Below are 267222 nucleotides of genomic sequence, written 5' to 3' on the forward strand. Positions count from 1 at the left end.
ACCTTAGAATGTAGGGACGACTCTCCAACCAACTGAGCTTCCTGGTCTGAGCTAAAATCAGCAATGTGTTCAAGAAGCTCTTGTTCCTTTTATTGAAGAATGGTATTAGAAACTAAGACTTGGATACTAGGTGTGCTCCTTGCTATTGAGGAGTTCCTCAGTTGATAGAGTGAAGAAATATAGCTGTCTATACTAACATATGTATATACATGTCTATAAATATTGCTATGGTAACCATCTGTATCTATGTTACACTAATTATGGGTTCATGCTGATGTTTCCAACTCCAATCCATTACCACATGGATCATTCTAGACTTTTCCTCTCGCTTATCCTTAACCTCCCACTCCTACAGTGGAAAACTTGACTGTTGCCTTTTCATTTCCTTCATAGCATCATTGGTGAACAGAGAATTTTAAGTTTGATGAAGTCTACTTTATCGTTTTAAAATATTATGTTTAGTGCTTTTTCTCTCCTTAAGAAAGGTCATGAAGTTATTCTCCTATGCTTTCTTCTAGAAACTCGGTAGTTTCAGTTCTTTTGCTTAGGCCTGTGATCCACCTTGAATTAATTTGTGTGCTGCATTTCCAGTCTTTTTTGTTGTTGTTGTTCAACACATTATCCAGCACCACATATAAATAAAAACTGTATGTATACTGAGTAAAGTTTCCTCTGCAAACCCTGAGGTAATTTTCTGAGTTAACTAAAATTGTAGTACCTTAATGCATAAGAAATAAAAACAAAGCATAACATATGGGAAGGATATTGCACTGAATGTTCAATCCATTTAGCAACAAGGTTGAGATTGGCAGTTTTGGTGAGAACAATTTCAGTAGAGTGATGGTAGCAGAAACCATACTGTGATGAATTAAAGCGTCCTTGGGAATCACTAAAACAGGCAGAGTATAAGTGGAAAATCAGAGTTTTTAGTGATGAAAAGGACTTTGAAGATTAATGACTTGTACAAGATCCCACAGCTAATTAAGTAGCAGAGGCTGGACTGAAACGTAGGTATTTTCATCTTCCTCGCTGGAAATATGGCTTGTCTCAATGTTTATTTGAGAATGGAAAGCAGTAGTATAGGCTTTGCAGTCAAATAGATGTGATTTAAAATTGCCACTTTACAAGGGGCAAGTTTTCTGCGCTTCCCTGTATATTCATTTCCTTATCTACCTTTTAGGAATGTTGGAAGGATTAAATGAAATAATTAGTTCCAGTTCTGCTTCCTATCAAGATGCTGACAAAGTAAAATTACTGGCTCATTCCCACAGATCCAATTCAGAGGAGCTACAACAGGGGGAAAACACCATACTGCAACATTCAGGAATGTGGGCAGTCTTGTTGGTCTTGCCCTGCAGTTGTTAACTGATTAACCGCTTGTCTCTTCCTTCCACCGTTCTGCCTATTGTAACTTAATATAGTACATCCCAGAATTTGTTTCTTGTCACTTTTTACTGTGACTATTAGGAAAATTTGAGTTTATTGTGTCTGGCGCACACTCTCCCTCTTGGGAGTACACCCACTCCTTTCTTCCCTCTCAAGCAAGCATCTCCTAAACTCTGAGGGTCCCCACTTGCAACCAGGGGAGCAATCGTTATGGATAAAGAAGCAAGCCAGTGACTCTCAAACCAGTAGGAGATAATTAACAGATGAATCATGGAAAAGGGGCGTGGAAATGACATTCTGCAGCTCCTCACACATATCTCTGGGATCAAAAGAAGGAAGATTGTTGTCACCAAACACAGAGAAATGGGAAGGTGTAGCTAGATAACTTTGCAAATAACTTGGAGATAGACCTATAACTAGATTACCCTTAGTTAATCGCACCCTGAGTTAAGTAGTTAATCGCGTTAGATTGTGAATCCGGATTAACCAGTAATGGAGAAATGGAGAAGGAGAGGAGAGGGAGAGCTAATTGCATTAGGGAGAGGGAGCTAATCGTGTTAGTATAAAACCAGTTTTCTTTGTCTACTTGGGGCGCACATTCTCCTGGCTGACGTTGTGCCTGACTCTGCAGCCTCGTGAATAAACACCTCACTTTGCTGCTCAAATCCTGTGTCCCAGTTTTTATTGTGAGCATTTTTCACACAATGAGCAGCATCAGCACCTCTGCTGGCTAAGTTCCTGATTCTGTCTCCAAGGCCCCCTTTTCTCTGACTCTTCAGTGAGCCAAAGCAGCCTAGACCCTCTTTAATTGTTTCTTTTATCCCAAGCCCTTCCTTGTTTCACTGTTCCTAACTTTAATAAATGTACTCTCTAAATAAATAAATGAATAAATTTGTGGTTCACATTACATTTCTTTTGGAAAATGCTGGCATAGTTTTTGTAAGAAACTTTGCTGTTTGAAACATCAGTGAAGAGAGAACATCTCACTCCTCAAAAAAATCTGAGCACAGGAAAGCAGCCTCAATTTCCAATCCAGAATTTCAGATAAGAGGAGTGAAGGTCAAAAAATAACTTTCCTCCCCTCCTACTTTTCTATGTTCTCTAGATGGGCTAATGAGTAAATCAACATGAGAGAGATGAACAGGAGAAAATGCCCCAAGTTAATTACAGATACACATGAGGGTGCCATTAGAATGCGAGACCTGAGGATGCATTGGGTCATTGAAATTAATAAGCCATTCTGGACTAAGGAGAAAGGGAACAGGGATCTGGGATTTCAAAGGGAAAGTAGGCATTCACAGGTAGAAAGAGCATCTGTGATAAACAAATTCTTGATGAGCCACCCAGAAATAATGGAACATGTAGGGAAGTCCCTGTTTGACACATTTAGTTTATTGTATATTATTATGATAGGGTCATGCTTTCTTTAAGCAGCTTTTCCTATCTAAATTCCTTTAGGTAGGTTAAAGGGGAGCGTCAGGGGTTCTTCCTTAGTCTTTTGTTTCTGAATAACAAGCTTAAAATCAATATCCTAAAAGGCCTATTCTGGGTAACAAAACATTGGTCCCCCTCAGAGGTTTTAAACTGTAGTTTCCAGGGAAACAGGTGTCCTGAGATGCAATTTTTTCTCTTATGATTTTTTTCAGGAAATTCAAACCCATTTGCTTTCTATTTTCCAGGTAGTCCTTGAAATTTTTGGTACACTGATGATACTCAAATTGTCTTCTATTGATGGGGCTTTATACTTTTAAAAGATATCTGTGTTGGAATTTCAGTGGGAGAGTGTGGAATTAATTATGTGTCATAGTCTACACTTTGATCTGAAGCCTTTCCTATAAGAGATTATTAATAATAAGCTTAACATTTAGAGGAATAAAACATTGTTTAGTGTCCATACATTTCCTTCTTTCTTCTCATTTGTGTGCATTGCATGTAATTTATTATTAACTTACAATTTTCCTTAATTTTCATTAAAATTTTTAGTGCTCTTTTTTCCCTATCCTGAAAATGTAAAATACTAGAAAGACCTAGCTGAGTAATGTATCTCTAGTGAGCATTCAAAAATCTCAGAGTATGTTTTAGGAGATATTATTGTTATGTAGCCATTATAGAAAGGCATGGTTCCAAAGGGAATTAGAGCAATTTGTACTCAGAATATAGTCGTCGTCGGCAGCCGTCCGTCTCGAGAGACGATGGTGTAGCTTCTTAAGAGTCTATCTGCACCGCCGAGAATGGTTGTGCAGTCCGACTCGGGAGTGACACGGTATCTGTCTCCTCCCATGTTGAATCGACATCTTGCGATGACGCTGGAGTGTCCTCTCCAGTGAAGCTGAAGCTACAGAGCCTGGGCAGGGTGATATGGAGGGTCTGCTGTTGCCCATGCAGCAGACCCCCCCTCTCTTCGCAGCTGAAGGGCCCAAGGGAAAGACGGAGTCAATACAGCTTGGCTTCAGGTGCGCCGCAGGAGTTGCCGGTGTTGACTACAACGTCAAACCGCCTTAGGGACTCCGGCTCCGGATTTTCTGTCGGGGTTTACTCCCTTAGCCTTTCCCCTGAAGAGGTATGCCGCAAGGCAGCGGAGGTTTTTGGGAGTCAGAGTTTTCCTTCTCTGATGTGCCCTGACTGGAAGATCGAACCCTCAGAATATAGTACAATAATAAAAAATATATCAGCCCTGGCCAGCGTGGCTCAGTGCATTGAGCGCTGGTCTGTGAACTGAAAGGTCGCCGGTTCAATTCCTGGTCAGGGCAGTTCCCTAGTTGGGCGGGTGCAAGAGGCAACCGATCAATGCGTCTTCATCGCATTGATGCTTCTCTTCCTCTCTTTCTCTCTCCCTTCCTCTCTAAAAAGAAAATAAACACAATCTTAAAAAATATGTATATATATATATCGGCGGCGGCAGCCGTCCGTCTCGAGAGACGATGGTGTAGCTTCTTAAGAGTCTATCTGCACCGCCGAGAATGGCTGTGCAGTCCGACTCGGGAGTGACACAGTATCTGTCTCCTCCCGTGTTGAATCGACATCTTGCGATGACGCTGGAGTGTCCTCTCCAGTGAAGCTGAAGCTACAGAGCCTGGGCAGGGTGATATGGAGGGTCTGCTGTTGCCCATGCAGCAGACCCCCCCTCTCTTCGCAGCTGAAGGGTCCAAGGGAAAGACGGAGTCAATACAGCTTGGCTTCAGGTGCGCCGCAGGAGTTGCCGGTGTTGACTACAACGTCGAACCGCCTTAGGGACTCCGGCTCCGGATTTTCTGTTGGGGTTTACTCCCTTAGCCTTTCCCCTGAAGAGGTATGCCGCAAGGCAGCGGAGGTTTTTTGGAATCAGAGTTTTCCTTCTCTGATGTGCCCTGACTGGAAGATCGAACCAGCGACACTTAGCTCGCAGGCCGACGCTCAATCCACTGAGCCAAACCAGCCAGGGGCATATATACAAACATATTAGTAAGTTCAAACATACAAATATATACAAACATATATACAAACATATTAGTAAGTTCAAAGGTTTCAATAAGTAACTTGCATGTAATTCTATTCTTATACTTTCTATGCATTAGAAGCTTCTAGGCACTTCACAGCTAGTGGCTGATAATATTTGCAATGTTGTTTTTTTTCTTTATATGCTAAATATAAAAGCAGAAAGTAATATATTCAATTTAACTGTGAATATATGTGAAACCATTGTATACCTGGCCTTAAATCCTCCTTTTGGAAGATAAATCTTTTTATTTTTTAGTAGGAACATTAATTCATCTACCTTGCTAGCCACATCAGAATCTGTATTACCACTTTTCGTTTTGGAAATCAAATTGCCAAAGCCCGTCTTTAAAGGAACTAAGTAGCAGTACAACAGACTCACCACATGGTGGCACACAAAAGCCCCAAAACCAACATCATACAGTCCCGTATGAGGCATGCGTCCAAAGTTTTAGGCACATAGCTACCTTGTAGGTAGCAACAATAAGTAAGTAGATTAGCCTGAAATTCCCCACAGATTTTTCAATTAAATCAAGGCAATAAATTCACTCACTTCTTAGGGCAGTTTGAGTTTGTTTTCTTCTGTCATTGGCAGCAGAGTCCTAATTGATGCAATAAGAGTCACCGGAGAAATAAAATGTTCCTTTCCCATTCCCAGCCTCCAGTCTCATCTCTTAGAGATAATCACTGTACATTTCTTTCAGACACTTATTTGCACATATATGTATAATGTATTAATTTTCATGCAAATAGAATAAGGTTCCATCACTTGCTCTTTTTAAACTTTATTTTGAATTGTGGACATCTTCATTTGTCGATGCATGGTATTCTGTAAGTTGGACATAGCATCATCAATTAAATTTGTCTTTATGGAAATTATTTTTTCTCATTTTAACTATGATAAACAATACCTTTATACATATATCTTTGTGCATTTATGCAACTATTTCCAACAGAAAAAGTCCTAGAAATGGAACTGCTTTTTAAAAGGGAATGTACAGTTCAAATTTTGCCTTCCAGAATGATTACACCACTTCACACTCCTCTCAAAATACATGAGATTCTTTCTCTTCACCATTGCTAAGTGTTTTTTGTCAAGTTTTGCCAATATGATAGCAAAAAGCAGTATGTTTTCTTGAATTGCATTTCATGAGTATATGCACACATACACACATGGAGAAACCCATACACATCTAGGCTATTTTATACATTTATCAACTATTTTCCTATAAATTTGCCATTCATATCTTTTTTGCTGATTTTTCTGTTGGGTCATTTGTCTTTTCCTTATTGATTTGTCTTTATGTATTAAGAAAATAAGCCCTTTTCTCTTACACGTTTTGAATATATTTTCCAAGTTTATTGTGTGTCCTTCACCATTGTTTTTTTTTCTTTTAACATTTTAAGAAAATGAGAGAGAATTATATAACAAGGACATAAATGCCTGTCATCCAGTTTTAAAATGTTACTGTTTTTCAGTATTTGCTTCATCTTTTTAATAATAAGAGAATAAAATGTTAAAGATCTCATTGAAACTTCTTTTATATTCTCACTGATCCCATTCCTCTCCACCTCTCCCCACAGTACACTCCACCCTGAAGGTGATGTGCATCTCTTCTTCGAGACCTGAAAAACCGCTCACATGCACCACAGGTTTAAATATTTTCCTATGTCTTTCCAAGAAAAATAGAAGAGAGCAGTAACAAATTTACTGTTAACTGTTGTTCCCAAGTAAGTCTCACCAGGATCTGCAAGCATCTTTCTCAGAGAGATTAATTTCACATTATTGCAATAGTAAGGCTCATAAAGTTCCTGTGAGAACTTGTTCACAACTGTACCAGCCTTCCGATTAATGTTGCCAATAAAGAACACAGAAAAATATGCCCATCAAACTTGCCTCAAATGAAGTTACTGAGTTATAATCATATATGTATTATATATTATACCATAATTTATTTTTACCCCAGAAGAGGTTTTTTTTTTTTAAAAAGGCTGTAATACCTCTTTCTGCACTTTGAAGCACATAGTAGTTGGAGTCAAAACCCTCATGTCTGCCTCTGTAAAAGGTGAGCATCATGTGGATCAGAAGCGTTCAGATTACTTGACATATGAAAAATGAAGAAATTGCATAAGGAAAGTGATAAAACCAATGTGGTCATATCTGAACATTTTTGCAGAAAGAATTAAAAGATATTTTTAAAAAATCTTTGACTAATCTCTAGTCTTCTGATACTCTGAAACTTCTACCTCATTGCTTATTTATTTATTTATTTTTTAGTCTTGGAAAACTCCAACCTTTAATGGCCAGGGAGACAGGAGGATAAGACTTAAAGAGACAAGGAAGTAACCAGAGAGAAGCAAAAGTAGAAGAATGGTAGCACAGAGGCAAGGAAAGAATACTTCATGTGCATAAAAAATGTTCAGCTATGTTGTTACCGGATGTTAAGTGCCATGTTCTTGAGTCTTGATGTCATAGACATGTGCACTGAACTCAGGACAAGATCAAGCAGATACAGTCTATTGAAAAGAGCTTGTACAGAAGGGAGTCAAGTAGCAAAGAGAGGTGGAGGTCCTTATTGCTTATTTTTAAAAGAACCCCAATCAGGCTTAGTCTAAATGAGAGAGTCCCCTGTGAATTTTGACAAGCACCTTAAACAGTGTACTTCTATGGCTTTATTTTTTTTCACAGACATAGGTTTCTTTTAAAAAGGAGTATAATTTTTTTTAATTGTGAAGTTTGTGAAAATTGCATCATATTGTACATTTAATTCTGCAGTTCATTATGATTATTCAGTGTGACTTCAGAATTTATCTATGCTAATACATGTAGACTGAGTTTATTCATTTTAACTACTGAATAGGATTCCTTTTTGTAAACTTATTTTTCTATTTTAAAATTAATAAACATTTAGATTATTCCTTTTTTTTTTCTTCTAGTAAAAATAATGCTGCCTCGAACCTATCTCCTTGTGCACGTCTGAGAATGTCTTAAGTGTATCTGTCTACAAATGAGACCGCCAGGTTGTGGGGCCTGCACACTTCTTTACTGGATAGTGCCAAACTGCTCTTCAAAATGGTTGTATCATACAATTTATACTTTCCCCAGCAGTAAATAAGGGTTCCTGCTTACACACATCCTTTTTGTCTCTAATATTTTTGTTTTGGTGTTGTATGATTTTGATAGTAGTGTAATTTATCAAAATATTGCCTAATGGCTCCTAGCCTGTGCGTGTCATATATGTGTATGCCTGTGTGTGTGAGTGTGTGGTCACACTCAGAGGGTTTTTTTGTCACGTTTAGTTTTGGTAGTAAATGATTATTGCAGCTTAATTTGCAAATATAGTTTCATTATTCATTTTGTTTTGCAAAGATGAAATTAAAAGACAATAGTGCTAATAGTCCAGAAATCTGGTGTCCTAAAGCATGGCTCTATCCAGTTGTACATGTTGCCTGCCAAATAGTAAGAGGGGCTAACACTAAAGTTAAATTAAATTCAGAAAATTGTGATTGGGAAACTCTGCTGAATATTGTCTATAATGGCCAGACATTTTTCATTGGAAGGTTTTTCCCTCCTGCACAGAACTGGGTCATCCAATGCAGCATTAATAACTGTATCAGGTCCCGGGTGAGTAGTTAGTGAATCTGGTGGGTTCCAGTACTGACCTTTCTTTTCCCCCTATCTTCCTTGTCCTACTTCTTTTTGAATAGTGTTCACTTTCTCTTCATTATCAGGCCAATCTTAAGGTTTCAGGAAAGTCCTAGATATAACAAAGTTCAAGTTAAAAATTCTTGCAGTGTAAGCTTATCCATGTAATTAAACTTTCTCATGCCGTCTCAACTAAAAATAAACTAAAGCTCCAAACCTTTAGGATAACCAGATGCAACATCTGCTAAGCTGTCCTGCATAAATAAGCAATAAATTAAAGAGTGAACAAAGCATGTAGCAGGTATGGTAAATCAGGAGTGACTTTCTGACATAAATTGATATATTTACTTCTTCCAGAACAATCAGAGGTATTTTCTTATTTTACATTCCAATCTTTTTTTGTGAAACATATTGTTTCATAATAGTATAAAATCTAGCAACTGTTTATTACACTACCTCTGGCTGTGTGTGTGTGTGGAGGGAATTGCTTTCTTTCACCATCTAAATATCCCTAAATGAAGAACTTTTGTCTCAAAATGTACATTCCTCCAAATTATATGGGAAATTTCCCTTGAAGAGAGCCCAACTACTTTAGAAAAGTTTAAATCCTGCATAAAGAAAGTCATTTTGTTTTTCAATATTGCATAATTTTTAGAAGTCAGCCAAGTCTTTACATCCTTTTGGGCAGACCTGAATTTTTTAACTTTTAAATTTAAAAAGCAAACAAACAAGTAAGGTCAAGACGCATAGAAAGACATCTCTGGTTTATAAGCCTTCTCAGACTCTTATGGTCTGAAAATATTGAATGGAAAATCCCAGAAGTAAATAGTTCATAAGTTTTAAATTGTGCACTGTTGTGATGATATCTCACACTGTTCCACTCTGCCCCGCCCTTATGTGAATCATCCCTTTGTCCAGTGTGTCCACCCTGTACACACTATCCACCTGTTAGCCACTTGGTAGCCATCTCAGCTATCAGATTGACTGTCATGTTATTGAAGTCCTTGTGTTCAAGTAACCTTTGGTTTACTTAGCCATGACCACAAAGTGCAGGAGTGGGGATGCTGGCGATTTGGACGTGCCAAAGAGAGGTCATAAGGTTTGTCCTTGAAGGGAAAAGGGGAAAGTTCTTGACTTATTAAGGAGAGAGAAAAATTGTATGCTGAGGTTGCTAAGAGTTATGGTAAGAACGAATCTTCTGTGAAATTGTGAAGAAGGAAGAAGAAATGCATGCTAGTTTCGCTTTCGCACCTCAAAGTGCAAATGTTACAGCCACAGTGCATGATAGGTGCCCACTTAAGATGGAGAAGATACTAAATTGTGGGTGGAAGACATGAACAGAAAGTATGTTCTGACTAAGGGCAACATGTTGCACCAGAAAGCATTGAGCATCCATGAAGATGATCCCTTCAGCTAGGGTCCCCTGAAATGAGTGACCACACACATTCACGTAACTTTTATTACAGTATATTGTTATAATTATTCTATTTTATTATTAGTTATTGTTGTTTATCTCATACTGTGCCTAATTTAGAAATTAAACTTTATTATAGCTATGTATGTATAGGAAAAAACATACTCAATAGAGAGGGTTCAGCACTATTGGCAGTTTCAAGCATCCACCAGGAGTATTGGAACATATTCCCCATGGATAAGGGGGGACTACTGTACCTTTTTTTGGTTATGTAATTACTGGAACCCACTGTTCCATAAGTCTGTGACTGCTATTTACCTTCTGTCTGCCTTCCTGGTTCCTCACTCCTATCTTCCATTGACTTTAGCTCTCAAGTGGCATGGGTACATTATAGGTAAATTCAGACCTGAAGGGGGAAATGACTGCTGCTGTAGATGATGGAGATGTTGGATTCAGGACGGCTACTTGGGAAGCAGGTGTTTGTTCTGAGCCAAGAGGGCTAAAATTCTTTAGGTCATTACTATCTCAGCCTAGGAATAAGATTCTATAGGACACTTAGTTTAATTGTTTCAAGATTGACTTCATAACTCTTTTTTCCTGAATGATTAAGTCCCATGTAATTATTCATTCATTGGTAAGTGACTACTGTTAGTCCATTGTTTTTGTCCCTTTTAGAACACTTTGACAGCACTGGTCAAAGGCGTGCAAATCTTTTAGAGGAGATGAAGTTACATGTATTAATAATTACTTATTCAGTGGTGAGTGACTACTATTATAAAATCTACCTACATATAGTGAAGCCTAGACAGAATATCTAGATACAAAAAGCAATAATTAGTATATTAGTACTAGTATCCTACTAGATACTAAGTGGTTAATTAATAGCTTAAGAAAGATATTTCACTGTTTTTAATTGTCAAGGAGTGAAAATGTTGGCTAAAAGCATTGTCTGAGCTGTGCCCCTGCTATAAAATATTTTATGTATGTAAACATACTATCATTTGCCATTAGCCACATGGACTTTTAGAAAGTCGTGAGGAATCAAAGACACAAATCATTTAATATGACAACAGATATATGAACAGGATCCAAATATGAGTTAGTTACTTGTCCCTGTTTCAGATATTACCCTGAGAAATTTTGCTTTTCTAAGCACTTATTGACTATATTTTGAAGGAAAAAGAGCATAATATAAACTTTGCTTCCTGAGAAGAGCAGTTTCAGTCAACGTACTTAATGTCTTAAATTGCTTTTACTATTGTCTTTGATGGTATGTAGAAAAAAGTTAATAGATCCTCTCTTTCACATCTGGAACTTATAAATCAATTCTGTTCAGTAGCTTGTGCTTCTCTGTGCTCACTAATAAACTCTTAGCAGCTGGAGGTTGGTATTAATCTCTTTTCTAATTAGAGAAGAACATGCTACAGATTCATCATTCTAAATGAGAATAATGGTGTTTAATCATACAGAGTATGGGATAATACAATAACATGGGATTTGAAGGTATACTGCTTGGATTTTAGTACAAGCCTCTAACTATTTGCTTGACCTCAGGCATGTTCCCTAATCTCTTTGAGCCTCAAATTCTTCATGTGTAACACAGTCATTCTGGTTACCTCACGAAACAGTTATGATTAGATGAGATAATACGTGGGAATAGCACAAATACCTTTTTAAAACTTTCAGTTATTGAAAATTTCAATATATTCTAATGTTGAGAAAAGAGGGTAATATCCTTATGTACCTGTTACCCAGCTTCAAAAATCATTCATTGATGGCCAGCGTTCATCTATACTTCATTCAGTGCCCCTCTTCCCCCAAAAGGAATATTAGAAAACAAATTCCAGATATTGTATACTTTTCATTCTTAATTATTTTATTATGCATCTCTCTCCTTTATTTTTTTAGATTTTATTTATTTATTTTTAGAGAAAGGGGAAGGGAGAGAGAAAGAGAAGGGGAGAGACATCCACGTGTGAGAGATTTCGATTGGTTGCCTCTTGCACCTCCCCAGCTGGGGATTGGGCCCACAACCCAGGCATGTGCCCTGACTGGGAATTGAACTGGCAACCATTTGGTTCACAGGCCAGCACTCAATCCACTGAGCCACACCAGCCAGGGCAGTATGTATCTCTTTTTAAAAGCATAACTACAAAACTGTTCTCATACTTTAAAATTTTAACAAATAGTCAGTGTTCATTTCCCCATTGTCTTCATGATAATAATGCAGATACAAGTTTGAAAACTGATGGTTTTGTAATGTGTCGACTTGGCTAGACTGACCTACAGTCCCCGATTTTTTTTTTCCGGTGTGCTACCTGCTTAGTTGGGTGACAAGGGATCTTCTCTTCTAAGAGTTGGGGAGGAAAGGCAGGCAGCAGCCATGTTGTAGTATGCACACACCTTCTCCTAGTTATTTACTCAAACATAATTCAGGTGCTACTATGTAAAGATTTTACAGTTGTAATGAAAATCCCTCAACAGTGGACTGTAAATTAATTAAAAGGGAGATTATCCTGGGTGCCCCTGACTTAATTGATTGGAAGACTTTTAAAAGAAGGCTTAGTCCAGGCCTAGTTGCCTTCACTGGTGAATTCTATCAAGCATTAAAAAATAATTAATATTAATTCTTCACAAACTCTTCTAAAATGAAGAGGAGTGAACAATTCTGAACTTATTCTATGGGGCCAGTATTACCATGCCAAAATTGAAGAAATCACAAGAAAAGGAAAGGAAATTAAAGAGCAGTATCTCTTATGAAGACAGACATAAAAATTTTTAACAAAATACTTACTGAATCCAGCAGCATATAAAAAGGATTATATTCTATAATCAAAAGAGATTTATCCCAAGGTTGGCTTAATACCTGAAATGAATTAATGTAACACACTATATCAATAAAATAAGGGACAAAACCCACATAATTATTTCAATAGATGCAGAAAAAGAATTTAATAATATTCAACATCCCTTAATGATAAGAGCAATCAATAAACCAGGAATAGAAAGGAATTTCCTCAACCCGATAAAGGACATCTACATAAAACATTTTCTGGGGAGCCCACAATTTCCTCTGTTCTTCCATTCCAAAAATTTCACTTATACCTGATTTCATGTAGGGTGGTCTGGGATAGTCTAACCTCTAGAGGCTGGATAGGTGAGACTGTCTTCTAAGAGTGGGGTTCAGTTTGAAGAAGTCCACTTGCTCTCAGGTATGAGCCATATTTTTCACTCTAGTCCTTATTAGTAATAAAGGTGATCTTTTGCCTTTTCTCAGCCCTTACTGCCTTTTACTCTATATTATATCTCGGTTCAGAATTAGGGCAGAGAAGAGGGGTGATAGTTAATGGCCCCCTCACAGATCCCAACATGAGGCAATAAAATAAACAATTTACAGAATAGCTTTAGACATGCACAATCCACAGAGTAATGATTAGCATCTTAGACATTTTTTTAAAGTTGGAAAGGATCCTAAAGGTTATTTAGCAGATAGAATCTCACCCACAGAGTTAAGTAGTGTGTACAAGACTACCCCGTCATCCAGTGACATATCAGAACTAGAATCCAAACTTTTTTTCACCCCACTGCACTTTCCTCCACACCCTGCTGCTTCCTTAATATGCTGAGATAAAAATAGCCCATTATGCTATTTTTATCATCTGCTTCCTTGAAGATAATTATTTTGTCATTGCTATAGATATAGAAGTAAATGCATTTAAGTTAAATAATTTTCCTGTGGTAATAGAACTTATCAGAGGTTATACTGGAAATGAAAAATGGTACCCTAATTTTAGTTCAAGGCTGTACTCATGAGATCATTTTTCTGTCAAAATGTCACACTGAAATAGGGAAGTGGGACGCCATGGAAATACAGTCACTGTGGCAGAGTCTCTGGTTTACATGTTAACTCAACTGGCAACCTCTGGTTCTTTTTCTAACTTGATGTCACAGTGTGCTGTGGTATTAAAATTTCCTCCTGTAAGAATTGAAGGAAATAACTGAAATGAGGTGTCACCGACTAATTCCAAAGCCTGTGATCTTAATTAATTATGATGGTAACTCCCTCCCCAGATGTGTAAGGTGCAAAGACAAATGTTTAGACCAATGGTTTTCAACTGTGTGCCAAAAGAATTTTTTAAAAATGCAATAGCTGACTGTTTAGTCAGGGGCTCTGACCTCTTTTTCCTCAGATTGTCAAATAAAAAAAATGACAACAGCCAACACAACAATAGCCACCTGGTGTGAATGAATCAAAATTATACATATTTGTGTTTTGGTGGGCTGCAGAATTTTAGTAATTAGTTTATCTGTGCCATGAGATGAAAAAGATTGAAAATTGCTGCTTTACACACACTGTAGTTTACTCTTGCCTGATAAAAATAAACAAACTAAAAACATCTTGTTATGAATTTTAAATCTCTTTTAATCTAGGTTCTCCCCATGCTTTCTTTTCCTTATAGTTTATCTGTTGTGGAATTCATTCTGGTTGCCACAGAGTACCTTACAGTCTGGATTTTGCTGGCTGCACACTCCTGATCTAGTTCAACATGTTCCTGTGCTCTCCGTGTTTCCTAGACATTGGCAGCTCAATTCCAGAGGCTTAATCGGGCTCAGCTTCAATCTCTTTGTGCTCTTTTTAAAGAAAGCCTGGTTTTTGTTTTAAAAAAATTTTTTTTAAAGTATATTTTATTGATTATGTTGTTACAGTAGTCCCACTTTCCCCCCACTTTGCTCCCCTCTGCCCAGTACCCCCCTTCCTTCCAGCAATCCCACCCCACTTAGTTCATGTTCATGGATCATGCATATAAGTTCTTTGACTTCACCCTTTCCTATATTATTCTTAACTTCCCCCTATTTTGTACCAACCAATTATGCTTCTTAATCCCTGCACCATATCCCCATTTCTCCCTCGCCCCCTCCCAGCTGATAACCCTCCAAATGATCCCCATACCTATGATTCTGTACCTATTCCAGTTTGCTTAGTTGGATTTTGTTTTTATTTTTTTAGATTCAGTTGTTGATAGTTGTGAGTTTGTTGTCATTTTAGTGTTCATGGTTTTGATCTTCTTTTTCTTAAGTAACTCCCTTTGACATTTCTTGGTGATGATGAACTCCTTTAGCTTTACCTTGTCTGGGAAGCACTTCATCTGCCCTTCCATTCCAAATGATAGCTTTGCTGGATAGAGTAATCCTGGTTGCAGGTTGCCTTTCATCACATTGGACACTGCTTGCCAGTCCCTTCCTGCCTGCAAAGTGTCCTCTGAGAAATCAGCTGATAGTCCTATAGGCACCCCCCGTGTAGGGTAGGCAACTCTCTGCCTCTCTCTTGCTGCCCCCAGGACTCCCTCTTTATCTTTTGCCTTTGGCATCTTAATCATGATGTGTCCTGGTGTGGTCCCCTCTGGGACCAGCTTGCCTGTGACCCTTCGTGCTTCCTGGACCTGTATGTCCATCTCCTTCACAAAATTTGGGAAGTTTTCCTCATTCTTTTAAATTCTTGCTTCCTCACTCTGCGCTGGCTGACTGTTTTTTTCTTCCTTATGTTTCAAATCATTGATTTGAATCCCGGTTTCCTTCCCTTCACCATTGGTTTTGTGTGGATTTTCCTTCGTTTCACTAGCATAGCCTTCACTTCTTCTCTTATGCGTTTGCCATACTCAGGCATATCTGTCAAGCCTGTGAGCATCTTTATCACCAGGGTTTTGAATTCTGCATCTGTTAGGTTATCTAACCTCATCTGTGAGGTTGGCTATCTTCTTGTCGCTTAGTTCTCCCTCTGGAACCTTGATCTGTTCCCCCTTTTGGGCCATACTTCTCTGTCTCCTCATTCTGACAGGCTCCTGTGTTTGTTTGCCTCTGTGTCTTGGGCAGAGCTGTCACTCCTGTTCCATAGTAGGTGCGGAGTCTTAGGGATTCATCACTACAGGGCGACCTGTTTCACCACATTGTGACACTGTATGTGGGGTAGGGGTCTGAGAGGGAACAATGCTGCCTGCTCAGCACTTGCCCCTTTTCCAGGCACTTCTGCAACTTCTGTATGGGACTGGTGCCTCTCTAGCCGCTGCCCTGGCTGTCGTTCCCAGAGTGGGTGGGTCTGCGGACGTTCTAGGACTGTGGGGGCCCTTTAAACCAGAGGACTCTGCTGATAGACCATCAGTTTCTGCCTCCACCCCAATTGCCACTGTTCTGCACAGTCAGAAGCAATGAGGCTTGATTTTCCCCAGTGCTGGGACCGTGAGCTGCAAGGTCTGGTGAGGAGCTGGGAACACTCCCCACGTGTCCCTCCTGACTTTTTAAAACATGTGACTGCGCTTTCTGTTGGCCTGCTGCTGCCGCCACTGCTGCCACCACCACACTGCATCCTCTTCGCCCTGGCTCCGCCCCTCCTACCTGTCTGGATGAGTATTTCTTCTTTATATCTTTGTTTGCTGGGCTTCCATGCAGTTTGATTTCCTGGAACTTCTGGTTGTCTCTAGTTTTGAGGTAGTTGTATTCCTTCTTAGTTGTGGAGGGAGACACAGCTTGTCTGTCTATGCCTTCATTTTGGCTGGAAGTCCTAAAAATGTTTTAATGTTAGCAGCCGTTGATAATGAATTCCAATACACAGCAAGAGGAAACAACATAAAGCAGATGAGATATTTTTAAAACTTATTTCATTCTTTATGCAGAAGAGTATATATGCAATTTGGACTGCATTATATAATTTATTATAATTTTGAAATTTTAATTTTGCTGTAGAAATTAATGCTATCAATATCATAACTGGAATTTTTATGTGCAGTTGCTGACTTTGTGTGTATGGGTTTATGACACAGTGAGAATATTTGCTCAAATGCTCTCTGAACATACATTTAACAGTTTGATAAATGAGACATGACCAACAGGGAAAAACACAGTCACAATTTTAAAAGATTCAACTAAGCACAAAAATCACTTATTGTGTTAAAAAGTGATCTTAAAAAGCAAATGAAAGTATCACAACTTATTTTTTTAAATAATTTTTATTAAATATATTGAGGTGACATTAGTTACTAGGATCTTATAGGTTTCAAGTGTACTTTTAAGACAGGGAGAGAAACGATATGTCGTTGCCTCTCACGTGCCCCCAGCCAGGGACCTGGTCTGCAACCCAGGCACACGCCCCAACCGGGAATCAAACCAGCAACCCTTTGGTTCACAGGCTGGCACTCAATCCACCGAGCCACACCAGCCAGGGCTGCACCCAAAGACATCTTAATTGATATACCTTCCAATGGCTTCAGGATTATATCGATATCCAATAATGTACATTAGATTTCCAAGAAAGTGTTTTTGATAGGAGGTCCTAATTTAACACGACTTTTCCACACTGTTTACCTATCACTTTATTTGTTAATTTTATTTTCAAGTCGGACTGCACAGCCATTCTCGGCGGTGCAGATAGACTCTCAGGAAGCTACGCCATCATCTCTCGAGACGGACGGCTGCCGATGGATTTTCAAAGCCTGTTTTCCTTTTTTTTAATTTTAATTTATTTTTATTTTTTTTATCACCATTTATCCCCCTTATATCCTCTTCTACATCCACCCACCCACCTCACCCTGTATTTTCAAAGCCTTGAAGGATAATTTTGGAAAAGCTAAGGTGTATATGTTAAAATTCAAATGTAGAGCTTATCCTTTCTGGAAACACCCTTTGGTTTTCTTATTTCTCCACCTTTGAGCTGTCTCATTTCTCCACTTTTTCTTTGCTCATTGCTCAGATTGTATCTGCACTGACCCCTTTATTTTCTCTGTTTTCCCCTCTAGCTCTCTAATAGCGGGCATGTCCTAAGGCTTAGTTCTAACCCTCCTGATTTAACATGGAGTCTTCCTTAGAGGTGCTGCTCACTTATATGACTTCAAATTGTCACTCCTCCAGTCCATTCTTCAGCCTTCTGTGTTTCACACCTTCATTTCCATCTCCACTGGGAGGAATGGAAGCCACCAAAATACAGTATACCTGAAATCTGTCACCTCAAACTAACTCTAAGAAACTTTTCTGTATTTGCCTATGCACCACCATTCTCACAGTCTCTCAATTTCAAGTTTTTAGGTCATCCTCGTCTTCTACTCTCCCTTTTCTACCACATTTACCCTATGACCACCTTATAGTTTCTTCCTTGGTAAATAATGTTTTCAAGAAGCTCTACCCTGGCACAGGCCTTCACAATCTTGCATCAGGATAGCTATTTATTTTCTAACTTGTCATCCTGTCTCCACCCCTTCAATTCATTTGATAAGTGAATTCTAAAGCACTGCCTCACTAAGAACCTTCAGAGGCTTCTTAAAACCTATATCCTGGCATGAAAGGCCTTCCAAATTGGTTCCTCACTCAGCTCTCCCAGCCCATCTACCTCTACTTGCTGACATCAACCAGCAAAGTGGTATAATCATTTCTTCTCAACTTTTACGTTCCCATCTGCTTGGCTTACATCCTTCTCCACCCTCTTATGTGCTCTCTTCCTTCTTATCCAATTTTTAATCTTATTTCTCCTTCAAAGTGAAGCTCAGGTTTTGTTTCCTCAAGTTGCTTCTCCCTTTCTTTTCCAGAGTCAGGTGCATGTCAGGCCAGCCTAATAGAAGACGTCTGACCTTTTAGCAAATTTCCCAGCAAGTCCAGGAAACACCTACAGGATGTTTAACCTTATTTACGAGTGATCTGATACTTTACAGATACCACAGCCTGAGGGCAGACCATCTTGAGCCTCCAGGGTTGGAAACCCCAACACCATCTGTCAAAGAACCTGACAAGGCCAAAAGACTGACAATTGGCAGAGAAGTAATGGGTCCCAGGAACCAAGAGAAAGGAAGACTTAAAAATACCAAAAAATAAAAATAAAAAATAAAAAACCTCTGTAGTTGCATGGGAGGAGGCTTCTCTGATTAAGGGAATGAGGGAGAGAGAGGTTGAGGGCTGGGCCCCAGTGAGAGAATTTGGGGAGTAGAATAGATAGAAGAAAACAGAGGGTTTACTCCTTTCTCTCCAATGCTAGAAGAGACTGTTTTGTACATTGCTACAGAATTTGTGAACTTAATCTTTCTCCAAGTAGTAAGACTCCTTGGGGACAAGGACAATACTATCTCCTCCTTTCTAGAATATGAATGTGATGTATCATTCAGGGTGTTGGCTGGAAATAAATGGCACACTCAGTGGATTTAACTAAAGAGTTTTACAAGGGGCTATTTCAGGGGTGTGGGCAGGGTTAAGGGAGACAACAAAGGCCGGTGAATTAACATAGGCCCGAAGAGGCAAGGGAAGTGAGCAGTGTCACCAGAGACCTGAACCCCTGGAACGGTGGGAGAGAGGCTATCCAGCAGGAGCTGTGGCCGTGGCGTAGTAACACAGCCCTTGCCAGAACACATAGGGATGGTAGGGAATAAATTCCCATATATCTCCCTCCCATCCATTCTCGGGAGTGATGGTGCTTCTCTTCGGCCATTCCTGGTGGAAAGCCACAGGATAAGGGAACGTAGGTCAGGCCATCCTTGGAGGTCATCCTTCTAAGGCACAGAGCAAGGCAGAGAAGAGCAGATAATGAATCTGTGGTGAGGGGCAAACCCAGAACACCTAGCACACTGGGGCTATGTAAGAGTGAGTGTTCTGTGTTCTCTATTCTGAATCCCACAGCTCTTACTGCATATACCCTCATTTCAGTGTTCAGCAAACATCTCTTGAGTGCTTTCCATAAGTACTAGATGCTTTGGGATGATACACAAATTGATTAAGCATTGGTCTCTTTGGGAACTCAAATCTGGAAGTCAACCACTGGGTGCTCAGAGTTTGCTATACTTTTGGTGTGTGCAGTGGCTTGCATGTTTTGGGTTGCAGGAGCAGAGATAAGTTCAGGTCCTTTCTTGTGATTTGAGTTCTATGTCAGGCTCCATATAAAACTAGAATGGTAGCCCAGACACTGGTAAATCTAGCACCACAGTGGCTTTTGCAAGAATCGTCTCTGGGTCTGGTGGTTGTGGCTTTCTGCTCCCTGCTCTTGTCTCTCTCCATTCTTGTAACCCTGCTTTTCTCTGTCTGATAACTGCTGATCTCTTTGTATGTTTCTCAGACTCCCTGACGGTGGATTCGATTGGGTCAGTTTGTTCCTCTCTGTCATTATTAGACAGGGTTCTTCCACAAGCCACATCAAAGGTTAAATATTTTCCTTATGATTAGTCTATAGATGAAGAGTTGTGCCTTGAGAAGCCAGGTCACATGATACAAGTATAGCAATTAATGAGTTTTTGCCATTCATGGCTGCCCCAAATCTTCTGAATATTTTTTCTCCATAATCACAGTTCCTCACAGTGGCAATCCTACCTTCCTGATGTAGAACCATTTCCCTTTTCCAGCTTTCCTTCTTGGTAGAGTGAAGACACGTGATGTAGATTCTGCTAGTCAGATTCAAGACTTTGTTTCAGAGTGGAGTAATATAGGGAAAGGGGGAGAGTGTAGGGTATGCATTTTGCAAGTATAGATCTGGTAAAGATTGTGTGGTTCTGGAGCTGGTGAAGTGAACCATAGCAACAAAAGAAGAAACGGGCATCTATATTGCTCTTACCCTATATCCCAGGTCCAAACAGCCTTTAGTCTTCCTAAGAATGAGGACTTTATGGAAAGAAAAGGCCATCAAACAGTTGTGGACACCTCATAGCCAAGGGAAGCTTTTAAAAATGCAAAGACTCGCTTGTGCTTAAGCTTTCCCGCTCTTTTAGGAAGAAGATGAGAGACTGGGCAGAGCCCAATGCATACTTGGGTTCCTCTGCATCAACTGATTCCCAGCTAGCCCCAAGATATATTGAGCTAGTCTAGCCCATCTGAGCCTACATCAGCTGACCCCAAGACACATGAACAAATGTAGCCAAAATCAGTAGAGCTGCCCAAATCTGCCCAGATCAGCCAACCTCCAAGTCGTCGTCGGCAGCCGTCCGTCTCGAGAGACGATGGTGTAGCTTCTTAAGAGTCTATCTAAAAAAAAAAAAAAAAAAAAAAAAAAAGAGTCTATCTGCACCGCCGAGAATGGTTGTGCAGTCTGACTCGGGAGTGACACGGTATCTGTCTCCTCCCGTGTTGAATCGACATCTTGCGATGATGCTGGAGTGTCCTCTCCAGTGAAGCTGAAGCTACAGAGCCTGGGCAGGGTGATATGGAGGGTCTGCTGTTGCCCATGCAGCAGACCCCACCCCTCTTCGCAGCTGAAGGGTCCAAGGGAAAGACGGAGTCAATGCAGCTTGGCTTCAGGTGTGCCGCAGGAGTTGCCGGTGTTGACTACAACATCAAACCGCGTTAGGTAGGGACTCCGGCTCCGGATTTTCTGTCGGGGTTTACTCCCTTAGCCTTTCCCTGAAGAGGTATGCCGCAAGGCAGCGGAGGTTTTTTGGAATCAGAGTTTTCCTTCTCTGAATCAGAGTTTTCCTTCTCTGCAACCTCCAAGTAACCTTGAGATAATGAGCAAGGCCAGCTGAGGACAGCAGACCTACTCATCCCTGCCCAGTTAAAGTCAGCCAATCCCCAGCTGACCCACAGTTCCATTGTCAACAAGACTGGGTTGCTCTTTGAGGTGGACAAGGCCTGGATCCCCCATGGCTCAAGCACTAGACTCTACATTAAAGAAATGCTCATATGGCCCAATACTCCAGCCATTGTGAGGAGAGCTCCAACCAGCACCAAACATCCCTTAAGATTCTCATTTTGAACAACAGCACCCACAGGGTCTTGTATGTTGTCAAACATTTCACTCCTACATGCAGTAATAGTTTGAAAGTCATGCTTTCTTTGGTCTCAGTTGGACTGCAGATTCTTGAAATGTGAAGACTTTGAAAATGCCACTCACTCTTTCCCTAGATTTTCAAGGTAAAGTTTGTGAAGTTGAAATGCTCTTCTTAACCCCTTCAACAACCCTCCTCACTCACATTCAATGGGCAGCCAGACACAAAACAAGGAAAGGAGGTAAGACTTGAGAATGTGTGTGTGTGTGTGCGCACGCACACACACAACCTTTGTGGGCAAAACAAGGCCACAGAACAAAGTATTTACTCAAGAAAGGAAGAGCCATTGGCCAGGGTCTTAACTGGCTCCCCTCCCCCACCTCCACTGAGGTCTGTGTGTATTGCTAGATGCTGGTTTGTTTCTGGGCTGAATGTTCACCAGTGTGCTCTGCAGTCTGAGGTAGGCAGCGAGCTCTGGCAACCTGAAGGGTTCAAAGTGATGGCTGTGATGCTCTGTGTCACACCTGTCCTGCAGACACTGTGCCAGGAGGTGGCAGCACAGACGGCAGATAGCAGACCAGGACCAGATCCTCATAGATTGTTGGGAGAATGATGTAACTATATCCATAGTCGTATTTTTAATTATTAAAAGCCTACTTTATGTATGTAGAGACAAAGAACTGCCCTTCTGGAAAAATACATCAAGTTTTTGACAAGCTTAGCCTGGTTCAAAAAGAATTTAGAGAAGACTACGTGCTGTATTATTCCAACCATATGACATTCTGGAAAAGGCAAAACTATGGATACAATAAAAAGATTGTGGTTGCCCGGGGTGGGGAGAGGATTTTTAAAGCTGTGAAACTACTCTGTATGATACTACAATGATGGATACATGTCATTATATATTTGTCCAAACCCATAGAATGTATAACACCAAGAGTGAACCCTAAGGTAAACTATGGACTCTAGGTGATAATAATGTATTAATGTAGATTCATCAATTGTAACAAATGCACCACTTTGGTGGGGAAGGTTGGTAATGGGGGTGGTTATGTGTGTGTGAGAGAACTGGGGATATATAGGAACTTTCTGTACCTTTTGCTCAATTTTGCTGTGAACCTAAAATTGCTCTAAAAAAATTAAGTTTATTAATTAAGAAAAACCTATCTGAAATATACAGAAAAGTTGTGAGTACAGTACAGATAACATTTTATTTTGAACGATTTGAGAGTAAGTTGCTAACCTGATACCTTATCACCCCCAAAAACTTTAGGGGGTATATATAGGACATTCTCCTACACAATTGCAATATAACCATCAAGATTAGAAAATTAATGTTGATAATACTACCTAATTCTGGGATGCAATTAAATTTCAGTTGTCCCAATAATATCCTTTATAGCAAAATTAAGGATCCAATTCAGGAAAAGACAAAAAAAAAAAAAAGAATTTAGAGGCTTGAACCAACTGTAATAGATGTCACATTTGAGGACAAATGATCAGATAAAAACTGGAGGTCATTAATAAAAAGCTGTAAACTTCCAACTCTTATCATGGGTTTAAAATAAAGAGTTTGAGGAAAGGACTCAAAAAAGAGAAATCTAAGCATTAAAACAAGTTGATCTGGTGATTGACATTCTAAGAAGGATTCAGTCTTCAGAAAATTAATCAAAATACATAAAATTCCAAGCAGCTGTAAAACAAATACATGACAGGAATGAGAACCAACTTCAGAAGCACTAAACAATACTTTGACTGAGAACTCTGATTTTCAGGGAAGCACAAAGCTGTACTCACAAAAAACTGTACAATAAAAGAGTGACCAAATGAACCCAACAGGAAAAAAAAAAAGTTAGATAATGTCAAAGCATACGTGGAACAAGTTCTAGATGATAAAGGAAGTCAGAGCCAGCCTCAGGTGAGCATGTGCTAAAGATAAGAGATCAGGCTGGCATTCTTGGAGAAGAGAACAAAGATGATGGGAACTTGGATAAAATGCATTAGAAAAAGGCCCTCTTCTAGAAAACGAATAAAATGAGTTTTGAAGAAATGAATTGATACAGCTGAGTTAAACACTTAATTAAAACCTCTCAAGGGAAAAAGAAACCAAATGTCCACTAAATTAACTGAAGATGGTAATTAATATGGTTATAGATCATAATAAAAGTCACTAAGTAAGTGTCATTGCAGTTAGAAAAAACACATAACGGGAGAGGTCAAAATTCTGGCATAAACTTTAACTTCTTTCTGAATTGCATCAAAAGAAAAGAGAGAAATGAATTTTTACCTAACAACCCATCTGGAGAGAATTTACTCTGTAAAGATAGAAGAGAATCTGTCCAAAGCAGATATGATTAGTCATGCCTGTGAAGAACTGAAATAGAAACCTAAACTCTTTCAGGAAAATTCAGAAGACCTGCTGGCTATTACCAAAGCTATTTCATTCCCCATGAAAGAAAGGCTCACGATAATGGGTTAAGAGCACTGTTGGCTGAGAGAAACTTTGATAATTTAAAAAGAAAATACGTGCATTAGGATATTTGGAAAAAGATCCTCATGTTCCTGACATTCCAAATGGGATATTTGACAGAGGCCCAAAAGGGTCCTTAGGAATGACCAGATCCCTGAAAAAGAAGAAACATCCAATTGTGATGTCAAGGAGATCGAGGATCCAGTGTCTTTTGTGGATCAGATACCACTTCTACGGGGTTAGGATCCCAGAAAAAGAATCCTTTCATTAGGCCAACTCCATCTTGATGTGGATTCTCTCTATAGGAGCAATACAGAGCTTGACCTGGTGCTCCTCACATTCAGAATCTCTTTTTTGGTTCAACTTTCCACCTGAACTGGGAGCCTCTGACCCAAGCAGTTCCTCTCTCATTCTCCTATCAGGGGTCAGATGTTGCAGCGGAAACAGAGGACAATTACTGTGAAGTAGGTCCCTCTAGTCTCCTATTATTCTGCAAAGTTAGGCTGACACTCCCCAGGAATCCTTTCCACTACCCCCTCCCCATGGGCACTTCCTGACCTAGCACATCCTCCACAGGCAACAAAACAAATCTGTACCCCAAGGCTAGACTGCGTCTCTGTCCTCCCAGCCTACAAACAAAGTGCACCACCTTCCCAGTTGACCTCTCCTTTCAATGATTCTAATTCTGAAGTTCCAAGACCAGAGCAAGTTATTTTTTTCCCCTAGCTGCTACACTACATTAGAATTTTTTGCTTTTAGTTTTATTTCTACTTAAGTGGTTTTACAATGGTCCAGGTGGAAGCTTGATAGGATTATAAACTTTAATATTTTACAACAGTAGATTTTTAAAATGTGAACCTTGAAAATTAATTGCTTCCATTTTATTTGTTGATAGTATAATAAAAGTATTTTGTTAATAAGCTCATTAATTCAGAAACGCACGGTTTTGTCTTCTAAAATAATCTTTTTCTCTTTTGATTTTATTGTTTAACTGATTAAACAATAGCGCAAATGGAAACTTAATAGGACTATAATTATTTGATAGGTTTTCTAAATGTACCCTACATAATGTGAATCTTATTAGTAAATTGTTTTCATCTTATTTGATTTCTAGATAGTGTATCTTATTTTTGTATTGCTATCTAACAAGTCTCTTCTGTTGATTTAGAAACAGCATTTTGGTCTCTTTATAAAGTAATTTTGAATATTCTCCCATTGGGTTTCACTGCTATAGTTAAATGATTATACAATTGCTCAGATATAAGCTTGATAAGATTGTAATTTACAGGATAATGTGTTTTTTTTTAAATATTTTATTTATTTCTTTTTAGAGAGAGGGGACAGAAGGGAGAAAGAGAGGGAGAGAAACATTAGTGTGTGGTTGCCTCTCGCAACCCCCAAACTGGGAATCTGGCCCGCAACTCAAGCATGTGTCCTGAGTGGGAATTGAACCGGTGACCCTTTGGCTCGCAGGGTGGCACTTAATCCACTGAGCCACACCAGCCAGGGCAGGATAATGTTTTATAAATGTAGTTTAATTAAAAGTGAATTTCACAAGTGAATTGTTTCTTGTTTTTGTATTTCTGGGTATCAAAAGGATAAACATTTTAGTTGTTTCTGTTTAACAAGTCCTTCATAACACCAACTGTTGTAATAGTCTTCATGAGAAGTCTCACACCAGAAACACTTGGAACTCATAGTTTATTTCTGTATACCAAAGATTAAGTTTACTCTGGTTATAAGACTGATATGTCTACATATCTTTTTAATTAAAAATGAACTAACTTCAAACATTAATTATTGGTAAAGGGGGGAAAATTGTGTTTATAAAACTAGTACTGTATTTTAAAATACATTTTGCCTCTAAAAATAGAGCAGAACAAGCAAAAACTAATGAAATTGTAGCTAAATCATTGTTTAACCTAATGTTAGTTTCTCCATATAGTCTTTAAACTGAGTAAGCTTGAACTCTGACTTAAAGTTTGGTAGTGTGTAAAAAGGCCCAAACAAACAGTGTATTGCTTTCTCACCCCTTACTATAATTTCATTATCCAAGGCCCTTACAGGTGGGGTGTTGGAGCTAGCACTTAGGAGCTCGTGAGAACTGCTTACGTACATCTCTTTCCAACCCTGTGTTCAGTGTCTTCACAAGAGTGGCTTGAACTTGGCCATGGTGGGAGTATTTACACCAAGAAATAGGCACATGCTATATAAATCAGAGCTCCCAGGAATAACCCACCCCCATCCCTGAGAGCCAGTTTACCAGCATATCCCTGGCCATAAGGAATTCTTAATCTACTCTGTGCGTCAGAATCACAAATGCCTGGGCTCCTTCTCTCAGAGATTCTGATTTAACTGGTCTGGGATGGCACCTAGGCATCTTATTTTTCAAAAGCTTCCTGATGATTTTAATGTGTAGCCAAGATTCAGAAACACTGCCTGTGAATAGTATCAACCAGCCTTTGATCTGTTTATTGTGCAAGAGCTCTTTAGATGTTTCCCTAATACTTCTTTAAGAAAAAAGCCTACCTTATCAACTTCTGAGATCTCATCCACTGGGACCTTTCTCCCCTGAGGCCAGTAAAGAATAGTTTGTGAAAACATTGTACAGTGTTTCTCAGCTGGAAATTCCTCTTGTGAATACTTGGGTGTTGCTAGCTTTCCTTCCCATCAGGTATCTAATATTATCATAGAATATTTTCATTTTCCCCCTGTTTTTAAAGTATATTTTATTGATTATGTTGTTACAGTTGACCCAATTTCTTTTCCCTTTGTTCCTCTCTGCCCAGTAACCCCCTTCCGTCCAGCAATGCCACTCTGCTTAGTTCATGTCTGTGGGTCATGCACATAAGTTCTTTGGCTTCACCCTTTCCTATGTTATTCTTAACTTCCCCCTGTCTAGTTTGTACCAAACAATTATGCTTCTTAACCCCTGCATCATTTCCCCATTTCTCCCCCTTCCCTCTCCCAGCTGATAACCCTCCAAATGATCCCCGTACCTATGATTCTGTTCCTATTCTGGCTTGCTTAGTTGGATTTTGGGTTTTTTTTTAGATTCTGTTGATGATAGTTGTGAACATTTTAATGTTCATAGTTTTGATCTTATTTTTCTTAAACAAGTTCCTTTAACATTTCATGGAATAATGGCTTGGTGATGATGAACTCCTTTAGCTTTTTCTTGTCTGGGGAGCGCTTTATCTGCCCTTCCATTCTAAATGATAGCTTTGCTAGATAGAGTAATCTTGGTTGTAGGTCCTTGCTTTTCATCTCATTGAACACTTCTTGCCAGTCCCTTCTAGCCTGCAAAGTTTCTTTTGAGAAATCAGTTGATAGCCTTATAGGCACCCCTTTGTAGGTAACTCTCTGCTTTTCTCTTGCTGCTTTTAAGATTCTCTCTTTATCTTTAACCTTTGGCATCTTAATTATGATGTGTCTTGGTGTGGTCCTCTTTGTGTCTATCTTGTCTGGGACTCTCTGTGCTTCCTGAACTTGTATGTCTATTTCCTTCACCAAATTTGGGAAGTTTTCCTTCATTATTTTTTCACATAAGCTTTCAATTTCTTGCTCTCCCACTTCTCCTTCTGGCACCCTTATGATTCAGATGTTGGCACATTTAAAGTTGTCCCAGAGGTTCCTAAGCCTCTCCTCATTTTTTTCATTTCTTGTTTCTTCATCCTGTACTGGTTGACTGTTTTTTTCTTCCTTATGTTCCAAATCATTGATCTGAAATCTGGTTTCCTTCCCTTCGCCATTGGTTTTGTGTGGATTTTCCTTTGTTTCATTTAGCATAGCCTTCACTTCTTCCTTTTTGCATTTGCTGTACTTAAGCATATCTGTGAAGTCTGTGAGCATCTTGAAAACAACAGTGTTTTGAACTCTACGTCTGTTAGGTTGGCTCTCTCCTCCTCACTTAGTTTTAGCACTGGAACCTTGATCCGTTCCATCATTTGCAACATACTTCTCTGTCTCCTCATCTTGACAGGCTCTCTTGTTTGTTTGCCTCTGTGTCTTAGGTAGAGCTGCCACTCCTGTTATGTTGTAAGGGGTGGAGCCTTAGGTATTCCTCAGTATGGAATGTCCTGTTTTACCACGTTGTGGCGCTGTATGTGGGGGAAGAGCCTGAGAGGGAACAATGCTGCTTGCTTAGCACTTGCCCCTTTTGCAGGCACTTTTCCTGCTTCACATATGGGACTGGTGCCCCTCTAGCTGTTGCCCTAGCCATCATTCCCAGAGTGGGTGGGTCTGCAGATGTTCTAGGACCATGGTGGCTCTTTAAACAAGCGGACTCTGCTGAGAGACTGGCAGTTTCTTCCTCTGCCCCAACCTCCACTGGTTTTTGCAGTCAGAAGCAATGAGGCTTTATCTTCCCTGGTGCTGGAACTGTGAGCTGCACGGTCTGGTGTGGTGCTGGGAGCGCTCCCCAGGTGTCCCTCCCTACTTTTAAAAATGTGTGACTGCACTTTCTGCTGGCCTGCTGCCACTGCTGCCGCCACCACACTGCTTCCTCTCCACCATAGCTCCGCCACTCTTACCTGTCTGGCTGAGTATTTCTCCTTTATATCTTTGTTTTGGACTTACATGCAACTTGATTTTCTGGAACTTCTAGTTGTCTCTAGTTTTGGGATAGCTGTATTCCTTCTTAGTTGTGGAGGGAGATGAAGCGTGTCTATCTAGGCCTCCATCTTGGCGGAAAGTCCAGAAGTCCAGAAGCCCAGAATTGTTTCTGTATGTTGGGTGCTACTTTTGACATAGGTCTCTGGCATTAACTCAGTTTAAGTAAATGGTAACTTTTTCTTTTTTTCGTAAGACTTTTAAACCTTTTAGGCAAAAATAGAAGATTTTAATGATTATACAGCTTCTAGTTTAGGGCTTGCTGAGTTTTCATTATTCCTAACAATATATTGGAAATTTATTTTGCATGAAGCACAGAAGTCAAGAATTTGGGCACTTGGGTGGGGGAGGTGGCAGCCATAGACAATGTCTTTGCCATAGTTCCATAAAGACACGTGATGGAATCATGTGGCTTTCTCCTTATGTACATCTTGGCTCCCTGTGTCTTTCACTGTGCTTAACCATTGAGTGGTGCTGCTTTGTACCACTTAATGGTTAGCCATATGTTTCTGTACTTTCTATGTGTAGAGCTCTGGAGGGTATGAAACCAACCAGAAAAAAATAAGTGCTAATAGGAGGATGATTTAGGGATGAGAAGAGAACTTTGACATCCTTTCTCACTGCCAGTTCTGTGTATACATTTAATAGCCTTATGGAAGCATTTGCCCCTACAGTTCAAATTTCAAATGGCTTATAAATGCCTGGAATTGGTTATTGTCTTCTTACTGGAAAAATTAGAGTAGTAATTCCAGATAAGTAGAGACAGAAATTTTAGCTTCACTTTCTTCATTCAATAACGAAGTATAATTTTTGTACAGTAAGACTTTTACATCATTAGTTAAAAGAGTCTATGTTTCCTAAATGTTTTGGGATAAAAGGAAAAAACAGATATGAACTTAATTTTTTTGCTTTGCTTCGATATTACTTAACTGTAAACATAATTTTAATTATTAAATTATTAATAAATAATAATAATTGGTTTTCTTCCTGAGGGTTTTCTTCACATCACAATCTCTTCTAAAGTTTTCAAGAGAATTGAAATTGTTACATTTGTGAAATACATCTAAGGTGAAAAATGTTCCAGAGTCATTTTACAAATACCTACATAATCACCACCTCTATTTAAAAAATTTTAACAGTGAACCAGCAATACTTGGTTCAGATATTTCCCTCTTAAGTAAATAAAATGTTACCAATATGATTGAAGTTCTTCTCTGTGGTTCTTTATAATCATTTATTCTCTCTTTTCCATCAGAAGTAACTGTTATTCTGAAGTTGTTTTTGGACCCTTCTTACCCATGTCTTTATGTATTTATTGTAATTGTAGCTGTCTGTAAGCAACACCTGGCATTGTTGTGTGTGTGTTTTGTTTGCCTGTTAAGATTTATATAAATGGTAATATACAGTGTGATCCCTCTGCAGTGTGCTTTTATCACTGACCCAAATATTTTCTGAGATTACTCACGTTTATACACATGGATCTAAATGATTCATTTTAAATACTGTCTCTCTCTCTTTTTTAAAGCAGTAGTAATTGACTTTCCAAAGGTCACAATAAGTCACTAACTTTAGCAATGTCTCCTTTTATTTATTTATTTAAAGATTTTATTTATTCATTTTAGAGAGCAGGGAAGGCAGGGAGAAAGAGTGGGAGAGCAACATCCATGTGAGAGAAAATCATCTGACCAGAAACTGAGCCTGCAACCCAGGCATATGCCCTGACTGGAACTCGAACTGGTGACCTTTCTCTTTGTAGGACATCACCCAACCAACTGAGCGACACCACTCTGGGCTAAATGCTGTTTCTTTTTCCACTGTATGCAAATATCTCCATGTAGTCATCTAACCTCTATTTGTTTAGATCCTCTTTTCTTTTTTCACTAGTGGGGCAAATAATATATAGAAAGAAAATAGTTTACTTTTTCTTAAGCATTTGAAAACAGGTTTCTCCCCTTCCCTCTCTTCCTCTACCCTTTCTTTTCCTACTCCACTGCCACCTTCTTCTTTTTCTCCTCCTTCCTCTTCTTCTTCCTCTTCCTCCTCCTTCTTTCCTTCTTTTTCTTTTTTGTCTCCTCCTCCTTCTTCTCCTTTTCCTTTTCCTTATCATTAGATACTTTGTCAGTTCTGCTCTGGATTTGAACTTGACTGACAGTTCCGTGACAATGACAGGGGAAAAAAAGGGAGGGGAAACTCATATGGAATAAAAATGTAAATTTACAGGTTCAATTGCTGACTAAATCAATTAAATTGTGCTTTAAAATTAAACAAAAAATAACCATTGCTACAAATGTATTAAAATGTAACTTAGTAATTCTGAAGGAGAGTCATATTATTTATCTTTGATAACATTGTACAAATTGCAGTCCCATCCAGGATAAGGCCCAATCTGTTACCTGATGGCATCAGACTCTCTGGAGAGAACATGCAATTCATTTTACCCTTGAGGAGGCAGGCACTGAGGAAAACATGAGCTTTTTGAAAGGTCAACAAGATTCACTCTAGCAGCATCCCAGTCATGAAAACTAGTTAACTACGCAGGGAAGAATCACAAAGCTTTGCCCATTGGGGAAGGTCCCACTCTTTAATTTCATTTATGTAAACAAATTTGGCAATTTAAATATTGTATTTAATGAAAAGGTATTTTTTTTTCTCTGAGTATTTGATGCAGTCAATGAAATTGTTCTCATCAATCACTTAACCATTCACTGATTCAACAAATCAGTAATATATGTCCTTGAAGAGCTCATTAGGGACAAGACATTGATAAATTCCATTGAAGTGTTTTAAGAGAAGTAGCAGAAGTGGAACAAAATACAATGAGATCATAGATTGTGTGGATGACTCACTTTCTGTAGGGTTTCAAGGGCAAAAATATTGTATAGTAGGTAGATAACATGTTTGTGTGGACCACAGTTCTTACGTCTTCTCTGGGCAGCTTGATAGCCACCCAAATGTAAGAGCAATGGCAAAGAGTAAAAAATCAAGGACACTAATTTTATTCATTTCATGCTTTGTACACACTGTTTAAAATAAAGATTTTATTTATTTTTTTAGAGAGAGGGGAAGGGAAGGAGAAAGAGGGAGAGAAACATTGATGTGTTGAGAGAAACATCAGTCAGTTTGCTCCTGCATGCCCCCTACCGGGAACCGGGCTGCAACCCAGGCTTGTGCCCTGATGGGGAATCAAACTGGTGACCTTCCATTTTGAAGGACAGTGCCCAACTGAGCCTCACCGGTCAGGGCTATATGCTTTCAAAGGAAGAGTGGCTTAGCCAGTAATTTTGGAGCTTGAAAAACATTTTTTTTTCCTGTGCTATTTCAGCAGGGCTTTAATTAACAGAGCACAACTTCCTTCTCAAAGCAGGAAATTAGGAATCAGATGTGCCAATATGCAAAAAAAACCCCACATATGTGAAAACATATTTAGCTCATTTTTAAGAAGTACTTGATGAATTTAAGAATGGGGCTGTTACTCCACATGTTAATAACACATTGGTTTTATTCAGAGAGTGGAGCTCTACAGTTTTGCCAATACTGGAAATGTAAAAAGAGAAAATGCACGCAGCCATGCAAAAGTAGCCCTTGAGTAGTTATATTATGAATGGACTGAAATGAGTCTTCTTTTTGGCTAATGATGACTACAAAATTCAAACCAGTTGGTGTGAAAGTCAAGAAATAGGGGAGAGATAGCAGGGACAGAAGCAGAAGAGAGAAGGAAAACATACAGAAAGCTAGAAAAGTGCAACTACAGTAAAAGTAGCAGACAGGAAAGCCACAGTAGCCACTGGGCCTTAAGGAGCATATAATGTGTGAAAATGTTGGCTCTAAGATAGAAGAAAATCAGAGTAGCTCTCAACAAGGGGGAGCAATTAGGTGTCCTCACTCTTTTACAAGGTCATCATTATGCTACTTTGGAGGCACATCTTGGCTTTGTTGAGAAGGGAGCATCTAGAGCAGTGATTTTCAACCTTTTTCATCTCATGGCACGCATAAACTAATACTAAAATTCTGCAGCCCACCAAAACACATCTCTTTTGGCTGATATTAAAAAAAAAAAAAAAAGGTATAATTACGATTCATTCACACCAGACAGCTATTGTCATGTTGGCTGTTGTCATTTTTTACTTTGATGATCTAAGGGAAAAGAAGTCAGTGTCCCTGACTAAATAGTCAGGTATTATTACATGCTTTAAAAATTCTTGCGGCACACAAGTTGAAAATTGCTGATCTTGAGGAAGGGCAAAACAGGCTCAATTTACTTTAGTAATACACAGATGGTGTCTTGCTGAAGACACAAAATTTTCACGTAGCTCTGCAGTCTTAGGAAGGGGCAAGAAGTGAGGTGTGGTAAAAGATACCTGGGACTCTGTTAGAGTAACAGTAAACTAACACAGTGGTGTGAGCGACCAGCTGGTGGTGTATTCGAAAGAAGCCAGACCATTGTTCACTTTTCCAAAGAAAATATCTAATTTGGGCACATTATTAATCAACAAAACAAGTGATTTTTGCAAGTACATGCTGGTGAGTGAGCTCTGTGCTTTTTGAAAAATGTCTTTGGTATTTCAAAGCAAGACTTGGCATTAAAAGCATAGTTATGCTGGTAGAAAATGTCAGCAAATCCTAAAGCTGCAGAACAAGTTGGTGGCTTTTTTACCTCAGTTCTGAGCAAAATCTATCCCCTGGACCTAGGTTATTTTAGCCAGGCAGCCTATCCTTTGCTATAGCAGGTGCCTGTGAATTAGGTGTGCTAGAGCTTAGGAAGAATAAGGACAGACTCGCTAGTCTCATTCTAATGCGGCAGGCTTCCCCACATTAAATTTTAATGATTGGAAAATGTCATTTCCTGAAATATTTCAAGTGTCACGAGTTCCTACTCATTTATGCATTTATAGACAAAGATTCTTTTCCCACTGATTTTATCAGCTTCTGTTATTGTTAGTTAAAGGTTATTCTGGAAGCATAGCGAAACAAAATTATTTTATTATTAAACTATTGTAGAGCTTGCCTCCAAAGGAGCAGGTCTCCTCTCCCATTTTCTGTTCAACAACCCTCAAATACACACATGCACACACACACATAATGTGTATCAGGATGTTTCAGCTACTTTGTAATTTTTAAGAAAGTCCTATAAATGACTTAAATAGAAATATAATTTATTACCCCATATAACAAGAAATCTCAAGGATTGGTTAAAACGTTTCAATGTCATCAAGGATGCAGGTTACTACCATCTTTCTGCTTAACCATCCTCTTATGCTATCTTCAGCTACAACTCTCATGGTCTAAGATGGCAGTCACAGTATCAGGCACCACACACACAGTGACAGTGACATCTAGCAGCAGATGAGGGACTCTCTCTCTCTCTCTCTCTGTTGGTAAATATTTTATTTAGAAAAGTTATGCATTTCAACAGAAAATAAATTTTTCTTTAAGGGTAAGAAAAACTTTTCCCAGAAGTATCTCAGTAGACTTACATTGCATTTTATTAGCTAGATTTATTTGCACCACACACATGTGCCTGAACCAGTCATTGACAAGGAGATCAAGACAATACTGATCAGCTAGGTTTCTCAACCTTGGCACTGTTGTTATTTTAGGAGGGATAATTCTTTGCTGTGAGACTTAAATGTACTTTTAGGATATTGAGCAGCATCCCTGGCCTCTTTTTACTATATGCCAATAGCACTTACCTCCAAGGGGACATTCAGAAATGAATGGGCCCCATCTTTTCTGAAGCACAGAGAGGGTGGTGGAGATCAGGATTCTGTTAACAAGAAAAAGGAATTGTTATTTGATATACAGCCAGTAGGCAGTAATACTCCGCTTCTTCATTTTCTTTCTTGCCATTTTCAACATACCAGAACTTTATTAAAAATAAGAAATATGTAAGAATGAGTTACCTGGTATTATTCAGAGAAATCTAGTTCCTGTCTAAATGCCAAGTGGATAATATAAGTATCCTTATAATCGATTGGTGGTTTAGAAAATTTAATCGAGGTTAATTTGCACCGAAGCACCAAAATCATGTCTGATTGGTTGGGTTCTTCAGAGTTCAGATGTTCCTACTTTTGGTCATATTCTTGCAGCAATACCTTAGATTTTTCCTTTATTCATGTCCTATTTATAATATATAAGACATTCTACTCTTGTGACTTTTATTAGCCATCTACTGGTGATGAACACTTGCATTCTGGATTAAATTGTTTGGTGAGAGAAAGTATGAATATTTTGATTAATTCAATAGTTATTTATCAGGTGCCAATTATGTGAAGGAAAGTGACAAGGCTGAAACAGTATACCCAATGTAGTTAAAGAAAGCTCTCTGAGGAGGTAACAATTCAGCCAAGACAAGGAGGAGAACGGAAAGATTGAAAAAGGGGGCCTGTCTGATTATAATGGGTCATAGTAAAGATTTCTGATTTTATGGCAAGAGCAAGGAAGAAGAGTTGATGGGCTTGGGGATGCTGTGTGATAAGCTGCTTCCCTTAGCCTGTTGTATTTTTGTACTTGGAATGCAGCAAGATTCGCAGCTGGATCTAAATCCTTCTGGGCTATAACAATTAGTGGTGAATGCAAAGGTGCATTCTCCTTTGGTGATTTTTTTCTTCTGTTTCTTAAGACAGCATTGCTCTCTTGGCTTTTAGTCTCCCAAGCACAGCTCTCAGCCCTCTTGGTCCTGTAAGAAGGTCCAACCTCTAGCCTTAGACCTAGTATTTCCACATGTGTGGCTTCAGGCTACAGGTCTGTGGCCTTCTCTGGATCATCATGGTTGGTCTTACTCTAATGACTGTGGAGAGAACATCTCCTGGGGAAAATTCCACTACAAAGACTCTTCTAGTAGCAGGCCACCTTAAGCTTGTCCCTCTTCCAGATCCTTATGAGTCCTATGGCCTCACAATGCCACACCATCCCTACCCAGGAGCTCCCTCTTGAGGACTTGTCACAGGGCCTGTGGCCTGATACACATTGCTCTGGTCCTACTGGCTTTATTTCTCGGGGATCATTCCCATTGTATAAATGGAAAAATAGTTTTTTCTTTCTCCTAGACCAGCGTTATTCTAAATGTGGCCTGCTGGCCAGCTGTAGAGTTAGTCCACTGTCAATCTCAAAGTTTATGTATGTACTGGTAGGTATTTCTGCCATGGTTTGCATAGAAAGGAATGACAGAGAAACTCTCCCAACACCTTCATTTTACAAATGAGAATTCTGAAGCCCAGCCTTCCACGCTTAGCAGCAGAACCAAAATTGGAACCCAAGCCAACTAGGATATATAATAGTAATCTAATAGCATTTATAGCTTCAGTTCTACCTATGAGTATTAATAAACTTTTCACGTTAATGACTGAACACTGGCGTTGCTGCCATTCCAGTCAGCCTGAGGGTTTGATTGCTTTCCCTACAGGTCGTGCTGGAGCTTTCACTCTTCGCCACCACTTGGGGGCCCACAGATGCTTCGCCCAGTTCTCCAAAGTCCCCTCTTCCCGTCCCCAGCGCCCGAAGTACACAAAATGCGCGGCAGGGGGCGCTGAGACGCCCCTGCTTGCTCCCGCGGCCCCTCCCTTGGCCAACCGTTGATTGGGCCGGCGCGTGACGTCACGCCGTTTTAGCCAAACAAATGGGATTCGGGGCGAGCGTTGGGCTCCGCCGCGCCGCGCTGGGCGCTCGGTCAGCCTCAGTGGAGGGGAGCGAGCCAGGCCTCCTGCCATCGCTGCTGCCGCCGAGCCACCGCTCCATCGCGGTGTGCATCCCCGGGCCAGGCCCGGGCCGGGGCAGGAGTGCAGGTGGGTCGGAACCGGGTGGCGTGGCGCTAGGGCAGCGCGGTCCAGGTTCGGCGGCGGCCACCGTGGCCATTCCCCGCCCCCCTCTCGCCGCTTGCCTGCGCTCCGGGACGCGGGGCGGGTGGGGGCAGGGGCACCGCCCGCGTGTTCGAAGTGCCGGGCGCTGGGGACGCGTCTGGGGCAGGGAGCCGGCGGCCCACACAGTCTCCCGGGCGGGCCTCCTCCGGCGCATGGGCCGGGTGCTGAGCGCCTCCGCGAGCCACGGAGGGTCGGGCTGGCCGGCGAGCGGGAGCTGGGTCCACGGTCCGGGCTGAAGCATAGGAGACTACCGATAGGCCATGATGAGGCATCAGACCAGCTCTCCCACCTCCGGGACCAGCGGCCAGTGGGGAAGTCGGGCCCTGGATGGGGGTCGCCTCGCACGGTCGCGCCCGCTTGGGCTCGGCCACTCTGTTTCCTGTCCAGGCGCAGGTGAGCTGGCGCCTGTCCTTAACCTTTCTCAGGACCCGGCGGGACGGAGGCTTGGAAGCTGATTGAGCCTCCCGACTGGCGCAGGTTGACTGCGGGTGGATCCCAGTTGGTGATGAAGTCATAGCTGTAGGTCCGCGTGTCTGTGACGTCAGGGGTTTCCAGGAGATGGGCTGTGATGTCACTGTAGGCCCTAGCTGGGACCTTGGCGCGGAAGGGCCGGGGTGGTTCCGGAGCGGAGAAAAAGGAAGTTCAGTCAGGAATCAGCGGATTTGAATAGAAAGTTGTTCGGTACCTGCATTTAAGTTTTAATGCAATAGTTGTCAAGTTCTTTAACTTTAATTAAAACAGACATTGTTAGCACAGTTCAGTATAAGACACATTTGACTCAGAAACAGCTACACCAGGAAGGCTTTTTTTTTTTTTTGGTGGGAGGAGCGGGGGTTGGTGTTTAATGTAAATGTCTTTAGGGAAGCTAAACTCAAAGTTTGATAGTTTGTGATTGGAACTGGAAAAAATGGAACCAATTGTGAGTGCTGGTAATTCAGTTGGCTTACTCTTTTTTGCTAGACAGTTTGGAGATCATCTGTCTGCTAGTTCATAATTTTGTAGAAAATGGCCTGGAAAAGGGAGAGCAGATCTTAAGGGAACTTTTTCTATTGTGAGAGGGAGGATGTTTGAATTAATTCAGTATTCTTCTTAAATAATAATTACCTGAGCATTTAACTTAATCCAGATCATCTCTGCCCCATGCTACCCTGGATAATTGAGGGTTTCCTATGGTTATAGCTCAGCAGCAAGCCTTTTTTTTGCTTTCTTACTAAGGATGGGCCATAACAATATAATAACATCCCAGGACTGCTTGTCTGGACATGTAAGTAAAATTTTGCCTGTGGTGCTTTCAAATATGAAACCACAGAATTTTTAAAGAAGTTTCTTGGTTTTCTTCCAAAACTTTCAAGGGATCAGACAGGAAGAGAAGCTAGTTATTTACCATTACTGACTCTGCAGGTCCAGCTTATCAATACTTCCATCATTTCTTCTTCCGTAGAAGCATTTACTAGAATCTAGTTTGAGAGGTAGTTGGCTTAAAATCGAAGCGTAATTACAATTTCATGTTTTCAGGAGGAAGCTTGGATAGGAGTCCTCAATCCTTCGTCACTGACCTTGACTTTTAAGGTAGGTTGTTTTGTGTTGTTAACACTCCCTCTTCCCCAGTTGTTCTATATAGATAATTGGTAATATGTCATCTCTGAATTTTTGCATCAACATGCAGGTGAAAGTTATGCTATGCCTATTAATGCAGGAAATGAAAGCAAAAATTTACCATCATGAATTACTATTAGGTTTGACTGGAAGTTCACAAAACAAAGCTTTCCTGTAAATCTCATTTTCATCCTCACCACACCTTGGAAATTCAACAGCATTGTATGTACTCCTGAGAGTAGTTAATTTTTTTTTTTTTTTTTAAGTAATTGGGAACTGTGTGGTAGCAATGTTGAGTCAAGGTTCTAAAGACAATATTTGAGCCTTTGGATCCTCAAGACTGACAGGAACTGCTGATATTGAGGGTGTTAATCAACCTACTTTTTAAGGTGAAAGGATCATGGCAAGATAGTATGTAATGAAATTAAAGGAGATACGAAAAGGACCGTTGCCTGTGTGTTTTCCAAGTTGCCTTGCTTGGGCAGGCTACATGGCTGTGTGCAAATTAAGTGTACTTAGTGTAAATGGGAAGGGATGAAAGTCAAGCTAAATGTGAGTTGAAAGATAAATAAATGATGATAATAAAATAGCTCCTCCTTGGCAGTGCATTTCAAAGAGAGGGGAAAAAATGCACTACCGAGGAGAAACTTATTTGTCCTCATGGAAAATGAGTTAATAGGTAGAGAATAAATGTCTTTGTGTATTTTTTTTTGGGGGGGGTTAGGCAATGGGTTTATTGAGGGAAAAGGGGGGTAGGGGGGAAAGGGGAGAGGCAGGCAGCTCCCAGAACAACTCAAGGGCCCCGTAGGAACAAGGGGAATGGGGACTCCCAGTCCTCCTCGTGGGCCCGTAGGAGTCCCCTCTTTGTGTATTTTGATGTGACTGAGGAACAACGAAAGCTATAAAAAAGCCAGGTTATACATATAGTTGCATAACTAAGAAGCCATCAGTCTTCTGAAACATTTTTACAACTTGTTCCTATTTTCCCCAGGATGTTTTTCAGCCTTGCTGTTTTGGGCCTAGGAAGCAGCACTCATTTCTTATAAATAGAAATTATTTGAGATCGGGTTTACTATTAATTTAAAATATTTGTCATTTTATCCAGTTATAACATATGAAGGGGCTAAATCATAAATCAGCCAGTTGTTAGTGAGTGATACAGCATTTTTTCTCACAGATAAAAACAAATATCACAAAGAATGAAAGTACTAAATTTTAGAAATTCTTTTGGATGTGGTTATTGGATTGATTATTCTCTTAATGTACATAGGATTAAAATTCTTATACAAATTTTCTACTTTATTTTCTAAACTTAAAGTTTATGCTGAACCAGTTTACTATGTTCTTGATATAATATTCGACCCATGTTAACAACAAATATTAACTTGTATTTGTTGAGAAGAGAACATACTAATTGTTAAGAGACATCATTTGGTGTTATCTTCCAAAATTTGCAGCTGTTTAGAACCAGATACTTGAGGGAAGCCACTACGGTATAATGAATGCCTTCCTTGTTAGGTCATGTGTGACAAAGGCAAAATTCAGCAAGTGCATAATCTGCAGTCCTTTGGAAACAACAAGAAAGAGCGGATTAACTCCAAATGCATTTAGGTCATTTGGAAATCGAATTCCTGTCAATCTTATCTTTGCATAATTTATCTTCTCTCCTTTAGTTCCTGCTTATGGTATTTTGAAGCTGATGAACTTTCTGTAGTTATCTGGAAAGTATTAACGATTAAAGTGTAGGTGTTTCCTAATGGTAGTTAAGAGAGTTTATCAACCTTTCATTTCCAATTCCATTTTCTATTTAGCTCCACAGAGGAGGCTCCAGATTTTTTCTTTGTAAATATTTACCTTCAGAATCCTCACATATATTTACTATCCTCAGTACAAGTGTAGGTATAAGTGTGAAACTAAGCTATATATGTGTATTATATTATCAGGCCATTCTCGGCGGTGCAGATAGACTCTCAAGAAGCTACGCCATCGTCTCTCGAGACGGACGGCTGCCGACGACGACGACGACGACGACGACGACGACGACGACGATTATCAGGCATGGTGTTCATTAATCCAATAAACTTTTTTTTTTTTTAAGAGAAGGAGAGAAACATCAGTGTGTGGTTGGTTGCCTTTTGCATGCCCCCAACTGGGGACCTGGCCCTCAACCCAGGCATGTGCCCCAACTGGGAATTGAACCAGTGGCCCTTTGGTTTGCAGGCCTGTACTCAATCCATTGAGCCATACCAGCCAGGGCCAAACATTTTTTGAATACCTATATGCCAGGTACTTAGGTAGGCACTCAGATGAATTGTACTTGCTGCAAGGACTCTTTGTTTTAACATTTCTTTGTCACGGAGGGCCATGGGTCTGAGGGGCCAGAATTGGACCACGAGGATAAACCATTTATGTTATGCCATATTGGCTAGAGGTTTTGTCTAAAGGTTGGTTTAAAGAGGTATTAGAAATTCAAGTGACAAAATCAAGTGGTGGACTCAGTGGGCACCAGAGACCCACTGAAGTAAGTTCTGCTCGGTGGGATAGGCCCCTGCACAACCCATCTTTTGCAGTCAGTCTTTGCAGCAGATTGGTTTGGGGGTAAATCCCTGCCATTGATGTGCCAACAGCAATCAAGGCTCAACTACAATAGGAGGGTGTACATAGCCCACAGGGCTGGGGAGGTACACCTGGAGTGCCCAGCTCAGGGGGCCAAGGAGACTCTGCCACTGGACCCTACACAATACCTACTATGTTGGGCAACACTACCAAGACAGGGAGGCTGCCAAATGAGGAGAAAAAGAAACATACCCCAAATGAAAGAACAATAAAACTCCAGTAAAAGAACTAACCAAAATGGAGATTTACTGGATGCAGAGTTCAAAACACTGGTTATAAGGATGCTCAGTGAACTGAGGGGAAGAGTAGATTAATTTAGAGAGAACTTCAACAGCATAAAAGTGGAAATGGAAACCATAAAAAAGAACCAGTCAGAAATGAAGGATACACTAAGTGAAATGAAGACTAAATTACAGGGAATCAATGGTAGAGTAGATGAAGCTGAGAATCAAAACAGCGATTTGGAATATAAGGAAGCAAAAAACTCCCAATCAGAACAATGAAAAGAAAAGAATCCAAAAAAAATTAGGCTAGTGTAAGGAGCCTCTGGAACAACTTCAAGTGTTCCAGCATTTGTATCTTGGGCGTGCCAGAAGGAGGACAGAGAAAGTGAGACATTGCAAACATATTTGAAAAAATGACAAAACTTCCCTAATCTGGTGAAAGAAATAGACAAGTCCAGAAAGTGCAGAGACTATTAAACAAGATGAACCCAAGGAGGCCCACACTAAGACACATCATAATTAAAATGCAAAAGGTTAAAGACAAAGACAGAATCTTTAAAAGCAGCAACAGAAAAGCTTAGTTACCTACAAGGAAGCTTCCATAAGATTGTCAGCTGATTTCACACCAAACTTTTCAGGCCAGAAGGATTGGCAAGAAATATTCAGTGATGAAAAGCAGGACCTACAACCTAGATTACTCTATCTAGCAAAGCTGTCATTTAGAATTAAAGGACATACAGAGAGCTTCCCAGACAAGAAGAAGATAAAGGAGTTCACCACTGAACCAGTATTACATGAAATGTTAAAAGGTCTTTAAGAAGAAGGAAAAAACATAAAAAATATGAATAATAAAATGGCAATGAATACAGATCTATCAACAACTGAAACTAAAAACAAAATAAATGAACAAGCAGAACAGAAACAGACTCATAGATGCAGAGAACATTTTGATGGTTGCCAGATGGGAGGTGTTTTTGGTGGATGAGTAAAAAAGATGATGGGATTAAGAAGTACAAATTGGTAGTTATAGGACAATCATGGGGATGTAAAGTACAGCATAGGGAATGTAATCAATAATATTTAATAACTATACACGGTGTCACATGGGTATGAGATTTATTGGGATCACTTATGATAGTTATATAATGTCTAATCACTGGAGTGTACCTCTCAAACTTATACAATATATATCAACAGTAATTGAAAAATAAGTGATTCTTAAAAATCCTAATCTATAATTTGGTGTAACACAAAGGATCAGGTTGTCAAATCAGAATCACATGAGTCAGAGATCTTGCCCAGTGTCAAGCTTCACTAATAATTTCAAGGGTAGGCAGTCAAGAAGCAGGTCTAGGATGTGGAAGGTGGCCCCTACTGTGTGAGGTGACTTCACATGATCTCATGGCTGACCTCTTCTGGGCCAGAGAATTTCACGTCTGTTATAGGAAGAGAGTACCTGTGAGCCATCCTCAACTAGATTGTTTTTCTTCTTTGACTTACTAGTATGCAAAATGTTTGAGTAAATTCCTGTTGATTGAACTATCTTTGCTTTGTGATGGTATTTACCATTTCTAAGTGGTAAAACCTTGGACTATCCAATCCCTCTGAAATCTTTTTATTTCCGCCACTCCTATGGTGAATATTGAGTACTCTGCCACTTAGCAATTCATTAAATATTGTTTATTGCTAATTGCTTCATATGTATCAGTCTTATCTCCCCTACAAAGTTCTAAGCTTTATATCTTATGTCCCCAAATTGTAGACACATAATTAAAGGCTTAGCTTTTTTTGTTTTTTGTTTTAATCTTTAGGGACATACCCGGGCTATTTAAATTTGTAGCTTTAAGGGTTTTTTTTTTGAAATTCTGTTTTTATTTCTTTACCGCTGGTTAACTTAGACACCTTCTAGCAGATTCAATTGTAGGAGTTTGTGTATTAAGGTGTTCATTTGCTTCTTGAAAAAGAAAAATGTTGATATTGTTTATAAAGTATTTTTGTAGTTGTAAAATCACTGTTACAACTACAGTAGGAAATTATTGATTAGCTGGAGTTTCTGAATGTGAAATTTGAGTTTGACAAGGAAGTCTCAAAGGACACATTTGCTCTATTGTCCAAGAACTGGGAGAGGTAAACTTGTTTCCAAAGTAGGGCAAGAGATTTTATTTCAAGTTCAGTCATCAGAATTATTCTCTGGAGGTTCTCCGTACTTCCTACCCACCAGTCACTTTCGCCATAGGGGAGAGGTTTCTGTAGTTCAGGCAGCCTTCACCTAGATGAAGAGCGTTACCTCCACCGCAGTGCTTTAGCTCAGTTGGGATACTGCAGATAGGACTATGAAAGTGGGTCCTGAAAATAAGTCCTTCAAAGAAGGTTGTAGGCTTTATGCTTTAGGAATCTTGTCTTTCATTTAACATTTTCTTTGCCTGTGTTTTATTTAACATGTTACATGGTTAGCTTCATAAACTAGTTATACACCAACATTTTTAACGTATGGAATTTCAAGGCCTGTTTAATTATTCATTTACTAAAATACAGTATGCTTTATATGCCAGGCACTATGCTAAGTGCATTAGTTTACCTCTGTCACCTTTTATCTTAGCACTGTTTTACAGATCTTATATATATTCTTTGGCAAATAGTAGCCTTTATTTAAGAATTTATTTTTTAGCTTTGCTGGGTAGCTCCTTTGGTTAGTGTCAGATACACTAAGGTTGGGGGTTCGATCCCCGGTCGGGGCACATAAAAGACCCAACCAATGAATGCATTAATAAGTGGAACAACAAATCAATGTCTGTCTGTCTGTGTCTCTCCCCACCTCTCCCTCTTTGTCCCTCTCTCCTTCGCTCCTTCACTCCCTCACCCCTTCACAACCCTCTCCTTCTCCCCCTTCCACCCTCTCTAAAAATAAATAAAAATAATATTTTTAAAAAGAATTTATTTTTTGTATTATTGTTTAACATCATATGGGTTTTTCCTTTTTGGCAAATGTCACTAATAAAATCGATTATTACTAGTCCAAATAAGTATTAACATTTCTAGGAAGTTTACATTTTATTTTACTAGCAAGAGGTTGTAACTTTTCCTCAAATTAAAATATAACTTTACATTCTAATTGCATATATTTATTTTTAAGACTAATATAAAATTAAAATAGAAATTCAAGTGAAAACTTAAGCTATGCTAGTTACCATTTTATTTCTGAATCTAAGAAATGAAATATTTTATTTTCTCCCTTCTTTATTTGATCTAGGGGCTTAGCCTCTGTATTGCAAATTTTCTCAGTTAAGATATTCTTGGGTTTGTTACCAAAAAAATTACTTGATTATTACTGTGGTTGTTACGTTGTTTTATTTTGTGAGTCTACCTTGCCTGTCCTGCTTGAATTTTAATTATCCTATTTTAGTAGATAAGTAGGAGTTGTAAAGCTTCTTGTAAGAATTGTTCCTTTATGGAAGTCTCACAGATTTCCCCTCCTTTTAAGGGACATAAGAAGGGGAACATGCCTCTTTAAAAGGCATCATTAATATTGGAGTTAACATCTGCTTGCCAATTCACTTGTTGGACTACTGAAATACTACAGTTTTATGTGTCCCCAGTGTCTCCAAGCGTTTATTTATTAAATAAGAGGATCTTTCTCATGTTTATTTGCTCTGATTTAAATATGTTAACTCTTGACCAGTCATATAATCCAGTGGAAAGTCCTGTTGAAAGCCTTAAGATTTTGGCTTCTTGAGTAAGTCCCTTAAGGACAGGTCTTACAGTTAACTAACCTTTGTTTCCTGTAGAATCAAGTAAAAATTTGTGAGAATCAAATTTGAATAATTGCAGACCTTGTGTTATGCTGTTTATTTAGTTTTTTTTGGAGAATACCATATGAAATCAATTTGATTAGTTCTTTTTTCCACCTCCAAATTGGTCATTTAGGAGAAGTTAGGAGAAAATCTTTACCTTTTTTTCCCCTTTCCTATTTTAAAAACATAACGAACACAATTTCCTTTCTACTTGTGAAGCATGTTAGTCTTACTGGTTTATTAAAGTACCAGCAATATTATTCCCCTTTAGAAGAAAACGATGTCAAGACTTCATCATTGATCCTCAGTATAATTACTCAGTTTTCTTTAAGAAATTTGTCATTTGTATTGTATATTTATAGTGTAGAGACATCTTATTCAGTGAAGTAAAGCTTAATTTTATTTCCCTGTGCATTGTATTGTTTCTAAACTGTTAGTGTTCACCAAGTGTTAATTGTGTGCCACTTCTGCATTTGAATTTTCATTTAGTCTATGTTGGAAAATGTAGTCTTTGCCCTTAGGAGCATTTACTTTGAAGAGGTTAATGATTACTGTCTATGCCTACAGGTGTTCAGAAGTCCCAGATGAAATTTTCACACTAGTTACTAGAATTTCTAGAGGATTGGTGATTTTGTTTGTAACCCACCAACCCCTCAGAAACAAGTTGATGTTTATACAGACTATTATTAGCTAGAGGATGTAAACTATGCCTCTTTTCTGGGTATGAATGTATTTATCACTTAAGAGGTTGTAATTGAAATGGATCAGTGGATGGTTAGTGGTCTCATCATCCTTCACTGTTGTGTGAAAGGGCTTTCTTACTGAGTTACCTTTTAAAAATGAAAATTTAAAATTTTATGGTTATTTCTAAAGTGAACATTTTAAAATTTTGTGCAATTTAATTATTACATAGAAATAAGTATGAGAAAATGGAATAAAAGACATATATACTAATCATACACAAAATGATATATAGAATCATACATAAAAATCAGTCATATGTAAAAATACATGTATGTGCAGGCCTGAGACTTGGGCAACCAATACAAACTTAAATGGTCTATTTAAGAGTGCAGTAGATTTTGAGTAACTCTTGCTATATTGCTTACACCATGAAAAAGGTAACAGGGTTTACATAAACAGTTTTTAAAATAGTGTTAAGAAAACCGCCTAATTCAGTTTGATAAATTTCTAAAAAGTTCTCGTTTTATTTCCATTTTTAATCTGATTCATAGACTTTCATGTTACTTTTTTAAAAACTTTTCATAACCTGTACTCCTCTAATGAGAAAAAGAACCTTTTGTATGATTCCTTCAGCTAATCAAAGAAAAAACCTGTTGGCCTTTTGGATTTAGCTAGCTTCTTTTGTTTGTTCTTCCCTAAAGCTGATAATGAGAAATTAGAAGATTTGTAGTATATATTTCTAGCAGTATAATAACCCCAATGCTTCTCTTGCCTTTTTCCCATGAAAGGACAGTTATGAACACTCTCATTTCTCCCCCTTCCAACATTTTTTTATTCTTCTGTCATATTTTTGTCTAGTGGTTCTTGGGGTAATTAGTTCAATGTGGGATCATCTGGAAACTAAAGTCAGTATAAGTCTTTAAATCATTAAAATCGTCATATACTAAAATTTGAAAAAGAATTAAATGTAATATTTTAACAGCATTAAAGAACATTTATTTTTTTGAATAGCTAGTGTGTCCACATGGTTCAAAATGCAAAAGGTGTAAAAAGTGAGTTTTTTCTCTTCTGTTCCTCAGACTACAGGCAACCAATTCTATTCTCCCTACCTGAAAAAACAAAAACAAAAATGGTAGCATATTCTTCATACTCTGATCTTGCCTTTTTAAATTGATTGTTATTTGTTTTACATATTGGTATATGTAAAGTGTATTAGTGATAGAAAACCTAAACCAACAGTGGGTTAAACAACAAAGTCTTAAGTTCATATAGGTGGTCTAGGGTTGATATAGCACTCCAAGTGTTGCTTTCTCTTTTTGTGAGGCCTAATGAATACAGTAAAATGTGCAGATATTAAGCAGACAGTTTGATGAATTTTTATTTGTACAGAACAAAGACTGCAGGTGAGAGAGAGCCCTCTGGTCTGTCTTCATGCCCCCCGCCCTCAGTCGCTTGGGCTCTTTCTGTACTATTACCACTCCACTGTGTGTTGCTCCATTCTCACTTGACCTAGCTGGATCTCCAGCTTTTGCAACCCATTCCAAGATGCAGCATGCAAAAAAGGGTAAAGATTACATGCCAGCTTAAAAAAAAAAAAAAAAAATTTCTAGAAATTGCTACTTCACAACAATCATGTTGTGTTAGCCAGAACATAGTGTGTCACATCTGAATGCAAGGGAGGATGAGAAGTGGAGTCTTGACTGTCTTTTTCTATTAGAAACAGTGCTGCAGAGAATATCCTTGTTCATAGGTTGTCTTGTGGAATAAACTTCTAGGATTGGAACTGCTGGATAAAAGAGCATTTGCAGTTTGAGAGTACATCTATTATTTCACATCTTTGTTGACATTGTTTTTGTATTTGCTAATAGGTAAAACATGATGACAGAGGGTAGCTTTAATGTGCGTGAAAACTAGAGAGACGAGAAAGTACGTCTACTCTAGCTTAAGATGACTTGAAAACATGGATTACACAACAGCTAATGTGATGCCAAGTTGGGTGAAGCATATTATAGCATGTTTTCATTTTACTTAGGCCAGTCCTAAGAGGAGGAGATGGATGGTTGAAGTTAGAAGAGAAACCTTCTACCCATAAATACTTCACAGGGAGATAAGCAAATAATGTGTTTTTTAGGAGTTGCTCTTTCAGTTAAAAAGTAGATAAGGTTAAAATTAATTAATTTATTTTGTCATCTTTTTTCTCATATACATTTATCATGTACATTCTTTAGAAACATGTTTTCAACAAATCTTTAATTACAGTTGATTAATGGTATATTAGTTTCAGGTGTATAACATCGTCGTCGGCAGCCGTCCGTCTCGAGAGACGATGGTGTAGCTTCTTAAGAGTCTTATCTGCACCGCCGAAAATGGCTGTGCAGTCCAACTCGGGAGTGACACGGTATCTGTCTCCTCCCGTGTTGAATCGACATCTTGCGATGACGCTGGAGTGTCCTCTCCAGTGGAGCTGAAGCTACAGAGCCTGGGCAGGGTGATATGGAGGGTCTGCTGTTGCCCATGCAGCAGACCCCCCCTCTCTTCGCAGCTGAAGGATCCAAGGGAAAGACGGAGTCAATACAGCTTGGCTTCAGGTGCGCCGCAGGAGTTGCCGGTGTTGACTACAACGTCAAACCGCCTTAGGGACTCCGGCTCCGGATTTTCTGTCGGGGTTTACTCCCTTAGCCTTTCCTCTGAAGAGGTATGCCGCAAGGCAGCGGAGGTTTTTTGGAGTCAGAGTTTTCCTTCTCTGATGTGCCCCGACTGGAAGATCGAACCAGCGACACTTAGCTCGCAGGCCGACGCTCAATCCACTGAGCCAAACCAGCCAGGGCCGTGTATAACATAGTAATTAGATATTTATATGACTTACAAAGTGATCACCCCATTAAATCTAGTACCCATCTGACACTATACTTAGTTATTACAATATTATTGACTGTATTCCCTAAACTACTTGACATCCCCATGACTATTTTGTAACTGCCAATTTGTACTTCTTAATCCTTGCACCTTTTTTACCCGTCCCCTCTAACCCCCCTCCTGTCTGGCAACCATCAGTTTGTTCTCTGTATCTATGAGTTTGTTTCTATTTTGTTTTTTTAGATTCCACATATAAGTGAGATAATGTTGTATCTGACTTTCTGTGACTTATTTCACTTAACACAATACCCTCTAGGTCCATCCATGTTGTCTCAAATGACAAGATTTCATTCTTTTTTTATGGCCAAGTAGTATGTTATTGTATATAGGTAATACATCTTCTTTATCCATTTGTCTTTTGATTGGAATGTTTAATCCATTTACATTTAAAATAATTATTTATAGATATGTAGTTATTGCCATTTTATTATTGTCTGACTGTTTTTGTAGTTCTCTGTTCCTTTCTGATTCTCTTGCTCTCTTGTGTGTTGATGACTATCTATAGTGTTGTATTTGGATTTCTCTCTCTTTCTCGTCTCTTGTAGATTTTTGGTTTGTGGTTACTATGTTCTTTATATTTATGAAACTACATTGGTAGTCTTTTTTAAGTTGGTGGTCACTGAAGCTTGAACACATTCTAAAATTATGACCATTTTTACTCATCCCCTTAACATTTATGTTTTTGTCATTATTTTTTACTATTGTGTATGTGTTTGTGTGTATCCCTTAACTTACTGTTGTAATTACACATGATCTTTCTACTTTTGCCTTTAAATCTTTGCACTAGCTTTAGTGTTCCTTGATCCACTGCTTTCATTACATGTTTACTTTTGTCAGTGAGAATTTTTTCTTTGTAGTATTTTCTTACTCATATTAAAAAACATTTTTTTTTCTTCTCTTAAAGAAGTTCCTTTAACATTTCTTGTATTACTGGTTTGGTGGTGATGAACTTCAGCTTTTTCTTGTTTGGATATTTGGTTCCTTTTATAAAATATTTCTTGTGATTCTCAACTTTCTGACCTTTTACTTCAGTTGCTAAGTGGGCTCAGATAAATTATATAAAATACATTCTGCCAAAGTTGTAATTTTTTTATAGAATAAAAGTTTTTAAAATGTGTTTTGAACTCTTAAGTTTTCGAGTGGGACTTGAAAAATGCATAGTAATTTTCTATGCATCCGGGTGTTACTATGAGTTGTACTTAATTTTGAAGTAGGAAATAGCATTAAAAAGATGTATGTGCTTTTGTTTTCCCATACCACATGATATGAGACCTTGGAAAGCAGAGACTCTCTTACTTTGCTACCATAGCACACAGCCTAGCACCTAGTGTTTGATCACATTTTTTCTGTAAGTGAAGTGAATCTTGGGAAGGTGGTAGAAAAATTATTAGACTACTAATAGCAATGTTTGGTCCTTCAGAGACATGGGGGAGTTCTTTTGAAATGATTACATATTTAGGTAAAGAAACTTAATAAGGGCCAATCTGTGTGCTCTAATGATAGAGACTTTGAGATACTTTCAGTGTATTATCATTGGAGGTCAGATGTCCATAAATCTCTTGTGTGTGTGTGTGTGTGTGTGGTTTTTTTTTTTAAAGCCATGAAGGCCCAGTAAACCAAAGGACAGGGGAAAGGTATTATTTACATTAAATAAATTGGCTTTGTAGTCAACCTTAGGCCCTTTCCTGAGTTCTTCATAGTTTAGAAAGTGATGTGTAGCACATAATTGATGTTCAATAAATATTGGTTGAATGAATTAATGAAATATATATATATATATTTGGTTTTGCTAGTATAGATTATTTTGGGGCAGAGGGAGTTAAGAGACTAATAACGATAGGTGACATTTTTGCTTATCTGTTAGTTAGTGCTGGCATTGTTAATCAAGTAGAAATGCACTTGCCTTAGGATTTACATTGGCTGTTCCCTGTGCCTAGAACACTTTTCTCTTTGATGAGTTTTCATGCCTAATTGCCTCACCTCCTCTGAATCTCTTCTTTTTTATTTTTCTAAGTGTATTTTATTGATTATGTTTTTAAAGTAGTCCCAATTTTTTTTCCCTTTTGCTTTCCTCTGCCCAGTACCCCTCTTCCCTCTAGCAGTCCCACTCCCCCTTAGTTCATGTCCATGGCCCGCGCATATAAGTTCTTTGGCTTCATCCTTTTCTATGTTATTCTTAACTTACCCCTGTCTATTTTGTACTAACTGATTATGTTTCTTAGTCCCTGCACCATTTCTCCATTTCTCTCCCTTTCCCCTCCCAGCTGATAACCCTCCACATGATCCCATACCTATGATTCTGTTCCTCTTCTGGTTTGCTTAGTTGGATCTTGTTTTGTTTTTTAGATTCAGTTGTTGACAGTTGTGAGTTTGTTGTCATTTTAATGTTCATAGTTTTGATCTTTTTCTTGAGTCCCTTTAACATTTTATATAATAATAGCTTGGTGATAATGAGCTCCTTTAGCTTTACCTTGTCTGGGAAGCACTTTATCTGCCCTTCCATTCTAAATGATAGCTTTTCTGGATAGAGTAATCTTGGTTGAAAGTCCTTGCTTTTAATCACCTTGAATACTTCTTGCCAGTCCCTTCTTGCCTGCAAAATTTCTTTAGAGAAATCAGCGGATAGTCTTATAGGCACCTCTTTGTAGGTAACTCTCTGCTTTTCTCTTGCTGCTTTTAAGATTCTCTCTTTATCTTTAACTTTTGGCATTTTAATTATGATGTTTCTTGGTGTGGCCCTTTTTGGGTCTAGCTTGTTTGAGACTCTCTGTGCTTCCTGACTTATATGTCTATTTCCTTCGCTAAATTTGGGGAGTTTTCCTTCATTATTTTCTCAGGTAAGTTTTCAATTTCTTGTTCTTCCTCTTCTCCTTCTGGCACCACTATGGTTCAGATGTTGGCACGTTTAAAGTTGCCCCAGAGGTTCCTAAGCCTCTGCTTGTTTTTTTCAATTCTTGTTTCCTCATTTTGTACTGGTTGACTGTTTTTTTTTCTTCCTTATGCTCCAAATCATTGATTTGAACCCAGGTTTCCTTCCCTTCGCCATTGGTTTTGTGTGGATTTTCTTTTGTTTCATTTAGCATAGCCTTCACTTCCTCCCTTATGCGTTTGCCGTACTTAAGCATATCTGCCAAACCTGTGAGCACCTTTATCACCAGTGTTTTGAATTCTGCATCTGTTAGGTTGGCTATCTCCTCGTCGCTTAGTTCTGCCACTGGAACCTTGATTTGTTCCCCTTTTGGGCCATACTTCTCTGTCTCCTCAATTTGACAGGCTCCTGTGTTTGTTTGCCTCTGCGTCCCAGGTAGAGCTGTTGCTCCTGTTCCATTGTAGGGGCGGAGCCTTAGGGATTTGTCAGTACAGGGTGACCTGTACTGACCCACGTTGAGGGGTCTGAGAAGGAACAATGCCGTCTGCCTAGCACTCGCCCCTCTTCCAGGCACCTACCCCACCTCCGCACAAGACCAGTGCCCTTCTAGCTGCTGTGCTGGCTGTCGTTCCCAGAGTGGGTGGGTCTGTGGATGTCCCAGGACTGTGGGGGCCCTTCAAACAAGCAGATTCCGCTGAGAGACCAGCAGACTCCGCCTCGACCCCAACCCCCATTGCTCTGCACAGTCAGAGGCAATGAGGCTTGATTTTCCCTGGTGCTGGGACTGTGGTCTGCTAGGTCTGGTGAGGAGCTGGGAATGCTCCCCAGGTGTCCCTCCTGACCTTAAAACATGTGACTGCACTTTCTGCTGGCCTGCTGCTACCGCCCTGCATCCTCTCCACCCAGGCTCCGCCCCTCCTACCTGTCTTGATGAGTATTTCTTTATTTCATTGTTTGCTGGACTTTCATGCAGTTTGATTTTCTGGAACTTCTGCTTGTTTCTAGTTTTGAGATAGTTGTATTCCTTCTTAGTTGCGGAGGGAGACGCAGCATGTCTGTCCATGCCTCCATCTTGACCGGAAGTCCCTATGCTGCACATTTTATTTGTATTATCATTTTTAATTTTTATAACAACCCATTGATGAGAGTATTCTTGTCCTTTTTTTGGGGGGGGGAAACTGAGACTTAGAGGTTAAGCAGCTTGCATAGCCAATAAGTGTGTTGGAGCTGAGTTGCAGACTCGTGCACTTTGACCTGTAGAGGAACGTCCCTACGAAAATGCCTTTTAGTGAAGAACACCTAGAAGTGAAAAATAAATGAAATAAATCAAATAATGTCACAAAGAGACCTTTATCTTTTATTTGCTCCAGCTTCCCATGACTTAAGTAGATTGAAGTAGTAGTGTTATGTTAATCAATGTTAATTTAAATAAAGTATATTTTAAATAAAACAAATTAGCTTCTAACCAGATTTTCTTAACTAGACTTAGTTCAGCTCAAGAACAGTTTAGCTTACCTCTGCAGAATTTGTTTGCTCTTCCTTCATTTTCCTTAAAAGTTAGATTCAGCAGGAAAGCAAGTTATAATGTGGCTGTGTAGGAAATATAATTTAGTGGAGGAGTAGAGTAGTAGACAGTAAGTAGGTTTTGCTGTTCAGATTTTTAAAAGAAATTCTCTTTATAAAATTATACTAATGAAAAGTCATTCACTGACTACGATACAAAATAATTTAATTGCAAGTTTCTATTAGAAAATTTCAATTATTTAATGTGAATTGCTTTTTGTGCCTTAAAAAGTTATTTGTCTATTTCTTTCTTGTAAAATGGCAAATTTGTCCTGCTGCTATAAAAAATACTTCTGCTCTGTCCTAAGGAATGGCAGGCTATACTATCCTGATTATCTCCAGTATCATAAATTAATTTTAGTTTCAGTTTTAAAACAGTGGTGATTTAGATGGGTAAATTAGAATCTACAATTGTAGGAAATTATACTTAAGGATACATATTTACATACTGAAGCCAGTAATGTGCTTTGCGTGGAAGAGGTTGTAGGACACTATTGTGGACATGGCTATTAGAGTCATTTAATTAAAAAAAAAATTCTCCAAAGCAAGACATGAGGTACTTTATTTGATGATATATTGAATGTTTTCTGGCTTGAGATGATCATTGGTGACAGTGTGTTTCTCCTCTAGGTTTCTAGAACTGTGATGAGAACATCATACTTAATTAGGTACTATTCTTGATGCTCACGTTGAATATTAGTGGGATGAAAATACTGAAAAAAACTGTTTTCTTGTACACTTCTTTTTTTGCCTTTGAAGTAGCCAGCAACACTTCTTTCTCAAATACATGTTCATGGTGGGGGGAAAATGTAGTGTGGTTCAGAAGAGTTTATGATAAAAGCAGTAATCCCCTTGTTCCACTCTCACCTGCCCACCTCAGTCCCCTCCTGCAGGGGAACCAGTTCACTTGTTTCTGTGTTTGATTCTTCTAGTGATAACCCCCCATATTAATATGCTTATACTTTCATTTCCTGATTTCTCAGTTTTAAGCATTATTTATTGACTTTCTACAATGATAGTTAAGATTTTGCTCCCATTTACCACCTGTCAAGAATTGTAAAGGGTCTGAGATTTTACTCTCTACCTGAGGTTAGCCTGTTACAGTTTTATGGATGCTGGTAGAAGACACAGACTCTTGTGTTGGGGGAAGGCACAGAGGCAGAGATGAAGTACAGTATTACTTAGAGCAATTGCAATAGCCAGAGTATCAGCATTCATTTGTGCCAGTTTCCTGAGCCTCAGTTCCCACAGGGCACTGCAGAGACGGCCAGATAACACCTGTTCATCTAGTGAGTTTTGTTACTTGAGAAAACTCTGAGTTTAGGGATTTCAGATATTTCATAATGCTATCCTTTGCTCCTGCTCCAGAGGGAGAGATAGTAAGTATGCCTCCTGTGTGCACTGGAGGAAGACACTTCCTATCGTCCAAGGCTGTTGGCTATATGAACGTCCTTGAAAATACAGTCCAGAACAAAAGAGCAAACAGTGCCTTGCTTGCAAGAATAGAAACCATGAAGAATTATTTTCCACCACCACCATTCACCACCTTCTTTCTGATATATCATTATTTTTAGCTCTGGCCACCTTGATAAATACTGTGTATTTATCTTTATTTCACTAACAATGGATGATGTCTTTTGACTTCTTGCTTTGAAAGAGGAGTATTTGAGTTGGGGATCCTCGTGTGCGTTAGAAAACCAGCTTTTAATCATAATGTAAGTTAAAAAGGAAGTTTTTTTTCCCCCCAGACCTTAAAGAGTTCAGAAGGATGAAGTAGGATTGAATCCAGGTGCTCAAACCTTGCTTTAAAGAATTGGTCTTTTACTATGTCTGCTTTCCTCCTTTTAGCTTTATTTTCAGGATCTTCTGCCTTTACTCCTCCCCCACCAGTACTGATTCTAGGCTGTGTGTTATTTCTGAATAAGGCATTATAGCAAGGTGGAGAGAATTCAGTTAGAATAGTTAGAGCCTGGTAATATGCCAACCCTTCGGGATGGATGTGAGATCAGCCCCGTTTGAATCACTTGTATTGGGGATGGGGAGAAACCATTTCTCCAGAGTTAACACAGGATGCCGTTACCTCCGTATGTCAGAGTTCTCTTTTATATTCTTTGTTTTTAAAACTTAACTTAATTTTTCCATTTTCTTAAAAATGGTATCAAATTTCTAGTATCATCTTTATTTCCTTTTTCGTACTTACCCTCCTCCTGATGCCCTCAATCAGTCTGTACTTTATTTAGAATTGCTGTTCAGCTGCCATCCTGTCACTTGCCTTCATTATGCTCCTATTTCCCATATATTCCTCTTTCTTGTTTTTTTTGCTTTGTTTTGCTGAGGTACATACTAAGGTAAGATGTATGGGAGGTAAATTATGAGTAATTTCATGTCTGAAAATATTTGTATTCTATTAAACTGGGAATAGAATTCTAGATTGAACGTAGAAGTCAGAACTTCAAAGGTATTGCTCCATTATTGGCTAGTATCCTTATTGGTGAGATGTCTTAGGCCCTTTTGATTCTTGTTCCTTTGTAGATAAGCTGCCTTTTCTCTGAAAGCTTTTATATTCTTTTTTATCTTCGTTGTCTGAAATTTCCCAGTGTCTTGGTGTGGGCCTCTATTCATTTGAGCACTGAGTGGGCTCTATTAATTAGAAAACTGTAAAGTCTTCTTCTATTAATTTACTAATCTTTTAATTGTGGAAAATGAATATTTCTTTGAAAACTTCCTCTTTTTGATTGTTTTTTTGTCTTTTTGTTCTGGACTTCTCGTTAGTCAAATGCTGACCTTCAGGACTGATGCTTTGTGTCTCATTTGATAATTTTTTGTCTTTCTTTTCGTCTGCTTACTCTCTCAATTTTGTCTCCACAACCTCAAACCTTATACTGCCTTTAAAAAAAAAAAAATTGTTCTTTTTTGCTTTTCACAGCTACCTGTCTTGCTTTGTGGATGCGGTATCTTGAACTCTGAGGATCTAAATTAGAAAGCTTTTTTAACAAGTTCTGTACTGTTTTATGAATTGGTTCTAACTTTATCAGCTTCTTTGTCTCTTTCATGTTACAGATGCAGTTAGAGGGGTCCCATTATTCTTGGTGAGTGGTACCTATAATAGCTCCATTAATTCTCTCCATACAGTTTAATTGCATTAAAGTAGGACCCGTCAGGTTTTTTTCCTAAATAATGTAAAGTTTCAAAGATAACTAGGATTGTGAAGAGGATTAATGATCTAGGGTCTTAGAAATGTTCAAATAGTCATCTTTCCTCTGTTTTAGAGGGAAACATTTTAGGGTAGAGTGTAGTATAGCTGAGAACAGTCCAGGCTGCTTGGGTTTAAATCTGGTTTTGCCACTTACTTATGCCTGAGTTACTTAAAAAGTTACTTAACCTCTCAGTGCCCTTTTCTCATCTGTAGTATTTGGACAGTAATAGTACTTATTTATCAGGGTTGTTATGAGGATTTAGTTAAAAATACATTTAGTTGCCTTGGCTGGTGTGGCTCAGTAGATTGCGTGCCAGCCTGCCAAACGAAAGGTTGCCTGTTTGATTCCCAGTCAGGATACATGCCTGGGTTGTGGGCCAGGTCCCCAGCTGGGGACATGTGAGAGGGAACCAACTGATGTTTCTCTCGCTTTTCCTCTCTCTTTCCTTCTCTAAAAGTAAATAAATAAAAAATCTTAAAAAAACAAACAAACATATATTAAATGCCTTGCATATAGTCAATTCTCAGAAGGTGTTAATTTTCCTTTTCTTCCTGTCAGTCATAACAATTATGTGATTTAGATATCGTGATGATTGCCCATAGCAGAAATTTTGGTAGGATTAGGTAGTTTTAGATTGTGTTTTTCTCTTTAGAACCTCAGAACACTTGGCATTACTGGAAATGCTGAAATGTCTATGTGCAGATGTTTTCACGAAAGTCTTTAAAAGGCCCTCCTCCTTCTTCACCCCCAGAAAGGATCTCAGTAAAGATAACTTGATAAGAAAAGTAGTCTTGGAGCACAGCCAGAAAACTAGGAAGGAAAAAAACACTATTTTCACGCCCAGAAACTCTTATGTACAATTAGAATCACATGTGCTCAGGATGTTAGAGGAGTTTTGTTCCCATACAGAACATATACTGACAGCCCCAGTTCTCGGACTTCAGAAATGTCGAAAGTTTCTTTATAAATGGATGTTTAGGGAATGCCCCATTGTGGTGGGACACTGTGGGACTTTTCTTACCATACTCTCTGCTATTTGTAAACTTCAGGTGAGTTAATGAGTAAAACTTTTTTTTTTTTAAGATTTTATCTGTTTACTTTTAGAGAGGGGGAAGGAAGGGAGAGAGGGAGCAAAACCTCAATGTATGGGAGATACATCAATCTGCTTGGTGGTATAGGAAGTTTGTATGATGTTAGGCTAATTAGTAGGATAGAAATTAAAATGCTCAAGTGATTCTGTAGTAATTGGGGAAGAGTAGGAAGAGTACAGTGCATCCTTGAATAATGTCATTTTGTCTAGCATTGTTTTGTGATGAGATGCTGTAGGAACTTAACTCTTGTTTATATTAATTAGCCTATGGTAAAATTGGCTTTGTTATATGTTGTGAACCTATTGAGGACATTAAGTGAGAATGTGTAGGGATAAAGGAATCTTCTCAAGGAAACTTTCTTTAGTAGTTATTTTTCTCACAGGTAGCAGTGGGTCTGAATACTAGAATAGGCTTTATAAATAGAAAGTAGTGCTAAGTAGTTACTTATTAGACATGGAAAACTCATTTTATGGTGTTTCTTGGGTTTAGAGAAGAATCGATTAAAGGCTAAGAAATTGTTTTTTCTTCTTTGGCAGGGTTCTTTCTAAATCCAGTCTAACCATTCTGGGCAAATGCGTTGAAGTATAAGGGACTTGCCTGTGATCTGAACTAGATCTGTTTTCTTCTTCCAGTGAATAATGGAAGTAGTAAAAAGGTTAAGAGTTGTTAAAGCTTGTGAAGAGATTCTTAAGTCAAAATCTTACCACCAATATTTGTTCCTGCTGTTCCTTAATTTAAGTAGGGCAGTTCCATGTTCCTGTTTGGAATAAACTCTGAAAACAAATAGTATGTTGAGCATATTGGAGCAGAGTATAGAGTATAACAAATAGTCAAGGACATTGTGCATTCATTTCCTGGAGTAGTAGGTACCCACAGTGGCCTGGATTGTTCTGATAGAGTAGAAATCACTCTTTGGATGTGACAAAGAACAAGAGAAACAAAACATTTCTTAGCTCCTTAAACTTCAGCAATTTGTTTGGAGTTGCATTTGTAATAGTAAATGTATTTATAAGTGGATTGAACCAGCCAGTTTTTGCTTGGTGGTTGTTGCAGCTCTCCTGGTTCCTTTCCCTGCTGGGAATACAGGTGGACTCTTGAGAGAGATACTTGGTTATGTCACCTGGCTTGGCAATCTGCTGAAAGACACTTGAGATGTACTTCATATACCCCCATATACCAGGGTCTAATACTATGGTGGTATTAAATAAACTTCTTTTTGCATTAGGTTTTAAAGTTTGAAAAGCATTCTATTAGTCTTTGGGCAAAGCTTTCTGAGGTTGAACAGTCTTTGTTGGTGGAATGACTTCTCTGCCATTGGAGAGGTTTCAGACTGTGTGATGTCTTGGGGATGGGTTATAAAAAGGAATCAAATATCATATTGGAAATAGGTGAACTTCAGATGATATGCACATTTTGTTCATTTATAAAATGTAAAAATTAAAAACTTTCCCAAATCTAGAGTAACAAAATTGGAAAACGTCTTTAAATTTCTTCTCTCTTCACCGTTTTACCCACATTATTAGGCTTTCATAGCTCTAATTAATGTCTATGTTTCTCTCCTTATAGAAATACGGTAACTACATACATACATATGGAGTTCTTTAAGAAAAGGAGGAGCAGGTCTCCTTTGTTTCCCACACCCCCACGTACCTTTAAAACTATACTGTCAACTTAAATAAAGCTTACTTCCATTGAGTCCATTTCGGCTAAAAACTGTAAGCCCGCTCTCCATTTGCCAGGCAATCAATTTTTTTTTTTAAAAAGATGGGTTTTTTAGTATGTTTACATATCCTAGTGGTATTTGCATATACACATTATTTTTTAAAATATATAACTTAATTGTAATTTATTTGTAACACAAATAGACTACTAGTTGTGTAGGTAAAGGCAAACACAATAACCAAATAAAACAAACCCTTATCCTTTATTCCAGTCTTTTATTCTTTGGTTTTCTGACACATTCTAGGCTATTTGTGAACTACAGTATTCTGTTGTGCTTAAGCTATAAGAAACTTGCCATCTTGGGTGAAAATGGCAGACCTCTATAGCCTTAAATGAACTCACTGATTCACCATTCGCAGATCTCTGCAGATCTTTTCAGGAAAAAGTAGACAGATTTGCTAACATCATTGGGCACGGGGCACAAACAAAGCATTATACTTTGGAAGATAGCGGCTGTTTTAAATCTCCGTCACTCTCTTTTGAAAATACTCAACTACAAAATAGCACCAAAGAGGAGAGGCGCACGGGTGTTTTGATAGCACTACAGAGTTGAATGTCTCATTTGCAAACACTTTTAAGTAACATCGTATTGTATAATGGTTTTCTCCTATTTGCTTGTTTGAATATATTGGTTCCCCCCCCCCACGCCCACGCCCAATTATGGCTCATCAGTGTCTCTCTGAATGGCTTTATGAACAATAGACTTCACTAACTGGTTTGTATTCTCTTATTCCTTGGCCAGATTTCAATTAGAAGTTCATGATTCCAGTGATTACCTAATTAACAACTTTTACTAATGCCTTTATAAATCAATAATAAGCATTTATATCAATGGAAATTTGGAAAAAGTTGGAGTAGGAATTTGAACCTAAATTTTGTAAATTTAACTTAGAGGGACTTAAAAGTATATTTTTTGTTTTTGTTTCTTGCTTGTTCATGAAATATCCTTTAAAGAAGTGTTGATTAATCAGAAACTTCAGAAAAGATCTCAGAAGAGCTGAAGTTTGAAATGGTTATAAAGACAGCTCCCTTTTATTGAGCGCTCATAGCATTTTTGCAAAGCACTTTGCATTCATCTTTGTTAAAGACAGAACAGGATCATTGTTGTCATATTATTAGACCTATGAACGAGGTGTTATTCTTTTTTGCAAATTCCCTGGGAGGTTCCAGTATGCAACTAAGGTTGAGAAGATTTGCTTTAGGAAGAGCCTCAGATTCTGATTTGGATCTCTGGGTGGTTGTGCTTTTTGGAAAGAGGCTTGGTGTGTTAATGTCTGCTTGGGGTTGCCAGTTGGAAATAGGATCTGAAGCTCAGCTTCAAAGTTGGTACTAGAGATGAGGTGTAGGGGAATTATTGACACCTAGATGGTATTCAGAGTTTTAGGATTAGGTAAAATTGCCCTGAGAGAGCTTGCATGATGAACACTCAGATTCATGGGGAAACTTGACAATGTTTTGAGTGGGTGGAAGAAGAGAACAGAGATCTAAGTATTCAAAAAAGAATCAGCAGCAAGGGAAGTATTTCAGAAGACAAGGGAGCAAGAAGATAGGCTCTGGGGGACAGATGGACCTGGCATATGGTAGGTGCTCAATAAATACTTTTTGCAAGTAGAATTTAGTGAGTTTTTAAGGAGTCTTAAATTTCTATTGGATTATCATTTAGGAAGTTGCTGGTGACCTTGGTAAAAACAATTTAATCCTACTTTAGTCTGGGCTCCTCCTAGTCTCCTTCTTAAGTTCATTATCTATTTTAACTTAAGAGTTCTGGAGGGCTTTGCTACAGGCCATTGGTTCTACAAGAGTGGTTCCCTAGACCAGCAACATCAGTGTTACCTTGGAGCTTGTTCGAAATGAAAATCCTTAGGCCCACCCAGACTTATAATCAGAAACTCTGGGGATGGGACCCAGCGATCTGTGTTTTAACAAGCCCTTCTGGTAATTGTGATGCTTGCTGAAATTCGAAAATCAATGTTTTAAGACCTTTTCTCTGTCTATGCTTTCTTCTTAGGCATTTAGTCTTATATCATGGCTTGAGTTACCATGCTTTTGTGCCCAAACTTCCAAATTTACCACCTTGGTCCAGTTCTTCTGAGGACCATGTCCATAGATTCAACTGCCTTTTTATTCATCTTGACTTTGATGTCTCATAGTTGTTCCAGTTCAACTTGTCTGAAACTGAGCTTAGAATTTTTCTCCCAACCATCTTGTCAGGCACTATCATCCATGCAGATGCTTACACTAGAAACCTAAGCTTGATTCACTTTTTTACATAAATACTACTAAGTTCTAAGCCCATTCCACTATATGGATTCAGGATATATATATACACACACATATACATACACACACACACAGACATACATACAAATGAAATAGTGATAATTTAAATAATATAATGAGTAAATCCTCCCTCCAGTTAAATGTGAGACAGCAAATATCTTTTAGGAAGCCTCAATCCTCAGAGCTGCTAACTTATCAATCTGCTTTGCTGAGTGTGATTCCAGAGGTTCGTCGGCAGCCGTCCGTCTCGAGAGACGATGGTGTAGCTTCTTAAGAGTCTATCTGCACCGCCGAGAATGGCTGTGCAGTCCGACTCGGGAGTGACACGGTATCTGTCTCCTCCCGTGTTAAATCGACATCTTGCGATGACGCTGGAGTGTCCTCTCCAGTGAAGCTGAAGCTACAGAGCCTGGGCAGGGTGATATGGAGGGTCTGCTGTTGCCCATGCAGCAGACCCCCCCTCTCTTCGCAGCTGAAGGGTCCAAGGGAAAGACGAAGTCAATACAGCTTGGCTTCAGGTGCACCGCAGGAGTTGCCGGTGTTGACTACAACGTCAAACCGCCTTAGGGACTCTGGCTCCGGATTTTCTGTCGGGGTTTACTCCCTTAGCCTTTCCCCTGAAGAGGTATGCCGCAAGGCAGCGGAGGATTCCAGAGGTTAAAAGTTAGGTATTAGAAGACATGCATGGTCTCCAGCCCTGGCTGGTGTGGCTTAGTGGATTGAGTGCTGGCCTGTGAACCCAAGGGTTGCCAGTTTGATTCCCAGTCGGGACACGTGCCTCTGTTGCAGGTCAGGTCCCCGGTTGGGGGAGCCCGAGAGGCAACCACATATTGATGTTTTTCTCCCGTTTCTCTCCCTCTCTACCTCCTTTCCCCTCTCTGAAAATAAATAAAATCTTAAAAAAAAAAAGAAGGCATGGTCTGCAAACCCAAGTTATGTACTTTATTTGCTTAGCCAAATAAACTTGTGTATAACATATCTGGTTACGTTGTAGGATCGAATATACAAAACTATGTCTGTTGTAATTGATAGGCAATTTCCTGGAAAGGGTGAGTGATGAAGTGTTAAGATTGTTTTGTGGGACTTTGGGGCAGAATGCTTTGGTTCAAGTCATGATAGCACCACTTGCTATGACCTTAGGTTACTTTCCTTCACTATGCCTCAGTTTCTTTAAATGGATAATAACCACCCATACCTTAAAGAGTTATTAGGATTAAATATAATAATATATATAAGGGTTTGGAGTAAGTAGTGTCTGGTACATAGGTAAAGATGCAGTAAATTTGAGCTGTTACTACTTTCTCTTCCACCTCATCACTACTCCAATCACTCTTGAATTCTTTTAGCTACTAGTACTTATTCAGGCACCCCTGGCTGGTTTGGCTCAGTGGATTGAGCGTCGGCCTGCGAGCTAAGTGTCGCTGGTTCGATCTTCCAGTCAGGGCACATCAGAGAAGGAAAACTCTGACTCCAAAAAACCTCCGCTGCCTTGCGGCATACCTCTTCAGGGGAAAGGCTAAGGGAGTAAACCCCGACAGAAAATCCGGAGCCGGAGTCCCTAAGGCGGTTCGACGTTGTAGTCAACACCGGCAACTCCTGCGGCGCACCTGTAGCCAAGCTGTATTGACTCCGTCTTTCCCTTGGACCCTTCAGCTGCGAAAAGAGGGGGGGTCTGCTGCATGGGCAACAGCAGACCCTCCATATCACCCTGCCCAGGCTCTGTAGCTTCAGCTTCACTGGAGAGGACACTCCAGCGTCATCGCAAGATGTCAGTTCAACACGGGAGGAGACAGATACCGTGTCACTCCCGAGTCGGACTGCACAGCCATTCTCGGCGGTGCAGATAGACTCTTAAGAAGCTACACCATCATCTCTCGAGACGGACGGCTGCCGCGGCCGCCGACTTATTCAGGCATGCCATGCCCTTTTATGCTTTAAAGGGCATAAACATGTATCGTCTTCAGGTCTTCACTTAGCTCTCCTCTAATTCCCCAGGTTTCGTTAGGGTTCCATTTTCATGTTTCCTTAATACACTGTAATTCTTCACAGTGCTTTGTAAACATTATTATTTTTTAGTAACAGCTTTATTGAAATATAATTTCATATACCACACAATTAACCCATGTGAAGTGTACAGTTCAGTGATATTCACAAAAATCGTGCAGCCATCACCAAAATCAATTTTAGAACATTTGCTTGAAGTCATGAGATTACCACTTACTATCATGAAGATACCAAAAAAGTCCTTATGCTCATTAGCAGTCACTCCACATTCCCTATATCCCTTCCAGCCTCTGGCAACCACTAAATCTATTTTTTCTGTCTCTATAGATTTGTTTATTCTGGACATTTCATATAAATGGTATCATAAATTATGGGGTCTTTTGTGTCACTTAGCATAATGTTTTCAAGGTTTATCCATGTTGCAGCATGCATAAATACTTTATTCCTTTTCATGGCTGAATAATCCATTGTATGTTTTTAAAAATATATTTTATTGATTATGCTATTACTATTGTCCCAGTTTTTCCCCTTTTGCCCCCTTCCACCTGGTACTTTCATTTTATCCAGCAATCCCTCCCCTTTAGTTCGTGTCCATGGGTCATGCATGAAAGTTCTTTGGCTATTCCATTTCCTATACTGTTCTTAACATCCACCTGTCTATTTTGTACCAACCAATTATGCTTTTTAGTTCCTGCACCTTTTCTCCCATCCTCCCCCTTCTCCCTCCCAACTGATAATCCACCACTGATCTCCATATCTATGATTCTGTTCCAGTTCTGCTTGTTTGCTTAGTTATTTTGATTCAGTTACTGATAGTTGTGAATTTATTACCATTTTAATATTCGTCGTTTTGATCTTCTTTTTCTTATATAATTCCCTTTAGCATTTCATATAATAATGGCTTGGTGATGATGAACTCCTTTAGTTTTACTTTGTCTGGGAGGCGTTTTATCTGCCCTTCCATTCCAAATGATAGCTTTGCTGGATAGAGTAATCTAGGTTGTAGGTCCTTGCTTTTCAACACATTGAATACTTCTTGCCAGTCCCTTCTTGCCTGCAGAGTTTCTTTTGAGAAATCAGCTGACAGTGTTATGGGAACTCCTTTATAGATAACTATCTGCTTTTCTCTTGCTGCTTTTAAGACTCTCTCTCTGTCTTTAACCTTTGGCATTTTAATTATGATGTATCTTGGTGTGGTCCTCTTTGGATCTATCTTGTTTGGGATTCTCTGTGCATCCTGGACTTGCATGTCTTATTTCCTTCACCAAATTAGGGAAGTTTTCTTTCATTATGTTTTCAAATAAGTTTTTAATTTCTTGCTTTTCCTCTGCTCCTTCTGGCACCTCCATGATTCGGTTGTTGGTGCGTTTAAAGATGTCACAGAGGCACCTTAGCCTTCCCTCGTTTTCTTGAATTTTTTCTTCCTGCTGTTCTGATTGAATTTTTTTTTCTTCTTGTATTCTAAACCGTTGATTTGATTCTCAGCTGCATCCTTTCCACTGTTGTTTCCCTGTAGATTTTTCTTTATTTCACTTAATGTAACCGTCATTTCTGCCTGATCTTTTTTATGCTGTTGAAGTACCCAGTGAGTTCCTGGAGCACCTTGATAACCAGTGTTTTGAACTCTGCATCTGATAGACTGTTTAATTTTTTTCTAGAATTTTGTTCTGTTCTTTCATTTGGGCCATATTTCTTTGTCTCCTTATATTGGCAGCCTTCCTGCGTTTGTTTCTGTGTATGAGGTAGAGCTTCTTTGACTTCCTGTCTTAGAAGCGTGGCTTACGGTAGAAAAGTGCACCTGTAAGTTGTATGGGATAGAGCCTTAGGTAATTGCCAGGGCAGGGCAACCCGTGTCACTGCTCTGTTGCTCTGTGTGGTGGAGGGCTCGGTGGCTTTTTGTGAGCCCTAAGGCTGTTGTGGGCCCTTTAAGTGGAATCCCCTAGGAGTCCCACAGTTTCTTCCACGGACCCAACTACCACTGGTTTTTACAGCCAGAATTTACGGGGTCTTATCTTCCTGGTGCTGGAACTGTAGGCTCGGTGGTCTGGTCTGGGGCTGGGATCCCTTCCTCCTAAGCCCCTCCCTCCTAAGGTCTCTGTCCTGATACTTACCTACCACTTGTGGATGTGGGACTGCCCTTCTAGTGTCCACATCTCTCCATGCCACTCTGCCTCTTTGTGCCTCCCCTCGTGTCTGGAACTGTCCATCTGGAACAGTGTGGCTTCTTTAAACCCTTGGTGTCAGTCAGACTTCCATCCAGCTCCATTTTCTGACAATTCTGGGTGGTGGTAGTTCTATAGTCTAGTTGTAGTTTTTTGCTATAGTTGTATGAGGAGATGAAGTGTGCTTACCTACACCTCCATCTTGACCAGAAGTCTTTCCATTGTATGTTTATACCACAATTTGTTTATTCATTCATCAATTGATGGACATTTAGGTTGTTTCCAATTTTGGCTTTTATGAATAATGCTGTTAGGAAAATCTGTTTACCAGTTTTTGTGTGGACATATGTTTTCATTTCTCATGAGAACATACCTAGAAGTGGAATTGCTGGATTATATGGTGACTCTGTGTTTAACCTTTTGAGGAACTGCCAAATTGTTTTCCAAAGCTGTGTTGCACATTTTCCAACTCCAGCGTATGAGGATTCCAATTTGTCCATATCCTTGCCAACATTTATTATCTTTTTGATTCTAGCTATTGTAGTGGCTGTGAAGTGGTATTGCATTGTGGTTTTGATTTGCATATTTTGTTGGCTAATGATGTTGAGCATCTTTTCATGTATATTTTCTTTGATGAAATGTCTATTCAGATATATTCCCCCATTTTTTATTTGGGTTATTTGTCTTTGTATTATTGAGTTATGAGAGTTTATTATATATTTCAGATACAATCCCTTATGAGATATATGAATTGCACGGATTTTTACTTTATGGGTAAAATTAAAAAATTTAAATTTCGGTAGAGTCTAATTATCTTTTATTCTCTTGTTTGAACTTTTGGTATTATATCTTAAGAAACCATTGCCTAATCCAAAGTCATGAAGATTTATGCCTATGTTTCTTCTAAGAGTTCTGTATTTTTTACCTCTTACATGTTATATATCTATTTTTGTGTTCCCTGTTAGAATGTCAACACCATAGGTGGGCTTGGCTCATGTTTGTCTTACTCATTTGTCCTTTGGGCCTACTTTGAGTCTTAGAAAATACTAAATGTTCAATAATGATTATTAGTAATTTTGGAAAGACAGATTTTAAGGAGATATTATCAAAACATTAAATCTGTGAAGGATTTAGAGAGGCTTTCTGCACAAATGAATATCTTTTAACACTTGAAACACCTTCTCTAGTTTTTTTTTTTAAAGCTAGGAGCTGAACTATTCTATTTTGTTTGCATTGCCAGGAGTTGAATTAATACTGCAGATTAAGTTTAGGAGACTTTAAATAAGTGTGCTTATTATGATTGCCCTCCTTAGTTCTCAGAACTTGTCTAACTTTACAAAATTGGGCTTAGTAGCTGAATACTTATTTGCTTTTAGATTTGGAGAGTTTTGTTTATTACTCTGTTCTTTTTCACTGATTCTTAAAAGAATGAACTAGTGAGCATATCCCATGTTTCTATATTTTTATGTTTCTTGGTCACTTTGCCACTTCCCAGGAATTTGATATCGCCCCCTGTAAGTATTGGAAGAGCCTGTTTTCTGATTATTTCTACCAGTAAGGAAGATTTTGTGAGGTTTTCCTACAATAGCTTATGTTACCTCCTCCTGTAATATTAGACTTGGAGTTAGGGTGGCATCTAAAATGAGGGCTTTGATATACAAGAAATTCAACTGTCATGACTTTCTTTCAAGAATAATGTAGAGTTTATCACTATAAAACTGTACACTTAATTTATGAGGAGGGAGAATTTGTACTTTGATAATGAGTGATTTTATTGATAAAAGTACTTGACAAGGAGTTCTTTTTATTTTATTTTATTGTTTTTTTACTAGATTGACACTATGTTTTTAATATGAGACGTATCACAGTCTAGTGCTTTAACCAAATGTAAGTACATTGCTAGACGTACTTCAGAAACAATCGTGGTGAAAAATTCTTAGAAGAATATACTACCTAATTTGCAGTTTAAAAAATAATGTGGGTTTAAGATGACCTTAGTAATGGGTGTTCATTAAAAATGTGTATGTGTTTGTATGTATTAAACAAATGTAGGATACACAAAGGAAATAATAGTATTTGGATTTATTGCTTTGTTACAGTAACATGTCTACTGCTAAAGTGTTAATTATTTAATATGAGTTAATATATATCTCATTTGTAATGACATGGGCTCTAGGTTTATGTTTATGCTTGTGATTTTAGCTTTTACTATGTAACCTCTCATTCCGTCATTAAAAACTTTTAAAGGAAAAAGAAAACTGCCAGGACTGAGTGTTGAGAATAGCAGATTATCTCTAAATGAAACAACCAGCCCCTGTCTCCATTAACACCTTCACTTTCATCCTCATCCATGAAAATATCATTCAGATGAATTTGGGTACTAATTAATTAGACATAATATCAAGTCATTTTATCAAGTCATTTTTTTTGTGAATAGAATCTTTCAATGAATTCTTCTTTATTTTCCCATACCTAACTACCACTTAATTTTATTGTGAACTTGAGTAATTTTATGTTTTTGTATGATTTTTTTCTGTGATCCGTAGCAGTTAATTGCAAAGCAAAAGCAACAAAACAGAATACCCCAACTGCAGCTTCCACAAATAACAGGAGACAAGAGAGTTCCTGCACTTCAAAGTATGAGGGTCAGGTGTTGATTTGATTGAAATGAATCATTTATTAGTATTTTGTGCTCTCTTTAATCAAGCTCTTTTTCCTTTTGACCTTTAAGTAGGTTCCAAAATACATAAAATAGATGGAATTTTCTCATTTATATTTTATTTGTTAATTTATTTAAAAAATAATTGCCTCCCTCTCAATTCAGAAAAGGTTTGCAACATATTCGACATGTTTTTCTTTGTTATGTATGACTATATTCTCCCCACCCCACCCCCCAAAAAGAAAAGGTTTACATAGTCTTTTTTTTTTTTTTTTTTTTTTTAGAGATGAAGAGGAAAGTAGAAGGCATGATAGAAAAATTTATTTTGGGCAGTTTTTTGGAAATGCCTTTTTAACATGAGATGAACCTCTTACTTTTTGCAGTGCTTTGTGCAAGCGGTAAACTTCTTGCCTCATTATCACCTAATCTGCCTAATAAGTTTAAAAGTATGGCTTCAGTCTTAAATAATGATACATAATTTTGCCTAAAGTCACTGTAAATACCAAGTAATTTAGGTGGCCAACCCGTTGTCATTGTAATCATCTTTCCTGGCTTGGAACTTCTGTGTGAGACTAGTTGGCTTTTCAAAATATTTTTTCAGAATTTAAAAATAATATTTTTATGTACTTTGTGATTTTTGGTGGAAATTATTATTAATGGTTTCTATTCGTAGAGCAAACTAGGGCAGTAGATGCTAAATCTACTGAAGAACTGCCCAAGAAGAGCTTATAAACTCTTTGGGCTTCTATTTAAAATAGCCAGTCTGAGAAGCACTCCCTTTCAGTTTAGTTTGAGAAATAGATTACTCTCACGCTTGCAGTAAACTAGTCTAAAATACAAGTTCTAATTAATGCATTAGAATTGCATCTGAAAAACGTTTTAAAAATATGAGTATTAAAAGCAAGCTGTTGGAATTGTCTTATAAAATTTTTCACTAAATCAATTCAATAGTGGAATTTCTCCCAAGACCTGAATTTTATCTCCACCATTTTTCTCCTTACTTCTAAGAACTGTATCTGTGTATAAGGCTATATTGATATGATTACAAAGTCATATTTTATGATTGTTAGAGCTCTTTTTCATTTCCTCTAAGCTTTTTGCTATGAAGCCAGTCAATAAAGCATTGACTAATGTAATTAATTTAGATTTGATATATTGGATAAAATACTGATATGCCACAAGGACAGATAAAATGCCACATTTTAAACCTGTGTGGTCTAGTAGTAGAGTACCTCAGTGTTTTATCAAATAAACTTTATATTTCAGCTAAAAAGGCCTACTTAAATATGTGTGCATATATATAATCCATAGTTCTCTTTTCCTAACCATTTAAAAGACAAATACAGTTTATACTATGCTTGAGAGTAAGCTGTGACATTGAATTATGTTATCACCATACTTTTTCAAACAATCTGCTTAATGTTTTGGACTTTATTATGATTAGGAAGCATGGAGCTCCCTAATTATATGGGAGAAACCATATAGGAGAATTATTTGTTTCCTGAGTTATAAGAGCAGTAGAATACCTACAACAAACCAAACATTAGTTTTCATGATGCTACTAGTTGCCTCATTTAATTTCCACTTTTATTACATGTTTGTGAAACACTTGTTTTTCCTTCAGAGTTGCAGTGCCTGTATTTATAAGCTGTTTCTACACAGCATCCTTTTGAAAATTATATGATGTCAAATCTGGTATCCAGTGCATATATTTTAAGTTTACAGATTATGCAAATAAATAATATGCATCTTTGTGCTTTAAAATAGGCCATATTTAGGTTTTAAAAAATGGAACACTTCTCCACTCGTGCTTTTCAAATAGTAAAAATTTTTATTGTGTTATGGAGGAAGAGAATTTAGCATCTACCTTAGAATCATTTTTTCCTATATCCTATGAGCTAATTCCAAGATTGTTTAATATGGTATCCACCCATTTCATTTGGCTGCAACCTTTGCTCTCATGAAAGTAAGACCGATTGTTCTGAATTGCTGTGTGTATGTGCTTTGGCACAGCATGAAGGTGCCCCTTAGTAGCATTGCCATTGTCTTTAAAGCAGCTTGCAGTTATGACTCCAAATAAAGGGTGCGACAAGAGGGCTTGACAGATAATGGTTCTTTTTTTCCACCGTTAAGCGTTTAACAAGTTTGCTTTGTACTATGAGCCTTTTGTGTTCCCTGGACTACCTACTGTATTTTATGTATATTGTTCCTAGTCAGCTAATGTTTGCATATTTGTCACTATAACATTTGACATGTCTATAGTTGACCCCTTTGAATTTTTTTTTCATGAAAGCAAACAAAACAAAGTATATGGGAAGAAGTTGAGTGGCTTTGCCTCTGTTGGCACTTTTTCCCCAGTTGCATGTTCAAATACTTATGTGCTTAAATTAATTTGTATGACTCTTGTCCTCCAAGTGTTTGTTTACTTCTCTCTGGTTTAGAAATTTAGGAATGGCCTTTGGCTTTAATTCCTTTCCTTTTTTTAATGTATAACAGTAATACTGTCTTTACTGTGTGATTTCTTTTTAAATAAGAAGCTTCTATAGAAAAAACTTGCTGGCTATTTGAATGGCTCTTTTTTAGATTGCTGAGAGATTCTGTACTGACCATGAAAGAATGATAATATTTGTGCTATACTTTATCCTATTATAAATAACTTTATCAAATGATGTAGGAAGAGAAAGTAACTATTCCTAATGCCAAAATTAGAAAATCTTTTTCCTTGATTTATGAGATTATCTTTGGATCATGTATTCCTCATCAACCTCTTTAAGGGAAGGGGACTGACAATCATCTTCATGACATTTTACTGATTCTGAAATGAAGAATCAGAGAAAAGAAGCATTTTGCCTGGAATCACAAGCACATGGATTATAACAGACTGACTCCAAAGCCAATACTTTTTATTCTAAACATATCATTTTCCACTTGAAGTGGCTTATTTCTAGGATCAGTTTGTACTTTGTGAGACCCAGTTGATAGCATAAAATATTTAATGTATTAAATAAATCAGAATTTGATGATACTTAAAGTATGAGGCGGGACCCGAAAAGAACCTGAAATTATCTTCTGGAGGGTAGGCCCCTTGTAGGACAGACTTCTTCCCCTTGGTGGTGTTCTAAGAACCCATGTGTACCAGTGTACCAACTGGTGTTGTGAGAGGCTGCTTTAGGCTTCAGTGAATTTTTTTTTTTAAGACTTTCAGTGCACTTGCCCATTTCATTATGGGTGATTAACAAGTGCACCTGCCCACACTGCACTGAGTGTTCATCAGTTTTTGACCAAAGGCATGACCCTTGTGTCCCATTCTCCCTATTCACTTAATCTCATGTCCCTGGATGAAAAAAGTCCTTAAAGGGAAACATTTTGCTGATGTGGAAGAGGTGAAACAAAAAATGGCAGAAAATACTAAATACTAAATTTAGAAATACTAAAAGGCATCAAAATCAACAAATTCAAAAACTGTTTTGAGTGGTGTAAAGACGACTCAATAGATGTATCAAATGGAGAGTACTTTGAAGGTGACTGAAGTTTAAACATGTAGGAATAAACACACAATTTTTGTAAGTAAATTCCAGGGTTTCTTTTTTTTTTTTTTTTTGTCCCCCTTTGTATACTAAGGAAGAAGAATTAACTTGTTTTTAATTTCTCATGAAATTCATTGATAATAATCTTACCTTTAAAGGTACTGCCGTAGCCCTTAACATGGATTTTTAAATTGATTTTCACATTAAGGTTCTTCTGTAATTGGGTTATTATTATCTTTATATTACAGATGATGAAACCGAGGTGGAAGTTTGAAGTGTTAAGTGTAACGTGAGGTTCAGGTTTTCAGGAAAAAACAACAACAAAAACAAAAAACAACCCATAAAACAGTGATTTGCTGTAAACAGAACCCAGTGATTTGGAATCAAGATACCTCAGGCCAAGCAGTATCATCAAGTCCTCCTCCTTAGTTCCCTTATCTTTAAAATGAATAGGTTGAACAAAGTGATCTCTAAATGCCTCTTTAAATGCTTCACAGTGATAATGCTTTAAAAAACTTCAGGGGAGTGGTGGGTTCATGAACTTGAATGCGAAAATGTTAGACACTCATTTTCACTAATCTCTAACTGAAATTTATCATTTTCTTCAAACCACAGCAAATCTGCAGTCCCTTTGACTTTGTCTTTATTTGAAATCACAGATATTCTTATATCACACAGTTGTTGCAGATGTTTTGAAAATATCATTTATGTTGGTCACACTTTGGAAATTTTGGTAGTTAATAGACTTGTCATTAGAGCTTGTTAGTTTATGTATTAAATGAGTGTTTAATACTGTAAGTTTTTAAAAATAGTTTCGTAACTATATTTTAATGTAATTGGTTTTCTTTGTATGTGGGTATTTTTGCTTTAAAAATTCTGAGAGTCCGTAGTCTCCCTATATTGCCAAAGGAGTTTATGACACAAGAAATGGATAATTAGCCTTGAGCAGCATGTTCTGTGCAGTCACTGCAAAATGGCCCAGGTTGAGTCTATGTGAGGCGAATGAAAGAACTTTCTGGATACTTTTGGAGGAGCTGTGTGTAGATTGAGGAGGAGTTGTCTCTATCTCTCTGTTCTGTTTCCAGAAAGATGGACTATAATTATGTGGCTTTCCACTGATACTGAGCAAGCTCAATAGAACCAAAATGGTGATAATAGAAATGTTTATGATCATCTCTATTCTGCATATTCTTTTTGAAATAATTAAGTTTCTAAGTAGTTGTTTTATTTGAGGGATATAGGGAAGACCTCCTACTTGAGGTTATCTACTGTTGATTTTGCAAGCAGGAGGACTAACTTGCTAAGAACAGAAGTTACCCACACAACACATACACTGTACAAAATATTTCTGAACAAAAGATCAGTTGGAAGGCTGTATTACTTTTTAAATAGTAGGGTATTTGCTGTTGAGTTTTTGTGTGTTTTATTTTTTCACCTTTTTTCTACTTTGCTTGCTTGGCCCTTAATATATAATTTATGTGTTAATTGAGTATGAGGAAGGAAATAGTAACGAATTCTTCACATTAATAAAAAGGAGTATATACAAAACTCAATAGCTTAATTGGAACACAAAGACTGCTGGAGATCTGTCCTGCTGTGAGTCTGTTATTCCATTTGTAATGCATTTATCTTTGGGTAGGGTGGGATTTGCATTCCCAAAGTTACAATGAGTTTCCAGATTCTTATCAGTTAGTATTAGGAGTGACTGTTTTTAGTAGTGATAATAAGGCAGCTATTCCCAGGAGGAGACTTAGTCACTGGCAGATTTGTTAGAACCCTGAAATAGTTTGGGAAAGCTCAAGATGGAAAAAGTAAGCTGTTTCAAAAGCAAAACAAAACAAAAAACTCAAACTGGTTTTTGGGGGAGGGTGAGATACGAAGATGGATGGAGGTGGCAGGAAACCAGATGAGCTTCCCTGAAGTCTCCAAGCTGTCTAGAAGCCAGAGGAAATTAGTATTATTTACCTAAAGCACTCCAGTGTGAACATTGAGTATGGTAAGATTAAGTCTGTTAAAGCCACTGATTGGGAAGTATGTTCTCCATGTACATTGGCAAAATTTAATTTGACTTTGAGAAAAAAAGAAATTCTTCTGGTAGCAGCTTGCTTTTGTTGCCAGTTTGAGAAAAAGTGTAGTATTTTATGCCAAGAGGGTATTCTACTGGCATTGGGAGTGTGTGTGTGGAGTGTTCATGATCGTACAGGCCGAATTATTGTGCTGAGGTTTACTAATTAATAATGAAGACAGGATATTCTTTTCCATGATTAGGCAGAATTAAGATGAGAAACGTAGACCATGCCTTCAGGTATGTCTATCCCATCTCAATTTTAAGTACAAAAGGAATCTTTTTTAAGATTAGGGTTTCTTCATAGCTACCTGCCTGCCTGCCCGCCTGCCAACATAACAAACTGTAAAACCTTGTTTAGTTTTCCTTAAATCCTGAAATGATTCTATACCAAATCCAAACAAATCAAATCACTCTTAAGGGAATAACTGAAAACATGTGTAGCTGCCTTGGCTGGACTACATCCGTCTGCAGACAGACTCAGTTCTCTGTGCTAATAAGTGCATTCCTTCTTAAACATCCTATGATGACCATCAGCATCGTCATCATCCAGTCTGTAGGTGGCCAAGGATGTGACCGCATTTACTTATCTAAACTGTTTTGTAAACTCTCACCATAATTACTTTTCTACCTAGATAAGAGCAAACATGACAGCTATATATAAAGACAGAAGAAAAATAAATTCTATCCAATTGTGTTAAAATAATATATTGTATATTGCAATTTACATATATTGAAATGTTTTAGTGTCATGAATAATAAAGGTATGAAAGAAACTGAAATTGTCGCACCCTTAAAGGAACACCGTAGAGTTTATTTATTGAGTTTTTGACAGGTTTAAATGGAAAGTCTTGTCGAGCTAAGAAATTAATAATTCTGTAGAGAATTTTTGTAAGACTTTATTTGAGCCAAACTGACCATATGTCCAGAGTCAAGATATCAGCAGACAGAGAGTTTGCAGCTTCTTTTATTCATTAGAAATTAAGGAATTATTCTCTGGAGGGAGGTTACTTTGAAAGACATTTCAAAGGTATGTCAACCTAGGTGGTTTCCCTTCTCAGGGGTCTGAAAAGAGGCATTTCAAACATGCGCTTACCTAGTTGCACAGAAATGGTGGACACGGCTTAGCTAAGGCCTAACTTCTTTACTAAAGAAGTTGTCCTGGGGCATGAGTACCCACCATGACCTGCTTTGTGAAATTGCACTCTCTTTTTGCTCAGTCTCTATACTGTTCTGGAAGAATGCAGGCTAGCAGAGGGAAACCCATTGTAAGATATAGAGTAATTTGTTCTAAACTGCTCAGGTGACTCTGGAGGGTAAGCCACTGCCTTTTCCTGAGCTGGGTCACATTGAGTATCATATGATATAAGAACATTTCTAAATAATAATTGGCTTTACAGATGGTTTTGAATGTCAGTAGTAAGATGATTTAGCCTTACTGAGGAATAATACATTTTTGTTTTAAAAAAATTGAGAAATAGCTGTAAGAGCGTGGACAGAAGCCTCAGAATCTGGGGAACAGGACTCCGTGGAGCACAGCCATTTTCCTGAGAGTTGCCTCTGCATATCTACAGCTGGTAGCTTGTTTCTTATTTATGCAAATTCCACAGCACCAAGGAAATGGGAGGGGCTTTGACCATAGAATGGCAGCAAAAAAACCTATGGGGCCTGCGTGAGATTCTGCAAGTGTCCAGGATCTGTCACCACACTGACTGCATAACAGGCCATGGATAGGGTTTAAAAATAAGGCAGGAGCCATGTAAGGAAAGAGTCATGCGGTTTTGAAATGATGTAGAGGGACCTCACCAGTCTGCCATAACTTCTCATGGGGAAGAAGGGCTCCTGTCCGCCATGAGAAGAAGTGTGATGGAAGAAGCATGTTTGAGGAGTATGATGGAGCAGCCGGTTGTAGCAGCCACGTGAGAAACAGTTAAGCAGTTTGCAGTCAGGATCAGGCCATGCAGCCTGGGCTAGTAAGAAAGGATGCACGCTGCTGCTTTGATTGTGTCTGCCCCAGATGACCCTGAAGCCACCAAGGACTCCACCTTGCAGACCTGGACTCTATCTGGATTCTTGGAACTTGGGACATGCAGAGAGGACTCTTTTAGGACTTGTGCCTTCCCTGGACTTCACCACGATCCAGTGTAACACGGCACATGATTTCCTGGACTATTATATGGAGGCTGATGACATCATACCCCAGATCGTGAAGGAGAGAGCTGACGGATAAGGAATGGGGAATTTCTGGGCGTGTTTTTTGCTTATGTAGCCTTTTGGGGAGCAGGGACATGCTGGGTCTCGTGGGAGAACAGGGATTTGAACTGAGGTGCTCTCCACACACTCCCCCCCCCCCATTGGAATATTGTAGATAAAGACCTGTTTTTCTCAACACTAATTGTTGGGTCTTACACCAAGGCACCACATGAACGAGCCCCCCCCTTAGCTCAGTAACAGTACAACAAATGAAAGGAAAAAAAATTTATTGAGAAAGTTGGTTAAACTGAAAAAGGAATCATGAACTAAAATATTCTGAACTTTTTCTACTAGTTTTTCTTATGTTTTTATTTTGTATTTTTTATTAAAGTGTTGAGTGTGCATAGTTTAAAGATTCAGTAGCTCTGTAAGACTTGTTTTGAAAGGAAACACTTCTACTTCATCTCCCATTTGCAAACACTTTAATTTCTTATAGCTGATTCTTTTGCCTTTATCTCTGTTCTTGTAAGGGAGGAAAATTATTTTTCCTACTACTTTCCTAAAGTCTCCAGCTGGGGTCCTGTAAATTGGACTGACAAAAGATGGATTAACAAAAGAAGAGCATACAGATTTACTTACTATGAGTTTTATGTAACAGAAGACTTTTATGAGGAAGTGAAGACCTGAAGAAGTGATAAAGGCTGAACATTTTTATGCTAGATTTGATGACAAGTGGAAAGGCATGTAAAAATGTGATAGGACAAAAGAGTATGGGCGAAGCGTAGTGAACTGGGGAAACGTAGCCAGGCCACTTCTTTTGGATTTTCTGTGTCCCTCCATCTTAGATATAAGGATTCTCCTTTCCTCCAAGTATAGGTAGGGCACTTCTCACCTGAGGGTCTTAGGACCTACTTCAGAGAGAAGGGAGGGTCAGAGAGTCCTTCGTGCACTTGCCGTTTCTCAAATTAGTTTAGCCTAAAAATTTAATTATGCCAGGGCATCATACTTCAGGGTAGCAAGTTTTGAACACTGTCATTCTTTTTTTTTTAATTATATTTTTTGATTATGCTGTTACAGTTGTCTCAATTTCTTTTCCTTTTGCTCCCCTCCATTCAGTACCCCCTTTCCCTGCAGCAATCCCACCCCCGTTAGTTCATGTCCATGGGTCATACATATAAGTTCTTTGGCTTTACCCTTTCCTATATTATTCTTAAAACTTCACCCTCTTTTGTGTCTACCAATTATGCTTCTTAATTCCTGCACCATTTCCCCAGTGCTTCCCCTTCCACCTCCCAGCTGATAACCCTCCAGATGATCCCCATACCTATGATTCTGTTCCTATTCTGGTTTGCTTAGTTGGATTTTGTTTTTGTTTTTTAGATTCAGTTGTTGATAGTTGTGAGTTTGTTGTCATTTTGATGTTCATAGTTTTGATATTGTTTTTCTTAAATAAGTCCCTTTAACATTTCATAGAATAATGGCTTGGTGATGATGAACTCCTTTAGCTTTACCTTGTCTGGGAAGTATTTTGTCTGCCCTTCCATTCTAAATGATAGTTTCACTGGATAGAGTAATCTTGGTTCTAGGTCCTTGCTTTTCATCACCTTGAGTACTTCTTGCCAGTCCCTTCTTGCCTGCAAAGTTTCTTTAGAGAAATCAGCTGATAGTTTTATAGGCACTCCTTTGTAGGTAACTCTGCTTTTCTCTTGCTGCTTTTAAGGTTATCTTTTTATCTTGAACCTTTGGTGTTTTAATGATGATGTGTCTTGGTGTGGTCCTCTTTGGGTCTATCTTGTTTGGGACTCTCTGTGCTTCCAGGACTTGTATATCTATTTCCTTCACCAAATTTTATAAGTTTTTCTTAATTTTTTTTCGTATAATTTTTCAGTTTTGCTTCTCTTTTTCTGGCACCCCTATGATTTGAATGTTGGCATGAGCCTCTCCTTGTTTTTTTCAATTTTTCTTTCTTCATTCTGTACTGGTTGACTATTTCTTCTTTATGTTCCAAATCATTGTTTTCAACCCTGGTTTCCTTCCCTTCACCATTGGTTTCATGTGGATTTTCCTTCGTTTCACTTAGCCTACCTTCACTTCTTGCCTTCTGCGTTTGCCATACTTAAGCGTATCTGTCAAGTTGGTGAGCATCTTTATCACCAGTGTTTTGAACTCTGCATCTGTTAGGTTGGCTTTCTCCTCATCTGTTAGGTTGGCTATTTCCTTCTTGCTTAATCCTCTCACTGGAACCTTGATCTGTTCCCTCTTTTGGGCCATACTTCTCTGTCTCCTCAACTTGATAGGCTCCTGTTTTTGCCTGTATGTCTTAGGTGGAGCTGTTGCACCTGTTACATTGGAAGAAGCAGAGCCTTAGGTATTCATCAGTACAGGGTGACCCAGTTCACCACGTTGTGGTGCTGTATATGCGAAGGGTTCTGAGAGGGAACAATGCCACTTGCTCAGCTCTCGCCCCATTTCCAGGCACTTCTTTCAGTATGGCACTGGCACCTCTTTAGCTGTTGCTCTCATTGTGGTTCTTGGAGTGGGTGTGTCTGTGGACATTCTTGGACCCTGGGGGGCCTCTTAACAAACGAACTCTGGAGACCGGTAGTTTCTTCCTCCGCCTCAAACGCCACTGGTCTTCACAGTCAGAAGCAATGAGGCTTTATTTTCCTGGCATTGGAGTCGTGAGCTGTGTGGTCTGGCCTGGTTCCGGGAGAGCTCTCCAGGTGTTCCTCCGTACTTTGTTTAATATGTGACTATGATTTTTGCTGGCTGGCCACTGCTGCTGGTGCCACCGCCGCCTCCACACTGTGTCCTCTCCACCCCTCCTATCTGTCTGGATGAGTATTTCTTTTTATAGCTTTGTTTGTTGGATTTTCATGCAGCTTGATTACCTGGAACTACAGATTTTCTCCAGGTTTGAGGTAGTTATATTCCTTCTTAGTTGTGGAGGGAAATGCAGCATGTCTACTTACACCTTCATCTTGGGTGGAAGTCCTGAACACTGTCATTCTTAACAGCATTCTTGTATTCTGACTTTTCAGCATCAGGGATTTATTTTTTGATTTCCCATTATGGCAGGTAAGGATTTAGGCTTTTCCTCACATCCCCAAGTATGCTTTTTGTTCTTCCATCATTGTATAGGTGTTCCTAACTTTGCTTAGGTCGTGTTCAGTGTTTACACAATTAAGACTGAAAGTGCTATTCATAGTTAAGCCATGTAGTAATCTGTGAACACTTACTTTCCCATTCGGTTTTTGTTTTTTCCTGAAACTTATATCTTTGTTGTTGTTGAACTTCTCACTAATTTAGCAGGTCCCTTGAATAACGTCGTGTTGATCATCATCATTTCATTCAACATCGTTTCATTATAATGTTGGTGAGAAAAAATCTTCAATTTCCTGTGGTGAACTGGAGTGTCTGAATTGCCCCAGTATGAGTGCGTGTGGGTGGGTGTGAATGTGCCCTGTGATGGAAGAGCATTCTGTCCAGAGTGAGATTCCTGTATTGCGCCTTTGAGCTACCAGGATCATCTCCTGCCCCAACGACCCTTACTTGTTATTATTTATCTTCCTTAAATATATGATATCTCACATTTATTTTAATGCTTAGTATTAGAAGTGCTTTTGGATCTTTATTTAGAAGTTTGCTAATTTTTTGTGACCAGAAATATGCTGTAGAAATTTAACTCCTTATTTATAGCAGTCAGCCTCTGGTAAATTGGTTTGTTTATACATACATTGTATAGAAATTTCCAAGAACCTATCTGCAACGTTAAGTGTGGACTTGCTGTATAGTTCAGATAGCAGCTTGTCCAGATTTCCTTACAGGAAGTTCTGACACTTCAGGCATTCTATTAGCTTCTCATTCCTGAAGATGTGCTCCCATCTGGACTGGTTGCCCACTGTTTTTATGCACAGCTCTTATTCTGGGACTGCCCTTCATCAACATCTTGGGGAAATTTGTTGCCTCTTTGTGCTGGATTTCTTGTTTTCTAGATCGTATATCTTCCTGTTTCTTGGTTTACGCTTTATTTTTGCAGAATGTATTCTCTTACTAAGTGCCTGAGAAAGTTCATGGGAGTTAAACTTTTAGATCTTGAATGGATGAAAATACTGTAATCTGTGATTTCTGTTAATTGTTCGGCTGGGTATAGAATTCTAGCTTGAAATTTTTCCTTTGAAATTTTTTCCTTTGAAATTTTAGAGGCATGGCTTCATTGTTTTGTAGTTTCCTCTATGTTAATTTCATTACTCTTGAAGCCCAAAGCCTTTAGGTTCCTGATTATATATGTGATCAATTCTTTTCTTTGTTCTTGAGTGCTTGCAGTTGCACAACAGTGTGCTTTAATGTGAATTTGGTGCCATCCATTGTACTGAATACTTGATGAACCCTTTCTTTTAATCTAGGAACTGTTGTGTTGATGACTTTCTCCACTCCTTTTTTCTTTATTTCCCCTCTTAGTTTTCTCTTGGACTCTTCTTTTTCAGATAGTGGACTTCCTGGATTGATCTTTCAATGTTCTTACGCTATTCTATTGAGTGTTTCATTTCTACTTTACACTTTTAATTATTAGGAAAGCATGTCTACGTTCATCCTCACTCTCTAGTCTTTTTTTTTTTTTTTTTAGCATACTCTCTTAGCTTCATGTTTGTAGTATTTTCTCTTTATGTTTCTGAAAATATTAATGGTGTGTTTTTCCCCCAAAGTTTTCTTCTGCCTGCATAGTTTCTATCGGGAGTAGTGACTAATTTGCAGACTGAGTACAGAGTGAGAATGCGGGGTCCTGTTTCAACAGATTTTAAAGAATTCCAAGATAACAACAGCAGAACATAACCCTAATATGGAGTTCTTCTGAGTACATGATGCTTGCTACATGACTGCCCAGGTCAGCCTATGAAGCTATAACCCTGCTCTCTCTTCCAACTTGCCTTTTCTGTTTCCATTCTGTCTTTTATGCTAAAGATGTCTAACAATTCTTGGCTCTTTGCTAATATTTAAGAATGAAATCCTGAAAAGCTGATTGGAATCTCTAAATTTGCAAGTAGGCATTATCAGGTGTGAGTTACATTTATCTTGAGATTATTTGCATCTATATGGTGGAAATACTATGTAATAATAGGCTACTGTGCATTTTTTCTCAACTCTGCATTCAGTGACATCATTGATAGCTTGAAAGCAGCCAAGGAAACAGTATTTATACCACAGGAATCAGCAAATATTACAAATAACTGCCCTTGTCTGTCCTCCCCTCTGCCCCTGCCCTGAATTTAAACATTTATTTACCAGCGCACCATGGACTGGGATCTAGTACCATGTTAAACTGCCTTCATATCTGGTGGTCTCTAGTCTAGATAACCATCTGTTTTAACCCTCCTTAAATTACTTCAGCCTTTTGCAAAGGTGAGGAAAGGGCATTTGCTTCCCTGCCTGAAAGAGTGAGAGAAGGGATCTGAAAACTGCATTTCAGAAAGCTTTTTTGTTAATCCTTCCCATTTTATTCCTGCTGAATCTTTTGGGGGAGTGTTCTCTGATGATTACCTTAGGATTCAGTTTTCTTCAGTCTTTGAGTCCTTTATCTCTTGTCCGTTTATTTTCCAGCTTTCAAAAATGTGTAGCTATAATCTTCATTTCTCTTCATCCCTGTGGATTTATATATTTAAAGAAAAGTTCCTTGGTGTTTAATTCCACCATCCTTACTCAGAAGTCTAGGATATAATTTCTTTTTTTTAGCATTTTATTTATTTTTAGAGATAGGGGAAGGGAGGGAGAAAAAGATAGAAACATCAATGTGCGAGAGATATATCGATTGATTGTCTCCGGCGTGTCCCCAAATGAGGACCTGGCCTGCAACTCAGGCACGTGCCCTGACTGGGAATCAAACCAGCGACCATTTGGTTCGCAGACTTGCGCTCAGTCCACTGGGCCACACCAGCCAGGGCTAGGATATAATTCTTGGGGGGAAAAATGTAAATAGCCTCAGAAACTCAAGGGAGTTCATTTAGAACCAATTCCCTGTTGGTTTGCAAGTCACATATAACTGCAGTCAGGAAAAAAAAATTTACTTACTCTGGAATATTTTTTCATTTCCTTAAAGGGAGAAGTAACCCACTATAAGCAGGTATTGAACCAGATGATCCACTGTAGTTTTTCATATGGATGTGTGGGGACATAAGGACACACATTAAACAATTTTAGGTCCATAGTTTGGTCTTGAGGACAATTGGAACAATAGTATCTACTTGTCCCAGATTCTGTAGTAGTTCCAGTTGCCCATCAGTGGCTGAATTTGGTGACCTGTTGACTTTATCTCTCTGAGGCAGGCTTCCTCAGCTAGTGAATCTTCTAATCTTGTGACTTTATCTTCACCCTTAACCTCTTCTGCTCAAATTCAGTGTGTGCCTCCACCATTAGATTTGATGTGATGGGTTGTCTAGATGCTCATTACCCTTAATTTCACAACAAGCCACCTCATAGTCCACTAAGTTTTCCATTTGAGTATTGATGGTTACCTTTTGATTAAGGCCAGAGTAGAAAAGTCATAGGATATACCAGGGTGACAACTTCAGTAGAAGAAATTGCTTGTCATCTCTCAGAGTGGGATGTGGACCCTTAAGAAACTCCTGGTTCGCTCTTCCTGAGGAATGTATATATTTACATATAGATTTTTTAAGATTTTTGTGGTTCAAGACAATGACAGCTGTGGCTAAAAGGAATAGATACCTGATCAAGTTCTATTTGACATTGTACATGTGAAATAGATTAAATGAAAAAAAAAAAAAAAGAAATAGATTAGATGACCAGTTAAACCTTCTTGTTCAAAGTTGTGAAGATGGTAATTATTTCTAAAGATCTAGTGTACAGGAATACTTAATTGCTAAATTAAACATTTCTGAAAAAAAGAGCTTTTGGCCAACTACTCCTTGTGGCTCCTCTTGACAGGCTCTCCTTCCCTCACCATCTTTTGTGTTCCAAGTAAAGGCGCCCTTCCCACTCCCCACTTTATAGAATGAGATCCAGGTCAGCTCTTTGTATGTGCTCATGGTTGTTTTTTCTTTCTTTTTTCAATCCTTTGTAGTTTCTGGTGATCTCTTGCCCGGGAAGAAATGCTTCTCTTTCTCAGGATATATGTGGGTGGGAGGGTGGGGGCGGAGTTAGGCCAGGTTTTTTCCCTATTGCTATATGCTCAGGAGCAACATTCTGTAGAGCGTCTGAAAAGATTGTTTTCTGGATTTTGAACTTCATTTATATAAAATTCATATAAGAAAATCTTTCAAGAGTACAACTATTCAATTATCTTGTATCACTTATTTAGGTTTTTTTAAAAAGAACTACAGTATTGGGATATCTAGATTCTGTGACTATGTCATGCTTGCTATAATCTCTTCCTCAGAAGCTGACCTGCATTTACCTTGGCATTGCCCCTCAGTATGCACCTGAAATTGGAAATCTGTAAATAAGGGGCCTTGTTGGCATGGTTTGGGAAGAATTATGATAGTGTTAGGGTAAGTTTAAGAAAAGCTCACTCTGGCAGTTGACTGTCAGGGTGATAGTGAATGCCTGCTAGTGAGGAGCTCCTTTTCTCTGCCCTAGATGGGAAAGCAGTTAGCCCTAAGGTAGTATATAACCAGAAGGTGCTGCCATGTCCCTCACATTTTTGAAGTGCCCTAAGCTAAATGGTAAGGTGACTTTTTTGCCAAAAAATAAGTTTTAAGGTGAGAAAGTTAAAAATATTTATGTACAGTCATAGTATTTATTAAAACTTCTGTCAAAACTGTCTTACTGTTGAAATAGCAGATGGCTGTGATAAAATGGGAATGTGTGAACTGTGAAAAAGAAACCAGTGCAGATTAAATCATAATTTAAAATATCACTAATATGATTCATTGAAATGTTTTTCTTTTGGGTTAACTATTAATTCTGTGTTATCTTTTTATTCATACTTTGACAAAACCAAAGAATAAAAAAAATGAACACAGAGCAAATGACCAAAGTGGCTTTGAAATTTACAATTCCAAGATTTTTAGGAAATGGATTTTCCAACGTCAAAGAATCTTGAAAATAAGACAATAACTTGTAAGAGCAAGGCTGAATTGTTAAAAAATGGATTATAACTTTCAGGAATAGCTGGTCCTCTTCTAAGATGAGGAGTATCAGGAGATATTATCTGCAGGTGCCGTAAACTTTCAAGGACTTTAACATATATCCCCACCTATCTGCTCCCTTAAAAAAAAAAAAAAAGATTTTCCTCATGTCCTTTGCATTATTTCTCAAAGTAGGGGTATGTGACCTTTTGCCAAGACAACTTGGAACATTTCTAACAGGTCCCAATGCTGACTCTTAGCTCAGTGCCAGGCCCCATGAGGTGTTCAGCACTTGTTGAATGGAGAAATTAATCAACACATGTTTCTAAACTGGTGCCTCTCATATCCATCCATTCTCTGTAAAGGTGCTCAGGGTTCTGTAAAATATACTGACCCAAACATGCTACTTACCCTTTTAAATATCCTTCAGTGGCCCTCAGCTACCTAAAGTTTTGTCTCTCAGACTTTTTTCCTTTTAAAATTGTTTTTGATTTTATAATGACATATATACTGTGGTCAGAAATTCAAACAGCACTGAAAATAGATGCAAAAAAATAATGCTCCTTACTCTCCTTTCCAGATACTTTGTTTGCTGGGCGTAAACTGTATTGACTAGTCTCTCCCATTTACTTTTTAATGTAAATCACATACCGCAATACTCACCTTTTTAAAAGTGTACAGTTTACTGGTGTTTAATATAGTCACAGCAGCATAAACCACTCTACCTCGCCTTTATCGACCTCACGAAGGCGTTTGATCTGGTCAGTCGAAGCGGTCTCTTCAGCTTGCTACGGAAGATTGGCTGTCCACCACATCTGCTTGCTGTGGTCATGTCCTTTCACGACAACATGCACAGCACGGTGTCCTACAACGGCGCAACCTCTGAGGCCTTCCCAGTCAGCAGCGGAGTAAAGCAGGGCTGCGTCCTCGCGCCTACGCTGTTCGGAATCTTCTTCTCCATGCTCCTCCAATACGCCTTTAAGGACTGCAGCGAGGGTGTCTTCATTCACACCAGATCCGATGGCAAGCTCTACAACCTGGCCCGTCTACGAGCCAAGACCAAAGTCAAAGAGGTGCTCATCCGTGAGATGCTCTTCGCCGACGATGCAGCTTTGACATCACACTCCGAAGAGGGACTCCAGCAGCTAGTCACTTGCCTTTCCCACGCATGCAAGGAGTTCGGACTAGCCATCAGCCTGACGAAGACGAATGTTATGGCTCAAGGCACGGGGACTCCCCCATGCATCACCATCGACGGATACACCCTGGAGGTTGTCAACGACTTCACTTACCTCGGGTCCACCATCTCGAGCTCTCTGTCAGTCGACCTGGAGGTCAACCGGAGAATCGCCAGGGCAGCCACAGTTATGGCCAGACTGAACCGGCGAGCGTGGAACAATTCCAGCCTCACTGAGAAAACCAGACTGCACATCTACCAAGCCTGCGTACTCAGCACTCTCCTCTGTGGCAGCGAGACGTGGACCACCTACGCAAGGCACGAAAGGAAACTCAACAGCTTCCACATGAGGTGCCTGCGACGCGTCCTGCATGTCGCCTGGCAGGATAAGGTCCCCAACACCGAGGTGCTGAAGCGAGCCAATATGAGCAGTTTGCATGCAGTTCTTAGTGAGAGACGCCTCAGGTGGCTCGGCCATGTCAAAAGAATGGATGCAGGCCGTATCCCCAAAGACCTCCTCTACGGCGAGCTAGCAGAAGGCAAGAGGTTGACAGGGCGCCCAAAACTGCGGTTCAAAGACATCTGCAAAAAGGACATGACACAATGCTCCATCAATCCCAACACATGGGAAGTTCAAGCAGACGACCGCCTAGCCTGGAGGCTCGCGGTCAGGCAAGGTACGTCACGCGCGGAGGCTGCGTGCAACGAGGAGGCGGTCCAGAAAAGATCGAGGCGGAAGCAGCGTCAACAGCAGCAACAACGGCCATCTGCCTTCACCTGTAACAAGTGTGGCAGGGATTGTCACTCCCGAATCGGACTGCACGGCCATTCTCGGCGGTGCAGATAGACTCTCAGGAAGCTACGCCATCGTCTCTCGAGACGGACGGCTGCCGACGACGACGAATATAGTCACAGAGTTGTGCAACCATAACCTGTAATTCTAGGACATTTTTATTATCCCAAAAAGAAACTGTATACCCACTAGCAGTCACTCTCCATCTCTCTGCTTGTCCTGTCCTGTCCTGTCCCTGTCCCATGTCTGTCTGTCTCCCCCTTACCCCCAACTCTGTCCCTAGGTAACCACTAATCCACTTTCTGTCTCTATAGGTTTGCCGATTCTGGATATTTTCCTACAGTTGGAATCCTAACAATATGTGCTCTCTTGTGGCTAGGTTTTTTTTTTTTTCACATAGCATGATGTTTTCAAGGATTATCATGTTGTATTGCATATCAGTATTTCATTTCTTTTTATGGCTAACCCATTGTATGTACATACCACAATTTATCGATTCACCCCCTGATGGTCATCTGGATTGTTGGCACCTTTTGGCTATTTCAAATAGTACTGACATAAATTTCTGGGTACAAATATCTTAGTACCTGTTTTCAGTTCTTTTGGGTGTATTCCTAGGAGAAGAACTGCTGGGCCATGTCTTAATTCTGTTTAATGTATTTTGTTTTATCTTTAATTTTGATCTTTTGTCTGGTAAATTTTTGTGTTAGACCAAATAATTTTTAAATTGTTAAACTTGTCAGATAGCATGTAGTTTTCAAATTGCGACAGGTTTTTGTTTCTTCCCTTTGATTATTTTAACCTTCTTGTAGTATGATGGCTGGCATCTTTTATTCTTGGCTCTTATTTGGGAATGTTTTTAATATTTTGCTATTGTTTAATGCTATTTTCTATGTGTTTCTGGTAGATTTTTTTTATTAGGGTAAAGTGTTTTTCTATCTAGTTTGTTAAGAATTTTTTTAAAAATCAGGAGTATATCTGCTAAATGTTTCCTTATAAGAATTTGAGATACATACCTTTCCTTTAAATTTTTAATATTTCAGGAGCATTGGGCTTGTACTATTTGCCTTGATTTTTTTTCCAGATTATTTCAGTGTATTTTTCTTCCCATCCAGATTATTGGTCACACATACACAAAATCTGAAAACTAATCTGAGAAACTGTGTTCTGGAACATCTGTAGCGCCAAGGTCAGCGATGGTGTAGAAGTGTACATGTTAGAATATAGCCCCACAAGTTTATTTACTTAAGTCCTCTTACTCCCTTCATTTTTTTCCTGTAAGCTAAACAATTTAAATTCTTGCTATTCAGATTCAAGAAACACTCCTTTTACATGTTTATAAATACACTCTGTAATTGGTTCTGCCCCTCCCACCTTATTCCTGGTAAAAAAACAGCTTCAGTGAAATAGCAGATTACCTCTGTTCATTAGTGTGCTCATCACCATAGTAACAAGGAGCCAACTCATACTTGAAGTGGGGCATAATGCTGGTCCATTGCTTTTCTAAAGGACCTAAAACAATCCAAATACCTTTTTGTAGATTAGATAGCAGGCCTGAGCAAGGTGTATCTCAACATCTTCAGTGTGTACGAGATAGAGCTGAGGTAGTTTGCAGAGGGAATAAAATTCTGTGAGTTGAGGTTCTATCACATTACAGAGACTCCAAAACATATCCAGATGTTCTTTACTTTCTGCCTGAGGATAATCATGTAGCTTCCTGTTAAGGCTCATTAACAGCTTCCTTTCCCCCAAATCCATATTGAAGACAACTGGTCTGAGGGAGTAGAAAGTTCATTGAGGCAAAGGTAAAAAAGTGATTTTACATTTGGGCCAGATTACATAAATAAGAGCCACCAGTAATCTTTGATTTAAACACATTGTGATTATATTTTGAAGTGCTTTGTCTTAGATCTTGCTTTGAGAAAAGATTGGGACCAAAATCTGAGAGATTTTCCTTAACAGTTGTGTGTAAAGCTAAGATCTGGGAAGAGGGTTGGTGGAGAGAAAAATAGGCCAGGATTTGAGATTTTTTGCCTGAAATAACCTCCCCCGATTTTTGGAGGATGTCAAAAATAAAACTAAATTTTCAGGTACCTAATAAAATATACCTAATTTTTAGTTTAGTAATAGAATTAAAGAGCTTAGGAAAATCAAATTTTAGTTAATTTTGGTCTAGCCAAATAATTATCTTTATGGATAATTGTTAGAAATAGTAAAAACCGAAACCAAGGAAGCTGAGATGCAAGATTTATTAAGAGGAACCTGCCGGGCTGTCTCAAAGGAGAGAACAGCAGCTGGCGTACAGGCTGACAAGGTTTTAAAGGGAGGGATAGAGGATGACTGGAACAGGCTATCGGGGCGCCTAGTGATTGGTTTGGCCTGGGGGTAACGGCAGGAACAATGGGTTGAGTCTGGGGGTAACGGCAGGCACAATGGTCGGAACAACGAGGCACTTGGTGTTCTGTGGGTATGTCGTTCGGGAGAAGGTACTTGGAGATTTATTGAGCGTGTTGCTGGGGAGAAGAATAGAATAAGGGAGTAAAAAATTTTCTCCCTCCTACTGGTGTTCTGCAAGATTTGAGGAACTTTTCACTGGACTTCTCAATAGTCATTGTTTGTGGTTTTTACTTCCTGCTAATCAGCTTATTGGGTGGGGGTTTTGAGGCTCTTACTGAACCTAAGAATAATGATGACCCAAAAAAGCTAAGTTTATTACCAGGAAAACAAGAGAGTTCGCGATACAGGATAGAAAAACCCCCAATAATACAAACTCTGGGGGCATTTTGATATTAATTAGAAATCAAAAACCTCCTAAAACAATTGGTATAATTTTTATTCACCAAATAATTGTGTCTAAAATATACTGTTTGGGGCCCAGTAGATACAGCAGGGAACAAAGCTAAATCTTCTAGAGCAGTGTTCTAGCAGAGGAAGATGCACCAACGTGGACATGTCAGGAGAAAGGGAGGAAGTGCTGCAGAGAACGTAAAGAAAAGGCAAAGAGAATAAGAGGGAATAGTGGAACTAGGACTCCTTTAAGTGGATGATCAAGGAGTGCCTCTAAAAAGATGACATTTTAGCAGAAATGTAGAAGAAATTCGGAGTGACACAGATAAATATCAGGGAGAAGAAGCAAAGGGTACAGAAGCTAGTGTAAAGGCTTTGAGGTGGGATTGTGCTCTGTGTTTGAGGAAGAGAAAGAAATGAGTCTCATGGGAGCAGAGTAAGCAAAGGGGAGAAGAAAGACACTTAAGAAATGAGAAATAATGGGGGGCCACCTTAGGGGAAACAAATGGAGGGGTATGGCACAGAGAAAGTTGTGATAGAACTTCCTTTTTTCTTATAGGACCATTCGAGCTGTTGAATTTCAGAGTTGGCCATATGGGGAGCGAGAGTAGAACTGAGAGACTGGGAGGAGACTAGTGCAGGTGAGAAACGATGGTGGCTTACAGGGTAGTAGCAGTGATGGTAGTGAGTGGTAGCCGGATTCTGAATATATTTTGATGACTTCAGGTGTTTTAGTTTTAGCAGTTGGAAAATTAGAGTTGCTGTTTACTAAAATGGGGAAGATTTTAGGAGGGTGGTGGTGAGGTGTGCACAGGGAATCAGGATTTTGCTTTTGGACATGTTGAGTTTGAGATGCTCAGTAGACGTGCATATTTTGAATTCAAGCACATTTCGAAGTTGAGATTTTGAATAGTCAGAGTTGTCAACCTTAAAAATGAAATAAAATAGCCAGTTATTTTACCAGCAAAATTGAATTTATTCGGGAATGGCAGAGAAACTGCAATTTCGGACACTCAAGCTATGGCAGACGCTACACAAGCCTGTAGATAACAAAGGAAAGGAACGTTACTTTATAGAGAAAAAGGAGAGGGTCGGAAGAGGCTGTTAGAAACAAGATGTTCGTTGGAGGAAACCAGGAGTTCAAATGCCCTGGCTTCCCAATGGCTGAGCCATGGCAGTTTCTCATTGGCTGGGTCTGTTGCCAGGCGAGGAGAAAATCTCCCTTCTTCTTGTTGGAGTTTGCAAGGTGTGGGTGAGTGGTAGTGCATGAGAGCTTCCCCTTCAGGACTTCCCACTCCATTTTAAATAAGGTTTGTTTGATTCAGTTTCACAGTATACAAACCTGGAGTCCTGGAGAGAGGTTTTGGACTGGCCACTTGGCACAGCATGTAGGTTGTATTTAGAGCCATTAGACTGGCGGGTGGGGGACTTAGGGTGCCATCTCCCAAACTATTTGAGCAGCCGTGGGGCGTCTAGTGAACTCTGCAGTATATTTAAAATTTCCAAGGAAACAGCATGGATAGTATGTATGCTTGAAAAGTTGCGTGTGTATGTGTGTTATGTATGTTCCTATGCGTCTGGGATCAGCTGGGTCAGTTTCGTATATATACCTAGAGCTTCTCACAGAGGAAATCATGTCAGCAAACACAAAATTCACGTTTTACTCGAATTATTCCCCAGCACATCAATCAGTCCCATATAGCAGAATTGATTGTACTTAATTAGAAGTTCCTGGAGAGTGGGGTAGAGAATCAGCCCTGAAAACTAGAGAACTGCTGCCTAGAGGCACAGGGGAGGGCTAACGGAGAGTTGTTGTGCAAAATATCTTTTTTAAAAAGCAGTTTGTTTCTAAAAGTCATGCATATTTTTGAGTTCTTTCTCTAATATACTATTGTATTCTTAAAACTTAAAAATATTGAAAGGAGGCTGCTTTCTTTAAAGTGAGTATCCTACTCTACTTTGAGATAACTCAGAAAACTAGGGAGGGTTGGGTAGTAGTGGATGCAATCAGACATCTTCAGAAAGAACATTGTCTAGTAAATGAGTGCTAGAGAGATTTTAGAACAGTCAAGGGAATTAGTTCAAACTCAGAAGAGTATGAACACCTAGGAAGTTAAATTCCATTTAGTTATATAAGCTGAAGAAAGTATGTCATAAAAGGAAGATCAGGCCTTTAGGGGAAGTTCTTTTAAAAACAAAAATTTCAAGCTATGTTTGTTCTACCTTTAGAAGAGAGGAGATGGGTGGAAGAGGCTTGATCTTCATTGTATTGAGCGAGTATTTTAGTTCTTGAGGGGGCAGGTATAAGCAGTTTTGGGTCAAAAACTGTATTTCAGGATTCATTATAGCTTGGTTGTATTCTTCCTGAGATGACTCTTCTTTCTTTGCTTTTTTCTTGCATAACCCAAACTTTCTGGCTTAATAATTTTACCGCCAGGAGAGGGGATAATATGAATGGAAGATTCAGGTATTCTGATTTCTGAAATTAGGATTTTGATCTCCATTATGACATAAATAGGCACACTAATTTGTAGTATGAGCTAGCTTTGGGAGCCTTGTTAACTTTGAGTGCAGTGAGAAAAGTGGGATTCTGGTTCTGCATTTGTATGTGAAGTCGTGACTACATGGTCATCCATGATTTCTTTATGAATCTCAAGATTTATAATTCCACCTGTAAGGAGGTCCTGTTCGGGAAACCAAACATTTTTTTAAAAGGTGTTTTGAGATAAGCCTGTTTTTAAGACCAAAAAGAAAATTTCACAGTAATTTGACTTCTTTCTGATAAAATTTTCCTGATATTTAAGGAGATTTCCATTTCCTCTATTCTAGTTCCATGCTAGGAAAAATGTTAATTTCAGTCTTGCTTGTTTCTTTCTTTTTTTTTTTACCTATGGCTAGCGTTTGTTTTCATGTTAAGTTCAACCAGAGATAACCTTTTTCCTGTTTGACTGCCTGTTTTTTGTTCCTCTACTGATATTTTTCCCTCCCGTTCTCCATCTTTCCAAATGAGAGCCTGAGCTGGGCATTTACCTATGGTTGTGCTTTGTTGTGTGTTTCCTGTAACCATGCAGGAAATTTAGAAATGAATGGCATCAGACATCCAAGACATCACTTTTCTCTATCCATCCAATTTAGTTTTAGTATTGAAAACTTAGGAAATAATGTACACTTACTGCTAACAGTGGCCTCAAGAATAATCTACCAATTTAAAACCCAATTTCTGGGTGTCCCTCCTTTCCCTATATTGTCTCAACCTATCTTTTAAACTTTTTTTGGCAGATCTGCATAAATCCCACTCAGTTCCTGAAGTAGGATATATTGCAAAATGTTTTTTGTAGAAAAACCTTGGTGTATCTATTAATTTAAATCATTTGTAACTTAAAATATGTTGTGTTTTTAATTTTTAATGTGTCAGTAAAGGTCAGGTTTGAAGCAGTGGCTATATCACTACTGTGATCTTGAGCAAATTTCAGTTTCTGAGCTTTCATCTCCTTTTTGGCACAGTGGTTGCAGACTGGGAGGTACAAAAATACTGAGGGATATGAGGTTTGTGGTGATGAGGACCACACGGGGATAGGCATGCAGAGCCTGAGGAGGAAGGAGGAGCAGCTGGTACAAAGGCCCAAGATGCAAACGAGCTTAGGAACAGAAAGCTAGATGAGATGTTTGCGAAAGTACTTTGTAGATACATAACATTCCTTTATAGCTCAGGTGCTGTCATGCTTAGGGAAGGCGCACGCGCGCGCGCGTGTGTGTGTGTGTGTGTATGTGTGTGTTTTCTTTCTCCACTGAGCTGTGGGTTGTTAGCTACAAGGCCACCTTGCCTAGGGAGTAGGATCCTGATTTGAGGATGAAAAGGAAGAGAAGGACTCATGACTCACAAATTCCAGCAGTTTGTGCATTATGATTACTGTTACTGTATTTGCACTAACAGTCTTTCTCTAAGATGGGCAATAGGAAAGAGAGGAATAGACTTATAACTAGAAATTTTGGGTGAGGGAGTTTTATATCATTTCTAAGTCTTACCAGATTTGGTTTTGTTGTTTGGTATGTATAATTTTGCCATCTATAAACCTGTCACTAAAACCTGATCTTGGGTATGTGGTTTAGTTTGTTAATAGTTGAAGTACCTAAGGGTTCTGGGTGTGAATTCTGCATACTTCATAATTAATTTAGAACCAGGGAAGTTAGGATTTTCTGTTAAAGTAATTAATGAAGTACTATGGCTTCAAAATAAAATTTTATATATGTAGAAAGTTTACAGAAATAACCAAAACTTGATAATAGGACATAGTTTGTTTTTATAACCCTTAAAGATGGAAGTATTTTTAAACTTCTTGGTGTGCTCCTCCTTTCTAGTTTGGGTGTGTAGGAGTCTGTTTATCAGAAATTTTGGTAGTGCCTTTTTTTTTTTTTAATCTTTGTAAACATAACCTTAGACAGTTGTATTTAATATAGTAAAGTCATGGGGAGACTTTATAGAGTTTATGTTTGGGACTTAGTGTCTGTGTATTTTAGTATCTAAAGTATATGGTCTGGGGCTTGCATAACTCATAACTGAATGGCTGCATATGTAGACTATTTTTTCCTGGAGGTTACTATGCAAGGTGAACATTTTTGCTGTAGTTAAACTGACAGTTTTAAGTTAAATAACTTTGTTTTGGCAATGTTAGTTTTCTCATGGCTGGTGAGTAGGATTTTCTTTAAAATCTGATTATATAGGAATGATTTAAGTAACTGGAGTGTTGGAAAAATGCTATTACTCAAGCCAAACTACTCAGAGAAGTAAACAAGGTTAATGGTGACCATGGCCTGGAGAATGTGTTTTCACCTACTCCGCCTCCCATCTCTCGGAGAGCTGGGTGCTAGACCAGGAAATGATGGGTGGGTGGAGTTGTGTAATTGCATCAACTTCTGGGCTACCCAAGTATTTATTAGTTAGACACTCAAAATGTTCCACTTAAGAGATTCTTGCTGACTGGCTGGTTTCTCTTAAGTCCTTAGGTTTGACATTGATTTAACTAGTGAACATTTGCCATGTACAAGGCACTGTGCTGCACGCTCTATGAGAGATCAGAAAACAGTAAGATTACTCATACCTTTTATGAGTTGACAGTGTAGTAGGGGAGATGAAGACAAGATAGGCCATGTTAAGTGCTGGAAGAGAGGCATAGTTCTGGGATTTCAAAGGAGGCACATAGTGTCCATTTTGTAATATTGATGGTTGGGGATGGGGCAGTGGATGAGACCTGGGCAGGGAGGGGCCCAGTTGGGTAAAGAATGATAAAGATGTTAACAGGGAGGGGAAAAGGGTCAAGTGGTCACTGTGAAGGTTCCTGTTGGAACTAAGGCAACCCTTGATCAGTAGCTCTGAGATCTCCCCAAATGTGTGCAAAATTGTTTATGTCTGTACTCTGGCATTTTCCTGGGGCAAAAGAACTCTGACCTTTTCTCAGATTCTGAAAAGGGTCCATGGTCCAAAAGAGGTTGAGAACTGTGCTAGGTCAGTGATTTTTCAATTAGTGTGCCACAAGAGTTTTAAAAACATTTAATACCTGACTATTTAGCCATGGGCACTGATCTCTTAGATTGTCAAATTAAAAAATGACAACAGCCAATACAATAGCTGTCCAGTGTGAATGAATCAAAATACCCCCCCCCCTTTTTTTTTGTCAGATTGGCAAAAAGTATATTTTTTGGTTGCCACAGAATTTTAGTAATTAGTTTATGTGTGCCATGAGATGATAAAGTTTGAAAACCTCTCTGCTAGGGTAATAACCTTTGATGACTGAGATGTTGATTTTTGAGTCTCTGTAAAGAAATAACAGAGTTGTGTGGTAGAACAGACTTTTCCTCATGGGAGGTATGGTGGGGTTTGGGGAACTGAGCTTAGGCAGTGTTCTCCAGAGGGCTCCAGGTTACCTTGTCAAACTGGGCTTCCCACCCAGCAAATTAGGTACAATGTATTAGACACTACATGACAATGAGCAGGTGTTTTTCAAAGGAGTTTCTTAGCATTTCCCTCTTTATTTGGAGGCCAGGTTGATGAATATAGGAGACTCGGAAGCTATTGTAGAATAATAGTTACTGGCATTTACTTTTCATTGAGTTCCTCTTATGTGTGAGTATCCTGTGCTTGATCTTGTGGGAGAATCTATAAAAAAACAGACAGGGACCCCTGCCCTTCAGGAATTGATGGTATGTAATGCTTTTTGTTTTCCTTGGATCTACTGTGTTCAGTTATCTTTGGGTATTTAACCATTTCCTGGGCAAAGAGGAATATTTCTACTAAAATGAACTTGAAGTGACTTTGATTTATGACTTATTTTTCCTTTTAAAGAATGGAGAACAACTGGGATTTGAGGGTTTAGAAAATATAGTCATAAATATGCTCTATTTGTAGTTACGAGCCTCTGTACACCTGATTTGGTGACTTTTAGGCAAATCATTAGACTTTTCTATTAATCATTCGTTACGTAAATGTGTGTGTACACACACACATGGCTTCATTTAAAATACTGTAAAGCATGTTTAAAAAAATGACCCAGCACTTAGTGTCTTAAGATGGACTTCCAGTTGTATACCAATCATTAAATTAAAATATTTATTAAATTATGTCATTAAATATGTATTTATGTTCACAAATATGTAATTAAATATATACCATAAGTATATATTTAGTAAATATATTTATGATTTATAGATTTATATATCATTCAGTAAAGTTACTTATTACAATTTTAATTGGTCAATCTTCACATTTGTGAAATGTTAGTTATAATTGTACCCATCATATAGAGTTGTCCTGAAGATGAAATTAATACATACACATACATAATGAAGCTCTTGAGAGTAGTATACAGCTTAAGTACTCAATAAATATCAATGGCTTTATTAATTATTAATAATACTAATACTTTAATATTAATACTGTCATTTTTCCCTTGGGTGATTGTAGGTGTGATCCCCTGGCTGGTTTGGCTCAGTGGATTGAGCGTCGGCCTGCGAGCTAAGTGTCGCTGGTTCGATCTTCCAGTCAGGGCACATCACAGAAGAAAAACTCTGACTCCAAAAAACCTCCGCTGCCTTGTGGCATACCTCTTCAGGGGAAAGGCTAAGGGAGTAAACCCCGACAGAAAATCCGGAGCCGGAGTCCCTAAGGCGGTTTGACGTTGTAGTCAACACCGGCAACTCCTGCGGCGCACCTGAAGCCAAGCTGTATTGACTCCGTCTTTCCCTTGGACCCTTCAGCTGCGAAGAGAGGGGGGGTCTGCTGCATGGGCAACAGTAGACCCTCCATATCACCCTGCCCAGGCTCTGTAGCTTCAGCTTCACTGGAGAGGACACTCCAGCGTCATCGCAAGATGTCGATTCAACACGGGAGGAGACAGATACCGTGTCACTCCCGAGTCGGACTGCACAGCCATTCTCGGCGGTGCAGATAGACTCTTAAGAAGCTACACCATCGTCTCTCGAGACGGATGGCAGCCGACGACCGACGACTGTAGGTGAGAGTGACTTGTTACAAAAGTATTTACAGTGAGATATCTTTAGCAAAATTTGCTATCAATTTATTTAGTTGCTTAATTTAGCTCTGGTCAGTGTGACTCAGTTGGTTAGGGCACTATCCTGTATACTAAAAGGTTGGGGGTTCTATTCCAATCAGGGCATATACCTAGGTTGCGGGTTCAGTCCCCATTTGGGGTGCATATGGGAGACAACCATTCGATGTTTTTCTCTCACATCAGAATGTTTCTCTCTTTGTCTTCCTTTCTCTAAAATCAATAAACATTAAACATTTTTTGAAAAAAATAAATGTTTAGTTTATATTATAAAGTTGTGAGAGTTAAGTGCACTTATACAAGGCAGATTCAGGTAATTTATTAGACTGCTCATTTACATTGCAGAATGAGAATTAAAAGCCATATATATAATTAAAAAATAGATTGATTGGTCTTGACCACTGTTGGCTTTCAGTTCTTTTTTATTTAACTTCCTGTGCATTTGTCTCCCTTTCATTTCTTTTTATCTTTCTTGTTGCTTTCTGGTTTATTTCCTGTCCAGTTTCAGTAATGGGTGTGCAGTAGGACAGGAACTTAGTGCCCTGTGTCTGAACTGGGAAGGAGTGGATGCATCAGACCAACCCATGGCTTCGTGGGGAGGGACTTAAAATGACCCCTGCAGAGCTGCCCTGCACGGGGAGCCACTGAAATCCACAGTTTCTTCACTCCAGATTGGATGGTATGCAGCTCCTCACTGTGTGTGCACAATGGACATTCAGTGTTTTCCAAATGTTTCCATTTATTTAGTTCTCTTTTTTAAGCCAATAATGATGGGTACATTTAGTTACGTACAAAAATACAGAGATAGTGTAGTGACAAACCCACACTTAGCCGTTACCTGGTTTCATGGCCACTCTTGTTTGATCTGTACTCTCACCCATTTCTTCTGTCTCATGCTGTTTTGAAGGAAATCTCAGACATCATATAATTTAATCTAAAAAGATTTTAGGATGTATATATAAGAGAGGAGGGCTTAAAATTTCATACATGTTATACATACACATATACTGATTTTTACATTATATCTGTTTGACTCAGGATCCACATATTGGTTTCGCAAATCTCTTTTAATGTACAGGCTCCTCTCTCTGTTTCTCTGCTTCTCTTGGAATTTGCTTGAAGAAACTAGCCTTGTTTTGTTCTGTAGTTTCCCCCAATCTAGATTTTGCTGTTTTATATCCCTTAGGTATTCAACTTTATTTCTCTCGTGTTCCCTGTAAATTGGTAGCTGACTCTTAAGGATTGAACAGATAAGGAATAATTTTTTTTAACTGCTTTTTTTCTCTCACCAGGGGAATCTAATGTCTGGTTGTGTTTCAGTTTTGTGACATTAGCAGCAAATGATGATTAATGCCTAGATATGTTAATTCACTCAAAGTTGGAAATGGTGATACCTATTTCTGTCATTCCACCCATTTACATTTTAATCAAAACCTATCAGGAAATAAAATTGTATGTAAGTCATTCAGTGGTTCTAAGTTATTTTATTTTGAATTAGTGTTCTTTATAACTTTGTAGAAGTGATTAAAATATAGTACATGATTTGGTGTTAAGATGTGCAATGTACTATATTGGGTAGTTGATTACTACAGAATGACGTCAGACTTGTACAGTTTCTAGTTACGAAGTTGTCTTAGAGTGCTTACTGATAGTTATTTTCCAGCTAGAAATACTGCTTAGGGATAAATATATACTCTACTTAGTACGTAATGTCCTTACTTGTTTAAGCTTTGAGTGCCATGCATATTTCGAAATTTGGATCAACATGAGAAAAAATTATATCAATATATAACCTGAGGTACAAAAAAAGAGAATAAAACATAAAATACGAATTATTCCATTGTTATTTACATTTATAGTCATCGGAAAAAAGAGTTGCTGGGAGTGACGCTAGCATTTTTGGGAAAATTTGTCAGCGTGGCTCAAAGGGATAATGTAAAGTGCTGTTTTAGAGTCTTGCCTGCTTATGTAAATGATTATTTTTTAATGAGCTAATGTACTTGATTTTCTAAAAATCAGTTCTAGGCTCGATTTGGATCAGAAGTAATAAAATCTAAAATATGTCTCCTCGGTACAGTTAACTTTAGTGTTACTTATTGAAGACTTAGGTTTCAAAATTGTGCAGTTTGCCTTGACCCGTGTGACTCAAGTTGGTTGGGTGTCATCCTGCAAGGTGAAAGGTCACTGGGTTTGATTCCTGGTCAGGGCACACACCTGGGTTGCGGATTCAGTGCTCAAGGCACGTACGAGAGGCAGCCAGTTGATGTTTCTCTCTCACATCGATGTTTCTCTCCTTCCCTTTCTCTCTCTCTTCCCCTCTCACTAAAAAAAGATGGGTAGTGTTTTTGTGAAATTATGGAAGAGGCTTGGAAGATAATCTGATATTTTCCAGTTTTCTAGTTTACAGTAAGTCCCATTGCATAACTTCTGCATTTTACATTTGAGTACTATCTAAAGGGGTCTGGTGCCCATTTGGTATCTTTGAGGACCTTCCAAATAGTTCTCTATTAACATTTATAATACAACAATATACTTCTATTTCCGGACAGAATTAATTTGTTTAGGAGGGAAAAAACCCGGTCACCTCATTGCTATTTCATATAAAGCAAGCAACTGAAGCTGGAGCACTAGAAAGTGTTCTAAAGTTTAGGGAAGCTCAGTAAGAGTATCTGTGGTGAGGTTAACGGGGGAGATGTTCTTCAAGTGACCAGATAATTGACTTCTCTTTCCCCTAATATATTCTTACTGCCTTTCTTCTTTACTTTCTTCAGATCTTGTTTGTCAGAGCTAGTAAGTATGGTAGAGTTTAATCTTCAGATACATCTGCAATGGAAGAAACCTGATTTTCACTTTTCTTTGGGGGATTTTGTGAGTCTGCCTTCCAGATGAACTTGGACTTTTGATCATGTAAATGGACATAGAAGGGAAATTAAAGTGATAGATCAGGAAATAAAGTTTTAAGTTTTTCAGCAGTTTGCCAGATGGATCTTCAGCAAGTTATTTTTTAGGTAACTCTTTAGAAAATAATGGTATAATATATCTCTTTCATGAATAGCAGTTTTGTTTTCTGGGGCTTCATCTTGCTGCTAATACAGGGTGGGGCAAAAGTAGGTTTACAGTTCTGAGTACATGAAACAGAGTGTATTTTTGTTATTTGTTATTGTATTAGTTCCAATATGAACAAATATAAACCTAATTTTGCCCTGCCCTGTACCTCGTTAGATTCAGCACAAGATTAGAGTGATCCAGTTGAGATGCTTGTACAGTAGAGATAGATGATACATTTTTACTCTGTTTTCCAAATTCTGGTGGTTTCATTTAGAATATATTATCCACTCAAATTCAGCAAACATTTTTTTTGAGTGAGGCTCTAGGACAACAGTGGTAAACAGGCAGGCAAAGGTCCCTATCCTTGAGAGCTTACATTTTACTGAAATTATCCACAGAATTCCCATGTGGAATAGTGGAATTCCATGTACGTTTCTCTTTTGACCAGTTGTCCAGAGCTGCCTTTTTTTTTTTTTATATTGTATTTATTTATTTTTAGAGAGAGAGAAGGAGAGGGAGAAAGAGAGGGAGAGAGAGACATCAATGTGTGGTTGCCTCTCACACCCCTCCCCTGCAACCAGGGACCCAGCCTGCAATCCAGGCATGTGCCCTGACTGGGAACCAAACCTGTGACCCTTTGGTTAGCAGGCCAGCGCTCAGTCCACTGAGCCACACCAGCCAGGGTGAGAGCTGCTTTTTGAGGAAAGTCAGAGACAGAGAGAGTAGAATACAAGCCAGGTTTTAACATTTTACAACATAACATTATCTTTGTTGACTTTGAGTTTGGAAATAATAGATCTTTTTTCAGTAAATAAGAAACCTAGTAGTGATTTCTACCTGTTGTTATTTTCTCTTTTTATTCTAAGATTTTTGTGAATTGCAGTGGGTTTTCTAGTTTAGATTTTCTGAAATTAATATTTCTTCTCTCTTCTCCTGTCTCCCTACCTTTATTGTTGGCTGGTAGGATTAAAGTTTATTCTGATATTATTTGGTTGATTGTTAGCTACTTCTAGTCCTTTGGGAAGTACCTAATGTATAAACATGGTTACCACATATCCTATACTTTTCTTTAAAAAAAATTTTTTTTTAAAGTATATTTTATTGATTATGTTGTTACAGTAGTTCCAATTAAAAAAATTTTTTTAAAGTTTCTTTTCCCCTTGTATTTTTTAAGATAATCTCAATTTCAAGTATTTTGTTCCTTTTTTTTTTTTGACATTTAGTTTTTAATTTAGGTAATAAATGGTCCTTTACGTCAGTGCTCTTTAACCTGAGTCCATGGACCGTGATGAGCTTTAGGGAGGTGATTTGTGAATCTCCTGAAATGATAATGCCAAACCTTGTAGATGTGAGCCCTTTTCTCAGGAGAGCCTCAGTTGCTTTCAGATGAATATCAAAGGGCTTGGAGACTGCAAAAAAAAAAAAAAAAAAAGGGTTAATAACCACTGTTTTCTGTATAAATGCTATTTTAATTAATAGGAATAACATTTTTTTCCCTTCCAGACATATTTTGCAGATAGCTAAAAGATTGTCCTTCTGTTTATTTTTATTGAAGCAGCGAGCTCTTGAATCATTTGAAGTGTTCTCTTGCTCTGACTTGGATTGTATAGAGGTCATATCAAAATAGTTTTGTTTTTTTTCTATGTGATCTTAAAACATCAAACTTGAACCTGTGAGTTCTTGCATTTACCCCATTTTCTGGGCTAAATTGTGTGTTCCTCCCCGCTTCATATTTCAGAGCTGTAACCCCTAGTGCCTTGGAATGTGACTGAATTTGGATAGAGAGAGGGTGGGCCCTAATCTAATCTAACTGGTGTCCTTAGAAGAAAAGGAAATTTGAACACAGAAGAGATAAGAGGGGCATGTGTGAACAGAGGAAAGACCAAGTGAGGATACAGTAAGAAGGCAGCCACCTGCGAGCCAAGGAGAAAGGCCTCAGAAGAAACAAACTGAAACAAACTTGATGACACTTTGATCTTGGACTTCTAGTCTCCAGAACTGTGAGAAGTAATTTTTCTATTGTTCAAGCCACCCTAGCAAACTAGTACACTCATGATGAAGTAGCAGTTAGGTGACAATAAGAAGTATAGCAAAGTAACTTTTAACTATTTCTCTCTGCCCCAGTACATTTTGGGGGAAATGATAAAATATGTATAGCTTTACATAGTTCAGTACCTGAAAGAGATAGTAGGACCTATAAAATTTAGGCATAGCGTATTAATATTAATTCCTGTTCTTATTGGTCTCATTCTTTATTGATTTATTTACCATTTTACAGTTTCCCATTTGCCTGTGGTTTATTTTATCTCCTGTTCTTTAGCATTTTTCATTCTATAGAACTAATTTTTATAAATAAGCTTATTATAAATGAACACCAGAACAGCATCCCTGTGAATTCTCCCATGTGTGTGCTGTACAGTCATTCCAGCCCAGTGTTACTGTGGTAATGTCATCTGTCCTAATGCCTCTTCCAGGCTGTTAATTTTTGACAATACAAGCATACCTCAGATATTGTGGCACCAAACCACCACGATAAAGCAAGTCTCGCAATAAAGCAAGTTGTAATCCTTTTGCTGGTGGAGGGCGGGGCTTGCCTTCAATTTGTAAGAAGTGTAATAAAGTGAAACACAATAAAATGAAGGATGCTTGTATATTCATTTTTGTTGTTGTTTTTATATGTTTTTATTTATTATTTTTTATTATGGTAAGATACACATAACATAAAATTTATCATCTTAACCATTTTGAGTGTACAGTTCAGGGGCATTAAGTACATCATATTGTTGTGTAACCATCATCATCATTCATCTCTAGAACTCTCTTCGTCATCCCGAACTGAAACTCTGTCCCTGTTAAGACAGTAACGCCCCATCCCCCTCAGCCCCAGGAAACCACCATTTTACTTGTCTCTATGAATTTGACTACTCTGTATGGCTTGCATAAGAGGAATCATATAGTATTTGTCTATTTTGGCTTATTTCACTTAGCATAATGCCCTCAAGTTTCATTCATGCTGTAGCATGTATCACATTTCCCTTCCTTTTTTTTTTAAAGTATATTTTACTGATTATGTTGTTACAGTTGTCCCAATTTCTTTTCCTTTTGCTTCCCTCTTCCCACTAACCCCCTTCCCGCCAGCAATCCCACCCCGCTTAGTTCATGTTCATGGCTCATGCATATAAATTCTTTGGTTTCACCCTTTCCTGTAGTATTCTTAACTTCCCTCTGTCTATTTTGTACCTACCAGTTATGCTTTTTTATTTTTAATAATTTATTTGTTTATTTTATTTTTAGAGAGAGGGGAAAGGAGAAGGAGAGGGAGAGAAACATCACTGTGTGGTTGCCTCTCACTTACACCCCCAACTGGGGACCTGACTTGCAACCTAGTAATGTGCCCTGACTGGGAATCGAACCAGCGACACTTGGCTCTCAGGCTGATGCTCAGTCCACTGAGCCACAACAGCTAGGGCTCAATTATGCTTCTTAATCTCTGCACCATTTCCCCATTTCTCCCTCTTCCCCCTCCCAGCTGATAACCCGCCAAATGATCCCCATGCCTATGATTCTGTTCCTGTTCTGATTGTTTGCTTAGTTTGTTTTTTGTTTTTGTTTCTATTTTTTAGATTCAGTTGTTGATAGTTGTGAGTTTGTTGTCATTTTGGTGTTCATAGTTTTGATCTTGTTTTTCTTAAATAAGTCCCTTTAACATTTCATATAATAATGGCCTGGTGATGATGAACTCCTTTAGCTTTACCTGGTTTGGGAAGCACTTTATCTACCCTTCCATTCTAAATGATAGCTTTGCTGGATAGAGTAATCTTGGTTGTAGGTCCTTGCTTCTCATCGCATTGAATACTGCTTGCCAGTCTCTTCTTGCCTGCAGTTTCTTTTGAGAAATCAGCTGATAGCCTTACAGGCAGCCATTGGTAGGTAATTCTCTGCTTTTCTCTTGCTGCTTTTATGATTCTCTCTTAATCTTTAAACTTTGGCATTCTAATTATGACGTGTCTTGGTGTGATTGTCTTTGGGTCTAGCTTGTTTGGGACTCTCTGTACTTCCTGAACTTGTATGTCCATTTCCTTTGCCAAATTTGGGAAGTTTTCCTTCATTATTTTTTCAACTAAGTTTTTGATTTCCTGCTCTTCCTCTTCTCCTTCTGGCTCCCCTGTGATTCGGATGTTGGTATGTTTAAAGTTGTCCCAGAGGTTCCTGTGCCTTTCCTCATTATTTTCAATTCTTCTTTCCTCATTTTGTACTGGTCGACTCTTTTTTTCTTCCTTATATTTCAAGTCATTGATTTGAACTCGGTGTCCTTCCCTTCACCATTGGTTTTGTGTGGATTTTCCTTTGTTTCACTTAGCATAGCCTTCACTTCTTCTCTTATGTGTTTGCCATACTCAAGCATATCTGTCAAGCCTGTGAGCATCTTTATCACCAGTGTTTTGAACTCTGCATCTGTTAGGTTGTCTGTCTCCTTGTTTGTTAGGTTGGCTCTCTCCTCATTGCTTAGTTCTGCCACTGGAACCTTGATCCGTTCCCTCATTTTAGCTATACTTCTCTGTCTGCTCATCTTGACAAGATCCTGTGTTTGTTTCCTTCTGTGTATTAGGTAGAGCTGTTGTACCTTTTCTGTATTCATTTTTTGAAGTTTCTCTTTGCCAAAAATAAAATTTGAATGGTTTCTAATGATGCCTGCTTCTATTGCGAACTTGATTCAGTAAATTGGAAACTTTTAGATTTGGAAATAATGAAAGGCTAAGGATGAATGTATGTTTCTCAAGTTTGTTACCAGGGCAGGAATTCCATCAGTTTTGTTCATGCTGAAGCCTCAGGGCCTAGCACAGTGCCTGAAACTTAGCGGGCTGTTAAATATTTGGTGAACACTACATTAACCTTAAGTAAGTTAGCACTTAAGGCATCTAAATTGAACCCATAGCCTGAATTCTGCTTCCTTTCACAGTTAGATTTCTAAGTCTTCATTTATGATGTTCAGGAGTACCTTGCTAAGGAGTATCCTATTCCTGTGTTTTTCATCTGCTTCCTTCATTGCATAATGTGGTAGCTGAGATACGGCCTTTGGCTTCTGACCACGTGTGCATGCAGGTTCCTTGATGTGCTTGCTATGTGATATCAGCAGGTTCCTCAGCTTTCCTCTGCTTTGGTTTCTTCATCTACAATTGGAGATAGAGTGTTCATTTCTTAAGTTTTAGGGGGATTGTGAGCTTAGAACAGTGCCTGGCACATAATAAACATCCTAGAACTGTTAAAGCTGTTGTTATCCTAATGTGGAAATAGCTATTCTGTTCTCACTTGTTTGTTCTTTTATCTCTGGTTCTACATTGGTTTCTTTCCTTAGGTATAAAAACAGTTCTCTTTATGCAACAAAACCTTTGCCATAAAACAGACATGATTTTCTTGGTGGTAGCAGTGTTAGTTAGTACTACCCCTTTAGAGACTGTTTGGGCAGGATATATCCAGTCATGAAAATACTCACACTGAGACTCAGGAATTCCATTTCTGGGAAACTTCTAAGATTATACCGTTAAATGCACAAGAGATTGTATCCATGAAAATGGTACATTATATAATGTCCAGGGTTGGAGAGAGTGGTTTAATAAGTTCTGGCACTTAAACATTTACAGTTGATGAGTTTGAAGACCATGTAATAACATGGAAAATAGTTGCTATGAAAAGTACAGCATTGTATGTACAATATGATTACAAATGTGTTAAGTAAATACATTCATCTTAAGAATTCTAGAGGATAAGACTTTTGAGGTTTTTTTTTTTTTTTAACCCCATGGCTTCTTTGTAGAGTCTAGATTTATGCAAAGTCAGTTCTAAAGGTCCCAAGTTTGCCCTGAATTGAGAGTTCTTTATAGCTTGTTAAAACTGAATCTTTCATATTAGGTTTTAGGAATTCCAGGTTTAGTCAAAATCTGCAGAATAGGATTGCCGTAGGGTACAAAGATGAACAGACCTTCCGTGTACTCAAGGAGTAGTTTTAGAGAGTAAGACAAGTACACAAACCCCGCTATGTGATTTTAAAATTCTTTTTTAAGTTCTATTTTTTGTCCAATAACATGACAGTTTGTGCTTCTTGATGCCTAATGATTAGTTTTCTGCAGTATAGATTTCTCATGTTTACCCCTTGGAAATACTAATTTTTAACACTAATCTAATTGGCTTTCATAAGTTCTTAAAACAGGTCCCAAAGCAGCAATTTTTTTCAGTTTTCTGTTGACCATAAACCTCATTTCTTTTCCAGTAGTAATTCATAAAGTGTACCTTGACCATCCAGTGCATAGATTGCTACTTCAGCCTTGGTTCAACAGATGCTAGAGGAATGTTGTGGAAGGAAGAGTAATTAATTATTGAGCAGCTGGGCAGTCAGGACTGTGGTTTAGGCTTCATTTCGTGGGTAAGCACTATGAGTCCGATATCTGAAGCAATCCCCCCCACCTCCCATCCTCCACAACCCAGGGTTGCTGACAAGTCTTAATGTGCCCACTCTTTTGTCTGCATTGATACTGCAAGCAAACTGATTTTGTTTGGTTACTTAATATTTGTTACCCTGAATTTCGAGTTTTTTATCTCCTTTATTTTCTTCGATAAGCCGTTTTAAAATTTACTTATAATGGTGCTAATGGGGACTTTGGGATTTTTCCAAGCACTTTTTTTCCTAAGCAAAATTAAATTCTCTTTCATGTCTTCATTTTGGGATTGTATACTATGTTTAAGTGAAGAGTTTTTCAAGGTTTTTTGAGCTGAAGTCAGAAGTTACAGACTAAAAGGAAAGCTGGAATTATTTGAAAGCAGAATTTTGGCCTCTATTGGAGGAAAGCTGTTGAAGTTTTAATTGATTTATTGTTATATCTCACCTTATTCCTGGAAAGGATTTAAGGTGACAGGTACGTACAAGACTTTCTCCACACCCAAGCTTTGTGAAAGAGTTGCTAAGATTCACTTTCTCACCTTCGATTCAGTCTCCACCATGAACTACTCACAGTGCCTCACAGCAGGGCCACCAGGGATCTCAGTTGCTAACACAGTTCTGTTTTTGACCTTGCTGTCGGGTCTAAAAGTGACTGCGCCTTCCTTTTATGTACATCTTTTTCTGATTGTAACAGTGGTATATGCTCATTGCGAAAATTTTGGAAAACGACACCTATCTATAATCTCTATCCATAATACTTTTCCTCATTGAAATGTTTCTAAGACAACGGTCTTGTTCCTTTCCTCCTGTTCTCCTGTGTCAGTTTACTTACTAGATATCTCTATCTTGCAGGTGTGGGGGCTAAAAAAAAAATACTTTTTTTCTTCCATCTTCTAAGTTTTCTAGCTGAACTGATAACTCAAATTGACAGAGACAGATAAACAGGAGAAAAATCAAAAATTTTAATACTTTTGCATGGGGAATTCACTTATGCATGACAATTCCAAAGACAGACAAATGTATGACATTTTGGACAAAGGAGAAAAAGGCAGCAATGGGGGTGGGGGGTGGTAATGTTGGTATTAGATTTCTGAAACCAGAATGGGTGATTTACAGGTATTTGGGGAAGATCCAGACATACATGGCAGGAAACATTTTGCTAGGCAACTCAAAAACAATGGGACAGGCTATCTACCTAACAGGCCCCTTCCTAAAGCCCTCATTTTCCCCATACTTAATTCAAATTAGGCTACTCAGGCTAAGATGAACATCCTAAGATTTCCTTCCTGAAACAGGTTTTTCTGTCTGCATCTCTTAGGCAGGAAAGGGAAGGGGAGAAGGTCAAACATTCTTTCTGAGTCTTTTTTTCTTAATAGACAGCTTAAAATAATTGCCAAAAAGGCTTCTGGGTGGCAAAACTTTGGTTCCCTTCATAGGCAACATTTCTTAAAACTGGGCTTACCTCTGCTTCGCCTGCTCCAAGTGTGCTCAGCTATGTTTGTTACCATCTCACTAAAAGGCACCTCTTTCCATTGAAGATATGCGGCCCCATCCTTGACTTCTCTCCTTCAATTTCCATTTATAATTGGTGGCTAAAATTCTGCCTGTTCTTTCTTACTAATTGATTTACTTGTCATCTTTCCACTTGGCATACCTTAGCTTGGACTGATTATTTCTCACCTAGCTCAGTTTTCCAAAAGCACCATCTACTTCTGAACCTCTTAGGACTTCATTTATATCCCTTCAGCGCTTAGCTTAGAAAATCAGGGCTTCTCTGACCTCTTTCTACACCCTCAAGATTGAGTTTGGTGCTGGCAGCCCCCTCTCTCCTTTTCATGTCCTCCTTCCTACTGTGTGTATCCCCATGTGGCCCGCCCCGAGTCTCCCAGCACCCATACTGTCCTTGTAACACTTGTCACTCTGTTGTGATTGCCTATTTACTTTTCTGTTTCCTTCAAGGCGGAGGTTAGGTCTTATTTGTAATTGTACCAGTAATGATCAGTTCAGAGTGTTGAGTAAATATTTTATAATAAATGGATAGAAGGAAATGGGTGGCAGTTAATATGAAAAATTTTTGAAGCTGTTATGTTAGTTTTATGGTTCTGTTTACTTTAAAATTTGTATCTTAATATGCTTGGCCTTTGTTCATCTGTTCCTGTAGTAATGGGTCTGTGAAGAAGCTTCCAAAGTGTGAAGTATGGTAGTAGAACAGAGGAGTGAAAGCTGATGGGCTGGCTGGGGTGGGCTCCACCACCTGGAGTTGGGAGGAGGGTTAGGCTTTCCTGGTGGTAACAGCAGTGCCGCAGAGATAAGATGGCTGTTTAAACTAGGGCAGTTGTGCTACGGATGAAGAAGAGGGAGTGTATTAGTGACCTGGTGATTGGATGTGTGGTCAGGGAGGAGGAATCCAAGTGACTCAACTTTCTGGCTTGGTTGACTAGGTACTTGATGTTATCATTTAACTAGTTGTGTTTGTTTTTGAGATTCTTTTTGACATCCAGGTGAGTAGGTCTGCTAGGCAGGCAATAGGTATGAAGTTCGCAGAGCACACCACTGGAGGGCCATCAGTTTGTGGTCATTAAACACTACGAGAGATAACTTAGATATATGGCTTAAGTATAATAATAGTCTAGAAAAACGAAGAACTCTGAGGAACACTGATTCAGAGCAGGGGAAAAAGAGGAGAGAGCTGGGAAAAAGCAGTGTCAAAGACACTGAGGAGCTGAAGTTGAAGGGGAAATTTGGTGATTAAAAAAAAAGCCATACAATTTTTTTTTTCTCCTTTAAAGTGAATAACAAGAAAATGGGTCTGTCTTTACCCAACTGTCAGAATAAATGCTTCAATATGGACTGTCTGCTTGGTTTTTTGTTGGGCAGTTCCACCTCACCCCTGTGGAAGCAGCCCAGTACCCCGCTCCAGATCTGGAACCCCCTAATACTCGTACATAAGATCTAACACATGACCTTTAATGTTCTGCCCAAATTAAATCTAAGGTTAAAAAGATTCTGGGCCCATTCCCGGAAATTCTGATTCAGTGGGCCCAGGGATCTTACATTTTTACAAGGATGTTTCTGAGTGTTTCAGAAACAGTCATATGTAGGTGGGTGCTATAACCCTACATTTTATTTAATTGCAAGAGAGCAGGACTTTATTATGATGAACTTTAAAAAGACAATTGTGATAACAAGATTGGCAACCATGGAAACCTGCTTGGAGCTTTCTGCAGTAGGAGTTTGAGAGTTAGGTGTGGCAAGGGGAACACCACCATCTGGTGTAATCTGTTAGAGAGGCAGAGTTGTTTTATGGGTTTTTGTAGCAGATGCCCCTGGTGCCCTTCTCATATCAGTGGGGTCCACCACTGATTTCAACCAAAACCCAGTGTCTTACTTTTAAGTCTTGCCAGTACATTTCTCTTTTCTGCCTGGGGGCGGCTTGCAAAGGAAGGAAGGAGAATAATATTCCAGGCAACCTTCAGCCAGTTTGGAACTCAAGCCTCCATGTTCTGTCTCCTTCAAGAGACCCACAGAATTGTTCCTCACCCTCCAGCAGTCACCCTGATTGCATCAAATGATCTTATTAGTTTTTCTCCTTCCCTTCCTTCTGTTCCCTGGAATCATCTCCTATTTAATCCTGCTAAAACCTTATCTATTATTAATGTGTCATTTGAGCTGACTTTACAGGTTAATAAATGCAAACAAAAGCCTTCTGTAATCACTTTAGTTTCTTCTTAATGTCCCTGTCTATCAATTTAGCACCTAAAATAATGTGTGGGGGAGGAAGGCGAAGAGAACATATTGTGCAATGCAGAATGGTACACACATTGCTGAAGTTTAAATTTATCCACAGACATTCTGTAATGAGATCATTATGTGAGAATGTATTGGGTTTTTCAGCAAACTCCCATTTCTTTCACTTTACGTAGAGAGGAGTTGAAGGGATATGGAAAAACCAGAAAATTGTTGACACATAGATAGCACTAGATGTACCATTTTTGTTCATTTATCATTTTACCTATTACACACACACACACACACACACACACACATATATCTTCATCTTGTTCTTGAATTCTGAGTGGTTCTTTTGGAAGACCAAATTATAGAATATATCATAGAAGACTAAATGTTACAATGCAGAAAAGGGGAAGATCTTTATAGATTTAGGATATAAATTGCTAAAGATCTGTTTCAGGGATATCTTTTGTGTGCCTTCAATGCAAGAGTTCTCTTCACCTAGCTAGAAGATATTCATATCCACATTTGTTCTTTTAGCTGAGACTGGACTCTAGGAATTAAAAGTTGAACAGTAAAGTTGTTCTGGATGATCACTTTCATTCGTGATTAAAACTGATATCTGAAAGTAATTACCATAAAGGCTGCTACATTGCAGACACTCAGTAAAGTTTATGGAGCAAACGAGAGGAATATGCTGAATTGCCCAATTTCAGTGTCTTTGACTGGTGTCCCCATGAGTGAGAGTAGGTAAAATTCCATGTTCTTAGACCACTCTTGCCTCACTGCCACCAAACCTGAGACCGAAGGTGCTAATTTTGGTCTGTAGATTTATTTTGTAGGAGACCAGCCCAGCCCAGCCCTATAGTACTTTCTTCAGTGTGCACTGTATAGCAGTGGGCTATTTTGACATATAAATTGATAAGATCATTAGGTAAATAATCTAGTATTCTAGCCCCTCAGTTAATATTTCGATGCAGACTTGGAGAGAAAGTGACGTGTTCAAGGTAAAATTGCCCCGTGTGGTTAATTAATGATATGGCAAGGACTAGAACTCAGATCTTTGCATATAATCATCCTTTTGTCTAATTTTTAAAATGGCTCCCATCGCCACCCCAGGCCAGGGAACAGAAAAAGGAAGGTACTGTTTCTCTGAACTAGTTCCAAATGGACTGTGGGTTCCAGATTTGATTTACGATATTTGTGGAAAAATTGGCAGTTAAGAATTTAGACAAATAGATTATTTAGAAAATTAAGACTAATAGATGGGCAAAGTACATAAGCAAACAAGTGAAAAATTATAAACGTTTAAATATTCAACAGGGTGGCAATAGGTTAGAAAATAATATAACAATTTTGATAGATTTTGCAACCAATAAAATGCTGATTTCAATGACTTAAAAATAGTGTTAATCTACTAGGAATTCTGGACGAGTTCCTTTCCACTTTTTGTTTCTTCTATACTGTGCCTTTTACTTACTGGAATATATTTGGTAAGTTCAAATTTCTTTATTTTAGGCACTAATTTTCCCTACAGAATATTGACAAAATGTCAGTTTTCTCTCTCAGTCTGTTCACTGAGTCTGAAATTCACCATGGCCTATACACCATGGGAAGTGGTCTGTTTACTTTTGTTATTCTTTATCTTTTTATTAAAAACTAGCTGAAAGAGTTGGTAAAAGATTTAGTGAACTGGTAGAAAATGTTTCTAGTGTAAGTTAAAAAAAAAACTTCTCTAAAAACAAAATTAGTATCGTAATCAAATGTGTATTTCTTTCCTGTAGAGCCTCTGTTATGCACCTAAAGCCATACTGGAATCTGCAGAAGAAAGCACAACCTCTGGCCATTAGCAAGGAAACTCTGAGACCTCCCATGAGCCACCAAGAGCCTGTAAATGATGAAAAATGCAAAGCTAGCTCCATGAAATCAAGTGTCTTTCCTTCCAACTCTCCTGGTAAAGCATCATCTCGAAAGCCTTTTGGGATTCTTTCTCCAAATGTTCTGTGCAGGATGAGTGGGAAGAGTCCTGCAGAGAGCAGCTTGAATGTTAAAACCAAGAAGAATGCGCCACCTGCAACAATCCACCAGGGCGAAGAAGGGGAAGGGCCACTCGATATCTGGGCTGTGGTGAAACCGGGAAATACCAAGGAGAAAATCGCCTTCTTTGCAGCCCACCAGTGTAGCAATAGGATAGGCTCTATGAAAATAAAAAGCTCCTGGGATATTGATGGGAGAGCTACTAAGAGAAGGAAAAAATCAGGAGATCTTAAAGAAGCCAAGATACAGTTAGAAAGGATGAGGGAAATCAACAGCAGGTGCTTTGAGCCTGAGCCTTTTGCGTGTGGCATTGAACACTGTTCTGTGCATTATGTGAGTGACAGTGGGGACAGTGTCTGTGCTGGGAGGCCTCTGTCGGTCATACAGATGGTTGCCTTCCTGGAGCAAAGAGCCAGCGCTGCTCTGCTGGCTGGTTGTGCGAAAAACTGCAGTAACTCACCTGCCCTGGTGAGAGTTTCTGAGCAGTCCAGAGGTGTGCCATCAGTCTCTGAGCCCTTGTCTGCCCCAGGAGCTTGTGAAGAACCCACTGAAAGGGGGAATCCTGAGGTTGGCGAACCCCAGAGTGAGCCAGTCCGTGTCCTCGACATGGTAGCCAGGCTGGAGTCTGAGTGCCTGAAGCAGCAGAGCCAGCGTGAGCCTGGGAGCCTCTCGAGGAATAATAGCTTCCGTCGAAATGTAGGCCGGGTGTTGCTTGCAAATAGCACTCAAGCTGATGAAGACAAAGCAAACAAAGGAGCTCTGGAGACACCTGGCACTCAGGTGAATCCTGTAGGGTCTGTATCTGTGGACTGTGGCCTGTCAAGAGCTGAGCATTGTTCTCTTAAGGGGAATCAGGCCTGGGATGGGGCTTCTGGGGGCTGCCCGTCATTGCCAGCAGGTGTGAGTTTCCACGTGGATAGTGCAGCCTTAGGGGCAGGTCAGCAAACTGCTGTGAAAAACAGCAATAGATACGATGTAGAAATGACAGAGGAAATGGAGTCATCTTTTCCTCCTCAAATCTGTCCCCAAGCCACTGAGTTGCCCACAGGTGCTGTTGATTGTATGAGCAGAGAGCTCATGCCACAGAATCCTGATCAGAGAAGAAAAGAATCTGTGTGCATTAGCATCACTGTGTCCATGGTGGAGAAAGACCAGCCTTCTGGTTTCAAGTCCTGTGAAGAAGACCCACTTCCAGGAAGGCTGTTTTTTTTGCCACGTGGTCGGCACCAGTTGGACTGTTCCCAGTTGAATGGAAGCACAACAAAAGATTCTCTGGAGGCCAGCCAGCTCACAGGCGCTGCCGAGGGTGGCAGTGCCCCCGAGGGAGGAAGCGTTCCAGTTGGCCCATGCGTGCCGGCGCCAGCCTCTGCTGTGGGAAGCGCAGCACCGGTGCTTGAGGCCTCCAGTTGGAAGAAGCAGGTGTCTCATGACTTTCTGGAGACCAGGTTTAAAATCCAGCAGCTTTTGGAGCCTCAGCAGTACATGGCTTTCCTCCCCCACCACATTATGGTGAAAATCTTCAGGTTACTTCCCACCAAGAGTTTGGTGGCTCTTAAGTGTACCTGCTGCTATTTCAAGTTCATCATTGAACACTACAACATCAGGCCGGCAGATTCGCGCTGGGTCCGAGACCCACGCTACCGAGAGGATCCTTGCAAGCAGTGCAAGAAGAAATATGTGAAAGGGGACGTGTCCCTGTGCCGGTGGCACCCCAAGCCCTATTGCCAGGCATTGCCCTACGGGCCGGGGTACTGGATGTGCTGCCACCGCTCTCAGAAGGGCTTCCCTGGCTGCAAGTTGGGGCTTCATGACAATCACTGGGTCCCTGCTTGCCACAGCTTTAATCGGGCAATCCATAAGAAAGCAAAAGGGACCGAAACTGAAGAGGAATACTAAAGTCTGTGTGAGAGGTGACAAGCTGACTGGTTTTTAAAACTGCAAAACACCACCTAGACATACTGTTCAAGTTGCCTCTCCGAGTCATTGCTCTAGGAGAGTCTGTACTGGTTCCTGCAGGATGGCCATTGCTCAGGCATTTTTTAATTTACAAGCTGTACAATAAAACTGGTCTCACTGTTTTACAGTGGCGCCTCACATTTGATCCAGGGTGAAGCCCACAGTTTGGTTCACTTGGCTGTGAATAATTATGCCTGTTTCCCCAAATCAAATCCATCCTTAGAGGATGCAGACGTGCCACCATCAAGGACGTTCAGAAAAGTTCACTGCAGACTGCAGGCAATCCCCCAAAGGGGTTCCAGAAATGTTTGGAGCACCGGCACCATGTTTGCAATAAGTGAGTAGCGTCCTGTGAAAAGGAGCAGCAGTCACGGATGAAAGGAGTGCTTCCGGAGGAGAAGCCAGGCACCGCACCTTAGACCTTGTATGCTTGATCCTGTGAGGCTGATGTTTGTGGGTGGAGATGGCGCTCACGCCCTGTGGTGTTTACAGTGTATATAATGGTCGTGTTTTCATAGGGCTGTGAAAGTGCACGTTAAACCCGAGCGCCTTTACCTTAGATGAGTGCTTTTGGCCCCTCTGTAAATAACACTATTAAAAATCCAGTTGTATATAGTGGACAGCTGACTGAACAACATAATCACCACAATGCAGCTAGGATAGTGTTGCGGCTATAATTGTGTGTGTGTGTTTTTATTGTCTCCAATTTGTATATCCTGTATAAACTATGAATGTTTCCCAAATAAACTATGAATTTCCTGTATAATATATGAATGTTTCTGAGAAGAAACTCTAAAGAGTTAAGAGGTTAACCTGTTGAAAAGATACCAAATAATGGTTTAACTGGACAACCTTAAAATTAGCATAGAGAACAATTCTTCGTTATATTTTAGTGATTCAACAAGAATGAGAGATTATATAGTCAGATTATAACATTCTTGTCTACTTTATTCTGTCTGGTTACAAATTTTTTTTTAATTTCAATAAAAACATGCATCTTAAATGGGACCTGAGTTGTATATTTTTTCCCTCCTTTTTTGAAGTAATGAAGGATATTGTAAATTGAGGTGTAAGAATTAAAAACTATTTTTGAGAGGGGGGATTTTTTCTGCTGCTGAAAGAGACATCTTAACAAGCTTACATTTACGTAACCCTTTAACCCTTATTTGGAGTTTGTCATCTGCCCAGTATCCACTGTACTTCCTTGTTGGATGAGGCATCTAGGAGAGCCTTCAGCTTGCCTGGGCGTAATCAGTTAATTGTTCAGAAGTCATTAAGGACATATACAGACCTGTGGTCATGTACTCCTTGGTGGGGCTGGGAGTTGTTGGGCCCCAGAAAAATGGCTGTGGAGGATCTAAAAACTAGGTGCCTTGAAATTAACTACTCACCCAAAAACTTTGCAACCTGTGTAAGCTCTGGGATGTGGAAAAGCAAAGGTAAATGACCCAGGGGAGGGGCTGATGGGGAAGTGATGAGCGAGGGCTCTGCTGTGATGGTCCCAAAGGAGAAAGACGTAAAGATTGAGTGGGCTTTGGCCATGTCTGCCATGCAGAGTGAGGCAGCACTGGAGCCTGGTGGAGACGGGGTCCCCTGTGGCTGAGGTGGTGTGTGGCCACAGAGCAGCTTCCACGTTAGAATCCACTTTGGGTTCTGCCCTTATCCTTGGGCAGTATCTGCTCCTCCCTGAAAAGAGGCCCCTAAAACTGAAAAGTTTCTTGATGTGGAACAGTTCTGCCCTTGTCAGACATGTGATAATGATACCTCTGACAGGCAGGAGCCTGCAGGCTCATGAATGGTGTGTGACACAGGACTGAGGAGAGGCTGAGAACAGCTAACTTCGGTCTTTGGCCACTCTGGAGGCCCTTGGGGCATCCTGCCCTTTCCCCATGGGAAGCTAGAGCTGATGTCTCCACACCAGGAGGAGTTGTTGCACTGGGACCGCAGTCTGACTTGGGCATCAGCAGCGAGAACTAGAACCTTACAAATTCCAGAACCCAGGACACTTCAGAGATAGATCAGGGTCAGGAGCACAAAGCTCAACAAAACAGAAGGGCCACTTTGTGTTTGCCTGGGGCCAGGTTTTTTGACATGCTCTTGAGAATCAGGAAGCCAAGTCTGACCCAACTGAGCCTCTGCTGAGCCCGCCCCTCCAGCACAGGGGAGGGGGTTTGGGGCTGATAAGCTCAGTGCTGTGTCTGTGGCCAGTCGTTTTATCAGGGTTACAGTTTTGCAAATGTGCCTGTTCTTAATGTTGTTTTGTTTTCCCACTGGATTTTAGTAAAGTTACCAGTGTTCTTCCTCATTTGCCTAGCCGAGGTAGGGTGGAAATGCTTTTTTTTTAATTTAAAAAATTTAGTTAATATACAATATTAAGTAGTTTCAGGTGTGAAACAGTGATTAGACATTTATGTAACTTACAAAGTTACTTATATAACTATGAATGTTGGAAATGCTTTTCAATCTGAGAGGCCCCTGGGCTGAAGCTTCCAGTGCTTGTCCTCCTTCCCTGCATTTTGCTCCAAACTGGCAACATCAATGTGCCTTTCTTTGTCGGGCTGGTTACGATTCCTCACGTAGGATTAAAGGAGATAGGCACACATAGGACTTAGAGGGCAGCTTGGTGTGTGATAAGTGCCCAGTAAATGTTAGCTATTGTTATTATTGGCTCTCTGTTCTACATTTGCCCAGGGTGGGCACAGGATAAACAATGCTCTTGGTTGGTTGTCCCAGCTCAGCCATTCCGGGGCTGGTTTTCAGTGGGACACCAAGCTGCAACTCGGTGAGGGGCTGGACTTACCAGGAGCAGAGGACGTGGTAAGAGTGGCCTAACCCCGTCTCAGCATGCAGTTCTCCCTTTGGAACAACGTGGCAGGACCCAGTTCCCAGTGTTGTGTGTGTGAATGAGACAGGATTTTAGCAGGTGGCATCAGAGGGTAGCCCCTCTTTCGTCTTCGTTTCTCCCCTTAGGAGAAAGATGCTGTGCTTCAGAGCCCCCTAGTGCCAAGCCGGGGAAACCAGCCCGCTATTATTTCCTGCAGCAGCCCCTCTCTAGCACCTTTCTGCGTTGCTGGAGATTTTAGGCTTGTAAAGAGGAAACAAGGTGGGCATTGGGATCCGAACCCCCTCCTCTCCTGCCCAAATGAAGAAGACACTCCCTTAGCTTTTGCTCAGAGGTTCTGATACATCTGGCCTAGTTTTTGTCCCATCCCTCACTTCATTTGAAAGAAAAACCAGAAGCAGAGGAATCTGGAAGAATCAGAGGGCATCTTCCCCATCTCTGGGGCAGTTGGCTTTGTCCCTGGCCCAGTGGATGAGCTATCCAAAGAAGAGATGAATTGGAATTGGACAAGGGGCTAAGATACAAAAATAAATTCCAACCTTATCAAAATAGCTTTGGCTTTAAAATCGCCATGTGAAAGGATCGTTCAAAACTGACCACATAACCTCCCTTAGCACATTGATAGCTCTTTGGGACCCCACCTCATCCTGCCCACCTGGTTTGGCTGGCTTCACCCTGCGTATCTACCACGTCATCCCCCTTTTTGTATCTGCTCTCAGCAAGGGCAGCTTGGCCATGCCGTCCCCAGTACCTCACAGTATATGATCCATAAGAGGTTTCTATTCCTCTAATCACCTTAATGGGAGGGGAGCTAGCAGGTTCTGATTGCTCTGGGCTGTACCTAATTTTCCACCTAGTCAGAGAAACCTGTAGTGGAATGAAGGGATCAAGGAAGATCTTTTCCTCTGGCCACATGGGAGCCTTCTTGGTTAGGGGTGCTCCATGGCAGCCCTGTGAGTCAGTTGTGTATGTGGCATGACCTGGGTGCTGCTGTTCCCAGTGGCTCCCCTGCGGAAGGCAAGGGTTATGCATGATATGGGAGTTCCCTTCCTGGGCTCTGTTTGGTCGCCCACCCCCTCTAACTTGGACTTGTCAGGCCCTTGGACACCATTTTTAGTATATGGGCGCGTTCCCAGGTGTTTTCCATGGCTTTAATTGCCTTCGTTCCTTCTTCACTGAGCAGGCTAGCTATTAGTTCTCTCCTCCACCCCACAGCCTGCCGCAAAAACAAGGACAGAATAAAGCCAGTCTTTACCAAAGCTTTTCTTGCTGTATGCCGCGGCTGCACCATAATGAACTGATGTTATCCAGCTCCCACTGTCCATCAGAGGCTGTGCTGCTTTAAGTGCCTTCTCTGCTGTGCTCAGTGCCCGACACTCAGGGAATTTGACAGTTTCCATCCCTCTTTTTCCTTTGGGCTCAAACAAGCTAGTGTTGCAATCGGAGTTGGTGAAAGTACCTGTGTGGTAAACGAGCAAACCCTTCTATTGAAGTGCACACCCTTCCTAATTTGTGGCCATAGCTGGTATTTGCACAACCTCATGGGAAGAGTAAACATCACTGTGGTTATGCACCCTTGGGTGACTCCCAGTGTATTTATACCTAACTGGCTTCAGCAAAACCAGTTAGGCAGCACCCCAATTCTAGATCATTTGTTTGACCTTAGTGTTATTGTAGATCAACACAGCCGCTAGAGTTGGTAGCTGTGCAGTGGGAGCAGGGAGGGGCAAACATACACTGTAGCAACCTTAGTGAGAGGTGATGCTCTTTTGTTTAAAAAGCAAAACAAAACCTACCCCCTTCAAAGGCCCCACATCCGCTCTTTAGTTAGCAGAGGACGGACATCAGATCTGTTTGGGTCTCTGTCTTAAATTTTTGAATTAAGGTGGGCTACAAAAACGTTAAAAATTAGAAGTTCTAAATGTTTTGCTTTTCTCTTTGCTATGATAAAACACAGCAGGGACTAAGTTCTAAAGTTAGCAATTTGGGGGAAAGTGACCTACAGCTAAAATTACTCTTGGAAATCCTTTGTGTCCATCAGCCAGTAAAGGATGATATATACAGTGGCAGGAGATGCGGAAGTCAGGTATGATGAGGTGAGCAGTGTGCAGAAACAGACTTGGGGAAGAGCAGATCCTATCTGCCAGTTAATTGACATAGAATGACCTGTGGTATTTAAATTATTTCCTTCCTGTCTGTCCCACCCCCACCCTCCATCAGAAAATTAAAGTTGCTTTACAAACTGGAATTTTCAGATGTCTATTAAGTAGTATAAAGAGACTAATGCAGTTCTTAAAAAAAAAAATAGGTTCAATATCAATTAGTTGCCAATCAGTAAAACACAGTGCAAGGTTGTATTTAAACTGTCAGTCTCCTGCCCATTATGAGGTTAGATACTCCATTTGTACAACTGAGTGTTTGAGGTCTGGTGAAAGGGTATGGATGGAGCCAGGCCACAGTCTTCCCCTTTGTGGGACTGAGCTGTGGTCCTTCCTCACCAAACTGTCTATGCAGGCAGCTAAGCATGGTTCTCCTACAGGCTTGCCACAAACAACTCCTTCCACCCGAGCCCTGACTGCCTCTCCTCAGCAGAGAAGGTGGCTTGGCTGCTCTAGCACCCAAGCTGGGGCCTCTTGTATCACCTTTTTGATGACCAGTAGTCTTAGCCACAGGCCCCTCAACTTGCTTCCAGTCTGCACCGAAGAGGCCTTTCATTGCACAGGGTCTCAACAGGAAGCTGCTGGCACACCCAGAATGAGCGAATTCAAGGCAGGTTTATTCCAAGGGTGTAGATACAGGAGTAAGCCCTTCCCAGTATCTTTGTGGCCCAGGGCCCATATCTTTGTTCATATTGATTACATGTTGAAGTATTTCTGGATATCTTGAGTTAAAATATAATTTTTTTTTTTTTTGTAAAAAACAACTTTATTGAGGTATAATTCACATACCATAAAATTCACCCAGGTAAAGCGTACCATTGAATGATTTTTAAATTTCCTGAACTGTTCAGCCATCACCACAATCCAGTTGTAGAACTTTCTCATCACCCTTCACAATACGATCCCTAGTAGCAACAGACTGTTTTTAAGCTCCTCAGGTGATTCTAATCCTGCGGCTGGGCCTGGGGAAATGGAGGAGAGTGAGGTAAGGTGGCCCAGGGGTCCTGAGGCACCTAGTTGACACAAATTAGATGCAAATGGGATTTAAAAGCATGTAAACGAGCATTCACAGAGGCCATCTGGGTTGAGAGGAGAGCATGAGGTGGTGGTGGGGCGACGAAGGGCACTGGCTGCTGAGATGGTTTGTGGAAGCCCAGGCCTGGGTCTAGAAAGGTTCGTCTGGGCTGTGGCTAGTGCTGGGGGCTGAGGGGAAGGGATAAGGAAATAGGGGGCCACATTCCACATTTCCACCTGGAAAGAGAAGCCCATGTCTGCTCCCAATCCAAAATTCCTACCTCCACTGGAGATTAGGAGGGGAGGCTGGGGGAATGGAAACTGGGGTGGGTGTGGGAGTCTGCAAGATCCCCTGCAGGGCCCAGAGCCAGGTACCTGGGAGTCACTGTGGCAGAGGGGTGAAACGCCATCCGAGGACACACTGGGGCAAAAGAGAATGAAGGACCCGGAGGTTCTGCTTTTTCCACCTTGGTGCAGGCCTTTGAGCCTGTTCTGTCCCGCTGTGTCCAGGGTGGCCCCTGCCTGGACCCCAGAAGCACTCCCTTGCTTTACTTCTTGCAGGACCTTGCCTCTCCCATGGCTCTGCCCCCCCCCCCCCCGCCAGTCAACAGTGCCGGCCACAGTAGGCTTGGTGGAATCCCCGCCACCCGGCACCTGGGTTTATCATCATCCTGTGATTGCTCCTGGTGACTCATCCGTTTGTGCTTATATCTGGCCGTCTGTGGCTGTGGCAGGCACTGGTGCCCACAAGGGCTGGGCTGTCAACCAACACTGCAGCAGAGGCCTCTGCGATGTGCCCAGATTCCCTGGTCTGTCTCCTTCACCTTGGAGAGAGGACTTAGAGTAGAACACCCACTGGTTAGTGACACTAACAGAACTCTGCTGTAAACAATAGACCCACCTGGGCTAGTTAAAGCAAGAAAGGGATTTGTGGGAGGGTTAGAACGCAGGCTTCTGAAGCTAGACAGCAGGGAAAGAGTGCAGCCGCATGATGGGGGCTGTTCTGTAACATGCTGTGTCTGTTCTGAGGAGGTTGGTCTGGACACTGAAAGCTCAGCTACTGCTGAACCCCTGGAAGAACCAACAGCCTTGCCACTGTGTTTTTTTAGAAGCACAGGTCCCTTGGGCACAAGCTCCACTGTGAATCTCTATCACAGGCATGTCAGATTGGTGGAAGCTGGGCCACAGGACTGCATTTGATTTTGTCCATTTATAAACAGTCAGGTCATGTAAAATTCACCAGTGTGCCCATGGTTAGAGGACTTGAGTTCTGGGTTTAGCTTCCTATTGCATGACCTTGGGTCTCTCGTTTGTTCTCTGAGCCTGTTTTCTCATTGTAAAATGGGCACCAAATCTCTCCCCACTTTGCTCCCTTGAGGGCTATCATTTGGATCTAATTTTACCTTTTTACTTCTCCAATGAGCCTACCAGAAAAATGTATGTATGGGTTACACCATTTTCCATCGGACAGTGCTGCTGTAGATCAGTGCTTCTTAATATACTTAGGAATTATTGAAATGAAGATTCTACTTCAGTGGGTCTGAGATGGTACCCAGGATCCTGCATTTTTTCCTTTTATTTTAAAGTGAAATATAAAAGAAAAATAAGTTTATTGCGGTAACACTGGTTAATAACATTATCAGGTGTACAAGATTATAATCGGCACCTGTGTAACTATCGAATGCTTATCACTCTAAGTCTCATTTCCTTCTATTAACATATATTTGACCCCCTTTACCCACTTCATCCTCTCCGCACCTCCTTCCCTTCTGGTAACAACCATTTTGTTGTCGGTATTATTAGTTTGATTTTGCTGCTTTTTGTTTTATATTCCACATGAGTGAAATCATGGTTTATGTCCTTTTCCTTCTGATTTATGGCACTTAGCATAATACTCTCAAAACCCATCCACATTGTCTCGAATAGCTGTATTTCAACTTTTTACGGCTGAGTGGTGAGTGTTCCATTGTATATATATACCACACAATTTTTATCCATCTGTTGATGGACAATTGTTTTCAGGTATTGGCTATTATAAATAATTGCTGCAGTGAACATGGGGGTACATATATCTTTATAAGTAAGTGTTTTCACATTTCAGGGGGTAAATACCCAGAAGAATTGCTGAACATATGGTAGTTCTATTATTTGTTTTAGTTTGTTTTTTGAGGAATCTCCATACTGTTTTCCATAGTGGCTACACTAATACACATTCACACCAACAGTGTATGACGTTTCCCTTTGTTCCACATCCTCTCCAACACTTATTTCTTGTCTTTTGATAACAGCCATTCTAACAGGTGTGAGGTGGTATCTCATTGTGATTTTAATTTTAATTTCGCTAATAACTAGAGATGTTAACCATCTTTTCATTTGTCTGTTGGTCATCTGTATATCTTACTTGGAAGTGTCTATACAGGTAGATCATCTGCCTAATTTTGAATTGGCTTTTGTTGTTGTTGAGTTGTATGAGTTCTTTATATATTTTGGATATTAGCCCTTTATTGGAAGTATCATTTATAAGTATCCTCTTCCACTTTGTTGGTTCCCTTTTTGTTTTCTTGATGGTTTCTTTTGCTGTGCAGAAGCCTTTTAATTTGATTTTTGCTTTTGTTTCCCTTACCTTTGGTGTCAAGTTCACAAAAACACTTCTTAAGCCAAGATCCCTAAGTGTCTGCTTTTTTCTATGTATTTTATTGTTTTAGATCTTACATTCAACTCTTTAACCCATTTTTAGTTAACTTTGTATATAGTGTAAGATAGTAAGTCCAGTTTCATTCTTTTGTACATGCCTGTCCAGTTTTCCCAATACCATTAATTGAAGAGATTTTCTTTTCTTCCTGTGTAATCTTGGCTCCTTTGTTGAAAAGTAGTTGCCTACATATGTGTGGGTTTATTTCTGGGCTCTGTTTTGTTTGACTCGTCTTTTTCTCAGCCAATACCATAGTGTCTTGATTACTGTAGTTTTGTAAGTCAGGGAGTGTGGTACCTCCGGCATTTTTGTTTTTATTTTTAAATCTTCATCAAAGGATATGTTTTTATTGATTTTAGAGAGAGCCAGGAAAGGAGAAACATCAGTGTGAGAAAGAAACATCGAGTGGTTGCCTCATTCACATCCTGATGAGGAATTGAAGCCACCAGGTTAGGGAAGTTCTCTGTCATTTTTTTCAAGTAGGTTTCTAATGTCTTGCTCTCTCTTCTCCTTCCAACAACCCCATGATGGGAATGTTGAAACACTTGAAGTTGTTCCAGAGACTCCCTCCTTACACTATACTCCATTTTTTTTATTCTTTTTTCCCTTTGCTGTTCTGATTGGGTCTTTTTTGCTTCCTTATATTCCAAATCGCTGTTTTGATTCTCAGCTTCAGCTATTCTTCAACTATTCTTCATTTCACTTTGTGTATCCTTTATTTCTGACTGGTCCTTTTTTATGCTGTTGAAGTTCTAAGTTCACTGAGCATCCTTATAACCACTGTTTTGAACTCTGCATCTAGCTTGCTTGTCTCCATCTTGTTTAGTTCCTTTTCTGGAGTTTTGTTCTGTTATTCCATTTGGGGCATTTTTGTCTCTTCATTTTGGCAACCTCCCTGTGTTTGTTTCTATGTATTAGGTAGAGCTGGTATGCCTCCCAGGTTTGGTAGAGTGGCTTAATGTAGTAGGTGGTCTGTAGGGTCCAGTGGCACAGCCTCCCTGGTTACTCAAGCTGGGCACTCGATGTGTGTCACCCCCCCATGTGGTTTGTGTACACCCTCTTCTTATAGTGAGCCTTGATTGCTGTTGGCACATTAGTGGGAGGGATTTACCCCCAGGTGAATCTGCTGCAAGGACTGACTCTGACAGTCAACTGCCATGGAAGATCAACAGTTTAGGGGACTGCCCACAGAGCAGGACTTACTTGTGGAGGAGGTTGTATGATGCTTTGATGTGGTCTGAAGCTGTCTACTGGGGGAGCTGGCTCTGGGGCCTTCCAGGACAAAGTCATCCGCCATGAACTACATAGCAATCTGCAGATGGCTGCTACGAATGCTGGGCTTGGAGGTACCCAAGTGAGGCTGAGCTGTGAACCAAAGTCAGCTGCTGCTAGTGCCGCACCTGGAACCACTTGGTGAGAGGTACAGCACATGCTGAAGCCAGATGCTGATTGAGATTTTAGTAAGATCTGAAGCATGATCTAAGACAGGACATTTGTATGAAAAAGTCACTGGGAACAAGCTGGGTAGGGCAGGGCCTCAGGGAATCCCTAGGGGAAGACAAACTGTGAGCCAGGTTGATGGACTCTCAGGTATGGCGCCTGCCTACCAGCTCTGTTGGGGGAGGGCTCATGAAAGGAACAACAGCCTCTTAACAGCTGACCACCCTCCATCCCAGCCTTGATTGTGGACAATTCAGTTCTTCCCCATAGTCGGCAGCCGTCCGTCTCGAGAGACGATGGTGTAGCTTCTTAAGAGTCTATCTGCACCGCCGAGAATGGCTGTGCAGTCCGACTCGGGAGTGACATGGTATCTGTCTCCTCCCGTGTTGAATCGACATCTTGTGATGACGCTGAAGCTACAGAGCCTGGGCAGGGTAATATGGAGGGTCTGCTGTTGCCCATGCAGCAGACCCCCCCTCTCTTCGCAGCTGAAGGGTCCAAGGGAAAGACGGAGTCGATACAGCTTGGGTTCAGGTGCGCCGCAGGAGTTGCCGGTGTTGACTACAACGTCAAACCGCCTTAGGGACTCCGGCTCCGGATTTTCTGTCGGGGTTTACTCCCTTAGCCTTTCCCCTGAAGAGGTATGCCGCAAGGCAGCGGAGGTTTTTTGGAGTCAGAGTTTTCCTTCTCTGATGTACCCTGACTGGAAGATCGAACCAGCGACACTTAGCTCGCAGGCCGACACTCAATCCACTGAGCTAAACCAGCCATATGTCTCTTGTAAACTGCTACCCCAGCCCTGGAGCTCAGAGGGAGCAAGTCCATGCTCGAGCCCTTTAAGAGGAACTGCCTGGGACTCCAGATGTGCTCCATCTTCCTGAGCCACAATCCCACTGGTTTTTACAGCCAGAACTTATGGGGAATTCTCTTTCTGGCACTGGAACCCTGATCTGGGGGGCCTGGTGTGGGGATCAGACCCCTTGCTCCTCCTGGGTGAATCTCTGCAGCCAAGATATCCCTCCTAATTTTTATTTGCCACACATGGGTGTGGGACCAGCATATTCCATGTCTGCCCCTCCTACCAGTCTCGTGGCTTCGTCAATTTCCTAGTTGTAGAACTTCCTTTCATTGAAATCTGAGGCATTTCTGAATGACAGTAGTTTAAATTTTGGAGTTGTTGTGGGAGGAAGCAAGTACCATGTTTACATATGCTGCCACCTTGACCATTAGTTATATGAGTTCTTTATAAATTTTGGATAATAACCCCTCATGAGGATGTATCAATGATAATACCTTCTTTCATTCGGTAGGTTGTCTTTTCATATTGTTAATGGCTTCCTTTGCAGTGCAAAAGCTTTTTAATTTGATGTAGTCCCGTTTAAAAAATATTTTATTTCCCTTGCCCAAGGAAATATATCAAAACTAATATTGCTAAGAGAAATGCCAGAGATTTTACTGCCTATGTTTTCTTCTAGGAGTTTTATGCTTTTGGGTCTTATACTTAAGTCTTTAGTCCATTTTGAGTTTATTCTTGTACATTGTGTAAGAAGGTGGTATAGTTTCACTTTTTTCATGTATCTGTCCAGCTTTCCCAACACAATTTATTTAATAGATTGTTTTTATCCCATTGTATGTTGTCCCTTTTGTAATATATTAATTAATACAGGAGGTTTATTTCTGGGCTGTTTTGTTCCATGGATATATGTTTTTGTGCTAGTACCATGCTGTTTTGATTACTATAGCCTTACAGAAGTTTGATATTATGTAGCACGATATCTGACTTTTTTTTTTTTTTTTTTTCAAAATTGCTGTGCCTATGTTTGTCTCTGAGATGGGCCTTCTGAAGGCTATATGTAGTTGGTTGGGTCTTTTTAAAATTCATCCTGCTTCCTCTGTACCTTTTGAGTGGTAAGTTCAGTCCTCCTACATTTAAGGTGATTATTGATGAGGATTTACTACAGCCATTTCATCTTTTGTTTTGTGGTGGGTCTGTGTTTCCACTGTTTTTTCCCCTTGTGATTCATTAGGTTTATGTTAAAAAATGTTTCACACATAGTCCCTTTTCTTCTGACTGCATCTTACTTTCATTTACCTGTGCAAGTTTATCCCTTTATATGTTCATTTCCAAATTGCAGAAGTTGGTCTTTAAAAAAAAAAAAAAAAACCTTTCTCCTTTAACCTTCATCATTGTTTAATAACCTATTCTGAAATAGAGTTGCAATTTCCTGTTTCTGTCATATTACTCAAAAGTTTTGTTGACTTTGTCTTTTTGTTTCAGGTAAAAGAGCTCCTTTCAACATTTCTTATAATGCAGATCTTGTGGTGTTAAATTCATTCAGCATTTGTCTGGAAAAGTTTTTACTTCTCCATATTCAAGGGATAACTTTGCTGGATATATTATTCTTGGCTCATTATTTCTCTCTTTCAGTATTTTAAATATTTTATTCCATGTTCTCCTGGCTTGTAAGGTTTCTCCTGAAAAATATAATAATCTAATAGGGTTTCCACTGTAGTTTACAGCTGGCCCCTACCCCCCCCCCCCCGGCCCCTGCCCCAGCTGCCTTGAGAAATGTTTGTCATTAACTTTTGATAGTTTTAATATAATGTGACTTGGAGAAGGTCTTTTTGCTTTGAGGTATTCTGTTAGCTTCTTAAATTCTAGAAGGGTCCAACTCTTTCCAAAGGTTTGGGAACGTCTCATCAGTTATTGCTTTTAATATGCTCTGTACCCTTCTTCTCTTCTTACCCTTACGTTGCTTTCTAATGGCGTCAGACAGTTCTTGTAGTTCATTTTTTAAGTTCTTTTTAGTTTTTAAATTTTATTGTTTTTCTATTACAGTTGTCCCATTTTCCCCCCATTTCTCCCCCACACCCAGCCCACCCTTCTCCCACAGTCATTCCCCACCCTGTTGTCCATGACCATGGGTTATTTATACTAGTTCTTTTACTAGACCCTTCCCCTATTTACCCCTTCTCTACCCCAGCTCCCTGATAACTGTTTTTCTGTTCCTTGTTCAATTTTGTTCATTTGTTTGTGTTGTTCATTAGTCTCCTGCATTAGGTGATATCATATGGTATTTTTCTTTCATTGCCTGGCTTATTTCACTAAGCATAATTCTCTCTAGTTCCATCCATGTTGTCACAAACGGTAGGAGTTCCTTCTTTCTTTCTCCTGCATAGTACAGTAGTCCCTCTCTATATCGCGGTTCACTTATTGCGGCCTCACTGTATCGTGGGACTTAAAAAATATTATATTTAAATATTTATCGCGGATTTTTCGCTATATCAAGGGATTGTGAGGTACTGTATACGTATGTTGTTAAAGTTATGTAGGTTTAAGAGTGTAGAATATGTTTAAGAACATAAGTAGTGTTTATAAAACTGGAAAAGATTAATAAGGGAGTGGGAAAGGTTGATAAGGGGCTAGGAACGGTTTATAAGTGTGTGGGAAGTTTATAAAGCCTTAAAATAAATATAAATACTAAAATAAATATAAGGTTCCTACTTCGTGGATTTTCACCTATTGCGGTGGGGTCTAGAACGTGATACCCGCGATAAGTGAGGGAATACTGTATTCCATTGTGTAAATGTACCACAGTTTTTTTTATCCACTCATCTACAGATGGGCACTTAGGCTGTTTCCACACTTGGCTATTGTAAACAGTGCTGCTATGAACATAGGGGTGCATAGGTTCTTCTGAATTGGGGTTTCAGGATTCTTCGGGTATAGTCCTAGCAGTGGAATCACTGGTTCAAAAGGCAGTTCAAGTTTTAGTTTTTTGAGGAAATTCCACACTGTTTTTCATAGTGGCTGCACCAGTCTGCATTCCCACCAGCAGTGCAGTAGGGTTCCCGTTTCTCCACATCCTCGCCAGCACTTGTTTGTTGATTTGTTGATGATGGCCATTCTGACTAGTGTGAGGACATATCTCATCGTGGTTTTTATTTGCATCTCTCTGATGGCTAGTGATGTTGAGCATTCTTTCATATGCCTACGGACCCTTTGTGTGTCCTCCTTGGAGAAGTGTTTATGTCTTTTGCCCGTTTTTTAATTGGGCTGTCTGTCTTCTTGGTGTTGAGATGTGTTAAGTTCTTTATATATTTTGGAGCTCAATCCCTTGTCTTAGGTATCATTGGCAAATATGTTTTCTCGTGTGGTTTGTTCCATTTTCATCTTGCTCATGTTTTATTTTGCTGAGCAGACTCTTTAGTTTGATGTAGTCCCATTTGTTTACTTTTTCCTTTATTTTCCTTGCCTTAGAAGATGTATTAGTGAAAATATCGCTACATGGGATATCTGAAATTTTCCTGCTTATGTTTTCCTCTAGGACATTTATGGTGTCACGGATTACATTTAAGTCTTTGATCCATCTTGAGTTTATTCTGGTGTGTGGTGTAAATTGGTGGTCTATGTAGTTTCATTTTTTTGCATGTCCCTGTCCAGCTCTCCCAGCACCATTTGTTGAAAAGGCTCTTCTCACTCCATTTTATGTTCCTTACCCCTTTGTCAAATATTAGTTGACCATATAGATCTGGGTTTATTTCTTGGCTCTCTGTTCTGTTCTATTGATCTATATGTCTGTTCTCATGCCAGTACCAGGCTGTCTTGATCACAGTGGCTTTATAATATAGTTTGATCTCAGGTACTGTGATTCTTCCTACTGTGTTCTTCTGTCTCAAGATTGCTGTGGCTATTTGGGGTCTTTTTTGGTTCCATATAAATTTTTGAAGTATTTGTTCTAGGTCTGTGGAATATGTCACCGGTATTTTAACAGGGATTGCATTGAATCTGTAAATTGCTTTGGGTAGTATGGACATTTTAATGATGTTGATTCTTCCCATCCATGAACATGGTATTTGCTTCCATTTATTTGTATCTTTCTTAATTATTTCTTCAGAGATATGTAGTTTTCCAAGTACTGGTCTTTTATCTCTTTGGTTAAGTTTATTCCTGGGTACTTTATTTCTCTTGTTGCTGTAATAAATGGGATTTTTAAAAAATTTCTGTCTCTGATGTTTTATTGTTGGTGTACAGAAATGCCTTTAATTTCTGAATATTGACTTTGTATCCTGCTATTTTGCCAAATTCACTTATTATGTTGAGTAGTGTATTAGTGGAATCTGTAGAGTTTTCTATGTACACTACCATGTCATCTGCAAATAATGACAGTTTTACCTCCTCTTTTCCAATTTGGATGCCTTTTATTTCTTTTTCTTGTCCGATTGCTGTGGCTAGAACCTCCAACACTATGTTGAATAGGAGTGGAGAGTGGATATCCTTGTCTTGTTCCTGATCTCAGGGGGAATGCTTTCAGTTTTTGTCCATGGAGTATGGTGTTGGCTTCAGGTTTCTCGTATATAACCTTTATTATGTTGAGGTATGTGCCCTCTATTCCCATTTTGCTGAGTTTTCATCATAAATGGGTGTTGTACTTTATCAAATGCTTTTTCAGCATCTATGGATATGATCATGTGGTTTTTGCCCTTCATTTTGTTTATGTGGTGTATTACGTTTATTGATTTGCGAATATTAAACCATCCTTGCATCCCTGGGATGAATGACACTTGATCGTGGTGTATGATCTTCCTAATGTGTTGCTGGATCCTGTTTGCCAATGTTTTGTTGAGGATTTTAGCATCTATATTCATCAGTGATATTGGCCTGTAGTTTTCTTTCTTTGTTGTGTCTTGGCCTGGTTTTCGAATTAGGGTAATACTGGCTTCATAGGAAGAGTTTGGGAGTTTTCCCTCTTCTTGCATTTTTTTGGAATACTTTGAGAAGGATAAGTATTAGTTCTTCCCTAAATGTTTTGTAAAATTCACCTGTGAAGCCATCCAGTCCAGGGCTTTTGTGTGCTGGGAGTTTTCTGATTACCGTTTCAATTTCACACTTTGTTATCTGTCTGTTTATGCTTTCTACTTCTTGATTCAGTTCTGAAAGTTTATATGTTTCTAGAAATTTGTCCATTTCATCTAGGTTGACATGTTTCTTGACGTACAGTTGCTTGTAGTAATTTCTTACAATCTTTTTTTTAAATGTATTTTATTGATTATATTGTTAAAATAGTTCCAATTTTCTCCCCTTTATTCCCCTCCAGCATCTCCCTCTCCCAGCAATCCCCCCCCAAGTCCATACACATGGTTCGTACATATCTTACAATCCTTTGTATTTCTTTGATATCGGTCATGATTTCTCCTCTTTCATTTCTGATTTTGTTTATTTGGGTCTTCTCTCTTTTCTTCTTGATGAGCCTGGCAACAGGCTTGTTGATATTGTTTATCTTTTCAAAGAACCAGCTCCTACTTTTGTTGATCTTTTGAATTGTTTCTTTAGTCTCTATGTCATTTAATTCTGCTCTGATCTTGATGATTTCTTTCCTTCTATTCACCCTGGGTTTTGTTTGTTATTGTTATTCTAGTTCTTGTAGCTGTAGGGTTAATTTTTTATTTAAGATTCTTCTGTTCTTTTCAGGTAGGCCTGTATTGCTATGACCTTTCCTCTCAGGACTGCTTTTGCTGTCCCATAGGTTTTGGGTTGTTGTGTGTTCATTATCATTAGTTTCAAGAAACTTCTTGATTTCTTCCTTGATGTCATTGTTAACCCATTCATTATTTAATATCATTCATTCTCCATGCGTTTGAATGTCTTTGAGTTTTTTCCTTGAGGTTGATTTCTAGTTTCAAGGCATTGTGGTCTGAGAAGATGCTTGATATAATTTCAGTTTTCTTGAATTTGTTGAGGCTTGTTTTGTGTTCTAACATGTGGTCTGTCTTTGAAAATGTCCCATGTATATTTGAAAAGAATGTATATTTTGCTTCTTTGGGGTGAAAAGTTCTATATCAATTAAGTTCATTTGGTCTAGTGTGTTGTTCAATGCCTCAGTATCCTTGGTGTTTCTTTGCTTTGACGATCTGTCTACTGTTGATAATGGGGTGTTAAAGTCCCCTACTATGAGTGTGCTGCTGTTGATATCCTTCTTGTAGTCGTCTAGTATTTTCCTTATATATTTGGGTGCTCCTATGTTGGGTGTATATATGTTTACCAGGGTTATATCTTCTTGATGGATTGTTCCCTTAAGTATTAGGAAATGTCCTTCTTTGTCTCTTTTTATGGCCTTTGCTGTGAAATCTGTTTTGTTTAAGTATTGATGCCCCAGCTTTTTTTTCATGTCCTTTTGTCTGGAATACTTTTTTTCATTCCTTCACTTTCAGTCTGTGTAAATCTTTTGTTTTGAGGTGTGCCTCTTGTAGACAGCATACATGTGGGTCATGTTTTCATATCCATTTTCCTACCCTATGTCCTTTGACTGGAGCATTTAATCCATTTACATTTAAGGTTATTATTGACAGGTATTTATTCATTTCCCTTTGTACCTGTGTTCCTCTCCCTCTCTCTTCTTTTTCTTAAAGCATTCCCTTTAGCATCTGTTACAATGCTGGTTTGGTGGAGATGTATTCTTTTAGTCTTCCTTTGTCTGGGAAACTCATTTCACCTTCCATTTTGAAAGAGAGCCTTGCTGGGTATAGTCATCTTGGTTGTAGGCTTTGTTTTTCATTGCTTGGAATATTTTTTGCCATTCCCTTCTGGCCTGTAGTGTTTCTGTTGAGAAATCAGTTGATAGCCTTATCAGAGCTCCCTTGTATGTTATTTGCTATTTTTCTCTTGCTGCTTTTAGGATTCTCTTTATCTTTAAATGTTGCCATTTTAATTATGATGTGCCTTGAAGGGGTCCTTTTTGGGTTCATCTTCATTGGGACCCTCTGTGCTCCCTGGACTTGCATGACTTTTTTTCTCATCAAGTTAGGAAAATTTTCTGTTATTATTTTTTCAATCAGGTTTCCTGTCCCTTGCTCCTCGTCTTCTCCTTCTTGTATCCCTACGATTCTAATGTTGTTTTCATCTCATGTTGTCCTGCAGTTCTCGTAAACCCTTTTCATTCTTTTTAAATATTTTTTCATTTGGTTGTATTGTCTGGGAATTTTTTTCTACATTGTCCTCTAACTCACTGATCCGATCCTCTGCTTTGTTTAGCCTGCTTTTGATCGTTTCTACTGTGTTCTTCAGTTCAGAAATTGTATTCATTTCTTCCTGGTTCTTATTGATAGTTTCTATGTCCTTTTTTATGCCGGTATAGTTCTCCGTAAGTTCCTTGTAGCTTCCCTGGAGTTCTTTGTAGTTTTCTCTGAGTTTGTTAAGTTCACTGAGCTTCGTTATAAACATTCTTTTGCATTCCATGTCTGATAGCTGGCCTATGTCTGTTCCATCTCTCTCTCTCTCTCTCTCTCTGGGGATTCCTCTTTTCCTTTCATTGGGAGGTTGTTTTTGTGTCTCCCCATGTTGTATGCTTCTTGTTTGTTTTTGTTTCTTAGATTTGTCTGCTTTGATTTCCCGCTTTCATGGTATGAGATTCTGTATAGGAGACTTGGGGAATTCAGTGGTGCAGTCTCTTTGATCTCCTGAGCTTGATGCTCTTGGGATTCCCTTTATGTCGTTTAAGTTGTCTGATTATATTTCAGTTACTCTTTGGTGGAACCTTCCCTCTTGCTAGTTGATTGAGAGGCAGTCTGTCCATCTTGTCTTGAGTTCTTTTGTGGAGATGCTGTTAAAACATAAACACACAACCCAGGCAAGAAACCCACACCCTCCAAAATATCCCCCACCCACAATCACACTATCAGTAGCAAATGAGCCAGTATTAATATAGATGTAGAGGTTAAGACTATTATGTGAAAAACTGATAAGAATTGTTTTAACTGACAGAGATGATTTTTGAGAGGGAAGATGATAGAATAATAATAGCAGCAAGTAGGGTCAAGGCTGTGCGAGACAATAAGTAGTATTTACATTGTATGTTGAAAAGGGGAGGAAAGAATGCAGAACGAAGTGAGAAGGTGGAAGTGTACAGTATTAGGTTTATATAACAGTTATATGCTATATATTTAGTGCGAGAAGGAGGATAAACAAAACAGACAAACAAACAAAATTAAAGAAGAATAGGAGGGAGAGAAGGTAGGAAACAGATTAAAGACTTTTTTCTCCAGTACAACATTTGGGCGCTGTCCTCCTTTTTCTGGGTCCACCCTTGGTCAGAATTCCATAGGTTTCAAATCTTTTCTGGCAGGCTGGCTGTGAGGAGATACAGCTGGATTCTGTGGCTGCTGTTCTCTGACTCATGCGCCTGCCTGCCGTAGCTCCCTGCTGTGAGCCGCACGGAGTTGAGTCCCCTCCCCCCTGGTCCTGCGGCACCCTTCAGCACTCCGCAGACTTGACTAGCAATGCTATTCTGCTGGCAAGTCAGTGCGCAGGCCCCTAGTCCCTGTCCAGCCTTGGGTCCTGTCTCCGCTCCTCCTCCAAAAAGTCTCTGTGTTGCCTCCAAGCTGCAGCACCGGCCTGTGTCCCTGGCTGGCAGCACCTTACTGTGCGCCTGTGCGTACTGCTTACCTGCCTGGGGTCCCTACCGAGTCTGCATTTCTGCTGCAGCTTTCCTGTATGGGCCCCTCTCCGCAGCTCAGTTCTGCTTTTTTGTTTGGTGGAGCCGTGATGTGCACACCTGGGGTGCAGGGTTGCAAGCCCAGGGAGTCCCCACCTAGACTCAGTTCATAGTTTCTCATAGTCCGGGCTGTTCACTGTCTTCCCACGCCTCTGGTGGTTTCAAAAAAATCTCGTTGACTCCCTCCGGGACTTTGCTGGTCCGGGTGCCTATGGCAGGGGGGAGTTTCTAAGTAGATCCCAGCTAATGAGCCGGTCTGTGGCTGCCCCTTTCGGGTGCAGTGAGGCAGAGGCGCTGGGCTGGAAGGCCCAGCAACTCAGCTTGGAGAGTGCAGGCTGAGCTTTCTACCCTCTTTCACACCACTCCCACACTCCCATCCCTGTTTGCGCTATCTGAAATCCGCACTCGCTCCTTTCCGTGTTTGTACTCCCAAGTCCTTCCATGATGGGAGCAAGCAGACAACACTGCTACCTACTCTGCCGCCATCTTCTCCCCCCTCTCTAAAAGTTCTTTTAAAAGAACTTTAGTTCTTTCTATTCTTCCACTTGAGTCATTTCTAGGCTTCTATCTTTGAGCTTGCTAATTCTCTCTTCCATCTGGTCTACTCTATTTCCAGTGCCCTCTAATGCATTCTTCATCTTATTTATTGAGTTCTTCTGCTCCAGAATTTGGTTTTCTTTTTTTATCCTCACCCAAGGACAAGTTTCATTGCTTTGTAGAGAGAGAAGGTTGAGGGTGGAGGGAAGAGACATAGAGAAACATCAATCGGTTGTTTCTCGTACACCCCCCGACTGGGGACTGGTGACCTTTCGCTTTGCACGACTATGCCCTACCAACTGAGCCACACTGGTCAGGGCTGAACAAGCACCCTTTTGCTTTGTGGGACAATGTCCAACCAACTGAGCCACACTGATGGGGGCTGTTTGGTTTTTATAGTTTTGATCTCTTTGGTAAAGTACTTCTTTTGTTCATTGGTTTTATTCCTGAGCTCATTGAACTGCCTTTCTGAATTTTCTTGTATCTCATAACTGCAATCTTTAATTCTCTTGTCATTTAAGTCACAGCCTTCTGTATCTTTGAGTTTGGTTTCTGGAGAATTTTCATTTCCTTTCTTTTCTTCCTTTCTCTCTTTGTAGAGAAAAGAATTTATTGCAAGGCTGACAGACGAGGGAAACAACAGAAAAAACTCAAATTTGTCTTCTTGAACTAAGGCTTGAGACAAGTTTTAAGAAGTGAGGTTAATAAAACATTATCCATATTCATAAATCCTAATTTGGGAGGTTCTAATTGAATGTTTCTGGAACTTAGCCAATTAAGGTAAGGTATGGGGAGAACAAGAGAAAGTACAAAGGAATTCCAGTTTGCCAGTGTTTGATTGGTTGAAGTCATTAATTCCTTGTGGTGTTTGGTTTTCCTTCTGCCTGGGTAACAGTTCTAACAGGCACCACTCACTTAAGAAATGGGCCTATGAGGACCAAATCTTCAAGTTAGTTCTGTGGTAGTGTTAAATTCAGTTTCATTGAGTGCTCGAGGTCACATCAGAAACACTCAGTTATTAATTATGCAGACTCAGGTTGGCTAGACTGGTTTCAGCCGTCAATGTAAGAAACATCCTAGTCTGTACAGAATTTTTATAAAAAGTATATTTGAGCCAAACTAATGACACATCAGGGGCCTAGATCACAAATGCTCCCTGACTTTTTATTTTCCTTATGTGCTACCTTGTTAACCTTGGTTATTCATGGTACTTGATGGATTCTTTCTCTGCCAGCACATTTGAGGCAGTGAACTCTTTTCCTTTTTAAGTACTGTTTTGCTGTTAACAACTGAGCAGGTTAATAAGCAGATGTCTTTCATTTTCCAGTAGATGGTGTAAAAGTGCGAATTGTTTTCTCCTCCCTGAACTACTGGCACCCCTGGGATCTCAGTGGGGCACTGTCACCTTGGTTGTGGAAAATGCACTGTATTCCCCAAGGTGAGCATTCTGTTTCTGGGTTGCCTAGCTCATGGCACCACCCCCCATGGTGGGATGTGGCAGGTAGTGGGGCTTCAGGCTGGGAGTTCCCCAGCACTGCCTCCTCGTTACCAGTAGCTGCCAGCAGCGCTGTGCTACGTGAGGCATCTCTGCTGCCTCTGGTGGGTTTTGTTGCAACAGATGGGTGAGGGGAGGTGGTTTGTGGGTTCTGGTGGCTTTGTCTGCTCACTAGTAATGGTGGCTGCTAGTCCTCAGCTGTCACACCACTGTTCCGTCTCCGCTCTTGTCAATGGATTTAGCCACAATGGGCACTGGCTACCTCAAACAGGAATGTTGCTTCTGCATCACCTACCCTAGAGGCTGCTGTGTGAGGACTGCAGCCAGAGTTCTCCACAACTATCATGTCAGTTGGGGGTGTGGTGGGTGCCAAACTGTCTCTGTCCTTCCCCCATATGGCCTCCTGTGCCCATTCCAATATGCCCACTTTCAGATGTACTGATAGGTGGATCAGAGACACGTTTGTGTGTTGAGCAGAGGATCCTTTCTTGAATTGCAGTTGATTGTCTGATTTGTAACTTTAAAGGGAGATACAAACAGGTCTTTTCACTCTGCCATTATGCTGCGGTCACTCTCAAGATCCTGCATTTCTGACAAACTCCCAGGTGATGTAGGTTCAAGGGTCATTCCATGAGTAGCAAGGCTGTGGAGAAATTGGAGCTAAAGGGTCTTGGGCCTGGTGTTCACAGAGATCTCTGTAGTTCTTCAGCTCTTAGCAGTGCTTTTCTCAAAGGCCCTCAAGGGGGTAGCAAAACTCACAACTGAAGCCAGTACCAGTACCCGGTATTTCCCCCTGAGGGTGGGTGCTAGACACAGTCCCTCGTACTACGAAGGCAACTATTAAACTGCTGACACAGAAGATATGCTCTACTTCTATGATTCTTTAATCAACTTTGGAAAGGGAGATGTGTCTCTTCCACCTACTACTCTCAAATCATTTGGCACTTTCTTACCCAAATCATGAGGCATGTATTTGCTTATGCTCTACAAACGTTTTCCAGATAATGTTTTTTAATTTAGAGAAATAAGCTGCTGAGAACAGTAGGAAAGCCCTTTCTTCAAAATCCAGGTATCTCCTGAAGTTATACAGCAAATGCTAAAAAGCCACACCCGGAGGGGGAGGCAATGAACAATCTGATGTGGCTCTGGAGGAGTTAATGCCTCAGCCACAGGACTCTTAATGACTTTGACCTTCTTGCATTCAACTGGCTATGGCCCATTTTTCAACACTCACCTAGTGTTGTCAAGTATCTCCTGCCTGTTTCTTACTTTTCAAAGGGTATCATTCAAAATCTCCATCAGTTTCCCCCACCACAGACTCTCTCTCACACCTTCCTACAAAATGAGCAAAAAAAGTCACTGATGTGGCTCTTGCTATTTTACTATTCCTTTTCTTCCAGAAAAGATTGTCTCTAGATAAAAGAAACTGGTGGTTTCTGTTTTTTGACGCTCACTTCATCTGTGTATCTCTAGGCAGATTGTGAACTCCTTTGCCCCAGGGTATTTTCTCACCAGATCCTTGGGACGGGTGCTGGTGGCGGCTTTCTCTCACTGAGCAGTCCATAGCTGAAGTTCAGATGACTTGCGCAAAAATCCAGTTTCAAATTTCCTGGTACATTTTGTTGAAGCAATTTTCAGATGACCTCTTTGTCCACAAAGGACAAAGTTGTCCTTAGTTCTTCCCATCTGCTTCAACCTGATTCCTATATCAACCATGATGTAACACTGGGGGCTGAGAGTTTCCGTAGGCACATTAGATGGGAACATGTTTTTAACTCACCTAGAGTGACTGAAGGACACTACCGAAGTGCGCGCCCTATCTGGGACCCTTCCACCTCTGTGCCTGCTTTCCTCCTGCTGCGGGTAAGGAGCAGGACGGCCATGGACTGCTCCACTGCAGTCAGTGCCATTATCCCTGAGCCTGCAGGATTATCAATCTGGGAGAGACCAGTACAGAGAAAAGAAAAAAAAAAGGGGGGGGGGGGGCGGGATTCTCCAAAACTACTTGGTTCTCTAGCTTGACAGATTCCCTTTAACATCTAACATTTTTCTTTCTCTTTCATCCTGATGAGAGTCTGGGCAGGTTCATATGGGCATCCTAGAGACTCCTCCCTCTCCCCACAGGGGGCTGTTACAAGACACCAAGTCGCTAGGGCACAGGAATCATGTGATGGCTGCCAATGAAAAATCCATCTTTTGAGAAAGCATGTAACTGGTAACCAACCAGTTTCTCAGAATACTACAGGAGTGCCGTTATCATGAATATGACCATGATCAGAAATTTGTAAAAGTATTAGTGGGCATATTTTTTTACCTGGCAAAAAAAATTATCCTATAATTTATATAAAATACTCCAGGGTTAGATCTCATTCTTGCTGCCCTTAATGTTACCAGTATTAAGAATAATCAGTTTGAAAAAGACATACATATTAGCAAAGTACTGTTAAAAGATTTATTGTAATAACAGAATAAAAGTTTAGAAAACATTTGTATGACTCAAACTGGTTTGGAAGTTGCAGAGCAACAGGAAATTTCTGCAACATAAAACCACGAGGAGATTCTCAGATACTGTAGTTCTTTAACAGCATGCCACCAAATGCTCGTTCCCAAATTGTCCACACACAAAGCTGTACATGAATCCAGTCCACTACACCCACTGCTGATGTGGTTTTCATCTTAACTTACAAATGTGCAAAACTTTTCTCAGTCACACTCCATTACAAAAAAGTCTTTTAACAGACTGTTTTAAGCAGCCTATTTGGTGCCTCTGGGTTTTCATTAGTATTACCTTGTTTCAATAAATCATTTTAATATTGAAAAAAAAGACCAAGTTCTATGGCTTTTTGTTTAAAAATAAAAACCTGCTTCAATTTTTTAAAAAAGCTGTTTACATATGGTTCTGGCACCTACATGAAAAGATTTTAATGAGCAGCAAAGAGAGTAGAAAAAACAGTGGTTGAAATGTATACTTAAGAATATTTACAGGGTGGATCCAGTGCAAAATAATGAAAACCAAAATACCGCAGCAGAGTCAGCCAGTATGTTGGTATTCATGACCACTAAAGGGTCTGATCATTTAACCCTAAGTAAAGTGCCTCTGTGTGATAACAACAGCAAAACATACCCTATCAATCCCCCAGTTTCCCATATCCTTGTAAGTTTTGAATTACTCTGGATAGGAGTTTGTGATCTCTGGATTCTGTTCTTTAGCTTCATCTCTCATTCATGGTTCCATCAGAGGCTTACGTGAGAGAAACCATGACTAGTGTGCCTTTCAGCTGACGTCAGTCTCTTCCCTCAGGCCCCAAGTTCCAGTTGTTCAATTCTGGAGACTAAGCTCTTCTTTTTAAGGGTTGGAAGTACCTGGATAATTCTTTATCTCATGAAATTTTAAGTTCATTTGGTAATTTGTTCAAGTCAACCACTCTATGAATTACAGGCCTGGATGGTACAAAGCAAGCCCAGCAATCATGAAGCTGAGCAGTTCAAGCAGAGGAGAGCCTGTTTCCTCCCAAAGTGGAAAAGTCATAAAGCCAGGGAACTTGGGACTCCTGGATAGGAATAAATACCCTGCTGCAACTCTACCCAAAACTCTACCAAACACTATACCAACAGCAAAGCGATATAGCACCTCGGATTTGGAGGCAAAGTATCACCTATAATAATTACGACAAGAAAAGAAGCTGGGGCAGGGCAAACCTCCAAGTGATTTATCTGAGGTACTTCATGCTAGTCACACTAACAAGATATGGTAATAATGCCTGTTAGGAATTTCTCACAGGATTTCTTTTTGTAGTTGTTACATAGGACTTTTTTTTGCAGTTATTAAAAATAAACTACTTACATATTGTACATAATGCCTCTCTACGGTTTTCTTATAAGATTGTCACTAAGAGAATGACAGGACACATTAGCTGGAAATGATCTCTTGGTGAGGAAAAATTTCTCCCATAGAGCTTTCCCCAGGAAAGAGAAGAGGAGAACCAGTGATACGATTTGCTCTGCATTTCTGAGGGAAGGTGGTAAGAACAACAAGGACCTCTAGGAAACAAGCAAGCAGGATGGTTTTCCTTGGAAGAACCTGCCACCTACAAAATCCCTTAGCAAGAAATCGGACACCAGAAGAAATACCAAAGGTCACTTAATTCAGTGGCGTTTAACCTGTGCCCAGGCAGGCATTTAGCTTATATCAGCGAATGACCTTAATGAGTTAATCTTTCACTCACAGAAAATAAGTTCAATTTCAAAATGCACATAGTGTAGACGGGAGGAATTCAATAATCTAGTTAAGAATGAACTTAATTTCCCTCAGAATATAAGAAAATAGGTTTAAAATCTCTAGGACATTATTGCAACTAGAATTTCTTCTGTTCATGAATGTGGGTCCTAAAGAAAAGACCTTAGTTTCTTTGGTGTGTGGGGAGAAAGAAAAACAGGAATGTCTGACGAGCTACGACAGAGCAGCACAAGTGAAATAATTTCTAAACTACTCATCCCCCCGCAAAACACTACCTTTCCAAACAAAACCAAATTCTTGACCTAAAAACCAAACATGACCAAATTATAAAGAAATCAAGTATTTCAAATTGCTTGCTGATTCTCTATAAAAATGATCACATAAAAACAAACTCATATTAAACAGTTTTTTAAATCTTTCAAGTCCTATTCCTGAAGAGTCCCTTCCTTGTGATTCAGCCTCTAAAATAAAGTGTTCACGAACAGTCAGTCTCCGCATTGCGGGGACCGAACACGTGTCAGCCTGTGTCTGTGGGTCCTCTGGCCTATGATCAGAGGGAACCCACACGTATTTCTGCCTCCACAGAACTGACCTCCTGCTGTGGTCCTTCCTCTACCAACACGAGTCTGGGAAGAAGGACCGTTGACCCTCTGCTCTGTTAGCTATCATAAGGACGTTGGTCACCACCACGGGCCATTTGACAAATAGAAACGCTTGTCTCCCTCCCTTAAAAAAAAAAAGTTTAAAACCTCTTTGTGTTCAGGCATGATCTTACCTAAATACATAGTGTTTGCTAGTTTACGTTCTTGATGCAAATCCGGCATGTTTTGATCCATGCTCATTAGCGGTGTCCAGTGTAAGCTTTAAACCAGGAGGTCACTGAGGCCGCGGCAGAGGAGATCATCCCACCAGCACTGCTGCTTGCAATGGGTGGGGACGCCTGGGAGCTCTGGCTCTGCGAGACTTCCACGGATTGGGAAGGGATATCACAAAACCGGGGGCTTGGCAAGTTCTCCCAGTCTGTGCCCAGGTCGGTTTCCTCGTCACTTACGCGCTCCTCTCCACTCTCATCTGATTCTCCAGCAACTCCGGGATCCAAAAACTCCATGGACTCCTCGAGGTCTGCTCGCACCTCAAAGGGTCCCGACCTGTGTGCAGACAGTGAAGGGCCTCTTTAAGACAACATGTGACAATAGGTGACAGAAGACCTGATGGCACGTGGGAGACCCAGAGCTGTCGCTGCACCTGCTTCCTAAGTCTGCACTGTATTTGGTCACTGTTTTTCTTCATCTAAATAACAACTCCCATCCAAGTAACAAGTAATTCACCATACCACACTTCTTAATTCTACCTAATTTGTGAAGACTCTGGATAGGAAAATCCATCCACTGAGACTATTTATTCTGGTCCAAAGTACAATTTTCTGTTTTAAACAACTGCAGTATCTATGCATTCCAATGACAGAATTCTGACAAAAAGTCACCTGACCTATATACTCGGGTATATTAGTCAGTGGTGCAAGTATCAAATGGTGTACAAAGAAAACTGTGAGATGTTCTCTGCCTTATGGAAGCCCCCAATTATTAAACTCAAGACTCAGAAGAGCTAGATGATACAGTTGTATGCACATTAGCAAAGCTTCCTGGGATTAGAGTCAACAGTAGGCTGCCAAACACATTTCAAGATATCAATCACATAATTTTCTAGGGACATGTTTCTAGCATAGAATGAGATATGATTATTTAGAATACAGTCATCTGGAATAGTGTATATTTCTATATCATCTTTCAGGAGATAATTTTTTATTCCCCAAAGGTTCCTAATAGTGTTCCCGTCTCCAAATCTAATAACCTTTCTTTCTCAGGCCTCTCACTCCCTGTGACAGGCCTTCTGCTTCTCCCTTGTCCCTTTTCAAGTGCCCACCAGCTCCTACCTCAAGGGAGGCAGGCTGCATCTCCTTCAGGCAGGCAGTCACCCCACCCACGGGTCCTCCAGGGGAGTTCCCTGCAACAAGCTACAGGGTGGGACCCAGTCCCTCCAGCAGCCCCTGTCTCGCCACCGTTGGCCCCAAGATAAGGCCTGATGCCTTGGTTCATTTAAAAGTTTCCCCAGTAATTACTTTGGGGTAAGTGACAGAGGAGAGCAAAGTAGACAGAGAAATGAGAAATATCCTAGAACTGTACAGCCTGCCCTTTGAGTCCAAACTTCTTAGTCTTTACAATGATAAAAGCCTAGCGCTGGCCTCCTATGCCCCTCACCAGACCTGCGCCTGCTGACTCATGTTTTCCAGGCTCAGGTAGCCTTCATTTGCCCAAGACAACCACCCTGCTTCCCAGCTGGAACACAGCAGCAGTAATTGCCAATGTTTCTGTTGCAGGCACTGGATTTTAGGCTTTGCAAGTATTAATTAAACTGGAAGTTGCGCCACAGGGTTTCCCGCTGGTCTCTAGCGAAACTTTATATTCCAAAAAGCCCTTCAAACTAGGCCTCCACCCAGCCCAGAAGCCCGTTTTTGCAAGGGGCAAAGAGGACAAGAATTGGAAGGGAGTGCTCCCCACAACCTTCCTTCCTTCCCTGGATACTTTCTTGAATAAACTGATAACCGCTGCCACCTGTATCTTAGCTCTGAGTGTCCCTTTTCTGTTTTCTTAGGTTCTCCGTACAGTTGGTTTCTTTTCTCTCTTCCTCTTTTCTTTTCCTTGGCAAACAGGTCTACTCCATGGCTTTTTTTTGTTTTCAGATTCCTCTTAGCTCCACTCCCAAACACCTTCCCACCTGCCACAGCTCTCTGGGCGCTGCTAACCTCTCAGCCTCGTCTCCTCAAGTATCTGAGCTAATCTACCAGTCTCAAAACATAAGCAGCTGGGATTCCTCCCTCACGCTCCTGCCTGGTATCACCAAACAAGCCCCCTTTCCATCCTCAATGCCTCCCCCAGCTCAAGTCCTCACTGTATCACCACCTCACTAGCCAGTCCCCCCACCTCTGCTTGCCAGAGAGCTGTCCCTCTCTCTCCTCATGGTGTCTGCCTATTAAAAATGTCCACAATTTAAGTATCTCAGCTGGTTTCCCTCCTTTCCCAAATGCAAGGCTCTGAATCTGTTCTGTTCAGCTTTGCTCCCCAGGGGATTAAGGCTTCTGACCTCCCCAGGCTCCCTCGCAGGCCCAGGTCAGCTCTCCACCATCACTGCTTCCTTCCTTCTGCTAGCTTTGAGGCTCAGCCTGTTTTTCTGTTCCTCTTTGATGCTGCCTCATCTACTCTTGGGATTCTTTTTGGCATGAGACTGCTATCGTCCCCAGATCCCCTCTTTAAGGGTTTTTCCAGGAGACAGGCTGGAGTGACACAAGGGGAGAAATGACAGTTCCTTCAGGTAGAGCCCCCCATTAGAAGCCACCTGGACCCCAGTTCTCTGCTTGGAATCCCACACAGCAGAGTCCACTTGGCATGGAGCAGGTGCTCAGTTAAGTACTTCAAATGAAAAGCTGGTGGATGGATCCCACAGCAGCCAGCAGGAACCATTTTAGTTCCGACGAGTAACCTACAACTCAGAGAGCAGAACAGATGCCCTACAGAGGTCGCTGGGACTTTTCTCCACTCAGTGCCTTTCTCCCCTCACTTCCAGCATAATCGATCACCTGCCCAGCACACCTGTGCCCCCCCCCCCCCCAGAATTAACTAGCATAAGAATGAAGTCTTTCTGTTTAATGTCTTTGGGAAATAGATTATAAAATAAAAGCCAGAGAACACTTTATCTTATGATACAGGAGGTTATTCATAGTAAGGCAACAAAATGATATTTTGGCCTTCTAAAAGTCTCTTTTCGCAAAATAGCTTATTTCAAAAATATTATAGCATCTACAACATCAAGAGTGAACCCTAATGTACACTCTGGACTTTGAATGATAGCAATGTGTTAATGTAGGTGCCGTCACAGTGAAGAAAGACTAAATCCAGGGGGCAATTCTGATTGAGGAGAAGGGTAACTGCATGGTCTCAAAGTGTCTTCCCACACACTGCAAGGAAGGAAAACCACAGGAATTGTACAGTGGATAAATTACAAAGTATCATCACGTAAGTGACTGAAATAACATGACCAGTAAAGGACAGATGGCCACGGTGGTCCCCCAGATGTGATATCCAGGAGACACTCCTGCCTAGGCCATTCCAATCTAAAATGCTAAGCCTGAATCTCATTGCAAGGAAACACCCAATCTCAGAATGAAAGTTCTATTTAAAAAAGGAAAAAAAGTTAAATGTTGTAAAAAGAAAGACTAAGTAGGCTGTGAAAATGTTGCAGATTTAAAGAGAGATAGCAATTAAATGGAACACCAGACTCTGGACTGAGTCCTGAAGGAGGAAATGCTATAAAGGACCTCATCTGGTATACTAACAAAATGTGCATATGGGCAGTGAAGTATTGTACTGATGTTACATTTGCTGTTGTTGATGGTTAAGTAAGAAACCATCCTTATTTTGAAGAAATACACATTGAAATATTTAGGGGTCAAGAGCCATGGTATATGTAATTTATCCACAGAGATCAGAAAAACATATTTTTGTGTGTTTAGGGACAGGAAAAGGGAGAGAGAGATTGCATAAATGATAAAGCAAATGGGGTAAAACACTAACAAAGGTGAATCTGGGTAAAAGGTGTATGTGTCTTTGTACTATTTTTAATTTTTGGAATTTTTCTGTAAATTTTAATTTATTTCAAAGAAAAAAAAGTTTATGTTGGATTCAGCTGGCCTCAGTGGAAACAGGAAGTCCCACACAAGTTCTATTGTTAATACTCTCTCTAAGCTGAACTGAGGAAGGTGTGGGAAGGGGACTTCTGAAGCTCTGACCTCCAGGAAAACTTGGATTTGTGGCAGCCTGGCCATATGTGCTTCTATAGAACAGAGCCCTCTAAATGGAGGGCAGATGCAGGGCAAGCCCAGAGAAAACTTCAGGTCCTCCAACGAAATAATCACTATTAACACTAGACAGCATCAATCCTTTACTTTTTGCTAAACTGATAGATGGAAAATTGAAACCTGGTTTGAATTGCATTTCTTTATTCTTGATTGAAGCTAAAGAATTTTCATTTGAATTCTGACTACTTGCATTTCTTTTGTGTGAACTTCCTACTTGAATACTTTCTCTATTTTTTATGAGGTTGTTTGCCTTTCTTTCATTGACCTGAAAGATTTAAGCAGTGTAGATCTTAATCCATTGTCTCTTACAGATATTTCAAAATACATCTGTTGCTTGTCTCTTAACACTGTTTATGGTATCTTTTGCCAGAGACATTTAGCGTTTTTACACATTAAAATGTGTAATTCCTTTTCTTTATGGTTTTTGGGTTTTGTGGCTTGCTTGGGAATTCCCTCCTCACCCTATGATTATTAAAAGTCTTTTCTCCTAGTTATAGTTTTTTGGGTTTTTTTTTAGATTCAGGTTGTTTAGATCATCTGGAACTGATTTTTGTATGTGGGATGTGATATGAATCCAACTCTTTCCAACTGGCCCACTACCACTGAGCTGCTATTGTTATGATTCAACATGCCACCCCTATCATATACTATATTCCCACATATACAAGAGTCTGCTTCTGGACTGTTTCTCTTCTTCCTCTAATTGCTCCTCCTATTTGCATGCTAACAGCACCCTGTTTTAATTACCTTTATAGTATGTTTTAAAAAGGACCAAGACCACCTCCTATTATTCTTTTTCCAAATTTCCTTGCTGACTGTGCTTGTAGTTAAACATTAGAATCAGCTTGTCTAAGTTCCATGAAATATCTGTAGAAATTCTGATCAGGTTTCCTTTTTGGGAAAAGTGGCCTTTTTACAACTGAGCCTTCCACTCCTAGAAAACCAAAAGGGTTTTCACTGCGTTGGGCCTCCTTTCATTCAGTGCCACATCTCACAGAGTGCCTGGCAGACATTCAAGAATTAAACGCTGATTTTTTTTTTTTTTTAAGTTTCATAATTTGCCCTCGTTGGTGTGGCTCAGGGGGTTGAACGTTATCCCACAAACCGAAAAGTTACTGGTTCAATCCCCAGTCAGGACACATGCCTGGGTTGTGGGCTAGGTCCCTGGTTGAGGGCATGCAAGAGGCAGCCCATGGATGTTTCTCTCACACATCATGTTTCTCTCCTCCTCTTGCTCCTTCCGTTCCTCTCTCTAAAACTAAATAAGTAACATCTTTTTTAAAAAGTTTCATAATTTTCTTTACATAGATTTACATGTATTTTGTAAGGATTACTCCCCTATAATTTATAGCTTTTGTTGCTAAAGTAAACCTTTTTTTTCCATTTCATTTTTTAACAACTTTTTGTGGACACATAAGCAAGCAACTACTTTTATGTATGTTGCTCTTATATTTAGCCACCATACTATCATTTCTAATCGTTTCTAGGTCTTTTGGATATCCAGTTCAATAATCATACCATTTACAACAATGTCTACTTAGTTTCATTCTTTCCAATAAATACTTCTTATTTCTCTGTTAAAATGTATTGCCTTGCCTGGGCATTCAGACAATGTTAACACAGCAGTGACAGTAGGGCATCCTTGTTTTTTTGTGACTGTCCGGGATGGCCTCTAATATGTCACTAAGTATAGTTTTTGCTTTAAGCTTATGGTAGATATCCTTTATTAATAAGTTTTAAATTTGATAGTATTTTAATTATTAATGGGAACTGAATTTTATTCATTGCTTTTTTGGCATCTATCTGGTTAATCTTGTGTTGTTTCTTCTTTAATATTTTAATGTGATAGTGACGTGCATTGGTTAAAAGCAGGAGTATCTACTACTTGGAAGCAGTCAGCCAGATGTGTGTTGGGACCCTGGCTCCCCCACATCTTACTGGATCTGTGACCATGGGTGTGAGTTACTTGAATATGCTGAGCCTCAGTTACTCCCTGCATAAATTAAGAATAATAATCCTACCTAGATTTAAGGCATGTCAATACGAAGCCCAGTGTCAATAAATATTGGCTCAATAAATACTAGTTTTTATTAACGATAAATTTCCTAATGCTGAACCCTTTACAAATAAGGTACAGAGAGGATGGCAAGCAAACTGACAGAATCAACCACTAAAATTGGGATGGATTCTTCATGGGTTTCTGTGGCTCCTATACTAATGAATGGGATTTGGGGTAAGGAGCAAACCGCCCTATAAAAGAGCTGCGCAGTTTCCTAGAGAGAGTGCACAGCTTTTTCCAAAGTTAACCACTGTTTCAGGCAGGGGGAGGGAGGAGGGGAGAAGCATAAGACAGTGGTTAAGGGCACACTGTCGCAGAAAGTTTACTGCACTGTCGAGGAAGCCAGGCATCCTGGTCAGTGAAGGGGGACTCTCTTTGAACCCGTTTCAGTGTCAATGCAAACGAATGATGGGAAGGGACCCCGCAAAAACTTTCCCTTTTATTTTTGTCTTCTTTCAAATACATTAACCAAGCCATATCTGTAGAAAAGTATGGACAGAGTGCTAAGAGCAAGGAAAAAAGATAAACACCAGAGAAGGGGCTCTTGGAGGTACAAAAGGTAAGCCTCATCCATGTCATGCTTTTATGGATTGAGGAACTGAAAAGACCCCACAGATCAGTCCTAGATGGTCTTTTTCGTTACTGAGTCCTGTTTTTAAGCTGGGGGATTTTGAACTACTTCATCCCATAAACATCTCATACCCTTCATCCAACAAGTGGTGGCCAGACTGACTCAGTGACAAAAAGCAGATTGTGAAGAACTGTTATGATGGGAAGGAATGAGCAGGAACAAAAGAAAATGCACAAGCAACGGGGTGGACACAAGGCAGGGCTAGAGAAGAAACAAACGTGAGCCTCAGAGACAGTACAAGGAGGGCCCCACTCCAGGAACACTTGGGTTCTTCTGTTCCGGTGCAGGTGTTCAAAATGCCTGATGTTAATTTTCTCTGGGAAATGATTATGTAAGGACCACAACGGTTCAAATACCATTAGCCATTGTTTCCTTTTATATAGAACTGCATTCCTTTTGTCCCTTTTGGAAAGTATGGGGATGAGAAACAGTTCCCTGTACACTGGCAACACCACATACAACTCTACTTAAAAGCAGTCACAACAGCACCACTTAGGGAAAAGCAGCAAACCCCCTCCTTACCTGCCTAGGTGTTCAGAATTCGGGCTGACCAGGTACATTAGATTCCTGAGGGTATGCAGTGGTTGTAATTGATCTAAATTTACATGCTAGAAAAAGCAAAAAATTGATTACTATTCTCAATCATGTTAAGAAATTAAAAATTAGTTCACAGCACATTTTCCATACCTGAGAAAAGCACAGGTAAAGAATATTTGCATTCAGTTTCTTTACTGCTCGAGTAAACTTCTGTCTGCTGAGATTTTCCCCACAAAATTCACTGTAAAACAAACACATAATTTGTCAAGTTGTATTTTTCTTGAGGAAATCCTAATGTTAAGACGTTCATTTTGAAGAGTATAGTTTACACTACAGTTCAGTGTAAAAGCTACCCTGTGGACGCTGCCCCTTAAACGTCCTTAGCAACTTTCTAAGAATGAACTATTCCCTTCGTGGAGCAATTGCACTGCACCTGTAAAAATCATAAATGCATATGCCCTCTGACCAAGCAACAGCCTTCTGAAAATTTATTTTACACAAATACTTGCAAACTAGTAAAATGATGAATACATAAGATTATTCCCTGAAGTATGAAAGGACTAGTAAGATCCTGGAACATTTATTCAAAGGAAAACTCTGCAACTGCCCACTTGATGCAGAATGGCGGCTGGAGGCTCACAACGGCCCGACAGGGCCCCACAGGATTTGCACCCCCAGGGTCCACTTGGCTTGCTCCCTGCCTTCCTCAGGTTGACACGTGGTCACACACCTGCCCACTCAAACACAGCAAGCCCTTCCCTGCTCCCACATCCCCTTTCCCTCACAGCACTTGTCACCATCTGACATATGGTTTATTATTTGTCCCTTCATTAAAATTAAGTGCCAAGAGGGTAGGGGTTATGTTTTCATCACCATTGTGCCCTCTTAGCAGCTAGAACAGTGCCTGACACATAGGAGATACTCAGTAAATATCTGTTAAATATATAAAAGCTTGAAAATCAAGGTGCAAAACCCCTTAGTGCAGTATCATACCTTTTGTGTTGATAAGGGTATGTGTGTGATGGTAACCATATATATTTATATTTGCTTGAAATGCAAGGATAACTAAAGGGTGGCAGGACATTCTTAGGAATTGAGTAGATGGTAAACCTTTACATTTAAAAAAATTTTTAAACCACGTTTTTATTTTTAAAACATCAAAAAAATTCCAAGTGTTTCTATTTACCCAATTCTTGTACACAAGCACATCCTCTGAATATCCTGGTTTTTCCTTCAATTCTTTTTTCAAGTGGGAGGATTCTCTGCGACCTTCCCAAATATCGCATGTGCAATTGTAGGATAACACAAATTTGCACCACATGAAACTTTGAAATTAATCTCAGTATCTATGGTAAGATTTCTTTTTTCTCAATAACACATATTTTATTTTTATTTAATTAGAATAAATGAGAACACAGTAAGAACATAAGATCCATGACAAGGACGACGTCACCACCTTCCGTTACTTGCCTGTTGCACAGCTTTTTGGGCAGATTTACGTCGAGTATGTGAGACAAGATGTTGACGAGCTGCGTCGCGTAGCACAGGGCAGCGCTGATGGTGTGCGCGGGGTTGTTGTGCTCCATGTCTACAGTGTGAAAACAACCACACACAAAACAGCTTTAATTTCAACCAAAATATGAATGAACCTATAGTTTGTGATTTCTAATTCTATTATTACATAATTGATGGTTATATTTTACTCCTTACTAATAAAAGGTCCATGTTTCATTGTTTGTTTTTTACTGAGTGAAATGTAACCTAAGCAAATGGGCCTAAACAGGCCCAGCATAAATGAAATTAAAGTCTGAACTGCTTGAACCTGGAAATGTATTATTTACCCGAACAATTAATGCCCAGAGACCTCCCTCGACTACCCTGTGGAAAAGCAGTCCCTTCCTGTCCAGCCCCATCCCGCCCCATGATGCTGCTGGTTCCGCCCACAGCACTCAGCGCATGGTGCTTTTCATTACTGCTTGCCTCCTGTCCTCCCTACAGAAAGGCAAAGGGCTACACCTGTCTTAGTGACATCACTTTTGTATCACCGGCACACAGCACTGTACCTGACAGAAAGCTCATACTCACTAAATATTTGCAGAATGACTAAATGAACAACCCTTTTCCACCGAAGAAAAGCTACAGGAGTTTTAAAGGGTTTCTTTATGGTGGTATTCACTCTCTATTCAGGACTGCTAAAACAAGCTAAATCCAGCTCTTTACAAAATTTAAAACTATAAAAATGGGACTCAAGCTACACACACTTCTTTAAATAGTGAGGTCTTTTTATGTAAATAAAGCAATACTGACCCCCAAAATGTGAAGTATCTAACATGTTTTCAGTACATCTACAGATGGATAAATGATATGTAGTATATCCATACAATGGATTATTCAGTCATAAAAATAAAATGGTAGATACACACAAACCCTGAAAACACGCTAAGTGAAAAAAAGTCAGACACAAAAGCCACATATTGCACGATCCCATTTATATGAAATGTCTAGAATAGACACAACTACAGAGACAGAAAGCAGGTGATTGCCAGGGAATGATTCGGAGGAGCGGGAATGGGGGAGTGGCTGCTTCATGCCTTGGAGTTTCCATTTGAGGTGATGAAAATGTTTTGGAACTAAATAGAGGTGATGGTTGTACAATGCTGTAAAGGTACTAAATACCACTGAATTGTTCACTTTAAAATAGTTCATTCTGTTATGTAAATTTTACTTCAATTAAAAAGTACATATTTCTAAAAGTTTTCAAAGACTCTTTGCTTCTCACCAGGACCCTGTGTGGTTTTCTTCTCTTCCACCCAATTATAGTAGGCAGAGTAGTCCCCGTTATTGGGGAGGCTAATCCAAGGCCCTGTAATGCTGATGCTGGTGTCCCCATTGTGATCATCACAGACCCATCTCCCCGAGTGGTAAGTTGTCCTCCGGGCTTCAGCGAGCTTGCTCACAGTGCTGGAGGTCATGGCACTGTCACTCTCTGAAGACACATCCGCAGGATCTCTAAAAATCAGAAGATACGTGTGGATTTCAAGGGACTGGGTTTTAAAGAGTACGCAACAGACTTGCCAGATATGCAGAACACTGATAAGATGCACATGAGGACAGGAGTTTACCTGGTATGTGGAGATAAGTGACTGCTATCAGAGATGAAGATCAAACCAGTGGTGGCCCAGAAGCCCAACGAGTATAAGAAAGGAGACACCGAGAGCGTGGGCCTCAAATACCAGGTGCTCAAACAATTCAGTCTCAAGATCCCTTCATGTGCTTAAACATCTCTGAGGATCCCACAAAGCTTTCGTGTATGTGGGTTAGATCTATTGAGATTACTGTATTAGAAATCTGAGAACATTTTAAATTATTAATTCATTCAAAAATAATAAACCTATTATTACATGTTAACACAGCATATCTTTATGAAAAACAATCTGTATTTTTCAAACCAAGAACATTAGTAAAGAGTGACAATGTTGACCAGCTGAGTCACACAGCACAATGCAACAATGATTGAGAATTTTTTGGATATCTCTGATAGCCCAGTCTTTCAGTTGTGCTTTCAAGTACAATAGTGTCCCATGAAAAAACTGACAACTGCTTTTCCTTGAGCCAACCACAGCACTTCAGTCTGCAGCAAAAGCAGTTTCTGTATACTTCCCGTTTTGTTATATGGTATGTTAAAAAAGATGTATATGCAGGGCTAAGACAAAATGTAAATAAAAATAATTTCTATTTCTTCATCAAGAACACTCTTGTTGCAAAACTTTTTTTTTTTTTTTTTTTTTTTAAACACTGCAAGTATATAGTAGAATACGACTATTACTACAGCCTGGTGTCACTGCCTTGAAATGTGTCAAGGTGCCAGAGGTTTTATGCACCATGGCTTTTGAGCCACCAGGACAAAAGTCAACAGAATGAAAAAGGAAAATCAAGTGTTAGTATATATGAAAATAGTTCTGACTGCATGGACCCCCTGGAAGGGTTGCAGAGGCCCACAGAGGTCCATAGACTGTCCTTTGAGAACTGCCGGTCTAAAGAGCAGATAGGAATGAGAAGTCATAGCAGGCACAGATGCACAGGATGGGAAGAACACGTGTCTGGGAAGCAGAGATGATCAGCGGGGCTGTGCGCAGACTGCACAAAGGAAGTGCCAGGGGGCAGTGTCAGCAAAGTAGGTAGGAAATGGGAGACTGGGAAGGGCCTTCTGTGCTGCACCAAGTTGAGATGCTGTTTTCTTGGCCAGCATTCTTGATTCTCTTTTCCTTCTGCCCCCCCACCCCACACACACGTAGCACAACTTCTAGTGGCTGTCACAGATAAGATGGGGTGAGGGGGCTACAGCCAGTTCTAAGCTGTCCCCCTACTTCTTCCTTCTCTCACCCAAGGACGTTTAAGAAATGGGAATGAACAAGAAATTTTACTATAACTTCAAAACCATCAGCTTAAAAAAATTAACAGTATATAATAATATATAGTAATAGAACAAATTTAAACAGAAAGGAGACAGATTTTCTCCACGTTTGCTCTTCTGTGACGTTGTATGCAGCTGTGAGTTTCCCTAGTGCCCTAAAATCTGCAGCAGTGTCTAAGTTTTTGCCACTATGTTTCACATGGATGTCTTGGCCCATGAGGGGTTTTTTTTTTGACCAATACAAGTTTATTTAACAAAAGTTCAATGTGCAAATGTACATGACTCTGTTTTTGTACAGCAGTAAAACAGGTGCTGGGGGAGGGGACGTGTGGAAGCAGCTGGTTTCTCTGGTGAACACAGCCATTCTTTATACTCGTCCCACAGCTTCTAACCTGACGATCCTATTTCCTCCTGTCACCACCATCCCAATATTGTGCTCCTGCCCTCTAACTGCCATCTCCGCACAGTCACCTGTCACAAGATTCATAAATGGATCAAATCCCCACAAAATTCCTTTGACACGCCTGCCACCATTTCATTTCAATAACTTCTTGCCCATATACTTCTTTAACTCGTGAGGCTGAGCTTTGTTTATGGTGAACACTCAGCGAACTCAAAGACACCTCCAAAACAAAGCCGTGGCCTCACTCACATTCCTGCGGTAGGCTCCAGTCTGTGAAGTTAATTTGTCATGATGTTTCTGTTTTGTCAGTTTTTCTATCTGCTTTGGCCTGGCTGCGTTGTCTTTACACAGATTTTTGGGTAATTCAACTTTTCCTCACTGCTCCAAAGGGCCACCTTTGAGGTTTTTCCCTGAAAGCTCTATTCTGCTGTATTTTGAATCTGCCTTTTGAGTTTACTACCAGCTATTGCAAATGATAAATTACTTGCTAAGAACTCAGAACGAAGGTTTTCAAACTAGAAGCAAAACAGACTTGTATGCTTAGGAAGCTAACTCTGGCAACTGGCAAAGGCACAGGCCGAAGCAGAGGTAGGGAAGGACAGCTACCTCGCTAGCAGTGGTCCCTGGCCAGCCAATTCCGGAGAAGGGCGCCGGAAAGTGAGGGCGGCAGGAGAAAGGAAAACCCTCAGCTGAGATAGCCTGGGGTTAGGGAGGAAGCAAATGAAACTCTTCAGTGGTAGTTTCTAAACCTGGCTGCTCTTCAGCATCATCTGGGCAAGTTGAAAAATATAAAAAGTTTTATGAGAAGGACTGGGAGGCTGGAGGTGTGTCCTCTGGAGCCATAGTTTTCCAAAGCTCCTGGGTGATTCTGATGAACAGCCAAGTGAGGAACCGCTGTCTGCCATCCCATCAACGCCTGAGGGTACCCATGTACTGCTGCTTAGGAGCAGACTTAGGATACCCAATGCTCGACAGCAGCTAGTCACCAGGAAAAGCTGTCCCCATCTAAGAGACCCCAAGCACCAGGTGTTTTCTTCCATTTTAGTTCATGATTTCTCTGTCAAGTAGGCATTTACAATATTACTCATCTAACAGACAAGGAAATAAGATTTTGGGGTTTGAGAACCTACCTCACAGCATGTAACTAATAAACAGCCCAACTGGGACTGAAGCCGGTATCAGCCACCGGATAGTTTCTGATCAAGAGTGAGTCAGCACCTCACTGGGCAACTGTAAGAGTACACAAGCTGGGCCCCACTCCGAGGGCCACCGCCCTCGACCTTGGCTGCCTCCCCACTTCATGCAGTGTGTGGTGTTTGCTGAAGCAGATAAGGCTTCATTCAGTTTAATTACCAGGAAAACCAATGGCCCCAGAATGAGGTCACATAAATGAGGTGCTGACACACTTGAAAAATACCGGATCTTTGGAACCTGATCTGTTCTAGAGTCAAAAGACTTGCTTACTGTACCTCACACCGGTCTTTACTTCCTCGATTGGAAAAATGACAGAGGTGAGCTCTAATATATGAGATCGCCGAAGATTCGCAAGACGCTCATAATGACTTTTTAAGTCGACAGTTTTTTTTTCTACTAGGTCACCAAGTTTGCGATTGTGCCTCTGAATCTTCTCCTTTTTTTCCTGATGCCGTTGTGCTCGAGTATAAAGCTTCTGATTCTTTTCCTTGGTTTTGACAAGGCCTTCAGAATCTAAAATAAATCACACCCAACAATTATCTCTACAAATAGTTCTTGAATCTATTAACTCCCTTAAAATTATTTGCAAAAGGTTGTGAGCGTGGCAACTAGCCTGCATTCATGTTCTGAAGGGCAGGCTTCCCAGCCCCAGCAGGCCACCAGGACCACCCAGAGTGCACTCAGGCGTGGCCTACGGAGCTGGGCCTGGCTGCAAACTTTGCCAGTCAGAGAGGAAAGTACAGAAATACAGACTAAGTTTAGGAAATTTTCTTTTGACAGTGCCATAGCATTCAAGCATACAATCATTTTTCTAGTAATTAATTTTATTGTATTCTATGAAAGTATTGGTATTGTTTTACGACATATTGGAAACCAAAGAGAAAACACTGGTCTTTTACTATAGACAGTTTAAGAACCACTGACCCAGTCCCCCCTGCATGAGATTGTAATTTCCTAAATCAGGGGCGGGGGCGGGGAGGCAGGGTCCCAAGATTCTCTCTGTAGATTTTAAAAAGGTTACCAGGTCACTCTGCTAGGGATGGAAACCCCTGTTACAAGTCCACTGCTTTAGAACACTATCTTTTATTTTCTGTGGTTGTTGCTTTTATATTTTAGTCTTAGAAATCTATTAGAGCTGATCAAAGTTTAAACTTGCTCATCAGAGAATGCACAAGCTCAGTCGATTCAGCAACTTGAGGAGATTCTCAGATGCCCAGTAGCAACCCCCTGGTGTAAACAGCATGGGAGGATGGGGAAAGAGGGTGAACCGAGGTTAAATGACAAGTCCCTATACTGCTGTTGAACCAGAATCTTAGGAGAATGTACGCAAAACTCCGTGGATAATTGGCTGTCCGTGGTTATGAGCACCCCTTCATCATGCTGCCATGCTTCTCTAGCTTATAACCCTGTGGAACTCCACAGGAGTACTTTATAAGGACAAACATTTTCAAAGGAAGCTTTTATACCACTACATGACCACTGTAAGATATTGCTTCTGAAAGCAATGAATACAGAGGAAAGGGATTCACATGGTATGATGGTGACTCATTCTAAACTTTAAACAATGATCTTCAGAAATACACAAAATATTTCTAAGGAAACAGGACTTCTAAGAGGACGCGCTTAAACTTGGATAATCACCTATGACAGAGTATCTGTAAAAAGATAATGTAAGATTAATACATATTAAAATATGTATAAGACATACTATAGAAGGAAAAAAAACAATGTTCTATGCTTCTGGTATGAATAAGTATAAATGGTGACCAGGTTAGACACTGAATCTCCTGTTAGCTAAGGCAAATGGAAAACACACTTTCCTTAACTTAAAAAAATTTTTTTAAAGATTTTATTTATTTTTAGAGAGAGGGGAAGGAAGCGAGAAAGAGAAGGAGAGAAACATTGGTATGAGAGAGAAACATTGGGCTGCCGCTCGCTAGCACCCCAATGGGACCCAGGCCTGTGCCCTGAGCCGGAATCAACCTTTGGCTGTATGGGGCAATGCCCACCCTACTGAGCCACATCTGTCAGGGAGCATTCCTTAACTTTCTAAAGCAAATGAGAAGAATAGCAGGTTATTTAAAGGCCCTTGTATAAAAAAAGAATTCCTTACACAAACATTTTATAAGTAGAGAAAGGCAAGCAGTAAACTTTTCCAGGTTGCTGTTGCCCCCCACCCCTCCTTTCTCTGTTTCTCTATTTATTAATCCCATGGAATTCCACAGGAGCTCTTTATTAGGGCTGCAAGGAGGGGGTCAAATTACTTACTTTTCTTCATTTCTTCATTTCCTTTACAAATTGTTTGTTTCAGCTGTTCAATCCTCATCTTGCAGGACATTATTTTCCATCTCTTAAAAAGTATCAATAAATGTCAGAATTATCTACCTGGTATCATTTCTATTTTCAGGTATATCTTAGAAAACATAATGAAAAAAGACCATTATATTTATTACAGCTTTTGTAACTATAGTAGATTACCAAAAAGGAAAAAACAAAACATGTTATTTTGGTTCAATGCAAAGGCTGCTATAAAATTAAGGGAGAAAAAAAAATTCACTGACAAAAATGTTAAAGGATATTCTCTTTACGTGCTCTGTCCAATACATAGCTACTGGTCACACGCGGCTATTTGTAAGTCCGTTAAAATTACATAAAGTAAAAAAAAATTCAGCTGCTTACTCACACTATCCCTATGTCATATGCGCAACACCACACGTGGGTAATGGCTACCATATTGATCTGTGCAGATATAGAACATCTGCATCATCCGAGAAAGTTCTGCTGATGCCTTGCTCCAAACTCTCAGTGCTAGTTATGGAGGAGACCATTAATGTCACTGTAGTATCTCATCTACACGATCAAATAATTAAACTGCAATAAAATAAAAATTTTAAAAGCATATAACTCATATAAGATTTCTTGAAAAGCCTCAATTAAACATGAAAATACCCCCGACCAAAAAAAAAAAAAAAAAAAAAAAAAGGACCATGAAGTTTCCTCTTAACATTACCAGGATTTAGGTATTGCTTTCCTGAAGGTGAATAAAGGATCAGTAAAAACACGACCTAGTAGTCACTTAAAAGGTATAACTATCTATTCTATAACGTCTCCATAAATGTGGAGCTTAAAACAACATTCAAATGTTTGTGGTGTCTGACAGTAAATATACATTATAGGTCACACAGTGTTCCGGGGGTGAAATGCTAACCTCTCCCATGGAGTGAGAGAGACAACTGAACACAAGTTCTTGGGGACTGGTGGATTCAGGAGAATTTGCAATAAGATGTCTTCACTTTTGAAAGGTATTAGTCGTTCAGAATCAATATTCAAGTTTTTGACAGAAAAATTAGACAACAGTACAGGGAATACAGAAAAATGGGGATGGAATTCTTTACAAATGGCCTTTTATGATTTTTCTCTATGGCATATTTTGTTTCTATAACATTCTGAACATGAATAGAATTCACTTCTATCACAAATATTATTTTAAAACTATGAGTGATGCTTATTATTGTGAAAAAATTACACATCGAAGAAAAAAGAAGGGATTGTTAGCCTGACTCCTTCCCATTCCTCAAGGGGAATTTCAGTTAAAAGTTTGGTGTGCATCTTTTCAGACTTTTTAGTGTACATTTATATTTAAAACATCTACTCACACAAATGGAATCATACTTTAGCCTACTATTTTTGATTTTTCGTTAAAAAGTTTATTTTAGACATCACTGTGTATCAATACACATAGATTGACCACATTCTTTTTAACAGCTACACAATGTCATATTTATTGCATCCTGCTTAGCATTTAATTTATATGTTAATTTTACTACTAGTGCTGCAGACAGTCAGCATCTTTATCCATAAATCTCTGCATTCATGTGCATCTCCTTAAAAGGAAAACTGCCAGATATACCACATGTGCATTAGAAAAACCCCACCAAACTGTCCCCCAAATATGTCAATGTATATATCCCAACAGTGATTAAAAATGTTATCACCTAAGCTCCTTATTTTCATTTGTTTTACTCATCTTTTCCCACTTTATGTTAATTTTGCTTGCAGTGCTCAACATAAAACATCTTTTACATAGTCTGTCAAAGTGTTTTCCTTTGGGAAACACTTAAGGTTCATCAAAGTCCTCTCATCCCCAGATTACATAAACACTTTCCCTTACTTTCTTTTCATATTTAAAAAATATATTTTTTTAAAATTTATTTTTAGAGAGAGGGTAAGGAAGGGGGAAAGAGAGGGAGTGAAACATCAATGTGTGGTTGCCTCTCATGTGCCCCCAACTGGGGACCGGGCCTGCAACCCAGGCATGTGTCCTGACTCGGAATTGAACCAGCGACACTTTGGTTTGCAGGCTGGTGCTCAACCCACTGAGCCACACCAGCCAGGTCTTTTCATATTTTTTTGAGTTTATTTTTTCACATTTAATCATTACCCCATCTAGAATATGTATGTGTGTGTATGATGAGTAAGTTTTCTCAAAAAGGATAGCCCATTGTTCATGTGTTTCCATGTCAATACCAGACATCATAATTAACCTTTATGATCCCTCCCTAATTAGTTGTCAATACCCCATTTTTGGTATGTAGATAAAATGTTTGAAAAGCCCAAACTACAAATACACTCAAAGAGAGGACTTCCAAAAATGAGCAAAAATAAATTTAAAAATTTGCAATTACTTTTTAAGCTCTACCAACTTAAAAATATGTAACCTCAAGTACAAAGAATATTTAAATAGTTCTTACAGCTTACCAACTGATCTGTTATCCATTTTCCTTCCATAGCTTTTAATACTCTGTATGGAGAAGAAATATACAGCATAAGCTCTTAAAATAATTTAATTTTGTAAAGCTCAGAAATGTAAAATCAACAGCTTTTAAAAATAAGTTCTTATAAATGGCTAGAAATACCAAAGTAGGCCTGAAGCATTTCAAAATGTTTTCCGAATTCTGTTCTGTCTCATTTTTTTCTCACCTCCTTCCTTTTACGCTTCTAAAACAGCCCAGAGCTTTTCTATATGCATTCATAATAAGCTTCCATAACAGCCAGTACCTTTGTCCTCAGTCATAATAATTCCCATCAGTCATAATTAATAATAATGACAGTTACAAGAGAATTCCTGTCGGAAATGCTACGATCATCCCCCAAAGAAGAGGCACAAGCCAGTATCTGTAAAAATTTGTTTTATGGAGTAAAGCATTATATAAACATAAAAGTTTCTGTGATCGAGTAAATTAGAGAAACTAAATTAATCCAAGCAGGTTTCATCTCAGAATATTTAATCCACTTATTAATGTGTTTATCAGACTTGGGGTGTGTGTGCAGAACAGTGACTGGGTCAGTTTGGGATAGAAGGTTCTATATGAAAATTCTCACATCCAGATGCTCTGGGGTGCTCAGTAGTAACTCAGATTCCCAGGCCTCCCCCTAGACCTACTGAATCAGAATACCTGAGGACAGGATTTTAAGACTGCATTTTTAACCATGACCTCAGTTAATGAATTCTGATATAGATGGCCACACTTTGCAGAAATAGACAAAGAAGAAAGGTAAATGAAAGCAGTAATGTCCTATAGGAGCCACCAACACTAACAAGTCTAAACTGCCTACTGTCCTGGATCTGTTCGCCACATACTAATGATCAGGGCTGGAGGTTTGATTCAACATCCCATCCTATCACTGAGTACCTACTGTGTACAGGCACTGGGACTGACCCCAGTATTCTCTAGAAACTTGACAACTCTCCTATTTTGCTTCTAAATTTAGTAAGTTAGCAATCCATATATCTGCATACCATAGCACCGAATTAAACCACAAATTAAAAAGCAAAATGAAAACTCACTCTTTTTGAAATTCTTCTTGTCTGCTCTTAAGTTGGCTTAACCGTTCCTTCTTGTCTATAAACCTGTAAGAAAAAAATTCAATGCTTTATTTGAATACTCTTTTTTTCCCCCCAGTTCAATGAGATTATACAAATTCCTGGGAGTCAATCATTCCTGCAGTCATCCGGAAATGTCTCTGTCTCGAGAATAAGTGTTGCACACTCTTCTCAGAGGGGATGCACGTGGCCTCTTACCACTTGTTTATTTTAAAACTAAGTTCAAATTCTCAGCTTTAAAATTCTTTCATGGGTTTATAAAATATGCCTATAGGTTTCCACCCCTAAGTTACATTATTTTCCAAACGGACACATCAGAGCACTAATGTGAATTTGAATTCAAAGAAACTGAGGCTTCTGTGATAAAAAAAAATAATTTTAATTATCGTCGTCGGCAGCCATCCGTCTCGAGAGACGATGGCGTAGCTTCCCGAGAGTCTATCTGCACCGCCGAGAATGGCTGTGCAGTCCGATTCGGGAGTGACAATCCCTGCCGCACTTGGTACAGGTGAAGGCAGATGGCCGTTGTTGCTGCTGTTGACGCTGCTTCCGCCTCGATCTTTTCTGGACCGCCTCCTCGTTGCGCGCAGCCTCTGCACGTGACGTACCTTGCCTGACCGCGAGCCTCCAGGCTAGGCGGTCGTCTGCTTGAACTTCCCATGTGTTGAGATTGATGGAGCATCGTGTCATGTCCTTTTTGCAGATGTCTTTGAACCGCAGTTTTGGGCGCCCTGTCATCCTCTTGCCTTCTGCTAGCTCGCCGTAGAGGAGGTCTTTGGGGATACGGCCTGCATCCATTCTTTTGACATGGCCGAGCCACCTGAGGCGTCTCTCGCTAAGAACTGCATGCAAACTGCTCATATTGGCTCGCTTCAGCACCTCGGTGTTGGGGACCTTATCCTGCCAGGCGACATGCAGGACGCGTCGCAGGCACCTCATGTGGAAGCTGTTGAGTTTCCTTTCGTGCCTTGCGTAGGTGGTCCACGTCTCGCTGCCATAGAGGAGAGTGCTGAGTACGCAGGCTTGGTAGATTTTAATTATAAAGCTTAATTTAAGCCTGCTCTTAACCATCAATTTGTTCCTTTTGATTGTTAAAAGTTCAGTTTTTTTTCTCATTGATTTTATTGCTAGTCATTGCAGGTTAACAAGTTATTTAGTAAATTTATCAAAAGGAAAAGATATCATATTGCAGTTCATTTGCTCTGCCAGTCTTCTACTCTTATCCTTACTTTCTTCCTGTTCCTTTATTTGGGGTTTAGTTTGCCCCTTTTTTTGCAGTTCATGGTGAAAACTCAAGTCACTGATTTTATGTCCCCCTTCCTTTTTAATATAACCATATACAGTTATGAATTTCTCTGAGTATTGCTTTAGCTAAATTGAAAATTTTGATAGTGTATTTTCATTACCATTTAGTTTGAAATTTCTAATTTTCCATAAGATTCTGTCTTTGACTCACAAATTATTTAGAAGTGTACTGTTTAATTTCCAGATAAATGGGTTTTACTAGGTAACTTATAGTCATTATTTTCATATTTAATTCTGGTGTGGTCATAGAATATATCTTTTGATTTGAGACTGCTTCATGGCCTTCAATTTGGTTTACCTTGGTGAAAGTTCCATGTGCACTCGAAAGAACATGTATTCTCCATTTGCTGGGTTAAGTGCTATAGAAATGTCAACTAGCTGAAGGTAGCTAACAGACTAGACCTATGCTGTTCAGTGTGGTGAACACCAGTCACACAGGGCTACTGAACTCCTAAAATGTGGCTAATTGCTTAATAAGGGTTCAATTTTTTAAAATGGTATGACTAATATTGTGCAACTGGTTTTCAATTGAGCTAACAGTGGCTCACTATTTTCAAGGAAACAATGGCAGTGCCACATGCTACAGTAAAATGGTGTGATGGCCAAGAACAGGCTTTGTCTGTCTCCTGAATTTCTGTCCTAACTGAAATCCACTTAACAGGACCATAACAGCTCTAAAGATCTCTTGCTTACAATAATCTAGAACAGCGATTTTCAACTGGTGTGCTGAAAGAATTTTTAAAACATGCAATACCTGACTACTTAGTGAGGGGCACTGACCTCTTTTCTTTTTTATTGATTGATTTGAGATTAAGAGAGAAAGTGGGGGGAGGGGAGAGAAACTGATTTGTTGTTTCATTTATTTATGCATTCAGTGGTTGATTATTTTTTTAAAGATTTATTTATTTTTAGAGAGGGGAAGGGAGGGAGAAAGAGAAAGAAACATCAGTGTGTGGTTGCCTCTTGTGTACTCCCAACCGGAGACCTGACCTGCAACCTAGGCATGTGCCCTGACTGGGAATTGAACCAACCTTTTGGTTTGCAGGCCAGCTCTGAATCCCCTGAGCGACACCAGCCAGGGCCACTGGTTGATTCTTGTATGTGCCATGACTGAGCATCAAACCTGCAACCTTGATGGATGGGGATGATGCTCTAACCAACTAAGCTCCTCAGCCAGGGCATAACCTCTTTTCCCTTAGATTGTCAAATAAAAAATGACAACAGCCAGCACAACAATAGCAGTCTGGTATGAATATCTCAAATCTTATCCCCATCTTTTTTGGTCAGGTCAGCAAAAAATAGCATTTTTTGGTGTGATGCAGAATTTTAGCAATTTAGTTTATGTGTGCCATGAGATGAAAATGGTAGAAAATTGCTGATCTAGAAGTCTCTCTAAAATACCATTTCTATAATCCCATGTTTGAAACATACACAAAGATATCTACTTCTAAATGGAAAGGATAAAAATGGTCTAATTATGATCATTTAATAGTCACTGAAAAGGTACAATACATAATATTTTAAAACAAAAAAGCAATTCAAACACTATTATATGTGACAGAATTATACACTTACATGACTTAGTTAAAATTAAATAAAAAATTCAGTTCCTTAGTGGCACTAACCACGTTTCAATAGCCTCTAATGGCTACAGTGTAGATATAGAACATCATGGCAGAAGTTCTACTGGGTAGCACTGCAATGGCCAGCAAGGTGGTAACCACATGAAACAGTATTAGAAGACTCAGACACCAATGTGGATTGTATACAAACCCATAAATATATCAATTAACTTATCAGGCTTTTATTCTGTGCCTGCAACTATAGCAAAGAATCTTCCACAATATTAAGAAATCTAATGGTATATTATGCAGCTGACTGTACTCTTGGATATATTACTTATTTATTATATGCTTTCATTTCCTTGTATCAAAAATGAGAAACTCATGAGGCATTTATTTATATTTCATTAAGGCAGTGTGGTGATTCATGTTCCCATAACCTAAAGGAGATGACAAACTGACAAGACTCATCACACCAAGCAAACACAGGACTGACGTGGAGGATAAAATCTTGCTTTTAGAAGTCATAAAAGTTCTCCTTTCAGGTCTGTCATAAAAATACCACTTCACTTTGCACTAAAACAAACTGGGATGACAGACAACTCTGTATAGCTTCATAAAGAGCTGGTTGATTCTCTGGGGCTTTGTTAAAAAAACAAACAAACAGAAGAATCAAATATATAGATGACAGAGGGAATAATAAATAGAAGACAATTCCTACTGTACCAAACACTTCATGAGTCATGTTATCTTTCATGAAGGAAATTAAAAATAAATGGTGTTAACAAAGCTAAACAGCAGATGGTATCAAGGAATGTGGCTGGGTCAGCACTTCAACTGCTCATCAGCACACTCATCCATTCTCAGCATTCTCTATCCCTCCACTCATGGAAGTAAGATAAAAAGTTCATTCCACAAGTCTGTGCTTTCTCAAAATGGCTTCCAACAGGTGGAAAGATGAATAGACAGCCATCATATTCAAACCATACTTAATGACATAAATTTTATGTTTTAAAAAAGGAGAGGGGAAGGAATCATATTTTATGTACTTTCAAGTTGGGTTTATCACATAAAATATCTTCTCAGTTTTCCATGTCAGAACATATAAATCTATCTCATTCTTTAAGAGGTACACAGAATTTCATCAAATAGACATCATATACTTTTGAAATATGGCAGTGAGGCTTCTCAGGGGAGAGCACAGATGTTCCCGGGGGAAAAGAGCACAGCAGTCTCCTTACTTAAGTGGAGATGGTTAAAGAACTAAGTATTTCTTGAATTAGGATACTAACAGAATTACTAGCCATCAAATTTTTCTCCCTTAAATTCTTTAGGCATACAAGGGTGTGATGTTTATAGACAAACGCCAAAAGAGAAAAAACATGGTCCTTATCAGGATCGTTCTTTTATGTTAGAATATTTAGGATATGAGAAAATAAAGTAAAAAGACTTCCCTGGCAGGAATGAAGGTTAAGTCATTAGTAGAAAACAGAAACAAAGTATTGTTTAGTTTCCTCACTTGTAAAGTGGGAATAATGCTTACATGACTTGGTTACAGGGATGAAATAAGATAAATGTGAAAGCATCAGGTACAGGCACTTAGCACATAATATACTCTAGTTTCCCTTTTCTCCATTACAATGAGTGACTTACCACCTAATCTTACTAATGTATGAAACTGAACTATATATAAATATATATATATATATATATATACACAGTTCAGATCTGGAAGTGAATGTAAGAATTAGCATAGCCCAGGAGTAAGGCACAACTCCTCTGTTTCTTCAGTTTTAAGTTAATAATGCATGGGTTTATGCTAGGGAACAAATGGCTGATAATAAATGTGAACATCTTTTGTAAATTCTAAAAGGTATAATGATGATGGTAGCCAGTGATACTGATTAAAACAAAAGTTACATTTTCTTAGCAGCTCCACAGTGTAGGTGTACATACAATTAATAAGCTGTATGGGATGGGCGTTCTTCCTGAAGGACACAAGCAAATAGCAGTAAGGCTGGTAACTCGTGTTGAAAGCTACCCATAGAGCTTTTGTTCTGCTGAGTGGGGTATACAATGTGGGTCTAGAACTTAATTCTTAAGAAGAGATTTTTATAGGCAGGCTAAAGTTACTGACAACCAAAATACTAAAGGCAGAACAGAAATATCTAATTTTTGGGATGTCTTCTCCTTGAAATCTTCAGTAACATCTAAATTTCCTGCTCATCCTTTATCCCACTCAGTTTGTTTAGTGCCCATATTTCTGTTTTCTAGTAAAAGGTAATCATATATTCCTAAAACTCAACAGTGAAGGTAATGCTGCATCATTCTGGAAAATGTACTTATAAAAGCAATATCCATATGCTCATAAAAATGTGTCTGCCTTTTTATTCCACACTTTAAAATAACTGGTACCTAAACCAGCAGGCTGATTTTCCTGGTGCTACAGTCTCTGAGTATTCTCAGGTTATGTTCCCCATCTCATTCCTCCACCTACCATAAACCAGTAACTGACTTCTTTCCAGTTTTGACCGGAAAGATGACTTCAACTTGGCAGTTCCCTATTGGACAACAGCACTATTTTTTGGTGTCCAGAAAATTATGTTCCTATTACAAGACCTGTAATTTTGAAATGTTCACCAGTACAAGATCCAAAGATTGTGTAGAGAGTACTGCTTAATATAATTCCTCTCCATCTCTTAAAGGAGCACACAAGCTAAACGGCAGGTGAAAAAGTGGAGAAGTGGGTATTGTTTTAGGACTGGAGCCCAAGTGGGAGATAAGGAAAAACAGTGTTGGTGAGGATACCATGGTATAAGGAAGTCTTCCCACTATTGAACACACAACAAAAACGTAGTGAGTTTGGATATTTTTCAACCAGCCTATCTGTCAACTCATACTTTTCACAAAATTATAGACACATGCTCCCTTCTTAGGAGTCAAAGGAATGAATTAATGTGAGCTAGATTTAGTCTTTAGTATCTCATTTTTTCTTGAACTGTTAAACCATTAAAACCTGTATATTCAGCTAGTCAATTAATGAAACCTAAAAAAGATACATTTATATTTACAAGAACTTTGATATGTATTATCACATTCAGGATCCACGTAGGCACAACTAATCTGGCTAACTTACTGAAAAGAATCAGAGGTTAAACAAGGGTTTTTAAACTGCTGTAAGTCTCAATGTTTTATTGCAAGTGATTTCCCCCAGTTAGTGAGGAGCTTTTCATAAAGTCTAAAAGCAATACACAGAATACAAAATTTTCATAAATACTAAAGACATAATATCTCACAATCAACCTTGGACCCATGCAATTTAAGGCTGATCAGTAATCAGTGTAAATCCTGGAGAGCACAGACCTGCCTTTCTCCTCTGTAACTGCACCCAGTTAGAGTTCACTAAAAATGATTTGGCTATTAGGACAATGGTCCTGGGTCTTGAGAAATTCTTTCACCCTAGTAGATATTCGGCATTGCTCTGGGAATGATGAAAACAAACGCTTCTTCTTAAAGAATACACAGTTCAGAAAAGGGAACGATGAAAAGTGAAATGAAGCTGGCTGAGTGGACCACTTTGGCAGTTTTGTTGTCCCTGCACCCTAAATTTTCTTTTTTATTTCTCAATTTTGAATGGTTCTGGTACTTTTTCTTTATTTTCCATGGTCAGAAAAAGAAAGCCACCAGAACACATCCCTCTTCTGAAAATTCACTTTAATGCTCAGACTTAGCAAAGAATTTACATTTTTAAAGGTCTATTGCCTTTGTCATTACTTCAACAATGTACCTACTATGTGCTACACACTGCTGCTCCACAAATCACTGGTGATCTGAATGAACAAAACCGGAATTCATGCCTTCATGGAACTACATTCTGGATGTGGAGAGATCTTCCTCAAATAAATAACATTACGTATCATGCTCAGTACTAGAAGCAATTGAGTACTGCGGTAGAAAACACTGGAGGGGAAGATGGAAGTGTAAGCCTACCGTAGTGAAGGTCGGGGAAGGCCTAGCTAAAGAAGTGACTTGAGTTAAGATAGAAAGACAAGATGCCAATCAGGAGGTAAAGTGTTCCAGGCAGAGGACACAGCAAGGGGAAAAGTTTCATGTGTTTGAGGATCTGAGAGAAGGCCCTGACTATGGACCAGTGAATATGAGGCAGCATGCATGGCATGCGCTTATTTTTGAGTGTTTAATACAGGCCAGACATCATTCTAAGTGCTTTAATGCATCCTCTTATGTAATCACTACCAGAAACCGATGAGGTTAGATATCCTGCCATTTTCAAAATGAAATAAGCAAGCATAGGCAAGGTTTACACACTTGTTAAAAATCACAGAGCAAGTGGTGGAGCTTGGATTCAATTCAATGCAGTGTGAATCCAAAGCCTACATTTTTAACTCAACCATATAGCCAAAGTTAGAAGGTAAGCAATAGCCAAATCACATGTGACTTCATATCCCAAAGTAAGTAGCTTCAGTTTATTTTTTAAATTAATTAAATTGTTGAATTTTATTTTAAATGTAGTGGAAAGTCATTAAAAGGTTTAAGCAAAACAATGAAATTATCTAATTTACATTTCTACAGTGGCTGCTCTGTGGAGGCCAGAGGGAGGGTGGGGATGAGTTGTGTGAGTTTTTTAAAAAAGGAAACCAATAAAGTGGCCAGGAGAGAAAGGATGGCAGTCTGGACTAAAAGTAGACAGATTCAAGATCTATTTTGGAGCAAATCTAATTAGACTTGCCAATGATTTGGATATATGGAATAAGAAAAAAGGAAAGTCTAAGGTTAACTCCCAGGCCTCTGGCTTAGTAACAAAGAAATCAATGGATAAAAATGAAATGATTCAGGATCAGGCTAAGTTTGGGAAGGAGGGATAAATTCACTCAATCATTCAACAAATCTCATAAGCATCTACTGTGTGAGGATACAGCAGAGTACAAAAGTGATAAATTCTTGCCCTCATAGAGCTTTCATTATTGGAGTGGAAGGCAGTTAGATATATTAACATGTAAACCACAGATGGTGATAAGTATTATCTATGCAAGACAATAAAGCAGGTAACTTAGGAAAGGATGTTATTTTAACTAAATGGTCAAAAAGTTTATTTAATAAGTGAGCAGAGGCCTAATGGAAACGAAGGAGGCAGCCCTTAAGATTTCTGGGAGAAGAGCTCCTGGCAGTCTGAATAAGACGGCAGTGCCATGAGGCAGGAGTGTTCTTGGTATGTTTGAGGACTGGCAAGGAGGCCAGGGTGGTGAGCAGAGTTAAGTAAAGGAAAAATAATAGACCAGAGGAGAAAAGGCAATGCAGAACTCTGGTTAAGGACTCTGACTTTTTTACTTTTGGGCAATATTTTTCAGGAACCCCCTGAAAGATTTCAAAGAGGAATGGAGGAGTGGTGCTACTCTGGTTGCAATATGGAAACAACAGCATGAGGGAGCAAACGTGGAAGCAGGGGCTCAAGAGGAGGCAATATTCCTTTGGTGGACCAGCCCAGGAGGTGATGAAAAGGACTTAGGTTTTGAAGAGTGGATAGAATTTGTTGATGGGACTAGTTAGGGTGGCTTCAGGAGAGGAGTTAAGGAAGACTGGTAGTTTTTTTTTTTTTTTTTTTTTTTTACCTTAAGCATGGGAGGAATGGATTTATGATGGAAAATAGTAAGTTCAGTTTGTCAAGATATAGATACTTATTACATGTTTAGGTAGATATGTTGAACAGGCACTTGTTTTCTAGATTCCAGAGAGATACAGTCTAGCAGTCTTCAGCATATAGATGCCATTTAAGTCATGAGAACTGATGTAGGAAAACATATAAAGGGTCCAGAACTGAACCCCTGAAAACCTCCATCAGTTAAGACATTTCCATCTCATATCCAGTATTCTTACAATTTGTAAAATGGGTTTAATTTTTAAAGCTACCACTTATTAGATTAGTTTCCAAAGTCATCAAGTGCATCAATGAGACTCAGATGAACCAGTAAGATTATATCCTACAAATCTCAAAAGAGAAAAAAAAGAAACGAGGTGCATTCATAATCAGAAGAATACTAGGATCTCAAGACATTTCCAAATATAGAGGTTATACAAACTACTGGTTAAGTGCATTGTAAATGGGTTCACAATGCCTGGATCTTAATTCTGGTCCCTACACTCATCTATGTGACCTAGGTGAAGGCACGTAAAGTGTGCAGTTTACTGAGCAATAAGTTGGGGATAATAACTTATTGGGTTGTTGTAAGTGAATTAATACTTGAACTTTTGCGATCAAAAAGTTAGCTTTTTTACTATTATTGACAGTAAGTTATTGGAACAAAAGTTGGGAGAGAAAGATCCTTCAATCTAATACACTAGTTCTTCAATTATCTTAACCGAGGACTTGTAGCTCTCAGTTGGGATTCCCAAACAAGGACAAAACACGTTCCTAAATTCAATTCTCTTAACTAAGGGCTTACAGCTCGTAGTCTAGATTTTAAAACAAAGCCAGAAGATATCCCCAAACTCCTTAGCGTCCAAAGCAATCAGGGAACAACTAGCTAATCCCAGTTCACGGAGCAAGCATGTCTGATAACAAGATCCAGCTGTGGCACAGGCTTCCAGGGCTCGAGTCCCTCTAAACCAGTTACTCGTGGTCTCTCCTCTACAGGATGAATGTGCTTTGGGAGACAGGGAAAGGTTAAACCGAGCTTTGAATGGGAGCGCAGCAAAGTGCCGAGAACCCAACTCTAAGGCAGCAACAGGGGGAGACTTGTCTAGTCACCATCTATCCATTTTCACTAGTACCCAGGAGCACGGTGGGCTCAGATTCTTCTCGAGAGGGTTATGGAGAAACAGAGACTTTTATTCCTCTAGCCCCCAACTCTGACCCTGTTCCCTGGGAGCAAATTAGCTACGCTCCCTAGCTCCCTCTCCTCTCGCGGGATTCCAGCGTCCACATCTGGGCCTCAGCCTTCAGCCTCCAGCCTCCAGCGCGGAGCCGAGACAGCCGGGGAAGAAACAATAGGGCCGTGGCGGCCGCCGTACCTCTCACGGTCGCGGCCGTCGAAGTAGACGAAATCGCCGTTCTGAACGCACTTGGCGCAGGTCAGCCGCCGGCGGGTGGTGTTGCACAGCGGACACCGCTCGACCGCCACGTACAGCCCCTCGGCGTCGTCCACCGAGTCCACCAGGTCTCCGACGAGCGGCCGGGGCCCGCAGCCAGGAGCCTCCAGCGCCCGGGCTCCCTTCCCACTGGGAGACGCCATGATAGCCTGAGAGCAGAGTCAGTCACGTGGGATTTTGTTTTCAACCAGATGCATCCTGGGCGAGGGGGAGGGGCCTGGGGAGGGGTCTGGGAGGCCGCGGGAGCTCGCGCACTGGCCCTGGGAACCCGGAGAGTCCACTCCGCGAGGGCCCGAAGCGCTGTTGCTTTTCCGGCCCGCTGAGTGGCAGCGGGTCCCGAAGCGGAAGCATGTTAGAGGGGCCAGTCAGCCAAACAAAATGCCATCATCACCGGATCATGCCAAGGCTACAGGTTTACGCCTCTAATGTGTGCCCCCAGGATTCCGGGAAAACGGATTGGGAATAAAATAAGGGACTTTCTTTAATTCGCTATGGATGTCTTCAAATTTGGCTAAAACTACAGGTGGGTCTTGGAATGAGGTTTAATTTCGGCTCACCTACTTCCTTAATACCTGCCCGATTTTGGGCAGATTTCTTACCTCTTGGCTGTGTTCTCTCATCTGTTAAATGGAGAACTACCTACCTGACCAAAGTCGTGAGAATTCCTGAGCAAATACGTTTAAGAGTAATCTGATAATACTTTAATAGCTAACCAGTGGAAACAATCATACTACCGAATGTGGAAATCAATTTTGTATCTTTCTGAAAAGAGAATTTTAATTCAAGTAATGGCCAGCATTCCACCCTCCCCTCCCACCCCGCACTATTGTGTCTGGGCCACGCGCTGGGGAAGAATTTGAACCAGATAGAATTTAACCCAGGTAGGATTATTCCCAGTTTCTTTTTCAGAGAGCGGAAAATAGGATGGGCTGTAAGATTCTATCCGTAATCAGTGTTTGAATGTGCCTCTAACCCACAGAAGGGAAAAAGAAAAGTGGGCTTATAGGTCAATTTATCTAGACCAGTGATTAGCAAAGATTATTTTGGTAAACTGTCACTTGATGACTGCCCTCAATTCTCTCGCTTGCAGGGGACTTCTCTCCCAAGTTCCATACCTGAGGATTCCTCACTGCCTGCCAGGCATCAAGCGATGCACGGCGGCCACCACCAGCTCCGCATCTTGGGAACAACTCTCCCTCCTCACAAATCTGTTTCCTCTTGGTGAAACATATAATCACTAGCACTTGGGGCCACAAGTCATGTTAGCCTCTTCCCTCCCCGCTAGCCTCCACATCTCCATCAAATGCTGATGATCCCACAAATGATTTAGGTTTTGAATCTAAACCCTTTGCTCCATCCCCTTAATCTTATCTGGTCTATTTTAATACAATTACATGGGGTTATAAAGGCACATTAAAAGCAATAATTCCCCATTCTGTTTTAAAATAGAGCTTACACTAAAACTGAATGGTTCCTGAAAGTTTTAATTTATTTTTAAGTGAGAGAAATAATTTTCTCTGATCATTTCAAACAAACAAAAAGATATTTGATTTTTCTTAAGGTTTCAGGCTTTCGTGTTTCATTTATACTCCGACAGGATCCTTCACAGTGCCTGTACCTAATAGCTAGGGACATCTATTCAATATTTTAAAAGACAAAAACTAGACACATTAATTTCTATCCTGCTAGATATTAGACAGTATCTATTTTATTGCAGTTATTTGAAATTTCTATATAGCACTATGCACTTTCAGAGGACACATTGTGCACATCTTTTAACAAGAGCAGAACATTAAATTTTAATGATGCTACAAAATCATTCTAGCAAGGCCCTAAATCTCTCACATTCTGAAATAAGTACTTGTTCAGTTTTTAAAATAACATATAAGTCATTTTGAATATGAAGTTTTCTTCATTTCTTAGGCATGGTTACTCATAGAATCATCCTTTAATAAGTAAAGTCAAAATATGCATGGAACATCTACAACTGAAGGTAGGAAAATCCAGCTGTTTCTGTGCTGAGCTTATGCACATACTCAAACCAACAAATTGTGAGATGTTGAATGATATATTCAGGCTTTTTTAAAACCCTTTAGAATAGGATAGATGTTTTCAAATGCTTCATAGATCTCAGAACGTTCTTTGGCACCTGTAAAGAAAATTCCAGTTTATATTATCTTTAATATAAGAACATTTCCAAATTTTTCTTAAGACTAAAATTTCATTGTCGCCCCGACTGGTGTGGCTCAGTTGGTTGGGCATCATCCCACAATGAGAAAGGTCTCTGGTTCAATTCCCAGTCAGGGGACATGCCTGGATTGCAGGTTCCATGAGAGGCAATCGATCAATATTTCTCTCCCTCTCTTCCTCCCTTCCCCTCTAAAAATAAATAAAATACTAAAAAAATAAAATTTCATTGTCATCTCCAATTTTATTACGATGACATCTCTTTAGGTATACCTGAAAAGAGACTCTTATTTGGTGATTACATCCATACTTCCACAAACACACACCCTAGAGCAGAGTTTTCTAGTACTTCCACTACATGGGTGTATCAGATCATCCTAAGCCACACACGGCTCAATATGAAATATGGAATGTTATTTCTAAGTGTGCCATGAATATAACCCCTGAACATGACTTTTGTAGGCATTTAGCTACGAGCAAAAGATATTTCCTTTGATCAATCCATCCCTAGTTAAAATTTGACTCCCTAATGTTGACAGACAAACTGTAGCTAAAGTTTTAAATGTCAGTGCATGGGAAGGGATTATTGGAGGGAAAAATTGTACTGGGTTGGCCAAAAAGCCCATTTAGTTTTTTTTCGTATGCTGGGTCTAGTAGTGCTAGTTGTAACTTCATTTAAAACAATTTTGTTGGAGTGTATCGTGTATCAGGATGCACTTAAAAAAACATCAAAATTGGTGAATTTTTGTGCAGCCATGTTAATATTGAAGATGGAAGAAAATAAGCAACATTTTTCAGTGTATTATGCTTTATTATTTCAATAAAGCTAAAAATGCAACTGAAACTCAAAAAGATTGTGCAGTGTATGGAGAAGGTGCTGTGACTGATTGAATATGTCAAAAGTGGTTTGCGAAGTTTCTTGGTACAATTGACATTTTAGCCAAATAATTCTTTGCTGTGGGGCTGTCTTATGCATTGGAAGATGTTTAGCAGCACCCCTGGCCTCTACCCACTGGAAGCCAATAGCGGTTGATAGCCAACATACTCAAAGTAACCAAATTAACAAAGTTATTGGTGAAAATAAGAAAAGTGTGTCTTTTATTTTACATAAAAAACTAAACGAATTTTTTGGCCAACCCAGTACCATTGTCACCCTTAAGCGTCTTCAATTTAAAGAGATTTTTAATTATAACAAACTGCTTTAGAAGTTAAAGGGATAAGAACATGAATTAGACATCATCCCCACCCTTGAGAGATACCAGTCAGTCCCTACTCATCTCTCACCACCACTACTTCCACCTTCAAAGCTATGCAGGCACAATGTGCTAAGGGTTACAGCCTGGTATTACTTAGGTATATGGAGCTGTCAGCTAATCAGGAAATTATTATCTGATATTATTGTGGGAAGGAGGCAAGGAGATTAATGAATATAAAAACTTAGCATGAAGAGGAATTGAGAGCTACAAAATTAAGAGAGGAGGAAAGCTCAGTAAGAGAGCAGAAATAACCTCTGAGAAGTGGCTCTATGGTTTAATTATAGGTCTAATCACAGGGAATTACCAAAAGGAGGATCACCAGATTTGAGAAGCAGGTAGAAAGGATTTAAAACCAGAAATAAGCTATAATTTAAAAAATGGCAAATGGCAAATGTTGGTAAGGATATGGAGAAATTGAGACCCTCATGTATTGCTGAGGAGAATGTAAAAATGGTTCAGCCACTATAGAAAACAGTTTTGCAGTTCCTCAAGAAAGTTAAAATGAAAATTACCACATGAACTGGCAATTCCACGCCTGGGTATATATCCCCCCAAATTAAAAGCATATACTAAACACACATAGATGCCTGTTGATTGCAGCACTACTCAAAACAACCAAGAAGGGAAACAACCTGAGTGTATAACAAATTGTGTATGTGGTGTGTGCATGTGTGTATATACAAATACACATATACATACATATATAAAACAGAATATTATTCAGCCATGAAAAGGAATTAAGTACTGATACAGGCTATAATGCAGATGAACGTAAAAACTAACTGAAAGAAGCCAGACACAAAAGATCACATATTGTATGATTCCATTTAAATGAAATAACCAGAATAGATAAATCCAGAGACAATGAAGACTGGTGATTACCAGGGGCGAGTGGGAGTAAGGAATGTGGAGAAACTGCTTGATGATATGGGATTTTACTTTGGAGTAATAGAAATGTTTTGGAATTAGAGGTGGTGGTTGGACAACACTGTGAATGTACTAAATGCCACTCAATTGTTCACTAAGATGGTTAATTTTATGTCATGTGAATTCTACTTCAATAAATTTAAAAAAATGTTTTTAAAGAATCAAAGATGAAATCTTTACGAGCTTAAATTACATTTGAGACATAAGGGGGAAAAGTAACTTATTCGTCGCCAAGGAGTTTACTGTCTGTGAGTCCAGCCTCAAAGAGGTGGGATAGGGAGGAGGAGTCATTATTGACATAGATAGCAGAAACTCTTTGGGGTAGGAGAAATGCCCTAAGTCTCAGCAGATTTTTGTTACAGCACTAAAATCTCAGTTTCTGAAGAGAATGATTTTGTAGAAGCCAAAGTGATTGAGGAAGAAATAAAAACACCAGTATATAAAACTTGCTGCCTCTGGTTTGATGGACATTTTTAGTTTCTGAATATTTGAATGAAATAACCTTCTACTAGCAGACAGTGAAGTATGTATAGCAAACACACTCCTACTCCCCACCCTACCCCCCACCACCAAAATACCAAAACTAAGGCCCTTTTTACATTTCATTGAGGAACAGAGTGTCTAGGTCCAGAATTTTTGATAATTATGCACTTCAGTTGTATCATAATGCTTAAAAGAAAAATAATCATATCTAAGAGCATTGCATTCGAGCCCAAAGACTGTAACATTCTGGTATCCCCTGGGGAGCAAAAACATCCATCACTCAAGAGGGACCAGGAATTGAGAGTGATCATTATTTTATATCACAGGAAAATTTTAGACACAAAGGGCTTTAGGAAGATTAGCTATCTAGTACAATTTTTTCACTTCATTTGTGGGGATACTGGGGCCGAAGAAGTTGAAGTTCCCTTGAATAATGAGTAGCAACTATGAAAGATGGCTGGATTCAAACTGGACTCTGGGCCTGCACAGTTCATCCTCTTGGCCACCACACCACTAAGAGGGTATCTATCATTTCTCAGCTGACATAGGTGTTTCATAGACATCTAAAGAGCTGAGGGACAGGGCAAGGACGTAAAGATGATGGGCTCTGGAACCAGGCTGCTTAAGTCCACTCCACCCCTACCCCTGTGCTGTAGCACATACAGCTGATTGAAATTATTGAGGGTACTTAACCTCTCCATGGTCCCCATGTTACAGGCGAGGAAACAAATTTTAAGTACAACCTCAGAAAGTTAACTAAAACCCACATAAAAGTCCTTAGAACAGTGCCTCCCGCATGAGTGCCCAACATATAACTCTATTATAATTACTTCTGATCTTAGAAGTCAAAAGTGACATGTTTGCTCTTTATTGTATAATATTCGGGAAGATCCTAGCCATACTGTGAGCCATTGACTGGCTTTTATTTTATAATATAAGCAGAAACGTGGACTTCAATTAATACATCTCATTCCCCTTGCCACAAAAGTGACGATCTATGTCTTGCAAGAATGAAGAAATTTAGCTCTACCTATTCTATGTGCTGAATGCATGAATACGTTTTAAGGCATTGAATGATCATCAGTATTGTGTTGACAGTCCTTTGCTTTGGTGACTTGTAACTTCTAACAAATGTGCACATGAAAATTCTTTTTCTTTTTAAGTTGGGCAAGGGAGAAAGCTGGTCTGAATTAAGGATACTTAAACTTGTTTCTGTGTACCTTTAATAGAAATTTAGCCCATACTTGGCAATTTGCTCTTTTAATAAGACTGATTCATGACACATAGCACATCTATGAAAGTATTCTTTTGAAGGTCTTGAAAAGTTTGTTTCATTAAGCAGGGCTTATATTGGCCTCCAATATCTATACTATTCAATTTATTTGGCAGGCTTTCCCCCTTTCCTTTAGGACATATAGAGGTAAACTTTGTCAGTCACCAGGAGATGTTAATTATTTAAGATTCTAAACTGGTGACATCTGAGAAATTGTAGTTTTGTTGTATTAAAAAATTAAAAATTTTGAATTCCAAATAGGCTTTCCCCACTTTGAAGACACATTCATTATTTCTTTCAGAAAAGCACACTATAAAACTGAACTGAGAATTATAAAAGAAGACTTAAAAATAGACATTCCAAAATGCTGGATGCTGAGTGATAGCTTTATCAATTTTTCTTGAATTAATTCAGGTAATGCAAAAAAAATTTCAGTTTTTTAGATGAGGCAAAATTTTATAAAATTCTGAAGTTTATTTGGAAGAATATTTAGGAGGAGGTAAGAAATATAATAAGAGGAGCAATGAGAGCAAGCTGGCTCTATCAGATATAGAGACCACTAGAATGAAAGCACGTTGACAGCACAGTAGGATAAATACAATAGGATTATCATAGTATAATTCTGGAGCAAAGGCAGAATTGGAGAACAGACCCATGTATAAAAATAAAGGTCAAAAGGAGTCATCACCAATTAATAAGGAGGGAAGAATATGTAGTGTTCAGATGGTTGGCTATTTAGGGATGGAGTGTGGAGATCAGTTTGGTTCATGCCTTATGAACTTGGCATCCATTTTGGCAGAGAAGAGTAAAATGTGTAAAAAGTTGAACAAAAATAGCAAACTTCAGTAGAATGGTATGGAAAAAGGAGTCTCAACTATTTCAGGAATTTAAAAAACTTATGTAAAAATAACTCAATTGGAAAAAGTTAGAAATATAACAAAGAGTAATTATTTTTAATATTATGATAAGCTCATACAAATCCTTAGTGGGGGAAACTAATAAAAACTAAGTGGACAAACTGAGTAAGTTATTTATAAAATATGAAATGATCTTTATTGGATATAGTTAAAGTGATCAATTTCTATTTCTGATTACAACTGAGGTTAAAGCAGTGACATAGTTTCCACTTGTAAAAAAGTTTTCTTTTTTACAGAAAACATTTTCTGTAAAAAAAAGTTTTGTTTTGTTTTTGAATGCTCCTGAGGGTTTTTAGAAGATATTTAGATACATTGCTGGTAGGAATATATAATACAGTATTCCCTCACTTATCGCGGGTATTACATTCTAGACAGCAATCCCCCCACCCCCGCGATAGGTGAAAATCCGCGAAGTAGGAACCTTACATTTATTTTAGTATTTATATATATATCAAGGCTTTATAAACCCTTCCCACACACTTATGAACTGTCCCAGTCCCTTATTAACCGTTCCCACACCCTTATTAACCTTTTCCACACTTTTATAAACACTACTTGTGTTCTTAAACATATTCTACACTCTTAAACCTACATAACTTTAACATACGTATACAATACTACAAAATCCTGCGATATAGCGAAAAATCCGCGATAAATAATTAAATATAATATTTTTTAAAATCCCGCGATACAGTGAGGCCATGATAAGTGAACCGTGATATAGAGAGGGACTACTGTATAGGAGAACTGTATTGTATATCTCTTCAAAAACAATTTGGTAATTTGTACAGAGAACCTTAAAAATGGTCATATCCTTAGATAAATTTCCATTTCTGAGCATCCAAAATAATAAAATAGTTCTTTACACATAAAAATAGCCAGCCCTCACTGGTGTGGCTCAGTGGATTGAGCACTGGTCTGTGAACTAAAGGCTCCCTGGTTCAATCCCCAGTCAGGGCACATGCCTGGGTTGTGGGCCAGGTCCCCAGTTGGGGGTGCACAGGAGGCAACTATACATTGATGTTTCCCTCTCTCTTTTTCTCCCCCCCTCCCCTCTCTCTAAAAATAAACAAATCCTTAAAAAAAAAATAGCCAAATGTTTGTGCCATTTATAAGGAGCAAACAAAGAAGGAACATTTAAACACCTGCCAATGGGAGAATACATTTGATGCACTAATATGTGAGAACAGAGGTCAGGAAAGGTAAGCCTGCTGGCTAAATCTAGTCTGCTCCCTGTTTTGGGATAGCCCATGAGCTAAGGATGAGTTTTATATTTTAAATGGCTGGGGGAAAATATTTTTAAAAGAAGAATATTATATGACACATGTAAATTATGTGAATTATGTTAAATTCACATTTCAGAGCCTTTCCTTTACATAATGCCTTTAGCCACTTTGGCACTAAAATGGTAGAGTTCCGTTGTGGTGACAGAGACTCGATGGCCTGCTAGCCTGAAATGTTTAGTATTTGGCCCTTTAGAGAAAAAAGTTTGCTGATCCCTCTGGGAGAACGTTGTGCAGCCTGAGTTTATAAGGAGTAGTTAAGTTACATATATTACAATGATTAATAAAAAGGCAGGATGTAAAGATGAGTATATATGTCAAAATGACAAAAACATGAAAAAGTTACATTGTTTTGGGTATTGGGACTGATGGGTGAAGTTATATTCCTTTCTGTTCTTCATTTTTTTTCAGGTATTCTATAATGCTGGACAAAGCTATTTAAAAGGAATAGCAAAACACACACAGAGCTACTGAATTTTACGGAAGTCAGGAGGTAATTTTAGAACTTACCTGTCAACACAACTTTTCCAGATACAAAGATAAGCAGCACAATTCGTGGTTTTACCATTCGATAAATAAGGCCAGGAAACAGTTCAGGTTCATAACTGTTACGGTATAAAAGGAAAAAGTCAAAAACAGCACTATTCAACTATTTTCCTATAATATTCAAGACCCAGTAAAAAGTAAAGCTGCACATTAAAGCAGATTTGAAAAGCTGTTTTGCCAAAAACCTTTTGGCCATCTTGATAAAAGTAGTCTTGAGTGTCCTAGGTAATTTCTTGTGCCAGTCACAAACAGAATTCCTTTTGAATCATGATTTTTTTTCAAGTGGAATTCACCCTAAGCTATTAGAAATTAAGGTGGTTTAAAGCATCAGATCTTGTTGGTTAAATGTTCACCATCTTTCAAAAAAAGTCTGTCAATAAAAAATTCATAAACACATTTTCTAAATTTTCCAAGCATTTTTTGTATGCATTTATAAATTGATAAAGTTATAATTTTTAGCAGAGAGAGCCTAAAAAAATCAACAAATAGAATCACTGTTATCTATCTTTGAACAGGTACTGTGTAAAGAAAGAAAACTAAACTATCCCAACTTTTAAAAATTCAGAATTTTTTTCCTATACATAGTAACTCAGTCTTATTTACCACTGAGTAAGTAAGCTGGCTGCTCCATGGAGCAAAGGATGATAGGGCTAAGAACTGCTTCTCCATACTCCACCTAAAGAAGAGGAGAGAGAACTTGAAAAGCTTGAGGAGCCCACAAAAAAGAAGTCAGGGAGAGGAAGCTGATAAAATAAAACTATTCTCCAAACAATGGCTAATGGAGAACAGGCATAAGAAAAAGAAGATATTTGAGAATTGGGAAACTAGAATACACATGAATCATTGCACTTAAGGAGTGAGTCCATATGACATGAAAAACTCCATTCCATTCTGCAAAGACCCAAACAACAGAAGATGTGAAACCTCTGATTGACGCCAGAAAGAGATATCCCAGAGGCTACCCTTCTGAGGTCCATGCAGGCTGCTGTGGGGGCCCTATGCCATCACTTAAACTGACTGCAGATGCTTGTAAAGACTTCTCCTCACTAACCACTTCCACACACCGGGAAGATAATGACACCAGCCGGAGCCTTGAAAAACCTCGTGGGAATTACGAGGTTTGAGTCAAGAAAGTGAGGCTGAGGGTACAGAAGGAATGTTTCCATTTGGTTTTCCAGCTGAATCTTAGGACTGGGAGAGGGAGAAGAGAAAACAAAAGTATGTCAATGATCGTGAACAGCATTCGGCTTTCAGAACCATGGTTTTAAGGTGCCAGCCAAATAATCTCCTGATTAAAGACTTCCTTTATTTTATATTTTTTTTCTGCCTTCATTTCAAAAGAAGGTTGAGATAGAAAAAAGAAAAAAAAAGGTTTTGGTTAGGGATGGAGAACAATTCCTGAGGGCTGAGAATAACAAATACCTGCCAATCTCTTAGGCAAACCTATAACCGAAGGATAGAAGCTGGATGGAAGCCCTGGCTGCTGTGGCTCAGTGGATTGAGCATCGGCCTGCACGCCAAGTATTGCTGGTTCGATTCCCAGTCAGGGCACATGACTAGGTTGCACGTCAGGTCCCCAGTTGGGGGCGCGAGTGAGAGGCAACCACACAGTGATGTTTCTCTCCCTCTCTTTCTCCTTTCCCCTCTCTAAAAACAAATAAATAAATACATTATTAAAAAAAAAAAAGAAGCTGGATGGAGAGCATTTGGGAGAGGCAAGAATCAGACCAGAATGAAAGCAAGCTTCCTCGCCAAATGACAATTCTAAAAAAATGGATGAGATCATAAACCCAGCTCAGAAGGAAGGCAGAACTGTGATAGGCTCACTCCAAGTGGCTAAACGCAGTGCACCTGGTGAATTCTCTTCTTGCACTTCAGGCCCTTTTATCTTTCAGTAGGTAGCAGTAGTGACAAGGGGTACTCCTACTCTAGATTTAAATCTGATCTGCAAGGTTGGTGAAAAAGAGATGAACGGAAACTTAGGAGGAATCACACACATCATTTGAGAGCCCTAATTGGCCAGTAAGGGGAATGCTAAGTCTAATTAGAATTCAGGCAGAGATCTTCCATATGTTCAGAAAAAGTTGGTTCAGAGAAAGACAAACTGGAGGCCCATGGTTGAGAACCTGGAAGATAAGATGGCTCATGTGTTTAGAAACTCTTAAAAATGAAGATTTTACTATGAATCTACAAATTACCACAAGATTGAAGAAAGAAAAAGATACCTAAAGAGGCAATATGTCTTGCATGGGGACTGTCCAGTGAACTCAGTAAGCATATGTTGAAAAAAATTGATGCAGAGAAAAGAAAGAGAGAATACAGTTAAGGGGAAAATAAACATTGCCTGAAGACTATTCTAAAAGCTAAATCTCAGAATGAACTAAAACTTTTAAAATGTTAGGAGAAAACAAAGCAGTTTTTTACTTCTATTCAGACCATGTCTCAAAAGAAAGTTAATAAATGGTAGAGAAAGCACAGCTTTATGATCCCCATCTTCTATCAAACAGAATGAGTGCTCAAAGGCAAAGAGAAGGAAAAGTGTTGCAGTGAAAGGACTTAAGTTCAAGCTATATCCAGGGCATTGGCTATTCTAAGCCAGTTAAGCACCCTGGCCCAAGAGTATATATGTCCCAAGGGGTGGTGAGATTCAGTGTTGATCAGTCAGCCTCCATCACTGTTCTCTCAGCATCTGAGCTGGACGGAAGAAGCTCCAAAGCAGCTAAAGGAGGGAGGGATAGGTGGCAGCGGTGGAGGAGGAGGAAGAGCAGCAGCATTTGCTGTTGAGATGGAAAGTTACATTTAAAGAAGCCAGGCAGACTGGAGACACTCCCCTAGGAATATGAATATATCACTAAAGAAGAAACTCTGCTGGACTACAGCTATCCATATACAAAGAAAACCCTCAAACAACCCAACAGGATGAAAACAAAATGGGATTTGCCTTCTCATCAATCCTTTCTCCCTTCACCAGCTGTCAGCCCCTCCGACCTGCCTACCCCATCTCACACCCTTTGTCTTCCCTTCACTGCCATCACCCCCAAGTTAGAGGTACTATTTTAGAAACCTATGTATCAAGGGGTCTCATGGTGTGGGCCACTGTCCAGCAGCACTGGCATCAACTGTGAGCTTGTTAGAACTGCAAATCGAAGCAAAATCTCTGGTACTACAACCCAGACAGAAAGGTGTTTAAGTAAGCCATCTAAATGATTACTATTCAATTTAACTTAAGAACCATTATTCCAAAAGATTGGACCTATAAGGTAACCAGTGAGGACTTAGGCATAGCATCTTAGCCCTTTCACGTATTGTGCCTTTACCAAAAATATGCTTCCTTTAAAAGATACCTTGTAAAAGCAGCCCATAATTCAACTTGAAGATGCTGGTGAACACAAAGTTAAGTTATAGAACGATCATACCTACTGAACTGCTGATGGGTTAGCACCAAACCTTCCAGCCTGATGGGAAATCTCACATCACAGCTTCCAACCATGTTCTGAATTTTAAAATCGAGGAATCTGGCAGGGAACCCAAGCTTCTGCACCACACGGGCATATTTTCTCGCTGCAAGTCGAGACTGCTCTTCGCTGGGGAGGGGCAGATGTGTTTAGAGAGGACTAATCATCACATCCTCCATATGACTCGGGCTATATTCACATGCTCCTCTGATTGTATTTCTACCATTGGTACCATGTCTATCTTTCAGTGTATGAGTACACTGTGAACCTGTAGACTTGCAGGATGAGGACCCATGTCCTCAACTCTTGTCCCTTGCACCTAATAAAAGGGTATGGTGCCACGTACCATTGTTGAACTGGATCATAAACAGATTTTTGTCTTAATTTGTCACTTATCACATGTAAGGTACTTTTTTCTTTTACTAGTTTTAAGTGCTTTTAGATAAACTCTTCCACTGGTTCTCAAAGTGTGTCCTCAGATCAGCAGCAGTACCACCAGCTGAGAACTTGTTAGGAATACAGAGTCCCAGGTCCCTCCTCAGACATGCAGACACACTGTGGTTAGGGCCCAGTAATCTGTTTTAACAAGCCCTCCAGTGACTGTGATGCTCACTACAGTTTTAGAACCATGCATCTGCTCTAAAAGTGGGTGCCATTTAGATGGAAACAATGGCAACAAAAGTAAGGACACGTGCATATAAAAAATACCCACATGAGGAAGATATGTGCTGACTGAATGGCACAGACATGATGCATGATGTCAGGACTTGGGTCTATATGGGGGAAATTATATATTAAGAAAAACATGAAAATACCTCAAAATCTGCCCAATTTTGCTCAGGGTTTCTCACACAATTGTCCATCTTTGTGGCTCTGTTCTAAGTGTTTGTCCTACTCCAACCCATGTCAGAAAATGTGAAATCCTGAGATCTGAGGTTTCAGTTTTTATTAGGTACTTTTCAGTGGTCACTACCCAAACAAAACATTGAGTAGCAGGGGTTCCCAAATAGGGGCCACACCTGGTGGGTGTATCGTGTAAACTCTACCCTCTCTTATGGGTTGGCCCCATCTTTAAGCTGAAAATCAGAAGCACCTGAAAGGGAAGCCAGATTCAATGTGTTGGTGGACCAAAGGAAGTGTTCGATTCTCTTTCCTATCTGGATCCTTCACACACTTCACACTAATTCTCCTCACCCATCTCTAACTCCTGAAATGTCCCTAGCAAGGCCATGTCCCCAAGTTAGTGGTGAAACTAAATGTTTCCATTTTGAAAACTACATTTCACCTAATTGATCCATTACACTTCCCATATGCTTATAAGATCAAATTTCAAGAGTTTGCATAGTCCTGTAGTTTCTTGGGATATTAGTTGTCAATATGACATAGAAATTTTGCTCAAAAAACTAACAAAGACTACATACATGTTACTGTATAAACATTAGGATATAGATTAAGAACCTTGAACTGTCACAACCAGTGGTGAAAACCACTGATAAATTCAACCCTTCTGCACTTCTCCTATGCAAACACAGGTATCCCTCACTATGCAAACTCTGGTTATTACAACTAAAGAGAATAGGTCTGGTAAATTTGTGGAGATAGTTCTGATATCTCTTATACTAACCAAATGTTCACAACTCTGTCCAAACCTCAAGAACCAGATAGATTTGGGTAACAATATTTCTTTATCTGAATTCACTATCCAAGTTTGCCCTCTCAGATGTTAGGAACCAAATAAATTCAGGTAGGAAAAGATACTCATGAATGTGAGCATATTTTAAAGTGCAAGTTGGGTAATAAACCTACAGTTTAGTTGCCTGCTCTCCCCTCCCCAAACTTAAGCTGATGTGACCATCCTTCCAACTCAATATACATGCGTGCATTTAATGGCTAAATACAATTTTGTCTTGTGATCTAATCAAACCTCTATAACTACATGTTTAATTTGTTTCTCCCCTGTTTTAAACAATGCTGAAATGAACATTCTTGCAGAGTCAACAGATCAACAGAAGAAAAAGCCCAGAAACTTACTCAAACACATGTAAAAAAGTTGACTTGTAAAAACAGCTATGGGTGAGGGGAATGGAGTAAGAATGGGTCTTCAATAAATGTATTGGGGCACTGACTGACCATTCAAAAAAAATTATTTAACAATGGAATAAAATTCTAGATCTTCTCTGCCCAATATGGTAGGCACTGGCTACACATGACTATTTAAATTTAAATTGATTAAAATTGGGTTAAAAATTCAGTTCCTCTATTTTGTTAATTACCTAGTGCTCGATATGCACCTGTGACTAGGGACTACCACACTGGACAGAACAGATACAGAACATCTCCATCACCTAGAGAAAGCTCTAGAGGAATCAGAACATCAACTTCCCATCCTCAGTACAAAGCAGGACCTGAAAAAGGCCAGAAAATCATATGGAGGTCGATATTTATATAGTGTTGTGCATGGGGAATCCCTTCCTAAGCATGAAGTCAAACACTGAAGCTGAAAGAAAAAAATTGGATAGACTGAGTGACTCTACGCAAAAAAATTTTAATTATGTTTAAAAAAAAACCCACATTATAAAACATCATTAATATTAATCTGGGGAAAATATTTATAGTATAAAATGGTGAAAATATTTAAATATCTTCATAGAATGTTGGGCAAAAGACACAATAGGCAGTTTATATGCTTATGAAAAATTAGCCTCTCTAGTAAATCAAAGAAATGAAATTAAAGCAACATAGCTTTTGCCAATCAATTTGGACAATATAAAACATATTAACACCCCGTGTTCATTGGCGAAATGAACACTCAGCACATCTCTAGAATGAGGGGGAATTGGCACAGCCTCTCAGGAGGACACTTTGCTGCTACTCATCTTTAGTCCTCAGGAGAAAGAGCTGCTCTCCTCTGCAGTTTCATGGTGAAAGGCTCTGCATCAGCACAGCACGAGGCTTCCTCAGCATGAGATCCAGGGCCTTTTAAGGGATGCCTCCTGGGCTAATGCTCAAGCTAATGGTCAGGACATGTCTCATTGCCCTCCTTTAAAAAGTTCTATCCATTTATCAGCAATGTGGGAAACACAAGTACCACACCCCCAGATGTTTCACAGGCTTCGTCACCATGGTAGCTTATTTTCTTTTTAATGCAACTTAAAAACAAGTTGTAACAGCCTAGTGAAGCCCCCTCAGTTTAACAGAGGGCACTGTAAAGTGTGTTATAAGTTGGTATTATGGGGCTGAATGTTTTTAACCCAAAATCTGGCATTTCATGAACTTAACTCCTCAGCCAAGTATTTTGCCTCTCTCTGTGTTTTAGAACATTAATGCTATCCTTCCTGGTTTTGCATACTGAATTCTTTGTCTGGTAGTGGTGGGAGGTCATTCCTCATACCTTTTGGCTCCTGTGCAGACCATTTTCCCCGAGCTAAATATGAGGGCTGTCGTCCTGGGCTCTCGGATCCTCATTATGACAGCAGCAAACCTCTATACACAGAAGCCAAAAGGACAATTAGCCGCTGTTAGAGTTAACAGTACCCTTGTTGAGAAGCTGAGCTGGACATGAAAACAGTCTTGAATAAACTGAGATTGGATGGAAACACCAAATAATGTCCAGATTTATTCTGCCTACATTAAGATTGAATAACAAAAAGGGTCATGATTCTAAAACGTACTTAGAAAAAAACAGGTAAGAATAACTAGAGTAAAGTTAAAATCTAAGTGCCTGCCATGTCTCATGCCCTTTTCTAAGAGCTTTACAGGTTTTCTCTTATTTGTCCTCATAACAGGATTCAGGTAAGTCTGTTATTATCCCCATTTAGTGCACAGGGAAACTCAGTGGTTATTTAACTTCCAACATTACACAGGCAATGTTCAAGGTGACATTGAAAAGCACTACTAATCTGACTCTGCTTTTTACTTCTAAAGACTTCCTTTTTCTTTCAAATAATCTTTGAAAAAAATGAAAGGAATGTTACACACTTTCCAGACTCTAGAATGTACTAAAAAACAGCCAAACATAAAAGAATATATAAATATATTGCTACGGATGCTGAAAATGAATGACAAAAAGTTGATTTGTCAAGTTCTTGTCTGCCATACTGGTGCTCCAAGTGTGGTTCGCGGACCAACAGCACAGGCAAGCCCTCCAGGTGGTGCTGCTGCTGGGAGGGCGGAGGACCACTGGCCTGCCATACTGACATGTCAACTAATGACCTGCTCTTCCTACTGGTCCTACATAGACACTTCCTCCCCACCCCGCGTAAAGTTGGGAAGGGAGCTGGCCTGGGTCCTATGCAAGACTCCAAGTTCTATGGGTCAGAGCTACTCTACAGGACCATGGTGGGGCTGGCAAGTTCAGATTTAAAGTGTCAGCAGATAGTAAGAGAACCCTGACCTGAGTCAGAACTACAGAGTTGATCAAGTCCTATTAATGATTTTCAGGTGTTTACTAAAAAGATAGCACTCTCACCCAGTACTCATTTTCTTACATTCTTAGGGTAGTTTAAGTGCCAAGACAATTTCTTTGGTTGTCAAGTCCAAGTTTGGACAGGTCTTATACCCCAAAATAAAATGGGGGAGAGCTAAGGATGGTAGACAATAAAATATGCTTAAAATGCTGACTGCTCAGTAGTGCGGGCAATTATTGCAGCAGCTTTAAGAAGAATCTCATCGCGTTTCCATCCTTGTCATAGTCGGCTATATGAAATATAAAAAGGAAAGCTATATTGCATTTGGGTAACATTTGGATTCAGATGTCGGCAACGACATTATCACAATACAAAAGCAAATAATTTATAAAGAATTGATGCTGGCGAAGTCCTCTGGGTTCCTACTAACATGGTCTTTTTCATCTAACCCCATAAATCTTCCACCACCCAAGACAGTGAATTTTTTCCCAGTAGGGACAAGCTCTTATTCATCCTCATACTAAGTACAGAGCCTGCCAAATCATTACATGTCGACCGAATTAACAAATCCATTTCCTAGGTAAATAGGCTATTGAAAATGGGATGCCTGGCCTTAGCAAGACATAAGAAAGAATACCTCTTATTAAACTTTGAGGGGGAAAAAACTTCTCGAATCTTACATTAGTAAGTAGAAGCTTGAACTTTACACTTGAAATAATTTAGCTTTCTCAAAGAAGAGAAATTGTAACTGGAAAAATACAGAAGTGACGGCTAAGTGGGACAACATTTAGAAAGTTATTTCCAGAATATGATAGCATTTTAAGAAAGTTAGCACCCCATAATCATGCTGAAAATAGTCAAACTGAAAAAAGTTTTTGAATGAAAAGAGAAAGGTCTTAACTTTCAGGAACTGCTCAATTACTGCTTTATTCAGCATAGAGAATGAGATTTTTTTTTTTTAGAACTTCAAAACAGAGAATGAGGCAATTAATCTTTTGCATTGCCAAGAGCTTTTCGCTCATAAATTTGTCCTTAAAAAAAAAAAAGGAATAAATCAATACCTTGATCATATGAAGGAAAGTAAATCTAAATGGAAGCTAATTGTTGAAAAGAATACTGAGAAATCTTACCTTTGGGTTATATTCTGCATTTTTTGCCTGTAAAGCTATTTTCTTCAGATCCAATTTACAGGCCAGGTTTGCAGTAGAAACTATATTCCTAAAGAAATAAGTCAACTTAGAAAATTACATCAGATATAAAAAAATTAAAACTAACTTTTTCATTTCACAGGTTGTATATTAGTGACTTTGTAGAGGGAAAATTATTCTAACTCTGAAATACATAGTGACATGGTCCCTAGTAAAATGTAAAAATTCCAAAGTGATAACATAAAATGGCTGTTCCTAAAATTATATGACTAGTTGACTAAAATTAAGTTCTAAATCTTTTTCAAAACTATGCCTCAAAAATACAATTCCAAATCAATTTGCAAATTGAATTCAATTTTACATCTTTATATTCTTGTGTTTAATCAACCCCAACTACAATGTTCAGCAACTGCAGTGTCTTGGTATAAATACAATCTTTCAAAAATGTATATAGTCTTGAATTAGTGCTTCATTTTGTAGAAAACACAACTTTCTAAAACCACAATCTAGTAAGAACTGATAAAACAAAGAACTGATAAAACAAAGAATAATACAATCTGAAATTCTCTTCCCCACACTATTATCCTGAAATTAGTTGTTATCACATTCAGAAATATAAAATGTGTACCCAGAAGCATCGCCCATCTAAAAAAAAACCCCAACAAACTACTTACTGTAGTTGAGGCACAATTTCAGAACATTCTGAAACAGGGGTCATTGGTGTCATAGGAGTTATGGACGCCAGAGGCAAGGAGTTTGGTTTCTCAGGAGAGGGCTGAACGGGGTCAGAGTCACCAGGGTGCAGAAGTGAGTGGGAACTGGATGAACAGCTGCTGTTGAAGCCCAGGCCAGCCTTCTGTTTGCTAGATAGTGGCAGCCTACTTTGCTGACTTTGAGTTTTGCAATTTTCTTCAATTTCATGCTTGCTTCTAATGATGGTCTGGTCTTTATTTTCTTGGGTAAGTTCATCTGGTAGGAAGCTAAGATCCACAGATGAAAAACCACCATTTGTTTCTTTAACTTCTTCAAGACGTGAATTAAACGCAGCCTCTGGGTTGGAGGAATTAGATACGTAGACATCATAAGGTGCAACTGGGCTGAACAGGGGCAACCCAGGTGGGGTGAGGTCATCCTAAGCCGTTCCCAAAACAGACAGACAAAAGACAACAAACAGAACAGCATGTCACACCAATGAAATACTACCATGGCCAGCAGGCCACGTGTTCAGGATGAGAGGCAGTTCAACACAGCTGATATTTATGCTCTGTCTCCACAAAGTAGTTCTATTACAGTGTTACAGCACACTTAATAGAAGCAGAAAAGTAAATCTTAACATTCAGAAAAAATTTTCATAAACTACTTGTCCTACTTTAGTTAGATCTGTAGTAAGTTGCCAGTCTAAATCCAATTTTGTAATAAAGGCAACCAGTCAACCATGCTCTAAATTATGTATAGTTTGAAGAGAATATACTCTATTCCTTAAATTAATTCTAACTTTAGTTGACTTAAAGAGTTTTTAAAGTTTTACATCCATTCTTTAAATAGAAGAACAATAAATGAAGGAAGTTTTAAGATGCAGCTTGAATGCTAATCAAGACTCCACTGAGGACTCACTGTCATTCCTTCTAGTCAAAGGACAGATAAGAAAAGGTTCTAGTCACCTGAATTTGCAATAGGAAAAGTTATTGAACTTTAAACGGCAAGAATAGTTTAAATCAATGTATTTTCAGTCCAAGAAAGGCTGCTCAACTTCCATTAGTATCAACTTAGGGAATGAGGTCTGATACTGAGGGAAGCAGCTAATGTAAAATTCATGGAGTTTTTATGAAAAAAACATTGATTACCTTGATACATGTATTACCACCTGCTTTGCCCAAGTTGCAGGTTGAGGTTAGAGATTTTGAGCACAGCTTTCAGGATAACCTCAACCCTTAGATTTTACTTCTGACAACTGAATGTCATAAATGCCTCTTTATCTCTTTGCATCTTCTCGTGACAAAGCTAACTCAGCTAAAATAAAATGTCTGGCCAGATCCTGCTGAATTGCCTTGGTACTACAAGCCCAGCAGATGGCAGGGGTGACCAACTGATCAAATAAAACACTTACAAGCATGTAGTCATTCTCTTGAAATATGATTCTTAACCTTATTTCCTTTTGAATTGTGTAATTAGCCCCCATCCCCACCCCACAGATTGGCCTTAGGCAACGTAAGGTGGGGTCTGGGGACGTGGAACTTATTCCTTTCTATTGTTTCCTTCATCTCTTCTGTCCTGGCTGGAAAGGATCTCATTAGCCAATTTACACTAAAACACCAATATCTGCAACAGTCAGTATCTCCCCTCCTTTTTACCACTGGGGCATTTTTTGTGGGGGCGCAAAACTCTCACCCAAGCAAGGAATTTAAAATGATGATGGAAGGAGACTTGACTTGCGGTGGTGAACACACAATACGATATATACACGATGTGTTGTAGAATCATGCACCTGAAACCTATATGTTATTAACCAATGTCATGCCAATAAATTCAATAGAAAATAAAAGTAAATTTTTATTAATAAAAAAATAAACAAGAAATTTAAGGCAACACGATATTAAAGGGAGATGGTGTATGGCAATGGAACCTTGAGTTTATTTGTAGGAATACACCTCAGAGGATTTGCCCTGGCTGGTTTAGCTCAGTGGATTGAGCGTCGGCCTGCGAGCTAAGTGTCGCTGGTTCGATCTTCCAGTCAGGGTACATCAGAGAAGGAAAACTCTGACTCCAAAAAACCTCCGCTGCCTTGCGGCATACCTCTTCAGGGGAAAGGCTAAGGGAGTAAACCCCGACAGAAAATCCGGAGCCGGAGTCCCTAAGGCGGTTTGACGTTGTAGTCAACACCGGCAACTCCTGCGGCGCACCTGAACCCAAGCTGTATCGACTGCGTCTTTCCCTTGGACCCTTCAGCTGCGAAGAGAGGGGGGGTCTGCTGCATGGGCAACAGCAGACCCTCCATATTACCCTGCCCAGGCTCTGTAGCTTCAGCGTCATCGCAAGATGTCGATTCAACACGGGAGGAGACAGATACCATGTCACTCCCGAGTCGGACTGCACAGCCATTCTTGGCGGTGCAGATAGACTCTGGAGAAGCTACACCATCGTCTCTCGAGACGGACGGCTGCCGACGGACACCTCAGAGGATGTACTGATAGCGTATTCACTGCATCCTTGACCTTATATCTGAAGAAACTTTGTTAAATGGTTTTTGCAGAACCATAATTCACTCATCTTTCCCAGAACCTTTCCTGCCCGGGCTCTCCTTTGCTATGTTAAAGGCTATGGGATGTCAGTATTTCTACCTCAGCCCTATCATTGTCTATTTAAAAATCCTCCCTTCCCCTCACATAAGTTGCTCTCTTGCTTTTCTTCTTTTGAAGACTCCCTCCTTTCTTATCTACAAAACTTGATTCTGAAGGTTTTAAAAATTAAGCAAAACGACACTGAAGAATCACTAACTGAAAGCTACAGGTGCCTCCAATTCACATTTGGGCTTCACCTTAGACCAGGTTGGAGGTCTGGTTAGCAACCTTAGGCAAGTAATTTCACCTCTCGAAGCTTCTATTTTTCAACTGAAAGAGCTAATGAAGTCCACATCTTAGAATCGCTAGGAACTTTATGGGATAAAGAAGGCAAATCCCTTACAGCACAGGACTCGGCGCTCAAGCAATAGGGCGGGACGCGGACCTCCACTCTGGGACAGTGCGGCAGCCTCCAGGCTCACCTGGGCGGCGCACTGGTCCAGGTAGAGCTCCAGGTACGTCTCTTCGTCCGCCATGCGCGGAGGTCCCACTCTTGGGGCGTGGGAAAAGATGTGCGGAAGCGCCCGGGGCCGGTCGAGCTACAGCGGAGTCCGACAAGGCGCGCGGGGCGGACAGACCATTTATTAGCCCGGCGGCCGCACGCGGCGAGGCGGGGCACGGGTCTGGGGGCCGAAGCGTGGGTGGGGCCGGGCCTCAGCGCCAGCCCGGTCTACTCTCCTGCAGAAGGCGCTAGTAGATTAATGATGACCCTGGGAGGGGGATGCAGAACAAGCACTCAGCTCACGGGCCACTAGGAAGAGTAGGAGGAGGGTTGGGGCTGGGACTGGGGAAGGGGTTGGGGCTGGGGAATTCGCTGGGGCTGGACCTGGGGATGGGCTTGGAAAAGGATCTTTGTTGGGGCGCCATCACCATATTCTGCCCACCGCTGAGAAGCAAGTAGGCCTGCAAATGCAGAGATTTCCTTCAGTACCTGCAAATGCTTTTGCCTCCTGAAGGAGAGGTTTCCGTGTTAGTCGCGTAAAAAGTGAACGGATTGGACAGTGAGAAAATAAAGGATTTTTCTTTCTCTTTTTTTTTTTCTTTCTTTCGTTTTTTCATCTTTTGAGCAGAGCGAGTGGAATTTTAGGCCCCTCACCTAGTCAGATGTATTACTTTTATATTAGGATTGTTTCTCACCTTCAAATTCCAGGTGGTTTTTCTCCAATCACAGAGACTTTAGGCTAAAACCGCATAGAAAAGAATGTCGCTGCACAGTTGGGGTTGAAGCAGCTCAAGAAAACCAAATATTCATAGGAATTTTCTCTTTATGGAAATCCTTATTTTAATTTTCAGTGCCCCAGCTTTCATAAGAACTTAAAAGTGCAGAATGGTTCTACAAACATAATTTACTTTTTCATGTAAGATATTTCAAAATGTGCATGAAGACCCATGTAAAACATGCCTTTCCTCTCAGAGAGCATGAATTTTGATTACTCATCTTTGTGTTTCTGTACCAAGCTCATAGAGAATCAATAAAACTTCGAGTGAATGAAGCCGTACTCAGAACGGAGCATGGAAAGCACGTTAGTAGAGACACATCACTCTAAGAATAGATAATAATAAAAATCTTACAGAATTTCTAATCAAGGATAATAAACATTTTGATGAAGCTGGAATTTTATATAATGCTATAATGATATATAATTTAATGATTTGTGTTAATGAGATAGACTACAAAAAATGTTTAGCACAGTACCTATCTAGCAGCTCAAATATTAGTTCTTAGTTTTGTTATTAGACTTATGGACTGAATGTATTGCCTACCCCAAATTTATATGCTGAAACCCTAATACAATATGACTGGTGTCCTAATAAGAAGGAGAGAGAGAGACAGACTGACAGAGAAAGAGTGAGAGAGTGAGAGAAACCAGGGATGTGTGTACCCAGAGAAAAAGACCATGTGAGGACAGAGTGAGAAGGTGGTCATCTGCAGGATGAGGAGAAGAACCTCAGGAAAAACCAAACGTGCTGATACCTTGATCTTGTACATCTAGCCTCCAGAACTGTGAGAAAATCAATTTCAGTTGTGTGAGCCACTCAGTCTGTGGTATTTTGCTATTCTTAGCAAATCAATATATAGACTAATAAAATGTCTCATGTGTGGTAGGTGGAATTCTGACATGGTCCCTCACATTCCTGCCCCTTGATGCACATACATGTCCCCCAGCTATTCAAACACTAATCTACGTGTTGTTGTAAAGGGATTTTGCAGAAAATAAGGCCCAAAATTAGTTAACACTGAGAAAGATAATAGATTATCCTGGGTGAGCCTGGCCTAATTAAATGAGCCCTCAAAAGGAACCGAGGCTTTTCCTTGGGAGGAAAATTCAAAGCATAGGGAGATTTTTCACAGCTGACTTTGGAAATGGATGGAGCCACATTTAAAGGAAAATGGGTGACCTGTAGGAGATGAGAATGGCCCACATTTGACAACCAGCAAGGAAATGGAGACAGTCTTACAGCTGCAAGGAATTGAATTTGGCTAATGGCCGAGAAAGGAGTCCCAGAAGGGAGCTCAGCCTGGCTAATATCCTCATTCCATCCTTGTAAGCTCTGAGCTGAGACCTCTGTCACGCTGTGTCCAGACTTCGGACTATACATCTGTGAGCTTATAAATAGGTGGTGTGTTGAGGCACCAAACTTGTGGCAACTTGCTACTCAGAAATAGAAAATAAATGCATCAAATTAGAATAAGGAGTAGGGACAGAGATTTGAAGTGATTTGCAGTGCAACTGATCAAGCAAGTGAGTGATATGTTAACAGTAAGCAAATTTGTGTAAAGGGTGCATGAGTGTTCCTTGTACAATTTTGATTTTTGCAACTTTTTCTAAGTTTGAAATTATTTCTAAATATAAGTTTTCAAAATAAAAGATGAAAGACTGTTTCTGTGGACGTTTTCAGTTGTTTTGCTGAGAGTCAGTTTATCCAAAATCTTAAGTTGCTCTATTTCTGATGATCAAAAATTGATATGATTTGATTGAATAATTATTAACTGCTAGCATTTATTGAACTCTCACTATGTGCCAAGCATTGGATGTTTCGTATATATGAACTGATTTAAACATCACTATAATCCTGTGAGATAAGTATTCTATTATTCCCATTTTACAGTTGAGGGTACTGAGGCACAGAGAGGTTGTCCAAGGTTACACAACTCCTATTCAAAGTATATGACTCTGGGGCCGCATGCTATGCATTGTCACTGTCAAAGTCTTCATATGCCATTTCAAATTTGAAGTTTTTTTTCATTTGAATAGTGCTTGTTCATCTGTTTTGGTTCTGATTTCTTTTCTTCAGAATTTGGAATATTTTGTACTTTGGCAAAAACAAACAAATAAACCCTAACTTATCCAAAAATTTAATTCATCCTTTCTTCCTTAATTAATAATTGTAAAGATTAAATGAGTTGAATGGGAGTATGTGTAAACTTCTACCAGGCACTGTGCACATATAAAATATTGTTTTTAATTTCTTTAAAGAGTAATGTCAAGATGTAGTTGGACCGTGTTAATAGTCATGAACAGTCTTTAAGAGAGGTCAACTCTGTGGAAAACAGGCCTTTACTCTTAAGAGGTCTTGTCTCTTATAGAAAATATTAAAATGAACCCACACCAAATGCTATTTATATATAACTAAGCATCTAATTGCTTGTGACTAATTAACATGTCATATTTTGTAGATATTTAATTAAATTTATTAATTTCAGTTTTGGAATTTTATTTATTTTTCTTTTCTCTTTTATTTTTTTAAGTATATTTTATTGATTATATTGTTACAATAGTTCCAATTTTTTTCCTTTGCTCCCCTCCGCCCAGCACACCCCCTCCCCCAACAATCTCCGCCCCCAAGTCCATGCCCGTGGGTCATACATACAAGCTCTCCTGCCTTAGCCTTTCATATATTCTTCTTCTTCTTTTTTTAAAATTAATTAATTAATTAATTATTTTAACAATAAAAAATAACAATCCCTCCCTCTCAGATTTAAGGCCCTTTATAATCTTATAAAGGACAATGGGCAAAGGTCTCAAGCTCTTCCAGCTGCTTCAAGCATGGTCGTCTCCTACCTACCCTTGGGTCTAGAGTTTTGGAATTTTAAAATTTTGGAGCCAGTAGAATTTTTCTCAGCTTTCAATTTTATTAACCCTTGAAAATCTCATAGGTCCTAAGCACCGGGCCCTCAGCCTCTAAAATGCAGTCACACCAATGTCGGGACCAGATTGTGTGGCAAAAAAACCCATGAAATTTCAATATTGAGGGAATATTGGGAAACGTTGTTTCACTAGGTGGCGCTCTTTCCCTCCATAAAGGGGGTATCTTCTGGTTTGGAGAGCAAACCGCTTTTGGAGCCTGCGTACAAAGGGGTGGGTCCATGCATCCCTTAGGTGATAAAATAAAAAAGTGGCTATTTCTCTGTGGCAGAAGATCCAGGGGTCCTTGCAAAAATAAATAAGATTAGTCACTGTACCAATCAACGTGAATATATTTGTACATATTTATACAAAAAGATTCAAATTATGGTGGGTAAACGAACCCAAAGTGTTTGTAGAGTAATCCACCATATTACTACCTTGATTGGCATTATATGTGAAGGGCAATTTTGCTGCTTAGGGAAAAGCTGAAAAGCAAGAATTTGTGTAAAAGTGATTAGGTTTCCTGAGGTCATGTTAGGAGACAACATTTTTAAATCTGGTGGCAATTTTGCTAGGTGCAGCCTTCTTTTCCTCTCAGGAGCCGTGGACATTCATTGTGATTAATCCCTATATTGAGTTGACTGTCCTGACAGGGATTTCAACACATGATTATGGTGGTGGATTTCAGCATTGCTTGAAGGTCCTGTCTAGATCAAAATTTGATGAATTTGATGAATTCTCGTCCTTTCAGTAACCATTTGAAATAAAAATATCTCACAATAACTCATCCTCCCACTTTTCGGTGGCTATGGACCATAAATGTCAGCATCTGGGAAGGAGCCTGTGTAATGAATGATTTAATCAAAAAGGCACGGGATCACTGTCAAAAATAACCTTCGTCACTATAGCCTTGGCTTACCCACCTCAGTCTGTGGAAAATCTTGAATGGTAGTGGCACCACAGAGCCTCCCCAATAAGGCTGCCACTTTCCTTCTCAGGTGCTGCTGTACACTGGACGTAAAGAAGACTTGCTGTATTTTAATTTTCCCAGGAAAATGGTTCAATTTCATGTAAAATTAAGAACAAGAATTTAAATTTCACAGGTTCCTTTTCCTTTTTCTGACTTAATCCCTATTATTTTCTTTCCACGTGGACATCTACCATCAGAGAGTTTCTACAATAAAAAAATACATTATTCTTAAAAGTATATTATAAGTAGTCTTAGGCATAAGACCTGGGTTCCGGGAATCCAGGCCTGGTTTTAGCAAGCCCCCACAGTAACTGCTGGTGTCAGGGACTGCCGAACCCCCAATAAATCTGCTGCCCCTAGCTGTCCTAGACTCAGGCGACTATCAGGACATGGCAGCTGTCCAACCACCAACCTGCTAGCTATACAACGGGCAACTTAGCCTGTCCTGTACTGCTTACATATTCCAAGCCTCAGAATTCCTTAAAACCTCACTCTGCCCTGACCCTCGCTGCTGGTGTCTGCCCTGACCCCGGCCTGCCCTGTGGCATACTCAATAAACCATCTTGTTCAGCATTTGGCTGTTGGCCTTCTCTACCTCCACTGACTCCCTGAAACCTAACAAGTAGGAAGTGTTATTGATGAGCATAGTTTTGGCCACTGTTCCATGGAAACAGAACAAGTTCTGGGCAGGAGAGAGTGGCTTTGCCATTTTGCAAACTGAATTCATCCAGGGTAGTCTGATCCCAGATGACAGCTGCTGGCCCCCTGCCACACACAGCAGATCACAGGTTTTACAAAATTTGTTTGGGAAAGTATGTATAAGGATTTCAGCTTCTGTCTTCTCACAGAACTCCACTTGGTACAGACCTCACTAAAATAAGTATCTTTGTATATATCTGCACTTGCAAGCTATATAATTAGAGTCAAGTTGGGAATGACTCTTCCACACTATCTTTCCTCCCCAAAAACTAACATTTAAAGATTTAATTCTGATAGACGTTCTGTGGAGACTTGAAACACGTTTACATTTACTATGCAAAATCAAATATAATTTCTGAGATTTCAGCTGTGTACCCATCTGTGAAGGGTCTGCCTCAATGCTTCTAACCTGGGAAATGTAAGAAGACTATTAATTTCATTTGCTAGTTCTACATCAAGTGTACCTCATTTTCGCAGTTATGGAGCAAGATCTGCCTTCCCTTTGTGTGGAGGCATACAGGGGGCAGTAGAGTACAAGAGTTAAGGGGCTGAGAGTAGGTGTTAAGCCTCAGTTTGAATACTGGTTAACTGCACACAAGGATTGTGATTGAAGGCACATTGTTTCATATTTGTAAGCCTTAACTTTTGTGAAATGGAGCTAATCCTAGGTCTCCCCTAGAGCTGTGGTGGGGTCACATGAGGTAATCGGTAGAGCACTTAGCACAGTGCCTGGCACAGAGCAAATGCCAGTCAGTGGTGGTGTGCTGGCAACGAAAGTATCTGCAGTCAAGTGGGAATGACTGCCAACCCTCGTTTCTAATACGGAAAACCTTTTAGAAGACTTCAGAGTATTCTAAGACAAAACAGAACCATTTGTCAAGAATCCTGGCCCTTTAGAAGGCAACTTTACCAAATAGCCCATGGGATTACACCGGGGGGTGGGCAGGAAGGAGCAGCAGCTCCACTAAAGGCTCCCAGGAGTTCCTGAGAGGCTTTGAGGGAGCAACCTTTGGGAGGAGGCCAAGGTGAGTCAGCACACCTACCCAGTTCCTGAGAGAAGGCTCCCTGGGGCCACTGAGTCACTCTTTCCTTAAGCCAGGAGTCAGCCCCCTCCCCTGCCCCCTTTTTTCCCCTTCTATTTCAGACTCAAGTTGGTGCTAAGCACAAGGGAAATAACAAGATATAATTACCATAATGACAAATCCACAAATGATGTTCTTTATGAAAATGAATTCTCCTTTCGATATGCCATACTTACACAGAAGGGCCCCTGAATGGCAAATTTCCCAGTTGTGCTTCTCATAAGTCAAAGGGAGTAACTGTTGGCAGAAATATCTTAGGAGTGACTAAGAGACTCTTCCTCTTTGGGAAAAACCCGAGCACTCCACTGCTGATGGTGAGTGGGATAGAGGCTCACTTGCTTTGTAACATCCCCAATATGTCTCTGTGTTGCTATTCTATTTCAAGACAACTTATGTGTCATATCCCCCCTCACATAGTCACTCGTGACTTGTGCAAGACGCTCCTTAGATACCACAGAGGATTCAGAGATACCTGTCTTTAAGGAACTTAAAATGTAGTAGAGAAGAAGACAATACAATGACAATAATCATGATACTGATAGTATAGCACTGGTGACTTACTATGTGCAGGCACTCTTTTTCAGCCCCTGAAAACTTCTTTTTATCAAAACAATGCTATAAGTAGGTGTAATTATTATCTCAGTTTCAAAGATGAGGAAACTGAGGTCTGTGGAAATTAGGCAACTTATTCAAGGATAAGTCCTGCATACAAATACACAATAACACCAGAGAGAATTCAGTTACATGTCTTGGTGGTTTACAGGCGGGAAAGATCACTTTCCCTGTGTATAGGCATCAGAGCACACTTCACAGAGGAGGCAGTGAATGTAGGGGGTTCAAGTGTGGCCCCTCCAAAAGACACATCTATCTACCCAGAACCTGTGAATGGGACCTAATTTGGAAAAAGGGTCTTTGTAGATGTGACTTAGTTAAGGCTCTTGAAATGAGATCATCCTGGATTTAGGGTGGTCCCTAAACCCAATGAGAAGTATGCTTATATGAAAAAGGCAGAGGGAGATTTGAGACCCAGACGCACAGAAAGAAGGCCACCTGAAGACACAGGCAGAGATTGGCGGATCTAAATCAGAGAATGACAAGGATTACTTGCAGGCATCAGAAGCTAAGAGAGAGGCGTGGCACAAATTCTCCCTCAGAACCAACACGGCCCACACCTTGATTTTGGACTTGTGCATTCCAGGACTGTGAGAGAATAAGTCTCCGTTGTTTTAAGCCACCCAAGCTGTGGTAATTTGTCATGGCAGCCTTTGGAGACAAGTGTAAAGGGTATGTGAGAACCCCTGGGAAACAAGAGCTCAAGCAAAGACACAAACACAAAAACACAAAAGTCTGAGTGTGTCTATTTTGGTTTGGCTGAAGTATAAGGATTCTGAAAGGGAACAGGCTGTTTAAAATGGGGGTCATATTATGGAGGGCTTTGAATGTCAGGTTAGGAAATTTAGGTTTTATTTGATGAGCTATGAGGAACTTAAGAGTTGTATATAAATAAAATTAAGGTGTCCCTGAGCTGGAAGGAGGTAAAATAGGCCTGAATTAGGGCAACGGCTGTGGGAATGAAAGGAAGGGACATCCAAGACTTGGCAAACAATTATCTCCTCAATCCGACTTGCTAAATCACTTGATTCATCTTTTACCTGCTATTGTTTATGTGTCTTTGTCTTCTGGGCTGCCTAACACCCACACTTTAATTGAGCTACCTTAAGTCTTCTGACTGCCTGTCAAGTTGGATTATTAACTTGTTCTGGCTTCCTGGCAGCCAGGCTGTGTTCTACGTTGAGGACTTGCCTTTACTAATCATTTCTTTTGCCTTCTCTGCTCCTGAGCCTCCTGTGTGAACTAACCCTTTGGAAACGGTTTCAGTACCTGCAGTCACCTCTTCGTGGCTCCTGTCCTGCCTGAGTTGGGGGCAGGAGGCAGGGTTTCAGGGCTGCTGGGCTGACCTCACTCCAGCACCCTGTTAGAGATCCTATCCTGACATTTGATGCCACAGTGTGATGAAGAGGCAGCATTGATTGAGCTGTGACATCCGGTACAGATGCAAATCTTAGAGCCATGTCAGAAGTGGCACATTACTAATTTCCAGGAGAACTTTAATATGGTCTGAAGCTTCAAGCCTCATTAGCATCATATTCCCTTGGTTTGTTTCTCCAAAATCACACCAACTCTCTTGATCTGGCTTTATGACCCTGGGGAACACAATTTTTGTCGAGTTAGATCTGACACTTGTTTTTGACTAACTTTTGGCATCTGAATCCAAAAATGACCCCAGTTTTTCTCTAACACGTCAACTTTTAAGGTACAGGATACCCTCCCTTTGTTCCAAAAATCATACAAAATGTACACACAAAGGAAAATAAAGAAAACACTACTTGAATATACTGTTTATTTAGAGTTATTTTATTCATATAAATGCTATATATTGTTACTGTAAGTCAAATTGTGTACAAGTAGTAAAGTTCTGCTACCAAACATACATATTAAAGTAGTTTATCTTTTCAAATGACAGGCTAGGAAATGCCAAAATGAGATACTTGAAACAGTCTCCTTCAGTTGGCAAAGCTTTAACAAATTGCTTCATGAGACCCAGTTTTATGTGCACAGGTGGGAATATAATGTTCTTTCTGTCAACAAGTGGCTCATGTAGAATGTTTGGGTCACCAGGTTTGAGGTCAGATCTTGGAGGCCAGTTCTACTCCACCCAATGCTTCTCACGAGCTCTGCTGTCCCACATACACAGAAAACAGGGATACTTGGGGTATCCGTGTTGCTGACCAAGAAGGAAGCAGGCCATTTTAAGGTCAACACAGATGACCCAATTGTTCTTGTGATATTGCAACAGATCAATGACTCTCTTTATGTCTTCATATTCTTCACGAAAATAAACTGAATGGTCAATGGCCATTGTGGAGGAGGACACACTTCAAGCTCTGCTTTGAGCATGGATGAACAGTTGCCATTCAGTTGCATTATAGCTTGGAATTTCCAATTCCTCTATTAAACCATGTATGTTATGGCAATACACAAAGCCACCATCACTTCGGAAGTACTACAGAAATACACTTTCTCTTGATTGAAAGAAGGATGCCTTCACTCTTTTTTCAAGCAAGGTTTTCTCATGCAGTCTTGATGCTAGGAGTTCTGAAGTCTTTTTGGATAGTCCCTAATCTCATGCCAAATCATTCAACTCATGCTGATCAAATCCCTTATGAACTGAGTCATCTTCAACTTCAAAATCTTCATCGTTGCTGTCACTTGGTTCTTCACCATACTCCTGTTTTTCAAAAGAGTGTAGTTCAATGAAAACTGGCACTGGGATTTCAGCTGAATGAGGCACTAGGCATATAGCTGATGGTAGACTAGGATACTCTATTTTACATTTATTTTTCTTGTTATATCCTGATGTTCTCACTATACAAAAGTAACAGTCACTTGAATGATCTCTAGGCTCTCCCTAAACCATAGGTATACCAAATGGCAATTTATCACGTGTTCCCTTCGTCCACATCCATAAACTCTTGACACACTGCTTGCACAGCTTGTGAGGGGCCCAAGACTTATCTTTATCACCAAGCTTTACTTTAAAATATGCAAAATAGGCTTGCCTGACAAATGCGCTGATGTTTGTCCTTTGACTGGGAATGGTGAAACTGCCACAGATATAACAAAACGAATCAGGGTTGTTTAGGCACTTATGATGAGAAATAGCAGAGGCAGACATGATCTGAAGAAAAGGAAATAAGTACATATGTAAATTAAAAAATAAGTTCTGATAACTCCTTGTATACAGACAAGAACTCGGATGACACTTCGGAATACGATTCACTATATAAGCGGCACACGACCTCTCACCACACTGTCTCATGTGTAACTGAATAGCCTAGACAAATATGAAGCTGTTGCTGGTCTCCAAGGTCATCCTCCACCCCTCTCCACTTAAGGGAGGTTTGCTCTCAGACAACAGGAGAGCAATAGTGCTTCCCTAGATCCAGCCTCCATCCAGCCTAGAGTGGTAGCATTAAGATAAGCTGTTGAGAAAAAACTTGACATGGTAGAAGAAAACTAACTGCAGTTTTGAAATCAGCATGCTTATTTAAGTCTAAAACAGCTGAAAAATTGAACTCAGCAGTAATTATGTTAAAAATTGTTCCCCTGTGTAATATGAGACCAAGGGGAGGAAAAGATGAGCAAGCAGGGTTTACCCAGGGCTCAGTCAATGCCAGTTTTTGTGTGCAGTGCTTTGCCTGTGTTATCTTATTTCATCTTCATGTGAGAACTCTGAGGCAGGTGTTGTTATCCTTATGTTACAAATGAGGAAATTGGAGCCCAGAACAATTAGGTCATACAGCGAGTCATGCTGCCAAGACTCAATGTTGGGATTTTCCCAGATACCACACCACTTCTTACCTAGGAGATTATTTTTTTCAGTGCTGCTAAGGTGGGAGAATTCGGTTTTGGGCCTATGTGCAGGATTTGCCTCATGCATGCTGGTTTTGGACTCTGAGTCGTGATTTTGTATAAACGTGTCTCCTCTTGTCCCTCCTAGAGCCCAGGCACTGACCAAGAACTTCCTGGACATCAGTTTCAAGAATGTTTGAGGGCTTTCCAGGCTGATGAACTTGTGCTGTTTCCCAAAGAAACAGGTTGCCATCTGTAGTTTTCTGGCTGCGTCTCAAGGTTTGATTGTATTGGAATGAGTAAATACAAAGGGTCCTCTTTGTACCCTTGATCTCTACATTGGTTTGGGGAAAGGCAATGGCTGTGATACAGAATTTTGGGTGGTTCTGTCTGCAAAATTTAGGAGGTTAGGGCTTTGTTCACACTCTCTAGTTTTCTACCCCAGACCAATATCCTCAGGTCCCCAAGCCACTGCCCTACCAGCCTTTGTTTGGGCTGTTTTGCCTCACCTTCCTCCCGCTCAACCCCAGAATGCACGTCACCCTTTTTTCTGCAATTCCAAACCTATACCTTGTTTAAGGCTCAGCCCCAGCTCACTCCCTCCATTAATCCTCTCCTGATCAGATTTCCTTACTGAGGTCCTGCAGCCTGCTGGCTTAACAGTGCTCTTCCCCAGCTCTGTTTCTGACTCTGGTTCTGTGCATTACCTCTTTTTTGCAACCTCTTAGAGTAAGGGCTGTGGTTTCCCTTTTGGCCCTGTGGTGCCTGGCAGAGTGCTGGGCATACAAGAAGGGAGTTAATTATTGATTGAGTCAGTAAAATGCAGATACACATCTAGAACACAGATTAGCTTGCAAAATCTGCATTGCTTTCCCCAACGTGTTTAGAATAAAGTACAAATTCCTGAGCATGGAATAAAAAACAGCAACAAAAAACACAACAACAAAAATATAATAAAGTCTCTCTGCCTTCAGTTTTCGAACTACGCTTCCTGGCTTTGAAAAAGCACTATTATCATTGCTCTTATGGTTCTACCAGTTGGCAATGCCACTTCTGGATTCCCTGCCCTGGAAATTCTTCCTAGCCTTCAGATGCAGCCTTCTGTCTGCAGCCCTTCTTGATCTCCCAAGAAACAGCTAAGACAGTTTTTCTTCTGAATAACCATCTCATGTCATTTTTGCCCAGTTTGGCTTGTGTTTCATTTAACCTTGTCCTCTATTTCACTGTTTACACTCCCTTCCTTGAGGAGTGGAAGGCTCTTGATTCACTTCTGCATCCAGTTCATGTCTATTGTGGGACAGGCAGCCTTCCACAAACACTAGCCTTGCTTAGAGTAACTACTGTCTGATAGGAATCAGCAGCAGCTCCAATGCTTTTTGGCAACAGCTGGCTTGCAGAGAAGCTAAAAGTGGGGGAGGGCCAAGAGGCAGTGTGCCTGCTCCTTCCTTATTCCCTCCTGGCAGAGAGACAAGGTTCTTAGGTCTCCGTCTTTGGATGCTTAGCTGACCTTCCTTAGCAACCTCTCTTTACTGGAGAGAAAATAGAAATCATTCCGACTCAAAGGCACACGTCACATCAGAGGCAGGCCAGGGCCCCTGTGTCTTCTGAGTCAGCAGGCATTAAACCAAGCTCATCTCTTCCCTAACCTCTAAAGTCCACAAAGCAGCAAACTCATTATCGCTGTACAGGGGATAATGAGCATTAGGCCAAGGGCAGAGCAGCCTGGGCTGTGGCGGGGACTGCTGTTTTTCAGGGATGGTGCAATGAGCCATTTTCCTTTAATTGCTCATGACTTATATACTACTCACTGGCAGTGTGAAACAGGGACACCCACTTGACATCATTAGCTGTGTGGGCCAGATGTCAGCCACTAGATGTTTCTAACTTCCCCGGCTTGCTGAGCTCATCTGGTCCTTTATGATTTAGTAAAAAGTGTCTCAAATCTCCACCCCTTATAACTAGGCCAGGTACCTTCCCAGCAGCTCTGAGAATGCCTGCTGGCGAACATGGAAGGAGCCTGTGTTCTCTCTGCCACTGGTTTCTGCTCCCACTGGTTTCTTGGTCTCCACTTTGTGTTCTGCTTCCTGCATGCCCCATTTCATTTACATATAGTACCTTCTTACTGGATGCCTTACAAGCCCAGAGAGCCACCCTGCACAACTGTGTGTATGCTGCAGGCTCTCCTGAAGAATTGAGCGATGGAGTGTGCGTGCATGCGTGCATGCATACGTATGTGCATGTGCCTGTGTGTGTGTTAGGGTTAGGGATGTTACATTACAGCATAGAAAGGCAAAACACTGGCAACTGCATACTTCAGCATCTCAGTTTTCAGAGTGCCCCAGCCATTCCATCCTCTAGGGAACTCCCTGGGTTTGCCTCTTCCCCAGCCTCCAGCCCAGTCGCTTGACCCTTCTGACCCTCTTCTGGGACCTCCCCTAATTCCTCCTGGTTCCTTCAGTGACCACTCCAACAATTACTGCGCGTTTCTGGCGCAGAACAGGTTAACTATTTTCCTTTCGCTGCAAACCATCCAGACTTGGCCTAGCAAACCATCCCAATAAGTAAAAAATACATTTGAGATGTTTCTAACAAAGGCAGCCTCTGCCTGAAGAGGAATTCTGTGATTAGCACTGGTAGAAACATTTTGTTTCCTCCCTTCATCAGCAAATAAATGAAGTTATGTATTGTTCTAAGTAATTTAGGGAACTAGCTTCTGTTTCTTTATTTCTGGGGTCATTAAAGAAATAATGCCTCCTGCACAAATGAGAAAAAGAACAGAAATGATGGTGAGCATAGGTGGTCGTCATAGGCCAGGATGGGCAGCTTATCACATCTCCTTTTTCTGGAAGACATACAAATAAATGCTGCACTCTTTCGTTCTGGGCAGGGGCATGACTTCAGAATCCTCTCGACAGAGTTGATTCAAGCTGTTGTTAAGGGTCCATTAGAGTTGACAGGAGAGATGAAGCTGATTTGCCACCCCTGCTCTAGACATTCTATGGAGGGAGTTTTATGCTTCTGGTAATTACTTCTATTTCTGTTCACTAACAGTTGCCAGTCTGGGAAACATGAATAGAGGGTGGAGAACATGATTTCTGTATTAGTCAGCACAAACTAGGGTATGCTGTGGTAACAAATGGCCCCCTGCTCTTGGTATGTCTTGCTCATGCTGTGTGTCCTTTAAGGGTCAGCGGAAGCTCTGCTATGTGTCACCTTTATCCAGCAGTCAGGCTGACAGCAGCATCTATCTGGGACATGCTGGCCTTGTGACAGAAGGTAACAGGTCATGGTGAACCATGACTGGCTCTTAATTCTTCTGCTTGTAACTCAGGCCACTTCCACTCGCATCTCATTGGCCAAGACAAATGTCAAGGAAGTGAGCAAGTACAACCCTCCTTCAGGGATGAGCAGCAAGAACATTAATTCAATTTACATGCAATGCTTTTTTTTTTTTTTTTATTCTTAAATGTCTAAGAAATGAAGTGAAAGAAAATAGAGACCTTTTCTATCCATCAAGTTGTAATGGCTATTTATTCTTTTTACTACCTATGTTAGAGATCTTATTATGAAATTTAAAGAATAGAAATACACATTTTTTTTGTGATTAGTATCAGAACCTTTATTATATTCAATGTTTTTTGTGCCACTGGAATGTAATTAGTTATAACAGTGGCTGTTTAATGGTCAAATGAGGTTTATTAATGCAGATGAAGATAATGATCTTAGTGGTTAAATTTGGACTCTATCTAACACAATAGTATTGTCTTTTATTTACCTTCATAGCAAAATAAGGTACATAAACCTAACAGTATTAACCTCATGAACCATACCCCTTTAATCTTTAAAAAAATATATTGTACAATTTCACATACTTTTAACAGGAAAATGACCTTTTCATATTGAAATACATTAAAGCATATATAAAAATAATGATCACATGCTGTGATAATTATTCCCTTCATCCTATTAATGTAAGAGCTTCAGCATGTGACATACAAAGCAGAATTGCTAAAAGGAGTTTGGAATAACACTAGTTTAGAAGAATGTTAGTAGATGTCCCACTGAAAAAGGCTTAGTAATGCCAGGATTCACTTGATCTTAGCAAAGGCCGAGAAGCAATAGTAATTCCAGGATTCAGAAAGCGTTTGCTTAAACAGAGTACAGGTATCTGTGATGCCAGATGGCTCAGAACCTTAACGATGCATTCGTAGTGTGTGAGCCATTTCTCTGGTAATAATCTTCAGAACTCGCCCTGGGAGGTGCGGACTCGCAGCCTTCTGCTGGTCCCACTGCAACCACTTTCCAACCTCACTGGGATGCCCCTCCTCCAAGTCTTCTATTTACTTCTAATCAGTCAGCCCTCCACTTTCTTTACTTCCTCGTTTAACCTCACTAGACAGAATGAGTCATCATTTTAATAAAATGCTTGGCCAATTAGCTAAACCCACTTATGTTTGAGTTGTAACCATCTGGCAAACCCAGCTTTGGATGGATCCAACTTTCTGCTTCCTCTGAGCCCTGCTGGAGAAAGTCATGTGATCATTAACCTCGAATAGGTCTTTCATATCTGACATTTCTTCATATCTGATATTTCCTGTTTAGCTCAGTTCTGACTCTCCCACTCCCTGTGACACTATCTCAAACCCTTTCTATTTCTGGATTCTACAGTCACCTCTCTCCACTCCCATTTCATGCCCTACTCATCTAGCTGCTTTACAGAGTATCGTCGTGCCTGGTGTTCCCAGTCCTACAGCTCTCCTATAGCTGCTCTCATTCCAGCCCCCCTTTCCCCTGTTGGGATGGTGAACATGTCTCTTTTCTATCTAAGGACAACTCCTCTACTTGTATTTTGATTCTCATACTCTCCCAACTTTCTGAGGATCTTACACTATTGATTATACTTTCTTTTTCTTATTGTGGAGTCAACCTTAACGTTCAACAGGTCTTTCTCATCAAGCATCAGCTTTGACATCTGCTCAAGTTTTTTTCATTATGAAAAGAAAGAAAGGAAGGAAGGCAGAAGGGAAAAAGGAAGGGAGGGAAAGAATAACTCTCTTGGCATTACATTCTGTTCCAGCTAACGCTGCCGCTTCATGGCCAAGTCTCACTGTTTCCACTTCCTCTTCTTTCGCTTTTTATTCAATTTGCTATCAATTTTTTAATTTAAATGGAGATTTAACATACATATGGTATTGCGTAGCTTAATGAAGTTTTACATATTTATGTACCCCATCTAGCTACCACCCAGATCAAGATATAGAACATTTCCAGGAAAAAAAGTACAAATATCCTCAATATTTCATAACCCAATATCTTCACTTAACAATACATCCCGAAGATCACTCCATAGCAGTATATTGGGACCTTCTTTACCTCTTTTCAACTGAGTAGTGCTTCAATATATAGCTGTACCATTGTTTACCAATATTCTGCTGATGGACATTTAGATTGATTCCAATCTTTTGCTGTTACAAATAGTGCTCCCACAAGAGTTTTGTGCAGACATCATTTTGTATTTCTGTCAATGTATGTTTAGTACAGATTCTTAGAAGTGGGATTGCTAGGCCAAAGGTTAAATACATTTGTCATTTGTCATTTGACTACATATTGTCAAATTCCCCTCATAGAGGTTGTGCCATTTGCATTCCCACCAGTACTGTATAAAAGTACCTGCTTCCCCACAGACTTGCTAACAACATAAATTAATAAACTTTTGAATTTTATATGCATATCTCTTTTCTTCTTTTTATTTTCTTGCAGCTTAATTGAGATACAATTGAAATACAATATAGTGCACACAATTTGATGGTTATTGTCATATGGATGCAACTCTGAAGTCACCTCTACAATTAAGATAATGAATACATCTCTCTCACCCCAGAGTCCTCATGCTCTTTTTAATCTACTTTTCCTTCTCCAATCCCATCTCCAAACATGAGAGGTCTCAACAAATGTACTTGTTGTACACCCTTTCTTGAGGTATCGGGAGTTGTGCCTCCCAACATGAGGGAGTGAATTAAGAGAGCAGAAAACAAGGTAGTAAAGCCAGGAGGGAGAAAGGTCACCCTCAGCGGGAGAGTGAAGAGAAGCCCCCACCCTATGTCTCACTGCAATTTGTGCTGAGGGCACCAGCACAAAGGGCCACCAGTTTGAGCCTGGAGCTGGTCGTAAGACCCCAGCACAGACGGAAAAGATAAACCAACACAAAAGTTTGATATATCAAAAAATTTGGAGTAAAGATTTAGAGGCTTAGAGAATCTGTGGCTTAAAACCAATCAAATAAAAAGAAAATGATGTTTAATAAGGAAAGAAAGGAAAAGTTATCATAATATGCCATATGGCTCCACTATGAATAGCACCTACAATTGTAACTGTAACGTAAATAATGATGTTGATGTAACCAAAATTAGGATATGGTTCTCTCAGGGGAGTGGCTGTGCATGTGGAAGTGATGAAATAAGGCTAAATCCGTATCTTCCCACAGGACAAACTGACGAACCATTCTTACAACTACAAGATCAATAACGAGCAATAGAAGCTTGTTCTGGCTAATTCCTATATAGCCTGACATCTTGGCTTAAGTGACAGGTCCGTGTGTCACTTTCCTGACTGCCCATGGTGGCTCTCTATCAGGCAATTTTGTACATACGTCTATTAGGGCACTACTATCTTTTTAAATTTTTATTTATTTATTTGAGAGGGAGAGAGAGAGAAAAAATATCAATTTGTTGTTCCACATATTTATGCATTCATTGGTTGTCTATTGTATGTACTCTGACTGGGGATAGATTCCACAACCTTGAGGTATCAAGATGATACTCTAACTAACCAAGTTACCTGGCCAGGGCTTAACCACTATCATTTTTGACTTTTCTGTATACCCAAGAGACTGTGAGCTTCTTGCAGGGAGGGCAGTATTTTACAATCCCTTGGTCTACCATACAGAAAATGTTGAAGTAATGAATAACACTATAGAACATTGCAAAAGTGAAAGTTACAAAGTCTTGGTAAAATTAAGAGGACTTGAAAGAATCTGTTAGAACCAGACACTTGTAATAAAATCAAAATTAAATTACAATGATTTAAAGACATTAAGTCATTTTACTTTTGAAGTCTTAAAACATTCTATGTTCCATGGTTCTCAGCTGTAGGCCTGTGCACATCTCCCCGTCACTCTGCAGGCTATTGTGAATTTTTCTTCATGAGACTAAATGCTTGGGGCTCTTTCACAGAGACGTTTATTTAACTCTTCTCATTCATTAATGGAAAGGTTTTATATTCACATTTCTATGGCCTCCTGCTGGGATAACTTCATAAACTCTAGTTATCTCATTAGGAATAAGAAACCACTCTTTCCAGGAAACATAACAGTGCCTGTGTGTATTGCTTTTAAAACTCAATATCAAACAAGTTAATGAATAAAATATATTAATTATGATGGAGGTGGCGAGCAGCTGGGAAAAGGAAGTTAGAGGCTGAAAAAGTGACTATTTGATTAATATAAATAATTTTCTTTTTGCTGAACAATTTCCTTTACATTATGAGCTCCCCAAATGCATTTAAAATACAATTCAATTAGCCACAATTTGAATAACAGTTTTTTCTATGGCATGAACACATCAATCTGTTTTCCTAAAACTCCAATACTGTATTTTGAGCTGTATGCTCCAAATGACAAAGCGGGTGGAGGAGGCACCCCTGGTCATCATGCTCAATGACCCATTTGCAAAGTTTTCAGCGTGCCTCTTCAAAGTTCTGTGCTTTGCATCACGCCCAAGGGAGGAAAGCTTTTACCAGCAGATGCAACTACGGTTCTAAAGGGTTGGAAGGTGAGGTTTCCACATGCCACTGAGTAGATAAAGAAAGAGACGCTTACCGTGTTGATGGGGTGACTGTGCCTGATTCCTAAGGGGAAATGGGATTGCTGTCTACGGCAAACAGGGATATGAGTCACCCAGATCCCCTTGAAGAAAGGACTTGCCACCCAGCTAATGGAAGTTTGGTCAGCAGGATGCTTCCAGCCATCAGTTCCTTCTCAGCTGCAAAGAGCTGCCTCGCCCAGGGCCAGACCCTTCCTGGGATAGCCCAGGAGGGGCAATGATCCTTCCAGAGCTCCCACCAGGCTGCTCGAGGCTTTGCCAGGCTTTCACACAGTTCAATTCTGCTTCTGCGCCCTTAACATCACAGGTGTTGATCACTTCCAGAGAACTCAATGGGGCCACAGGGCTCACAGTGAAGAAGACAAGGAATATGGATGGGACTCAAGGAAACCACTGGGCTGCCTTCCCCACTGCCACAGCCACTGCCAACGGCAAGAGTAAGCAGAATACTGCAGTAAGGCGATAGAAACTGGATCATAAAAGGCTCAGATCTCACAGAAATTAAGGTTTGACTCACTTCATCAGGTAAAAAATTCTATCCAGCTGAGATGCTGGTGGAAAGCCAAGGGACCATGAACTAGGTGGTAGACAAATAAGTCATAAATGCCAACTATGGTATTTATACAGAATTGTAGAAATAAGTACAATTTTAGCAACACGTGTTTTCTCTGCTGCATCATACTGTAGATATGCTTATGTATTTTCTCTCTTCTTTCTTCTCCCTTCCCCCCCCCCCACAGTTATGTGTGGAGCATTTTAACTTTAAATAGTAGTCTACATATTACAGACTATCAATAAGAGCTGCGACAGAACAAAAGAGAAATGGACATCTCCCAGATATCCTGGACTTAAAGCTGGATGTAGTAACTGTTTAAGTTTTGAGACTTTAAAGAAGAGATGAGTATATTTTTGTTTGCATAGGATGATTTAATTTTGTTAGGTGAGAGCACTTATGGGATTATAAGTATGTGAAGAAATATATATATATACATATATATATTTACACACACATATATATATTGAACAGTGAAGGAGTGGAATGTAAGAAGAATTATTTTAATATCTAACCTTTTCTGAGCACTTGAATTAACTCATTTAATAAATTAACTCATTTAATCCTCACAACAGCTCTGTGAGAGTGGTACTGTTATTATCTTCATATACAGATGAAACCGAAACTCCTAAAACTTAATTAACTTGTCCACAGTTGCAGAGTATTTGCACTTCAGTGTTTTGTGTATAGGGTCATACTCTTAATCTAAGTTAGATTGCCTTATTTTATCGTAGAGGAGTTATGCCATTCTTTTCAGTTGCCCAGCATCTGAGTGCTCTTAGTGTGCATGGGAAATTCTCCTCTATCTGCGTCTGGGTAGGAGACAGAGCCCACCTGCCACCACAAAGCTGGAAGTGCAGAAACTTCCCAGTTTTCCTTGTACCTTGGCTGTGGACATGTGATGGAGGTCCGCCCACCAGGTGCACTCTCTCATGGCCATTGCAGCAAGATCAACTTTTGGGAGCACCAGGGACAGCATGCTAGTGGTGGCCAGCAGTGTCCAGTGTTGGGGTGTTGGGCTCATAAGTTGCAGCATCTGGTCCTTGGGCGTGCCAATAGGCTGTCCTTACTAGACTAGTCTTGTACCAGTATTTTAGATGTTCTTGGCCGTGAAGCCTTCAAGGTTTCTAACCTTCTCAGCAATTCTGTGAGGTACCCAGTATTTTGATTTGTAGCAACATCTCATAGTTGTTCAGACTTATATCTAAAATAAAATATTAGCTTACATATATAGGTCATAGCTCTTTTTCTGTACCAGGCACTGTTTTAGGTGCATTACACACGTGAGCCAAATGAAGTCTTAGAAAATCTTAGGTATAGAACGCTTAAAGGACTTGCCCAAGGTCACACAGAGATATGATTGAAGCCCAGATAGTCTGTTACCAGAGTCTACTCACCCAGTTATTGGACCAGGGCCCCTTTCATTTCTGAATCCATTGTTTCAATTCTACCCTTCTTTGGATGGCTGGATTTTATCATTAAAGACTTTTCGTTTTCTTTTTCAAGAAGAGCTCACAGGTGACATTTTGTTTGAAGTCTGTCATCCTGGAGAGTATCTGGTTTTTGTCTTTTTATATGAAGAGCAAATTTGCTGAATATAAATTTTTAGGTCACATTTTTTAATGGAACTCTCTAAGCATTGTTCTCTGTCTTCTGGAATAGATTTTGTTTTGTTTTGTTTTGTTTTTTGTTTTGTGGCAAAGTCTGAGGACCACTTGATTTTTTTTTGTTGTTGTTGTATGTAATTTTTTTTTTTTTTTGCTTTGTGTGTACTTTTTATTTTCTCTGGGTTCTTTTTCTTTCATTAGGATATGACTTGGCTTGGGGCATTTTATCTAGGTTCTCCCTGGTTCATATGGCTTTTTGTCTAGAAGATTCAAATATTTATTTTGAAATACTTTTTCTTCTATCATTTTTGGGGAAAATATAAAAATCCATTTGTTTGAGTCTATTCTTCGGGAATATCAATTATGTGTCTGTTAGATCTATTTTGACTCTATATCTATCATCTCTAATTTTTTATATCATTGCCCCATTCCATCTCTTCAGAAAAGCCTGTAATTTATGTCCTTCATTATGGCTTTGTATTTTTTCCACTTTCATTTCTCATGTAGTACTGTTTTGGTAATGTTTCTGTACTCCTATTAAACTACTATTTCCCGGGGCTCTGATGGCTTGCCTTCCACCCCTATTGTTTTCTGAACCCTTCCTGTTTCCTTGGATAAGTCCTCTTTTGTACATATTTTTTATCTGAAGTTTGATTGTATTTCTTTACTCTTTTCCTTCTTTCTGAAGAATATATGTGCTGGTTTATTTCTGATGTCTACAGGGGGAGATTTATGAGGGGAGAAAGTGAAGAGTGAAGTCGGGCAGTCTTTTGTTTCCTAGAACTTCTACTTCCTCTTTCCTAAGGGGTCATATACTCTACTGGAGGTGCGTGGTGTACTAACAGTAAAATCCCTTAAACTACCTCTGGAAAATCCCTTAAACTCTCTCTCAGGTTATGGACGAGATGAATTATTGTTGCCATGGTCTGTTCTTCAGCTGTCCCCACCCCCCTGCCACTTTACAATGCATAACTGGTGTCTCCCTTGGAGCACCTGCTGCTTCTCCCATGGTGTCCCCATGTCCTTTGATTTTGGTGCCTTAGTCAAAGACTCTTTGAAACTGTCACCTATTCCCAGAAATACGTATACCTGAGATCCAAGGCTCCCAGGTTCACCATTATTTCTGATCAATTTGAAAGTGTTTGGAAAGTATTCTTCATGGTTATTGTTTGAAATTTTAGTATTTCCCTGTTTCATTAAAAACGGGATTAGGAATTGAGGAGTGGCTTAGTTGGGTAATTGATTCTACACCAGGGTTTCTCATGAGGTTGCAGTCATTTCAAGACAGGAGAATCCCCTCCTAAGCTCACTCCCGTGGTTGCTGGCAGGTCCCAGTTCCTTGCTGGCTGTTAACTGCCTGGAGGCTTTAGTTCTGCGCCACATGAACCTCCCTGTTCTCGGCTGCTAACACATGGCAGCGTGCTCCCCTGGGAGACTGTGTAATGAGAGAGAAAGTGAGAGCAAGCACAAGAGAACGCCCAAAATGGAAACCATATTCTTTTACAAGTTAATTTCATAAGTGATACACTGTTACCTCTGCTCTATTCTATTGGTCACACAGACCAACCCTGACACAATGTGGAAGGGCTCATCATCATCATCGGCAGCCGTCCGTCTCGAGAGACGATGGCGTAGCTTCCCGAGAGTCTATCTGCACCGCCGAGAATGGCTGTGCAGTCCGATTCGGGAGTGACAATCCCTGCCGCACTTGGTACAGGTGAAGGCAGATGGCCGTTGTTGCTGCTGTTGACGCTGCTTCCGCCTCGATCTTTTCTGGACCGCCTCCTCGTTGCGCGCAGCCTCTGCGCGTGACGTACCTTGCCTGACCGCGAGCCTCCAGGCTAGGCGGTCGTCTGCTTGAACTTCCCATGTGTTGAGATTGATGGAGCATTGTGTCATGTCCTTTTTGCAGATGTCTTTGAACCGCAGTTTTGGGCGCCCTGTCATCCTCTGGCCTTCTGCTAGCTCGCCGTAGAGGAGGTCTTTGGGGATACGGCCTGCATCCATTCTTTTGACATGGCCGAGCCACCTGAGGCGTCTCTCGCTAAGAACTGCATGCAAACTGCTCATATTGGCTCGCTTCAGCACCTCGGTGTTGGGGACCTTATCCTGCCAGGCGACATGCAGGACGCGTCGCAGGCACCTCATGTGGAAGCTGTTGAGTTTCCTTTCGTGCCTTGCGTAGGTGGTCCACGTCTCGCTGCCATAGAGGAGAGTGCTGAGTACGCAGGCTTGGTAGATGCGCAGTCTGGTTTTCTCAGTGAGGCTGGAATTGTTCCACGCTCGCTGGTTCAGTCTGGCCATAACTGTGGCTGCCCTGGCGATTCTCCGGTTGACCTCCAAGTCGACTGACAGAGAGCTCGAGATGGTGGACCCGAGGTAAGTGAAGTCGTTGACAATCTCCAGGGTGTATCCGTCGATGGTGATGCATGGGGGAGTCCCCGTGCCTTGAGCCATAACATTCGTCTTCGTCAGGCTGATGGCTAGTCCGAACTCCTTGCATGCGTGGGAAAGGCAAGTGACTAGCTGCTGGAGTCCCTCTTCGGAGTGTGATGTCAAAGCTGCATCGTCGGCGAAGAGCATCTCACGGATGAGCACCTCTTTGACTTTGGTCTTGGCTCGTAGACGGGCCAGGTTGTAGAGCTTGCCATCGGATCTGGTGTGAATGAAGACACCCTCGCTGCAGTCCTTAAAGGCGTATTGGAGGAGCATGGAGAAGAAGATTCCGAACAGCGTAGGCGCGAGGACGCAGCCCTGCTTTACTCCGCTGCTGACTGGGAAGGCCTCAGAGGTTGCGCCGTTGTAGGACACCGTGCTGTGCATGTTGTCGTGAAAGGACATGACCGGAAGGGCTACACAGTGTGTAAATACCAAGGCAGGGATAATAGGGGCTATTTTGGAGACTGCCTAACACAAATACACATATGTATTTGTGTGTATTTATATATGTATGTATATATGCATACGTATATATAATATCACATACACAAGTTGACCAGAGGATTTTTATGCTAATTCTAAAGTTGAAAGTCCTCAATAATATAATTTCAAAATATACGAATCAAAAATTGATAGAACTACAAAAAGAAGCAGATAGCCCTCATCATAGCAGGAAATTTAGCTCACCCACTCAGTAATGAATAGATCAAATGAATGAAAATATCAGTAAAGATAAATAAATTTTGAATAAGACAATTAATAAGCTCAATCTAATGGATATATATAGAATCCCATAAAATAATTGGAGGATGCACATTCTTTTCATTCCTCACAGAACCTTATGAAATTGCTCCACAATTCAAGTCACACTTTAAAGAATTGATACCACAAGTCCTGACCACAATGAAGTTAAAATTCAAATTAATTTGTAAAAAGATGACCATGACAATTTTAGGTGAAAAATTTAAAAAGATTGTTCACTAGTAAAAAGTAATATTCAAAGTTTATGATGACCATTTTAGGTTTGCAAGAGGGATGATGTTAAATACAATTTGGTAAAGGCAGCACGATAATGGATAACTTGAGGTGTAGGTCATGGTGGTTTCTTACTATTTATTTCTACTCAGTTAGAAAATGGAAACTCACAATGATAAGCTGCTGAGAATAGCAGCAGGTGTTAGTATTTCTTTCAGTTAATTCTAGCTATTTGGATTGGTGTGGACCCCATATTTTCAAACAACAACATCTCACCTCCCACAGCCATTTGCAGTATGCCTTTGCTACTCTTCTTATCAGGAGGCAAGGTCTACTCCATGCGCCATTTCCTATATATTAGTTTTCTCTTTCTGTGTAACAAATCACCACAAACTGCAGCTTAAAACAACACATATTTATTTTCTCAGAGTCTTCTTGTGTAAGTAGCCCAATGCACATCAGCTGGTCCTCTGCTCAGGGTCTCACAAAGGTGAAATCAAAGCATGGGCCAGCTGTGTCTTTATCTAGAGGTTCTGCCAAAGAAAGATTCATTTCAAAGCTTCCTTGGACTTTTGGAAGAATTCATTTCCTTTTGGTTGTAGGACTAAGGTTCCCATTGTATTGCTAGCTATTGTCCTGGGACCACTCTTAGTTCCTAGAGGTCGTGCTCAGGTCCTTGCCATGTATCTCCCCATCTCAGCAATGGAGAACCCCCTTCTCATTGAATATTCCTCATGCTTTCAATCTTTTTGACTTTCCCTTCTGCTTTTAAAGGGTTCGTGTAATTAGGTCAGGCCCACAAGGATAATAGCTCTATCTTCAGGTAAATTAATTAGTAATCTTAATTAGTAAATTTTAACCAGTAATATTAATCTACAAATCCCTTTTCCTATGTAACAAATTCTCTTTACTGTGTAACATCATTGCAAAAGAAATGCTGGGGTGAAGATCAAGGGAGGTATCTTGGAATCCTGCCTACCACACACAATCTGGGCTGGCCTATGGCTTGCTTTGCACAGCAGCCTTCTCATGGTCCTAGGCCTCAAGAAGCCCCGCAGCTTCTGGTTTTGCCCCTTTGAAATGCTGCTTCTTAAAACCTGCCATCATTCTCTGAGGAGTTCAAGCTGGCCATGTGGAGGAGAACCAAGGTGTCACATAGCCCCAGCTGTGTTCCCAGACAACAGCCAGAACCTACTCCCAAGCATGTGAATAAGGCCGTTCTCAGGTAGTCCAGCCTGGCCCAATGGCTCAGAGACAAGCTGTCCCAGCCGTGCCCTGTCCAGATTGCTGAATTGTAAACAAATAAATGATTGTTGTTGTTTTAAGCCACTAATTTTTGGGGCAGTCTGGTACGCAGAAGTAGAAAACTATTTCTAGGGCTCCATCAGATGCCAAGACTGTAACATATTCACACTCAAACACTGAAGTTTGAACATGTTGGTTTAGGAGAGAGGGTAAACAAATTCTTAATTCATTCTTTGGTCATAGTAGACTCTGGAAGTAATTGATTTAACTGTTGCAGCTTTTGAATATGATTTAAAATGTGCTGAATAATATATCATTGATTTATCTCCCAGATGTCTGAAGAATCATCAAGAGTTAGTGAAAACTTAAGGTCTTTGTAATTGAGCCAATTGTCTATCTTCTGAATAAATCCTGATATTTTACTCTCAACATTAAAAATCTAGATAATTTGTGCCTGAAATTTAGATTTAGGTCAATTTCAGACACATCTTTTGCTCCTTTTGAGATTTCCTTGGATGCCACATCCTGAACCCTTAGCCACAACAAAAGCCACCCAACTCTGCTGTGGCCCACATGGTCCTGTTCCCTGTGTCACTAGCCGTGCTGGGTCACTCCTCTCGCTGCCATCCTGCATCCAGGCCAAGTACTCATGTGCCTGAGAGTTCTGGCTTCTCCTGCCAGTTCTAGACCTAGACAAAACCATAGACTGTAGGGCATGGGATTGCCTTTGCAGAAGTCACCAAACGGGTTGTAATTAGTCTGCATTCTCCAGAGAAACAGAACCAACATATGTATGTAGGGGTGTGTATGTACTGCTTACTGTTCTCTCTGAATAAATGTGGATTGGCATTCAGGTGCAACCTCTTTTATTTGAATATCATTCTTGTTACATACCTGCCTGGTCAGTGCTGATATCAGCAAATGTTTTCCTATTAAAATTATGACTCACAGAACTTTGGGTAACCAAGCAAATGATGAGCATGGATTTTCAGGCATAAGGAAAACAAAAAGTCATTCGGAACTTTTCCCTCACATATTATAATATGCTCAGAGCTGATATTCATGAGTGATTTCCTTCTACCGTGAAGTACTACCATGCACAACTGATAGCAACTACTCTCCCACCTAGTATGCCATTATCATTAAGGTCTACAGCAGTCATTCAGTAAAGGATTTTGTCAATTGCTTTTTCTGTCTGCTCTCTAAATATGATTCTTTTCATTGGCTTTGCAACTATTGTTTAGCAATCCGTCGTCGGCAGCCGTCCGTCTCGAGAGACGATGGTGTAGCTTCTTAAGAGTCCATCTGCACCGCCGAGAATGGCTGTGCAGTCAGACTCGGGAGTGACACGGTATCTGTCTCCTCCCATGTTGAATCGACATCTTGCGATGACGCTGAAGCTACAGAGCCTGGGCAGGGTGATATGGAGGGTCTGCTGTTGCCCATGCAGCAGACCCCCCCTCTCTTCGCAGCTGAAGGGTCCAAGGGAAAGACGGAGTCGATACAGCTTGGGTTCAGGTGCGCCGCAGGAGTTGCCGGTGTTGACTACAACGTCAAACCGCCTTAGGGACTCCGGCTCCGGATTTTCTGTCGGGGTTTACTCCCTTAGCCTTTCCCCTGAAGAGGTATGCCGCAAGGCAGCAGAGGTTTTTTGGAATCAGAGTTTTCCTTCTCTGATGTGCCCTGACTGGAAGATCGAACCAGCGACACTTAGCTCGCAGGCCGACGCTCAATCCACTGAGCCAAACCAGCCAGGGAAAATTGTTTAGCAATATCTCACACAAAATGTACCTACTTTTTTTTAAAAAAGATTTTATTTATTTACTTTTAGAGAGAAGAGAAGGGAGGGAGAAACAGCAACACACGAGAGATACATTGATTGGTTGCCTCTCACGTGCCCCCAACTGGGGACCTGGCCCAAAACCTAGGCCCATGCCCCAAGTGGGAATCAATCTGGCAACCTTTTGGTTCACAGGCTGGCGCTCAATTCACTGAGCCACACCAGCCAGGGCATACCTACTTTTAATAAACTCATAAGAATAAGTGATAGTCATTGTTTCCATCTAGCAGCAAACTTTATCACTTTCATGTTGGAGAGCATTTATTTTCTCTTTGGTGATAGAACAGAAGATTAGTTCATCTGAGTGGTCATGATCATTTGTTTGAATATTACACAAAGGATTCATGCTACTAATTGAAAACATTTCAAAGTAGACAACACACTGAGAACTAGGGGAGAATAGATTGATGAATGAATAACATTTAGTTTCAAAAACTCATGGTATTTCCTGTTCACACTTTTCATCTTTGGTTACTTGTGGAGAATCAGAATTACTCAGAGATCCATTTATCTATGCATGAATGAACTCATATTCTATATTTGTTCTGAATTTCTGCTGACTTTTTACATTTATGCTGTTGTTCTGAATTATAATGTTTATATTATTGTTTTCTTTACTATATTTACACTTCATGAACCACCTTTAAGCTACTATTTTATTTTTGTGACTAGGACATAAAATATAACAAAATAATTTCAAAAAATGCAAACTCAACAAATATAAACACCATCAAATGATATAAAAGTATGTTTCCTGAGACAAATTATACCACATTAATTGAATGTAAACTGAAGCAAAATTGTAAATATTTACGATTTTAAGAGTGTAACAATTATTAAACATGAAATGAAATTAATGGAAAAATAATATTTAATTATATTAATACATCTCACATTTTAAAATGTATGGGTAACGGTTGATTAGGTTTTGCTTGAGGCTTTAAGGTATAAGTTTCAGATACCAAAAGTTCTGAGATGAACCACCTTGCATAAACTTTAAAGTAGGTGCCCAAGGCTCACTAAAACCTTCCACAAAGATGGAAATATTTTATATCTGTGCTTTCCAGTATGGTAGCTACTAGCCACATGTAGCTATTTGAGCACTTGACATATGGTTACTATGATTGAATTTTAAATTTTATTTTATTTTGATTAACTTAAATTAAAATAGTAGAGCACAGCACAGGGGTAAATGGCTCTTAAACTCTTTACCCACACTGAGAGTATAGACAGGTGGAGAAAGGCCTGGAGAGAGCTATGATGTGGATTGCCCAACTGCCCTTGCAGAATGGAGCTAGTGCGTGGATGCCCCTCACCCAAGCCTAGTGAAATAGGCTCTGTTCCAGAAATCTAAAGAATGAGAGTGGGGCTGGCCAGATGCAAATAAAAGTGTAGTGTAGTGGGGTTGCCCTGGCCAGTGTGACCCAGTGGGTTGAGCACCAGCCTGCAAACCAAAAGGTCGCCAGTTCAATTCCCAGTCAGGGCACATACCTGGGTGGTGGGCCAGGTCCCCAATTGAGGGCATGTGAAAGGCAGCCCACACATTCATGTTTCTCTCTTTCTCCCTCACTTCCCCTCTTTCTAAAAATAAATAAATAAAATCTAAAATTAAAAAAATGTTTAGTGGGGCTAAGTCTGCCTGAATGTTTCTCAAGACCTAAATGTGAGAGGGAGAAAGAAGCGTGGGTACCTATCTCACATACTGTCCGATAGAGCATCGTGGAGGGGTGATGAGCACCTAGCAGAGACTCTGAAGAGATCACCAGGTTTCCAGAGGCTGTAGAAGGAATAGGGGACCCACGTATATGAGAGGTGATTGCTCAAGTCAGGGAAGTTACAGGTAAAACAATGTGATTGGGAAGTCTCTGAAGACACCAGGGAAGTGACTGACTCATGGTCTCCCTCTCGTTTTCAGAATTCAAGTCTTGTTCAGGTCACCAATAGCCAGGGCTTCGGGTTAAACTGGGCCCCTCCCTGCAGCAAGGGGTGAATCTCAATGAGTTTAGGCCAATTTTGTAATCCCAGCCCCATTGTCAATGATTTGTTTAGGAGTGAGCCTTGACTTAAGTTTTAGCCCATAAGATATAATATAATACAAGAGTTTTGGGAAAGATTGTCTTACTCTTAAAAAAGGAGATACATGAAGAAAGAGTACTCTTCAGGGTAGGACCCAGGTTGTAGAGCTTGACGCTTATACAATTTGGGGACCCTCTTTAAGAAAAAGGGTAGAAAATTATCTTTGCTTTTTCACTGTTTACAAAAATATATGACCAGGTGAATGCATTGCTAGGGTCCTCTGCAGGGTCTTGGGAGGAGCCTGTGAAAGCCAAGTGTTCTAAAGCTTAAGCTTCTTTGGTTTCTTGATAAATCACCACTGGCAGTCTATTGATTGATTGATTGATTTTTTTATTGATTGACGAGACAGGAAGAGAGGGAGAGAAACACTTATTTGTTTTTCAATTTATTTATACATTCATTGGTTAATTCTTGTATGTGCCCTGACTGAAGATGGAACCCCAGTATATTGGAATGATACTCTAACCAACTGAGCAACCTGGCCAAGGGTAACATTCTTTTTTATTTTTTTGAACATCATTGTCTTCATGGGACAACTGTACCTGTGGCAGCCATCTTGGAACCATGAGGAAAGACAGTTAAAAGGACAAGCCACCACACTGAGGATGGCACAGTGTGAAGATAAAAGGAATATTGTTGGACATACATCACCAGAATTTCTCAACATTGGAACCCCTTTAAGTGCAGGCTTCTTGTATGAAAAATGATAAGTATCTCTATTTTTAAGTATATTTTATTGATTATTTTATTACAGTAGTTTCAATTTTTTTCCCCTTTGCTCCCCTCTGCCCAGTACCCCCCTGCCCTCCAGCAATCCCACCCCCCTTAGTTCATGTCCATGGGTCAGGCATATAAGTTCTTTGGCTTCACCCTTTCCTGTATTATTCTTAACTTACCCCTGTCTATTTTGTACCAACCGATTATGCTTCTTAATCCCTGCACCATTTCCCCATTTCTCCCAGCTGATAACCCTCCAAATGACCCCCATACCTATGATTCTGTTCCTATTCTGGTTTGCTTAGTTGGATTTTGTTTTTATTTTTTAGATTCAGTTGTTGATAATTGTGAGTTTGTTGTCATTTTGGTGTTCATAGTTTTGATCTTCTTTTTCTTAAGTAAGTCCCTTTGACATTTCATATAATAATGGCTTGGTGATGATGAGCTCCTTTAGCTTTACCTTGTCTGGGAAGCACTTCATCTGCCCTTCCATTCTAAATGATATCTTTGCTGGATAGAGTAATCCTGGTTGCAGGTTGCCTTTCATCACATTGAATACTGCTTGCCAGTCCCTTCCTGCCTGCAAACTGTCCTGTGAGAAATCAGCTGATAGTCCTATAGGCACCCCCTTGTAGGCAACTCTCCGCCTCTCTCTTGCTGCCCCCAGGACTCTGTCTATCTTTCACCTTTGGCATCTCAATCATGATGTGTCCTTGTGTGGTCCCCTCTGGGTCCAGCTTGCCTGGAACCCTCTGTGGTTCCCAGACCTGTATGTCCATCTCCTTTGCAAAATTTGGGAAATTTTCCTCATTTTTTTTCAGTTCTTGCTTCCTCATTCTGCACTGGTTGACTGTTTTTTTCTTCCTTATGTTCTAAATCATTGATTTGAACCCCGGTTTCCTTCCCTTCACCACTGGTTTTCTGTGGATTTTCCTTGGTTTCATTTAGCATAGTCTTCACTTCTTCTCTTATGCGTTTGCCATACTCAAGCATATCTGTCAAGCCTGTGAGCATCTTTATCTCCAGTGTTTTTGAATTCTGCATCTGTTAGGTTATCTATCTCCTCATCTATGAGGTTGGCTATCTTCTTGTCGCTTAGTTCTCCCACTGGAACCTTGATCTGTTTCCCCTTTTGGACCATACTTCTCTGTCTCCTCATTCTGACAGGCTCCTGTGTTTGTTTGCCCCCATGTCCCAGGTAGAGCTGTCACTCCTGTTATGTTGTAAGGGGTGGAGGACAGTACAGTGCGACCTGTTTCACCATGTTGTGGCACTGTATGTGGGGGAGAGGTCCGAGAGGGAACAATGCTGTCGGCTCAGCACTCGCCACTTTTCCAGGCACCTCTTTCACTTCCACACTGGACTGGTGCCTCTTTAGCTGCTGCCCTGGGCATTGTTCCCAGAGTGGGTGGGTCTGCGGACGTTCTAGGACTGTGGGGGCCCTTTAAACAAGTGGACTCTGCTGAGAGACCAGAAGTTTCTGTCTCCGCCCCCACCCCTACTAGTCTGCACAGTCAGAAGCAATGAGGCTTGATTTTCCCGGTGCTGAGACTGTGAGCTGCAAGGGCCAGTGAGGAGCTGGGAGTGCACCCCAGGTGTGCCTCCCGACTTTTTAAAAACGTGTGTCTGTGCTTTCTGCCAGCCTGCCACTGTTACCGCTGCTGCGGCTGCTGCCATGTTCTTTCCGCCCCGGTTCCACCCCTCCTACCTGTCTGGATGAGTATTTCTTCTTTATATCTTTGTTTGCTGGACTTTCATGTAGTTTGATTTTCTCGCCAAATTCCGGTTGTTTTTTTAGTTTTGATGTAGTTGTATTCCTTCTTAGTTGTGGAGGGGGACACAGCATGTCTGTCTTTGCCTCCATCTTGGCTGGAAGTCCATGATAAGTATCTTTGTTGTTTAAGCCACTCTTCAATAATTTGTAGGCAAAAACATCCAAACAAAGACAACTACCACCTATTCTCTCCATTGTCTGTCTGTCCGTCTCTCTCTCTCTCTCTCTCACACACACACACCACTAAATATATGGAAAGGAGATAATCTCAGAACAAAGAATTATGGTCCTTTATATAAAATTAAATTAACTTAATGGAAAGCTCAATTTATTATCTTAGTTTTTCTCATTGGCTATATACCCAATGGAGACTTCACCAAGTGTGGTCCATGGACTAGTATCAGTCCATTAGCTGTTCATTACCAGTCTATAGTCAGGTAAGGACAGAAATAGAGAGCAAAAATTTAGAAACTTTTTATAGCATTTAGAGATTTGAGAAAGTAACTTTATGTCTATTGGATGTAATAATTTAAAATTTTGGGGTGTTGTACTTTGTATATCTGTGGTTTAAAATTTTTTAAGTACATTTTTTATTTTAGAACAGACTACAGAAAATTTATGAAGTAGTAGAGAGCATTCCTGTATGCCGCACACCCAGTTTCCCCGCTATTATCATCTTACATTAGTATGGAACATTTGTTATAATTAATGAACCAATATAGACACATTATTATTAACAAAGTCCATATTTTATTGAGATTTCCTTAGTTTTTACCTAATGTCCTTTTTCTCTTTCAGAATCCCATCCAGGATATCACATTACATTCAGTTTTTATGTCTCCTTAGGCTTCTCTGGGTTGTAACAGTTTTTCCGACTGCTTGATTTTGGGGAGAATTGGTCAGATATTTTGTAGAATGCCCCTTAAGTGAGATTTATCTGATATTTCTCATGATCAGTATGTCTTTGTTTTATTATTATATTTTATAGAATGCCATAATGAATTTTTATTGTATTTTACTTAAGTATTGGTCTGTAACAGATTAGAAAAAAACCTGGTCCATATCACAGATAGTTTGAGGAGCACTGGTATAAAGAACTGTGGTTTCAGCCTTAGCAGTTAAAATTCTCAAACAACTTCTCCTAATGAAACTATTGGTTTACCTTTTGATACCATTATTTTCTGAATCAAAATATTCAATGGGGCTTCTAAATTTGAACCTTACGAAAGGGTAAATTACCTTTTTAAAAGATTATCATTTTGGCTATCGACAGTGTGTTAGTCAATGCTGGATGGCTTACAGAGCATTTGAAAGAATACATGCAAACTCTCAACTATGAGCAAAACGTAATGTTTCTGAATCAGATCATTACTCAAGAAGGTTTCCTAAAACTTGAGCCAGAAGAGCTAAAGGCAGCATACAAACCAGAACATGGCCGTAGTGACTATTCACCTACATTTGGTTTTGTTCTGCCTTGCCTTACTTACGTTTTCTGTTTTCCTTTCTCCTCTCTCTTAATTTCACAATAGCAAATACATTGGGTATCAAGAACCAAAATTGTCCCATCACATTACATTCCTCAGTAGGTTATCACTGTCATTTTTATCTTTATTTTCCCCATGTCTCCTCTGATATACTCATTTTCATGATATAAAGAGTACCCTACACCTTGTTTCTCTGGGGATTCTCTCTTTGATCTCTGAGTCTAGAAACTTTGCTATAATGAGCCTGCTTTGGCCTTTGATGATAAAAGCTTCACTTGGTAGGCATTTCCTCTCTGGAAGCTGATTTAACACGCTGTTTAACCCACATTTTCCAGTTGCAAAATGTGGGTTAAACAGTGTATATAAACCATTGTATGCCACTTCCTTTTGTTTGTTTTTGTAATTCATGAAAGTATAGCCAGTTTTTCTTTGTTTAATGTTACAGCTTTTAATTTTTGGTTTAGATCTTCCTATTGCTTTTGAAGCTTTTGACTTCATTTTGAAAAGCTAGGTCTTATTTCTTGTCTCACTTATTATGATAAATACAGCCACAAACTTGAGTTCATTTTTGTTGATTGTCCAAAAAGACAATTGAATAGCCAGAGCGGTTTTTTCAACAACAGTTTTCCTTAACACTTTTGTCTCATTTTTAAATTGTGGTAAATCTGTCCTGCCCCCTCCATGATCATTACGTAACAGTTGCCAACACAGAAAAATGAAGAAAAGCATATTTTTATTCATTCAGTGATGTTAGTGTGCAAGATACAACTGACTGATACAGTATTGTTGGGCTTGCTTGAAAGGTTACTTGCTCCTGTTTATTGTGGAAAATGTGGTATATTTTTTGTCTTATTTTTATTTTTTAAATTATATTAATTATGCTATTACAGTTGTCCCAATTTTTTCCCATTTTCCCCTTTCTACCCAGCAACCCCACTCCCTCAGGCAATTCCCACACCATTGTTCATGTCCATGAATCATGCATACAAGTTCTTTGGCTACTCTATTTCCTATGCTGTACTTCACATCCCCATGGCTACTCTGTAACTACCATTTTGTACTCCTTAATACCCTCACCTCTTCACCCATTCCCCTATGCCCCACTCCTGTCTGGAAACCATTCAAATGCTTTCTGTATCCATGATTCTGTCTCTGTTCTTCTTGTTTTCTTAGCTGTTTTTTTTCGATTAAATTGTTGATAGATATGTATGTATTGCCATTTTATTGTTCCTAGTTTCAATCATCTTCTTTTTCTTAAATAAGTCCCATTAACATTTCATATAATAATGGTTTGGTGATGATGAACTCTTTTAGTTTTTTTCTTGCCTGAGCAGCTCTTTATCTGCCCTTTGATTCTAAATGATAGCTTTGTTAGATAAAATAATCTTGGTGTAGGAACTTCTGGTTGTCTCTAGTTTAAGGTAATTTTATTCCTTCTTAGTTGTGGAGTGAGGCCCAGGATGTCTATCTAGGCCTCCATCTTGGCTGGAAGTCCAAGAGAACAGATTCTTATTGGATTTATGCAAACAAACAATTGGCATGAGAATAATAATACCCATTAAGGTTTCCAACTTCTGGAGGGCTCATGTAGGGAGAAAAATATAAATGCTTTAAGAAAAAAAATAAGTCTCCTTATATCTGGAAAGCAAAAGGTAAGTCCTTGTCCTCTTAACAGAGTGAAAAAGTATCAAACTCCAACTCTGTATTAGCTTAGTTTTGATATTTAAATTCATTTACTTCATTAAATTTATTATTCTCAAGATTTCTCTTCACAAACATTCTATAACTTTACTCATCCATTTTAGTTTACTTCATACCCATTGAGAAATAATCAGTTTTAGAACAATTCACTTTCTTCCTCTTCCTTCAAAAAGTGATCGCTATACTTTATACCTTCTATTACAAAACCATACAGTCTTTTTCCAGCTTAACTAGAATTCTTGAGTCTTAAAAAATCTTAATTTTTGATATTTTTTATAAAGAGAATACTTTAATTCCCAATGAGTCTAATATTTTCAATTATAGTGTTATATAAATATTAGTTGCACTATTTTTTAAATTTCCCTAGGCATTATACCTAACAAAGAGTTTTTAATGTTTTGACAAAAAAATGTAAAGGTCCTGGAACAGTTGAAATATTCTCCATTGATTATTCAGATTGTGATGCAGAGTTTCAGTTTATATGGTTATTTTTATGCTTCCACACTAGTGTGTAAAGCCTAATACCTGTATTAGTGTCTGAGGAAGGACACTGATTGTAAACTCGACAATTTTGCTTTTGACAACTTAAGATATTAAAGATTTTATATATAGTGAGATATTATTACACAGCTCAAAATTTGTACCTGAATGGTTAAACTTTTGAGAAGTCCCTTTTTCTTTTTCCCTTCCTCAAGTAAAAGAAGTGTAACAATGTATTCCTTTTTTGGACCAGCTGAGGGGGAAACTGAACAATTGCTGCAGTTGGTGACAAGCGGGCTACATCAGCGGGGGTCCGCTTTGTTCCACTTTCCTTTTGTACACTGCTGATCTTTTCTACACTCGTCAGGTACTTTATAAGTTGCTTTATTTTCTCAAGAAACCTTAATTTTTAGTGACAACTAAAAAGTAAGCAATTAGCATCCTTTAGATCAGAAAATACATTTCATAACTGCTAGAAATATAGGCTCCTCCACTGGCAAACACACTCACACTTTTAAAAGAGACATACTTGAATAAAGTATAAGACATTCATGAACAACTCCTAATCTATTTTCTAGCTTCTCTAATAAAAGCCAAAAGTAGGTGAACTTAAGACATGTCTATCAATTAAAGTTTCAATATTTCATGTTATTTCAGAATATCTATAATTTTTACTCTGCTCAGATGGCTAGGGTTTTTCTCCTTTAATAAGATTTACCTCCCAGAAATTTGCGTTTTAAAAGATGGTCCAGATCAGAGTTCTTGAAGACCAGGTATTTACATCTCAGAAGTACACTGTTCCGTCACTTATCACGGGTATTACGTTCTAGACCCCACCGCCCGTGATAGGTGAAAATCCGTGAAGTAGGAACCTTACATTTATTTTAGTATTTATATAGATTTTAAGGCTTTATAAACCCTTCCCACACACTTATAAACTGTTCCCAGTCCCTTATTAACCTTTCCCACTCCCTTATTAACCTTTTCCACACTTTTATAAACACTACTTATGTTCTTAAACATATTCTACACTCTTAAACCTACGTAACTTTAACAACATACATATACAGTACCGCAAAATCTCACAATATAGCAAAAAATCCACAATAAATAATTTAATCTTTTTAAAATCTCGCGATACAGTGATGCTGCGATAAGTGAACTGCAATATAGAGAGGGATTGCTGTACTGGGAAGAAATGCAAGCTCCTCCTAGAAGAATTTTGGTTTCGTAAGGCCAGTTATCTATAAGCCTTTTGAGATGAATAGTGAAAATTTGGGGAAGGTGAAAGGATTTGATGGGCTTTGAATTGTTTCTGGAGCTATACCTCTGTCCCTGTAAAGACTTCATTTGTAAAATAAGGACAGTTTTTAATATCTTAGGAACTGGGTTGGCACCCAAATGTTGGCAGAAGACTGACAAATCTATCCATCCATTTTTTGGAATGTTTCTTTCCATGTGGATACATTTTTCTAGTTTACAGGTAGTTCATAACTTAGAGTTGTCTCTGAGAGCCATAAAGGTTTGGATGTATGGAACCTCTATCCATGTCCCTCGGGAACTGCAAAAACAGGTCAAGCTGCAAATAACATTAAAATGAATGGTGCCATTAACTGGCCAAATCTCTCCATTGCCTCATTTTTTTATCCTTACCTGGGGACATGCTTATTGATTTTAGAGAATGGGGAAGGAAGAGAGAGAAGGAGAGCAATATCAATCAGTTGCTTCTTTCACGGGTTCAACGGGGACTGAACCCTCAACCTAGATATGTGCCCTGACTGGGAGTCAAACCCACAACCTATCGGTATATGGGACAACTAAGTGAGCCACACCAGCCAGGGCCCCATTTTAAAAAATCTCCACCCAAGGATAAGTTTACTAATTTGAGAGAAAAACAACAATGTGAGAGAAATCGATCTGTTGCCTCCCATACAAGCCCCAACTGGGGATCAAACCCACAACCTAGGTATGTGTCCTGACCAAGAATCAAACTCACAACCTTTTGGTGCACCCAGCCAGGGCTCCATCACCCAATTTATACTAGGGCTAGGCTGTGTTGCAAAAGATTTTTTTTAAGGACTCAGAATCAGATTCAAATTTCTCCTCATTGGAGAGTGTGCACCCCAGAAAGGGTATCTCGAGGCACTGTTGACTGATTCCTCATCTAGAGAGAAACAGGTATGTAAAAAGCTGAGAGTTAGAGATGTCCCTGCAAGTCTCTGGGTTCTTTTGGGCCATTCTGAGGCATAACAGGGAATTACCTGGGGTGGGTGTGGAGTACAGAAAGAGCTTTCCACAACTGAACCTTGTGCTGGGCACACTAGGTTTTCTCCCCCCCCCCCCCCGCCTTTTTTTTTTTAGTCTGGAAATATCTGCTCATTCAAATAACATTGAGACTCTACTATGTGCCAGGCAGAGATAAAACCTGTATGTGGAAAGAGTCTTGTTTGTGTTCAATATGCTTAATGATATAGGGAAATAATTTTACTCAGGATTCTTAGATCACTTTTTGCCTCTTGTGTTCATTTCTCCTCTTATTTATCTCAGAAAGTAAGAAGATTCTTAAATAAAATCACTAAGGATAAAGGGATAAATTTGTCAACATAAGAAACATTTAAACCTATAGAGAATTTTTATGAGTTTATTTGAGCCAAACTGACAATTACCAGGAAACAAAATCTCAATGGATTGAGAAAATGCTCCAGAGAATGGCAGTTTTGCATCTTATTTTATACATTACAATTAAAGGAAGAGGTGTAAGGTAGTAAATGAAATCCACTGGTGATAGATAAGAGAGGTGCAAGAAAGCAAATGGGATCTCTGGGATTAGATAAAAAAGTAAAAGAAATAGACATATTTCTTTTCTACTTGTGGGTATAGGAGAGATAACAGTTAACGGTTAACAAGACAGCAATAACAACGAGGGCTTTTGTGGTCCCTGCTCTGGTGCTGTGAAGGGTTGGGTGGGGAGGGAAGGAAATTGCCCCAACAGTCCAAAGGAATATTGTCGTAGATGCAAAAAACCAATAGACAAGCTCAGTTAAGGTCGAGGTTGACCTTTGCTAGGGAGGATACCAGCCTAAGACACAACTACCTGCCATGATTTGCTTTTTGTTACGAAGTTTGAATTTCAGACCATCCTATGTGATTACTGTAGGTCTCTGAGTTTGTAAGGCCACCATGTAGGCCTCCCATGAGCTTGTCAATTTAGTATGTGGCCCCTTTTTCATCCACAAATTATAAAGCTAGGCACCAAAAAAAAAAAAAAAAAAAAAAAAAAAAACCCACCTAATAATAATCTTGAACTCATTAACAGTCCTCTCTGGGTTTCAATTTCTTCATCTTTAATATGATGAGCTGGACTAGATATTGTGCAAGACTTCTCCCAACTTCAAGCTGTGGTTAAGAGCCACTAACTTTCAGTAACTGCCTATGAGAAATAATTCCGTCAGCATTATTACTTAGATTGTTTTCCATGAAATATACAAAGGAATTCCTTCTATAAATATAATTTTGAATTATATGAAAATGTTTGCAAAACCCTATTTTACCTTAGCTGTCAATAAATTTCTTATTATTATTTATTCTTGTTTCAATTCACCAAATGTACTATTGTAACCAAGCAAAGTGGGTCCTGTGCACGTGGCGCCTTGGTGCATGACCCAACAATTAGTGTTGCGTGAAACCGGTTTTTATTTGTATGGGTGAAACTTTGTATGGGTTCTCCCATGAGACCAGCACTTCCCTTGCTCCCCACCAGGCTAAAAGCCAAAAACAAGCCCAATAGTTCCCCCGTATTTTTATCTTAAACTGAATGCTACAGTTCTCCACTCCCCGGGAAGGTACACTTGTGGGTTTCAAAATCGCTATCCTCTTGCAGCAGCTCTCTCCTTTAGGACTTGGGGTACGTTCCTCAACCTCCATATAATAGTCCAGGAAAAACATGTGCCTTGTTACACTAGATCATGGTGGAGTCCTGGGGAGGCACACGTCCCAGGAGAGAGACTTTTCTGTACATCTCAAGTCCTGAGAGTCTTGATAGAGTTTGGGTCTGCGAGGCAGCAGGTCAGCGTCTTGTGAGACAGAGTCCTCGGTGGCTTCGGAGTCAGACAGAGCTGGCACGATCAGAGCAGCAGCGTGCCCTTCACTACAGCAGGCTGCCTGCCCGAACCTGACTGCAAACCACATAGCTGCTTGCTTACGTCTCCCTTCTCACGGCGGACCAGCTTCGCTACTAACTGCATAGCTGCTACTTCACTACAGGCAGCATGGCTGAGTTCCCTTCTGGCTCACGGCTTCCTCCTCATGGCTACTCCTCCTCCTGCTTCTCTACATTCACTCTGCCCACATGGTCCTCTCCCGTGGCAAACCAGCTCTCCTATAAGCTGCCTAGCTACTCCATCAATGCTCTCTTTCTTCACGGCTGCCCGCCTTTCTTTTAAATCCTGACATGGCGCTTCCTACAGGACCTCCTACTTGGCTCCTCCCACAATGAGCTACATTTACCAGTTTCCCATATCTTCTACCTTCTCTCAGCTGTCATCTTTAGTCAGGTCGAGCGTGACTCCCTGACACAGGGGCCTCCGCCTCCCTGGCTCTGTCACTAGTCAGGTTACATTCTGAAAGTCCAGTACACCTTTTGCCTGCAGCTGTAGCACAGTTATTAGCTCGCCTTTGTTATACAAAGTATCTTAAACCTGATTGTCTCCTTCTCCCAACCCCCAAACCATGGACTATGGGGGAACATGTCTGTTTTGGGAACCTCTTGACCTGCACCCCATTTCTTTATCACTTGGACACTTAGTTAATTATGTATATAAATTCCTTTTTGAATCTGTGGCTGTTTGAGCCTAAAGGTTTAAAACTGTTATTTGGAACTGGAAAGCAAAATTTAGTGCCAAGCTTTAGAATTTTTTTGCCTCCTGCTCAGTTGCAGAAAATCATAAGATACTAAATCTTGGCCTAGCAGTACAGTTATAAAATGTTATGTTTTCCATATAATCCTTTGTGTGTGTATACATATATACACATATATTATATGAAGAGATATGCAAACACTGTTATATATATTACAATTTTGGCCAGAAACAAAGCCCCTGGCAAAAGAGAACGCCACGGCCTTTTGCCAATTTTAAACCTCCTTCTACTCCTCTTCTGAGTTCTTACTGAAGCATGAACCACCCTTATCATTCAGCCTAGATAGCGTCAGTCGGCTGCTCCTTCATCCAATTAATTAATAAAGATTCCAAATGAGTCAATTTCACCTAAGGGGTAATTTTGGCAAGAGAGTGACTTGGCTGATTTTCTTCCTTCTTTCTCCAAAGAGAAAATTAGTCCTGAAGTCCTGGCCACATCTCTATAATGTATCCCTATGGACCACTACCTGCCATTAGACAGTGTGGGAGGTTTCTCTAAAGATGACAAGACAGAGAACAAAACCTCCACTATTCTCACAGTGGTAAAGTAAACCTAATAAATGTTTAGGTGGGAAATGAGTTTGGGGTCTGATAAGTCAGGACTGCATATTGTTTATCTCAGTTATTTGCTACATAACTTTAGTGTCCCTGTTTAAAAATGGTGTAATAATTCTGTAATCCAGATGCAGGTATTTCTTGTTGATTGTCCCATGCTTTCTTAAGATCCAGCTTAGTATATTGATATTTCTGGGGGAAAGTAAGGCAAAATTCACCACGAAAAGAAATGAAGTTCTTGACTGCAGATTACTGAGGAAAAAATAAAGGGATTACTGTACATTGCACAACACACACCAAGGCTCTCTTTTATTTTTTAAGATTTTATTTATTTTTAAAGAGAGGGGAAGTGAGGGAGAAAAAGAGGGAGGGGAACATCAATATGTGAGAGAAACATTGACAGGTTGAGAGACAGGTGATAGAAGGGAGGAAACTCCAGAGGCACCCCAGGGCTAAGACAAAGGACTTTGAAACCAGACAGAGACCCTGTTCTAAGACCGGTTTTCCCCACTTTCTGGAAAAGCACTGAATCATGGTGAATCATGACTACACCTGTGAAGAAGATGCTCTATGACCCCTGCTTCATTATAATAACATTATAATAAATTAGCTTTGTGAGACCCTCTTCCCCGGTGGCCAATCAAGGAAAATCATGGGAGACCTCATGCACCATAGCTTAAAAGTAATATGACCACTTGTACATGTGCAATAAAAGCCTGCCAAAACTAGTCAGAAAGTATCCTCCCTATAAGAACAGAATCCCTCCAGCCCCTGAGGTCAATCTCTGCTCAGAGTTGTCCCACTCCCATGCTCTGTGGAGTGTACTATCGGTTAACAAATCTGCTCTCTCTCTTTCTGCTATAAACTCCCTGTGTCTTCGGTTCAATTCTTTGTCTGCGATCACCGAGAACCTGGTTATCTGTGCCCACCTGCCTCTCACACTCTCCCAACAAGTGACCGGGCTGCACCCCAGGCATGTGCCCTGACTGGAATCCAACCAGCGACCTTTGGTTTGTGGGACAATACCCAACCTACTGGGCCACACTGGCCAGGGCAGCAAAGCTCTCTTAAAACTCCTCCTAAACATTTTTCCTTTCTCCCTGATTCCAGTGCCTACATCAATTTTCACATGCATTAGTTAGGGTAATGACAAGATACTATAGCAAAATGCAGTGGTCTAAAGAAAAAAGTTCTCTTTCTTCTTCTCCCTCTCCTTTTTCCCTCTCTTTTCCTGTCTCTCGACAGCTATGATAAAATAATCTTGGTCAGAGGGCAGCTCTTCTCCCTTGTTATTCAGAACCTCAGGTTCTTTGTTGCTCTGCATTGATATTTATCTGCATAGTAAAATCTGATGGATTCCAGATGGTGAGGAGGGAGAAGAGAGAGTGGAGGAGGCACGGCTCTGTGTCTGAAGACCTAGGCTCATACATGCTCATTTTATTGTTGTTAACAATGTAATAATTTGACCACACCTATTGTGGCAGTTTCCAAATTGGCCATAATCCTTCACTCTGTCCTGTATCCAAGTCCTTTTTAATGTTGTTACCAATGAGTTTGGGTTCCTGTCTCCTGATAAAAAAAACTTAGACCAGGGACACTGATAAAAACAAAGGCAGATTTACTGAGGCTCTGCAGAGGGGGAGAATAATGAGATAAGGCCTCAGGTTCTGCACCCCAAATGTGGAGCTTACAGGTTTTAATGGTTTGGGAACACAGAAGTTACTGGGGTTAACCAATCAGGAGTAGGTTAGCAGGCTTTTCCTTTTCTGGAACACTGATGTCTGAGTATATGAACACCGATGTCTGGGTATACCTCAGTGAAGCAAAGCATTCTGGGATTGGGCAGCATATATTATGGGATGCAGGAAGGGACTTTCCCAACCAGGCATTGAGTTGGTCTCTGTGGTTGGTGAATTGGCTTTAGATCTGAAAAACAAACTTAAAAGAAGACAGGGTAGTCCTGGACCATTGTTTTGTAACTACCTATTATTGATCACTGATATAGTTCTGGCAGGACTTAACTCGCTTAATTTGATGGAGCAATTTGTTGTAAGGCTTGACTTGGAGCAATCCTTGGGAATATTTTATTCTACCTGTTTCAATATGGCTTTGCAGTTCTTCTGATCAAGAGGTAGTTTCTCTTACTCTTGCATGTGGCCTGGACTTGTGATTTATTTTTGCTAGTAGACTGTGGCAGAAGTGATGTTTGACTGTTTAGAGCCTAGACTTTTTAAGGCATCTTCTACTTTTTCTTTTGGAATCTTTTCCAGCTGCCAGTGAGCAAGTGAACAAGTCCAACTAGCCTGCTGGAGGATGAGAGACCAGGTGAAGCAGAGGTGAGCCATCCCAGCTGAGCTCAGCCCAAATTGATTATCCATAGAATTATGAACTGAATAAATAGGTGTTTGGTGTAAGTTGGATTCTTTGAGAAGTGTAGGGGACTGCCCTACGTGGTTTCAGGAATTGTAGTTCAGCTGCAAGCTAGACCGCTCTGGGAGGTGTATAAGTCCTGACTGGAAGACTGGGAAGGCTGGAGGCAGGTATGACCCAAAAGTCCATTCAGGGAGTCCCCGTCGGAATTGGATTTAAAGAATGCATATTCTGCTTTGAAACTTGCTCTGTTTTTCTCATCTCTTAAGTTAGCTATAGACCCTGTATAACATCAAGTACCAGAAGGTATATTCATTTGATGTCCACATAGGGCCAGGATGTCTAATAGGCCATGACCCAGAATGTTCACTGTGTTCCTTGCATTGTTATCAGTAATCAGTGATTGTTAACAGTAATCCAAGCATTTGAAATTGATCGATGATTTATGTGTCCTGATTCTATCTCCTGCATACCCTCCTCAATAAAAGGAACTTGGAAGGCATGATTGGGGCTCTTCTCCACTAAAGAGATCAGCCGCCTTTCCTCTCCCAGACAAAATACAGTGTTTGGGTTACTTATTGTCTCTCATCCATGATCCTGAGACCACTGCTGGACAGTGAGTTTCCACTGAGCCGACGGCATTAGGGGCGACCTGCCTCAGGGAAGCAGATGCTGAGATGAAGTAAGGAATTCAAAATACCCCTGAAAAAAAAAAAGGGAAGGAAGCAGGGATTGGCTGGAGCGACCATCAGAGCATGATGTTCCTGACAAGTCCTTGCCCAGCAAGGAGTTCTAAAATGAAGATTGCTTAGAAGAGCCCTCCACTGGACAGAAATGGCTCAGCCTTTGTTGCACAGCCTTGCTCAGTCATTGGCTAGGTGCTACCCTGAGATGAGAATGGCCTCAGTTTGAAAGCTATCAGTTAATTTGACTTCTTGCTGTCAAGCAGTGAGTCCTCACTTGGAGGAGAAACTGAGTGGTGTGGCTGCACATAGCCCCATTGTTTTAAGCCACCACATTTAGTATTGTTACGCAGCAAAAGCGAACAAATTCACATAACTACAAGGAGGTCTGAGAAATATAATTGAGGTGAGCAGCCTCAGCAAACAAAGGAAATACTACCCTTAAAAAATAAAATAAAATAAAAAGAGCATGGGTACAGGTGATTACAGATGGTTATCAAACCGTTTGCCCTTTATGACCTACCTTGTGTAGTTGAGAAAATGAGAGCTGATATATATCAAGGACCTCGTAGAGTGCTCAGAGGTGGACCCAGGTTTTGTTGGTTCAGAAGCATATAGAATTTCCAGGCCCCTTTCTTAAGAGAAAGAACACAAAATTACAGAAACAAAATTAATACAAATCTTAGAAAGGGGCCCTGTAAATGAGAGCCCCCCAAGCTTATCCTTATTTGGCTTCATAGTAAACCTGCTCCTGATGAGGCTTGATAGGTGGTATTTTAAAAATTATGTTATTTGTTCAGTAAAAATAAAATCACATAGCTACTGGTTTATTATCTAGTCACCATATGCACAAACAAGGTGTTGGCAGGTTCACTCAGGTGCAAAATCCAGACCAACTTTTAGTTTCCTCCTGAGGGCAGTGAAAGGTCCTCATCATAGGCAGAGCCATTGGTTCTTTTTTGTCTTTCCATCCTATGAACCTCCTGTGACAAGGGAATCTGCAGCCTTGGGAAGTAGGGTCAGGCTTTCACTTATGAAGCTGAAAATACCAGAAATGTACTTTCTGAGCCTCTCCTGCAGCCAGGGTGGAGGTACAGTCCCAGTCAATCCGGGCAAAGAAGGAGCCCAGCAGAATGCTGTCCGGCAGCTGTTTGGAGACCCAGAGGCCGTGTCTCTGGCAAAAATGCCCAGTGTCCAGTATCGCTGGGGCAGAGGTGCGAGTGGCAGTGCTGCGCCCAGGGACAGCAGTGCTAACATCCCTCCACTACACTGAGTAGATATAGATCCTGGCCTGGTTCATGACCTCCCAAAGATTATGAGATGCCCAGTATCTTTCAGTAGGTTTCCTTTCTTGCTTAAAACAGTCTGATGTGACTGAGACCCTAACTGATGTACAAGATGGGTTTTGAATTTCAGCCCACACAACTGGGGAGCAGGAAATGTTCCCTTTCACTTTGGATGAATGCTTACGTCTGGAGATGCTGTGGAAAGAAGAGCTTACAGGAGACGCTGATGAAAAGCATTTTTCCTTGTTTGAGTCAGATTACACAAGTTTGTCTCGTGTAAAATGTCTTTTGCCATTTACTTGTCATATGATCTTGAGTAACTCACAGTTTCTAAAAGTCTCTAAAATGGCACTTAGCATACAGGTACCTGGTGTTGCTGTGAGTCTTAAATGAGGTAGCATATATGGAAGTGATCTTTAAACTAAGTGCTTCACAAGTGTAAGTTATTTTTAGATATAAAAAACTGGGCTTTGCTCCAAGCCTGATACACTAGTCCCCCCTTTTGGATAGTATGGATAGTAACTAAAGTCAGTTTACAAGCTTGTACATGTTTTTTTTACATAAATTAAGCTTGTTCCAACTTGTTTGTATAATAAATTGGTGGCATTTACTATGCCAAATGTACCTTGGTAATTTTCTTCTTGCTGTATCAGTAGTAGGAGTTATCCATCTTGATACCTTGTAGGTATCTTTCAAAATTTGTGAAGAAATAAAATTTATTATTTGGTTTCATATAATGGAAGAAATTTAATGTGGGCAAAAATAATAATTACATAATAATTTATGCAACCCATAGATTGATCTTAGCTGTTTTCCATTCTTAGTTTGGAAATTTGGAGTTTCAGAGTTTCTTTTTGGAGTTGTGTTTTTGTTTTGTTTTTTTAAGAGTGTTGGGAAAATGTTCCATGGTGTACTGAAACTGACCTCCAAAGGAGGTTTGGGGCCAAGAGACCAGAGAAAGAGGTTGATAACTCCAGAATTAAACAAAGAATCTATTAAGGGAACTTATGGACAGAAGCAGAGTCTTGGGTTGGCAGCAAGACGGTGGATCTCTACACCGGAAAGGGGGTGGGGTGTTGACATACAGAGCCTCCAGGAACACTGGAAGCTTGTAGCCAAGTGGCACGTGCTTGGTAAGAACTTAGCCAAGTGGCAGTGCTTCTTAAGAATTGTATATTCCAAAGCAGTAAACAACTTAATGGGCCAGCTTATCTATTCCATTCAGGTAATACCAGCCTGCTACTGGGGGCAGAGGGGCGGGGCAGGAGGCTGGTGGTCACTGAGAGCAACTTGCTTCTCAAAATGGGAGTGATTGGATCAAGCACCAGAAACTATTTGCCTGATGAAGAATCTCTTGTTTAGAGAACTTGCATAAAGAGCAGGAAACCAATCCTGGAAGAGTAGGCCTAAGAGAATTGTTGTAATTTTTCTTGAGCTTCTTTGCAAAACATTATTTGGCCTGTGTTATAATATATATTTATTACAGACAAATTGGAAATATAAATAAGAAAATATTTCTAAATCCCATTATTACTACGTTGGCATTCATTACCTACTGATTAGTGGTTTATTTTGTGGATAACTATCCATTGCTGCAGGACACACCACCCCAAATTTAGTGGCGTAACACATTTTTTGATGCCTGCGAATTCTGTGTGTCAGGAATTCAAACGGACGGTGGAGTGGCTTGACTCTGCTCCATGATGTCAGGGCCTTTGCTGGGAAGATAACGGCTGTCTCTCACTATCTCTGACTGGGATGATCTGTGGCTTCTTGGCTCACAGGTCTGCTGATCGCACTGGGATGACCTGAAAGCTGGAATTAGCTGGGACTCTTGACTGGAATCTGGAACCTCTAAATATGACATGCGCATGTGTATGTGCGTGCATGCGTACGTGTGTGTGTGTGTGTGTGTGTGTGTGTGTGGTTTGGGTTTCTCACAGCATGGTGGTGGGTGCTGAAAAAATTGTCCCAAGAGCAAACTTCCAGAGAGTGAGCATTCCAAGAGAACCAGGCAGGAGCCCCATGACTTTTTATGAATTAACTTCAGAATCCACAGTGTTAATTCCACTGTACTCTATTGATTGAAACCGTCATAAGCTTGCCCAGATTCAAGGAAAAAGAGATGTAGACCCCATTCCATGAGAGAAGTATCAAAGAGTTTGGAACCAAGTTTAAACTATGCATCTTGCAAGACCTCTTCATACAGCTACACAATTTACCCACATACAAATACACATATGCACTCAAATACATTTAAAAAAATAGAAGTATATCATGCATTCTGTATTAATATGATTTTATGTAACAAGGAAATAAAAATTTTATCGGGTTGTTGATTTTCAAAACCCTTAAGTTGTGAGAAGTTCTGTACAATGATCTTGAAGTGATCACCAATCAAGTACCTTTTAGAGTATCATAAAATTTAATTCAATCAGAAAAATAAAATTTTGGACAGATGTTATCCATTGAGAGTTAAAATATATACCTAAACAGTGATACAAAGCTATTATTTGAGTTCTGTAAACCCAGCCCTGGTGTTAAAAAAGGGAACTAAATAAGATGTTATTTCATCTGAAATATGTACAAACAGCATGGTTTGACTTTTTTATGGTCATAGACAGGGCTCCTCAAATATGACTGTGCATCAGATCACCTGGGGTCTTATTCATGGGTAGACTCTGATTAGGAGGTCTAGACTGGGTCTTAAATTCTCCATTTCTAACAAGCTCCCAGGAAAAGCTGTGGCTCCTCTACATACAATTTTTTGTGCAACAAGGGTTAGAACAGAGGGAAGAGCCAAACAGAAACACATTCTGCCTAGCCCCTATTCTTCAACTTTTTTAAATTTCTTTTTTATTGTTGCTCTATTACAGTTGTCCCATTTGCCCTGTTGCTCTCCCTTGCCCCACCCACCCTGCCCCTCTCCCACTAACTGTTTTTCTTTTTAACTGTAATGGAAATAAATGTTCATGGTATAACATTTTTGTATTACAGAAATATATAATCCCCTTAATGAGTATTTTCACTGAGAGAATGGAAAATAATATTAACTAACATTTATTTATTTGCCTAATTATTTATGTGTTTGTTTAATGGCTCTAAGTGATTAGAGGTATAACCCTCAGACAATCATATAAGGGAAAAACTATTACTTTCTCCATTTTTATAGAGAGGCTCACTTACTTATGATCACAGTTAGAAGATGCAGAACTAGGACTCAGATCAGCCACTCCAGCTTCAGAGCCTTCAATGTGAACCATAGGGCAAGACTGCCTTGTCTGTTAATTTTCTTCTATGTATATGCTAACATTAATGAATTATAATCATAATTTTAAAACAAGCATGGAATTAGGCCATGTAGGTTATATATTTATTTATGCAGTGCACAAGTAGTTTATTTGGGGAAGAATTCCAGGAAACTGGAGTTGGGAGAATTGCAGAGTGAAATAGGGAAGGAGGCAAAACCAACGCAATGATGAAGTATTGAGCTGCTTGCCACTCTGCTCAACTGGGGCTCAATCCCCGTGGGGACACTCTGAGGACCTACATAGAATATGCTTCAGAAATGTCCACTTGAGATGCAGAATATCCACCAGCTCCCATCATTCATTCATCTAGGGAGGTGTTAATTCCCCCATATTTCCAAAATTAATCATGCCAGCACGCCTCAGAGGGTCTACAGCCTATGGAGTACGCCCCGAGTTACCAGGACAACAAACAAGAGATACTCAGTGCAGCCTATAGGAGGCGCTATCAGGCTGCACCTACCCATGCACATAATTAAAAATTTAAATTGAAATTATAGATTAAAAAACAAGCCTCTCTGACCACAAACCTCTAGTCACCCACTTCTCCTTCAAGGGCAATTTTTGTATTCTTTCCTGTATATCTTTCAGAGGTAGCCCCATTTATATGCAAACAAATTCTTAGTATTTCCTTTTAAGCTGTTGGTAACACACTGTCTATTGGACTATGGCTTTTAAAAATTTACATGTATACATCTTGATGATAATCATTTATTGATATGTTTAGAAGTCCCTCTTCTTTGGAATGTCCACAGTATTTTATTTATGGCTTTATCATAATTTACTTAACCCCTCACTAATGATATTAATAGTTCCAATATTTCTTTAAAAGTCAAGTTGATTGACATATATGTGCAGCAAAGTTCACCCTTTTATGTGCATGACTCTATGAATTTTGTTAAACATATGTAGTCATATAACCATAACCAAGATGAGAACAGTTCCATCACTCCAAAAATTCCCTGATACACCTCTGTAGACAGTCCCCTGCACTTATCACCAGCCCCCAGCAGCCATTGATCTGCTTTCTGTCCCTATATTTTGCCTTTTCCAAAATGTGATATAAATAGAATTATACAGGATTGTAGCCTTTTGAGTCTGGCTTCTTTCACTGAGCACAATGTAATTGAGATTTATCCATGATATGTGTGTATCAGTTATTGCTTCCTTTTATTATTGAGTTATATTCCATTGTATAGCTATATTAAATTTTATTTATCCATTCACTAGTCATAAGACATTGGGTTGTTTCCAGTTGGGGAAAATTAGGGATAAATCTGCTATAATTGCATGCTAGCTTTTATGTGGACCTAAGTTTTATTTCTTTTGGGTAAACACCTGTTCCCCAAAGTAACTAAGCACTCTGCTTTCCCACCAGCAATACAGAGTGGGGCAAAAGTAGGTTTGCAATTGTTCATATGGAAAATAATACAATAATTAATAAATAATAATAAAAGAATAAACTGTTTTGTGTACCCACAACTGTGCACCTACTTTTGCCCACCCTGTATATACATGCTTGCCAGCATTCGGTATTGTCTGCTGTTTTCATCTTAGTCATTTGATAAGTGTGTATAGTTTTTGTCTACTATAAATAGTGCTGTAATGAATATTTTTATACACATATCTTTCATAACTAAGTATGGGTAAACCTGTAAGATACATTCTTACAACTGGAATTGATGGACCAAAGGGTGTATCAGGTTGATCAGATAGTATCAAACAGATTTCTGTGAAAGTGGTGCCAACTAGGTAGGGCAGTGGGTTCCTCCCTCCCTCATCCTCACCACACAGTGTGTCACTCAATGTCAGTACATGTTTTAAATGATATTTTACTTTAGATGACTGCTGTGTGAGTATCTATCTCATTTGGTTCTTGGTGAGAACTTAATGTAAAGCTTTTAGAGCAGTGCCTGCTCACAGAGAGTAGCAATGGATGCTAATTATTGCATGAGTATCGCTACAAATCCATCAATCACATTTGTCTCGCTTTCTGAGTTGCTCATCGGCATATCCAGGAGTGCATTTCTATAAAGAGCTCAGATGACCTACTCATGCAGGCCAGGAATTCAGGCACTGTGCTGTTGTTACTTAATTAATGAACTTTATTCTTTGGAGCAGTTTTAGGTGCACAGCAAAACAGAACAGAAGGTATAGAAAGTTCTCGTATACTTCCTGTTTTCACACACACACACAACCTCCCCCTCTATCAACCTCCTCCACCAGAGTGGTATGTTTGTTATAACTGATGAACCTACACTGATGTATCATAATCATCAGGTTTATAGCTTACATTTGGGCTCATTCTTGGTGCTATACATTTTATGGATTTTGACAACTGTATAATGACCTGTATCTGCCATTGTAATATATGTAATAGCTTCACTTGCTTAAAAGTCTTCCATGTTCTGTTTGCTCACCCCTCCTCTGCTCTAGCCCCTGGGAAACACTAATCTTTTTATTGTTTCCATTGTTTTGCCTTTTTCACAATATCATATAGTTGGAACCATACAGTATGTAGCCTTTACAGAATGGCTTCTTTTACTTAGTAATATGCATTCATCTTTCCTCCATATCTCTTCATGGCTTGATAGATCATTTCCTTTTAGCACCAAATTATATTTGGTTGTCTGGATGTGCCACTTTATTTATCCACTAACCTATTAAAACAGATTTTGGGTGCTTCCAACTTTTGGCAGTTATAAATAAAGCTGCTATAAATGTACATGTGTAGATTTTTGTGGGAACATAAGTTTTTGATTCATTTGGGTAAATACTAAGGAAACTAATTGCTGAATCTTATAGTAAGAGTATGTTTAGTTTTGCAAGAAACTGCCAAACTGTCTTTCAAAGTGGCTGTATCATTTTTTCTTTTTTTTCTTAGTTTTATTGAGATAAATGGACATACAATGCTATATAAGTTTAAAGTGCATAGCAAATTATTTGACTTACATATATTGTGAAATAATTAACACCATAAGTTAACATCTATAATCTCACATAGATACAAAAAGAAAGACTTCTTTTTCATTATAATAAGAACTCTTAGGACTTGCTCTCTGAACAACTTCCAGATTTACTATCTGTACTATTTTTTCATTCCTATTTTCTGGTATTGTTGCTGCGCACCCTTGCAAGCCTTTGGTGTTGTCAGTGTCTGGGATTTTGGTCATTCTAATAGTATGTAATTGAGATATCCACCTACCTCTCTATCTGTCTATATCTCAGCCCCTGGTTCTTGGCACAGAGGTCTGAGAACCTTGTAGTTTTCTAAGTGGTAAGAGCACAAGGAGCACCTTTTCTTCTAATAGTTGGCCTTTGACCTGGGTTGCTGACACAGGGCTCCTAAATCCTTTGGAATTTCCTGGGTAATAGGAGTGTCTTTTGTTCTAATGGGGTGAGTCTCTGTGGGCTTCCGGATGCGGGCTGGTCACTGGAAACACAAAGCCATGATGAGAAGCTTGGGATTTTCAGCCCTGCCCCCCATTCTCCAAAGAGGGAGAGAGGCTGGAAATGCAGTTAATGATCACACCTGCTTACCTATGCGATGAAGCCTCCGTAAAAATCCCCAGAGTATGTGGTTCAAAGAGCTTCCAGGTTGGTGATCACATGGAGGTGGAGCCAGAGTGGTCCCACAAGAGAGGACATGGGAGTCCCACTGCCTTTCCACGTACCTTGCTAATGAATCTCTTCCATCGGGGTGATTATCTGTCTCCCTTATCATATCCTTTTATAATAAACTAGTAAACAGGACATACATTGTTTTTTCTGAGTTCTGTGAGTCACTCCAGGAAATTAATCGAACCTGAAGCAGGGTGGTGGAAACTGCCAATGTATACCCGATTGGTCAGAAGCACAGGTGACTGCAATTAGCACCGTAAGTGCGTGCAGCACACGTGGGACTGAGCCCTTAACCCGAGGGATCTGATGTTGTCTCCAGGTAGATAGTGTCAGAATTGAGTGAAATGGTAGGACACCCAGCTGATGATGCAGAGAATTGCTTGGTTGGGGAACCCCCACCCCACACTGGTGTATGGAGTGTGAGTGTGGCAGTAGTGTGAGAGTAAAAGAGACACATGGGAGGAGAACTGAGTTCTTCCTAAATGGTAGGGGTACCTCATTCTTGCTTTCATTTGCATTTCTCTGATGACATGATGTGGAGCATCTTTTCATAGGCTCACTTGCCATCTGTATACCTTCCTGAGTAAAGCGTCTGTTAAGGTTTGGGGCCCATACTTTAATCAGACTGTTTGTTTTCTTATGATTGAGTTTTAAGAGATCTTTGTTTATTTTGAATAACAGTCCTTTATCAGATGTGTCTTTAGCAAATACTTTTTCCCAGTCTGGGCTTGTCTTCTTGATATCAGGACTCATATTTTCAACCTGTTCCTTTTTCATGTAACAGTGCATTTTATCCTTGATTATTTTTCACATCAGGCTTCATTCTGAGAGGGTTGCTTGCTTGGCACACATACTCTGGGCACTGGCTGGCACTCTTGGGCTCAGGTTGCTCTCTTTAATAATACTTACAGACATTCTCAGGGCTTGGAAAGAAAAGGGAAAGATTAGTTGAGATGATGGACTCCATATTATGGAATGAACTATGTATAAATATAGCTTAGATGTAACTCTATACTATGCATAGAATTATAATAATTTATAGGTATAACTAAATGACCCTTTTAAAAATTTCCTGTATTTTACACAGTACTTATCCCCAGCTCAAAATTATGTTTTTGATCATTTATTTTCTACCTCTTCCATTAACACATAGTACTAAGGTTACAGGGACCTGTTTTGTTCACCTTTGTGATCCTAAACCAGCACCTGGCACATAGTAGGCTGTATGTTCATAGTCGATGACTAAATTTATGAATAAGTGACTCTGGGATCCTATGTCCTTTAGATATTGGTTAGACCTTAAGGCAGCTGGGCCAGGGGCAATGTGTCTGCCTTAGTTCTGGGCCATTCTCTTGTCTGCTTGTCTTCAGATCTGCCTGTACTAAATGATGACCGCATCACTTTCTGCTGTAAGAACAGAAGCCCTCATTGCAAGGACTCCTTTGTTTCCCTGTCTGAAATAACTCAGAGTGCAAATTTAAAGTACAGAGTATCCAAGAACTGCATTTTTATGGCTCTTGTTATAATATATGTGACTCTAATTCTGTGAAATCCTTGCTACAGCTGCCAGGAAATGGCTGCCCCTAAGTGATGACCGTCAATTGCTTTCTGCAAGTGTTGTGCAGCTGGAAGAGTTTCAGGAAGAAGACAACAACTTTCAGTTTCGGCTGCCTGGAAGATTCCCATCCTACTCCCTCCTCTTGAGAAAATTCCTTCCCATTGTCATCTCAGCTACCTTAGCTGTCATACATATGGTGTATTAGGCATAGCAGAAGGTACTCATTACATGCCAATAGATTAAATTGCATTATTATTATTTGGGGTCAGTAATTAGAAAATGTATATCTGAAAAATTCCATTACATCAAAGGAGATGTACAAATGGCCAATAAGCGTATGAAATTCTTTTTTTGTTCTTTATTTATATTGGTGCCACTATTACAGATGTCCCCTTTTCCTCTCCTTTGCCCACCTACACCCAGCCTCCGGCCCCCTTCCCTCTGGCCATCACCACACTGCTGTGTCTACGGGTTATGCATACATGTTCTTTGGCTAATCCCTTCCCCCTCCCCTCTGGCAGCTGTCAGTCTGTTTCATGTGTCCATGCCACTGTTTCTATTTGTTCACCAGTTTAGTTTGTTCATTAGATTCCACATACAAGTGAGATCATATGGTATTTGTCTGGCTCTGACTAGCTTATTTCATTTGGCATACTCTCCAGGTCCATTCATGCTGTTTCAAAAGGTAAGATTTCAAAAAGGAAGGAAATTCTGACACATGCTACAACATGGGTGAACTGCGAGTACATTACACTAAATGAAATATGCCAATCACAAAATGTTAATGCATAATTTCACTTATGGGGGTATCTAGAATAGTCAAACTCATAAAAAAGCAAAATGGTACTTGCCAGCAGCTTGGGGGATGGGGAAAATGGGGAGTTTTTGCTCCATGAGCAGAGAGTGTCAGTTGTGCAAGATGAAGTAGTTGGCTGCACAACAGCATCAACACACTTAACATGAGCGAACTATACACTTGAAAATGGTTGAGATGGTTATTTTATGTGTTTTTAAAATCATAATAAGAAGTGATTAAAGCTTTAAAAAAGCCCAGCTTTTCCAAGATTTATTAGTATATGAGAAGACATATGAATGTCTATGATAATTATTTTAGAATGCAAAGTGAAGGCAATGGTTGATTCTTCATTTTAAACTTGTCTTTGAAAGTTATGGTTCTCTCAATATTTTTCATATAATGTGAGTTTTACTTTATTTTACTTGTTAGAATCTACGAATGCGATAGTTGTATGCTCCTTCCAGAACAAACAAACACATAATTTTAAAAACATATTGACAGTGGGCTGCTTTTATCAGTTTAATGAGCTAAGGCAGAATTCATACTGTTAAATGTTTTTTTAAAGTATAGGAACTCTGAATTCAGGACTTTTTGACTTCCCTCCAGCTCAAATACCCTAATGAGTAGATCCCATGAAAATCAGGATCAGCTTTGTATCTTTTTATTTTTAATGCTGCTAACTGAAAGGGAACCAAGATATTTGCTTTATTTCCCACTGTTATGGAGGTGACATGAAGTTATTCCTTTCTTCTTAAAATGAGGAAGGATTAAAAATATTTCGTATAACTGGGGTAACGCTTAAGCCTCATTGCTAACACTGTATGAATGGATAGTCAGTGAACAAAGGTGCAGCTGTAAAGGGTAACAGCTTAAGAAAAGACACAGGTATGTTATAAAAATAAGGTAATTATTATGTGTCATAAATAAGGGGGTCAGAAAGGCAAATGCAATGGAAAAAAGAGCACAATGATACTATCTGTAATGAGGAAGCTTCAAGATCAAAGAATGTAAAATAAGGTCTTAAAAGCCCTCAAGGTACATTCCTTAGGTAGGAACTATAGAAGACATATTCTGTTCTTAATTATTCTGTATTTAATTCTATATATTTAATACGAGTACTAAATATTTATTATGAAGATATCTGTCTAGAAGTAAGGAGACGATCAGTGAAAATCATGAGGCAAATCTCCAAAGTTGTTCTTTTGTGTCTTTGAAAGCTTTTAATTTATCTTGTTCTTTCTTTCTGTAAATCATATTTCACATAGTTATGACCTTGTCATTTTAATACTAGTCAATAACCATGAGTAATTAAGACTATTCTTTCAATTGATCAGTTTCAAAGAGTGCCTCATCAATGACTACTCATTGCTGAGTTAGCTCAGAAATCATTTGAGGTTGTGATCAGCTGCCAGGAGTCAAACAGGGGTTAATTTTTCTCATTACAAGAATTCCAGACTCTTGTAGCTGCTAAGGTCAGTTGAGTAGCTTAAGTTGTCAGGACCATTGTGTGAGTCAGGGGACCTCAGACTTTTGGGCCTACAATCTCTTTATAATCTTAAAAATGACTGAGGATCCCCCAAAGAGATTTTGTTTATGTGGGTTATATCTATTGATATTTACCACACTGGAGAACTCATAAATTAAAAAAATTATTAATTGATTTGAAAATAATAATAAACCTGTTACATATTAACATATTTAGTGAAAAATAACTATACTTCCAAAGCAAGAAGAAAATCAGTGAGACGATTGGCATAGTTTTGCAAATCTTTTTTATCTCTGGCTTAATAAAGAATTAGATTCTCATGTCTCTTTCTGCAGTCATTCTGTTGGGCCATGGTCATTTGGTTGGGCCATATGAAGAAAACCTGGTCTCACATAGATGAGTTGGAAAAGAGATGACTGTGAGAACCCCTGAAAGGGGGCATGAGAGAACCGCAAGGGTCCTTGGATGACTCTCTGAGGACCACCAGACTAGATGATTCTTTTTTCTTATGTTTGCTGCCTCTTAGTGAAAAAATAACTGCTGTGTCTCTGATTTTTGTTTTCAAGGCAGAAAGAAGAGGGTAAAGTATAGGGCTTTCCCATAAGGCTTTTCTTTTCAATAGATTACCCTTTCATCTCAAGAATAATAACTGGTAATAAACCATTATCAGACCAATCTTTAACCAAAGGGAGTAAGAAGACCATGACTGATTTAGTACTGGGCCACCCTGGGTGTAGGGTAGGTTTTACTATCCCTGAAATTTAGATCTCTGTTTAAGGTTACTGGATTTAGCAAATAAAAATATAGAACAGCCCATCAAATTTGAATTTCAGAAGTCAGAGTGGCAATCTGCTTTGGGAGAGCTGTCTCTGCTGCTGGGGGTGGGGAAGGTGGATGCAGAAGGCGGAAACCTGCTTGAGGAAGGCAGGTAGCAGGGGTGTCTGAGCTTCCACACCCGTGGGGACAGGGAGGGGCAGATTGGGCCACTGTCCCACAGGAAGGCAGCAGCAGGGGTCAATAGCACAGAATGCTGGAGGAGCCCTGCAGCAGCCCGTCCTGAGATTTGTGCCCTCATTTCCAAGTGCCAACGAAGACTGAGACAGGAAAGAAGGGTAAGGTAAAGAATGTTGTCTCCATCCCCACCTCTCATTTCCAATCACTCCTCCTTCCAGGGCAAAGCATTTTTATTTGCAATTTCTACTGATGAATCTACATTCATAGATCTTCAGATTTCAGAATTTGTCCCTGCCTTTTCATTGACATAGTACTAATTCATGCCTCAAGATGGTAAGTAAGCAAGAAAATCAAATGAACAATGGTGCCTAGGGTTTTTGTTTTAAGTAAACCCTTTCTTTAGGTAACAACTAAGTGGCAAATTAAGTTCTTTTAATACTATTTACTGAACAACTTGCATAAATCATTACCAACCTAAAGAAATGAGGCAGGAAGCTATTATAAGAAAGCCCTGATAGTAAAGGGAAACAAAAATTAGGTCACTCAGATGTGCGTTTTTCTGTGGAAATATGATACCATCTATGACAAAATATTGAATCTTTTTTTTTTTTTTTTAAACTAGCAGGTCTGAGAGCCCAAATATCATTGATTTATTCACTCAACGTTTATTATATGCCTTTTCTATGCTAGGCCCTGTGCTGGTGAATATAAAGGTGAATTAGACATGTTCTCAGATGGTTAGTAGAGTGAGGGAAATATATAAAGAAATAACTAACAGCAACAGAGAGACCTAATTCTAATAAAATACTTTAATAGATAAATGAAGCAGAGCTAACATTTATTTGCAAGCACTGTACGAAGTGCTCTAAGTCAAAGATCAAATTTAATAATCAAAGTCAATATCAATAATCAAATTTAACCCTCATGGTAGGCATATGAAGTAGGCGTTGTTATTATCTTTATTTTGCAGATGAGAACATTGAGTTCAGAGAGGGCTCAAATTTGCCCAAGTTAATAAATATTGAAGCTGGTGGGAATTCAAACTGGTGGCCTCCGGCAGGTGAGAAAATGTTTCAGTGAGTAGGAAACCCTGAAAAACAATTAGGTATTTCTTGCTAGGAAAGATGGAGGGGATGGAGGGAAGGGAGAGAGGGTACGGCAGTTCCAGAAAGGGGGAGCAATGTGCCGGCGGGGGTCGGAGACAGGATGCACCCAGTCTGTGGGGACGCAGAGAGCAGTACAGAGGGAGTGAAGCTGCGGAGGGCGGCAGGGTCAGAGCACAGGGGCCTTGAATGTCTTACTGAGGAATGGCAGGTTTGTTCCATCAAAGGGACTTAGGCAAGGGAGTGACGGGATCAGATTTGCACTTCAGAAAAATTACTCTGGCAGCAGTGTAGATTAGAGAAAGGGAGGCAGGAAACTATTTGTCTCCCTGGCTCTGGAGACCAGGAGAGTAATGCTACTGCTGAGAATATAGCCTCGAGAAACTTTCAAACATCTGCTCAAAGAGAGTAATGTTGCACTTTTTGCATTAACAAAAAATCCTAAGCATCCTTCGACAGGAACTGAATAAATAATTTGTGGTATAGTCACATAATGGAATACCATATGGTAGTTAAAACAAATGAATTAGGGCAACGTGTGTCAACAGGAAGAAAAATAAAATTGAGTGAAGAAATCAGTTGCAGAGAGTACATACAGTATGATGTCATTTTGGTAAAGTTTAAAAGCCTGCAAAGCAAACCTGAAATTTTTTTTTATTGATTCATGTATGTCTAGAGAAGGCATGAAACATACATGAGCTTAATAGCAAATTCATTAGAGTGTGTTGGTGGTGTGGGACAGGCTAGTCAAGGTGGGCTATAAGAGCTATACCTATGTAACTTCATTTACAAAAATAAAATGGGAGCCCTGGCTACTGTGGCTCAGTGGATTGAGTGCTGGTCTGGGAACCAAAGAATCACCCGTTCTGTTCCCAGGCCAGGCCCATAACTGGGTTGCAGGCCAGGTCCCCACTCAGGGGCACACAAGAGACAACAGATTGATGTATCTCTCACACATCTAGGTTTCTCTCCCTCTCTTTCTCCCTCTCTTCCTCTCTCTCTCTAAAAAAGAAATTAATAATATATATATATTTTTAATGGCAAATATGACAATGTTAGGATTTTGATAAAACTGGTACTCAGAACACAGCTGTTTGTTATAGTACTCTATTTTTTCAGTTATATATTCAACACATCATAATTTAAAGAGAAGTTAAGCTTGAATCCAAAAGCATACACTTTCCCCAACAAAAAGAAAGAAAAGAAAGAGAAAGCAGAGCTCTGACAGCAGTGTAGCCAAGAGAAAGGGAGCTGGAAGACCACTGCCATGTCCAGGCAAGAGGTGGTGGGGACTTGAAATGATCCAAGTTCAAGGCAGTGGGAATGGGAGGCCATGAGAGACGGCAAGTAAGTGGTCATTGGGAGGTGGGAAGTGGGAGAGGGAGTAGAGTCCAAGTGGCTCTAAGCGTTTGGTTTGCATTACTGAGTGGGTGGTGAGTGAGGCCATTTGCCAAGAAAGAGAACACAGGATTAGCCACAGGTTTGGCTGGGGTGTGGTGTGTGGAGGTCAGTTTCAGACATGTTCAATCAGAGGCTTTTCCAGGAAGAAACATCCAAAATACCATTTGATATTCAGTCTAGGAGTTCAAGGTCTGGAGTAGAAATATAAATTCGGTTATCACCAGCATTTGGGATAAACCCAATAATAATAATGAGGTTATAAGTCCTACTGAAGGACTAAAAATATGGATAACAGTTAAAATATTAATGAATAATGAACTCAGTTGTGGGAAATATAATATATAAATAAAATATTCCTGACTTTTACTCATTGTATTTCAAATCTTTAAAACAAATAGAAACCTGCCTCTGACAAACTACTTGTCTAAGATATGGACTATGTGTCGTCGTAACCGCTCATCACTATGAGGAGGAACTGAATAATGATCCCTGGAAAGTGTACAATCTCTCTACAGGTGTATTGGAACCAGACACAAGGAACCAGAAATGGTGGAAACCAGTCTGATGTTGGTAACCCAGCTCATGCTCACATTATCCAGAAAACCTACAAAAGCAATGCAGGTCCCAGACCCACTGAACCAGAACCCTGGGGTTGGGACCTGGGAATTCTGAAAAGCTCCGCAGGTCAGGCTGGTCATCAGCTGGTTTTAGGAGCCACAGTAGCAGCTTCTGGACAGCCATTGTCACCTGATATCATGGACTCTGTCTGCTTCCATCTGACTGCTGATCATATGCTGGGAGCCTGGACAAGTTACTTAACCCCTTTGTGTCTCAGTTTCCTGATCCATAAAGTGGCGACACAGATAGTAGCTACTCTTGGGGTAGCTGTAGCACTAAATGAATCCATTTATTTTAAGTACGTATAACAGTGTCTGGCATAACACTGTAAACATGCAATAAAGGTTAGTTACTATAATTATGATTTTTATTAACATGTCACAGTGTACTGCAATACCATTTGTTACTGTCCTTGCCAAATAAAATCTTTTAATGATTTTTTTAGAAAAGAATGATTGATATTCTACACTTGAGTCCTTTGTACTAAGATTTTCCCTTCTGTCTTCTAAAGCCTCCTGAAGTAGTGGCCCTGTCTCTTTTATTCCTTCAGGAAATTTATCCTGAAGCTATTAGAAGCAGGAGGGCGTATTTTATGCATGAACAAGTCTATGGGAGCTTTGGCATTGGATAGAAGATGAATTCATATTCAAATGGCTCTTATTACTATCCAGGTGCCTCAGCAGACCCTAATGATAGCCAGAGTTTCTGGCAGTTTCAGAGGAAGTATTTCCATGCTTAAGAAACTTATTTCTAAGCAAATTTTGTTTGCTGAATTCTTAATGTTACATCATTTCATGCCCTCTCTCAGTTTCCTACATTTTTACTTAACTCTCTAAATGTGTTTTAATAATGATTTAGAAACAACCATTTAATGGGCAAAAACTTTGAATTTTTAACTTCTCATGAAATTAAAACTACTAACTTCTAATGCAGAGAATTCTAACAAAATGAGTCAACACAATATTCATAAAATAAACCCAATGTTCATGGTTAGCATAAGATGATTAGTGAGATTGTTAAAGAGTATGTCTTTAGTACATGTGTGTCCTTTTTCATCCTTATGAATCTGTTTGAATTAAGAATCTATACACCCTGTAATAATTTGGGAAGTGTTCTCTTTTTAAATGTGGGTGTAATATGATACATCTACCTTAGGAAGCCCATATAATTTAGGTCTTCAGGGCATGAGTGGATCTGAAGTTTAACAGTGTCTGGCATAAAACTGTAAACATGCAATAAAGGATAGTTACTATAATTATAATTTTTATTAACATGTCACAGGGTACTGCAATACCATTTGTCACTATCCTTGCCGTATAAAATCTTTTAATTATTTTTTTTTAAAGAATGATATTCTACACTTGAGTCCTTTGTACTAAGATCTTCCCTTCTCCTGTCTTCTAAAGCCTTTTGAAGCAGTTGCTTTGTCTCTTTTATTTCTTTGAACTTCTGACCTATAGAACTGAGGCCCCTGGTTTCTCTAATATCAATTCCTCCTGTTGTCTCTCCAACCTGAGGGTCCTAAGAGCTTTCTGCTATTGCTAATATCTGGGGTACCATCCATTTCCTGGTAGTCTTCCCATCCTCTTTCACCTCCTGAGTTACCAATTCACTGTAGTAAATTCCTTCTGCTTTAAATATTTTGAGTGGTTTCAGTTTTCTGATTTGAATCTGTGTGATAAATATAGGATATTTTGGGGGTTTTTTGGTGGCAATTGGAAGGGAGGTACAGTTATTCATTCATTCAACAAATATTCATTGAGAGTCTATGTTATGTATCAGTAAGGAACAGGACCTCAATGGACTTTACATCACAGTCAGGCAGACAGAATTTTAATTAGTAATCAAAGTAAAGTATTAGTATTGTGCTAAGAACAAGGATCTATGGGAACATAAAGCACAGTGTTCTTAAACTGATGTAGATATTGGAAAAGGATTCTATAAAAAGGAGGTATTTAATGAGACTTGAAGATGATCCAAAAGTATAGTTAATAAGGTCAAGAAGGGTGTTTGCTGGAGGAGAGGACTAAAACAATACTGTTTTACTCTGCTTGGAATTTTAACCAACAAAAAACTCTTGGAACTAATAAGCAATTACAACAAAGTGGTAGAACACAAGGTTAATATAGAAAAGTTAATTGCTTTCCTATATATAAACAAAGAACAAGTGTGATTTGAAATTTAAAACACATTATCATTTACATAAGCTTCCCCAAAACAAAATACTTGGGTTTAAATCTAAGAAAATATATATAAGAGTTTTATGAGGAAAACTACAAAACTGATGAAAAATATCGAAGAAGAGCTAGATACATGGAGGTATTTCATGATCACAGATAAGAAGACTTAATATTGTCAAGAGGGCAGTTCTTCCCAAGTTGATTGATAGATCTGATGCAATTCCAATCAAAATCCCAGCAAATTATTTGTGGATATAGACATGCTGATTCTAAAGTTTATATGAAGAGGCAAAAGACCCAACACAATACTGAAAGAGAGAAAAAAGTTGGAGGCTTGACATTACTCAACTTCAAGATTTATAACAAAGCTACAGTAATTAAGATAGTCGTCGTCGTCGGCAGCCGTCCATCTCGAGAGACGATGGTGTAGCTTCTTAAGAGTCTATCTGCACCGCCGAGAATGGCTGTGCAGTCCGACTAGGGAGTGACACGGTATCTGTCTCCTCCTGTGTTGAATCGACATCTTGCGATGAAGCTACAGAGCCTGGGCAGGGTGATATGGAGGGTCTGCTGTTGCCCATGCAGCAGATCCCCCCTCTCTTCGCAGCTGAAGGATCCAAGGGAAAGACGGAGTCAATACAGCTTGGCTTCAGGTGCGCCGCAGGAGTTGCCGGTGTTGACTACAACGTCAAACCGCCTTAGGGACTCCGGCTCCGGATTTTCTGTCGGGGTTTACTCCCTTAGCCTTTCCCCTGAAGAGATATGCCGCAAGGCAGCGGAGGTTTTTTGGAATCAGAGTTTTCCTTCTCTGATGTGCCCTGACTGGAAGATCGAACCAGCGACACTTAGCTCGCAGGCCGACGCTCAATCCACTGAGCCAAACCAGCCAGGGTAAATTAAGATAGTACGTGTTGGTAAAAGAACAGACAAATTGATCAGTGGAACAGAATAGACAGCTCAGAAGCAGACCCACATAAATATAATCAACTGACCTTTCACAAAGGAGAAAGGCAATACAATGGAGCAAAGATATTCTTTTTAACAAATTGTGCTGAAATAATGAGACATCTACATGCAAAAAAAAAAAAATCTAGATACAAACATTACAGCTTTACACCTTCTTCTTCATCTACCCTCGTCCTCCCACCAACCTCCACCCCTGCCTGGGAATATGTCAAAGTTCTAGGGCAAATGAGGAGCTGGGAGATAGAAGCGAGCAACTGGTCAAGTTGTTGCTGTGTCTTGTGTGTCCTCTCTCTGCCTCTGACCCTCCTGGGCTGTTCTCAGAGCATGAGAATCAAGAGAGGCTGCCTAAGGATCTGCCTCCCTATGTGCATTGGTCAGCACTTTCTTCTCTGGAGCCATATTGCTTCCCTTGTGGCACAGCTGTGAGTATAAAGGGGCTCCAGATGACCATGCCAAGGTTTACTGTAAAGGAAATGGATCACTGTCCACAGTACCTGGAACATCATAGGCCACTTAGTAAATATTGACTGAAGGAATAAATAAATGATCTAAAGTGTTCAGCCCAATCATATCAAGCAGAGTGAGCAGAAAATGGCAATAGCAAACACTTACAATGCAATTAATGTGGCAGGCATTATTCTCAATGCTTTACATAAATTAACCCATTCACTTCTCTCAGTGACCCTAGGAGGTATGTAACTAAGCAGAACTTGAGTAACTTCTCAAGTCTGTGGCAGACCCCTGTAGTCTGAGAGAAAAGTCTGTGTCTTTAATCATTAGTTCATACTGCAAGCCCAAGGGTGGAACCAAAGATGCTTCCTTACTTTAAAAAAAATTATTGTTGAGAGAGAGAGAAAGAGAGAGAGAGAGAAATTGATTTGTTATTCCACCTATTTATGAATTTATTGGTTGCTTCCTATATGTGCCCTGACTGGGGATTGAACCCTCAACCTTGGTGTATGGAGATGACACTTTAACCAACTGAGTTACCCAGCCAGGGCCTAACATGCTTCTTAACTTTGAGGAGAAGGAGGCAGGCCTTTGATGTCCTTGGGTGTTGTCTTTAGCTTTGGCACATATTTCACTAGTGGCATTTATCTATGATACTTAAAATCACTATCGAATTCTGGGTAACTTCCTGGCTTGCAGCCAGTCCACTGGCATTCCTGTCTGGAACACTTTACAGGACTGGTCATGTGAGAAAGACAGCTAACAGCAACAATTGCTGGGTGATGAATGGCTAGAAGTAGGGCAGCTCGAAGCATGACGGGGGCAAGGAATGCAATCAGGAAATGCTGACCTGGAACTTGGAGTGGGGTAGGTTAGGCTGTGATGGATGGAAGGCAGCAGCTGCTTGTACAGCATGCTGGCACACAGTCTGAAAAAGCACTGCTTAATCTGAGTTGAAATGGGCAGCTTGAGAGGCAGAGAGGCAGAGATGCAGAGAGGCAAGCAGTGAGTAAAGCCACAAACCAAATACAAACCTTTCATTAATCTTTCCAACCATATTCACACTTTTGGTAGTATTATCGCTGTTCAGCATCATTCTTCAATATGATAAAGAACCATGTGGGCCCAGGGCCATGCATTATGAGACTTCTGAGGAAGGAAAAGGCAGAAACAGCTTCAAGCTGAGATCTAATGGGCACTTCTGAGCCAATCTCCAAACAAAGGTTCCTGTTTAATATCTGGAATGGCAGTTCTGTGTGTGTGAGAGCAAGGTATTGTTGGTTCCCCATTTATTTCACACCTCAAAGACAAGGGCTCCCTCTGTTTTAGTTTTCTTCTTTCCCATTGTGTTTATATCTCAGTCCAGGTCAGAGTTCTGGGCCCTTGGGTGCCAGGAGACTTGACCCTGGCAGGAACATGATCCTGAGCAGTATGATGTTGGGTCCATGCTCTGTTGTCTCCATGTTGTCCTGGATGCTCCCGCACAACCTGCAAGGGGAGGCCACTTCATGGGTCTGTGACTTTATTGCAGGTTTCCAATGAGACTTAAAATGGATGTTTAAAGATCGACCCTTTATCAGATATATGGTTTGCAAATGTTTTCTCCCATTCCGTAGGCTGCCTCTTCAGTCTGTCAATTGTTTCTTTTGCTGTGCGGAAGGTTTTTAGTTTGATGTAATCCTGCTTGTCTATTTTTGTTCTTGTCTGCATTTTGGGTGTCATATTCAAGAAATCATAGCCAAACCAGTGTCAAGTAACTTCCCCCCCTGTGTTTTTTCCTAGGAGTATTACAGTTTCAGGTCTTACATTCAAGTCTTTAATCCATTTGAGTTGATTTTTGTGTAAGGTAGGGGCCCAGTTTCATTCTTTTTTTTTTTGCATATGGGTATTCAGTTTTTCTGGCATCGTTTATGGAAGAGATTATCTTTTCCCCATTGTGTGTTCTTGGCACTCTTGTCAAAGATCAACTGACCACATATGCTTGCATTTGCTTTTGTACATAATGCATTAACATTTAAACTACGGACGCCATGTAAGGAAAGGAAGATGGTGGTACTCCAACCTGACGAAATGGAAGGCAGTGCCACAAATAATAATATATTTAGGAATGAGTAGGTAGGACTGTTTAAGGTGGATATCAAACTTTAACATTCATAAATATTACCTATTAAAAAATGATCATTCCTAACTAAGGGGAGTGGGATTGCTGGGGGAAAGGGGGTACTGGGCAGAGAGGAGCAAAGGGGGAAAAATTGGAACTATTGTAACAACATAATCAATAAAATAAAATAAAATAAAATAAAATAAAATAAAAAGATAATTCCTGGGTATACGTCCTACCTCCTATCCCACCCCTCCCCACCCCTGCCCCAAAATCTAGTCCAGGAGGTTTGATATAGATCGCAAATTTGTGGACTACACTTTGAGGAATGCTGGAAAAACATGGCAGGTGCTGTATATTTTTGTCTTTTTCAGGTCATGCTAATATAATTACTTTTAAAAGTTTGTGGACTTCCTGAGTGCCAATGTATAATCCATTCAATTATATAAAAGCCAGGCCTCAAAAATCTCTTTGAAATAAGCTTTTATCCACCTTGGACTCCCTGTGAAATTGCTGTGGGACAATGGCCTTAGATTCTTAGAGGTCTCACTGTTTAAACAAAGAAAGCCTGCAAGATAGACTCTTAAAATCTTTAGAAGGCCTTCTTTCTTCAAGGATCTATGTGACACCATCTTAAATTTCCTTTACTTCTTAATAATGGATCTTATATGTAACTCTATCCTAGATTTTATTTCCGCTCCAGAGCCATTTGAGAATTGTTTGCCAACTACAGTAGACTTCTACTCCTACAACTGATGGGACAAGATTAACATAAGGACCAGATTAACCGCAAGATTTAGGAAAAGAAACTAAAAAAAAAAAGTTTAGGGATCATTCATACCTGAAGCTTTGTGTGATGTTTCAACTATTGATTTGAACTTTTAATCAAAAAATTTTTTTTCTCTTTCAGAGATATCTGTTATTTCTCTTTTCTTTTTAACTTTTATTTATTTATTTTTAGAGAGGGGGGAAGGGAAGGAGAAAGAGAAGGATAGAACTGGTTGCCTCTTGCATGACCTCAGCTGGGGACCTAGCCTGCAACCTAGGCATGTGCCCTGACTGGGAATCCAACTGGTGACCTTCCAGTTCACAGGCTGCTCTTCAATCTACTGAGCCACACCAGCTAAGGCTATTTTCTTAATATTAAACAACTTATGACAAAAGTATTTATATAACTTTTTAGTGGAGCACAAATGCTTGGAACTGGGTATTTTACTAATCTTGACATTATACATCTATTGTCAGACTAGAAGTTGAAAGGAATTTGTTGCTGTTGATCTTTGTGTTCCTGTAATCTTGGTTGCTTTTTAATCTTCTGAACCAATGGAAATTCAGATCTCCTCTAACTCAGTAGAAGAAAATAAAGTTATAAAAGGTAATTTTAAAGTCAAAAAGGGAAAAAAGTAGTAAAAAAAAAAAAATCTCTTCTTTGGCCTTTAGCAGATGGTAGAAATCTCCTTTCCTTCCTGGCAATTTCATAAGAGGTAGATTCTGACAAACCCTGGTATAAGTTTCTAAGCATAATGAATATTTCTTGGTTAGTACTTAAAATACGGTTCACTGCTTCTGCAAATTCTGTTCTTATTTATTGCCCTTGAGAAATTAGAAGAACTCACTCATATGAGCATAACACAAGACTTTAGTGACCTCCTTACCCCTTATTTGGTTGAGAGTAGTACCAAGGGACGTTTTGTGGGAGTGTATTTTTTCACCTCAGTTGTTTTTGACCTGAAATGAAATAAATCTTAATGTTGAATTCTACTCTGCGATTAGTGCTATATGCTGAGTTCACCTGCAAACAGACCTCTTAACAATCTCTGATGTCATTTCCCAGACACAATAGAAAATTAGACTGATGTTCAATACTTAGAAGACCAGGGCCCCTAATCAACAAGCCCTCACTGAGTAGTGACTTTTGATGAGATACTAAAGAACACTGAGCTTTTTCTAGGTTTTGGAAATCAGAGTTCACAATCATTATACAAGCAAAAAACAAGTTACCCACTGGATTAAATGTGCAAGTATAATTTTTGGACAGTTACGGAGACGAATGCTTTGTGAACGTGACAAATCATGAACTAAAACAAAAACAATGACGTTTAAACAAAGGAGCATTGCAAATAAACATGAAATATTTGAATTTGGATTAGGTGATTTTTATGATCCGTTCCAGATCTAACATAAATTTCCATAGTGCTGGAAAAATTAGATTAATGAGACTTCACACACACACACACAATTCATGCCCTGTAAAAAATGGGAAAATATGAGCAGAGTATAAGTGAGCTGAAGCATGTGATATCTAGGGCTTTACCTTCAACTTGTCAAGGAACCATAACTGTCCTAAAAGGCATATAAGCCACTAAAGATGATGTTTATAAGGAGAAGTGAGTAATGAAGGGGCAAGCCAATGTTATTGTCAAACATTTCTCCCTGGGATGCAAAATAAGTTTGGATGTCATCAAAAATATATTTTAGAGGGGGGATGGATTTAGCCTGACATAAACAATTCCAGTCTTAAGCAAGTTTATTGAATGCCTTCAGTGTCTCAGGTAAGTTGGTTGGGTGACCAACTGTCCAAGTTTACCTAGAACTGAAGGGTTTCCTGGGATGTGAAACTGGAAAAATCTTAGAGTGATTGGTACAAGTTGGTCACCTGAGTTGTGAGAGAACTAAGCAGAGGTCAGCCTTGGTAGTACAGATCATCCCCCTGACCAGTAGAGGATATCTCTCCTCTTATTCAGTGGCTTGAGAAAACAAAATGGCCAGGTGGAAGCCTCACTTTTCAGTTCAAGTAGAACTATGTCATGTCTTCTAGTAGAAGCCTTCCTCCCTTGAGAACTAAGACCTCTAAACCTGAAGAGAACAGAAGCAAAATTTTTGTAAGCGGCTGATTATGTATAATAATGAGAAGAGCCACTCTCACTTCTTTACCCTTGATATTGGCAAATATATACTCTGGTGAGGTGAAGTGGGAAAGCTGTGCATGTTGGTAGCTGATTCAGACTATATGTATATTGCATCTCATAGAAGAGCACCCTAATGTTGCAAGGCATTTCCAGACTTTCGTTTGTCACCCAACTGAGTCTTTGATAGACATTCCAATCATTCTATAATGTTAGCTACTTCTAGTGATCATTTGGCGTTAGCCCATTGCCTCACTCTTTTTGCTGCGACTTGAGTTCCTTTTTCAGAACAGTGTTGTCTGGGATTCTGTGACAGTGAACAGGCAGGCATTCAATAAGTTCACAGATGGTGGTAATGGCGGAAGCTTTGATGCGGGGAGGCAAATCCATGTCTAGAATAAGTGTCTATTCCAATGAAGACCAATAACTGCTCTCTCTGTAAATGAAGGTGTTTATTAAAATCCACCTGCCGTCTGATGGCTGCTATTTCCCCTAGGGAATGGTGTGTACCATGGTTCAATGTAAATTTCTCCTGTTGGCAGGCTGGGCACTTAACAGTCATGGTAGCTAGATTAGTCTTGGTAAGGAAAGTTCATATGTTTGAATTCCTCCCTAACCTTCATATCTGCTACTATGGCCACTTTGTTCATGAGTACATTGAACAAATTGCAGGTTGGCCCAGGGAAGATGTTAGTATACCCACAGTGGCTCACCTTGCCCACATGATTATAGAGAACTGCAATTTTATTTCCTATATGAGCATTCACATGGGGAATAAATTTCCTCACATTCTACATCTATTATTAAGTGGGCACATCCACAAGCCTCTTTTCTCAACCTCCTTATTAGTTCTTCAGTTTTGTTCCTTCTTCGTTGTTGACCATCAAGCCTAATTGTTAGTCCACGAATTTGTAGACCTAAATATATGGCGATGTCTCCTTCCAGGCAAAGTGAACAACTAAATATGTGGCTTGACTTTCTGCTCACTGGGAAGGTCTGTCTTCCCCACAGTGCTTCAGGGCCACCCATGACTGGGATTGTGATTCAGCATCAGTTTACTCTCAGTTATTTGCATCTCTAAGCCAGACTCAAATGTTTTCTTCTTGATCAAGTTAAATTCCTTATGAGACCATGGGTGTAAGTGAAGGAGAGGTGGCACTGAAGTAGATGGCTTGGAAGTCTAGCCACCTGCTTATGTAATTCATTTGTGCCATCAGAACCTGCTCAAGCTAGATCTTGCATAAATCGTCTTTTTGACGATGAACATATTTTCTCACGCCTAAGTTTATGGGTTGATGGGTCAGACTATACTCAATTCATGATGGACAGCTCAGGTCACCTGGCCACTTGGCGTTCCATTGTCACACACTTGATCTTGATTAGGGCACCATGGTATTCAGCATATCCCCAAACATAGAAATCTGCACTATGATTCTCCATGAGGACTTGCCTGAGGCTTCCCATAGTATTCTCATTTTCTATAGGTACCTTCAGCATCACCGAATCTGCTGACTCACAAGGCTCAATTGACAATAGGGTGCACAACACAAATCATTGACCCATGTCTGAGTCCTTTTTTTTCTTTTTTCTTATTTTCTTTTATTTATATTTTGCAACTATTTATTTCTACTTTTTTTAATTGTTGTTCTATTACAATTGTTCCATCTTTCTCTCATTGCTCCCCACTGCCCTGCCCACCGCCCTCCCTTTTTTTGAAAGAGAGAGAGACATCAATTTGTCGTTCCACTTATTTATGCATTAATTGGTTGATTCTTGTATGTGCCCTGACTGGGGATCTAATCTGCAAACCTGGTGTATCAGGACGATTCTCTAACCAACTGAGCTACCTGGCCAGGGCTCAGAGTCCTTTCTTGTTCTGGGTCCCACTCAAAATTAGCAGCCTAATAGGTTATCCAGTAAATGAATTAAGAATAACAGACTTTCAGATTCTGGAGGTATATGTTGCCTCCAGAATCTGAAGATGCTATTGACTGTTAATTTTATGTGTCAACTTGATTAGGACACAGTACCCACATATTTGGTCTAATGTTATTCTAGATGTTTCTGTGAATTTATTTTATTTTATTTTATTTTATTTTTCCAGATCAGATTAACATTTAAATCAGCAGTCCTTGAGTAAAGCAGATTCTCCTCCACAATGTAGGTGAGCCTCATCCAATCAGTTAAAGGCCTTAATAGAGAAGCTTTGATCTCCCCAGAAGAATAAGGAACTCTGCCAGCGACTGCCTTGGGATTTGAACCGCAACACTTACTCTTTCCTAGGTCTCCAGCCTGCTTGCTCAATCGCAAAATTTTGAACTTGCCAGCCTCCACAATCATGTGAATTAAGGAATCAGTAATTCCTTAAATCTCTCTCTCTCTTTCTGTCTCTCTCTCCATATATGAATATACATCCAATTGGTTCTGTTTCTCTGGAGAATGCTGCCTAATAGAAATGTCTTTTTGTTAGTGGTAGGGGTTGCAAAATGCATCAACTTGGCCTCCACTAGGGGACATGCTTTATACTATAAGACCAGAGAAGGACTGCAAAGTGCGAAAATAAAAGATACAAGGCTGGTACCCTAGGGAATATCAACAAAAAAGTGATAGAGAAACTGAGAAGGAGCTTTAGGCTAGAGGGCAGGAAAAGGCTAGAGAGTGGGTATCCTGTGGGTACAATCACAGAAAGTCAAGGAAAGAGCAGCATTTCAAGAAGTAATTAGTGGTGTCATGTGACAGAGAGGTTCTGCTAGATAAATACTGAGCAGCTCCACTGCAGTTAGCAGCAGGGAGATCACTGTGATGTCTGTGAGAAGTGTTTCAGAGTGGAGTCGTGGGTGCAGAAGCAGATGCCAGTAGTATGAGAAGTGAGTGAATGGGTAGTGTGAATAATCAGTTAAGTGAGTGCCTCTTAACAAACCAATTAACCAACCAACCAATCAGCCAAAAACCTGGCTTGGCAGGGGATTGGGTAGATGGGGTGATCTGGAGTTTGAAGAAACTTTTTTCCCTCTCCATTAAGTGAAGAGAGCCCTAAATGCACTCATGGCTTATAGAGAGGAAAGGTTGAAGATGGAGACAGAAAGGGCATCGCTGATGGAGTGAGGTCCCCCAGGAGGCCAAGGGGGCTGACATCCAGAGTTCTATGTCACGAGAACCATCATCCAGAGGTATTATTCTACAGCCTTCATAGAATAATGATTTGTGATAGAACTTGCTATCTGTTCACCTTTTCTCATAAATACTATATTTCCAAAGCAATATATGGAAATACCGAGGGATGGTTTTTAAAAATTGTTGACCTGGATCAAAGGAAATTGGTAAATTGGAGACATGGTCAGAAATAAATGGAACAAAGCCAGGGAATGGTTAATGGCATGACTGCCATATTATGAGGAGGAAAAACACTGGTTAAGGACTGGCTGGGATCTAAGAGTTATCATTAGTTGCTGAATATGAGCCAACCCATAGAAGTGTGTTTTAAAAAGTGTGCACCATTCTGGAGGACAAGTTTTTTTAAATGCATGCTTTATATTCAAACATCTACCGTGGTGCCATGCATGTTGCTTGGTTTGATTTGTTGCTACTGATCTTCCCTCACCAGGTCACACCCTTAAGAATTATTTGGAAGCCAGTAAATGAGTCTGCTTACCTGAATGTGTTTATGCAGAAAGTTAGAGAAAACTGGCAATAGTAAAGCCATGTTACGAGCCTTAAAGACATTGAAGTCATTAAGGTCCCTGAAAATGGCTACAAGAAAAAAAAAAGAATTATTTGGGCAGCAGTGCTAATGATTTATGCTGAAATACCCATGTTCTCTTGACTGATGCCTCAAGCCACTGTTCATCCCTATACCACGGTGGTTAGAGTGAAGCTTGTGTAAGCAGTAGTGGTGAAAGAGAGACATTTTTCCCCCCCTATGTGACATTTGACATTTAGGCAGCCTGCACGTTGACCACATTTTAAATTTAGGCCTCATCGACTAACTGATACTAATCAACCGATCAAACCTACTGCACAAATAAAACTTGTCATGTGAGGACTACAGAATGCTAATTAACCTTTTACCCCGTGCATTATTTGTCTCTTATTAGTAAAAATGTATCATCAACTATCAAAGAGTGCCCTGAAAAATGTTAAGCAAGGACCCCAAAGATGAGGAGAGAACTGGAAGATAGGACCTGGGAGTCACTGAATTAAAGAGAGGGAAAGACTGCAAGATTGACTTTAATAAACTTTTCACGTACCTATCAAGAAATGTGAGCATGACAAAGAAATAAGAAAAGGTTTAAAACCACATTGATTTTTGCCTTAACATTTTTCTGTTTTCTGTAAATTTTCTACAATAACCCTATGTTTCTTTTGGATTTTTTCTTAGCATTTTATTGTGAAAAAATTTAAACATACAGAAAAGTTGAAAAACTGTGCAATGCACACCTTTATATCTATCTCTTAGACTCAACAGTTTTTGATATTTTTCTATATTACCTTTATCTATATATATTCGCTAAATTATCTGAGAGCATGTTATAGACATTATGATTTTTACTCTTGAATACTTCAATGGTGTTTCTGAAAAATAAAGGTATTCTATATATTCAACCACATATATTATTACACCCAAGAAAATTAATAGCCTTTTAACATTATCCAACACCCAGTCCATATTCAAAAGAATCCCAGTTTGTACCCCAAATATTTCTCATAAAGTTTTTTTGCATGAGGATCCAATCAAGGATAACATCACATTTTTTGTTCTGTTTCTTTAAATATGTGATATTACTGTCAACTTCATGAGTTAATCTTAAAGTCAGGAAAAAATAGATGCTAATAAACAGAACATTATCTAAAATTTTAGCCTGTTCTTCATTGGGTATTTGTAATCATAACTGCAAGAAAAATAAGTACAGATTTTAAAAATGGAAGAAATTAAACGTGACCTGTGCTTATCTCTAAATGAGTCTGTAGGTGATTTTATATATATGTGTGTGTGTGTGTGTGCATATATGTTTCTCCTACTTATTTTTTATTTTCCAAGCATTTTTTAACAATGAGCATGCATTTAAAAATGTGTCCAAGATTGAGGTTAGAACATAGAGGAGTTATACAACAGTGAGGGACAGTAAACATTTAAACACTGAAGGAGCTGTTTGAGGAAGGATGTTGAGTTAATATGTGAAGCTTTTAGAGATAAGAATGCTTTCTACCTATCTGGTGGAGGGTAAATGTGGTTGGTCTGAGACAAGTGGAAAGATGTTGACTCTCCCTTGTGTTTAAGCTGGACGAGCCAGTTATAAAACTAGCCTGCTGGTATGTGGTGCAGCCTGGTAGAGTGGAAGAAGCACGGACTGTGGAGTTTGAGATTCAGCTCAGCCACTTACTAGCCATTGGGCTTAGGCAAGTTACTTTCTGAACTGTAGATGGGCATAATTCCATCTCACTTGACTGTTGTTAGAATCAGCAATTATATACAATATATGAAAGTTGCTAATGTGGTAGATACTATTCAGATATAATGTAGGTTTAATAATGCCTTATTTAATATTTATATTAAGAACTGGGAGTACCATTTAAAAAATATTTAAAAATACATGATCTCATTTAATTCTCACATTAACCCTTGAACTAAGTACTTTTATCCTCAGTTAATCAGAGAAGAAACTAAAGCACTGAGAAGTGACGTGATTTTTCCAAAATCACAGGGTGACAAAGGAGCAGAGCTGGGGAGCAAAACCAGATTCTGTGATTGCAAATTCAATATTTAACAAAATCCTTATAAGAAGTGTACAAAATCATGGAATCAAAAATCAAAGAGACTTTAAAGTTTGTTTCTTCCAATTGCTAGGTACTAGGATAAAACACACATATTTCAATACTAAATTCTTTCTATTAGAAGAGTTTACATGATGCTGGTTGGCAGCCAATTTTTATTTATTTATTATTATTTATTTATTTTTTAGAGAGAGAGGAAGGGAGGGAGAAAGGAAGGGAAAGAACCATTGATTAGTTGTCTCTTGTATGGGCCCCAACCAGGGACCAAATCCGCAATCTAGACATGTGCCTTGCCTGGGAATCAAACTGGTGACCGTTCTCTTTGCAGGACGATGCCCACCCAACTGAGACACACCAGTCAGGACCCAATTTTTAATATTGCTGATTTAATTTAGTGTTATATAACTGCTCATTATTTATGCTAATGACAAAAAGATATAAGGACGTGAAACCTACATATAAATAAAAACTCACATTTTAATTGTTTGTATACCTGAGGTGTATAGCTTGGGAGCAGTGGCACATGCGTGGGAACTGAAGTCAAACAGACCTGGGCTCAGGTGCTGGTTTTTGAGCGCTGTGTCCTTGAGCTGGTTATTCACTGTGAGTCTAGTACTATACTATTGGGTTATTTTGATGATTGTATGAACTGATGTACATTAAACACATAGTGCAAATGCAATAAGTACTGGTTTCTAGTTCCTCATTAAACTCACCAGTTTCCAATCATTGGAGAGCCTTTGAAGGTGGGAGCCTTCAACGTGGTTTCAATCATATTAAATTATGCTACAAAGTAGCGTTACCTTCTTACCCATTCCTGCCCAGATTTCCTGAGAAACGCCCCAATGATGTTTTGTGGTTATATGGGCAAAGTGGAAATTCCCTTCCACGTAAATGAGACTAATGTTTCTTGCAGCTATTTAGAAGTGGAGGAAAGATGTTCTGCTTGTCTTTTACTGACTAACAAATAATCCCCAAAACCCACAAAAAATTATATGGGGTCAAAAATTCAAGCAGTACTTCACTGGGTGATTTTTCTGCTCCATGTGGTATTGATGGGGGTCATTTGGTGGTATTTAACTTGTGGTGTGGATGGTCTAGGGTTCTAGAAGGCTTCATTCATAGATCTGGCATCTTGGTGGGGGGCTGTTGGAATGCTGGGCCCAGTTGGGTTTCTCTTCCTCGCCATGTAATCTCAGGGCCTCCTCTCCACATGGTCTCTCCAGCAAGATAGTTAGACTTCTCACATGACAGCTCAGAGCTCTAAGATCAACAGTTCCAAGCCTGGGCCCAGAACTTGGCAGTGTTACTTGTGGCATATTCTATTGGTCACAGCAGTCACAGAGCCCTCCCAGGTTCAAGAAGAGGGGACACAGATCCCATCAGTTGGTGCAAAAAGTGGCAAATAATTTGTAGTTGCCTTTAATCTGTGATGAATACACTTGAGTGCCATATACTTAAAGAGACTACATGTCCATGGGGGCACAATGTGGACCTCTAATAAGCACAGTTATATGCCAGATATTTTGTTAGAATAGCTAATTATTTCTAGCGCTGCTGCTGCAGATATTTCTATGAACTTTTCTACTCCATTATTTGTGAAGACGAGGTGGACTTGGAATCTTCCCTTTAATTTCAGTTCTGTGAATTG

General features: G+C 39.8%; 3 protein-coding genes, 1 non-coding gene and 1 pseudogene across 6 annotated transcripts; 2 read left to right on the forward strand and 3 right to left on the reverse strand.

Annotated features, from left to right (window-relative positions):
* Positions 1 to 36343: 36343 nt before the first annotated feature.
* On the forward strand, positions 36344 to 149212 carry FBXO34 (F-box protein 34). Of its 3 annotated transcripts, none has more exons than XR_016509820.1 (3): positions 36344 to 36502; positions 38093 to 38146; positions 148793 to 149212. XR_016509820.1 is itself a non-coding variant. In XM_090270911.1 (3 exons), the coding sequence occupies exon 3, from the start codon at positions 111147 to 111149 to the stop codon at positions 113283 to 113285; it is 2139 nt and encodes a 712-aa protein (XP_090127037.1). In that variant the 5' UTR covers positions 36344 to 36502; positions 38093 to 38146; positions 111137 to 111146; the 3' UTR covers positions 113286 to 113682. The 3 variants fall into 3 exon arrangements, 2 of the variants coding, with proteins under 2 accessions (XP_090127037.1, XP_090127038.1); XM_090270911.1 differs by lacking the exon at positions 148793 to 149212 and adding an exon at positions 111137 to 113682; XM_090270912.1 differs by lacking the exons at positions 36344 to 36502; positions 148793 to 149212 and adding exons at positions 36828 to 36970; positions 111137 to 113682.
* On the reverse strand, positions 137460 to 169403 carry ATG14 (autophagy related 14). Its single transcript, XM_090270914.1, has 10 exons — positions 169180 to 169403; positions 159251 to 159313; positions 158161 to 158203; positions 155671 to 155752; positions 153678 to 153915; positions 150171 to 150400; positions 148862 to 148979; positions 147542 to 147632; positions 147377 to 147462; positions 137460 to 140400 (listed from the first exon to the last, which is right to left on the reverse strand). The coding sequence occupies exons 1-10, from the start codon at positions 169398 to 169400 to the stop codon at positions 140094 to 140096; spliced, it is 1479 nt and encodes a 492-aa protein (XP_090127040.1). The 5' UTR covers positions 169401 to 169403; the 3' UTR covers positions 137460 to 140093.
* LOC150016802 (small nuclear ribonucleoprotein G pseudogene) lies at positions 152011 to 152364 on the reverse strand (annotated as a pseudogene).
* A 1912-nt stretch (positions 169404 to 171315) lies between the features above and the next one.
* Positions 171316 to 190952, reverse strand: TBPL2 (TATA-box binding protein like 2). The gene is made up of 7 exons (XM_090272054.1): positions 190899 to 190952; positions 187813 to 188270; positions 187121 to 187208; positions 184976 to 185067; positions 181546 to 181713; positions 178094 to 178188; positions 171316 to 171406 (listed from the first exon to the last, which is right to left on the reverse strand). Exons 1-7 carry the CDS (start codon positions 190950 to 190952, stop codon positions 171330 to 171332), a joined length of 1032 nt encoding a protein of 343 aa, XP_090128180.1. The 3' UTR covers positions 171316 to 171329.
* A 72475-nt stretch (positions 190953 to 263427) lies between these two features.
* LOC150016804 (small nucleolar RNA SNORA33) lies at positions 263428 to 263557 on the forward strand. The gene has a single exon (XR_016510345.1). It is a non-coding gene; the product is annotated as a small nucleolar RNA SNORA33 (small nucleolar RNA).
* Positions 263558 to 267222: the final 3665 nt, after the last annotated feature.

Source organism: Furipterus horrens, unplaced genomic scaffold (genome assembly GCF_987537825.1).
Source record: "Furipterus horrens unplaced genomic scaffold, mFurHor1.1.pri manual_scaffold_3, whole genome shotgun sequence".
Lineage (NCBI taxonomy): Eukaryota > Metazoa > Chordata > Mammalia > Chiroptera > Furipteridae > Furipterus > Furipterus horrens.

What these genes read in the sequence shown, in the direction of transcription:
- FBXO34 (XM_090270911.1), top strand. Translation starts at nt 111,147, where the DNA reads ATGCACCTAAAGCCATACTGGAATCTGCAGAAGAAAGCACAACCTCTG.
- ATG14 (XM_090270914.1), bottom strand. Translation starts at nt 169,400, where the DNA reads ATGGCGTCTCCCAGTGGGAAGGGAGCCCGGGCGCTGGAGGCTCCTGGC. An exon ending in GAAGTAAAGACCGGTGTGAG is followed by an intron (nt 150,401 to 153,677) that starts GTACAGTAAGCA and finishes TCTGATTTTTAG; the next exon opens with AGATCCTGCGGATGTGTCTT. An exon ending in GAAAACCACACAGGGTCCTG is followed by an intron (nt 148,980 to 150,170) that starts GTGAGAAGCAAA and finishes TTCACACTGTAG; the next exon opens with ACATGGAGCACAACAACCCC.
- TBPL2 (XM_090272054.1), bottom strand. Translation starts at nt 190,952, where the DNA reads ATGGCGGACGAAGAGACGTACCTGGAGCTCTACCTGGACCAGTGCGCC. An exon ending in GTCTGCACAGGAGCCAAAAG is followed by an intron (nt 181,714 to 184,975) that starts GTATGAGGAATG and finishes GCCCCTCCCCAG; the next exon opens with CGAAGAGCAGTCTCGACTTG. An exon ending in TGGAAAAGTTGTGTTGACAG is followed by an intron (nt 171,407 to 178,093) that starts GTAAGTTCTAAA and finishes TTTTCTTTACAG; the next exon opens with GTGCCAAAGAACGTTCTGAG.